Here is a 270,361-nt window from a genome sequence, read left to right as displayed (position 1 = left end):
TGAGGGTAGGGGGGTGGCATTGCATGAGCATTTGCTTGTGCAATCGTAAATATGGGCAAGACTTTAATATTGACTGGACCCTGGGCAAACATTTTCTGCTCTAACCCCCCCCCCCCCCCAAGCAATTTCGCTCTCCACCCCAACATCCCAAAGAACAACTAAATCAATTTATTTTTTATTTCCAATGAAAGTGGAAAAGGCTCTAGTAATCTGTACTGGGGCCAATAATAAAAATACAAAGTAATGTGTGCAGTATACTGAGGTGTGTCTGACCTGTAAGGGGGAATCCTGACATTTGGGGAGAACAAGATCAGCTATGGATCATCTAATGAAACAAGCTGATGCTTTTGAATGTGATTCTTGTGTGAGGTTAGCTGGTTAAAGACATTAAGGGCAGCCAACAGGAACAAAGCAAGTTAAAGACTGATGAGGAAGCATGGAGGTGCAGACAAATATACTGTAAGTTTACTGACTGGAACAGCAGAACTACTATGGAAAGCTTTTAAATCTGAGACAGGGAGAAAATAAATCTCTAAAAATAAACCTTACCTTAATGTGTGAAGTATTAACATGACACTATACATCAGCCACAGCAGCACATGTCACTTCTCTGCTAGGTCTAAGTTCCCTCTCACCCTGCACTAGATGATGATGCATGGGGGAGGGGCGTGTGTGCCTTCACTTATTCTTTCCACTGACACCTTTCTACAAAGCACTGTTCCCCTAACAAACTACAGTTAGTTAATTTGAGGGCCATAGCAGAAAGAGCAGGGCTAAGGGGTACCAGCAGACTGGATGCTGTCTGTCCAAGGCTGCAGAGATACAGTGTGAGATGAGTCACACAGCCTAAAGACGGAAGAGAACAGTGTCTGCAGCTGCAGATGTTCAAATCTTCACGTGCCTGCTGCTCCAGCTTTCTGCTGCCTACAGTGAGCCCTACCCTGAACAATTCCCACCAACAGAGCAGTTACCTGGTAAGAGTGGGAACCCCAGCAGGACCTTTTCTGATGCAGTGGGATTGGCTGGATGCCGAGCTAGGGCTTAGCAATCAGTGCTGCACAGTGCACACCTAAAACAGCACATGGCACTAGCTTGGCATGTCACATGACACCTGCAAGGTCTGGCACAGTTTCTTACAAATAAATATAGGCAGAGAACTTTTGACTGTGACAGTATTAGGACTGACTGTGTGTGCCCCCCCATGTCACATGACATCAGCAGTCTGGCATGAACCAAAAAAATATTTTTATTATTTTTTTAGGGCTCTTGGGCCCCACAACAAAGACAGGGTCCTGGGCAGCTGCCCCTTTTGACCTGTGTTAAAGATGACCCTGAATATGGGGAACAAATGCCCCCCCCCCCACAGTTTGTGATAAAATGCAAACACAGCATGCAAACCCTACCTATCCCAAAATGGATAAACCTTGCCCTTTATGCTTTGTGCAGACAAGATGCTTCTCTTTGCTGAAAACGTACTCAAATATATTCCAAATAAATTTAATATAATTTATACCTATGGCTGTTTTTCAGTTTACAAAATTAACAAACATAATTTAGTAGCCATCTTTCTACAAATACAAAATTATAAGAAGTAGTTTTCCTAAAAAAAATCTTTTTCTATACCATCCATGTCAGAATACTGTATGTGTGGTCTAAAGTACTAGATCTTGAGGTGCATAACAGAGAGGCTGCATAGCATAACATGGAGAGACTGTAGCCCTAGGGTTACCACTTCAGTCATGTTTTCCTGGAAACTTATGAGTTACACATGTTGCAGGGTGTGCAGAGGGGAACATGTATTGCGCCTCTGGACAGCACTATTCATGTTCCTCTCTGTACTCCCAAGTGTAGATTTTGATTGGTAAGAATTGCCATCCTGAAAAAAAACAGTTCAGGTGACATTTTTTTCTAAGCCATTCCAATCTTTAATAAGAGCCCTGTCTAAATCAGTAAATTGCTTGAAATATTTAATTATTTGACAGCAAACATCAATTAATCCCAATAAAAACTATAAGAAACAGGGTATCACAGGCTTTTCCAGGGAATTTTGCATGGATTGTCACAGACATTATTAGAAGGTAAAAGGACTTCATTTTTTTTTCTTTCCAAATTTGCTTCATTCTTGGTGTCCTTTGATAAAGAACAAGCAATGCACTACTGGGAGCTAGTTGGACACCCTGGGCGTGTCAATGACAAGAAGAATATGTGTGCAGCCACCAATCAGCATCAAGCTTCCAGTAGTGCGTTGCTGCTTCTTAGCTTACCTAGGTCTGCTTTTTCAGCAAAAGATACCAAGAGAATGAAGCCAATTGGATAAGTAAATAGGAAAATTTTATTTCAACTTTACTGTCCCTTTAAAGATATGAAACCAAACATAATGTAATTAGCTAAAGCTGAGTGATTCTATACAGATGGTGACTGCCTCATATATTTGAATTTAGTTTTTTCATATAACCATTAAAATAAATTAAAGGGACATAATACTCATATGCTAAATCACTTGAAACTGATGCAGTATAACTGTTAAAAGCTGACAGGAAAATATCACCTGAGCATCTCTATGTAAAAAAGGAAGATATTTTACCTCACAACTTCCTCAGCTCACCAGAGTAAGTTCTGTGTAAAAAGTTATACTCAGCTGCTGTCCAGCTGCAGGTAAAAAAAAGAAAAGAAATGAACTGCAGCCAATCAGCACCAGCAGTGCTGAGGTCATGAACTCTTTTACTGTGATCTCATGAGATTTCACTTAACTCTATTGAGATTTCATAGTAAACTTCCTTAAACTAAATAGGGTATTAACATGAGTGTTCATTAAGCTCACTCCCTTGCCTGTCCCGGGACAGACATACTGATTTGCTGTTTAAAGTCCTTTGCAATGGGGTTTAAATACTTAGGACATTTTGAGATAAAATATCTTTCTTTTTACATAGAGATGTTCAGTTTATAGTCAGCTTTTTACAGCTATGCTGCATCACTTTCAAGTGTTTCAACATTTGGGTATCATGGCCCTTTAAAGTGGAAAGATTCCTGTACATGCTCCGAAATCAAAAAAGCACTTCAGTGTATCAGTTAAACTTTATTTATAAAATTATTAATTGTAATCAGCTTATTATTGAGAAACAATAAATTATTTAAATATTACATACAGTACCTGTATTTACAAATATGACTGATTTTCTCTAAAGAAGAGTCATATTACAAATTAAACCATACTCATCCTATATCAGTATATGCTTTCAAGTGATAAAATAGTGCAGAATAAATACATTTATAGCACAATACTTAAAATATTTCCATTGCATAAGCCTCAAGGAACTTTCATCATTTCTAATTAAAACATTTTGATCTTCAGCTCAAAGTTCCATATTAAATTTAAGATTTTCTTTGACATATTTATTAAAACCACTAATGTTTCAGTTTCATCCTGTTCGGTCTGTGTGCGTTTTATGCATCAATCTTTGCTGTCAATAATGCAGCATTCTCTTGGCAGTAACTGCACAGTGACGATTCCCCTTTCAGGCATTGGAAGGTATATCTTGGTGAGTATTTTCTTTCTGTGGATCAGCAACCTTTGAGTTAATTTGATTAAAGTTATCAAAGCTACTTGACGATTTGATACCAAACATATCCCCTTTTGTTGATGCCTTTGTGGGTATACACAGGTAACACAGAAACTTGGAGCAGGCTAACAAGCCTTCAGAAATACTTGATGAAAACAGTTTCTTGCAGGGGTGACAAAACTGGTAGAAGACAAGCATAAACAGCACAGCAATGCAGTACCCAATCAGAAGCTGTAGGACCAACATAGGGGCGCAAACATACATGTAGACATCTGTTCTGAAGATATACCACAATAGTAAGAGGAAGGCATTTTCTACAAATCTTAGCATATAATACACAGCCATTCTATACCAGTTTTGGGACTTGTTGATTAAATCAGAATCATTGAGTTTAAGTTGAACAGCAGACCAGCAAAACATGTTAATTCCAGCATAAAGGAAAGTGAGGAAGCAAAGCGCAATTGTTGTGCCAACCCTCGTCAAGGTCTTTTCTAAATTTTCAGGAAAGGGAGATTTACTTTGCAAGAAAAGGATCCATGGGTATAAGAAAAAAAAGAAGAAGTTAACTAACACCACAGGCAGAGTCCATATTTGTAGAACTGAACTAAAGAGGACTAACACAATGACTCTGGTAGCTATCTCAAAACTCCTCCAGAGGAAAATGCAGAGGTAGGCCACAGGCTTAACACTTATATCATAGTCATCATACTTGATTTTAATGGCCAAGATGTTACACCGTAGTGCTCCATAGACAATGGATAGCAAAGAAATGGTCATGAATATGCCTAAAAATAAAATAAAAATATTGTTAAGCAAACAAAAAATTGAAATTAAACAAAAACATTTCTATGATTACTATTTAAGCATTATATATACAACAAAATGTAATGTGTCTGATCACTCCAAACCAAGTACTATTTGTGCTTATAATAAACTTATTGCTCACTGCTCAGTAACAGACTGATTACCATTCAGCACTACTCAGAGATCATTAGTTCAGCTACTATTCGGATATATGGATACATATTACGACTAGAGGAAACAGAAGTAAACCAGGGTTTTGATTGGCTGTAGGGTGCTGTTGTTGCTACAGAAAGATGCTGAAGATTGCTTTTCACATTATAAGCGTGTGTGACCTCTTTGGGTTGTGGTTGTACTGTTGCTTTGTTGTGCGTTTTAGTGCTTCACTCCCTGTGGTGCCAGGAGTTAAACGCTGCACCACTACATAGAAGATTAGTTGCTAAATATGGCATTGCTCTGGGACTGTAAATACTCACAAACAGGACATATTAGTAGCTGGGCTAGTATTGTGTTTAAAAAATGGCCAGGTTACCCTTGAAAAAGCTGGAAATGGTAAAACTATTGATAGGCCCAAAAACATGGAAACCAGTAGGGGTCATTAACTCTCCAGTGCAAGGAAGGTGTTTACATACACATTAATACAAATAATATTATTATTATTAATATGAATAATAATCATAATAATATAATGACTTACCACTTGAATTATGTTACATAATTCTTGGAAGAATATGAAATCATTATGTTTAAGTGTTCTTGAAATAATATTTAAATATTTTTGTTATCATTATAATTATTAGAGTTGTTTTTATAATTATACTTACTTTCAAAATAAATAAACATAAATAGATACATTTAAATATCTAAAAATAAAACAATTACCTAGTCTAACAAAATGAACAAAAATATATATACTGTATTTTCTGGTAAACCCAATATATTTGAAAGCATAGTTTTTCATTTGAACATATAGCCAATTCCTATGGCAACCTATAAAACTCTGTCTCTACCATAGCAGATTAATACCATAGAACAATGTAAATATATATATAAACACGTTTCTTGGAAAATGTTGTTTCAGCTGTCCATAATACCACACTATGCTTCAATTGTAGCAAATATTTGGAATAGCAGCACAAAGGTGTAACTTTTATCTAGTCAACAACAGATAGTTCCTTAAGTGTGTTATATTGTGTTTTTTACACCACCATAATACAAATAACTCAATACAGTCCTGACAATTTGACCAAAACAAAATATAAAAACAACTATGTCAACTTGACAGAGTTTGTAAAATATTATTGGAAACTTTTAAGATTCGTTGCCATTTTTTATTATACATAATAAGGTAATGCTTGTGTAGGGAATCTTCAATTGAAAAGCAATGCACAAACTTTCGGCTAGATTTAGAGTTTTGTCGGTAAAGACCCGCGTAGCTAATGCTGCTTTTTTTTCCCAACGCACCTTTCCAACAACGCTGGTATTTAGAGTTGTCTGAGGGGCTGCGTTAGGCTCAAAAAAGGGTGCGTTGAGCCTAACTTAGCTCCACTTCAACTCTCAATACCAGTGTTGCCTATGGTAGCGGTAAGCTGGGAAAACGTGCTTGTGCACGATATCCCCATAGGAAACAATGGGGCTGAGCTGGCTGAAAAAAAACCTAACACCTGCAAAAAAGCAGTGTTCAGCTCCTAACGCAGCCCCATTGTTTCCTATGGGGAAACACTCTCTAAGTCTGCACCTAACACCCTAACATGAATCCCGAGTCTAAACACCCCTAACCTTACACTTATTAACCCCTAATCTGCCGCCCCCGCTATTGCTGACCCCTGCATATTATTATTAACCCCTAATCTTCCGCTCCGGACACCGCCGCCACCTACGTTATCCCTATGAACCCCTAATCTGCCCCCCCAACGTCGCCGCTACCTTACCTACACTTATTAACCTCTAATCTGCCGACCGGACCTTGCTGCCACTATAATAAATGTATTAACCCCTAAACCGCCGCACTCCCACCTCGCAAACACTAGAATAAATAGTATTAACCCCTAATCTGCCCTCCCTAACATCGCCGCCACCTACCTACAATTATTAACCCCTAATCTCCTGCCCGCACCGTCGCCGCTACTATAATAAAGTTATTAACCCCTAAACATAACTCTAACCCTAACACCACACCTAACATAAATATAATTTATATTAAACAAAATAATATTCCTAAAATTAACTAAATTATTCCTATTTAAAACTAAATACTTACCTATAAAATAAACCCTAATATAGCTACAATATAATTAATAATTACATTGTAGCTATTTTAGGATTTATATTTATTTTACAGGCAACTTTGTATTTATTTTAACTAGGTACAATAGCTATTAAATAGTTAATATCTATTTAATAGCTACCTAGTTAAAATAAATACAAAATTACCTATAAAATAAATCCTAACCTAAGTTACAATTAAACCTATCACTACACTATCATTAAATTAATTAAATAAATTACCTACAATTAAATACAATTAAATAAACTATTCTATAATACAAAAACCCCCCCACTAAATTACAAAAAATAAAAAAGAATTACAAGCAGTTTAAACTAATAACACCTAATATAAGCCCCCTAATAAAATAAAAAAGCCCCCCCAAAAAAACCAATTCCCTACCCTATTCTAAAATACAAAAGTAATCAGCTCTTTTACCAGCCCTTAAAAGGGCTTTTTGCGGGGCATGCCCCAAAGTAATCAGCTCTTTTGCCTGTAATAAAAAATACAACCCCCCCAACATTAAAACCCACCACCCACATACCCCTACTCTAACCCACCCAAACCCCGCTTAAATAAACCTAACACTACCCCCCTGAAGATCTCCCTACTTTGAGTCGTCTTCACCCAGCTGGGCCGAAGTCTTCATCCGATGGGGCAGAAGAGGACATCCAGACCGGCAGACATCTTCATCCAACGGCATCTTCTATCTTCATCCATCCGGAGCGGAGCCATCTTCTTCCCAGCCGACGCGGATCCATCCTCTTCAAGCGACGCCTACTCGCCGAATGAAGGTTCCTTTAAATGACGTCATCCAAGATGGCGTCCCTCGAATTCCGATTGGCTGATAGGATTCTATCAGCCAATCGTAATTAAGGTAGGAAAAATCTGATTGGCTGATTCAATCAGCCAATCAGATTCAAGTTCAATCCGATTGGCTGATCCAATCAGCCTATCAGATTGAGCTCGCATTCTATTGGCTGTTCTGATCAGCCAATAGAATGCAAGCTCAATCTGATTGGCTAATTGGATCAGCCAATCAGATTGAACTTGAATCTGATTGGCTGATTGTATCAGCCAATCGGATTGAACTTGAATCTGATTGGCTGATTGAATCAGCCAATAAGATTTTTCCTACCTTAATTCCGATTGGCTGATAGAATCCTATCAGCCAATCGGAATTCGAGGGACGCCATCTTGGATAACGTCATTTAAAGGAACCTTCATTCGGCGAGTAGGCATCGGTTGAAGAGGATGGATCCGCATCGGCTGGGAAGAAGATGGCTCCGCTCCGGATGGATGAAGATAGATGATGCCGCTTGGATGAAGATGTCTGCCGGTCCGGATGTCCTCTTCTGCCCGGATAGGATGAAGACTTCTGCTGGTCTGGATGTCCTCTTCTGCCCCATCGGATGAAGACTTCGGCCCGGCTGGGTGAAGACGACTCAAGGTAGGGAGATCTTAAGGGGGGGAGTGTTAGGTTTATTTAAGGGGGGTTTAGGTGGGTTAGAGTAGGGGTATGTGGGTGGTGGTTTTTAATGTTGGGGGGTTGTATTTTTTTTTACAGGCAAAAGAGCTGATTACTTTGGGGCATGCTTGTAATTCTTTTTTATTTTTTGTAATTTAGTGTTTTGTTTTTTTTGTATTATAGAATAGTTTATTTAATTGTATTTAATTGTAGGTAATTTATTTAATTAATTTAATGATAGTGTAGTGTTAGGTTTAATTGTAACTTAGGTTAGGATTTATTTTACAGGTAATTTTGTATTTATTTTAACTAGGTAGCTATTAAATAGATAATAACTATTTAATAGCTATTGTACCTAGTTAAAATAAATACAAAGTTGCCTGTAAAATAAATATAAATCCTAAAATAGCTACAATGTAATTATTAATTATATTGTAGCTATATTAGGGTTTATTTTATAGGTAAGTATTTAGTTTTAAATAGGAATAATTTAGTTAATTTTAGGAATATTATTTCGTTTAATATAAATTATATTTAACTTAGGGGGGTGTTAGGGTTAGGGTTAGAGTTATGTTTAGGGGTTAATAACTTTATTATAGTAGCGGCGACTGTGCAGGTGGGAGATTAGGGGTTAATAATTGTAGGTAGGTGGCGGCGATGTTAGGGAGGGCAGATTAGGGGTTAATACTATTTATTCTAGTGTTTGCGAGGCGGGAGTGCGGCGGTTTAGGGGTTAATTCATTTATTATAGTGGCGGCGAGGTCCGGTCGGCAGATTAGGGGTTAATAAGTTTAGGTAAGGTAGCGGCAACGTAGGGGGGGCAGATTAGGGGTTAATAAATATAATATAGGGGTTGGCGATGTTAGGGGCAGCAGATTAGGGGTTTATAGGTATAACGTAGGTGGAGGCGATGTCCAGTCGGCAGATTAGGGGTTAAAGATTTTTATTAGAGTGGCGGCGATGGGGGGGGCCTCAGTTTAGGGGTACATAGGTAGTTTATGGGTGTTAGTGTACTTTAGAGCACAGTAGTTAGGAGCTTTATATTCCGGCCTTAGCCCATAAAGCTCTTAACTACTGACTTTTTTTTGCGGCTGGAGTCTTGTCGGTAGAGGGTCTACCGCTCACTTCTCCCAAGACTCCAAATACCAGTGTTAGGCAGATCCCATAGAAAAGATAGGATACGCAATTGGCGTAAGGCGATCTGCGGTAGCCTGGAATCGCGGTAGGGAAGTTAGCGGTAGACCTGTACCTGCCTGACTCTAAATACAAGCGGGCGGCCAAAAGCAGCGTTAGGACCCCTTAACGCTGCTTTTGACGGCTAACGCAGAACTCTAAATCTAGGCGAAAGTGTATTCAGTAAGATTGCTCCATTATAACTTTCTGTTTTGAAAAGGTTATTTGAACACATTCATCTTGTACTACATTTGCATTTAAAGGATATTATAGACAAAATTAAACTTTCATGATTCAGATAGAGCATGCAATTTTAAGCAACTTTCTCTTGTACACCTATTATCAATTTTTCTTCATTCTCTTGGTATCTTTATTTTAAAAAGCTAGAATGTAAAAGTTTTGAAGCCGGACGATTTTTGGTTCTGGGTAGCTCTTGCTGATTGGATTGATACATTTAGAAACCAATTAGCAAGCGTTACCCAGTTGCTGAACCAAAAATGGTCCGGCTTCTAAGCTTACATTCCAGCTTTTTAAAATAAAGATACCAAGAGAACGAAGAAAAAATTATTATAGGTGTAAATTAGAAAGTTGCTTAAAGGGACACTGAACTCAGATTTTTTATTTTGTGATTCAGATAGAGCATGCCATTTTAAGCAACTTTCTAATTTACTCCTACTATCAAATTTTCTTCATTCTCTTGGTATCTTTATTTGAAAAGCAAAATGTAAGTTCAGATGCCGGGCTAATTTTTGGTGAACAACCTGGGTTGTCCCTGCTGATGGGACAGCACCAATAAACAAGTGCTGTCCAGGGTCTGAACCTGGCTCCTTAGCTTAGATGCCTTCTTTTTCAAATAAAGATAGCAAGAGAAGGAAGAAAAATTTATAACAGGAGTAAATTAGAAAGTTGCTTAAAATTGCATGCTCTATATGCATCACAAAAGAAAAAATTTGGGTTCAGTGTCCCTTTAACCCCTTAATGACCGCAGCACTTTTCCATTTTCTGTCCGTTTGGGACCAAGGCTATTTTTACATTTCTGTGGTGTTTGTGTTTAGCTGTAATTTTCCCCTTAATCATTTACTGTACCCACACATATTATATACCGTTTTTCTCGCCATTAAATGGAATTTCTAAAGATACCATTATTTTCATCATATCTTATAATTTACTATAAAAAAAATTATAAAATATGAGGAAAAAATGGAAAAAAACACACTTTTTCTAACTTTGACCCCCAAAATCTGTTACACATCTACAACCACCAAAAAACACCCATGCTAAATAGTTTCTAAATTTTGTCCTGAGTTTAGAAATACCCAATGTTTACATGTTCTTTGCTTTTTTTGCAAGTTATAGGGCCATAAATACAAGTAGCACTTTGCTATTTCCAAACCACTTTTTTTCAAAATTAGCGCTAGTTACATTAGAACACTGATATCTTTCAGGAATCCCTAAATATCCATTGACATGTATATATTTTTTTTTAGAAGACATCCCAAAGTATTGATCTAGGCCCATTTTGGTATATTTCATGCCACCATTTCACCGCCAAATGCGATCAAATAAAAAAAATTGTTCCCTTTTTCACAATTTTTTTCACAAACTTTAGGTTTCTCACTGAAATTATTTACAAACAACTTATGCAATTATAGCATAAATGGTTGTAAATGCTTCTCTGGGATCCCCTTTGTTCATAAATAGCAGACATATATGGCTTTGGTTTTGCTTTTTACTAATTTGCTTTTTACTAATTAGAAGGCTGCTAAATGCGACTGCGCACCACACGTGTATTATGCCCAGCAGTGAAGGGGTTAATAAGGGAGCATGTAGGGAGCTTCTAGGGTTAATTTTAGCTTCAGTGTAGTGTAGTAGACAACCCCAAGTATTGATCTAGGCCCATTTTGGTATATTTCATGCCACCATTTCACCGCCAAATGCAATCAAATTAAAAAAAAACGCTAAATTTTTCACAATTTTAGGTTTCTCACTGAAATTATTTACAAACAGCTTGTGCAATTATGGCACAAATGGTTGTAAATGCTTCTCTGGGATCCCCTTTGTTCAGAAATAGCAGACATATATGACTTTGGCGTTGCTTTTTGGTAATTAGAAGGCCGCTAAGTGCTGCTGCGCATCACACGTGTATTATGGCTAGCAGTGAAGGGGTTAATTAGGTAGTTTGTAGGGAGCTTGCAGGGTTAATTTTAGCTTTAGTGTAGAGATCAGCCTCCCACCTGACACATCAGACCCCCTGATCCCTCCCAAACAGCTCCCTTCCCTCCCCCACACCACAATTGTCCCCGCCATCTTAAGTACTGGCAGAAAGTCTGCCAGTACTAAAATAAAAGTTTTTTTTTTTTTAAAAATAAAATAAATTTTTAGCATATTTACATATGCTACTTTGTAGGATCCCCCCTTAGCCCCCAACCTCCCTTATCCCCCCCAAAACAGCTCTCTAACCCCCCCCCCCTCTGACTTATTGGGGGCCATCTTGGGTACTGGCAGCTGTCTGCCAGTACCCAGTTTGCAGGAGAAATAGTTTATTTTTTATTTTTATGTTGTTTTTCTGTAGTGTAGCTTCCCCCCCCCCCCCACAGACCAATCCCCCACCCCCTAACTAATGCATTTTAATTTCAATAGTTAGTACTTTTAAAACTTTTGAGTACATAATTTTTCTGTAGTGTAGCGGCTCCCACCCGCTCCCTCCCGTGCACGCGCGCGCGTCCGTGCGCGCCCACGATCACCCCCGCCCACGATCCCGCCCCCCTCCACATCATCAGGGCCATCGATGGCCGCCACCCGCCTCCCGAACCGGCTCCCACCCACCAACTCTTGAATGGCTTAAATCATAGGCTGAAATTTGGCAGTTTAGCTCTGATTGGCATTCAATGCGAGCCCAAAAATGTAAACTATCTTGAATCAGTACGTTTTTAAATGGATATGAAACCCAGAAATTTTTGTTTCATGATTCAGATAGAGCATACAACTTTTAACAACTTTCTAATTTTATTCTATCATCAATTTTCTTTGTTCTCTTGGTATCTTTTGTTGAAACGCAGGTTTGTATGCTTAGGAGCCGGCCCATTTCTGGAGCACTATGGCAGCAGTTTTGTATGAATGTCATCCATTTGCAAGAGCACTAGATGGCAGCAATATTTCCTGCCATGAAATGCTCCAGATGCCTACCTAGGTATCTCTTCAACACAGAATATCAAGGGAATGAAGCTAATTTGATAATAGAAGTAAATTTGATACTTTTTTAAAAAAGAAATGATATGCACAGTCTGTATCACAAAAGAAAATGTTTGGGTTCTGTATCCCTTTAAGACGTGAAAACAGATGATTTCCATTCACCAATAAGAAAATGGTTGGGGAAAAAAAATACTCCAGGCAAAACAATTGAACCTACCTTCCTGAAAATGGTTTGGGCCTAATAGGAAAGAGTATTATCTTTATTTGGCTAAAATTTACAGTTTAGGAATTTGGGCCGCGATCCGATATACGTGGTAGTTTTTGGCGCAAGCGAGGGAACCCGCGCCACCCGTAATTTCACCTCGCAACTCGAGCTATCCAATATACTGCGCCGTTAGATGCTAAACTGGCGTAAGTAGGAAAAACCGGCGATCAACTAAAATGTGCGCAAATACACATTTTAGTCGTCGCAAGTACTTAGGCTACGAATCATAAAAAATAACGGCCAGTTCTAAAAGATGCGCCACGTAATTACACCATTCAAAATACATACATAAACCCATGCGCAGCAGCCATTTTCTTTAGTGTGTTTGGTTGGTTCTTGAAGCTACAGCACACTACAGCGAGTAGAGAGATTAGTGGTAAGAGCAGTGAGAGAGGAGCATTTCATTCAGTTAGTTAGGTCGGATTGTTGGATTGTTAAGCCTGTACATTTACTTACACTTTTTTTTACATATTACACACATTTTGCATACACACATATACAAAATACACAACACCTTTTTTATAACACCTCACACATTTTATTTATCTTTTACAGTGTGATAGGCTGAGTGTTTGGTTGTGATTGTGTGTGATTGACGTGGGAGTGAGTGTGAGTGTGTGAGTGTGTGTAGTTTGAGGATGACAGGGAGAGCTAGGGCGGGGGGGAGGAGGGATGGGGAGTTGCAGGGAGAGGATTATGGACAGGAGGAGCAGCAGGGTCTCCGTCAGGGAGTGAGTGGGGAGAGAGAGAGTTACAAGGGAGGATGGGAGTTGGTTTGCCCCAAGGCCAGGTACACTCAGAAGAGGGATAGAGGGTGCACATGGGGATAGAAGGGGGGAGGAGGGAGAGGATAGGGAGGAACCCACACCATGGACATCCCAGGGAGGGAGCCAGGCGGCCCAGGACGAGGAGCGCATGAGGTGCCCCAACTTTTCTTTTGCCGAAAACCTTGCGCTATTGAGGCCGTCATGGAGAACCACACTGCCCTCTTTGGCCAAGAGAAGGGCAAAGGAGTTGCCCGAAGGCGTAGAGATGCATGGCTGAAGGTCAAGAAGGCAGTCAACAGCTTGGCCCAGCAGAGGAGGAATGTGGATGGGCTCAAGAAAAGGTGGAATGACTGCAAGAGGCGGGTGAAGGAGAAAATGGGCCAAGAAGCCATGTACCAGAGGGGAACAGGCGGTGGTCCTCCCCAGGAGGTGGAATATAATGAGTGGCAGGAGATCATTCGCAGGTCCCTGAGCGTCACAGCAGTTCATGGACTTCCAGGGGCTCGTGACTCAGGGGCTGCAACATCAGCACAGCATGCTGTTGAGTAACATCCCACACACCAGTATTATATGTATTTGAGATATAACATCCTATAATGTCACACATTCATGTACACAATGAGGAGCATGGTATTTGGCCTACTAACAAAAACATCTACAATTATATTTCACATTAAAGGGACATTAAACCAAATCTTTTTATGTCATTATTCAGATAGAGAATACAGTTTTAAACAACATCCCAATTTACTTCTATTATCTAATTTGCTTCATTATTTTGTTATTCTTTGTTTATTAAATATCAATGCACATGAGTGAGCCAATCACATGAGGCATTGATGTGCAGCCACCAATCAGCATCTTCTGAGCCTATCTAGATATGCTTTTCAGGTAAGAATATCAAGAGAATGAAGCAAATTAGGTAATGGAAGTAAATTACAAAGTTGTTTAAAATTGCATGCTCTAGCTGAATCATGAAAGAATAAAAATGTGTTTAATGTCCATTTAATGCTACTTAACACATTGAAATTCATGATATGAGGTGGAATAGTTAAATACTAACATGTCTCAGAGTAACACAGGCCACAAGCCACATGTAGAGTTTTCAGTAAATGGACACTATAGCCATCACAATACTTTTAGCTCAAGAAAGCACGTTATGTGCCTACATCAGGCTAAAGGAAATTGTGTGACCATAGTGTCACTTAAAGAACACATTTTCTCCATCACTGACATGTACACAGAACTATTGTATGAAACACATACATGTATACTTTGCATATTAAAATCCCTCATATCACAAATCACAATGTGCACATGCATGTTGTGGAGTTTGACATGAGAATGAGTATAGGCCCTAGCATGTATCAATGTACATTGTATGCCCACATGGATATATATATATATGATTGTACTAATACCTCTCATCATTTGACTCCTCCACAGAACATCCTGTCACCAGGGTGCAAACGGGCATGCATCCACCGCAACCACCAGGCCAGAGAATGCCTCCACCGCAACCACCAGGCCAGAGAATGCCTCCACCGCAACCACCAGGCCAGAGAATCCATCAACAGTATGCTCCCAGGCATGAGCTGGGTTGGATTGCCTCTGTTGAGGACCCAGACGTCATGCCACCAACATTGGAAGAGGAGCCCTGGCCGGAGGTCTATTCTTTTGGTTTTGAGGGGGAGCCAAGTCATCCCCAAAGGGTAGATGTCTTTACCCCCCCCCCCCTCCCAATATCAGGCCAGTCAGGACTTTTACCAACAGGACATACAAACTGGACAGGCTGAGTGGTCGCACACCAGTCGGCAATGGGACTACCAGTCCACCCGGAGAGCTCCACCATCCGCTTCCCTTGGAAGAGCTCCAGCATATGAAGAGGAGCATATAGCTGTCATAGTTCCTCATGCAGCACCAGCTGTCATAGTTCCTCAGCAAGCACCAGCTGTCATAGTTCCTCAGCAAGCACCAGCTGTCATAGTTCCCGAGGAAGCACCAGCTGTCATAGTTCCTCAGCAAGCACCAGCTGTCAAAGTTCCCGAGGAAGCACCAGCTGTCATAGTTCCCGAGGAAGCACCAGCTGTCATAGTTCCCGAGGAAGCACCAGCTGTCATAGTTCCCAATGCAGCAGAAGCTGAGGATGTTCCAGATGCAACAGCAGCTAGAGGTGAACCTGCACCTAGAATCCCTGCTGGTCAACAGCCTGGAGATCCTCTGTATTCTGAGCTGGGCGACGAATACATTTCCCTCCAGAGGAGGCTCACAGCAAGCTGCGAGAGAATGCAGAGAGACCAACGCAGGTTTTACAGGAGCCAACAGACTTTACTCCAGCGTTCCATTGAGCTGCAACGTGACATGGCAGCATCTTTAAATGGTATAGTCCAGAACCAATCTCAGATGATGAGAGTTATTTTGGATATGCAGATGCAGACTGACAACAGATGGCGGGAACAAAACCAACTGTTGGGTGTGTTGGTGGAGCATTTCACACACCAGCAGGACACTGCCTCCAGCCTCTCATCTGTGGCCAGCACTCCTGCAGAATCCACTGAATCCACACAACCCAGGAGAACCAGGAGAGCCACTCCAGGCACCTCAGCCCCCTCATCTAAGAAGCCTAAAAAAAAAAAATATTGTTATATTTCAGCCTAAATCTTGTCCTCTGTTATTTACCATATAATTGTCATCCACATCCATGTGAGGGGTGTTTTAGTACACTAATATTTTTGAAACATATAATAAGGCCTGTGTGGAAATGGCCCAAAAAAGGTTATATCATCATGTTTATGACATATTCATGTTCTATAAACCACATCACATAGTTATTCTGAGAACTAGAAGGGTGCAACCGCACTGCACAAATATTTGGGGGATGCTAGTAAAATGCCTACTGTCGGTAGACTTTATTTATTGGCTGGAGTGCTTATGCATAAGACAATGGTTTTGAACACTATAAGTTAAAAAAAGGAATTTTAACTCGCTGCAGGATGCATTTTGATAGCACTTCCGTCTCCCCGGGGAGAAGGAAATGCTATAAAAATGCATCCTGCAGCAAGTTAAAATTCCTTTTTTAACTAATAGTGTTCCACATCACATAGTTGTGTATGAAGGGTACATATAGTGATATTCACTTTTAAGATGTAAATCAAGGTTTCTCACATCCAATAGAAATTGACCCATGTGCAGGGATAGGCACGAGCCAAGGCTGTGGCGGACATTTTCTAAGGTAAAGACCTTTAGTGAAGGACACCTTGCCTATCCCTGCACATGGGTATATATATCTAAATAATAATGTTTTACAGAAGGTGTGAACATAAGGTATAAACATCCATTTTCATTCCTCGAAATGATAGTCAATAAATCATAGTGACCAAAACATGAATTAAACTAATGATATATTTTCAGTAATTAGGGTGGTTAAGGGAATGGGGGTGGGATGTAGTAGTTTCACTTACATGCAGTGGAAATCTGCAGTATGTAATTCGATGACCAGCTGCAGCAGGGGCAGCACCATGACCATGGACCTCAGCAGCAACTATAGAATCAGCATGTGTAGACGGAACAACAGGGGATTGTAGGGCTTCCAACACCCCTTGTGCCCCATGATGCACCCTTGTGCCCAATGATGCACCCCTTGTGCCCCATGATGCACCCTTGTGCCCAATGATGCACCCCTTGTGCCCAATGATGCACCCCTTGTGGCCCATGATGCACCCTTGTGCCCAATGATGCACCCCTTGTGCCCCATGATGCACCCCTTGTGCCCAATGATGCACCCCTTGTGCCCAATGATTCCCCCCTTGTGCCCCATGATGCACCCTTGTGCCCAATGATGCACCCATTGTGCCCCATGATGCACCCTTGTGCCCAATGATGCACCCCTTGTGCCCCATGATGCACCATTGTGCCCAATGATGCACCCCTTGTGCCCAATGATGCACCCCTTGTGCCCCATGATGCACCCTTGTGCCCAATGATGCACCCCTTGTGCCCCATGATGCACCCTTGTGCCAAATGATGCACCCCTTGTGCCCAATGATGCACCCCTTGTGACCCATGATGCACCCTTGTGCCCAATGATGCACCCCTTGTGCCCCATGATGCACCTTTGTGCCCAATGATGCACCCCTTGTGCCCCATGATGCACCCTTGTGCCCAATGATGCACCCCTTTGTGATTGGTTTGACACACATTTGCAGGGGCAGGAATAATAAATGCTTTGAAGAGGTTAACCATTTGTGATCAAGCTGCTGATATGTATGTTGTTAAGCATGCATTTGTTAGGCCTTCAGAGAGTTACGTTGGTTTCTAAGTCAGTGCAAGGGTTCCTGCGGCTGAAATTTGTGGCGAGATGAGAATGGAGTAGATTTTCTGAAATCTGCGTGCGTAAATCCTTACGCCGTATATTGGATACCAAACTGCGTGTGTTTTGTATGTCAGTCTATGGGCCAAAAAACGATGGGCGAAGGCAGAAATATATGCGCGTAACTTCTAAGTTACACCGTACATAGGATACCAAACCCGCGCAAAATTTGCGGGCGACGATTTATATCGGATTGCGGCCATGAAGTTGTATTTTTCTTCCATATGCACAATACAAAAATATCACAGAATTATTTAATTATCTATAATAATTATAATAGCTTTTATTTTGTTTTCAATGTTATGACAATCGGGAATCGGTTAAAGTCTTATAATAATTATGAAAGTTAAAGGACCAGTCAACACAGTAGATTTGCATAATCAACAAATGCAAGATAACAGGACAATGCAATAGCACTTACTCGGAACTTCAAATAAGTAGTAGATTTTGTTTCCGACAATTTTAAAAGTTATGTCTTTTTCCACTCTCCCTGTACCATGTGACAGCCATCAGCCAATCACAAATGCATACACGTACCATGTGACAGCTATCAGCCATTCACAAATGCATACACACTTATTCTTGCACATGCTCAGTAGGAGCTGGTGACTCAAAAAGTTTAAATATAAAAATACTGTGCACATTTTGTTAATGGAAGTAAATTGGAAAGTTGTTTAAAATGGCATGCTCTATCTGAATAATGAAAGTTTAATTTTGATTGAGTGTCCCTTTAAGGTGATTCGAAACTAATCATTTGATTTTACTAAATTCAATCTGGACATTTATAAGGTATGGGATATACATAGAATCGGGTATCTGGCAAGACTAGATAGACCAACAATACAAACATAAAATGTAATGGTAGATAAGAACCAATTTTACCCATATTACTTGTGCACTGTAAACTTACTTATTTCTTAGGAGAACTTTATGCTGGTACCAGGCATTTTGATTTATTTTTCAGTCCTTATGGGTATCACTCTATTAGAAATGTATTCCATTAAAAAAAAAAATGCTTCCTCACATTTCTCCTGAACCTGCTACCCTCTAATGTAAGATTGTGACCCCTTGTTTTGGTATACCAAAAAATGAAAGGATATGACAAAGAGCTATATTCTCATTCACTTAATCTGGAATTTATAATAATATTTATTTGAAAAGAAAATTGAATTGAAAAGAAAAGAAATGTATTGGGAGCTAAAATAAAATATTCTAGTTGGCTTATATGACCCATAAAGCAGATTCTGTGTACAATTAAGGTATTTTTTTCATGTTAGTGAAATCCTCTTTCTTTCAAAATATGGAATGCAGAAGTCTCAGAATTCAGAAAGCTAAATGGAAAATAGCATACAGATAGCTTGTCTGTGAACATATTTCACTTGGGTTTGTAAAGGACTAAGGATCTTTGTAGAATGTCACTATAATATTAATAACTGCTACTTTTAGAATAACTACTGAACCTAACTGCTATGCTGATATTCTACTTAAAGGGACAATCTAGTCAAAATTAAACTTTCAAGATTTAGATAGAGCATGCAATTTTAAACAACTTTCCAATTTACTTTTATCATCAAATTTGCTTTGTTCTCTTGGTATTATTTTGTTGAAAGCTAAATCCAGTTAGGCTCATATGCTGATTTCTAAGTAATTGAAGGCCACCGCTTATCTCAGTTAATGTTGACAGTTTTTCACAGCTAGACAGCGCTAATTCATGTGTGCTATATAGGTAACATTGTTCTTACTCCCGTGGAGTCAGCACTGATTGGCTAAAATGCAAGTCTGTCAGAAGAGATAAAATAAGGGGGGCAGTCTGCAGAGAATTAGATACAAGGTAATTACAGAGGTAAAAATATATTAATATAACCGTGTTGGTTATGCAAAACTGGGGAATGGGTAATAATAAAGAGATTATCTATTGTTTTAAACAATAAAAATTTTGGGGTAGACTGTCCCTTTAAGGCAAATGTTTTTGCTCATATTGAAGCGTCCTGGTTTTACAAAAATTGCATTTCTGTTTGTGCATAATATAAGCACAAACAAATCTATAGTAAATTTCATTTGCAGAGATTATATATATATATATATATATATATATATATATATATATATATATATATATATATATATATATATATATATATTAAATATAATGTGTATCTAGGTTTGAAACTCAAATGAACCCCTATTAATAAATTGACCAGTAGTACCTCACTGCTATGCTGAGATTCAGCTCCCCTAATTTAATTGCAAAAAAAAAGTTGGCTGTAATGCATTACACGGCTCTATAAGGTCTATAGTTTCCAAACATGTTATATAGCATAATATAAAAAATGGCTAAAAGCACTATTTTGTTTTTAATTGGCACATCTGAAACATACTGATATTGCCATGTTGTCAGTGTCTACGCTATGTTATTTTCAGCAACTGTCATATAGCTCTAAAGAGTTCATAAATGAGTGTTATGAACTAAACCATGTGGCAAATAAATGAGCAACTTACCTCTGGATACTGTTATATGCTGCTGCAACACACTTATGTATAGCTGAAGAGTCAGCTGAGGTGCTGACCCAAGGAAAGCTTGAATTACTGAGGCCCTGCTGAAAGCAGATCGGTGAGTGAACAACTTCCCTTCTGCTTGACCCACTTCTTTCTCCACTTCTTCAGAGCAGCCTCCTTTGGGCAGCTGTCTTTTTTTGGTGATGCTCACATAAGGTTCTTCAATTTTCCCAGACTTGAAATAAATGTAGAACACTTCAATGCATCTTAAATAAATAAAGAAAAAAATTGGGTTTACATATTCTTAGGTATGTGGATAGTTTGGAAACTACACAGAAGAAGAGTATGACGTGCCTAGCTGGTCTTTTAACAAAAATTGTGAAATCTTTAAATGATGTACAAGAAATCCTTTAGTGAAGGAATGGTAACATACCAACATGTATTTTGGATATTTTCCTCCAGCAAAGATGGCAGTCCTACAAATGAATGAAAACCCCCATTGATTAATTAATTTAAAGAAAAAATGCTTAAATTGTAACTGAAGACAAAAAAATAATCTCAAAATGAACTCCCCCCCAAAAAAAATTTTCTATAAAATTCCCTAGTGAAAATTAGTTTTAAAAATCATCTAAAGATAATTTCTCCATAAAAAGACTACCCAAATGTGAGCAAAAAAATCCTTCCTTCTCCAGATTTTACTCCTGCCACTCCACTCCTCCCCAGCATCCTCACATAATCCCACTTCAACTTGTCACAACAATTTCTTAATTAACCAAGAATTAACTATCAGTGAGGCATTCACCTCAAAGCTGGAGTTCCAAAATAAAATTACTTTTCTTAACACTATCTATGATGGTTCTCTGGTTCACTTTATTTAATACTTTGATGTATAGTTAAAGGATCTCTCCTCTCTGTTATTGGGATCTTGCTGTTCAATGAAAAAAAAATTAACTCTCTTTTAATATATATATATATATATATATATATATATATATATATATATATATATATATATATTATATATATATATATATATATATATATATATATATATATATATATATATATATATATATATATATATATATATATTATATATATATATATATATATATATATATATATATATATTCCTCAGATGCAATTGCACTGTCTGGATTTAACACCAAAAAACTTTATTACGACCTTTTGTGGCATTTTCTAATCTAGTGACCCAGGTTGTATGTGAGAGTGCACTTGTTTTAGAATATATATATTTACACACACACACATATATATATATACACACACACACAATACATATATATATTTTCTCCAAATGTCTGAGGAAGGGGTGAACCCCGAAACATCACATAGTAAACAGTGTTTTCTTTAAATCCAGAGTGTGCAACTTATTTCCAGAACTATAAATGTAAATATATATATGTAAATATATATATATATATATATATATATATATATATATATATATATATATATATATATATATAAATGTAAATATATAAATGTAAATATATCTATATATATATATACAGTATATATATATTACTATATATACACAGGTAGCCCTCAGTTTACGCCGGGGTTAGGTTCCAGAAGGAATGGTTGTTAATCGAAACCGTTGTAAATTGAAACCCAGTTTATAATGTAAGTCAATGGGAAGTGAGGGAGATAGCTTCCCGGCCCCTCTCAAAATTGTCATAAGTAACACCTAATACATTATTTTTAAAGCTTTGAAATGAAGACTTTAAATGCTAGACAGCATTATAAACCTAATAAAATAATCACACAACTCAGAATATATAATTAAACTAAGTTAAATGAACAAAAACATTTGCTAAACAGCATTATAAACCTAATAAAATAATCACACAACACAGATTTTATTTGCATTTTTCTGGAAACAGTTCTTTCTATGCATTCCAATCTGGACTGATTTATAGACAGGAAGATCTTGTTCCTTTGAAATCTGCTCGATAGCTCAGGTCTGGTTAAACTGATTAATTTCAGCTTGCTTGGCTTTGCTGCAACACAAACGGACAGCTCCACCTACTGGCTATTTTAATAAATGCACTGCTTCTCAATGCTTTTCAATAGCAGTCACATGACTGGAATAAAAGGTTGTTATTCTGAAACGGTGTAAATTGAACCGTTGTAAAACGAGGGCCACCTGTATATATATATATATATATATATATATATATATATATATATATATATAAAATGAAAATGTAGAAAGCACTCACTGGACTGTAGACAGCAATTTAAATCAAATAGAATTTATTGTGACGTTTCGGGACCAACAGCGCCCCTTCCTCTGACGCTGTTGGTCCCGAAACGTCACAATAAATTCTATTTGATTTAAATTGCTGTCTACAGTCCAGTGAGTGCTTTCTACATTTTCGTTTTCTACATACCTGGCTACAGCACCCTGGCAAGTTGCAGTGTGTTGGTGAGAGTGCATATACTACAATACATCGTTATATATATATATATATATATATATATATATATATATATATATATATATATACAGGGAGTGCAGAATTATTAGGCAAGTTGTATTTTTGAGGATTCATTTTATTATTGAACTACAACCATGTTCTCAATGAACCCAAAAAACTCATTAATATCAAAGCTGAATAGTTTTGGAAGTAGTTTTTAGTTTGTTTTTAGTTATAGCTATTTTAGGGGGATATCTGTGTGTGCAGGTGACTATTACTGTGCATAATTATTAGGCAACTTAACAAAAAACAAATATATACCCATTTCAATTATTTATTTTTACCAGTGAAACCAATATAACATCTCAACATTCACAAATATACATTTCTGACATTCAAAAACAAAACAAAAACAAATCAGTGACCAATATAGCCACCTTTCTTTGCAAGGACACTCAAAAGCCTGCCATCCATGGATTCTGTCAGTGTTTTGATCTGTTCACCATCAACATTGCGTGCAGCAGCAACCACAGCCTCCCAGACACTGTTCAGAGAGGTGTACTGTTTTCCCTCCTTGTAAATCTCACATTTGATGATGGACCACAGGTTCTCAATGGGGTTCAGATCAGGTGAACAAGGAGGCCATGTCATTAGATTTTCTTCTTTTATACCCTTTCTTGCCAGCCACGCTGTGGAGTACTTGGACGCGTGTGATGGAGCATTGTCCTGCATGAAAATCATGTTTTTCTTGAAGGATGCAGACTTCTTCCTGTACCACTGCTTGAAGAAGGTGTCTTCCAGAAACTGGCAGTAGGACTGGGAGTTGAGCTTGACTCCATCCTCAACCCGAAAAGGCCCCACAAGCTCATCTTTGATGATACCAGCCCAAACCAGTACTCCACCTCCACCTTGCTGGCGTCTGAGTCGGACTGGAGCTCTCTGCCCTTTACCAATCCAGCCATGGGCCCATCCATCTGGCCCATCAAGACTCACTCTCATTTCATCAGTCCATAAAACCTTAGAAAAATCAGTCTTGAGATATTTCTTGGCCCAGTCTTGACGTTTCAGCTTGTGTGTCTTGTTCAGTGGTGGTCGTCTTTCAGCCTTTCTTACCTTGGCCATGTCTCTGAGTATTGCACACCTTGTGCTTTTGGGCACTCCAGTGATGTTGCAGCTCTGAAATATGGCCAAACTAGTGGCAAGTGGCATCTTGGCAGCTGCACGCTTGACTTTTCTCAGTTCATGGGCAGTTATTTTGCGCCTTGGTTTTTCCACACGCTTCTTGCGACCCTGTTGACTATTTTGAATGAAACGCTTGATTGTTCGATGATCACGCTTCAAAAGCTTTGCAATTTTAAGAGTGCTGCATCCCTCTGCAAGATATCTCACTATTTTTTACTTTTCTGAGCCTGTCAAGTCCTTCTTTTGACCCATTTTGCCAAAGGAAAGGAAGTTGCCTAATAATTATGCACACCTGATATAGGGTGTTGATGTCATTAGACCACACCCCTTCTCATTACAGAGATGCACATCACCTAATATGCTTAATTGGTAGTAGGCTTTCGAGCCTATACAGCTTGGAGTAAGACAACATGCATAAAGAGGATGATGTGGTCAAAATACTCATTTGCCTAATAATTCTGCACTCCCTATATATATATATATATATATATATATATATATATATATATATATATATACATATATAAAACTACAGGAGTGTAATAATGATAAAGTGTAGGATTATATTAATAGGGGGAGACACATGAACACACTTTAACCTAATTCAGTATAATCTCTCGGAATGGAACTGAATTTATACAAAGGATTCAAAAAGAAAGATTCAAAATTGACAATGAAGGTAAAGTAGATTTTTCAATTGCACTATCTGAACTTTTGACTTCAATATCCCTTTAAGGGGAAAAAAGAAAACAAGTTACAGAATCTGGGGGGGAGGGTTTAGGGCTTGATGCCCTACCAATTCCTTGTCCTCCAAATGTTATTATATATAATATATTATTATTTTTTAATTAATAATCCCTGGTTGCCTCGAGAGGTACCTAACCCTTCCATGCATCACTGACATCCCACTGTGAGAAATATTTGAGGCAAATATAAGCTACAATGGTTAGGGGTAAGGGGGTTTAAATGAGTTTAGAGAGGGCAACAGATTTTCAAGTGCCTAAATCAGCAAATAAAGTATACCACTGTTTCATCTGCACCATCCATACATAATTTGAATTAGAATCTAGATTATTTTGGAGCAAATGTTTAACCTCAACAGCTAGAAGTAATAAGAAATCACCAATAAAAACTTAATTTAATAATGTAAGTGTACCTCAGCATTAAGTTAAAAAAACATATTTAAAGGGACACTAAACGATGAAAAAAATGTAACTTAAATGTTTAAATACATATATTTTAATCATATTTGTAATTAGTTTTGCGTGCCATATTTTTACCGTACTCTAGTTATGCAGCTCCAAAATTTTATTGATTTCCAAACCCACAAATCTAATCTTATTTTTCTTTCACGAATCGTCTATGATAACCTGAGTTATCAAGATGTCCGACTTCGTGAGTAATGCGCATGCGCGATCATCTAGAAACGTCATTACATACGTCACCTTCCATTTACACCGCAGACCGTCTGAATCGATATTTTCAAACAGATGTTACCCAGGAATAGACAATGTAAGATTGTTACACTGCGCTGCGAGAATTACCCTTACTTTAATGAGCATTTAAATACATAAATATTTAATTCAGAGAGTAATGATGAATGAAACCTCTAATATTTCGTAAGGATATAAGTAGTTTATGTAATTACTCAAGGATTTAGTTACTATTACCGTATTTTCAAACTCCTTGTTTTTGTACATTGTTAATTTTATTGCGCTCAGTTTTCTAAATCAGACTTTTTAAAACAATGGCAAATAAATTTGTATGTATACTAATACATATTCTTTTACAAACGAAGGTCCAAAAATACGGATCTGCACATCTATAATATACCGTGCATAAACGATCCGCAATTCACTTATTATTGCATTGAGTATATATTAATTCAGTACATAATATTATACAATTAATATGCTCACAATATATATTCTTGTGATTACAATTTAAAGAAGTATATATAAACGAAAGGGTTTTAACTCAATATTAATAATGCTATCGCTGGTATCCTCTTTGATCTTTTAATTCACTATGAATATAGTTTATATAGTTTGCTTTATTCATTAATAGGTAGTATAACCACTATTTTAATCTATATGCAGATGTTATATATTATTACTTTGTGCTGTATTTGTGAAATATCACTTGCAATAGCTACTTTTGGTAAATAATATTGTTGCTGTGCAGTGCAGTTTTTAGATACTTTAAGATCTAAATGTTAATCAATAATTAATTATATAATAACGTAGTGCTTTTGTAAGGTACAGTGACCATCATCTTTAATTTAAATCATTAATATTTATACTTGCACTATCTAGTTATGTATAACAAATACAAGTGAGTGATCATAGAATATACTGTGTGCAGACATCGTTAGTGCAGCAAACTGGCAGAGAGTAACTTGTAACAAATACATCTAATAAATACAAGTGAGTGATTATAGAATATACTGTGTGCAGACATCGTTAGTGCAGCAAACTGGCAGAGAGTAACTTGTAACAAATACATCTAATAAATACAAGTGAGTGATTATAGAATATACTGTGTGCAGACATCGTTAGTGCAGCAAACTGGCAGAGAGTAACTTGTAACACATACATCTAATAAATACAAGTGAGTGATTATAGAATATACTGTGTGCAGACATCGTTAGTGCAGTAAACTGGCAGAGAGTAACTTGTAACAAATACATCTAATAAATACAAGTGAGTGATTATAGAATATACTGTGTGCAGACATCGTTAGTGCAGTAAACTGGCAGAGAGTAACTTGTAACAAATACATCTAATAAATACAAGTGAGTGATTATAGAATATACTGTGTGCAGACATCGTTAGTGCAGCAAACTGGCAGAGAGTAACTTGTAACACATACATCTAATAAATACAAGTGAGTGATTATAGAATATACTGTGTGCAGACATCGTTAGTGCAGCAAACTGGCAGAGAGTAACTTGTAACACATACATCTAATAAATACAAGTGAGTGATTATAGAATATACTGTGTGCAGACATCGTTAGTGCAGCAAACTGGCAGAGAGTAACTTGTAACAAATACATCTAATAAATACAAGTGAGTGATTATAGAATATACTGTGTGCAGACATCGTTAGTGCAGCAAACTGGCAGAGAGTAACTTGTAACACATACATCTAATAAATACAAGTGAGTGTTTATAGAATATACTGTGTGCAGACATCGTTAGTGCAGCAAACTGGCAGAGAGTAACTTGTAACAAATACATCTAATAAATACAAGTGAGTGATTATAGAATATACTGTGTGCAGACATCGTTAGTGCAGCAAACTGGCAGAGAGTAACTTGTAACAAATACATCTAATAAATACAAGTGAGTGATTATAGAATATACTGTGTGCAGACATCGTTAGTGCAGTAAACTGGCAGAGAGTAACTTGTAACAAATACATCTAATAAATACAAGTGAGTGATTATAGAATATACTGTGTGCAGACATCGTTAGTGCAGTAAACAGGCAGAGAGTAACTTGTAACAAATACATCTAATAAATACAAGTGAGTGATTATAGAATATACTGTGTGCAGACATCGTTAGTGCAGTAAACTGGCAGAGAGTAACTTGTAACAAATACATCTAATAAATACAAGTGAGTGATTATAGAATATACTGTGTGCAGACATCGTTAGTGCAGCAAACTGGCAGAGAGTAACTTGTAACAAATACATCTAATAAATACAAGTGAGTGTTTATAGAATATACTGTGTGCAGACATCGTTAGTGCAGCAAACTGGCAGAGAGTAACTTGTAACACATACATCTAATAAATACAAGTGAGTGATTATAGAATATACTGTGTGCAGACATCGTTAGTGCAGTAAACTGGCAGAGAGTAACTTGTAACAAATACATCTAATAAATACAAGTGAGTGATTATAGAATACACTGTGTGCAGACATCGTTAGTGCAGTAAACTGGCAGAGAGTAACTTGTAACACATACATCTAATAAATACAAGTGAGTGATTATAGAATATACTGTGTGCAGACATCGTTAGTGCAGCAAACTGGCAGAGAGTAACTTGTAACACATACATCTAATAAATACAAGTGAGTGATTATAGAATATACTGTGTGCAGACATCGTTAGTGCAGTAAACAGGCAGAGAGTAACTTGTAAATACAAGTGAGTGATTATAGAATATACTGTGTGCAGACATCGTTAGTGCAGTAAACTGGCAGAGAGTAACTTGTAACAAATACATCTAATAAATACAAGTGAGTGTTTATAGAATACACTGTGTGCAGACATCGTTAGTGCAGTAAACAGGCAGAGAGTAACTTGTAACACATACATCTAATAAATACAAGTGAGTGATTATAGAATATACTGTGTGCAGACATCGTTAGTGCAGTAAACTGGCAGAGAGTAACTTGTAACACATACATCTAATAAATACAAGTGAGTGATTATAGAATATACTGTGTGCAGACATCGTTAGTGCAGCAAACTGGCAGAGAGTAACTTGTAACACATACATCTAATAAATACAAGTGAGTGATTATAGAATATACTGTGTGCAGACATCGTTAGTGCAGCAAACTGGCAGAGAGTAACTTGTAACAAATACATCTAATAAATACAAGTGAGTGTTTATAGAATACACTGTGTGCAGACATCGTTAGTGCAGCAAACTGGCAGAGAGTAACTTGTAACAAATACATCTAATAAATACAAGTGAGTGATTATAGAATACACTGTGTGCAGACATCGTTAGTGCAGTAAACAGGCAGAGAGTAACTTGTAACAAATACATCTAATAAATACAAGTGAGTGATTATAGAATACACTGTGTGCAGACATCGTTAGTGCAGTAAACAGGCAGAGAGTAACTTGTAACAAATACATCACAGACAAGAGTTAGTAAAGAGCTTGGGGATCAGGTGCAGCACAGCAGTAAATACTAACTCTTGTCTGTGATGTATTTGTTACAAGTTACTCTCTGCCAGTTTACTGCACTAACGATGTCTGCACACAGTGTATTCTATAATCACTCACTTGTATTTATTAGATGTATGTGTTACAAGTTACTCTCTGCCAGTTTGCTGCACTAACGATGTCTGCACACAGTGTATTCTATAATCACTCACTTGTATTTATTAGATGTATTTGTTACAAGTTACTCTCTGCCAGTTTGCTGCACTAACGATGTCTGCACACAGTATATTCTATAATCACTCACTTGTATTTATTAGATGTATGTGTTACAAGTTACTCTCTGCCAGTTTGCTGCACTAACGATGTCTGCACACAGTATATTCTATAATCACTCACTTGTATTTATTAGATGTATTTGTTACAAGTTACTCTCTGCCAGTTTACTGCACTAACGATGTCTGCACACAGTATATTCTATAATCACTCACTTGTATTTATTAGATGTATTTGTTACAAGTTACTCTCTGCCAGTTTACTGCACTAACGATGTCTGCACACAGTATATTCTATAATCACTCACTTGTATTTATTAGATGTATGTGTTACAAGTTACTCTCTGCCAGTTTACTGCACTAATGATGTCTGCACACAGTATATTCTATAATCACTCACTTGTATTTATTAGATGTATTTGTTACAAGTTACTCTCTGCCAGTTTGCTGCACTAACGATGTCTGCACACAGTATATTCTATAATCACTCACTTGTATTTATTAGATGTATGTGTTACAAGTTACTCTCTGCCAGTTTGCTGCACTAACGATGTCTGCACACAGTATATTCTATAATCACTCACTTGTATTTATTAGATGTATTTGTTACAAGTTACTCTCTGCCAGTTTACTGCACTAACGATGTCTGCACACAGTATATTCTATAATCACTCACTTGTATTTATTAGATGTATTTGTTACAAGTTACTCTCTGCCAGTTTACTGCACTAACGATGTCTGCACACAGTATATTCTATAATCACTCACTTGTATTTATTAGATGTATGTGTTACAAGTTACTCTCTGCCAGTTTACTGCACTAATGATGTCTGCACACAGTATATTCTATAATCACTCACTTGTATTTATTAGATGTATTTGTTACAAGTTACTCTCTGCCAGTTTACTGCACTAACGATTTCTGCACACAGTATATTCTATAATCACTCACTTGTATTTATTAGATGTATGTGTTACAAGTTACTCTCTGCCTGTTTACTGCACTAACGATGTCTGCACACAGTGTATTCTATAATCACTCACTTGTATTTATTAGATGTATGTGTTACAAGTTACTCTCTGCCAGTTTGCTGCACTAACGATGTCTGCACACAGTATATTCTATAATCACTCACTTGTATTTATTAGATGTATGTGTTACAAGTTACTCTCTGCCAGTTTGCTGCACTAACGATGTCTGCACACAGTGTATTCTATAATCACTCACTTGTATTTATTAGATGTATGTGTTACAAGTTACTCTCTGCCAGTTTGCTGCACTAACGATGTCTGCACACAGTATATTCTATAATCACTCACTTGTATTTACAAGTTACTCTCTGCCAGTTTGCTGCACTAACGATGTCTGCACACTGTATATTCTATAATCACTCACTTGTATTTACAAGTTACTCTCTGCCAGTTTGCTGCACTAACGATGTCTGCACACAGTATATTCTATAATCACTCACTTGTATTTACAAGTTACTCTCTGCCAGTTTGCTGCACTAACGATGTCTGCACACAGTATATTCTATAATCACTCACTTGTATTTACAAGTTACTCTCTGCCAGTTTACTGCACTAACGATGTCTGCACACAGTATATTCTATAATCACTCACTTGTATTTATTAGATGTATTTGTTACAAGTTACTCTCTGCCAGTTTGCTGCACTAACGATGTCTGCACACAGTGTATTCTATAATCACTCACTTGTATTTATTAGATGTATTTGTTACAAGTTACTCTCTGCCAGTTTGCTGCACTAACGATGTCTGCACACAGTATATTCTATAATCACTCACTTTTATTTATTAGATGTATTTGTTACAAGTTACTCTCTGCCTGTTTACTGCACTAACGATGTCTGCACACAGTGTATTCTATAATCACTCACTTGTATTTATTAGATGTATGTGTTACAAGTTACTCTCTGCCAGTTTGCTGCACTAACGATGTCTGCACACAGTATATTCTATAATCACTCACTTGTATTTATTAGATGTATGTGTTACAAGTTACTCTCTGCCAGTTTACTGCACTAACGATGTCTGCACACAGTATATTCTATAATCACTCACTTGTATTTATTAGATGTATGTGTTACAAGTTACTCTCTGCCAGTTTGCTGCACTAACGATGTCTGCACACTGTATATTCTATAATCACTCACTTGTATTTATTAGATGTATGTGTTACAAGTTACTCTCTGCCAGTTTGCTGCACTAACGATGTCTGCACACAGTATATTCTATAATCACTCACTTGTATTTATTAGATGTATGTGTTACAAGTTACTCTCTGCCAGTTTGCTGCACTAACGATGTCTGCACACAGTATATTCTATAGACAAAAGCTTTGTAATCAAGCCGTACACAGTGTGAATAGGAGTACCTATTCAATCGATCTAATTTTGAAAAGCGCATGCGTGTTGCCAGTAACTTGGTTTGGGTAAGTCTGGCATCTAAGCGGTAATATGTGCACGCACTAATGGCCATATAGTATTGCGCATGCGCCAGGTGACGAATACAAGCAATAATGAGATGCAAAAAATCGCGCTGTGATTGGCTAATAGTTTTTGCATTGACATCAGCAGAAACGGGGTTTGGCTTTGATGACGTTTTTTTAGAAATGTAATATATTATTTTATTAATCTTCTAACGCTCGTTTTCCATTCTAAGTGGGTAAGTTTGGCTAATGAGGGTTTATAGATACGATTTTGATTAAATTTAGACAACAAAAAAGTCAAAGTTTTGGAATCCTTTAAATATAAATTGTACTCATTAAAACATAATAAACACTAAAATTTATTTTAACATTATAGCTTAAGTCGTAAACTGTGTGATAGAATGGTTTTATAAATAGACAGATAGACAGATAGATAGATAGATAGATAGATAGATAGATAGATAGATAGATAGATAGGTTTGGTTCTCTATATTTTTTCTTAGACCTCTAAGATATATGACAAATTAAATAGATATATGTTTTAGTAATAGTAAATATTATCAATGGGTCAATAGGTTTGGTTCTCTATATTTTTTCTTAGACCTCTAAGCAGGTAGGTAATAGGCGATATTGGTATTTTAATTACAGAATGTTTTTTGTTTTTTTTATTAATTTAAAATCTAAAAGTATATGGGAAATATATGACTGTGTTGATATGGCAAAGACATATCAGTTTAACTTTCAATTTGTTTTGGTTTCACTTGTTTGTTGTGTTAAGCACTTAAAGGGTTACTAAACCCACATTTTTTCTTTCATGATTCAGATAGCGCATGCAATTTTAAGCAACTTTCTAATTTACTCCTATCAATTTTCTTTGTTCTCTTGCTATCTTTATTTAAAAAGCAGAAATGCAAAGCTTTGTAACTGGCCTAATTTTGGTTCATAATCTGGGTTATGCTTGCTTATTGGTTTGCTAAATGTAGCTATCAATAAGCAAGCGCCATCCAGGGTGCTAAACCTAAAATGGGCTGGATCCTTTGCTTCACATTCCTGCTTTTTTAAATAAAGATAGCAGGAAAACGAAGAAGAATTGATAATAGGAGTAAATTAGAAAGTTGCTTAAAATGGCATGCTCTATCTGAATAATGAAATAAACAATATGGGTTTAGTATCCCTTTAACTTTTGGAAAAGTGGCTATTCCCTTGAAGGAATAAATACCATTAAATATTTTTTTTTAATAAAATAATCTTACTATGAACCGATGTCTTTGCTGCTAGGCTTCGAGCAGTTGAGTGGAATAAATACAATTGAGGGGTCTCAATTGGTGAAACACCTGCAAGTCAGCTAAAGCTCACAACCTTTCATAATCTTAATTATGACTGAGCACGGAGCTCTAAACAAATGTACCCTATTCTGTGTTTTTTCCCTGGTTTTATAGAGGTTACATTTATCCTATCCAGGCTGATCAGATACATTACTGCCCAATAAGCTACAGACCATGTTATCAGCTAAGCTATTGTATTTCCTCCATAAAGAAGAACAGTACATAACAGTACACTCACTGCATTATAGATGGCTACTATGGGCCAATTCATTCTCCAGAGTCAGATTTTTAAATGACGCTGGAGCATGTTGTTTATTATAAACGTAATCAGTTATACACACAGAAGACACTACGTCATGTCTAAACTATACATTAAATGTCACAAAAGATAAATGAATCTTTGTCGGCCACAGAATTGTTTGCTGGCGTTGGGCATTGGCAGGGAATGACAGGCAGTGAGTGGTGATGACGTCACCCTGATGATCGTGCACCTGTGTTATAGCAAAATGAGCAGCAGTAACCCTCTTCTCTATGTGACTCACACAATTCATTGCTCACCTTACCAAGGGTCCAAGCTGCAGCAGGTGCAACAGCAGCACCAGCGGTCTGTCCCTGCTTAGGTCTCGGTGGATAAAGATGAGACTCAGCTGCACCAGAACACAAGGCAACAGACAGAACAGGAGGGTAAGCGACTGCCAGATCCTGTCCCCATCGGAGCTGTATGTGCTGCTTAGGTACAGGGCTGTCACAGTCTCTGCTACAAACAAGGAGACAGATACCAGTACAGAGCCTGGGAATTTCATGCTGGCCTGTGAGATTGTGCTACCCCAAGCCGGGGAGCTGTATCTGTGATCTGCTGGCAGGAGAGGCACACACTGCTGCTTACCCTCCCATCCCTGCCCTCCCCCACTGGCTACTGCCTCTATCTATCCCACCCTACACACACAAGAGCCTGACTGCAGTGATGCTGCTGGTGTTACAGCTGAGAGGATGACATGCTGAGTTTTATCAATATCAAGAACACTTGCCTTCTGTGAATTGCAAGTCCCATAAGCACATCTGATAAATTCCACTGCTAACCTACTTTCACTATTTTCTTTTCCAGTAATAATGTAATAACAAATCCTCTTATTAAGTGGAATACACAAATCAGAGAAACTGAGGTACAGTATAGTTTCTAGTTTATCTGAACTGCATTGACATTTGCTTACAAAATTATGCATCACAAATCTGATAGTCAAATTCTGCAATTTATGAATCCTGTATTTACTGAACACCAGGGAATGTGTGAAAATACTAGTTTAAACTGGGAATGTTATATTTAGTTTTATTAGGTTATGGAAAATGGGCATATTTGTTTTGTTAGGAAAAACCCTCCAGATTAGAGTACATTGTATGTATATATATATATATATATATATATATTGTGTTTAATTAATTAAGAAAGATACAAAATAATAATTGTGAGAATTGAACGTTTGAGTAATTAGCATAAAATTGTTACATTTTAGAAATATATATATTTACAAAGCAGAATTTAGAAAAATGCACATGTAAACATAAAGGAAATTAGAAAAAATGTGGTCTTTGTCATACATGTAGTTTAACAAATATAAACATTTTGAAATGTATTATATACCCCTTCTAACATCTACCCTTTGCTGCTGATTATAAAAAAATGTGCTTTAATTTTCTTATAACTGTCCACTCTCAATTATCTTAACTCATGTATGTGAAACATACCTTATCATTTCATAATGATATCCCTTATGGATCCAATTATCTTACTTCCACCACAATTCATTTTCCTGCATTTTCATGTATTCATAATTGATTTACCATATTCATCACATAATGCCTTGCTCCCATTAATGTATCTTTAAGGGGCATTCATTTTTTTCTATATAATCACCAGCAATTAATCACTAAATGCCAAAAGATCTGTAAACAAATTAAATATTTAAAGATCACTGATTAAAACTGACATTTTGCTAACATAATTTGCATTGTTTTGCAGTCCAAGAATTTATCTTTTTTGCTTTGCTGTGCCTTGTTATGTACAGATGCAAATGATCACCTGCACTGATCAAGCAATCTTTCTGCAGCATGTAGCATGTTTTAAGCCTGTGGAATGCACTCCAGTCTCTCTAGGGGCAAAGGAAATATTTCAGAACTAAACAGCAGGAAAAGGAGGCAAAATATATTATATTGAAAAGGTTGTTTTATTTATTTTTCTGCACATGTATTACACATATTATGATGCATGTCAATGAGGAAAAAATAAAATAAAACTTAACTTTTATTGTATCACAACATAAAAAGAGAAAAAAAATATTTTTTAAAATTACATTGAAAACACTTAAAAAAATGGAGTTAACAAACAGCGGCACAGTAAGGTTCAATATTGTCAAATGAAAGGCCTAATACCAGAGAAGTTCAAAGGAGGTAACTATCCTCATTATATAGTGCAAAATGAAACAAAAAGATCCCTTACCTACAGTCTACCCTAAGAAGTTCCACCAAAAGGGATTGGCGATCTGCTACTCTCACGTGTTGCTCCTATTCAATTATTTAAGAAAGCTGGGTGTTCCTGTACTAGTCTGGTACTTCAAAAGCATCTAATATAATATATTCCACAAAGAACACATAAAAAATAAGTGGAACACAATACCAAAGGCCCCTGGCCAGGACCTAATCATGCCACAAAACGCCTGACACATGTTTCGCTCTTGCTTTATCAAAGACAGTTCTAAAGAAGTCTTGCAAACGAGAGTGTGAGAAAGTAATGAGAAATGAGGGGAGAAGTAGGTCTTGAGCAGAGCTGAGGGGACAGGTTATGGAGTCTTTGCAGATGAAGGTAGAGATATAGGAGGGTGCAGTGTTAGTGAGGGCTTTGTATGTTAGGGTCCAAATTTTGAATTTTACTCTTGATGCTAAGGGAAGCCAGTGTAGGTGTTGGCAAAAAAGAAGCAGAAGATGTGGAGCGATGCTTAGAGAAAATGAGCCTGGCAGAGGCATTCATGATGGATTTCAGTTGGAACAGGTAGTGACTTGGGAGACCAAAGAAGACAGAATTGTAACAGTCAAGGCGGGAAATGATAAGGTAGTGGATAAGAATCTTAGTTGCATCTTGAGTGAGGAAGTGACGAATTTTAGATATATTTTTAAGGTGGAATTGGCAGGGGTTAGCTAAAGCCTTAATGGGGGAAGCAAAATAAAGTTCCCCAAGGCAGTGGGCCTGGGGGGTAGTGGTGATGACAGAGTTGTCCACATTACGTGATATTTGGGGAATGGGGAGATTGGTAGAGGGAGGAAATAGGAGTTCAGTTTTAGAGAGGTTCAGCTTCAAGACAAGTAGTGAGAGACCATCCAGGATGATATATAAGATAGGCAGCTGGTGACACAAGTCAGCAGGGAGGAGGAAATGTCTGGTGTAGAAAGGTAGATTTGGGTGTCGTTAGCATAAAGATGATACTGAAACCCACATGACTTGATTAATGAGCCTAGAGATAATGTGTAGACAGAGAAAAGAAGAGGACCTAGAACTGAGCCTTGAGGTACCCCAATAGTGAGGTGAAGAGGGGGACCTAGAGAAGGAAACACTGAAGGTATGATTAGAAAGGTAGGAAGAGAGCCACAGTGAAGCAGTGTCACAAATACCCACGGATTGAAGGGTCTGGAGCAGCAATGGATGGTCAACAGTGTCAAATGCTGAAGAGAGGTTTAGAAGGATTAGCAAGGATTAGGATTGGAGTAATGACCTTTAGACTTGGCAGTAAACAGGTAATTTATCACCTTGGTGTTGGCAGTTTCAGTAGAGTGTTGACAATGAAAGCCAGATTGCAAAGGGTTGAGAAGATGGTTAGACGAGGGAAAGTGTGATAAGCGTTTATAAACAATCCGCTCAAGAAGTTTAGAGGCAAGGGGAAGAAGAGAGATTGGCCGATAGTTGCAAGGTGACGCTGGATCAAGTGAAGGTTTTTTAAGAATAGATGTGATTAGAGAATGTTTAAGGGATGATGGAATTGTATGTATGGGGGAGAGGTTGAATATATGTGTAAGGATGGTAATAAGAGTAGGGGAAAGGGAAGGTAGCATTTGTGAGGGAATAGGATTAAGGGGACAGGTAGTAAGACTGGAAGACAGAAGTTATTTCATGTCTGATAGAGTCAATTTTAGTTTTGAAATTTATTAAAAAGTAATATGCTGTGGGAGAAGTGGTAATGCGAGGAGAGGGAGGATATTAAAAAATGGAGTAAAGACGCTTACAATGGTATGATATAGTGTGACTGCTGGCTATACACATCCCTTCTATATGAAATAAACAGGATATTACTGTATGCTCCTATATGTTTACTAATAATGCATCTGCTCGGTGTATGGTACTTGTGAACATTCTAGTTATTCTCTGTTCCACTTAAAGGGACATGAAACCCCTTTTTTCTTGGTGTAATCCAGATAGAGTACAATTAAATAAAAAAAACATATTTCCAGTTTACTTCTGTTGTTAATTTTACTTAATTCTTTAGATATTCTTTGTTGAAATAAATAAATAAACCTATGTGGGCACATGTCTGGAGCACTATATGGCAGAAGTTTTTCCAAGAATAGTTTTTTAAGGATATTAAATATTGTGCAAACACTGCTGCCATCCAGTGCTTGAAAATGTAATAGCAATGTATATATCATGAGAGAGAAAAAAACGTGTTTCATTTCCTTTTAAGAAAAAAAGGGACTTTACAAGACAAGACAAAGAAAATGGATTTACGTTGTTAGAAGGAAAAGAATATGGGAACATTAAATAAGAAATTAGGAATGCTGAAAGAGGTAACTGGTAAAGGAAAATTATGTTCACTGAACTATCCTACACTAAATATTTAGCTTTTTTGGCACTTTGCTTCTCCACCAAAGGATAACATAATCAACTGTTTATAAAATCCAAAGAGGTGATTGTTAACACATACTAAACTTATGGGTGATCTTGCATTTGTTGTGCATAGTTAAGAATTATTATTTTAGGGTAGGTAGGGTAGATTAAACCACAAATGATAGAAGTTGGATTTAATGTGTGAGCAGATTGTGCTTAAAAATGAAATGTCACTATTAAATGTTCATGGTTGAGATATAGCATACCATTCTAAGTGAGTTTTCAATTTACTTCTATTATCAGCTTTATTTTGTTCTCTTGGAATCCTTTGTGAAAAGCACGCTTAGGTATGTTCATAAGCAGCAATGCATTATTGGTGGCTAGCTGGTGATATTCCTCTTGTCATTGCTTGCCAGATGTGTTCAACTACGACCCAATAGTGCATTGTTGGTCTGGAGCTGACTTTAACTTTGTGTTTAACCTATTTGCTTGGGTGAAATACATAGTTTAATCTCTTGCTCTAGCCGAGAAGGCTACTTTTCATTTCAACATTGTCACAATAGTGTGTTTTGGGCTATTTCCTACAGTTACAATTGCATTTTTGGCTCACAGAGAAGCATTCACATTCACAAAGGTGCGATTGAGTCGTGAACGTACTCATGAAGGCGTAATACTGTTTAAAAGACCATTCACGAGGGAGCATTTCCTTTTTAAAACATATTCACAAAGGCGCTATCTCATTTAAACGTCTTCTTTGCAGCTACAGTTTTGCAATAGAGCAGTTTCACATTTCACAATTTTAGTAAGATGTTGTCAAAAGTCCATTTAATAGAAACCCGTAGTCATCTTCTTCTTTTCATATGTAGATCACGCCAAACCAAAAAACGGTGCTTTCAAATCATTAAAAGTAAATATTAAAAGTGCCAATACAATGATTGAATAAGCCTGTATGCCAATCATGCATGGATACCAATGACATTCAGGATGTTTAGCAGTGATCAGGATGCATGTGGATTGCAACACATGTAATTGAGTATTTCCCTTATGTACTTAACAAATAGGTTATTTTAGAAGAATTTTAATGTAGCCTTAACCTTTTAACGCCGTTATGCCGTTCCTTTCCGTCATAATTACACTGGGCTTTAGAGCCGTTATGACGGAATAGAACGGCATAACGGTTTTCAGCTCCTGTGCCCCCTCCGTTATTTTGTTTGTTGTGGATCCGGTTGGGGGATGTGCCTAGCACCTCTGGCACTCCCCCAGGATCCAATCAGCATGGAGGGGGTGTATCGATTGTCCCCTGTAACACTGTAGCAGCCAATGAGTGGAATCATTGGCTGTTACAAGTGTATCCGCTTCCTCTCTGCTCTCAGTGCGATCTGAGAGAGAGAGGAAGACAGTTTAGTGTTGGTGTGTGCTGCAGAAAGCTAGAGAGGGAGAAAAAATATAGTTACAAACAATATATATATTTTTTTTGCTGCTGATCACAGAGCTGCTACTGTGATCAGCCTAATATAACTTGCTTAGCCTGTTAGGGCTTTGATCAGTGTTGATCAAAAGCGTTGGGGGTTTATTTGTGGGGGTTACAAATATATATATATATTGTTTTTGCTGCTGATCACTGAGCTGCTACTGTGATCAGCCTAATATCACAGTGATCAGCCTGTCAGGGCTTTGATCAGTGCCCAAAAGTTTATTTGTGGGGATCTTTAGTTATTATTAACCCCTTCCCTGCTGTTCCCAATCACTACCCTTCCCAGTTCCTTTTTTTTTTTAGTTTATAAAAAAAAAAAAAAAAAAAAAAATATATATAAAGAAAAAATCATAATTTAAAAAAAAAAAAAAAAAAAGGGAATAGGGTGGGTGGGAATAGGTGGGTGGTAATTGGGAGGTGGTAATTGGGGTGGTTTAGTGGGATTTTGGGGAAGGTGAAGTGGTAATTGGTGGTGGTGAAGTGGTACTTTGTACTGAAAAAAATCCCTTATGGCACGCTATTCAGCAGAAGAGGCTTATGCCATTCTTGCCGCAGATTCAGGGAGTGAAACCCTCTCTGCTCTGTCTGACAGCGCAACCCTTACGGCATCAGATATAGAGCCCCTGAGTGATACATCTGATGCTGGTGCTCCCTGCCCGCCACCTAAAAGGAGGCGTCGCACAAATGACCAAAATTGGATACCCCCAAATTTCACTGCCCCAGAAATGCCAGAATTTACTGAGACTCCTGGCATAACAAGTGATGTTCCAGTATGTGAGCCAATAAACTATATGTCACTGATTCTGACAGATGCTATGTTTGAGCATATAGTTGCTCAAACAAATTTATATGCCAGCCAGTATCTGTCCAAAAATCCCCAATCTCTGTATGTCAGAAAAAATACCTGGCATCCCACTGACATACCAGAGATTAAAAAGTTTTGGGCCCTGACATTAATAATGGGGATTGTGAAGAAACCCAGCATTCGTTCATACTGGAGCCAGAACCCCATCCTGGCTACCCCTCTTTTTCCAGGGGTTATGAAGAGGGACAGATATGAACAATTGCTGCGGTTTCTCCATTTTAATGATAATACCAAGTGCCCCCCCAAAAATGACCCCCTGCATGACAGGTTATATAAACTAAGGCCCCTGATAAGCCACCTGTCCCAAAAATTTAAAGAAGTTTACATACCTGAGCAGGACATTTGCATTGATGAGTCCCTCATGAAATTTAAGGGGAGATTGCTTTTCAAGCAATATATACCATCCAAGAGGTCCCGCTATGGGGTAAAATTTTATAAGCTCTGTGAATGCAGTACTGGGTATACCTGGGCATTTCGCATCTACCAGGGAAAGGATAGCCACTTGGATCCACCTGGCTGCCCAGATTCAGTTGGCACAAGTGGGAAAATTGTGTGGGATCTCCTACTACCCCTGCTAAATAAAGGGTACCATTTGTGGCTCGATAATTTTTACACCAGCACAGAGCTATTAAAATTTTTGTTTTATTTTGAAACCGTGGCCTGTGGCACAAGAAAAAATCGCAAAGGTTTCCCCCAGAAGCTGACATATGGAAAAAAAAGTAGGGGCACAACGTCAGCTTTACGCCACAATGAGCTACTGGCCCTTCGGTACACTGATAAAAAAGATGTGTACATGCTCTCCACAATGCACGATGAAGCTACAGTGCCAGTGTCTGTGAAGGGAAGATCTGCACAGATCCGAAAGCCAAAGTGCATTGTGGAGTACAACAAAAACATGGGGGGGGTAGATTTAGCTGACCGGTGCCTGCAGCCATATCTAATTCAAAGAAAAACTAGAACTTGGTACAAAAAAGTAGCCTTTTATATTATGCAGATCGCAGTATATAATGCATATGTGCTGTACAAAAAAACAGGCACAGGGAAAACTTATACTTTTTTGGAATTTGTGTTAAATGTAACATCTGATATTTTGTTTAACCAGACCCCTAATCCTCCCACTGTTCAATCTGAAAATGTTGAGCGACTCTGTGGCAGGCATTTTCCCACTAGGATCCCCCCCACTGCCTGCAAATTAACACCCCAGAAAAGATGCAGAGTCTGCTATAAAAAAGGAGGGAGGAGGGATTCTAGTTACCATTGCCCTGACTGCCCCTCTCAACCTGGCCTCTGTATCACTGATTGCTTTCGAATATATCACACAGAGTTAAACTTTTAATTTGAAAGCAATCTGTATGTGTTCCTAATTTATTTTATTTTATTATTCTGTATTCCTAACTTCATAAATCCCCTGACCTTGTCCTGTCCCTTTATAAGTTAAGCCCATCCACTCTAAGGCCATTATAAGTTATACAAAACAACTAAAATACTCCTTTTAGAATATCCTGAGTTATCTACTTTTGCAAATGGTATGTCATGAGGGGGGTAATTTTCATTCCTGGGCTGCCATACTGTCTCAAAGGCAACATAGGGCCAGAAAATCAATGTGCCAAATTTCTATGCAGACCCTATATTGGGCCCTGTAACTTCCTAAAACCACATAAAACCTGTGCATAGGGGGTATTGTTGCACTCATGGGAGATCACTGAACACAGATATGGGTGTATTATAGCAGTAAAAAATATAATGATGTTGATCTAAATAGAAAACATGCAAAGTCTGTGTGAAAAAAGCAAATAAAAAAATATGACCACTAAATTTGACCAGGTTTTGTGACTAAGTGGCTACAAAAAAAGACTAAACATAGTCCTTTTTTAATACCCTGGGTTGTCTACTTTTGCAAATGGTATGCCATGATGGGGTAATTTTCATTCCTGGGCTGCTATAATGTCTCAAAGAGGACATAGGCACAGAAAATTAAGGTGCCAAATTTCCATGCATAAAAACTGAAATGGGCAGATCCCATATTTGGCCCTGTAACTTCTGTAAACCCCATAAAACCTGTACATGGGGGGTACTGTTTTACTTGTAGGACCTTGACAAACACTAATATGTGTGTTTTATAGCAGCAAAACATAAAAGGTTGATGACAGAGACAGCCAAAGTGCAGTGTTTGTGCAAAAAACGCATGCAAAAAAAATCACCATTACATTTGGCCAGGTGTTGTGACTAAGGGGCTTCACAAAAATATGTGACATGGGCCTTTTGAAATACCCTAGGGTGTCTTCTTTTGAAAATGGTATGCCATGATGGGGTAATTTTCATTCCTGGGCTGCTATAACGTCTTAAAGAGGACATAGGCACAGAAAATTAAGGTGCCAAATTTCCATGCATAAAAACTGAAATGGGCAGACCCCATATTTGGCCCTGTAACTTCTGTAAACCCCATAAAACCTGTACATGGGGGGTACTGTTTTACTCGTAGGACCTTGACAAACACTAATATGTGTGTTTTATAGCAGCAAAACATAAAAGGTTGATGACAGAGACAGCCAAAAAAAATCACCATTACATTTGGCCAGGTGTTGTGACTAAGGGGCTTCACAAAAATATGTGACATGGGCCTTTTGAAATACCCTAGGGTGTCTTCTTTTGAAAATGGTATGCCATGATGGGGTAATTTTCATTCCTGGGCTGCTATAACGTCTTAAAGAGGACATAGGCACAGAAAATTAAGGTGCCAAATTTCCATGCAGAAAAACTGAAATGGGCAGACCCCATATTTGGCCCTGTAACTTCTGTAAACCCCATAAAACCTGTACATGGGGGGTACTGTTTTACTCGTAGGACCTTGACAAACACTAATATGTGTGTTTTATAGCTGCAAAACATAAAAGGTTGATGACAGAGACAGCCAAAGGGCAGTGTTTGTGCAAAAAACGCATGCAAAAAAAATCACCATTACATTTGGCCAGGTGTTGTGACTAAGGGGCTTCACAAAAATATGTGACATGGGCCTTTTGGAATACCCTAGGGTGTCTTCTTTTGAAAATGGTATGCCATGATGGGGTAATTTTCATTCCTGGGCTGCTATAATGTCTCAAAGAGGACATAGGCACAGAAAATTAAGGTGCCAAATTTCCATGCATAAAGACTGAAATGGGCAGACCCCATATTTGGCCCAGTAACTCCTGTAAACCCCGTGAAACCTGTACATGGGGGGTACTGTTGTACTCGTAGGACATTGACAAACACAAATATGTGTGTTTTATAGCAGTAAAACATAAAAGCTTGATGACAGAAACAGCCAAAGTGCAGTGTTTGTGTAAAAAACGCATACAACAAAAATGACCACTACATTTGGCCAGGTGTTGTGACTAAGGGGCTTCACAAAAAGACGTGACATGGCCCTTTTGGAATACCCTAGGGTGTCTACTTTTGTAAATGGTATGCCATGATGGGGTCATTTTCATTCCTGGGCTGCTATAATGTATGAAAGGCAACTTAAGCCCAGAAAATGAATGTGCCAGATTTCTATGTAAATGGGTAGGCCGTATGTTGGGCCTTGTAAATTCCAGAAAACTCAGAAAACCTGTACATGGGGGGTATCGTTATACTCATGGGACATCGCTTAACACAAGTATGGGTGTTTTATTGCAGTAACATATATCAGGATGATGATATTCACAATAAAATCATTTGGAAAGCTTCAAATTTCTTAATTTCTCACACTTACTTTGATTTTTTTTATATAAAATTATAGTTGAGAAATAAATCTTTTATGCCAAAAGAAAGCCCTATCTGTCCTCTAAAAAACAATATATAATTAGTGTGGGTGCACTTAATGTGAAAGGGGTAAATTATGGTTGAAAAGACATATAGCTGAAATTCAAGGTTTCGTTTACGTTCAGAACTTGAACAATTGCCTATGTCATGAAAGGGTTAAAGAGATATAAAACCCAAATATTTTTGTTTGCAATTCAGACAGAACTACCATTTAAAGAAAGTTTCCTATTTACTTCTGTTATCAAATTTGTTTAGTTCCCATGGTATTTTTTGTTGAAGAGATACCTATGAAGGTGTCTGGAGCACTACATGGCAGAAAATAGCTCTGCCATATAGTGCTCTTGCAAATATATAACATTCTTGCTAAACTGCTGCCATATAATGCTCTAAACACGTGCATGCTCCTGAGTGTTAAAATCGCATGCTCTATCTGAATCATGAAATATTTTGTGTTTCCTGACCCTTTAAGAGGTGTGAAAGGACAATTGTGTGAGGCCGAATTATCATATGTCTGTCGGACCTGATGCGACCGTGCGGATCAGGTCCGACAGACATCACTGAATGCGGAGAGCAACACGCTCTCTGTATTCAGCATTGCACCAGCAGCTCTTGTGAGCTGCTGGTGCAGTGCCACCCCCTGCAGACTCGCGGCCAATTGGCCGCCAGCAGGGGGGTTTCAATCAACCCGATCGTACTCGATCGGGTTGTATTGTGTCGATTCCTGTCCGCCTCATCAGAGCAGACGGACAAGGTTATGGAGCAGCGGTCTTTAGACCGCTGCTCCATAACTTGTGTTTCTGGCAAATCTGAAGACTCACCAGAAACACGGGCCCTCAAGCTCCGTTCGGAGCTTGATAAATGGGCCTCTGTATGTCAATTTCGGGTGGATTCCCATTTTCTATCCTGATAATACATGAAAAGATCTTTTCAGGAACTTTTCTAGTGAAAATACAATTGCAGCTATGGCGGTGGTGTATTAAGGTTTGGTGCTGCCCTAGGCACTCAAAATTTTGCTGCCCCCCCCCCCCAAAGGTTTTAGGCTTTTTTTTCCATAGCATTTCCAAAGTAAATGTTCATCAGGGCCTGCAAAATACTAGCATACACTCAGGTCAATAAGGTCAATAAGTGCTGCCCCTCTCCAATCTGCCGCCCTAGGCAAGTAACTTGTTTGTCTAGGCCAAAATACATCCCTGAGCTATGGGCATTTATGCACTCTTCCATTCTGCATTGTGATCAAAGAAAAAACAAGCTGACAAAAAGCAAAAAAGCCACTTAAGGGAGAAATAGTTGCTAGATTGCGATCAACCCCACAGTTATATACAAGTACTATAATAAAATGCTTTAAGACTAAGATTAGATACTTTTCTTTTTGTACTTTTATGTCCCTTTTAGATGTATATAGAAGCTATTTGAGGGTAAAGTGGACTGAGTGAGTCTGTGAAAATCCCTGCAAAAATGATTTGCAAAACCTGTAGTATGAAGCCTGTTTCCTATAGTTTTTTTTATACTAGTTATATATTGTTTGCATAATTCAAGCACTTTTCCAGTTCAAACGGAAGCGCTTCTAATAAATTGGAATAGCCCAAGCTTGCACACAATCTTTTCCCATAGAAAGTCTGATAGGTCAATATGGGGAGCACTGCTGCAAATATATGGCTACAGGAGGTGCTGCAATATAGAACTTATGCTTTCCAAATGCAAACTCAGTCCAGCTTTGAGATGTATAAATATCAATATAATTTAGCAGTCAAGTGAAAAAACTAGTCAGCAATGGTTACTTGCCATGTTAATTCTAGAGGGCCATAATAATAGGAAAAAGTACATGATCTAATTAGTTTGAAAAATGCTATTTGTTGTACTAGTCATGAATTTACTAGTCCTGGACTAAAGGACTAAAGGAAATCTCCAGTCCTTAAACATTTTTAAACTGATAAATAGGTAACGAAGGGAGCGCTAAAAGCTTAATAGGAAATGGGATAATGCAGCATTACTAAAGCTGATATGTAAGCAGATATATAAAATGGGTGAACGCAGTCTAGAATATACACTTAAAATTTAAAATTTAATACAACAATCTAAAAATTTAAAATTACATTAGAACAAAGTGTAAAAACTTTATTGCACTATTGTTTGTTTGTTTTTATTTGCAGGTCAAAGAACTCTTCACATGGTTAAAATGTTATTTTTCCACTGACAAGTTTGTTTCCAGCATTTTTTATTGACACTAGTTTTTTATTGACACTAGTTTTTATAACATCACCTGTGTTTATCTGGATACACGTTTTCTATTGAAATCACGGTTTCATCCACAGTTGTTTGCTATCACATTTATTGAACTTTCTTTTATGGAATATTATTTGGAATCATTTGGATTTACTTTTAAGTTGAGGATTTGACTTTCTTCGTGGGCACACATTTTTGTTTTTCAAGCTTGGATTTTCTGAACTTATCTGATTCCCCTTTTTTGTATCTTTTTTTGTATCACATTTTGAATTGTTCCAAACACCTTATTGCGTATTTAACACTTTTTTATTGGCCACTTTTTTATTGGCCACTGCTCTTTCTATATATATTTTTATATATTTGCATTAACACTTCACAGTTTTACCTCTTTTACGACTTGCTGCTATATTGTGTACTAATTGCCAGACTCCTAGGCAGGTTTAACAGGTCTGTGTATTGTTTAGTTAGACATCCATTGTTTTTAATTTTCTTGTATGTATCATGGATCCATGTTACTTTCTAATGTAATTTTACATTTTTAGCTTGTTGTATTAAATTTTAAGTGTATATTCTAGACTGCGTTCACCCATTTTATATATCTGCTTACATATCAGCTTTATGCATTTTAAGTAATGCTGCATTATCCCATTTCCTATTAAGCTTTTAGCGCTCCCTTCGTTACCTATTTATCTGTTTTATTCAGTCCGCTAGGGGACCATTTGGAGGAGAGCATTAGGACCCTACAGCGCTCAGTTTACCACATTTTATTATCTACAAACATTTTTAAACTTAAAGGAAGAACCATGTGACTGCTGTTTACTTTCTTCGGATTGATTGCATAAACATGACAACATGTGGGGTCTATTTTCATCTGCAAACAGTGACTGTACAAATTCTATATTTAAAATATGCATTGCTTAATGTAAATGTAAAGTTACTGGTGGAAGCTACTTGACTGCTATAAATAGAAGCAGCTAAAAAAAAACATTGTTTATTATCTACTCACATATCAGTTGATGTTCACACAGTTTGAAACAGATTAATTCTATAAAATACTTACAATATATCACATTCCTAAATATTTAACAATAATAAGCTTGTTATAATGTTTGTTCAATGGCGGGAAAAATAAAGTTTTTAATTTTTTTTCTCACTCAACCATAAGAAAAACAGGAATTTTCTGTGTTTAATCTTTCATCTAATAGAAAAAAGTAATGATGCACTCGCCAAGACACTGCAAGAGAAAGAAGTAAATTTGAAAAAAAAAATGGAGAGTTGTTTTGCTTTGTTGTTTTTTTTTAATATGCTCTGTCTGAATCAATTTCTAGGGAATTTCGTAGCTTGCGCACATTTAGAAATCTAAACTCAGGCATTAAAGGATATTAATCATCAACTTTCTATCATGCGTGTAATAGAGCATTGTTTAAACATGTTAAAGGGGCATATTACTTTTATTTTGTATTCAAAAGAAAAGCCATTGAACATGTTAAATATATACAGTATAAATATATTTATATATATATATATATATATATATATATAGGTAGCCTTCGGTTTACGAAGCTTCAGTTTGCGGCAGTTCAGAATTGTGCCTGTTTCTGTGAGCCACGTGACCACTACTGAGAAGTCACATGCTTAAGAAGAAACATTTTGTAAAAAAACATAATTTATGCTTACCTGATAAATTTATTTCTCTTGTAGTGTAGTCAGTCCACGGGTCATCCATTACTTATGGGATTATATCTCTTCCCCAACAGGAAGTTGCAAGAGGATCACCCAAGCAGAGATGCTATATAGCTCCTCCCCTCACATGTCATATCCAGTCATTCGACTGAAACAAGACGAGAAAGGAGAAACCATAGGGTGCAGTGGTGACTGGAGTTTAATTAAAAATTTAGATCTCCCTTAAAAGACAGGGTGGGCCGTGGACTGACTACACTACAAGAGAAATAAATTTATCAGGTAAGCATAAATTATGTTTTCTCTTGTGTAGTCAGTCCACGGGTCATCCATTACTTATGGGATACTAATACCAAAGCTAAAGTACACGGATGAAGGGAGGGACAAGGCAAGAACTTTAAACGGAGGGAACCACTGCCTGAAGTACCTTTCTCCCAAAAATAGCCTCCGAAGAAGCAAAAGTGTCAAATTTGTAAAACTTTAAAAAAGTTTGAAGTGAAGACCAAGTCGCAGCCTTGCAAATCTGTTTAACAGAAGCCTCATTTTTAAAGGACCAGGTGGAAGCCACAGCTCTAGTAGAATGAGCTGTAATTCTTTCAGGAGGCTGCTGTCCAGCAGTCTCATAGGCTAAACGTATTATGCTACGAAGCCAAAAAGAGAGAGAGGTAGCCGAAGCCTTTTGACCTCTCCTCTGTCCAGAGTAAACGACAAACAGGGAAGAAGTTTGACGAAAATCTTTAGTTGCCTGCAAATTGAACTTCAGGGCATGGACTACGTCCAGATTATGCAAAAGTCGTACCTTCTTTGAAGAAGGGTTAGGACACAATGATGGAACAACAATCTCTTGATTGATATTCCTGTTAGAAACTACCTTAGGTAAGAACCCAGGTTTAGTACGCAGAACTACCTTGTCTGAATGAAAAATCAGATAAGGAGAATCACAATGTAAGGCAGATAACTCAGAGACTCTTCGAGCCGAGGAAATAGCCATCAAAAACAGAACTTTCCAAGATAACAGCTTAATATCAATGGAATGAAGGGGTTCAAATGGAACGCCTTGCAGGACGTTAAGAACTAAGTTCAAGCTCCACGGCGGAGCAACAGTCTTAAACACAGGCTTAATCCTAGCCAAAGCCTGACAAAAAGCCTGAACATCTGGAATTTCTGCCAGACGCTTGTGTAGAAGAATAGACAGAGCAGAAATCTGTCCTTTTAACGAACTAGCGGATAAGCCCTTTTCTAAACCCTCTTGTAGAAAAGAAAATATCCTAGGAATCCTAAACTTACTCCATGAGTACGCCATATCTTATGGTAAATTCTTCTGATAGCAGGTTTCCTAGCCTGTATTAAGGTATCAATAACCGACTCCGAGAAGCCACGCTTTGATAGAATCAAGCGTTCAATCTCCATGCAGTCAGCCTCAGAGAAATTAGATTTGGATGGTTGAAAGGACCCTGAATTAGAAGGTCCTGCCTCAGAGGCAGAGACCATGGTGGACAGGACGACATGTCCACTAGGTCTGCATACCAGGTCCTGCGTGGCCACGCAGGCACTATCAGAATCACAGATGCTCTCTCCTGTTTGATCTTGGCAATCAGTCGAGGAAGCATCGGAAATGGTGGAAACACATAAGCCATGTTGAAGACCCAAGGGGCTGTCAGAGCATCTATCAGCACCGCTCCCGGGTCCCTGGACCTGGATCCGTAGCAAGGAAGCTTGGCGTTCTGGCGAGACGCCATGAGATCCAGATCTGGTTTGCCCCAACGATGAATCAGTTGAGCGAAGACCTCCGGATGAAGTTCCCACTCCCCCGGATGAAAAGTCTGGCGACTTAGAAAATCCGCCTCCCAGTTCTCCACGCCTGGGATGTAGATTGCTGACAGGTGGCAAGAGTGAAAGCAATTCAAAAATCCAGCACTTCAATCCTTAATAAGGTGCATACTGCAGTAGGATTACTGCAAAAATCCTCAAAGTAATATAGAACAAAAGTAGCAGACGCACCACAAAGTCCTAATGCAGAGGTTCTCTTTATTGTCACAAACTGGGAGCCAGGAAAGCAGAACAACGTTTCGGGCTACAAACCCTTATTCATGTTCATGGTGCGTCTGCTACTTTTGTTCTATAGGTGGCAAGAGTGAGACTCTGCCCAGCGAATTATCTTTGAGACTTCCAACATCGCTAGGGAACTCCTGGTTCCCCCTTGATGCTTGATGTAAGCCACAGTCGTGATGTTGTCCGACTGAAATCTGATGAACCTCAGAGTTGCTAACTGAGGCCAAGCTAGAAGAGCATTGAATATTGCTCTTAACTCCAGAATATTTATTGTGAGGAGTTTCTCCTCCTGAGTCCATGATCCCTGAGCCTTCAGGGAATTCCAGACTGCGCCCCAACCTAGAAGGCTGGCGTCTGTTGTTACAATCGTCCAATCTGGCCTGCGAAAGGTCATCCCCTTGGACAGGTGGGGCCGAGAAAACCACCATAGAAGAGAATCTCTGGTCTCTTGGTCCAGATTTAGTAGAGGGGACAAATCTGAATAATCCCCATTCCACTGACTTAGCATGCACAATTGCAGCGGTCTGAGATGCAGTCGCGCAAATGGTACTATGTCCATTGCCGCTACCATTAAGCCGATTACTTCCATGCACTGAGCTACTGATGGGTGTGGAATGGAATGAAGGGCACGGCAAGCATTTAGAAGTTTTGATAACCTGGCCTCCGTCAGGTAAATTTTCATCTCTACAGAATCTATAAGAGTCCCTAGGAAGGGAACCCTTGTGAGTGGTAATAGAGAACGTTCACCTTCCACCCATGCGACCTCAGAAATGCCAGAACTATCTCTGTATGAGACTTGGCAGTTTGAAAACTTGATGCTTGTATCAGAATGTCGTCTAGGTACGGAGCCACCGCTATGCCTCGCGGTCTTAGTACCGCCAGAAGTGAGCCCAGAACTTTTGTAAAGATTCTTGGAGCCGTAGCTAACCCAAAGGGAAGAGCTACAAACTGGTAATGCCTGTCTAGGAAGGCAAATCTTAGGTACCGATAATGATCCTTGTGAATCGGTATGTGAAGGTAGGCATCCTTTAAGTCCACAGTGGTCATGTACTGACCCTCTTGGATCATGGGTAGGATGGTTCGAATAGTTTCCATTTTGAATGATGGAACTCTTAGGAATTTGTTTAGGATTTTTAAGTCCAAGATTGATCTGAAGGTTCCCTCTTTCTTGGGAACCACAAACAGATTTGAATAGAATCCCTGCCCGTGTTCCGTCCGCGGAACTGGGTGGATCACCCCCATTAGTAAGAGGTCTTGTACACAGCGTAGAAACGCCTCTTTCTTTATTTGGTTTGCTGATAACCTTGAAAGATGAAATCTCCCTTGTGGAGGAGAAGCTTTGAAGTCCAGAAGATATCCCTGAGATATGATCTCCAACGCCCAGGGATCCTGGACATCTCTTGCCCAAGCCTGGGCGAAGAGAGAAAGTCTGCCCCCCACTAGATCCGTTTCCGGATAGGGGGCCCTCTCTTCATGCTGTCTTAGGGGCAGCAGCAGGCTTTCTGGCCTGCTTGCCCTTGTTCCAGGACTGGTTAGTTTTCCAGCCCTGTCTGTAACGAGCAACAGCTCCTTCCTGTTTTGGAGCGGAGGAAGTTGATGCGGCTCCTGCCTTGAGGTTACGAAAGGCACGAAAATTAGACTGTTTGGCCTTTGATTTGGCCCTGTCCTGAGGTAGAGCATGGCCCTTACCTCCCGTAATGTCAGCGATAATTTCTTTCAAGCCGGGCCCGAATAAGGTCTGCCCTTTGAAAGGAATATTAAGCAATTTAGATTTAGAAGTCACGTCAGCTGACCAGGATTTAAGCCATAGCGCTCTGCGTTCTTGGATGGCGAATCCGGAGTTCTTAGCCATAAGTTTGGTTAAATGTACGACGGCATCAGAAACAAATGCGTTAGCTAGCTTAAGTGCTTTAAGCTTGCTCATAATTTCATCCAATGGAGCTGTGCGAATGGCCTCTTCCAGAGACTCAAACCAGAATGCCGCCGCAGCAGTGACAGGCGCAATGCATGCAAGGGGCTGTAAGATAAAACCTTGTTGAACAAACATTTTCTTAAGGTAACCTTCTAATTTTTTATCCATTGGATCTGAAAAGGCACAACTATCCTCCACCGGGATAGTTGTACGCTTAGCTAAAGTAGAAACCGCTCCCTCCACCTTAGGGACCGTCTGCCATAAGTCTCGTGTGGTGGAAAACATTTTCCTAAATATGGGAGGAGGGGAAAAAGGCACACCGGGTCTATCCCACTCCTTGCTAATAATCTCTGTAAGCCTTTTAGGTATAGGAAACACGTCAGTACACACTGGTACCGCATAGTATCTATCCAACCTACATAATTTTTCTGGAATTGCAACCGTGTTACAATCATTCAGAGCCGCTAATACCTCCCCTAGCAATATGCGGAGGTTCTCAAGCTTAAATTTAAAATTAGAAATCTCTGAATCCAGTCTCCCTGGATCAGATCCGTCACCCACAGAATGAAGCTCTCCGTCTTCATGTTCTGCAAATTGTGAGGCAGTATCGGACATGGCTCTCACATCATCAGCGCGCTCTGTCCTTAACCCAGAGCTATCACGCTTGCCTCTTAATTCTGGCAATTTAGATAATACTTCTGTCATAACAGTAGCCATGTCTTGCAAAGTGATTTGTAAAGGCCTCCCTGATGTACTTGGCGCCACAAAATCACGCACCTCCTGAGCGGGAGGCAAAGGTACTGACACGTGAGGAGAGTTAGTCGGCATAACTTCCCCCTCGTTGTCTGGTGATAATTTCTTTGCATGTAAAGACTGACTTTTATTTAAAGTTTCATCAATGCATTTAGTACACAACCTTCTATGGGGCTCCACATTGGCCTTCATACATAGTGAACAAACAGATTCATCTGTGTCAGACATGTTTAAACAGACTAGCAATGAGACTAGCAAGCTTGGAAAATACTTTTCAAATAAATTTACAAGAAATATAAAAAACGCTACTGTGCCTTTAAGAAGCACAAAAAGCTGTCACAGTTGAAATAACAATTAACCAAATTAGTTATAGCAACCAAATTTTCACAGTAAATGTATTAAGTTAGCAAAGGATTGCACCCACCAGCAAATGGATGATTAACCCCTTAATACCCAAAAACGGATAACAATTTAATAATTAACGTTTTTATCACAGTCAAACACACTGTCACAGATCTGCTGTGACTGATTACCTCCCTCAAAATGAATTTTGAAGACCCCTGAGCTCTCTAGAGACGTCCTGGATCATGGAGGATGAAGTAGGAAGATTGTGACTGAATTTTTACTGCGCAAAAAAGCACTAAAATAGGCCCCTCCCACTCATATTACAACAGTGGGGAAGCTCAGTTAACTGTTTCTATGCAGAAACAAAAGTTAGCCATGTGGTAAAAATCATGCCCCAATAAGTTTTATCACCAAGTACCTCACAAAAAACGATTAACATGCCAGTAAACGTTTTGAACATACATTTTAAAAGTTATGAAGTGTTATTAATAAGCCTGCTACCAGTCGCTTTTACTGCAGTTAAGGCTCACACATTACTTCAGTATTAACAGTATTTTCTGAGTCAAATTCCATTCCCTAGAAAAATACTTCAGTGTACACACACTCCTCAGCCTAATACCAGTCGCTACCACTGCATTTAAGGCTGAACTTACATTACATTGGTATCAGCAGTAATTTCTCAGTCAATTCCATTGCTTAGAAAAATAATTTACTGCACATACCTCGTTTGCAGGGGGGCCCTGCATGCTATTCCCCTTTTCTGAAGTTACCTCACTCCTCAGAATGTGCGAGAACAGCCAGTGGATCTTAGTTACGTCTGCTAAGATCATAGAAAACGCAGGCAGATTCTTCTTCTAATGCTGCCTGAGAAACAAACAGCACACTCCGGTGCCATTTAAAATAACAAACTTTTGATTGAAGAAATAAACTAAGTTTAAAAACACCACAGACCTCTCACAACGACCTATCTTTAGTTAGCTTGCAAGAGAATGACTGGATATGACATGTGAGGGGAGGAGCTATATAGCAGCTCTGCTTGGGTGAGCCTCTTGCAACTTCCTGTTGGGGAAGAGATATAATCCCATAAGTAATGGATGACCCGTGGACTGACTAAACTTAACAAGAGAAAACAGTACTCCCAAGCACTTGACCTATTGTCTGGTTTTCACTCAGTGTGTACGTGGGGCAGCCAGGAATATAGCTGCTCAGGCCATACGACATCCTGGAGCAGAGCGGCTTTTGCTTAAAGCTTTGAGTTGTTACCCCTCCTACAGAGAGGGCTAAGAAAATTCCCTTGAGAAAAAAATGTAGGAGCTTCTTGTTAAGGGACATCATTACCTTACGCATTTTGATGCCAACAGAGGAAAATTGTGTGTACCTTGTCCTGTACATTTATGGTTGTGCAAAACACATTTGTAGATATTTCTTCCAGTGACTACCAAGCAGTTTCCATGCAGTATAGTCTGCCTGTAGGTCTGTACCCCGTCTCCCATTGACTGCCTGCCTTATGACTAGCACAGTCACACATACACACACATTGTTTTATTTGTGCCTATATTTATTAATAATAATAAAAAAACAGTGGAAAAATATCATGTCCCCAGTGTCCCCATTGACTGCCTACCTTCACAGTCACATAGACACTCACACATACACAAACACAGACACACTCACACACACTGTACATACACAAACATACACATACTGAACATACACACACAGAGAGGACCACCATCACGGGGTGACTCCAGTCAGGGGCCCCATGCCTAAGGGGGGCCCGAGATGTGACAGTGCCATAATGTCATGTATTTTGTGTTTAAAGTACTTTTAAGCTATACTGCAAGAAACTACAATTTCAAGAATGCTTTGCAGCTAAAAACCTCAAATCAGAGGTGAAGGGCGGAGCTCCCATCCACAACTGCAATGCACATAGGGAGCGAGTGTGGGAGGAGGAAGCAGCAGCTGCTTTGTGATTTGCTGCCTTCCCTGTCATGCAGAAAAAAAGTCCAGAGCAGCTCCTCCCTCTTCTGCCTTCAGAAGCTCTCTTTTAGTTACAGAAGGCAGAGAAGCAGACTAGCTGAGTAGGTATGTCTGCAAAAAACAAACATGTAATTTGTTAAAGGGACACTGAATCCAATTTTTTTCTTTCAAGATTCAGATAGAACATGAAATTGTAAGCAACTTTCTAATTTACTCCTATTATCAAATGTTTTCATTCTCTTGATATCTTTATTTGAAATGCAAGAATGTAAGTTTAGATGCCGGCCCATTTTTGGTGAACAACCTGGGTTGTTCTTGCTGATTGGTGGATAAATTCATCCACCAATAAAAAGAGTGCTGTCCAGAGTACTGAACCAAAAAAAAAAAAAAAAAAAAAAAGCATAGATGCCTTCTTTTTCAAATAAAGATAGCAAGAGAACAAAGAAAATTTGATAATAGGAGTAAGTTAGAAAGTTGCTTAAAATTGCATGCTCTATCTGAATCACAAAAGAAAAAAATGTGGGTTCAGTGTCCCTTTAAGGAAGGCTGCTCATAGCCATGATCCCTTCACCCACTGACACCAAGGAATCTTGCTTTAAATGCCATCTATACTGCTGGAAAAAAGTCTCACACACACATGTTTAAAAGTGTCTTGGTGACTTTAATCAGTTGCAGTATTAACTGTTAAACTGCTGATTAAAGTTATCAAGATATTTTATAAATCTGCAGAAGTGTGTTTTTTTTTAATGTATATCATACACAGATAAAATACATACAATTAAAAAAAAAACAATATGCTGATCTGGTGAGAACAAGCACATGAGTTGCATGGATTCCTACTTGTAAATATCTGAATAAACTCTGTGAAGGGATCATATTTTCCCTCAGAAAATATGTTATACTGTTTTTTATAAATCACCACTTTCCTGCCTCGTTATATAACAGTATTTCTAAAGGTTGTATTAGTGAAACACAAAATAACTTTGCCATAAACTAATCCTTGTGATATGTATTATTAACCCTTAACGACCGAGGACGTGCAGGGTACGTCCTCTAAAGGATGTCAGTTAACGACCAAGGACGTACCCTGCATGTCCTCGGTGTGGAAAGCAGCTGGAAGCGATCCTGCTCACTTCCAGCTGCTTTCCGGTTATTGCAGTGATGCCTCGATATCGAGGCATCCTGCAATAACACTTTCTGGCCATCCGATGCAGAGAGAGCCACTCTGTGGCCCTCTCTGCACCGGACATCGATGGCCGGTATCGTTGGTGGGTGGGAGCCAACTTGGGAGGCGGGTGGGCGGCCATCGGTGAGCTGTGTAAGGTGGAGGGGGGCGGGATCGGAGGCGGAGCTGACGGGGGCGCGCACGGGAGGCGCGCGCGTGCACGGGGTGGCGGGCGGGCGCGTGCACGGGGCGGGAGCGGGTGGGAACCGCTATACTACAGAAAAAAAGTTAAAATAAAAGTGCAAAAAAATAATGAAATAAACTTTTTTTTTTAAAAGCATCTAAGGGATCTGGAAGGGGTGGGGGGTTGGTCTTGGGGGGGGGAAGCTACACTACAGAAAAGGGACATTTTTTAAAAAAAAAAAAGCATATTTTTCACTAAACTGGGTACTGGCAGACAGCTGCCAGTACCCAAGATGGCGCACATTAAGTCAGGGGGGGAGGGTTAGAGAGCTATTTGGTGGGGGATCAGTGAGGTTGGGGGCTAAGGGGGATCCTACACAGAAGCATATGTAAATATGCTTAAAAAATGCACCAAAAAGCCCAAATATACCTTTTATTTTCGTACTGGCAGAGTTTCTGCCAGTACTTAAGATGGCGGGACATTTGTGGGGTAGGGGAGGGAAGAGAGATGTTTGGGAGGGATCAGGGGGTCTGATGTTTCAGGTGGGAGGCTGATCTCTACACTAAAGCTAAAATTCACCCTGCAAGCTCCCTACAAGCTACCTAATTAACCCCTTGACTGCTAGCCATAATACACGTGTGATGCGCAGCGCCATTTAGCAGCATTCTAATTACCAAAAAGCAACGCCAAAGTCATATATGTCTGCTATTTCTGAACAAAGGGGATCCCAGAGAAGCATTTACAACCTTTTGTGCCATAATTGCACAAGCTGTTTGTAAATGATTTCAGTGAGAAACCTAAAATTGTGAAAAATTTTACATTTTTTTTTAATTTGATCGCATTTGGCGGTGAAATGGTGGCATGAAATATACCAAAATGGGCCTAGATCAATACTTGGGGTTGTCTACTACACTACACTAAAGCTAAAATTACCCCAAAAAGCTCCTTACATGCTCCCTAATTAACCCCTTCACTGCTGGGCATAATACACGTTTGTGGTGCGCAGTGGCATTTAGCGGCCTTCTAATTACCAAAAAGCAATGCCAAAGCCATATATGTCTGCTATTTCTGAACAAAGGGGATCCCAGAGAAGAATTTACAACCATTTATGCCATAATTGCACAAGCAGTTTGTAAATAATTTCAGTGAGAAACTTAAAGTTTGTGAAAAAATTTGTGAAAAAGTGAACGATTTTTTGTATTTGATTGCATTTGGCGGTGAAATGGTGGCATGAAATATACCAAAATGGGCCTAGATCAATACTTTGGGATGTCTTCTAAAAAAAATATATACATGTCAAGGGATATTCAGGGATTCCTGAAAGATATTAGTGTTCTAATGTAACTAGCGTTAATTTTGAAAAAAAAAAAAATGGTTTGAAAATAGCAAAGTGCTACTTGTATTTATGGCCCTATAAGTTACAAAAAAGCAAAGAACATGTAAACATTGGGTATTTCTAAACTCAGGACAAAATTTAGAAACTATTTAGCATGGGTGTTTTTTGGTGGTTGTAGATATGTAACAGATTTTGGGGTTCAAAGTTAAAAAAAGTGTGTTTTTTTCCATTTTTCCTCATATTTTATAATTTTTTTTATAGTAAATGATAAGAAATGATGAAAATAATGGTATTTTTAGAAAGTCCATTTAATGGCGAGAAAAACGGTATATAATATGTGTGGGTACAGTAAATGAGCAAGAGGAAAATTACAGCTAAACACAAACACCGCAAAAATGTAAAAATAGCCTTGGTCCCAAACGGACAGAAAATGGAAAAGTGCTCTGGTCACTAAGGGGTTAAAGAATACAATCAATCATTAGTGACATAAACATTCCATCTTGAATATGGAAAAGCACTGTGTAATAGTGCTACAATATATTTTGCCCAATAAGAACTTAAATCTGATTAAACTGAATTTAAAACTAACTTCAATTGCATGTTTATGCACATCTAGTCCCTGAGGACAGATTGTTCAGCGGATGCTGTGGACAACTTCAACATCTTCATTAGGGAGGGCTCAGAAGGAGTTGGAGCATATTATGAAGATGTGACTGTTACCCAAATGTACATCTGTACTGTATATGTGTCACTCAGATGACTCTAAATTTCTAAATAAGCAGCACATCTAATTTCCTTAACTGTTCTAGATAAATATATGCCCCTGTGTACTTCCCTCTACTCACTAAATGCAGGTGAAAATGAGGTTGTGCGTGGCATTATGAACCGCTCAGACATTAGGCATAATCTGAGGCTTGCCCACCATCTGGCTAGGTGTGTGGCACTGGCAGAAAGCTGATTAATAACCTAAGCCATTTTGAAAGACATAGGAATTGCCTTTTTTTTTCCTTCAGTTAGAAATAGCTGTTTTTATACACAATAACTTTCTCCATAAGCTAAAAGGGACAGTAAAGTCATTATTAGAAATTCATTAAATTCAATTAGACATTTAGATAAAGAATACAATTTTAAACAACTTTCCAATTTACTTCTATTATTTAATTTGCTTCCTTCTCTTCTTATCATTTGCTGAAAAGTTTACCTAGGAAAGCTCAGAAGCAGCAAAGAACCTAGGTTCTAGCTGCTGATTGGTGGCTGCATATATTTACTGATTGTCATTGGCTCACCCATGTGTTCAGAAGCCAATAGCACATTGTTTCTCCTTCAACAAATGATAACAAGAGAATGAAGCATATTTTATAATAGAAGTACACTGGAAAGTGGTTTAAAATTGTTCTGCATAAATTACGAAAGAACATTTTTGGGTTTCATGTCCCTTTAACAACCAAGCGCTACTTGTGTTTCAGTGTTTGTGAATGTGTTATTACCTTTAGATCATTTTCAAGTTTGACTAGACTCTGGGGGGCCCTGATCAATGGTTTAGTAAGGGGACCCAAAATTTCTAGTGGCGGCCCTGCACACAGACACACACACACATAAACACACACTGTACATACACAGACACACTCACACATATACTGTACATACACACACACTTTCTGTACATACACACACATAAACACACATATACTGTACATACACACACACACACACTCACACATATACTGTACATACACACACATACTGTACATACACACACATAAACACACACACATACTGTACATACACACACACACACACACACATAAACACACACACATACTGTACATAAACACACACACACACACTGTACATACACATAAACACACACACACATACTGTACATACACACACACTCACACATACTGTACATACACACAGACGTACACAGACACACACACACATACTGTACATAAACACAGACACACTCACACATACACACACATACTGTACATACACACACACATACTGTACATACACACACACACACACATAAACTGTACATACAGACACAATGACACACATACTGTACATACACACACACATACATACACACACACATACTGTACATATACACACATAAACACACACACATACTGTACATACACACACACACACACACATAAACACACACACACATACTGTACATACACACACACATAAACACACACACATACTGTACATACACAGACACACTCACACATACTGTACATACACACACACACACATACTCACACATACTATACATACACACAGTTTAAAGGGACAGTCAAGTCCAAAAAAAAACTTTCATGTTTCAAATAGGGCATGTAATTATTTAACAACTTTCCAATTTACTTTTATCACCAATTTTTCTTTGTTCTCTTGGTATTCTTAGTTGAAAGCTAAACCTAGGAAAGCTCATATGATAATTTCTAAGCTCTAGAAGGCCGCCTCTTATCACATGACTTTTTTATTTGCTTTTCACAACAGGGGAGAGCTAGTTCATGTAAACCATATAGATAACATTGTGATCGCGCCCATGGATTGTGGCAGACACTGCACTAATTGGCTAAAATGAAAGTCAAAAGATAATAAATAAAATGTCATGTGATTAGGGGCTGTCAGAAGATGTTTAGATACAAGTTAATCACAGAGGTAAAAAGTATATTAATACAACAGTGTTGGTTATGCAAAAGTGGGGAATGGGTAATAAAGGGATTATCTATCGTTTAAAACAACAAAAATTCTGGTGTTGACTGTCCCTTTAAGTTAATTTAACTTAGTTTATTCCACTGTTGTCAATGTTGAGCCACACACACTGTACATACACACTCACAATTACACATACACATACTGCACATGCACACACAGACACACATACGCATACCCCCCAACTGTCCCGTTTTTCGTGGGACAGTCCCGATTTTAGGGGTCTGTCCCCCTGTCCCGGGTTGCTAGCCATCTGTCCCAATTTGCCCCAGGCATTTAAAAAAAAAAAAAAATTATATTGGGCCCATACTCAGAAGCAGCTGGTTTTGCTCTCACATGGTTAGAAACCTGTTAGATTCCCTGTGGAAAAGGAATGGTGTGTGGGTTAAGCAGGAGTAAGGAGGCTATATACACTCTGACCACGGGTAATGGTGACCTCTCTAAACTACCTCTGGTAGTGATGATGTCTAACTCTTCCACGAAAGCCGTACCGCTCAAAGCCCCAAGCCGGCTAGTGACTAAACCGGAAGTGTGCAAGGGGAAAGTAGTAGTGGAGCACAGGGGGTGCACGCCGCTGTTAGCAGCCGGTTCCACTGCTGTAATACAGTATAAAAAACAAGGAGTGCGGCAGCAGCAAGCAGAGACAAAAAGAAAGTATGTTAAAAATACAATACTTTAATATTTCATTAAAAAGCCAATAGGCAAAAATACAAAGATACAAAGGGTAGCAGGATAGAAACCTCCTTACATGTTTCGTGCCATGCATAGGCACGAAACATGTAAGGAGGTTTCTACCCTGCTACCCTTTGTATCTTTGTATTTTTGCCTATTGGCTTTTTAATGAAATAATAAGATGATGTCTAACCCCTGGTGATAATACTAGCATGCCTTCAGTTTTATACAATGAGCAGTGCTAATAACAGGGTAATGAACAGTGTCAGCCGCAGACTGTCAGCTAATGTGCTTGCCAATCCCAGGACCCCATAAAATGAATTACAGATACCTATATATGATGTAGTGTGTGTGTCTATCTGTATCCATAACTGTGTGTGTGTATCTGCATGTGTAAGTGTATCTATGTAGTGTGTGTGTATCTGCATGTATAAGTGTATGCTATGTAGTGTGTGTGTATCTGCATGTATAAGTGTATGCTATGTAGTGTGTGTGTGTATCTGCATGTATAAGTGTATTCTATGTAGTGTGTGTGTATCTGTATGTATAAATGTATGCTATGTAGTGTGTGTGTATCTGCATGTATAAGTGTATTCTATGTAGTGTGTGTGTATCTGCATGTATAAGTGTATTCTATGTAGTGTGTGTGTATCTGTATGTATAAATGTATGCTATGTAGTGTGTGTGTATCTGCATGTATAAATGTATGCTATGTAGTGTGTGTGTATCTGCATGTATAAATGTATGCTATTTAGTGTGTGTGTATCTGCATGTATAAGTGTATTCTATGTAGTGTGTGTGCATCTGTATGTATAAGTGTATGCTATGTAGTGTGTGTGTATCTTCATGTGTAAGTGTAGGCTATGTAGTGTGTGTATCTGCATGTGTAAGTGTATGCTATTTAGTGTGTGTGTATCTGCATGTATAAGTGTATTCTATGTAGTGTGTGTGTATCTGCATGTATAAGTGTATGCTATTTAGCGTGCGTATCTGCATGAGTAAGTGTATGCTATGTAGTGTGCTACTGTGCATTTTTTCTGACTTTAAAGGCCAGAATCTAGAATATTAATGGGGAATGCAGAGAGCAGTTTTAAAGAATTTATTATTAAATGTCCAATTAAGATAAAAATATTTAGCAATGTCTTTGCAAAGGCTAATTAAATACATAGCTCATATAGCCATACCAGTGGTTTGAGCTTGTGTTTGATTTGCTGCCTAAGTGAATTAAAATATGACTTTATTTAGAATTTTATTTATATCACTTTTTAAGCCCCACCCACCACATTTCAATTTTTTTGCCGGGGGGGGTGTCCCTCTTTTGAATTTTGAAATGTTGGGAGGTATGATACTGTACATAAACACAGACACACTCACACATAAACACGCATACTGTACATACACATACACACACACATACTGTACATACACACACAGACATACTCACACATACATACAAACATACTGTACATAACCACAGACACACTCACACATACTGTACATACACACACAGACACACTCACACATACACACACACATACTGTACATAAACACAGACACACTCACACATACACACGCATACTGTACATACATACACACACAAACTCACACATACACACACACATACTGTACATAAACACACACACTCGCACATACTGTACATACACACACAGACACACTCACACATACACACACACATACTGTACATACACACAGACACACACACGCATACTGTACATACACAGACGCACTCACACATACACACACACATACTGTACATAAACACAGACACAGTCACACACACTCACACATACTGTACATACACACACACAGACGCACTCACACGTACACACACATACTGTACATAAACACAGACACACTCACACATACTGTACATAAACACAGACACACTCACACATACACACGCATACTGTATATACACACACAGACTGTACATACACACACTCACACATACACACACACACACACACACACATATTGTACATGAACACAGACACACTCATACATACACACGGATACTGTACACACACAGACACACACACATACTGCACATACAGACACACTCACATACTGTACAGACACACTCACACATACACACACACATACTGTACATACACACAGACACACACACATACACACGCATACTGTACATACACACACACAGACACATACACACACACACACATACTGTACATAAACACAGACACACTCACACATACACATGCATACTGTACATACACACACACACACAGACACACTCACACATACACACACATACTGTACATACACAGACACACTCACACATATACACACACACATACTGTACATAAACACAGACACAGTCACACAAACACACGCATACTGTACATACACACACACAGACACACATACTGCACATACACACACACAGACACACTCACTCATACTGTACATACACACACAGACACACACATACTGTACTTACACACAGACACACTCACACATACACACAGTTTAAGTTCATTTAACTTAGTTTATTCCACTGTTGTCAATGCAGAGGCCTTACAGTTTTGTTTGCAGAAAATGCATATGTTAATGTACTGCACTAAATCCATTTTTATTTCCTTAAACTTAGTATGATAATACATACTGTGTTGTGTGGTTATTTTATATTGTTTAGAATGCTGTTTAGCATTCATAGAATTCATTTCAAAGCTTTACGTATAATTTATTAGATTACTAATGACAATTTTGAGAGGGGCCTGGAACTTAACTCCCTCACTTCCCAATATAGCGGGTTTCAATTTACACCAGTTTCTATTTACAACTGTTCCTTAAGCTAATTCGAATTAGACAATAGAATGAGAGCTGCTTAAATCCTATTGGCTGATTTGAATAGCCAATAGGATTTTAGCAGCCCTAATTCCTATTGGCTGATTCAAATTTTTCAGCCAATAGGAATGCAAGGGATGCCAATTTAAATCGCGTCCCTTGCATTGAAGATTTAGTGTACGGCGGCGACCATATGAAGAGGATGCTCCGCACCGGATGTCTTCAGGATGGACCCGCTCTGCGCCTCCGGGATCAAGATAGAAGATGCCGCCTGGATGAAGATTGAAGAGGCCGCCTGGATGAAGACTTCTTGCCGCTTGGATCAGGACGTCGCCCCCGGGATGAAGATTGAAGAGGCCGCCTGGATGAAGACTTCACCGGGATGAAGATCGTTCAAGCGGGATTTCAAAAACTTTAAGTGAATCGTCAGGGGGTTAGTGTTAGGCTTTTTTAAGGGTTTATTGGGTGGGTTTTATTTTTTAGTTTAGGGTCTGGGCAGTAAAAGAGCTAACAACCCTTTTAAGGGCAATGCCCATAGAAATGCCCTTTTCAGGGCAATGGGTAGCTTAGGTTTTTTTTAGAATTAGGTTTTTTATTTTGGGGTGTTGGTTGGGTGTTGGGTTTTACTGTTGGGGGTCTTTGTGTTTTTTTTACAGGTAAAAGAGCTGATATCTTTGGGGCAATGCCCCACAAAAGGCCCTTTTAAGGGCCATTGGCAGTTTATTGTAGGCTAGGTTTTTTTTTATTTTGAGTGGGCTTTTTTTATAGGGCTATTAGATTAGGTGTAATTCTTTTTTATTTTTGATCATTTCGTTTTTTATTTTTTGTAACTTAGTTTTTTTTGTAATTAGTTTGTAATTTTTAGAGGAGTGTTATGATTTTTTAATGTGTAGTTTAGTTTAATTTAATTGGTAGTTAGTTTAATTTTAGTTTAATAGTTATATTAGTTTAATTGTTAGTTTAAACTTAGTTTTTTTAATTTGACGGTTAAGTTTTAATTTAATTTAAGATAGGGAAATTGTAATTTTAATATAAAGTTAGGGTTGCGTTAGGTTTAGGGGTTACTAGTTTAAATTAGTTTATTGCGATGTGGGGGGCTTTCGGTTTAGGAGTTAATAGTTTTACTTAGTATATTTCGCTGTGGGGGCTTTCGGTTTAGGGGTTAATAGGTTTATTATAGTGGCTTGTGGTTTAGAGCTTAATAACTTTAGTATAGCGGGGCAGCGATGTGGGCGGACGGCAGATTAGGGGTTAATAATATTTAAATAGTGTTTGGGATGCGGGAGGGCGGCGGTTTAGGGGTTAATAACTTTAGTATAGTGGTGATGATGTTGGGGAGCAGCGAAATAGGGGTTAATAAAAATGTTAAAATTTATAGTGAGGCTAACAGTAAGTGCATGACTGCATACAACTGAGTCTGGGACTCTACTGCTCACTCCTTCCTCAATCTTTATATATGTATTAAACAGCAAGACTCTTGAGAAAGCCCAACTCGCCACTGCAAGGGTGAAACGCATGTAGCGCTGCGTGACCAGGCACCCCAGGTGAGCGTGGTGTGACCCTCAGTATTGGAATGAGTGTTTCAAGCCAGAGAGGAATGGTGTTCTATGGGTGATCCCAGGGGATCGGCGGCCCTTCCAAGGTGTCATTGGCAAGCTTGATCCAATATGTAAATACCAGCAGTATCACTAGAGCAGTGCAAATGCAGACGCAGACAGGAGCTCACTGCTAGCTCCTAGGTACATCCAACAAGTCTAGTATCCACAGCACTTGCTTCAAAATCTAAATTTATTTGGGGATAATTTTATGGTACAGAAAACAGCAGCAACGTTTCAGGTTGTACACCCTTAGTCATGCAATGAAGGGGCCAAGCGGCAGAGATCAGCTCTTTCCGTGACAATGTGCAATTAGGGTAACAATACAATGGAAGCTGGTGGGGACACAATAATTCCACAATAAGGGAGGATGTGGCCTTGGCAGCCTGGTATACATGACAGTGCTCCCCCTTCAAAGTCCGGTAGACCCAGCTAGATCCAGACAAGTCGGCATGGGGCTGTCTGGTGGGGCTATTCCAATTCAGTTTCCCGGGAGAGGCCATCTGCATTGCCGTTACTCTTTCCCGGCCGATACTGAATTGTAAAGTTAAAGGGCTGCAAGCCAAGCTCCACTGCAGCAGGTGTCCGTTATATCCAGAAACCCTGTTAAGCCATACCAGGGGGTTGTGATCTGTAAGCACTGTAAAGGCCCTCCAGTATAGGTAGGGTTGCAATTTCTTGAGGGTCCACACTAATGCCAGGCATTCTTTCACCACTGCTGCATAGCCTACCTCCCTTGGTAGTAGTTTCCGGCTAATGTAGGCTACGGGTGTTTACGGCCCTCCTCATCCACCTGGCTCAGCACTGCCCCTAACCCGAACATGGAGGCAAATGTTTGGATAGGTTAGGAGTGGCCAGGATAGGGGCAGAAATTAGTGCTGTCTTCAGTTGCTGGAAGGCAGCCTCGCACTCGGGGGACCACAGGACTTGCCGAGGTAAGTGGTTTCTGGTCAGGTCAGTCAGGGGTTTGGCCAAGGTGCTATAATTGGGGACAAACTTGCGGTAGTATCCCGGTGTACCAAGAAAGGCTAAGACTTGGGTTTTTATTTTGGGGGTCAACCACTTAGAAACTGCATGAATCTTGGCCGGTTCCGGCCTTTGCTTCCCACAGACCACTCGGTGTTCCAGGTATTGGACCTCCGTGCGCCCTACTGTGCACTTGTCTGGCTTCAGCATCAGTCCCGCAGCCCTGATGCGGTCCAGCATGGTGCCTAGGTGGACTAAGTGTTCCACCCAGGTATTGCTGTAACTCACAATATCATCCAGGTACGCACAGGCATAATCCTGGTGTCATGTCTATTTACTCAGATAACCTATTATGACCATCTATACACCTTTAAAGGGGTGGTACCTATTATCATCATGTCAGTATAAAATTCACTCCTACGCTTTACTCAGTGCTTGGCATTGATGCGTATTCTGTATGTAATACTTCCACTGAGCCCTGCTGTTTGATCAGAGTAATTTCTGTTCTGAACTCTGCAACCTTCGCACTCTGCAAATTGTAACCTACCTTCAGACCGGGAACAGCTGTTGTGACGTCACACGGCAACTCTCGGACTCCGATTCAGCTTACCGCTAAGACTGCTACCTCACTCCGGATCAGTTAGGACTAACTCTCTCAAGGCCTTATGCTTTATTGTTTATACTCAGGATCTTATTTACCATCTCAACGCAAATACTGTCAGTCCCAGAATTCCGGTGAGTCGCCACTCCCTTCTTCTCTTCTGAGCCACTTGTTAAGTTGTTGCAGCAGCATATCTCTTGTAAGCATTAACGTGTATTGATTCAATCATCCATTTGTATACTTTGTATCATAAGGTGTAACTTAAGTAAACCTCTGCAGTACCCTAAGTTGCCACCTGTACTGCAATAGAGGCCAAACATAGTAGCACCTAAAATTAAGGGAGTGAATCTGCTTCTCATATTAAACTACATAGTTTACATACCTCCACCTGTGAGACAAGAAGCAGGAGCACTACCATATGTATATACGTACTATAAACAACGTAAACTAGTATTCCTTATCTACAGTTGAGGTTCCGAAACATCCTAAGTAAAGACTGTCTATTCCTTTCAGGTATACACAAAAAGTATCAGGATAACATTACCAGTTATTGACACCTGGAGACCATCTAGGAGGCGATCCACCATCATCTGGAACGTCGCCGGAGCATTCTTCATCCCAAATGGCATGACCTTAAACTGGTACAGGCCGAATGGGGTGATGAATGCCGACTTTGGAATGGATCCCGGGTCCAGAGGAATCTGCAAGTACCCCATGCACAGATCTAGCGTCGTTAGAAAGTTACTTTGGGTGATGAAGTCGAACATCTCATCTACCCGGGGCATAGGATAGGCGTCGGTCATGGTCCGGTCGATAAGCCTACTGTAATCTACATAGAAGTGGGTCGTGCCATCCCGCTTGGGTACCAGTACCACCAAGGATGTCCAGGGACTGTTGGTGGGCTCGATAACTCCGATATCGTGCATCTCCCTAATTTCGTTGTGCATGATTTCCCTAACGGACTCAGGGACCCGGTACGCCGGCTGCCACAGGGGCGCCTGTCCTGGTGTCTCCACCCGGTGCACCACTATTGAGGTATACCCAGGGGCTGTGGAGAACATGTCCTGTTGGCTCTCTAGCACCTGCCTTACTTGCTCCTGCTGCACAGTCCCTATCTGCTCATCTATCCCTATGTCCTCTACGCCTGCCGGCACCCTACTCCGCCCGGGTAGCTCCGACATGGGGAGAATCTCTGAATCCTCCATGGCTGGAGTGCATATGGCGGCTACCTCCTCTGGCCTCTCTAGTTATGCTTTCAGCACGTTCACATGAAAGGTCTGGTGGACTCGTTAATCTGAACATTTGGCAACCAAGTAGGTAGTGTCACAAAGCTGCTCTATCACTTGGTAGGGTTCCTGCCAAGATGCCTGCAGCTTGTCTGTCTTGGTCGGTTTTAGGGCCAGAACCTTCTGCCCCACTTCTAGGGTGCGGTTACGAGCATTACAGTCGTACCACCGCTTCTGCCTACCTTGGGCGAACTGAAGGTTCTCTTGCACTCTGGTGGCGAGGTCTTTCAGTCTGTTCCTGAACTCCAGGACATACCCCACAATGGAGTTCCATATGGATGAGCTGGGAGGCTTGGGCCAGGGTGGTCACTTGGCAACCCGAAAACCAATAGTCCAGGGTATCGGGCTAACTTGTGAGTCCACTCTGTAAAGGGTTGCCCCTCTCTCCTCCTCAGGCTCCGGAACTTCAGACGGTGAGCCTCAGGGGTGATGGCATACCTCGCCAAGATACGCTCCTTTATCCGCTCATAGTTCCATTTGTCTTCCAGGGGAATGGCCTTGAAGGCATCCAAGGCTCTCCCCGACAGCTTCCCAATCAGGAAGGTAACCCGGTCGGTATCAGTGATGCCGTGCAGCTCGAACTGAGTCTTGAATACCTGCAGGTATCGATCGATCAATCTCCTATTCTCCGTCTTCAAAGGCATGGGGAGCCTCATGGAGTAGCTTCTTCTGAGGGGGAGCAGGCCTCAGGTTGGCTGGCACAGCTCCTCCCATAGCTTTCTGGACCTCTAGCATCTTAAGGCGTGTAGTGTCCGCAATAATCTGCGTGATGATCTTCTGGGGTGGGGTAGTCCCATAGAGTGCCAGCCACCACTGGATCTCACTCTGAACCTCGGACATCTCAGTACCCCCAGTTGAGGGCTTACTGCCCAGTTTGCTGCCGGACTCACTGCCTGATCACTGGCTCGATTGCCTTCCATCAGCTCGGCGATGATCGCTGCCTTGGATCTGTTGCTGGCCACTTGTCCACAAATCTTTAAGGGTATTTCTTTTAAGCCGAGTACCGCTGCTCCATCCGAAGTGAGCCTGGTGGTGGTTTGGATGTTTTTACAGGTAGAAGGAAGCATCCAACCACTGCCAACCAATTGTGATGGACTCCGGCTACCCCGACTGGGTATCTCTGCAAAAAGGGTCCTTCCTGTACCTGGAATTTGTAGCTATAGAGCGAAGAAAGTGATTTTAGCAAGAGCCCACCATAATAACCAGACAAGACAAGTATTAAGGTGAAACACGAACAGACTTTATTGAGAAAACCAAACAGCTTTTATACACAATCCTATCTCGATAAGAGCCTTACATAGAGACCTCAACAATATTTAGGTTGTGGTTTCGGGGTGATCCTGGGGGAGCTGTCAATGGAAAGCTCCTGGTCCCCAGATGCCACAGTGCAAAAAGCGGCATTATCCGTTACTGGGGACTGGAGTGACAGCCTTGCAAAGGTACTCAGGAACAGCCTATGGTGGGGGGGGGGTGTCCAAAACCCCTGGTTCCTGAGTGAGCTCCCCCTCAGCACTCACCCCAACACCTGTCCACCAAAGGCCTAACAAACGCCCAAAAGAGTGGTGCCCTGGGCAAAGGGCCTCTGGAGCGACCTAGGTTAAAGTTCAGCGGGGACTTCTAGCAAGTCCAGCCGGCGAGTAGTTCCATAAGCCCGGTAAGGCATGAAGGGACCAAGCGGCAGAGATCAGCTCTTTCCATGACAATGTGCAATCAGGGTAACAATACAATGAAAGCTGGTGGGGACACAATAATTCCACAATATAGGAGGAGGTGGCATTAACAGTCTGGTATCCATGGCAATCCCTATTTTTCCTGGTTTTATTTTTCAGCTTGGTGGGTGCTAATTTAGATTTTACATTGTGTGCCTTTTTATAGACTATGCTAGGGTATTCTGGTAGTAAATTAGCTAATCTCTCATCACTTTTAAATACTGTCCAATGCTTTTTATATATTTTTTTCTGTTAGATGTTTATTTTGACAATAGGTTGTGATAAATGGGACAGTTTGTTATCTTCACGTTTCTTTTTGGATAAAAAAATTGACTATACAATTGTACTCAACAATGTATCAAATGTATCGAATGTGCGATGTAAAGTTTTCACAATGGATGATTAAGGTTATACAATTGTACATCCTACATTGATAAGATCAACTGACTGGTTTAGTAACTTCCCCTTTAAGAATGCGCTATAAAGTGCAATAGATGACCTGTGTGGATAGAGCTTGAGAAAGGTAATCCGCCAAAACGTGTTCTATTTTCGCCCTCTTGGGGGTTCCGTAGTTTGCAATCCGGTAATTTTGTACAGAGCAGTTCAGCTTAAATACAGGGCTTGTGAAAGATGAACCTCAGCGCTGTACATAGTTTCCTGAGACCGCGTAAGCCAGAGGGATCTACCAAGTGAGGACGTCTTCCAAGTATATGGTGTAAGTAGCACCTATATTTATTGTTTCTGTCATACTGGTGACAATGATTTCTTGTCTCACCGCAGGACTCCTGGATGCATTTCTGGATCTAATTGTGTACCGCCACACAAACTGTTGGGCTTCAGTATATGAATCTCCTTGGCTGATTTTTTTATATGGACTACAACTGATGATTCCGATCTATGCTGCTATTATACATTGTTTCAATTTTATTGCTTTGTCCATACTGAATATTGTCACTGTTTTTATCTTTTTGTTTTATAATATATTAAATTGTGTAACTAAATATGTCATCCGGATACTACATATATATTTAGCTTCTCAGTGCCACGGTATAGAGCTTGTCAATGTGAAATAAGTAACATTATGATATAGGCTCCAAAACATGACTGTAAAGTTAACCAAATAAAATAGAGTTGGTTGCAGAAACTTGTGTAGGTAACTTGGTGCAAAACCACAAACTGAAAACTGAAGTTGCAGAGACTGGACACTGCAACCAGTGCAGTGTACTGTATAACTTTATTTAATTTAATTTGTTCTCAGTTATCATTTTTACCTGCTGGAATGTATTAAATTGCTTACAAATAACTCTTTGACCTTTATTTTGACATTTGTAATAATGTTTTTTTGCCTGTAGTATCCCCACCTATAATGAAAATTTCTATACTGAAGTATTAGCTATAAAAAAATAAGTAAACATATCCAGCAGAAGAAATTACACAACTAATTGTGTTATACTAGGGCTTGTCAATCACCCTGGTCAAATTAATCTGGGGTAATTTTCATCTGCCAACTCCAAATTTGCGAGAGAAATCATGAAGCAGCGGTTTATAAAATTATAAATACCAGATGCAGGCTCAAAAGAGCAAGCCTGCAACCGATTGGGGCATTCGCCTTGTGATAAATTTTGCCCTTAGTGTCCTTTTAAAGGGACTGCCTTTAGTGATGTGTGTGACATGAGGGGGGTAGATAAAAAGTTTTTCCCACATGTAAGGGTCCACTTTTATATACAGCATCTCACAAAAGTGAGTACACTCCTCACATATAAATAATTTATTATATCTTTTTATGTGACAACACTGAAGAAATTACACTTTGCTACAATCTAAAGTATTGAGTGTACAGCCTGTTTAACATTGTAAATTTGCTGTCCCCTCAAAAAAACTCAACACACAGCCATTCATGTCTAAACCATTGCCAACAAAAGTGAGTACACCCCTAAGTGGAAATCTCCAAATTGGGCCCAAAGTGTCAATATTTTGTGTGGCCACCATTATTTTCATGCTCACTTAACTCTCTTGGGCATGGAGTTCACCAGAGCTTCACAGGTTGCCACTGAAGTCCTCTTCCACTCCTCCATGATGAAATCACGGAGCTGGTGGATGTTAGAGACCTTGCACTCCCCCGCCTTTGGTTTGAGGATGCCCCACAGATGCTCAATAGGGTTTAGGTCTGGAGACATGCTTGGCCAGTCCATCACCTTTACCCTCAGCTTCTTTAGCAAGGCATTGGTCATCTTGGAGGTGTGTTTGGGGTTGTTATTATGTTGGAATACTGCCCTGTGGCCCAGTCTCTGAAGGGAGGGGATCATACTCTGCTTCAGTATGTCACATTACATTGGTTCCCTCAATGAACTGTAGCTCCCCAGTGCCGGCAGCACTCATGCAGTCCCAGACCATTACACTCCAACCACCATGCTTGACTGTAGGCAAGACACACTTGTCTTTGTACTCCTCACCTAGTTGCTGCCAGGCTTGACACCATCTGAACCAAATAAGTTTATCTTGGTCTCATCAGACCACAGGACATGGTTCCAGCAATCCATGTCCTTAGTCTGCTTGTCTTCAGCAAACTGTTTGTGGGCTTTCTTGTGCATCATCTTTAGCTTTAGCTTCCTTCTGGGACGACAGCCATGCAGACCAATTTGATTTAGTGTGCGGCGTATGGTCTGAGCACTGACAGGTTGACTCTCCACCCCTTCAACCTCTGCAGCAATGCTGGCAGCACTCATATGTCTATTTCCCAAAGACAACCTCTGGATATGATGCTGAGCACATGCACTCAACTTCTTTGGTCGATCATGGCGAGGCCTGTTCTGAGTGGAACCTGTCCTGTTAAACCGCTGTATGTTCTTGCCCACTGTGCTGCAGCTCAGTTTCAGGGTCTTGGCAATTTTCTTATAGCCTAGGCTATCTTTATGTAGAGCAACAATTCTTTTTTTAAGATCCTCAGAGAGTTCTTTGCCATAAGGTGCCATGTTGAACTTCCAGTGACCAGTATGAGAGAATGTGAGAGCGATAACATCAAACTTAACACACCTGCTGGACTGATACCTTGTTACTGAACCCTGCCTGTCTTACTACGCTACCTGGTTAACCCCTAATCTGCTGGACTGATACCTTGTTGCCAAAACCTTGCCTGTCTTACTACGTTACATGGTTAACCCCTGAATTGCTGGTCTGCTTTTCTGTTGCTGTATCCTGTCTGCCTATTTGCCTTGTGCTGTCCTGCCTGTGGTGAGTGCCGCTCTCCTTGTTTTCCTGATATTCTCTGCTCTGGGATATTCCCTATCTTTCCGACTCGACGCCGGGATAACAAGACTACTGGCCGAGTTTGGTCTGATAGAGGAGTATCCCATGAGCCTCACATTATACTTGGGCCATGGAACCAGATGAGGTGGCACAAGCTGTTTATCTCCAAGGACAGATGTTGAGAACCCATACTACACAATTGCAAAATATGGATTCCATGCTGGAGGCTATCACCGCTCAACTCTCCTTACTAGTCACTTTGAGGAGTACCACTCCTGTTGTTACACTGCCAGTCTCTGCTCCTAGTACTGTGGCTTCTCCCTCTGCTTCTGGAAGCATACCCTGGATACCTTTGCCTGACAAGTATGAAGGTACTACAGATTGCAGGGGATTCCTTAACCAATGCAGGCTGCACTTCCGTAATGATCCCCACGCCTTTCAGTGTCCCCAGTCAAGGGTCACCTTTATCATTTCCTTGCTGAAAGGCAAGGCCCTAGCCTGGGTCTCTCCTCTTCTGGAACAGGATGCTCCACTCCTGCATGATGCTGATGATTTCATCTCTGACTTTTCTGCTGTGTTTGGGACATCTGGCTGTACCTCTGCTGCGGAATATTCCCTCCTGGATCTTCGCCAGGGCAACAGACCCGTGGCTCAGTTTGCCGTGGAGTTCCGCACCTTGGCACTTGAAACCTCTTGGGATGGCAGTGCTCTCAAGGCAGCCTTCAGGAGGGGTCTGTGTGAACGCATCAAAGATGAACTCACCTATCGGGATATTCCTTCTTCTTTGGAGGACTTTATAGCACTTTGTATCAGCCTGGACTCTCACTTTCAGAAGAGACAAGCGGAGAGAGACCGAACTAGGAGTGTCCTCCCTTCTCGTCCCCCTGTTTGTTTGGCTCAGGTGGTATCCTCTACCCCTTCTGCAGCTCCAGTTACCTCAGTGGAGGAACCCATGGACCTCTCCTCCTTCAAACCTTCAGAGTCCGAGAGACAGAGAAGGAGACTGAGACTATGCTTTTATTGTGGCTCTAACTCCCACCAACTAAAGGACTGTGACATTCGGCCGGGAAAAGTCAATGCTTAGAGGATAACACAGGGGTACCTCTAAGCATGATCTCTACCAAACCCCCTTACTCCTCTCGGATCCTGGTACCTGTTACCCTTACCTTCCTTCAGAATACTGCCCACACTCAGGCCTTCATTGATTCGGGGGCAGCTGGCAACTTCCTGGATCACTGTTTTATGATTCAAGATGTTTTATGATTCAAGATAACTACCCTGGAAGGCTCCCCCCTTGGTTCAGGTTTGATCCATTTTGAGTCAGCACCCCTGACCCTGACCGTCGGTGTTCTTCATACTGAACAGCTCCAGTTCAAGGTCATTCCCCAGCTCAGCCTGTCATCCTTGGCCTCCCTTGGCTTCGCTTACACAATCCACAGTTCGACTGGGCTGAGGGGCAACTGGCTTCTTGGGGTGCCTCCTGTTTCCACTCCTGCCTTGCTAAAGTCACTCCTCTGCTCCACATTCCCATAGCCAGCATCCTGACTCCCTCCATCCTTCCTTTGGTATATGCAGACTTTGCTGGTGTGTTTGAAAAAAAAGCAGCCGATGTGCTGACACCCCACCGTCCCTATGACTGCAAGATCAACCTCCTTCCCGGAGCCCCACTTCCTAAAGGCAGGACGTATCCACTCTCCAAGGCTGAAACCAAATCCATGGAGGAGTACATCCAAGAGAACCTAGCTAAAGGTTTCATTCACCCTTCTTCCTCTCCTGCTGGGGCTGGCTTCTTTTTTGTTGGTAAGAAGGATGGTGGGCTCAGACCCTGCATAGACTACAGGGCCTTGAACAACATAACCATCAAGAGTCGCTATCCCATACCACTGATCACCGAATTGTATGACTCACTCCAGAATGCTTGCTTCTTCACTAAATTGGACTTACGTGGGGCATACAATTTAATTTGTATCTCTCCAGGCCACGAATGGAAGACTGCCTTCAACACAAGATTGGGGCATTACGAATACCTTGTAATGCCCTTTGGGCTGTGTAATGCCCCTGCAGTCTTCCAGGCATTTGTCAACGACGTCTTTCGTGACCTCCTCAACCGCATTGTCATCATCTAATTGGATGATATCCTTGTTTTCTCTTCCACTTTAGAGGAGCATCACAGGCACGTGAGACAGGTGCTTCTTCGTTTCAGGGATAACTCTTTGGTAGTGAAGCTAGAAAAATGTGAGTTTGATCAAGTCTGGATCCAATTCTTGGATATGTCATCTTGAAGGAGGGTTTTGCCATGGATCCTGCTAAACTCACCGCTGTACTAGAATGGCCTCAACCTACCTCCTTAAAGGAATTACAGAGGTTCTTGGGGTTCTCCAATTATTACCGCAAGTTCATAAAGAACTTTTCTCAAACAGTCGCTCCTCTCACTGAATTGACTAGACGGAATAAGGACTGCAAACATTGGCCTCCTGAGGCCATAAATGCCTTTACTTCTCTGAAAAAGGCTTTCTGTTCTGCTCATGTCCTCCGCCATCCTGATCCTGACCTACAGTTCACTTTAGAGGTTGATGCCTCCGAGGTAGGGGCTGGAGCAGTTCTTACCCAAAGAGACCCTCTGACTTCCAAATCACACCCTGTAGCCTTTTTTTCTAAACGTTTCACTCCTACTGAGTGAACTCTTAGTCATTAAAATCGCCTTAACCGAATGGCATCACTGGTTGGAGGGCACCGCCAATCCTATTCAAATCCTCATGACCATAAGAATCTGACTTCTAGAAACTGCTCATCGACTCAACCCTCGTCAGGCCAGGTGGGCCTTGTTCTTTTCCCATTTTCAATTTGTGGTTTCCTACCTTCCTAGGACCAAGAACAAGAAGGCGGACGCCCCTTTCCGTCAGTTCTCTCACTCAAGTGATTCCTCCGAAGTTCCTTTTGAATACATCATACCCCCCTCCTGTGTGATCGCTCAACTCAATACCACTCTTCTGCAAAGATTGCAACATGCTCAGTCTAGTAAACCTCCTGGTGCCCCCATGGCCTCTGATATCCTCTTTGTACTTCGGAATCTCTGTATCCCTGTGCTAGCCTGGGCTCATGATAGCAAACTCTCTGGACATCCTGGTTCGACTAGGACCTTCAGGCGTCTTCGTCAGCATGTTTGGTGGCCTACTATGAAGTCTGACACTCAGGACTACGTGAAAGCCTGCACAGTTTGTGCTACCAACAATACTCTCCGATCCTTGCCTTCTGGCTTGCTCCAACCATTGTCCATTCAAAAAACGACCCTGGACACGCATAACAATGGACTTCATTGTTGATCTTCCCTCTTCCGACCACCATACAGTTATCTGGGTTGTGGTGGATCGCTTTTCCAGACTGGCTCACTTCGTTCCCCTAACCAAACTGCCTTCTGCTCAGGAATTGTCTTCCCTTTTTCTCTTGCATGTGGTACGACTTCATTGCATTCCCGTAAATATTGTCTCCGACAGGGGTTCACAGTTCATCTCTCCCTTCTGGAGAGCCTTTTGTAAATTGATTGGAACCACCATTTCCTTGTCGTCTGGCTACCATCCTCAGACCAATGGACTAACTGAGAGAGCAAACCAGGATCTTGAAGCCTACCTTAGAGCCTTTGTCAACACTCGCCATACCAACTGGTCTGGTTTGCTACCTCTAGCTGAATTGGCAAGAAACTCGTTTCTTCGATGCTCTCCGTTTCAAGCTGCAGCAGGTTATCAACCTCATATCTTCCCTCTTTCAGTTCGGTCCACTGGGGTTCCTGCCACAGACCGTCACGTTACTGATCTCACCACTCATTGGCAATGTATTCACTCTCAGCTGCGTTCAGCTGTCTCTAGATGTAAGAAGTTTACTGACCGCCATAGGGCTTCTGTACATGCCATTCCGGTGGGTGAAAAGGTTTGGGTCTCCACTCGACATATCCGCCTATGTCAACCCTGTCACAAATTGGGGACTTGGTTTATTGGTCCTTACAAGGTCCTGAAAAGATTGTCTCCTGTTGCCTACAAAGTGGCCTTGCCGAGATCTTTACGCATACATCCAGTCTTCCACATCTCACTACTCAAACCGTACATCAAGAATAGATATTCCCAGCCTCAAACACATCCTCCTCCGCTCTTGATCCGTGGTAACCCCAAATATGAGGTGGCTAAGATCCTGGACTCCAGATACAGGCGCAGACAACTGCAGTATCTGGTACATTGGAAGGGTTACACTTTGGCAGACCGTTCCTGGGTCCATGCCCGTGATTTGCATGCTCCATTTCTGGTCTCCAAATACCATGCTGCTCACCCTTTGAAGCAAGCTCTGGTTCCCGGAGGGAACCCTTGAGGAGGGGGCTATGTCACGCCGTGCCGTTGCTAGGGGTGCGGCGTCCTCTCCATGCTCGTTGCCTAGGGCTGTGTTGGCTCAGTATGCATGCGGCACTGACGTCATCGCCGCACGCTCCTAATGCCGGCCGGTCTCTTGGCGCCTTGCCAAAGGTATATTAACGGGCAGCAAATGACCTGTCACTGCCCAAGTATAGGTGCTACTTCTTGTGCTCCTGGGAGTGACAGATCGTTTGCTGGATTATTCCTTGTTACTGAACCCTGCCTGTCTCACTACTCTAACTGGTTAACCCCTAATCTGCTGGACTGATACTTGTTGCTGAACCCTGCCTGTCTCACTACTCTAACTGGTTAACCCCTAATCTGCTGGACTGTTACTTGTTACGGAACCCTGCCTGTCTCACTATGCTAACTGGTTAACCCCTAATCTGCTGGACTGTTACTTGTTACTAAACCCTGCCTGTCTCACTACGCTAACTGGTTAACCCCTAATCTGCTGGACTGATACTTGTTACTGAACCCTGCCTGTCTTACTGTGCTACCTGGTTAACCCCTAATCTGCTGAACTGATACCTTGTTACTGAACCCTGCCTGTCTTACTACGCTACCTGGTTAACCCCTAATCTGCTGGACTGATACCTTGTTGCAGAAACTTTGCCTGTCTTACTACGTTACCTGGTTAACCCCTGAATTGCTGGTCTGCTTTTCTGTTGCTGTATCCTGTCTGCCTATTTGCCTTGTGCTGTCCTGCCTGTGGTGAGTGCCGCTCTCCTCGTTTTCCTGATATTCTCTGCTCTGGGATATTACCTATCTTTCCGACTCGACGCCGGGATAACAAGACTACTGGCCGAGTTCGGTCTGATAGAGGAGTAACCCACGAGCCTCACATTTACTCACTTTTGTTGCCAACGTTTTAGACATTAACGGCTGTGTGTTGAGTTATTTTTAGGGGACAGCAAATTTACACTATTATACAGGCTGTACACTCACTACTTTACATTGTAGAAAAGTGTCATTTCTTCAGTGTTGTCACATAAAAAGATATAATAAAATATTTATATGTGAGGAGTGTACTCACTTTTGTAATTCAAGTCAGTATACTAAAGTTGTATATTGCAAGTTCTAAACGAAGAATAATACTTAATAAATGAAGAATAATGCTTAATAAACGAAGAAAGCAATGTACACAACATGTTTCATACATATTTTTATTGGAGCCAGCCATATTGATTGGTTATTGGATAACAATAAATGTACGTTTGTGTCAGTGTATTGAATTTATTATAGAAGATCAAATTCAATTTAGAAATGAAAGTATAGGCTTATCTAGAGGCTGCTATACATAGAAAAATATTTTTTATTAAAGAAGTTTACAAAAATGTTAATCTTGGCCTTGATTTAAAGACATCTCTTTAGTAACCAGCTTAACAATTATTTATTTGAGACAGAATTTTTTTTACGTTACAATTATGCAATACAAAACAATATAATTACTAAATTCAACAGTCTATAATATATTGACTACAAATACATGTAAATAACACTGAATCAAATGTACAGATAACATTTTAATCAAAAGGTGTTTATTTTTACAATAATTTATATAAAATATTCACTGTGATATGAAAACAAAAAACATAATTTATGCTTACCTGATAAATTCCTTTCTTCTGTTGTGTGATCAGTCCACGGGTCATCATTACTTCTGGGATATAACTCCTCCCCAACAGGAAATGCAAGAGGATTCACCCAGCAGAGTTGCATATAGCTCCTCCCCTCTACGTCACTCCCAGTCATTCGACCAAGAATCAACGAGAAAGGAGAAACCAAGGGTGAAGTGGTGACTGGAGTATAATTTAAAAGATATTTACCTGCCTTAAAACAGGGCGGGCCGTGGACTGATCACACAACAGAAGAAAGGAATTTATCAGGTAAGCATAAATTATGTTTTCTTCTGTTATGTGTGATCAGTCCACGGGTCATCATTACTTCTGGGATACCAATACCAAAGCAAAAGTACACGGATGACGGGAGGGATAGGCAGGCTCATTATACAGAAGGAACCACTGCCTGAAGAACCTTTCTCCCAAAAATAGCCTCCGAAGAAGCAAAAGTGTCAAATTTGTAAAATTTGGAAAAAGTATGAAGCGAAGACCAAGTTGCAGCCTTGCAAATCTGTTCAACAGAGGCCTCATTCTTAAAGGCCCAAGTGGAAGCTACAGCTCTAGTGGAATGAGCTGTAATTCTTTCAGGAGGCTGCTGTCCAGCAGTCTCATAGGCTAAACGTATTATGCTACGAAGCCAAAAGGAGAGAGAGGTAGCAGAAGCTTTTTGACCTCTCCTCTGTCCAGAATAAACGACAAACAGGGAAGAAGTTTGGCGAAAATCTTTAGTTGCCTGCAAGTAGAACTTGAGGGCACGAACTACATCCAGATTGTGTAGAAGACGTTCCTTCTTTGAAGAAGGATTTGGACACAAGGATGGAACAACAATCTCTTGATTGATATTCCTGTTAGTGACTACCTTAGGTAAGAACCCAGGTTTAGTACGCAGAACTACCTTGTCTGAGTGAAAGATCAGATAAGGAGAATCACAATGTAAGGCTGATAACTCAGAGACTCTTCGAGCCGAGGAAATAGCCATTAAAAACAGAACTTTCCAAGATAACAATTTTATATCAATGGAATGAAGGGGTTCAAACGGAACACCCTGTAAAACGTTAAGAACTAAGTTTAAACTCCATGGCGGAGCAACAGCTTTAAACACAGGCTTGATCCTAGCTAAAGCCTGACAAAAGGCCTGGACGTCTGGATTTTCTGACAGACGCCTGTGTAACAAGATGGACAGAGCTGAGATCTGTCCCTTTAATGAGCTAGCCGATAAACCCTTTTCTAAACCTTCTTGTAGAAAGGACATTATCCTAGGAATCCTAACCTTACTCCAGGAGTAACCTTTGGATTCGCACCAGTATAGGTATTTACGCCATATCTTATGGTAAATCCTTCTGGTAACAGGCTTCCTAGCCTGTATCAGGGTATCAATAACCGACTCAGAAAAACCACGTTTTGATAAAATCAAGCGTTCAATTTCCAAGCAGTCAGCTTCAGAGAAGTTAGATTTTGATGTTTGAATGGACCCTGTATCAGAAGGTCCTGTCTTAGAGGTAGAGACCAAGGTGGACAGGATGACATGTCCACTAGATCTGCATACCAAGTCCTGCGTGGCCATGCAGGCGCTATTAGAATCACTGATGCTCTCTCCTGTTTGATTTTGGCAATCAATCGAGGAAGCAGCGGGAAGGGTGGAAACACATAAGCCATCCCGAAGTTCCAAGGTGCCGTCAAAGCATCTATCAGAACCGCTCCCGGATCCCTGGATCTGGACCCGTAGTGAGGAAGTTTGGCGTTCTGGCGAGACGCCATGAGATCTATCTCTGGTTTGCCCCAACGTCGAAGTATTTGGGCAAAGACCTCCGGATGAAGTTCCCACTCCCCCGGATGAAAAGTCTGGCGACTCAAGAAATCCGCCTCCCAGTTCTCCACTCCCGGGATGTGGATTGCTGACAGGTGGCAAGAGTGAGACTCTGCCCAGCGAATTATCTTTGATACTTCCATCATTGCTAGGGAGCTTCTTGTCCCTCCTTGATGGTTGATGTAAGCTACCGTCGTGATGTTGTCCGACTGAAACCTGATGAACCCCCGAGTTTTTAACTGGGGCCAAGCCAGAAGGGCATGGAGAACTGCTCTCAATTCCAGAATGTTTATTGGCAGGAGACTTTCCTCCTGATTCCATTGTCCCTGAGCCTTCAGAGAATTCCAGACAGCGCCCCAACCTAGTAGGCTGGCGTCTGTTGTTACAATTGTCCAGTCCGGCCTGCTGAATGGCATCCCCCTGGACAGATGTGGCCGAGAAAGCCACCATAGAAGAGAGTTTCTGGTCTCTTGATCCAGATTCAGAGTAGGGGACAAGTCTGAGTAATCCCCATTCCACTGACTCAGCATGCACAATTGCAGCGGTCTGAGATGTAGACGTGCAAAGGGAACTATGTCCATTGCTGCTACCATTAAGCCGATCACCTCCATGCATTGAGCTACTGACGGGAGTTGAATGGAATGAAGGACACGGCATGCATTTAGAAGCTTTGTTAATCTGTCTTCTGTCAGATAAATCTTCATTTCTACAGAATCTATAAGAGTCCCCAAGAATGGAACTCTTGTGAGAGGAAAAAGAGAACTCTTCTTTTCGTTCACTTTCCATCCATGCGACCTTAGAAATGCCAGAACTAACTCTGTATGAGACTTGGCAGTTTGAAAGCTTGAAGCTTGTATCAGAATGTCGTCTAGGTACGGAGCTACCGAAATTCCTCGCGGTCTTAGTACCGCCAGAAGGGCACCCAGAACCTTTGTGAAGATTCTTGGAGCCGTAGCCAATCCGAATGGAAGAGCTACAAACTGGTAATGCCTGTCTAAGAAGGCAAACCTTAGATACCGGTAATGATCTTTGTGAATCGGTATGTGAAGGTAAGCATCCTTTAAATCCACTGTGGTCATGTACTGACCCTTTTGGATCATGGGTAAGATTGTCCGAATAGTTTCCATTTTGAACGATGGAACTCTTAGGAATTTGTTTAGGATCTTTAAATCCAAGATTGGCCTGAAAGTTCCCTCTTTTTTGGGAACCACAAACAGGTTTGAGTAAAACCCTTGTCCTTGTTCCGACCGCGGAACCGGATGGATCACTCCCATTAATAACAGATCTTGTACACAGCGTAGAAACGCTTCTTTCTTTATCTGGTTTGTTGACAACCTTGACAGATGAAATCTCCCTCTTGGGGGAGAGAATTTGAAGTCTAGAAGGTATCCCTGAGATATGATCTCTAGCGCCCAGGGATCCTGAACATCTCTTGCCCAAGCCTGGGCGAAGAGAGAGAGTCTGCCCCCCACTAGACCCGGTCCCGGATCGGGGGCCCTCGGTTCATGCTGTCTTTGGGGCAGCAGCAGGTTTCCTGGCCTGCTTGCCCTTGTTCCAGGACTGGTTAGGTTTCCAGCCTTGTCTGTAACGAGCAACAGCTCCTTCCTGTTTTGGTGCAGTGGAAGTTGATGCTGCTCCTGTTTTGAAATTCCGAAAGGGACGAAAATTAGACTGTCTAGCCTTAGCTTTGGCTTTGTCTTGAGGCAGGGCGTGGCCCTTACCTCCTGTAATGTCAGCGATAATTTCTTTCAAACCGGGCCCAAATAAAGTTTGCCCCTTGAAAGGAATATTAAGTAATTTGGACTTAGAAGTTACATCAGCTGACCAGGATTTTAGCCACAGCGCTCTACGTGCCTGAATGGCGAATCCTGAGTTCTTAGCCGTAAGTTTGGCTAAATGTACTACGGCCTCCGAAATGAATGAATTAGCTAGTTTAAGGACTCTAAGCCTGTCCGTAATGTCGTCCAGCGTAGATGAACTAAGGTTCTCTTCCAGAGACTCAATCCAAAATGCTGCCGCAGCCGTAATCGGCGCGATGCATGCAAGGGGTTGCAATATAAAACCTTGTTGAACAAACATTTTCTTAAGGTAACCCTCTAATTTTTTATCCATTGGATCTGAAAAAGCACAGCTATCCTCCACCGGGATAGTGGTACGCTTAGCTAAAGTAGAAACTGCTCCCTCCACCTTAGGGACCGTTTGCCATAAGTCCCGTGTGGTGGCGTCTATTGGAAACATCTTTCTAAATATTGGAGGGGGTGAGAACGGCACACCGGGTCTATCCCACTCCTTAGTAACAATTTCAGTTAGTCTCTTAGGTATAGGAAAAACGTCAGTACTCGCCGGTACCGCAAAGTATTTATCCAACCTACACAATTTCTCTGGTATTGCAACAGTGTTACAATCATTAAGAGCCGCTAAAACCTCCCCTAGTAATACACGGAGGTTTTCCAATTTAAATTTAAAGTTTGAAATATCTGAATCCAATCTGTTTGGATCAGAACCGTCACCCACAGAATGAAGCTCTCCGTCCTCATGCTCTGCAAGCTGTGACGCAGTATCAGACATGGCCCTAGTGTTATCAGCGCACTCTGTTCTCACCCCAGAGTGATCACGCTTGCCTCTTAGTTCTGGTAATTTAGCCAAAACTTCAGTCATAACAGTAGCCATATCTTGTAATGTTATCTGTAATGGCCGCCCAGATGTACTAGGCGCCATAATATCACGCACCTCCCGGGCGGGAGATGCAGGTACTGCCACGTGAGGCGAGTTAGTCGGCATAACTCTCCCCTCGCTGTTTGGTGAAATTTGTTCAAATTGTACAGATTGGCTTTTATTTAAAGTAGCATCAATACAGTTAGTACATAAATTTCTATTGGGCTCCACCTTGGCATTGGAACAAATGACACAGGTATCTTCCTCTGAGTCAGACATGTTTAACACACTAGCAATAAACTTGCAACTTGGTTACAATCTTATTTAACAAAAACGTACTGTGCCTTCAAGAAGCACTAAACGATTAAATGACAGTTGAAATAATGAACTGAAAAACAGTTATAGTCTCAATCCTTAAAAACAACACAACTTTTAGCAAAGGTTTGTTCCCATTAGTAAATTAACAATAATTAAATTTGAAAATAAAAATTACAGAGCAACGTTTTTTAATCACAGTCAATATATAAGTCTCACAGCTCTGCTGAGAGAATCTACCTCCCTCCAAAGAAGTTTGAAGACCCCTGAGTTCTGTTAGAGATGAACCGGATCATGCAGGAAATACAAGAGTAACTGACTGGAAATTTTTGATGCGTAGCAAAAGAGCGCCAAAAACGGCCCCTCCCCCTCACACACAGCAGTGAGAGAGAAACGAAACTGTCACAATTAAAACAAGTAACTGCCAAGTGGAAAAATAATGCCCAAATATTTATTCACTCAGTACCTCAGAAATGCAAACGATTCTACATTCCAGCAAAAACGTTTAACATGATAAATACCTATTAAAAGGTTTAGTGTACTTTTAACAGAGTAATTCCGGTGAAATACCATCCCCAGAATACTGAAGTGTAGAGTATACATACATGTCATTATAACGGTATGGCAGGATTTTCTCATCAATTCCATTCAGAAAATAAAAACTGCTACATACCTCAATGCAGATTCATCTGCCCGCTGTCCCCTGATCTGAAGCTTTTACCTCCCTCAGATGGCCGAGAAACAGCAATATGATCTTAACTACTCCGGTTAAAATCATAGTAAAAACTCTGGTAGATTCTTCTTCAAACTCTGCCAGAGAGGCAACAACACGCTCCGGTGCTATTGTAAAATAACAAACTTTTGATTGAAGTTATAAAAACTAAGTATAATCACCATAGTCCTCTCACACATCCTATCTAGTTGTTGGGTGCAAGAGAATGACTGGGAGTGACGTAGAGGGGAGGAGCTATATGCAACTCTGCTGGGTGAATCCTCTTGCATTTCCTGTTGGGGAGGAGTTATATCCCAGAAGTAATGATGACCCGTGGACTGATCACACATAACAGAAGAAATAGGAATACTAATGAATTATTTGAGCTGTTCAGTACTGCAATGTATTGTGAATTATGGCAGAGTACACAGATAAGCAGCACTGCACAGCTACAAATACTCAAGTTTCCCTTCACACAAAAACGTACACACAAAAACTTGTAGCACAGTCTTGTTCTGTAGAAAATAGAAGAGATAAACAACATTTATTTTGATGTCCTTACTTGTCCCCCTCTAAAGAGGACTATTTGGTTACTGCAGTCTGTCTGCAATGTGACATAGGTGAGTGGTTTTGTCCCTTTGGGGACATGATTGTGTAATTTCTCAGTATATGTGTCAGCACACTTTTTAGATAAGATGTAATTGCTATATAGCTCTGATCGAAGGATCCTTAATAGATGTGCATTAGACTGAAAGAATGAAAACCTAATAAATAATGTATAGCTATTGACAGATATGACATATACTAGCCCTCTCAAATGGCTCAAGCTGTTACTGTTGTAGGTTATTTTGGGACATCCCGTTATACTGTCATGCACCACTTCTGAGCAAAGAGAATATATTTATCTAGAGAAATATTGGCTCTGTACATATCTAAGATTGCTTGCCTGACTCTTACCCTTAGAGGTTTGCAGGCTTGTTTCTATGCAAATCCAAAATCTACTTCATTTACAGTAACTTTATCATTTTAAAACAAGATTAATACTTAATGATTTGTCTGTATCTTCTCATTAAGAGTAATAGAGAAGGGAGATATTTTTTTTTACTATAGGGACACATTTGATTCATTTGGGGAGGAAGACATTTTCTGACATCAGTGTTTTTTCAGAAGCTCCTCTAGTTTGTATATACCAGTTTTCCTCATCCAAAAACCCCCAAGAGAAACAATGTGTTATTACTTTATATATTGTTTTATCTAATATTCTACTGTGGCAGCATGGGAATATTACATAATGCCAGGTCAGTACCATAGCAGAGCCATATGAAATATGCAGGTGAACTTAATGGCTGGATTACAAAGTATTTATAATATGTTTGTTTGAAATATGCAAAGACAACAAGTAATCCACATGCTCAATTATTTATATCAGAGATGGCCAACTTCCACACACATGGGGCAGTAGGTCAATATGTTAGAAGTCTTAAGGGATGCATATAAATGTATGATTATTAAACACACAAATAATAATATACTTCCTAAAAAAGTTCAGTGGCACAAGAAATTTAGGTAAGGTTTCCGGGGAAAAAAATTCTTCTTAATTTATCAGTGAAAAGGGTTTAATCCATGCCTAAAGTAATGCATATATTACAATGTTATGCAGGCCAACTGGGATACACTCTTTTCTCCAACATAGGTGTGTCCGGTCCACGGTGTCATCCTTACTTGTGGGATATTCTCTTCCCCAACAGGAAATGGCAAAGAGCCCAGCAAAGCTGGTCACATGATCCCTCCTAGGCTCCGCCTACCCCAGTCATTCTCTTTGCTGTTGCACAGGCAACATCTCCACGGAGATGGTTAAGAGTTTTTTGGTGTTTAAATGTAGTTTTTATCCTTCAATTAAGTGTTTGTTATTTTAAAATAGTGCTGGTATGTACTATTTACTCTGAAACAGAAAAGAGATGAAGATTTCTGTTTGTAAGAGGAAGATGATTTTAGCAAACGTTACTAAAATCGATTGCTGTTTCCACACAGGACTGTTGAGATGAAGTAACTTCAGTTGGGGGAAACAGTTGGCAGACTTTTCTGCTTGAGGTATGACTGGCCACATTTCTAACAAGACTATGTAATGCTGGAAGGCTGTCATTTCCCCTATGGGGACCGGTAAGCCATTTTCTTAGATTAAGTAAAAGAATAAAGGGCTTCATAAGGGCTTAAAAGACTGGTAGACATTTTTCTGGGCTAAAACGATTACTTTGCTAAGCATATTTTGCAGATTATAACTCTTAATAGTTATTATAATCTTGGGGATTGTTTTAAAAAAACGGCAGGCACTGTATTGGACACCTTTTTCAGATGGGGGCCTTTTCTAGTCATAGGCAGAGCCTCATTTTCGCGCCACTAATGCGCAGTTGTTTTTGGAGAGCAAGGCATGCAGATGCATGTGTGAGGAGCTAAGAACCACTGAAAAAGCTTATAGAAGGCGTCATTTGGTATCGTATTCCCCTCTGGGCTTGGTTGGGTCTCAGCAAAGCAGATACCTGGGACTGTATAGGGGTTAAATGTAAAAACGGCTCCGGTTCCGTTATTTTAAGGGTTAAAGCTTTCAAATTTGGTGTGCAATACTTTTAAGGCTTTAAGATACTGTGGTGAAATTTTGGTGAATTTTGAACAATTCCTTCATACTTTTTCACATATTCAGTAATAAAGTGTGTTCAGTTTAAAATTTAAAGTGACAGTAACGGTTTTATTTTAAAACGTTTTTTGTGCTTTGTTGACAAGTTTAAGCCTGTTTAACATGTCTGAACCATCAGATAAGCGATGTTCTATATGTATGAAAACCAAGGTTTCTCCCCATTTAAATTTATGTGATGATTGTGCCACAGTGTCCAAACAAAGTAGAGACAATGATGCCACAGATAATGATATTGCCCAAGATGATTCCTCAAATGAGGGGAGTAAGCATGATACTGCATCATCCCCTTCTGTGTCTACACCAGTTTTGCCCACACAAGAGGCCCCTAGTACATCTAGTGCGCCAATACTTATTACCATGCAACAATTAACGGCTGTAATGGATAATTCTATTGCAAACATTTTATCCAAAATGCCTACTTATCAGAGAAAGCGCGATTGCTCTGTTTTAAACACTGAAGAGCAAGAGGACGCTGATGATAACTGTTCTGACATACCCTCACACCAATCTGAAGGGGCCAGGAGGGAGGTTTTGTCTGAGGGAGAAATTTCAGATTCAGGAAAAATTTCTCAACAAGCTGAACCTGATGTTGTAACTTTTAAATTTAAATTAGAACATCTCCGCGCACTGCTTAAGGAGGTATTATCTACTCTGGATGATTGTGACAATTTGGTCATTCCAGAGAAATTATGTAAGATGGACAAGTTCCTAGAGGTTCCGGTGCCCCCCGATGCTTTTCCTATACCCAAGCGGGTGGCGGACATAGTAAATAAGGAGTGGGAAAGGCCCGGCATACCTTTTGTTCCTCCCCCTATATTTAAAAAATTATTTCCTATAGTCGACCCCAGAAAGGACTTATGGCAGACAGTCCCCAAGGTCGAGGGGGCGGTTTCTACTCTAAACAAACGCACTACTATCCCTATAGAAGATAGTTGTGCTTTCAAAGATCCTATGGATAAAAAATTAGAGGGTTTGCTTAAAAAGATGTTTGTTCAGCAAGGTTACCTTCTACAACCAATTTCATGCATTGTTCCTGTCACTACGGCAGCGTGTTTCTGGTTCGAAGAACTAGAAAAGTCGCTCAATAAAGAATCTTCGTATGAGGAGGTTATGGACAGAGTTCAAGCACTAAAATTGGCTAACTCTTTTATTTTAGATGCCGCTTTGCAATTAGCTAGATTAGCGGCAAAAAATTCAGGGTTTGCTATCGTGGCGCGCAGAGCGCTTTGGCTAAAGTCTTGGTCAGCGGATGTGTCTTCCAAGACAAAATTGCTTAACATCCCTTTCAAGGGTAAAACACTGTTTGGTCCTGATTTGAAAGAGATTATTTCAGACATCACCGGGGGAAAGGGCCACGCCCTCCCTCAGGATAGGTCTTTTAAGGCTAAAAATAAGCCTAATTTTCGTCCCTTTCGCAGAAACGGACCAGCCTCTAATTCTACATCCTCTAAGCAAGAGGGTAATACTTCACAACCCAAACCAGCCTGGAGACCGATGCAAGGCTGGAACAAGGGTAAGCAGGCCAAGAAGCCTGCCACTGCTACCAAAACAGCATGAAGGGATGGCCCCCGATCCGGGACCGGATCTGGTGGGGGGCAGACTTTCTCTCTTTGCTCAGGCTTGGGCAAGAGATGTTCAGGATCCTTGGGCACTAGAAATAGTTTCTCAAGGTTATCTCCTAGAATTCAAGGAACTACCCCCAAGGGGAAGGTTCCACAGGTCTCAATTATCTTCAAACCAAATAAAAAGACAGGCATTCTTACATTGTGTAGAAGACCTGTTAAAGATGGGAGTAATTCATCCAGTTCCAATAGGAGAACAAGGGATGGGGTTTTACTCCAACCTGTTCATAGTTCCCAAAAAAGAGGGAACATTCAGACCAATTTTAGATCTCAAGATCCTAAACAAATTTCTCAGGGTTCCATCATTCAAAATGGAAACCATTCGAACGATCCTTCCCACCATCCAGGAAGGTCAATTTATGACCACGGTGGATTTAAAGGATGCGTACCTACATATTCCTATCCACAAGGAACATCATCAGTTCTTAAGGTTCGCTTTTCTGGACAAGCATTACCAGTTTGTGGCACTTCCATTCGGATTAGCCACTGCTCCGAGAATTTTCACAAAGGTACTAGGGTCCCTTCTAGCGGTTCTAAGGCCAAGGGGCATTGCAGTAGTACCTTACTTGGACGACATCCTGATTCAAGCGTCGTCTCTGTCAAAAGCAAAGGCTCATACGGACATCGTCCTAGCCTTTCTCAGATCTCACGGATGGAAAGTGAACAAGGAAAAAAGTTCTCTGTCCCCGTCAACAAGAGTTCCCTTCTTGGGAACAATAATAGATTCCTTAGAAATGAGGATTTTTCTGACAGAGGTCAGAAAATCAAAAATTCTAAGCTCTTGTCAAGTACTTCATTCTGTTCTTCGTCCTTCCATAGCGCAGTGCATGGAAGTAATAGGATTGATGGTTGCAGCAATGGACATAGTTCCTTTTGCACGAATTCATCTAAGACCATTACAACTGTGCATGCTCAGACAGTGGAATGGGGATTATACAGACTTGTCTCCGACGATTCAAGTAGATCAAAAGACCAGAGATTCACTCCGTTGGTGGCTGATCCTGGACAACCTGTCACAGGGAATGAGCTTCCGCAGACCAGAGTGGGTCATTGTCATGACCGACGCCAGTCTGGTGGGCTGGGGCGCGGTCTGGGAACCCCTGAAAGCTCAGGGTCTATGGTCTCGGGAAGAATCTCTTCTCCCGATAAACATTCTGGAACTGAGAGCGATATTCAATGCCCTCAAAGCTTGGCCTCAACTAGCAAAGGCCAAATTCATAAGGTTTCAATCAGACAACATGACGACTGTTGCATATATCAACCATCAGGGGGGAACAAGGAGTTCCCTGGCGATGGAGGAAGTGACCAAGATAATTCAACGGGCGGAGGATCACTCCTGCCACTTGTCTGCGATCCACATCCCAGGAGTGGAAAATTGGGAAGCGGATTTTCTGAGTCGTCAGACATTCCATCCGGGGGAGTGGGAACTCCATCCGGAAATCTTTGCCCAAATAACTCAATTATGGGGCATTCCAGACATGGATCTGATGGCCTCTCGTCAGAACTTCAAGGTTCCTTGCTACGGGTCCAGATCCAGGGATCCCAAGGCGACTCTAGTAGATGCACTAGTAGCACCTTGGACCTTCAACCTAGCTTATGTATTCCCACCGTTTCCTCTCATTCCCAGGCTGGTAGCCAGGATCAATCAGGAGAGGGCTTCGGTGATCTTGATAGCTTCTGCGTGGCCACGCAGGACTTGGTATGCAGACCTGGTGAATATGTCATCGGCTCCACCATGGAAGCTACCTTTGAGACAGGACCTTCTTGTTCAAGGTCCATTCGAACATCCGAATCTGGTTTCCCTCCAACTGACGGCTTGGAGATTGAACGCTTGATTTTATCAAAGCGTGGGTTTTCAGATTCTGTAATAGATACTCTGATTCAGGCTAGAAAGCCTGTAACTAGAAATATTTACCATAAAATATGGAAAAAATATATCTGTTGGTGTGAATCTAAAGGATTCCCATGGAACAAGATAAAAATTCCTAAGATTCTATCCTTTCTACAAGAAGGTTTGGAGAAAGGATTATCTGCAAGTTCTCTGAAGGGACAGATCTCTGCTTTATCTGTTTTACTTCACAAAAGGCTGGCAGCTGTGCCAGACGTTCAAGCGTTTGTTCAGGCTCTGGTTAGAATCAAGCCTGTTTACAGACCTTTGACTCCTCCCTGGAGTCTAAATCTAGTTCTTTCAGTTCTTCAAGGGGTTCCGTTTGAACCCTTACATTCCGTAGATATTAAGTTATTATCTTGGAAAGTTTTGTTTTTAGTTGCAATTTCTTCTGCTAGAAGAGTTCCAGAGTTATCTGCTCTGCAGTGTTCTCCGCCCTATCTGGTGTTCCATGCAGATAAGGTGGTTTTGCGTACTAAGCCTGGTTTTCTTCCGAAAGTTGTTTCCAACAAAAATATTAACCAGGAGATAGTTGTACCTTCTTTGTGTCCGAATCCAGTTTCAAAGAAGGAGCGTTTGTTACACAATTTGGACGCAGTCCGTGCTCTAAAATTCTATTTAGAGGCTACTAAAGATTTCAGACAAACATCTTCTTTGTTTGTTGTTTATTCTGGTAAAAGGAGAGGTCAAAAAGCAACTTCTACCTCTCTTTCTTTTTGGCTTAAAAGCATTATCCGATTGGCTTATGAGACTGCCGGACGGCAGCCTCCTGAAAGAATCACAGCTCACTCCACTAGGGCTGTGGCTTCCACATGGGCCTTCAAGAACGAGGCTTCTGTTGACCAGATATGTAAGGCAGCGACTTGGTCTTCACTGCACACTTTTGCCAAATTTTACAAATTTGATACTTTTGCTTCTTCGGAGGCTATTTTTGGGAGAAAGGTTTTGCAAGCCGTGGTGCCTTCCATTTAGGTGACCTGATTTGCTCCCTCCCTTCATCCGTGTCCTAAAGCTTTGGTATTGGTTCCCACAAGTAAGGATGACGCCGTGGACCGGACACACCTATGTTGGAGAAAACAGAATTTATGCTTACCTGATAAATTACTTTCTCAAAGGGTGTGTCCGGTCCACGGCCCGCCCTGGTTTTTTAATCAGGTCTGATGAATTATTTTCTCTAACTACAGTCACCACGGTATCATATGGTTTCTCCTATGCATATTTCCTCCTGTACGTCGGTCGAATGACTGGGGTAGGCGGAGCCTAGGAGGGATCATGTGACCAGCTTTGCTGGGCTCTTTGCCATTTCCTGTTGGGGAAGAGAATATCCCACAAGTAAGGATGACGCCGTGGACCGGACACACCGTTGGAGAAAGTAATTTATCAGGTAAGCATAAATTCTGTTTTTTTTATGACAATTCCAATGAACATCCAATCAGTATGTGTGTCATATGACACTTTTGAAGTCCAGCCCTTTGAAAGCCCTTAGGAAGACTATGTAGAGAGTATGTGGGACTTCTCTCTAGGTCACATCCCAGTCAAAAGAGGAGATGAAGGGGGACGGAAGAACAGAAGATACCAAGAAGGATTATAAATCTTTTATTCTAAAATATATATACCCTTTTTTATATAAAATAATTATGAGGTTTTGCTTGTACACTAATATATTTTTCATTGTAACAATCTTAAAGGGACAGTATACACTAGATTTTTCTTTGTATAAATGTTTTGTAGATGATCCATTCATATAGCCCATACATGTATAATTTTGCTTATTTTTAAATATTGCTCTGATTTTTTTTTTCAGACTCTTAACCAAGCCCCAAAGATTTAGGAGAATACCGACGTATACCTACTCTAGCTTGCTCCTGTTAGTGTAAAGAGTCTTTTCATATGCAAAGGAAGGGTGAGGGGGGGGGGGGTGTCTTTTATTTCCCACTTGCAGTGGGTGTTTCAGCTACCTTTTTTAACAGAGCTAAACTGGGAGCTTCTAAGTATGTTTTAAAATGGTTTTATACTTTTATACTGGATTTTTAGATCAGTATCTGTGCATACTATTCTTCATAGTAGTGTCTATTACATGCAGTTATATGAAAATAAGTGTATACTGTTGCTTTAAAGTCTGAAATTTACCATCACTTTAACTGGTTCAAGATAAAGGAAAACTGACTAAAGTAAGTTACCCTTGAAATGGCAAAACTACACAATGTCAGGTGTTTTATACCCAATACTGGTTTAAACTATTTCTCTCTCTTTAGAAAAATGAAGAGGCTAGATTGAAACACCTGAATTGTGCTTATGGAGAGGCATGATGAATTCAAGCTAGATTCTGAGTAAAGACAACAGTATATCAATGTATATTCCTTTAAGTAAATAGCAGAACAGCTAGATAAAGAATATATTGGTTAGTCAACATTAGGTCCATCCTTTCAGATATATAAATCAAGTCAAGGAAAATTGAAAAGGGCTCAGACATGGAAGAATAGTAGAATAACTAGGTTGAAATCGTTCACTAGCAATATGATTTGATACTTTAGTAAAAAGGGTAATATCCTCCTTCTCTCTCCCCTAGCGGCACCTACACTATTGATTTCTGTACCTAGCTCCAAACAATTGTCTCCCCATCTTTCAAAGCTACTCTTCTACTCAGTGATGCCTTCCAACTTTCCTCATAATTTTGTATCCTTATCCCTCTCCTATAAATAATTCTGCAAGCTCAGACCAGCAATCCCTAAATCACTTGTCTTACTAATGCCTATCGCTCGATTGTAAGCTATATGGAGTGATAACATTGTCAAGCCTAAAAATATTGTACTATATCCCAATTATGACAAATGCAATTCTGCAGAACATTGCAAACAGTAGCATTGTCAGCCCCCCCCCCCCCCAGAATAATAGCTTCCCCCCATGAGCCCCCCCAACTGTAAAAGGCCCTTATTTGCCCAACACCATTTTACTAAGGTTCCTCGCTGCTCAGCCTAAACAGGCCCATGGAACACCCAACCCTGCTCATGACACAACCAAACTTGCCCATGGACTGCCATTCCTGCACCCAAATATGGGCCCATCCAAAAAATCAACGGTGGGCCTCTGGCAAGTGCCCCCCATAAAAGAATCCTGGAGACACCACATTTTTTCAAGGTATGTATAACCAACTCACCATTTCTCATCTGCCTCCTGTCCTCTCACTAGCCTTCCAAAACCTACAGAAGAAAGATTGTAAATCATGGCCTTCTCAAAACACCTAACATTGTAGTAACAACTTTCTTTCCCATTTTGCTTCACTCTCTCAGAATATGCCACAACTTTCAGAGCTTCAGCCCCCCCCCCCCTCTAAAAAAAGCACATGTGTTCAAAGATGCCTATTGCCAAAACTTTCTCTGCACACTTTATATTTCCTGCAAACTGTCTTAGCATCCATATGCCTTGTCCATAAGGTGTTACACCCTTATGTCTACTAGACCAAGTTCAGTTATTATTTCTATTGTTTCCAGATAGAATTGGTATGTTCCTCTTTTTTTTTTTTTTGCTTGTCTTGTGTTATAAATTAACTTAGTAATAGTGGTACAAAAATAACATGATTCTATAAATGTATTACAAGAACAAGTGACATAGACTAAAACATGTGGGGAAGTGTATTGTTTCTGTGTATATCTGTGACATTAGTCATTGTAACTTATTTAATAGATATTTTGTTGACCAGTAAAATGTATTTACAGGTAATTGTAGAGTCCTAGTGGTTCAGAAAGTTTTTTTTTAAATGTTTTATCTCCCCTTACAGTAATTACTAGTAGTTTTTTTCTGCAAAGCTGCACACATTCTTTGGAGTAATGAGTAGAGATGTGCACTTGGGGGACGATATAGCATCGGTCTGTCCGACATGATCCGCTCAGCGGATCATGTCCGTCAGACATTGATGAATACCAACAGCATACGTGGTCGGCATTTATCATAGCACAAGCAATTCTTGTGAACTGCTTGTGCAATGCCGCCCCCTGCAGATTTGCGGCCAATTGGCCGCTAGCAGGGGGTGTCAATCAGCCTGATAGTATAGGATTGATGTCCGCAGCCTCAGAGCAGGCGGACCAGTTAAAGGGACAGTCAAGTCCAAAAAAAACTTTCATGATTTAAATAGGGAATGTAATTTTAAACAACTTTCCAATTTACTTTATTCACCAATTTTGCTTTGTTCCCTTGATATTCTTAGTTGAAAGATAATTCTAGGCGGTTCATATGCTAATTTCTTAGACATTGAAGACTGCCTCTAATCTGAATGCATTTTGACCACTAGAGGGCATTATTTCATGTGTTTCGTAAAGATAACATTGAGCTCATGCACATGAAGTTACCCTGGAGTGAACACTAATTGACTAAAATGCAAGTCTGTCAAAAGAACTGAAATAAGGGGGCAGTTTGCAGAGGCTTAGATACAAGATAATCACAGAAGTAAAAAGTGTATTTCTATAACAGTGTTGGTTATGCAAAACTGGGGAATGGGTAATAAAGGGATTATCTTTCTTTTTAAACAACAAAAATTCTGGTGTTGACTGTCCCTTTAAGGAGCAGCCATCTTCAGACCGCTGCTTCATAACTGCTATTTCCGGCGAGCCTTAAGGCTCGTGCTGAAACAGGGGCATCAGGGGCCATTCGGCCCTTGATAAATCAGCCCCTTGGGCTTTGAATTTTGCTGATTTGTCAAGTCATCCGATGCACGAGCAGACGTATATGTTATTGGACAAAAAGGACCAAGAATGAATAATTTCTTGATCAAATCAATTTGTTTATTTGTTTGTACCGTTTGGCGGCAATAAAGATGTAGGAAAGGAGGAAGGAGTTATATTGTTTAGATAATCAGCTCCTTTGTAACAATATACAGGGGGTCTGACCATTCATGAGTTCATCATCCCCTGTCCAATCCTGCCATAGTATTACTAATGACTGATATTGGCGACAGCCAGTCAGGAACTAAATGTTGGATTTTATTGATACAGGCTTGTCCAATTTGGTAACAAATCTGAATCCAATATTTATTCGAAACAAATGCCCACATGAACAAAATTTGGCCGTACCAAAAATAGAGAGAATCTGAAACTGATTCTGAAAATCTTTTAAATTAAACTTTTTTCCGCTGTGCACATGTCTAATAAGAAGTTATTTATTTATTTATGTTGAGGTTCTGATGTAGCTGATCTGACTTTCTTGTTTCTAATCAAACTATTAACTTAAGAGTAAAAGCTCAAGTTTTGGATTCAAGATATAACGGTATTCAACTACGACTTTTAAATTACACAAATGATTCAACATTGAAACAGAGAAAAAAATTATACTAAGGTTTCTCTTTGGGACATCATTTTCAGATAACCAGATTTCAGTACTTAATATTTAAAAATGTTGACTGTAGTTTTGTTTAGAATAAATACTGTATATGTAAAATTCTGGACCTAATCATTATTTTTAAAGGCAGTTAACTTTTATTGGTAAAATACCTGAAGATTACAGTAAAATCACAGCTATGCTGAGAAATAAAATATTAAACAAAGACACTAAAAAGGGGAAACTCTGCCTGATTAGCATTAAGCAAATCTACCAAAAAACATACAGTCCCTGCAAGGCCCTCATATAGGCTGTATATGTTTTCCACACTACAGGATCCTGCTTTAAATTCTTCTGAAAATATGAATTCTGCAAATCTAGAAAAAGAAACATAAGTAAGATTAGATTTTGTTTATAAACACAATTTAAAAGGAAATGAAAACAACTTAATTAACCGATATCAAGTAAAGTTTAAAACACTTGTAGTTTTACTTTTTTTTTTACCAAGTTTACCCCTTTCTATTGGTAGTGTCTGTGTCTTGCAGCAACATTTGCACCAATGTCATACATGTTGTGCTCAAATGCCAACATGACATGTTTATGATTCAGACAGAAAATGCCATTTTAAACAGTATCCTTTTGTTGAAGAGCATACCTAGGTAGGCTAAGGAGCAGCAATGGACTGATGGGAGCTAGCTGATGATTGGTGGCGGCACATAAACACCTCTTGTCATTGGTTTACCAGTAATGTATTTCTGCTTCTTTAACAAATGATACCAAGTGAACAAAGCAACTTAGATAATAGAAGTAAAGTGGAAAGTTGTTTAAAAGTGAATGTTCTATCTGAATCATGAACGTTTCATTTTGACTTTACTGTCCCTTTAAAGGGACAATTTACTCCAAAAATGTTTATTGTTTAAAGATATAGATAATCCCTTTATTACCCATTCCCCAGTTTTGCATAACCAACACTGTTATATTAATACACTTTTTACCTCTGTGATTACCTTGTGTATAAGCCTCTGCAGACTGCCCCTTTATTTAAGTGCTATGTACAGACTTGCATTTTAGCCAAATAGTGCTTACTCATGCATAACTCCAAGGGAGTGAGCAAAATTTGTATCTATATGGCACACACGAACTAGAAGTGTATTGCTGTAAAAAGCTATACACTTCCCCTAAGATAAGAGCCGGTCTGTAGTGGCAGGCAGAAATGTTTAAATGTTATAAAGTATATTAATATAAAAATGGTGGTTGTGCAAAGCTGGGGAATGGGTAGTGAAGTCATAATCTATCTTCTAAAAAGTTAGACTGTCCCTTTAAGTTTCAACAAAGCATACCAAAAAAAAGTAAATTAAACTGGAAAGTGTTTTTCTCTTACTGTACAATCTTTCTCACTCATGAAACAAACTTTCCTGTTTGTATAAACAGATCCGGAATGTTAGCATTATTTTAGATGGGGTTCAATTCATCAGTTGTCATGAAGATAGACTTTAACTTACTTTTTGATATAGCAATGAAATACAAATACCCCCCCCCCTCCCAGTTGCCCACTTCAAAAGTATTTTTTTTTGGTGAGCTAGTAGTTTGAATTGTTCTTCAATCAGCGCTCTAGTCTTACGCCACTCACACCATTTATTTATGGTGTGGGGTATATGAATTTCATTGCTATATTACAAAGTAAATTAAAGTGTATCTCCATTACAACATTATTACAACTGATGAATTCAACTCCATCTATAATATTGCTAACATTCTAGATCTGTTTATACAAAGGGACAGGGAACCCCAACATTTTCTTTCATGATTTCGATATAACATACAATTTTATATAACTTTAAAATATATTTCTATTATCAAATTTGCTTTATTTGTTTTTTTATCCTTTGCTGAAGGAACATCATTGCCATACCGGTAGCTATCTGAACACATCTAGTTAGCCAATCACAAGAGACAAATGTGTGCAGGCACCAATCAGCAGCTAGCTCCCACTAGTGTAGGATATGTGCATATTAGTTTTCAACAAGGGATACCAAGAGAACGAAGCACATTTGAAAATAGAAGTGAATTTTAGTGTCTTAAAATTACATGTTCTTTATGAATCATGCAAGTTTAATTTTGACTTTCCTATCACTTTGAAGCACATAAAATGAAAAACTATAATGCACTTTATCCCTTTTTACAGGTATTCATATAGGGTCAGATTACGAGTGGAGCGGTTTTTAACACTCCTGCTCGCACGTTAACTGCTATAAGTAAGCTTTTAGCACGAGTTTGGTAGCATTCGTATTACAAGTTGAAAGTAAAACATTTTTCCTTGCACACTAACTCGATGCACGCAAAAAGCTGAAGTTAGAATACTGCAATCGCGTTAACGTATTCCCCCATAGAAGTAAATAAAGCAAAAAAAAAAAATGGAAAAAAAGCCTGATTGCATATTCTCAAGTGCGCTAACCCATCATGAAAATATGATTTTTTTACATTCCAATGTTCTTCGTATAGCAGCATATGTTCTAATTATTCATAAATACATATTTCTCATGTTATTTTGGTACAATATATATAATATATAGTAAATACACAGTATAACACTTTATTAAAGTATTCCAAAAATTTCAGTTTTTGGCCACAACCTGAACATCAATTTCCAATCAATAACGTGTATATTGCATCACTTACCTAATTTTACAGTCCAATGATCTATAGAAACACTATAAAATTAAATTATATTTTTCGTAGATGACGTCATTATAGCCAACCCTCTAATATATGCTGTGCACGACCAAACTCAATTTCCAATCGTATTCCTGTTTCGTGCATATCATTATGCGACAATGTCGTCACCAGGCACATGTGCAGTGCGATCCGTTGTCTCGCGCATGCGCATATCGTATCCCTGATACCACACTTGCTGTGAGTGACGTGTCTCGCGCATGCGCATATCGTATCCCTGATACCACAATTGCTGTAAGTGACGTTGAGTATGACTTGCCAGGATATCGCATAGCGTAAAAAAAATCTACCTTTTTGATAACCTGGGTTATCGTTCAGGATTTGAGGATGGAAAATAATAGCCATCGGTGGGTTAGGAAATAAATCTATTTTCGATACAGGATTACTAATAAACAGTAATACTTTGCCAAACAATGCTAATTAGAAAATTATTGAAAATATATATCGATATTTCGATTGAAGGTAAGTTTTTTCTGGGTTTAGTGTACCTTCAAATATGAATATTGCATAAATATGCTTTTTCATGTTTTCATCTACTTGACTGCAAAAGTCTATATATGTATACATTTGTATTTATGTCTTTACTAGGCGATAAGCCTGCCCAGAGGGCAGTCTATTGATAATTACTGGAAATAATAAAAATTATCAAAAATGTTAAAATTAAACCTAATCTAATACCCCTATAAAAAATAAACCCCCCCAAATAAAAACAGAATTTATGCTTACCCGATAAATTACTTTCTCCAACGTGTGTCCGGTCCACGGCGTCATCCTTACTTGTGGGAAATATCTCTTCCCCAACAGGAAATGGCAAAGAGTCCCAGCAAAGCTGGCCATATAGTCCCTCCTAGGCTCCGCCCACCCCAGTCATTCGACCGACGGACAGGAGGAAAAATATAGGAGAAACCATATGATACCGTGGTGACTGTAGTTAGAGAAAATAATTAATCAGACCTGATTAAAAAACCAGGGCGGGCCGTGGACCGGACACACCGTTGGAGAAAGTAATTTATCAGGTAAGCATAAATTCTGTTTTCTCCAACATTGGTGTGTCTGGTCCACGGCATCATCCTTACTTGTGGGAACCAATACCAAAGCTTTAGGACACGGATGAAGGGAGGGAGCAAATCAGGTTACCTAAACGGAAGGCACCACGGCTTGCAAAACCTTTCTCCCAAAAATAGCCTCCGAAGAAGCAAAAGTATCAAATTTGTAAAATTTGGCAAAAGTGTGCAGTGAAGACCAAGTCGCTGCCTTACATATCTGATCAACAGAAGCCTCGTTCTTGAAGGCCCATGTGGAAGCCACAGCCCTAGTGGAGTGAGCTGTGATTCTTTCAGGAGGCTGCCGTCCGGCAGTCTCGTAAGCCAATCGGATGATGCTTTTAAGCCAAAAGGAAAGAGAGGTAGAAGTCGCTTTTTGACCTCTCCTTTTACCAGAATAGACGACAAACAGAGAAGATGTTTGTCTGAAATCTTTTGTAGCTTCTAAATAGAATTTTAGAGCACGGACTACGTCCAAATTGTGTAACAAACGTTCCTTCTTTGAAACTGGATTCGGACACAAAGAAGGTACAAATATCTCCTGGTTAATATTTTTGTTAGAAACAACCTTTGGAAGAAAACCAGGCTTAGTACGCAAAACCACCTTATCTGCATGGAACACCAGATAGGGCGGAGCACACTGCAGAGCAGATAACTCCGAAACTCTTCTAGCAGAAGAAATAGCAACCAAAAACAAAACTTTCCAAGATAACAACTTAATATCTATGGAATGTAGAGGTTCAAACGGAACCCCTTGAAGAACTGAAAGAACTAAATTTAAACTCCAGGGAGGAGTCAAAGGTCTGTAAACAGGCTTGATCCTAACCAGAGCCTGAACAAATGCTTGAACATCTGGCATAGCTGCCAGTCGTTTGTGTAGTAAGACAGATAAAGCAGAAATCTGTCCCTTTAGAGAACTCGCAGATAATCCTTTATCCAAACCTTCTTGCAGAAAGGAAAGAATCTTAGGAATTTTTATCTTATTCCAAGGTAATCCCTTGGATTCACACCAGCAGATATATCTTTTCCATATCTTATGGTAAATCTTTCTAGTTACCGGTTTTCTGGCCTGAACCAGAGTATCAATCACAGAATCTGAAAACCCACGCTTTGATAGAATCAAGCGTTCAATCTCCAAGCCGTCAGCTGGAGGGAGACCAGATTTGGATGTTCGAATGGACCCTGAACAAGAAGGTCCCGTCTCAAAGGTAGCTTCCATGGTGGAACCGATGACATATTCACCAGGTCTGCATACCAAGTCCTGCGTGGCCACGCAGGGGCTATCAAGATCACAGAGGCCCTCTCCTGTTTGATCCTGGCTACCAGCCTGGGAATGAGAGGAAACGGTGGAAACACATAAGCTAGGTTGAAGGTCCAAGGCGCTACTAGTGCATCCACTAGAGTCGCCTTGGGATCCCTGGATCTGGACCCGTAGCAAGGAACCTTGAAGTTCTGACGAGACGCCATCAGATCCATGTCTGGAATGCCCCATAATTGAGTCAATTGGGTAAAAATCTCCGGGTGGAGTTCCCACTCCCCCGGATGGAATGTCTGACGACTCAGATAATCCGCTTCCCAGTTTTCCACACCTGGGATGTGGATCGCAGATAGATGGCAGGAGTGATTCCCCGCCCATTGTATTATTTTGGTTACTTCTTTCATCACCAGGGAACTCCTTGTTCCCCCCTGATGATTGATATACGCAACAGTCGTCATGTTGTCTGATTGGAATCTTATGAATCTGGCCTTTGCAAGCTGAGGCCAAGCCCTGAGAGCATTGAATATCGCTCTTAGTTCCAGAATGTTTATCGGGAGAAGAGACTCTTCCCGAGAACATAGTCCCTGAGCTTTCAGGGATTCTCAGACCGCATCCCAGCCCACTAGACTGGCGTCGGTCGTGACAATGACCCACTCTGGTCTGCGGAAGCTCATTCCCTGGGATAGGTGGTCCAGGGATATCCACCAAAGGAGTGAATCTCTGGTCTTCTGATCTACTTGAATCACTGGAGACAAGTTTGTATAGTCCCCATTCCACTGTTTCAGCATGCACATTTGTAATGGAACAGAATGAAGAACTTGACAAGCGCTTAGAAGTTTGACTTTCTGACATCTGTCAGAAAGATCCTCATTTCTAAGGAATCTATTATTGTTCCCAAGAAGGGAACTCTTGTTGACGGAGACAGAGAACTTTTTTCTATGTTCACCTTCCATCCGTGAGATCTGAGAAAGGCCAGAACGATGTCTGTATGAGCCTTTGAATTTGAAAGGGACGACGCTTGTATTAGAATGTCGTCCAATTATGGTACTACTGCAATGCCCCTCGGTCTTAGAACCGCTAGAAGGGACCCGAGTACCTTTGTGAAAATCCTTGGAGCAGTGGCTAATCCGAATGGGAGGGCCACAAACTGGTAATGTTTGTCCAGAAAGGCGAACCTTAGGAACTGATGATGTTCTTTGTGGATAGGAATATGTAGGTACGCATCCTTTAGATCCACGGTAGTCATAAATTGACCTTCATGGATAGTGGGTAGAATCGTTCAAATGGATTCCATTTTGAACGATGGTACCCTGAGGAATTTGTTTAGGATCTTTAAATCCAGAATTGGTCTGAAGGTTCCCTCTTTTTTGGGAACCACGAACAGATTCGAGTAAAATCCCATTCCTTGTTCCGTCATTGGAACTGGGTGTATCACTCCCATCTTTAACAGGTCTTCTACACAATGTAAGAATGTCTGTCTCTTTATTTGGTTTGAGGATAAGTGAGACATGTGGAACCTTCCCCCTGGGGGTAGTTCCTTGAATTCCAGAAGATAACCCTGAGAAACTATTTCTAGCGCCCAGGGATCCTGAACATCTCTTGCCCAAGCCTGAGCAAAGAGAGAGAGTCTGCCCCCCACTAGATCCGGTCCCGGATCGGGGGCTACTCCTTCATGCTGTTTTGTTAGCGGTAGCAGGCTTCTTGGTCTGCTTACCCTTGTTCCGGCCTTGCATCGGTTTCCAGGCTGTTTTGGACTGTGAGGCATTACCCTCTTGCTTAGAGGATGCAGAATTAGAGGCCGGTCCGTTCCTGAAATTACGAAAGGAACGAAAATTAGACTTATTCTTGGCCTTGAAAGGCCTATCTTGTGGGAGGGCGTGACCCTTTCCCCCAGTGATGTCTGAGATAATCTCTTTCAATTCTGGTCCAAAGAGAGTTTTACCCTTGAAGGGGATGTTAAGCAATTTTGTCTTGGATGATACATCCGCTGACCAAGACTTTAGCCAAAGCGCTCTGCGCGCCACAATTGCAAACCCTGAATTTTTCGCCGCTAACCTAGCTAATTGCAAAGCGGCATCTAAAATAAAAGAGTTAGCCAACTTAAGTGCGTGAACTCTGTCCATAACCTCCTCATATGGAGTCTCTCTACTGAGTGACTTTTCTAGTTCCTCGAACCAGAACCACGCTGCTGTAGTGACAGGAACAATGCACGAAATGGGTTGTAGAAGGTAACCTTGCTGTACAAAAATCTTTTTAAGCAAACCTTCCAATTTTTTATCCATAGGATCTGTGAAAGCACAACTATCCTCGATAGGAATAGTAGTGCGCTTGTTTAGAGTAGAAACTGCCCCCTCGACCTTAGGGACTGTCTGCCATAAGTCCTTTCTGGGGTCGACCATAGGAAATAATTTCTTAAATATAGGAGGGGGAACAAAAGGTATGCCGGGCTTCTCCCACTCCTTATTCACTATGTCCGCCACCCGCTTGGGTATAGGAAAAGCGTTGGGGTGCACCGGAACCTCTAGGAACTTGTCCATCTTGCATAATTTATCTGGAATGACCAAGTTGTCACAATCATCCAGAGTAGATAATACCTCCTTAAGCAGTGCACGGAGATGTTCTAATTTAAATTTAAATGTCACAACATCAGGTTCAGCCTGTTGAGAAATTTTTCCTGAATCTGAAATTTTCCCATCTGACAAAACCTCCCTCATGGCCCCTTCAGATTGGTGTGAGGGTATGACAGAACAATTATCATCAGCGCCCTCCTGCTCTTCGGTGTTTAAAACAGAGCAATCGCGCTTTCTCTGATATGCAGGCATTTTGGATAAAATATTTGCTATGGAGTTATCCATTACAGCCGTCAATTGTTGCATGGTAATAAGCATTGGCGCGTTAGAAGTACTAGGGGCCTCCTGCGTGGGCAAAACTGGCGTAGACACAGAAGGAGATGATGTAGAACCATGTCTACTCCCTTCATCTGAGGAATCATCTTGGGCAATTTCATTATCTGTGGCAGTACTGTCCTTACTTTGTTTGGACGCTATGGCACAATTATCACACAATTTTGAAGGGGGAGACACATTGGCTTTCATACATATAGAACATAGCTTATCTGAAGGCACAGACATGTTAAACAGGCTTAAACTTGTCAATAAGGCACAAAAACCGTTTTAAAACAAAACCGTTACTGTCTCTTTAAATTTTAAACAGAGCACACTTTATTACTGAATATGTGAAAAAGTATGAAGGAATTGTTCAAAACTTACCAAAATTTCACAACAGTGTCTTAAAGCATTAAAAGTATTGCACACCAATTTTCATTGCTTTAACCCTTAAAATAACGAAACCGGAGTCGGTTACAGATTTAACCCCTATACAGTCCCAGCTACAGCCTTTGCTGTGACTTTACCAAGCCCAGAGGGGAATACGATACCAAATGACGCCTTTTAGGAACTTTTCCAACTACTTTCAGGTCCTCACACATGCATCTGCATGTCTTGCTCTCAAAAACAACTGCGCAATAATGGCGCGAAAATGAGGCTCAGCCTACAACTGGGAAGGCCCTTCCTGACTGGAAAAGGTGTCTAACATAGTGCCTGACGTTAAAAAACATTCCCCAAGTTTAAAAGTGTGAAATATCAGCATAAACATGTATAAAATGTCCAAATAAAGCAATCGATTTAGCCCATAAAAGTGTCTACCAGTTTTATAGCCCATATTAAGCCCTTTATTCTGTTTGAGACTAAGAAAATGGCTTACCGGTCCCCATGAGGGGAAATGACAGCCTTCCAGCATTACACAGTCTTGTTAGAAAAATGGCTAGTCATACCTTAAGCAGAGAAGTCTGCTAACTGTTTCCCCCAACTGAAGTTACTTCATCTCAACAGTCCATTGTGGAAACAGCAATCGATTTTAGTTACTGTCTGCTAAAATCATCTTCCTCTCACAAACAGAAATCTTCATCCTTTTCTGTTTCAGAGTAAATAGTACATACCAGTACTATTTTAAAATAACAAACTCTTGATAGAAGAATAAAAAAAAAACTACAACTAAACACCACATACTCTTAACCATCTCCGTGGAGATGTTGCCTGTGCAACGGCAAAGAGAATGACTGGGGTGGGCGGAGCCTAGGAGGGACTATATGGCCAGCTTTGCTGGGACTCTTTGCCATTTCCTGTTGGGGAAGAGATATTTCCCACAAGTAAGGATGACGCCGTGGACCGGACACACCAATGTTGGAGAAAACACCCCTTAATCTAAACTACAAATAGCCATTAAAAGGGCCTTTTGTAGGGCATTGCCCTAAGTTAAACAGCTCTTTTACCTAAAAAAAAATTCCAAATGCACCCTAACAGTAAAACCCCCCACCCAACCAACCCCCCCAAAATAAAAAAACCTAAGTTTGAAAAACCTAAGTTACCCATTGCCCCTAAAGGGGCATTTGTATGTGCATTGCTCTTAAAAGGGCAATTAGCTCATTTACAAACAGCTCTTTTGCGCCCATAAAAAATAAATAAACCCTAATCTAAAAAAAAACACCCCCCAAAAAACAAAAAAACCTAAGTCTAACCCCGAAATAGGTACTCACAGTTCCTGAAGTCCAGCGGGGAAGGTCTTCTTCCAGGCGGTGAAGGTCTTCATCCAGCGCAGGGACATCTATCTTCATCCCGAGCGAAGGCGGCGGGGAGCGTAGGTGATCGCTTAGCAGAGATGACCGTGGAGCAGGACCGGCGATCGGCATAAAGGATCCTCTTCATGTGGTCACAGCCGCATACTGAATATTGAATGCAAGGTAGCTTGCATTCCTATTGGCTGAAATTTTGAAATCAGCCAATAGGATGAGAGCTACTGAAATCCTATTGTACTAAATCCTATTGTACTGAAATCATAACAGTCTACTTGCTTAATTCCTCGGGAATTAAACAAGTGGGCTGTTATGATTTTAATACATCGGCGGTTGCACTTGGAATTTGTCGTGCATTTTGATTTTCAAATTTGAGTATATATTTTTTTTAACCTGATACGTTTTAGATTTTTTATACAAATTACTCACCATACTCTTGTATTTGGAATACATTACTGCAAGTTTTATCTGGATTTTATACTGCCTGTTACTTACCTCATATTCGATTGAGGTCTAAATGTGTGAGTTTATATCTGTCATTTTATAATAAAATAAGTTTTGAGACAAACGATATCACACTATCAGCTAGATTACGAGTTTTGAGCGCTATTGGGAAATTAACCACAGCCACAAAAGCGGCGGTATTTAACCTCCCTATAGCGCTGCTATTACAGGTTTTGCAAAACCCGGCTTGTGCGGGCGATATGGTTGCGTTGAGCTCCATACATTACCCAAATACAAGCAGTGTTTTGGCGTGCTCGTGCACGATTTCCCCATAGACATCAATGGGGAGAGTCAGCTAAAAAAAAGCCTAACACCTGCGATTGCAGAAACAAAAGCTCTGTTATGCAGCCCCATTGATGTCTATGGGGAAAGAAAAAGTTACGTTTAAACCTAACACCCTAACATAAAAAACACGTCTAAACACCACTAATCTGCTGCCCTTAACATTGCCGCCACCTACATTACAGTTATTAAACCCTAATCTGCCGCCCCCAATATCGCCGTCACCTACATACAGTTATTAACCCCTAATCTGCTGCCCCTAACATCGCCGCCGCCTAAATAAAACTATTAATCCCTAATCTGCCGCTCCCGATATCACCGCCACCTACATTACAGTTATTAACCCCTAATCTGCTGCCCCCAATGTCGCCGCCACTATACTAAAGTTTTTAACCCCTAAACCTAACCCTAAGTATAACCCTAACCCTAACGTAACCCTAAGCCTAAATCTAACCCTAACCCCCCTAACTTAAATATAATTAAAATAAATCTAAATTAAACTTGCAATTATTACCTAAATAATTCCTATTTAAAACTAAATACTTACCTGTAAAAAAAAAAATTAATCTAGCTACAATATAACTAATAGTTATATTGTAGCTAGCTTAGGTTTTATTTTTATTTCACAGGTAAGTTTGTATTTATTTTAACTAGGTAGACTAGTTAGTAAATAGTTATTAACTATTTACTAACTACCTAGTTAAAATAAATACAAATTTATCTGTAAAATAAAACCTAACCTGCCTTACACTAAAACCTAACATTACAATAAAATAAATTAAATTAATAAAATACAATTATCTAAATTACAAAAAAAATAAACACTAAATTACACAAAATAAAAAACGAAATGATCAAAAAATAAAAAAGTATTACTCCTAATCTAATAGCCCTATCAAAATAAAATAGCCCACCCAAAATAAAAAAAAACCCTAGCCTACACTAAACTGCCAATGGCCCTTAAAAGGGCCTTTTGCGGGGCACTGCCCCAAAGAAATCAGCTCTTTTACCTGTAAAAAAAAAATACAAACACCCCCCAACAGTAAAACCCACCACCCACCCAAACCAAACCCTCCAAATAAAAACCTATCTAAATAAACCTAAGCTAACCATTGTCCTGAAAAGGGCATTTGGATGGGCATTGCCCTTAAAATGGCATTTAGCTCTTTTACATTGCCCAAACCCTAAGCTTAAAATAAAACCCACCCAATAAACCCTTAAAAAAACACTAACCCCCGACGATCCACTTACAGTTTTCGAAGACCGGACATCCATCCTCATCCATGCGGCAGAAGTCTTCATGCAAGTGGGCAGAAGTCCTCATAGAAGCCGGCAGAAGTCTTCATCCAAGCGGGCAGAAGTCTTCATAAAGACGGCATCTTCTATCTTTATCCATCTGGCACAGAGCGGGTCCATCTTCAAGACATCCGGCGCAGAGCATCCTCTTCTTCCGATCGCTACTGTAGAATGAATTTTCCCTTTAAGTGACGCCATCCAAGATGGCGTCCCTTACATTCTGATTGGCTGATAGAATTCTATCAGCCAATATGAATTGAAGGTGAAAAAATCCTATTGGCTGTTGCAATCAGCCAATAGGATTGAGCTTACATTCTATTGGCTGATTGGAATAGCTAATAGAATACAAGCTCAATCCTATTGGCTGATTGGATCAGCCAATAGGATGAAAGCTCAATCCTATTGGTTGATTGCAACAGCCAATAGGATTTTTTCACCTTTTATTCCTATTGGCTGATAGAATTCTATCAGCCAATCGGAATCTAAGGGACTAAGGGAGTCCAAGAGCTAGTGACGTATGGGATATACAATCCTACCAGGAGGGGCAAAGTTTCCCAAACCTCAAAATGCCTATAAATACACCCCTCACCACACCCACAATTCAGTTTTACAAACTTTGCCTCCTATGGAGGTGGTGAAGTAAGTTTGTGCTAAGATTTCTACGTTGATATGCGCGTCTCAGCATTTTGAAACCCGATTCCTGACAGTGAATGTCAGAGGGATGTGAAGGGAGAATCACCTATTGAATGCAATGGTTTTCCTCACGGGGATCTATTTCATAGGTTCTCTGTTATCGGTCGTAGAGATTCATCTCCTACCTCCCTTTTCAGATCGACGATATACTCTCATATTCCATTACCTCTACTGATAACCGTTTCAGTACTGGTTTGGCTATCTGCTATATGTGGATGGGTGTCTTTTTGGTAAGTGTGTTTTCATTACTTAAGACACTCTCAGCTATGGTTTGGCACTTTATGTATTTATATAAAGTTCTGAATATATGTATTGTACTTATATTTGCCATGATTCAGGTTTTCAGTATATTTCCTTTTGCAGACTGTCAGTTTCATATCTGGGAAATACATTTTTTAGGAAAATGTTATTTCTTACCTGGGGTATAGTCTCTTTTTTCAAATGTACTGTCTTTTAAATTCACAGGCAGAATTAGACTCACAAGGGCGCAAATTGCCAAAGTTCATTGCGTCATTCTTGGCGCGGGATTTTTTTGGTGCAAAGTTACGTTCATTGACGCAAATTCGTAATTTCCGGCGTCTTAGTTGAGGCCGAGTCTTTCACAAGGTTGCGTCATCTGTGACGCGAGTGTGTCATTTCCGGACGTTTTTGGCGCCAAAAAATATTTTCTGTTTGTGTGCGTCATACTTGGCGCCAAATATTTTTATTATTTAAGACCCCAGTCCTATATGCCTCTTGCTTTTTTCTCAATCAGAGGGCTATGCTGTTTGCATTTTTTCCCATTCCTGAAACTGCCATATAAGGAAAATTGATAATTTTGCTTATATGTTGTTGTTTTTTCTCTTACATTTGCAAGATGTCTCAATCTGATCCTGTCTCAGAAATCACTGTTGGAACCCTGCTGCTTGATAAAAGTTCTACCAAAGCTAAGTGCATTTGTTGTAAACTTGTGGAGGTTATTTCTCCAGCTGTGGTTTGTAATAGTTGTCATGATAAACTTTTACATGCAGAGAATGTATCCATCAGTAGTAGTTAATTACCTGTTGCTGTTCCCTCAACATCTAATGCACAAGATATACCTGTAAATTTAAAAGAATTTATTTCTGATTCTATTCAGAATGCTTTATCTGCCATCCCGCCTTCTAATAAACGTAAAAGGTCTTTTAAAACTTTTTATAAAGTTGATGAAATTTCAAATGACCGGCAACATGCTGAATTATCCTGCTCTGATGAGGATCTATCTGGTTCAGAAGATCCTACCTCAGATATTGACACCGACAAATCTTCTTATTTATTTAAAATGGAGTATATTTGTTCTTTGTTAAAAGAAGTGTTGATTACATTGTATATGGAGGAAACTAGACCTCTTGATATTAAAACTAGTAAACATTTAAATTCTGTTTATAAACCTCCTGTGGTTACTCCAGAGGTTTTTCCAGTTCCTGATGCTATTTCTGATATGATTTCTAAGCAATTCAATAGGCCTGGTACTTCTTTTATTCCTTCTTCAAGGTTTAAAAAATTGTATCCTTTGCCAGCAGTCACTTTAGAGTTTTGGGAAAAGATCCCCAAAGTTGATGGGGCTATCTCTACTCTTGCTAAACGTACTACTATTCCTATGGAAGATAGTACTTCTTTTAAAGATCCTTTAGATAGGAAACTTGAATCTTATCTAAGGAAAGTCTATTTATATTCAGGTCATCTTCTCAGGCCTGCAATTTCTTTGGCTGATGTTGCAGCTGCTTCAACATTTTGGTTGGAGACTTTAGCGCAACAAGTATTGGATCCTGAATTTTCTAGCATTGTTAACTTGATTTAACATGCTAATAATTTTATTTGTGATGCCATTTTTGATATCATCAAAATTGATGTTAAATCTATGTCTTTAGCTATTTTAGCTAGAAGAACTTTGTGGCTTAAATCTTGGAATGCTGACATGACTTCTAAATCCAGATTGCTATCTCTTTCTTTCCAAGGTAATAAGTTATTTGGTTCTCAGTTGGATTCAATAATTTCAACTGTCACTGGGGGGAAGGGAGTTTTTTTGCCTCAGGATAAGAGATCTAAGGGTAAATCTAAAGCTTCTAACCGTTTTCGTTCCTTTCAGCAAAATAAGGAACAAAAACCTAATCCTTCCCCCAAGGAATCTGTTTCCAATTGGAAGCCTTCCTCAAATTGGAATAAATCCAAGCCTTTTAAGAGATCAAAGCCAGCCCCCAAGTCCGCATGAAGGTGCGGCCCTCATTTCAGCTCAGCTAGTAGGGAGCAGATTAAGATTTTTCAAAGATGTTAGGACCAATCAATGGATTCAGAGTATTGTCTCTCAGGGGTACAGAATTGGAGTAAGACCGCCTGTGAGAAGAATTTTTCTCTCACAAATTCCAGCAAACCCAGAAAGGCTCAGGCTTTCCTGAAGTGTGTTTCAGACCTGGAGTTATCAGGGGTAATCATGCCAGTTCCATTTCAGGAACAGGGTCTGGGGTTTTATTCAAATCTATTCATTGTCCCAAAGAAAGAAAATTCATTCAGACCAGTTCTGGATCTGAAAATTTTGAATCGTTATGTAAGAGTACCAACTTTCAAAATGGTGACTATAAGGACTATTCTGCCTTTTGTTCAGCAATGGCATTATATGTCCACAATAGACTTACAGGATACATATCTTCATATTCATCCAGATCATTATCAGTTTCTGAGATTCTCTTTTCTAGACAAGCATTACCAATTTGTCGCTCTTCCTTTTCGCCTAGCGACAACTCCAAGAATCTTTTCAAAGGTTCTCGGTGCCCTACTCTCTGTAATCAGAGAACAGGGTGTTGCAGTGTTTCCTTATTTGGACGATATCTTGGTACTAGCTCAGTCTTTACACACAGAATCTCACACAAATCAACTAGTGTTGTTTCTTCAAAGACATGGTTGGAGGATCAATTTACCAAAAAGTTCCTTGATTCCTCAGACAAGGGTCACCTTTTTAGGTTTTCAGATAGATTCAGTGTCCATGACTCTGTCTCTAACAGACAAGAGACGATTAAAATTGATTTGAGCTTGTCAGAACCTTCAGTCTCAATCATTCCCTTCAGTAGCTATGTGCATGGAAGTTTTAGGTCTCATGACTGCAGCATCGGACGCAATCCCCTTTGCTCGTTTTCATATGAGACCTCTCCAGCTTTGTATGCTGAATCAATGGTACAGGGATTATACGAGGATATCACAGTTAATATCCTTAAATCCCAATGTTTGACTATCTCTAACTTGGTGGTTAGATCACCATTGTATAGTTCTAGGGGCCTCTTTAGTTCGTCCAACCTGGACTGTGATCACAACAGATGCAAGTCTTTCAGGTTGGGGAGCTGTTTGGGGAACTCTGACAGCACAAGGGGTTTGGAAATATCAAGAGGCGAGATTACCAATCAATATTTTGGAACTCCGTGCAATTTTCAGGGCTCTTCAGGTTTGGCCTCTGTTGAATAGAGAACCGTTCATTTGCTTTCAGACAGACAATTTCACAGCTGTGGCATTGTCAGGCTTTTGGGTGTACTGTTTCCTTAATTAGAATTCAACCAATCATATCTTACTTACTCTCATAAAACACCTGTTCACTGAACACACCTTGCTTAGTATTTTGTTATTTTCCTCAGAGTAACACTGAGCCTCTGATACCTCTGGAAGGTTAATATTGTATCTAAACTTTTCAGCAACTCAAGTTACCTCATTCAAGATCTACCTACTACGGATTTAATATTTATTTCCAGCCTGTTGCAACATCTTACTTTGGCAAGTACTTTTCATTTATTCAAGACTGTCTTTATTTTGGGAAGTTACGTTACCTGTTTCAACTTATCAGCTCATATTATTTATCAACCAAGTCTGTGGCTGCCATAAAGAATAACCGGTTATTGAAGCTCTTATCTGTTAATCTTATTTGTTCTGTTATTTTATCCTTATGTTGATTTCTGCTGCACCGGAGAATCGTGACGTCAAACGCTGACTGTTTGCTGGCTTCAGCGTGTCTCTGCTGCTGCTGCAGCCGCAGCCCACAGAACCCGGAAGTGTTTGTCCTTACTTACCGCATTCACAGTTTTCAAGGTACATTACTACGTTTGCAACTATAATCATATCTGCAGAAGTTCTCCATTATAACAATCTATCAATACTACATTGGATAAGACTTACTTGCTGTGTGTTCAATATCTCATGTTACGCAATATATTATAATTATTCCTTACTTATTCTTAAGAAAGTTTCACCTATTCCTATATCCTTTTGTATTATTACAAGCCTGCTTATTTCTAAGATTGTATTTGATTTTGATTCCTATAATACAGATAATACTTTAGTGTGTACTTTTTGTAGGGAAACATTAATCTATATTAACTGCACATATATCCATATGGGTTTACCAAGTAATAGTACTCTCAATTGATATTGTGCTACATACCTATACTAGTAATCAAACTAAGCAGGATTGATTATTACATAATACTAAACTTTAATAGATTGGCTACTTCTGCCATCGTTGACTCTGGAGCCTTTGGAAACTTTATAGACAAATCTACTGTATTGAAAAATAAAATACCTATTGTATTAAAGAAAACACCAGTTTCAATCAAAGTTATTGATGGCTCTGTAATTGCAAATAGTCCTATAACTCACAACACAGTACCTATATTAGTTATTACTGAAGATGGCCACACTGAATATATAACATTCGATGTAATTCCATCACCTCATTTCCCTATTGTATTAGGGTTATACTGGCTTCAGACACATAACCCCTATATTGATTGGTCTACTTTAACTGTTGCCTTCCAATCAAAATTCTGTGAAAATACATGCTTCCCACATCATAAAATACTACACACAGAATTAGAACAGATTCAAATACCGGAACCATACCAGGACTTCATAGAGGTCTTTAGTAAAGTTGAGGCAGAAACTCTTCCACCTCATCGGGTTTATGATTGCCCAATTGAATTAATTCCAGGTGCAACATTACCGGTTGGTCATTTGTATCCATTGAGTCACCCTGAGTTATTACATCTTAAACAATACTTACAAGATAATCTTAGAAAGGGTTTCATCAGACCCTCTTCTTCACCCACAGCAGCTGGAATGTTCTTTGTAACCAACAAAGACACTTCCCTCAGGCCGATAATAGATTACCGAGAGCTTAATAAACGGACGGTAAAAAACCGATATCCGTTACCTCTCATACCAGAATTAATTGAAAGATTAAGTAATGCTACCATCTTTACTAAGTTGGACTTGCGTGGGGCATACAATCTCATACGTATAAGAGAAGGAGACGAATGGCTCACAGCATTCAGAACTCGTTATGGACTCTATGAGTACCTAGTGATGCCATTCGGTCTCTGTAATGCCCCCGCAACGTTCCAACACTTTATTAATGATATCTTCCGGGATTTATTAGACATATGTCTAGTAGTATACTTAGACGACATCCTAATTTACTCCAACAATTTGCCAGAACATATAAAACATGTACGTTGGGTATTAGCTCGGTTACAAACACATAAACTATATGCCAAATTAGAAAAGTGTTCATTCCACAATACCACTATCTCATTCTTAGGTTACACTATATCTCCTGCTGGTATCCAAATGCAAACCGAGAAGGTTGATTCAGTAAAAAATTGGCCAACTCCTAAAGATAAGAAGTCTCTCCAAAGGTTTTTGGGGTTTGCCAATTATTACAGAAAATTTATAAAGAATTTTTCATCAATAGTGAGACCACTCACACAACTTACTGGTTCAACCCAACAATTCCATTGGAATCAAAGTCATTCCAAAGTATTTGACTTCTTGAAACAAACTTTCACAGAAGCACCCATACTCAAATTTCCTAATGTTGATTTACAATACGTATTGGAAGTTGATTCGTCAGACTTTGCGATTGGGGCAGTACTTTCACAACAGAAAACACCTAAAGATCCTCTACATCCAATCTCCTACTTTTCAAAAAGTATGACATCAGCAGAGAGGAATTACGCAATAGGAGACAAAGAATTACTCGCCATCCGTAAATCTTTAGAATTTTGGAGACACCTACTAGAAGGTGCAAAAATGCCCTTCATAATTTACACTGACCACAAAAACCTCCAATACCTGCAAAATAACAAGACTCTATCAGCTAGACAGGTACGGTGGAGTCTCTACTTTGCAAGATTCGACTTTCAAATCCAATACCGCCCAGCAAACAAAAATGGAAAAGCGGATGCACTCTCTCGACAACTATCCGAACCTATTCCTAACGAAAATCCTACTGCTATAATTCCTCCTGAACGCTTCATCGGATTAACTTCAGACTTTCTAACTGATATAAAGAACTCTTCAAAAAATTCACCTACTGACACTAAGGTTCCTTTGGAATTGAAGGACGGATTATACTACTACAAGAATATGATTTATATTCCTAAAGAATTGAGACAACAAATTTTACAACATCACCATGATTCACCCTTAGCGGGACATCCAGGGGAATCACGCACCATCGAACTTATAACAAGGACATATTGGTGGCCTCATTTGAAGGAAACTGTTTCAGATTATATTAAGACTTGTGTTACTTGTCAAGTATGCAAAACTGAGCGGAAATTACCTTATGGACTTTTAATATCAATTCCAACATCTGACAGACCTTGGAAACAAGTAGGAGTTGACTTCATTGTGGATTTACCTCCATCAAAGAATTATACCACCATCATGGTAGTTGTTGATAGTTTCACCAAAATGTCGCATTTTATTCCATTTCATAAGCTTCCCACTTCAGCAGAAACAGCTAACTTATTTATACAACATGTGATTCGGCTTCATGGGGTACCAACGGTTTTGATATCTGACAGGGGTTCCCAGTTCACATCTAAATTCTGGAAAAGTCTCTGTCAATCTCTTAACATAACCCATCAATACACCACTGCATTTCATCCACAAGCAAACGGACAGGTTGAGAGAATCAATCAATGGTTAGATGAGTACCTACGATGTTTTTGTTCCTACCAGCAAGACAATTGGATAACATACTTACCCTTCGCTGAATTTTCCTACAATAATCTAACCAATTCATCCACAAAATTATCTCCATTCTTCGCAAATTATGGGTACCATCCAACCATCACTTCAGTTAGTACTTCTCCTTCCAATTCTCCTCTTGTAGATGAATGGAATAATGCACTTCTAGACAATTTTCGGGTTATCAAGGAAAACATTTCAAAAGCTCAGACTTCCCAAAAGCACTATTATGATTTGAGACACAGACAACCACCTTCATATCAAATTGGAGACCAGGTATGGTTGTCAACTAAAAACCTAAAGCTACATCTTCCTAGTAGGAAAATGACACAAAAATTCTGTGGACCATTCCCTATCACTAGGGTAATAAATCAGAATGCAGTCACTCTGGATTTACCTTCATCTATGAGAATACATCCGACTTTCCATGTTTCCCTCCTCAAACCATACGTTCCTACTAGAAATAACACACCCCAATTACTACCAACCACTTCCATCCAAGACTCAGAAATCTATGAAGTTAAAGAAGTACTTGACTCAAGGTTTTCCAAGGGTATTCTGGAATATTTAATTAGGTGGAAGGGGTACTCGGAGGAAGATGACTCTTGGGAACCCGCATCTAATCTTAATGCTCCTCGACTTGTTTCCCAATTCCACAGGAGATATCCAGATCGCCCCAGACTTCAAGCTGAGGATCAGCTTGTTTGAGGGGGGAGTCATGTCAGGCTTTTGGGTGTACTGTTTCCTTAATTAGAATTCAACCAATCATATCTTACTTACTCTCATAAAACACCTGTTCACTGAACACACCTTGCTTAGTATTTTGTTATTTTCCTCAGAGTAACACTGAGCCTCTGATACCTCTGGAAGGTTAATATTGTATCTAAACTTTTCAGCAACTCAAGTTACCTCATTCAAGATCTACCTACTACGGATTTAATATTTATTTCCAGCCTGTTGCAACATCTTACTTTGGCAAGTACTTTTCATTTATTCAAGACTGTCTTTATTTTGGGAAGTTACGTTACCTGTTTCAACTTATCAGCTCATATTATTTATCAACCAAGTCTGTGGCTGCCATAAAGAATAACCGGTTATTGAAGCTCTTATCTGTTAATCTTATTTGTTCTGTTATTTTATCCTTATGTTGATTTCTGCTGCACCGGAGAATCGTGACGTCAAACGCTGACTGTTTGCTGGCTTCAGCGTGTCTCTGCTGCTGCTGCAGCCGCAGCCCACAGAACCCGGAAGTGTTTGTCCTTACTTACCGCATTCACAGTTTTCAAGGTACATTACTACGTTTGCAACTATAATCATATCTGCAGAAGTTCTCCATTATAACAATCTATCAATACTACATTGGATAAGACTTACTTGCTGTGTGTTCAATATCTCATGTTACGCAATATATTATAATTATTCCTTACTTATTCTTAAGAAAGTTTCACCTATTCCTATATCCTTTTGTATTATTACAAGCCTGCTTATTTCTAAGATTGTATTTGATTTTGATTCCTATAATACAGATAATACTTTAGTGTGTACTTTTTGTAGGGAAACATTAATCTATATTAACTGCACATATATCCATATGGGTTTACCAAGTAATAGTACTCTCAATTGATATTGTGCTACATACCTATACTAGTAATCAAACTAAGCAGGATTGATTATTACAGGCATATGTCAATCATCAGGGTGGGATTCACAGACCCCTAGCTATGAAAGAAGTATCTCAAATACTTTCCTGGGCGGAATCCAGCTCTTGTCTATTTTCTGTGTTCCATATCCAAGGTGTGGACAATTGGGAAGCGGATTATCTTAGCCGTCAGACTTTACATCCGGGGGAGTGGTCTCTCCATCCAGATTGTTCAGATGTGGGGTCTTCCATAAATACATCTGATGGCTTCTCATCTAAACAAGAAACTTCCAAGGTACCTGTCCAGATCCAGGTGGATGCGTTGACACTTCCTTGGTGTTACCAACCTGCTTATATTTTCCCTCCTCTAGTTCTTCTTCCAAGAGTGATCACCAAAATCATCATGGAACAGTCGTTTGGATTTCTGGTAGCTCCAGCATGGCCTCACAAGTTTTGGTATGCAGATCTTGTTCGGATGTCCAGTTGCCAACCTTGGCCTCTTCTATTAAGGCCGGACCTTCTGTCTCAAGGTTCGTTTTTTCCATCAGAATTTCAAATCATTAAATTTGAAGGTATGGAAATTGAACGCCTAGTGCTTAGTCATAGAGGTTTCTCTGACACAGTGATTAATACTATGTTACATGCTCGTAAATCTGTTTCTAGAAATATTTATTATCGAGTTTGGAAGACTTATATTTCATGGTGTTCTCATAAATTCTCTTGGAATTCTTTCAGAATTCCTAGAATTTTACAGTTTCTTCAGGATGGTTTGGATAAGGGTTTGTCTGCAAGTTCCTTGAAGGGACAAATCTCTGCTCTTTCTGTTTTATTTCACAGAAAGATTGCTAAGCTTTCTGATATTCACTGTTTTGTACAGGCTTTGGTTCGTATCAAGCCTGTCATTAAATCAATCTCTCCTCCTTAGAGTCTTAATTTGGTTTTGAAGGCTTTACAGGCTCCTCCTTTTGAGCCTATGCATTCTTTGGACATTAAATTACTTTCATGGAAAGTGTTGTTGCTTTTGGCCATCTCTTCTGCTAGAAGAGTTTCTGAATTATCTGCTCTTTCTTGTGAATCTCCTTTTCTGATTTTTCATCAGGATAAGGCGGTTTTGCTGACTTCATTTTAATTCTTACCTAAGGTTGTGAATTCTAACAACATTAATAGAGAAATTGTTGTGCCTTCTTTGTGTCCTAATCCTAAGAATTCTTTGGAAAAATCCTTACATTCTTTGGATGTGGTAAGAGCTTTGAAATATTATGTTGAACCTACTAAAGATTTCAGGAAGACTTCTAGTCTATTTGTTATCTTTTCTGGTTCTAGGAAAGGTTAGAATGCTTCTGCCGTTTCCTTGGCATCATGGTTAAAGCTTTTGATTCATCAAGCTTATTTGGAGTCGGGTCAAGCCCCGCCTCAGAGAATTACAGGTCATTCTACTTGATCAGTCTCCACTTTGTGGGCTTTTAAGAATGAAGCTTCAGTTGATCAGATTTGCAAAGCAGCAACCTGGTCTTCTTTGCATACATTTACTAAATTCTACCGTTTTGATGTATTCGCTTCTTCTGAAGCAGTTTTTGGTAGAAAAGTTCTTTAGGCAGCTGTTTCTTCTGCTTATGTTTTAAGTTTTTTCTTTTCATTTCATGAGAATTAACTTATATTTTGGGTTGTGGATTATTTTTTTCAACAAAAAATGGCTGTTTTTATTTTTATCCCTCCCTCTCTAGTGACGCTTGTGTGGAGTTCCACATTTTGGGTATTGCTATCTCATACATCACTAGCTCATGGACCCTTGCCAATTACATGAAAGAAAACATAATTTATGTAAGAACTTACCTGCTAAATTAATTTCATTCATATTGGCAAGAGTCCATGAGGCCCACCCTTTTTTTATGGTGGTTATGATTTTTTTTGTACAAAGCACAATTATTTGCAAATTCCTTTGTTGATGCTTTTTACTCCTTTCTTTATCACCCCACTACTTGGCTATTCGTTAAACTGAATTGTGGTTGTGGTGAGGGGTGTATTTATAGGCATTTTGAGGTTTGGTAAACTTTGCCCCTCCTGGTAGGATTGTATATCCCATACGTCACTAGCTCATGGACTCTTGCCAATATGAAAGAAATGAATTTATCAGGTAAGTTCTTACATAAATTATGTTTTTATTAATTTAATTTAATTTATTTTATTTTATTGTAATGTTAGGTTGTAGTGTAAGGCAGGTTAGGTTTTATTTTACAGGTATCTTTGTATTTATTTTAATTAGGTAATTAGTAAATAGTTATTAACTATTTACTAACTAGTCTACCTAGTTAAAATAAATACAAACTTACCTGTGAAATAAAAATAAAACCTAAGCTAGCTACAATGTAACTACTAGTTATATTGTAGCTAGCTTAGGTTTTATTTTACAGGTAAGTAGAGCTGCAACATCACTGGAGTGCCCAAAAGCACAAGGTGTGCAATAGTCAGAGATATGGCCAAGGTAAGAAAGGCTGAAAGACGACCACCACTGAACAAGACACACAAGCTGAAACGTCAAGACTGGGCCAAGAAATATCTCAAGACTGATTTTCTAAGGTTTTATGGACTGATGAAATGAGAGCGAGTCTTGATGGGCCAGATGGATGCGCCCGTGGCTGGATTGGTAAAGGGCAGAGAGCTCCAGTTCGACTCAGACGCCAGCAAGGTGGAGGTGGTGTACTGGTTTGGGCTGGTATCATCAAAGATGAGCTTGTGGGGCCTTTTCGGGTTGAGGATGGAGTCAAGCTCAACTCCCAGTCCTACTGCCAGTTTCTGGAAGACACCTTCTTCAAGCAGTGGTACAGGAAGAAGTCTGCATCCTTCAAGAAAAACATGATTTTCATGCAGGACAATGCTCCATCACACGCGTCCAAGTACTCCACAGCGTGGCTGGCAAGAAAGGGTATAAAAGAAGAAAATCTAATGACATGGCCTCCTTGTTCACCTGATCTGAACCCCATTGAGAACCTGTGGTCCATCATCAAATGTGAGATTTACAAGGAGGGAAAACAGTACACCTCTCTGAACAGTGTCTGGGAGGCTGTGGTTGCTGCTGCACGCAATGTTGATGGTGAACAGATCAAAACACTGACAGAATCCATGGATGGCAGGCCTTTGAGTGTCCTTGCAAAGAAAGGTGGCTATATTGGTCACTGATTTGTTTTTGTTTTGTTTTTGAATGTCAGAAATGTATATTTGTGAATGTTGAGATGTTATATTGGTTTCACTGGTAAAAATAAATAATTGAAATGGGTATATATTTGTTTTTTGTTAAGTTGCCTAATAATTATGCACAGTAATAGTCACCTGCACACACAGATATCCCCCTAAAATAGCTATAACTAAAAACAAACTAAAAACTACTTCCAAAACTATTCAGCTTTGATATTAATGAGTTTTTTGGGTTCATTGAGAACATGGTTGTTGTTCAATAATAAAATTAATCCTCAAAAATACCACTTGCCTAATAATTCTGCACTCCCTGTAGTGGCGACAATGTTGGGGAGCGGCAGAATAGGGGTTAATACATTTTTTAAGTGGCGGCAATGTCCGGAGTGGCAGATTAGGGGTTAATATTTTTATTTTAGTATTTGCGATGCAGGAGGGCTTCGGTTTAGGGGTTAATAGGTAGTTTATGGGTGTTAGTGTACTTTTGAACACTTTATAGTTATGAGTTTTATGCTATAGCTTTGTAGCGTAAAACTCATAACTACTGACTTTAGATGACGGTACAAATCTTGTCGGTATAAGGTGTACCGCTCACTTTTTGACCTCACAGCAAAACTTGTAATACCGGCGCTATGAAAGTCCCATTGAAAAAGGTACTGACGTTGCGTGACGGCCAAAAAGGTGTGCGGTACACCTATTCTGACAAGACTTGTATAACGCTGCTTTTTCACTCATAACGCCAAACTCGTAATCTAGCTGTATGAGATTTCTTATTCTTTTTGCACAGGACAACCTTCCCTATTGAGAAAAACCTCCTACACCAAGAGTCAACTCAAGGATTGAGACACCAGGCTGACGATAAAGCGGCATACGATTGAGGTAATAGCTGGTAAGCTTACATCCATTTCTCTGTTCTAGGATATATCTGGACTGGAAATAGGGGTGAAGGTGGACCTTTTGTCACTCGTCTGGAATAATTTGTGTAGATCTCCTACAACTAGGACTGATATTTCTGTGCGCTAGTGCCTTATAGATTTTCTCTTTAGAACTTTTTTGTGCAATAATTTGTATTAATAATTTTTATCAGATACAGGTATACCTCACTTTACAGCGCTTCACTTTACAGCGATTCGCTAATACAGCGCTCTGTGGAGCGGCGGTTTTCACTTTACAGCGGGGCTCCGGTCCCTAACCCGCTGTATGAGCGGGGTATACCTGTAGTGTAAATATACTTTAAAATGTATTTTTAATGTGTTTTGTGACACTTTTTTTGTATTGCAACAACAATTAGCCAGAGCTCTAAAGTCGCGCTATCCTGATGCGCGTTAACTTCAATTGCGCTCAAGCAATCGCATTTACTTTCACTTTGTAATACAAGCGATAAAACCCAATATATTGCTTGCGCGTAACTGTTAGCGTGCCACTTGTAATCTAGCCAATAATGGTTTGCTTACACATTATTACAAAGGATTATAATGCATTGCACAATATTGATTGTATTTTCCTTTGTTTTTTAAAGTTCAATGTTTCATACACTGAGAACTGATGAGTTTAACATAATTTTAATTTCTTAAAGAAACATTAACCTGCTGGGTACATCTGAAGGAGTAGTCTATCAAACATTTCTAATTAAAGATGCTTGAGAGAATGAAAATACATAGTTAATGTATGCAAGGAAGATCAAACAGCTGCTTTGTATAATTCTTCTTGTTAGACTTTACACTTAACCATTGATTAAGCCATATCTCATGTGGAGTCTTCTTATTAAAGGGACATGAAACCCAGAATGTTTCTTTCATGATTTAGGTAGCGCATACAATTTTAAACAACTTTCCAGTATACTTCTATAATCAAATTTGTTTTATTCTCTTGGTATCATTAGTTGAAGGAGCAAAAATGCACTACTGGTTTCTAACTGAACACATGGGTAAGCCAATAACGATCAGTATATATATTCAGCCACCAATCAGCAGCTAGAACCTAGGTTATTTTCTGCTCCTGATCTTACCTAGATAAACCTTTCAGCAAAGGATAACAAGAGAAGGAAGCAAATTAAACAATAGAAGTAAATTGGAAAGTTGTTTAAAAGTGTATGCTCAGTCTAAATCATGAATGTCTAATTATGACTTTACTGTCCCTTTAAGCTCATAGGCAAAAGGAATTAATTAAAAATTCCAGCTGTGATACCAAATGTTTAAAAAAAATTTTTTTTAAAAAATCCAACTATAACACTGGTATTAGGGATTAAAAGAAGAGCAGAAGAACAGTCTTCACAATTCACTTATTGAAAACCACTTTATAGTCACAGAAAAGATGTTGCAAAAATTGCAGAACCTAATTCAAGCTCCATGGAAGAATGGGAGAATGGGATGCTTTAAAAAAGAAATTGTCTGAGTGAAGAGCTACCATCTTTTCAAACAAAGGTGAAAGAGCAGAAACCTGGACTGTCACAGAACTACTGGCTAATTTCATATTAATGTACAACAATAAATAAATTAAATAACCACACCAAGTCCACAAGCTATCACAGGAGGCAAAACACCCACACTACAGAGCTTTAATCCCTTCCACTTTATCATGATTCATAAGTATGGTCAAGAGAATGGAGAAAATAAGAAAGTAGGAAAGGAAAAGCATGGTAAAAGAATTGCAAGCTGGTACTGGATTTGCACTAACGTAATAAATAAATTTATCAGGTAAGTACACATTTTGTTTTATTTCATAACATTGTGACAGTCCACGGGAAATCACATGTGAGATCCTATATCCAAGCTGTGAAGTCCACGAGACTAGCATGAAATAGGGAGGGAAAAATTATTATTATTCTTTATTTATAAAGTGCCAACAGATTCCGCAGCGCTGCTCATGGGTACAAGGATTACAAGTATGGAACTAATGGAGAAACAATACAATAAGAGACAAAATTTTACAGACAAATACAGGGGGAATTGAGGGCCCCATTCCTATGGGAACTTACAATCTAGATGGGTGGGAGGATGGGAAATAGGAGGTGGGGACTACAAAGGTGAGAATGATATTAGTGAGGAGATAGATGAGGGCAACTGTTGGGCAAGTGAAGTTAATTTGTTAATGAGTCGGGTGATAAGCTTCCCTGAACAAAAAGGTGTTTAGGGAACGTTTAAAGGAGGAGAGGTTAGGGGAAAGTCTGACAGCTCGAGGAAGTGCGTTCCAGAGGGTTGGTGCCGCACGAGAGAAGTCCTGTAGTTTAGCATGAGAGGAGGTGTTGGTAGAGGATGCAAGAAGCAGGTCATTGTTGGTTCTTAAGGGCCGGGCTGGAGAATATTTGTTGATGAGTGAGGACAGTTAGGGTGGGGCACCATTGGTGAGGGCTTTGTAGGTCAGGGTGAGAATTTTGAATTTAATTCTGCTGTGAATGAGGAGCCAGTGAAGAGACTCACAGAGAGGTGCAGCAGAAACAGAGCGTCGAGAGAGGTGAATTAGCCTTGCAGATGCATTTAGGATGGATTGAAGGGGAGAAAGAAATAGTTAAGGCAGGTAGAGGGAATAAACAGGAACTGCGGACGTTTCCTACTAAAAGCAGCTTAAAAACAGGCAAACGTGTTAAAATGGTAGACTTTGGTAACGTTATGAAAAGATGACCAAGCTGCCTTGCACATCTGTTCAATGGAAACTTAATTTCAGGGAAAAAAAACAACCTTAGGAAGAAAAGATTAGTTTGTTCTTAAAACTGCTTTATCCTGATAAAAAAATCAGGTAAGGAGAATCACAAGATATAGCAGAACGCTCAGATGCTGGCTAAAGAAATGGCTAAGAGAAAGAGAACATTGCAAGACAACAGTTGATTGTCCAGACCATGCATAGGTTCAAACGGCTGAGCCTGAAGAAACTTTAAAAACCAAGTTAAGATTCCACAGAGGGTAACCAGGACTGATAACTTGTTTAATCCTGACCAATGCTTGAAAAATAGTAATTCTTAGACTCACATCAATAAGGGAAACTTTCCAGATTTTGTAATAAATACATATTGTAATAGGCTTTTTGGCCTGAATCAAAGTGTCTATCACTTGATATGAAAAAACCTCTCAGCACATGCAGGTAATGCCTGTTTAGAAAGGTAAATCTGAGAAATGTCGTATGATCCCTATGAATAGGGATATACAAAAAGGCATCTTTCAAGTCTATGGTAGACAAAAGTTGACCATCCTGCACTAAAAGTAATATAGAGCGAAAAGTCTCCATTTTAAAGTTAGAACTTTCAGAAAATGTGGCCTGTAAATCATGTCTTTCTTTGGAACAATGAAAAGGCTTGAATGGAACCCCAGAATCTGATCCACCAAGGGGATCGGAGTAATCACTCCCATGTCTTCAAGGTCTGTTACACCAGTGTTTCTCAACCATTTTGTAGCAAGTACCCCTATAGGCATACAGTTGTTTCCTATGTACCCCAATTGTAGCACACATATTATTGAACTTTTATATGAGCCAAAATAGAAATCATGTGTATCACTTGATTTCACAAGCTTGTATTAGATATATTAATGAAATAAACATATAGGAATAAGATATTTATTTTATGTTTTCCAGAATTTCATATTTGGAAATATAACAACTGAGAATAATGTAACACACATAAAACACAGATATATAGTCCATTGACATTAATAACTATATGCAATTAATAAAAAGAGGAAAATAATCTCTTTTCTGAATGATGAGGGAATTAATATTTATGGTACCTTCTTTCTTTTTTTAATAACTATTTCATAAACAGTTTTTCTGTCTCATTTTACTGAAGCACATTTCAGTATGATGCACTTTACCTATTTTACAGTGGCACCTTTATCTGTCACTTGTCTATGTGACACTTGTAATACACTTTATCTGATCATATCACTAAAGCTCAACTGTAGCCCTCATATATCACTAACAAGCCAGAATCTAAAGTTTTACCAATTTGAGGTGAATAAGTGACTGAGCAGTGGTTCAACCTAGGCAGGGAAATACTCACACTCTGTCCTGTTAGGAGAGCTAAAGTGTAGAAATGAGAAACACAGCTTTCTTTTATATATCTACAATAAATACATCAGGAAAAATAATAATGAAGGCTAATCTCTGGAGTACCCCTTGCCAATGCCCCAAGTACCCCCAGTGGTACACAAACTACAGATTGAGAAACAAGGTGTTACACAATAGTTCACGTGGTAGGGAATTTAGTAAATTGATACAAGGCGCTGTAAACAAGCTCTATTGTATATCAGCTCTGTTTTGGTTAAGGCTCATAACCAGCCCAGACCCACTAATGCGGTTTCAAGCTAATTTTATTGAAAGTAGAAGAGCAATAGAGAAAGCAGTATAGGTAGTTAGTATCACTGTCTCCTGGTGTCACACTCAATTTTATTCTGAAAGAGTTCTAGCCATAGTACCCTTAACCTGCATGTGCTCTCTTGTTGCAAACCTACTCTGGTGAATGTTTATATTATTTCCCTTAGTTGTGATCACTTATGCTAGTTCTACATAAGTTTGTCCACTGCTCCAATGAGTGACTTTATAGTATGTAGCAGGTTTAGGACATTTGCAGCATTAGAAGGAAAGCTTGGTTAAAGAATTTGTTTCCAGCTTCTGTATTTTTACACAAAACCAAGGTACTTTACAGAAAAATAAAATGAATGTATACTATATTTCAAATTGTTTAATGGCCCTTTAATTGCACAAACTTTTATAAAATCTTTTAAGAGAAAAATAATTATGAATCAATTTGAAATGTGCCCATGATATATATTATTTGATTGATAAGCCATGCCTAAACTGCGCTGCAGTACTTAATTAATTCCAAGATGGCCACCACAATGTTGCTATAAAGAAAAACCTGCAACAATGTTTGTACAGGAAGTACATATCCTCTGACGTAATAAACCAATGTGGAAAAATGATTCACAGCCACAGAAAAACAGCTCATCTTGCATATGGCTGCCAGATCACCTTCTGTTGACTCAAACAACAAAGAAAGGAGCCATTGAAATACAGACTCAACCAAAGCCTTTGCCCAGAGGCCCAGGCAGATATAGTTATGCCCCTGCTTGCAAGTTTTATTTTTTTATTGAACCCAATACAGTTTACGTACTTACTTAATTATAGCTTATATTAAATTTAACGATATTTTGGCAATACCAACCTTTGCGCTCTGTAAATGTATTTGGTGTTTCCAGTGAGCCTATAAAGGAGCAGAAATACATAAGCACTGCCTGCAACACCATGACAGATGCCAGGTCCCTTCTTTAATAGACCTTTCTGCCAGCTCAGTTCTCCACATCTGATGCAAGTATCGAGATAGCATGGCTTTTTGGAAAGTAGGTATGCTTTGGCAAAGAGATACGCAATGCCTAAAAAGAGTAAGAAATAGAAATATTTTAGAAACAATTAAAATATTACTATAACAACAAAAGTGAATAGAAATATTTAAATATGGTTTGTGGTTTATCGGAAAAACCAACCAAAGAGTAAAAATGTACTCTTTCTTTTCACAAATTGTGGAGTGAAATGACGTAAAAGTATGAATGGCTTGAGAAAGCTGAATAAAGGAATGCGTCAATTGAATATTAAAGGGAAAGTAAAGTCACAATTAGACATTCCTGATTCAGACAGATCATACAATTGTAAACAACTTTCTAATTTACTTCTATTATTTAATTTGCTTCCTTCTCTTGTTATCCATTGCTGAAAGGTTTATCTAGGAAAGCTCAGGGGCAGCAAAGAACCTAGGTTCTAACTGCTGATTGGTGGCTGCAAATATATACCGATTGCCATTGACTCACCCATGTGTTCAGTTAGAAACCAGGAGTTAATTGCTGCTCCTTCAACAAATGCTAACAAGTGAATGAAACAAATTTGATAATAGAAGTAAACTGGAAAGTTGTTTAAAATTGTATGTTCTACCTAAATCATGAAAGAAAAAATTCAGATTTCATGTCCTTTTAAGACGAGTGTGCTTTGTGTTTTCAAACTTTTTTTATTATAGGGGGTTTCGGAGTTGAAATGGTGGAAAAGATTGTTTAAGGGTCTTAAAATAAAGGATATAGACGTGTCATTTGAGAATATTTAGAGGAGGAACTACATTTAAGGTGGGGTTGTTGAGGAAGGAAATCATATTGAGAATCCTGATAATCAATTGCCAGTGTTAACTGCACTTTCACAGGATAGAAGGGTAAATTGCATAGAAACAAAAATTAAATACAAGTAAGTAATCTGCAAAAAATGCATAACAACAAGGCAATGCAACAGCACAGAATTTCACATTTCTAAATTTCCTTCCATATCCCTGTTCCTTGTGTCACATGATAGCATCAGCAAATCACAGATACATATTGCTGTTGTTTTTTTAATGCATGCTTTCTATCTTAATAATGGATGATCAGGAGTTGTTAAGGATAATTTCTTTTATTTTACAAATTTAGATTTGTCTATTTTTTAGCAGTTATGAAAAGCTACAAATAACAGGCTGGGAAAGCAATGCTTTCTGCAACACATCATGGCAGCAGTCATAGGATACTATTGTTGTAATGACAAAACTATTCCTATAGAAAGCAATGCCTATCAATTTTACATGGAAGTCTTGTCTTGCAAACCGTTGGCGAGATGAGCAATTGTGATCTAAATTGTGTATTTACTGTGAAACGTAGTTTGCATATAGATTATTTGAACTATTACAAAACAGAAACCATTTTTATATTTAAGGAACACACATTATATGTTGTGTAGACATGTTTTAAAACTTGCCTCCTCCAAACTGCCGAGACCCACATTAACTGGTAATGTGCTAGGAATGTTTAGAGGCAGCAAGTCCGATACTTTCCTATGGACATTGCTACTTATCTATACAGCAAGGGGCAGCCTACTTTTATAACCGGCGAGACTGGAATGAATATTTCTCAATAGACCTCGAGATCTTTTGAACATCAGACTCTTAGGGGTAGATTTAACAAATGTCGGCATTTAACATCGCCCGCTAGCAGGGGCCGTCAATCATCCCGATCAGATCAGACTGGGGTGATGTAAATCTACCACCTAAAAAGTGGCGGACAAGTTAAGGAGTAGTGGTCTTACGACTGCTGCTTCTTAACTTCCGTTTCAGGCAAACCTGAAACAATGGTGCTCCGAAGCAACATCTGCTGCTTAATAAATGGAGCCCTTAGAATCTATTGCAACAAAGTTTGTTTTGTTTTTTTAGTAAGTAATAGAAAATTTGCATTCAGACGTTTCCGTAATTTGCTCCACTGTGTAGTTTCTATGCAGCATAACCTACATTTCAATATTCTGGCCAAGCATTCATATCTTACATATAGAAGGTTTCAATTTCTAGGGCAGATTTCATTATCGAGAAGTGTATGCAATCAATGGTGGAGAGTAGAAAAGGATCATAGCTATACAGTATGCAAACCATACAGCATTTAGAAAGCAAGGGACCCCCTTCTTGCAAACTTCAGCTCACTTACAGCCAAACTATGCTGAATTTGGAGCAAGAAAAAGATGTCCCAGTCTGATTTATAATAGCTATTTTACTGTTACTGATTTATATGTATAGTACTACAAGTTTAATCTCTTTATTTCTGAATACCTGTTGTGTATTATCTACTTTGGTTTATGAATTGTGCCCTTAGCAATCTGCAAAAGTCTGCTCAAGTCTTGTAGTGCCTCTTAAGTAAATATAAATCACATAATTTTCTACATGTGTCTAATGTATCGGATTCATTTGCCATTTTGTTCCCAATCTCTATAAATGAGGTGCTCTGATGTACAATACTATTAACCTGGGGCTCCATGACACCAGTGAACAAGTTCATTCTCTCGCTCTATCACTTCACCAAGCTCAGATGGCCAGTTGCAGTTTTGCTCCTGATTCACCAGAAAGTCAACACTTTGCCAAACGAGATCTCGATCTTCAGGTTGGAGATATTCCTGATAAGAAAGGAGCATTTGCAATATGGATGAAAGTCCATGTGCTGCACCTACATAACCAGAAAAAAGACAGAGTTTGGAAAAAAAAAATAGTTTCCATAAATATAGGGCCACATTACAATTGGTGGGCTATTTTTTCCCCACTTGTGCATATTAGAAGTTGAAAGTAAAAAGTTAGCGCACGAGCGAAAGACCAAAGCTCACTAATTTCAAGACTTTGGATATTGCAACGGCGCTAACTTCTTCGCCCCATAGCAGGGGTGGAACTACCATTGGTGTAGAAAGTGCAGTGGCACCAGGCCTTGGGGTGCCCATAGCATCATGTGCAGAATGTATACAATCCTAATGCAGGGGAGCATTTTATTGGTGCAGAATACAGGTCCATCTATCTATTCTTATTATCATTATACAGAGCAGCATGTATATTATTAGTATTGCTTACTACTGAGTTATCTTTGGGGGGCCCAAAATAAATGTTGCAACAGGGCCCTATGTTGAGGAGATCCGCAACTGCCCCATAGACTTCTATGGAACGCACTGAAAATAACAATTATAACTATTATTAAAATTAGTTATCGCTCATGCTCACTGCGCTAGACCAACTGCACTAAACCTGATGTAGCATTAGGAATACTTTACATTACTATGTTCTTCACATTGAACAACATTTTCCTTTTATTTTTAAATAAATAAATATATATACACACAGTCGTACCTCTGAGATATTGTGGATATAGGAGATAGGAGATACAGTGAATATAGCAATAATGTACCATATTCTTTTTGTTTCCCAGTGCATATAAAATGTATATTTACACTGTATAGTAGTCTATAATGTTTGCCATAGCATTATGTCTAAAAAATGTACAAAAAACACATTATTGCTAAAAAATGCTAACCATTGTCTGAGCATTCAATGACTCATATTTTTTTTGCTGGTTCTGTGTATGTATAGGGTGTATATATGCGTATTCATGTGTATTTATGTGTTTATATGTGTATATATGTTGAACTTGCTCTACACAGGGTTGCTACAAACCTTCTATCTGTAAAAAGAGCAATATCTGCAAAGCGCAATAAAGCGAAGCGCAATAAAAGGAGGTATAGCTGTGTGTATATATATATATATATATATATATATATATATATATATATATATATATATAAAATTATTTTATTGTACAATATATACAGTGGGGCAAAAAAGTATTTAGTCAGCCACCAATTGTGCAAGTTCTCTCACTTAAGAAGATGAGAGCGGCCTGTAATTTTCATCATAGGTATACCTCAACTATGAGAGACAAAATGTGGAAACAAATCCAGACAATCACATTGTCTGATTTGGAAAGAATTTATTTGCAAATTATGTGGAAAATAAGTATTTGGTCAATATCAAAAGTTCATCTCAATACTTTGTTATATATCCTTTGTTGGCAATGACAGAGGTCAAACGTTTTCTGTAAGTCTTCACAAGGTTGTCACACACTTTTGCTGGTATGTTGGCCCATTCCTGCATGCAGATCTCCTCTAGAGCAGTGATGTTTTGGGGCTGTCGATGGGCAACACAGACTTTCAACTCCCTCCAAAGGTTTTCTATGGGGTTGAGATCTGGAGACTGGCTAGGCCACTCCAGGACCTTGAAATGCTTCTTACGAAGCCACTCCTTCATTGCCCGGACGGTGTGTTTGGGATCATTGTCATGCTGAAAGACCCAGCCACGTTTCATCTTCAATGCCCTTGCTGATGGAAGGAGGTTTGCACTCAAAATCTCATGATACATGGCCCCATTCATTCTTTCATGTACACGGATCAGTCGTCCTGTTCCCTTTGCAGAGAAACAGCCCCAAAGCATGATGTTGCCACCCCCATGCTTCACAGTAGGTATGGTGTTCTTTGGTTGCAACTCAGCATTCTCTCTCCTCCAAACACGACGAGTTGTGTTTCTACCAAACAGTTCTACTTTGGTTTCATCTGACCATATGACATTCTCCCAATCCACTTCTGGATCATGCAAATGCTCTCTAGCATACTTCAGACGGGCCCAGACATGTACTGGCTTAAGCAGGGGGACACGTCTGTCACTGCAGGATCTGAGTCCCTGGCGGCGTAGTGTGTTACTTATGGTAGCCTTTGTTAAGTTGGTCCCAGCTCTCTGCAGGTCATTCACTAGCCCCCCCCCCCCCCCCCGTGTGGTTCTGGGATAATATGCAATAAATTCTTTCCAAATCAGACAATGTGATGTCCGGATTTGTTTCCACATTTTGTCTCTCATAGTTGAGGTATACCTATGATGAAAATTACAGCCCTCCCTCATCTTCTTAAGTGGGAGAACTTGCACAATTGGTGGCTGACTAAATTGTTTTTTTGCCCCACTGTATATATGCCTAGATATCTTTATGAATAGATACAGATATATATAGAGAGATTGTATATACAGATGTCTACAGTGTATATATTTAGAAATAAAAAGAACATTTTTTTCTATCTGAAGAACATAGAAATGTAAAGTATTTCTATTCAAAACACATTAAAAATGAATAAAAATGATATTGCACTGCGGAATCTGTTGGTGCTCTACAAATAACCGATAATAATAATAATATTGCATGTTTAAAGGTACGGTAGCAAATTTCAGAAAAAGAGGACAACAGAAATAGCTACACTCTCTACTGGATAATGATGGAGAAAATAATTCCTGGTATATGTTCTCACTAGTATAGTAAATTAATATAAAGCTTTTCACTAAATTTCGCATTTATTCTGATTGGTCAAGGGTTCAGACAAAGATTTACATTTTTTGGGCCAGATTACAGGGTAGATTTAACAAATGCCGGACGGACATGATCCGCTTTAGCGGATCATGTCCACCTGACATCGCTAAATGCCGAAAGCATACGCTGTCGGCATTTACCTTACACAAGCATTTCTGGTGAAATGCTTGTGTAATGCCGCCCCCTGCACATTTGTAGCCAATCGGCCACTAGCAAGGGTTGTCAATCATCCCGATCATATCTGAACGGGATGATTGCTGTCCGCCACCTCAAAGGTGGAGGATAAGTTAAGGAGCAGCGGTCTTAAAACTTACATTTCCGACAAAGCAGCATCCACTGCTTAAAAAAAAACCCTACAAATGAAGCGCTATTTAATGCTCACCCGCTCGAGTGTTAAGTGCACTAGAAATAAGATTTTAGTGCATGTCGGGTTGCGCTTGTTGGTTTGCGCTTGTGTTATGAGTTGAAAGTAAATAGTTTTCGCTTGCACACTAACCCGACGCACGTAAAACGGCAAACTTAGAATATTGTGTGTGCAAAAATGTATTCCCGCATAGAAAGTCAATGGAGCAAATAAAAGTGGGGGCATAAATAACACCCTACTCGCGTGCAAACCCAATCTCATATTCTCAAGTGCGCTAACCTGACATGAAAAAATGAATATTTCACATTCCAATTTATTCATAAAAAAATTTAAATTATATATATATACATATATATATATACTGTGTATATATATATATATATATATACACTCTATATATATTTATATATATAGTTATAGATATATACAGATATATATATATATATATATATATATATATATATATATATATATATATATATATATAGGAATATTTATTTAGAAATACTTATAGGATATTCTGCTATGTGCAGAACATTGGCATGTAAATTTACAGTAAATACATAGTTAAAACCTTTATTAAATATAAATATTGTATAAATTTGATTTTTCATGTTTTTATCTACTTAACTGCAAGGGGCTCCAATGCACTTATATATACTGTATGTTTAAATGTGTGTACATATGTATTTATGAGTTTATATGTGTATATATGTCTGTAAATACATATATACACATATAAATACATATGTAGACACATATACAGTATATATATTTAGATATGTATATATATGTATCTCTGTTAAAGCCCTCTGCATGACTTTTTTTCTAACACCTGAGACCTCATATCTTTGAGCCTTTATAACTTTTTTGTGCAATATTTTGTTGAATAATGTTTCTTAGATGGTGTTATTATGAGTGTAACTGTACTTTGTAATGTATTTTTAATGTGTTTTGTGAATTTTTTTGTTTTGCAAAACAGTTAACCAGAGCTCTGAGGACGTGCTAACCCGACACGTGAAACATTGTGCTCAAGTGATCGCATTTACTATCAACTTGTAAAACCCTTTTCTCTCGTGTGGAACTGTTAGTGCTCCACTCATAATCTAGCACTTTATTAGGAAAAAAAAGTGTCAGGGCTACTAAAAGTTATATCCTAACTATTGGATTATTCTAAATGTATCTGTATGTAAGTTCCTTCACTGGCCACCAATGTATGATGGCTACTCAATGCTCTTGCTAGCTTCTAGGTTTTGCAGAACCTTGTTATCCCCTGTTTCAATATTCTAGTTTTCTACTGTATAAAATCTATCGGCTAGATTACAAGTGTTGTCTATTGGAAGCTCAATCCTATTGGCTGATTGCAACAGCCAATAGGATTTTTTCAACCTTAATTCCGATAGGCTGATAGAAATCTATCAGCCAATTGGAATCTAGGGGACGCCATCTTGGATGACGTCATTTAAAGGGAAACCTCATTCGGAAGAAGACGTCGATTGAAGAGGATGCTCTGCGCCGGATGTCTTGAAGATGGACCCGCTCCGCGCCGGATGGATGAAGATAGAAGATGCCGCCTGGATGAAGACCTCTTCCCAGTTGGATGAAGACTTCTGCCTGGTTGGATGAAGACTTCTGCCGGCTTCTTGAGGATGGATGTCGGGTCTTCAAAAACTGTAAGTGGATCTTCGGGGTTAAAGTTAGGCTTTTTTAAGGGTTTATTGGGTGGGTTTTATTTTTAGATTAGGGGTTTGGGCACTTGAAAAAGAGCTAAATGCCCTTCCAAATGCCCTTTCAGGGCAATGGGGAGCTCAGTTTTTTTTTATTTTATTTGGGGGGTTGGTTGTGTGGGTGGTGGGTTTTACTGTTGGGGGGGTTGTTTGTATTTTTTTTTTTTTTTACAGGCAAAAGAGCTGATTTCTTTGGGGCAATGCCCTGCAAAAGGCCCTTTTAAGGGCTATTGGTAGTTTAGTTTAGGCTAGGGTTTTTTTTTATTTTGGGAGGGCTTTTTTTTATTTTGATAGGGCTATTAGATTAGGTGTAATTAGTTTAAATATCATTTCTTTTTTTATTTTGTGTAATTTAGTGTTTGTTTGTTTTTCTAATTTAGGTAATTGTATTTAATTTATGTAATTTATTTAATTGTAGTGTAAGGTTAGGTGTTAGTGTAACTCAGGTTAGGTTTATTTTACAGGTAAATTTGTATTTATTTTAGCTAGGTAGTTAGTTAATAGTTAATAACTATTTAGTAACTATTCTACCTAGTTAAAATAAATACAAACTTGCCTGTAAAATAAAAATAAACCCTGACCGCTAGATTTGGAGTTTTGTCGGTAACGACCAGAAAATCTAACGCCGGCTTTTTTCTGGCCGCACCATAAAAATAACTCTGGTATTGAGAGTCCACATAAAGGCTGCGTTAGGCTCCAAAAAAGGAGCGTAGAGCATTTTTAACGCAGCTTCAACTCTCAATACCAGAGTTGCTTACGGACGCGGCCAGCCTCAAAAACGTGCTCGTGCACGATTCCCCCATAGGAAACAATGGGGCTGTTTGAGCTGAAAAAAAACCTAACACCTGCAAAAAAGCCGCGTTCAGCTCTTAACGCAGCCCCATTGTTTGCTATGGGGAAACACTTCCTACGTCTGCCCCTAACACTCTAACATGTACCCCGAGTCTAAACACCCCTAACCTTACACTTATTAACCCCTAATCTGCCGCCCCCGCTATCGCTGACACCTGCATTTTATTTTTAACCCCTAATCTGCCGCTCCGTAAACCGCCGCTACTTACATTATCCCTATGTACCCCTAATCTGCTGCCCCTAACACCGCCGATTCCTATATTATATTTATTAACCCCTAATCTGCCCCCCACAACGTCGCAACCAGCTACCTACAATAATTAACCCCTAATCTGCCGACCGCAAAGCGCCGCCACCTACGTTATCCTTATGTACCCCTAATCTGCTGCCCCTAACACCGCCGACCACTGTATTATATTTATTAACCCCTAATCTGCCCCCCACAACGTCGCCTCCACCTGCCTACACTTATTAACCCCTAATCTGCCGAGCGGACCTGAGCGCTACTATAATAAAGTTATTAACCCCTAATTCGCCTCACTAACCCTATAATAAATAGTATTAACCCCTAATCTGCCCTCCCTAACATCGTCGACACCTAACTTCAATTATTAACCCCTAATCTGCCGACTGGAGCTCACCGCTACTCTAATAAATGTATTAACCCCTAAAGCTAAGTCTAACCCTAACACTAACACCCCCCTAAGTTAAATATAATTTACATCTAACGAAATTAATGAACTCTTATTAAATAAATTATTCCTATTTAAAGATAAATACTTACCTGTAAAATAAATCCTAATATAGCTACAATATAAATTATAATTATTTTATAGCTATTTTAGGATTAATATTTATTTTACAGGTAACTTTGTATTTATTTTAACCAGGTACAATAGCTATTAAATAGTTAAGAACTATTTAATAGCTAAAATAGTTAAAATAATTACAAAATTACCTGTAAAATAAATACTAACCTAAGTTACAATTAAACCTAACACTACACTATCAATAAATTAATTAAATAAACTACCTACAATTACCTACAATTAACCTAACACTACACTATCAATAAATTAATTAAATACAATTCCTACAAATAAATACAATTAAATAAACTAGCTAAAGTACAAAAAATAAAAAAGAACTAAGTTACAAAAAATAAAAAAATATTTACAAACATAAGAAAAATATTACAACAATTTTAAACTAATTACATCTACTCTAAGCCCCCTAATAAAACAACAAAGCCCCCCAAAATAAAAAATGCCCTACCCTATTATAAATTACTAAAGTTAAAAGCTCTTTTACCTTACCAGCCCTGAACAGGGCCCTTTGCGGGGCATGCCCCAAGAAGTTCAGCTCTTTTGCCTGTAAAAAAAACATACAATACCCCCCCAACATTACAACCCACCACCCACATACCCCTAATCTAACCCAAACCCCCCTTAAATAAACCTAACACTAAGCCCCTGAAGATCTTCCTACCTTGTCTTCACCTCACCGGGTATCACCGATCGGTCCTGGCTCCGATATCTTCATCCAACCCAAGCGGGGGCTAGACATCCACTGAAGAAGTCCAGAAGAGGGTCCAAAGTCTTCATCCTATCCGGGAAGAAGAGGCGATCCGGACCGGCAACCATCTTGATCCAAGCGGCATCTTCTATCTTCATCCGATGACGACCGGCTCCATCCTGAAGACCTCCACCGTGGACCCATCTTCTTCCGGCGACGTCCAACTGAAGAATGACGGTTCCTTTAAGGGACGTCATCCAAGATGGCGTCCCTCGAATTCCGATTGGCTGATAGGATTCTATCAGCCAATCGGAATTAAGGTAGGAATATTCTGATTGGCTGATGGAATCAGCCAATCAGAATCAAGTTCAATCCGATTGGCTGATCCAATCAGCCAATCAGATTGAGCTCGCATTCTATTGGCTGATCGGAGCCAGGACCGATCGGTGATACCCGGTGAGGTGAAGACAAGGTAGGAAGATCTTCAGGGGCTTAGTGTTAGGTTTATTTAAGGGGGGTTTGGGTTAGATTAGGGGTATGTGGGTGGTGGGTTGTAATGTTGGGGGGGGGTATTGTATGGTTTTTTTTACAGGCAAAAGAGCTGAACTTCTTGGGGCATGCCCCGCAAAGGGCCCTGTTCAGGGCTGGTAAGGTAAAAGAGCTTTTAACTTTAGTAATTTAGAATAGGGTAGGGCATTTTTTATTTTGGGGGGCTTTGTTGTTTTATTAGGGGGCTTAGAGTAGGTGTAATTAGTTTAAAATTGTTGTAATATTTTTCTTATGTTTGTAAATATTTTTTGATTTTTTGTAACTTAGTTCTTTTTTATTTTTTGTACTTTAGCTAGTTTATTTAATTGTATTTATTTGTAGGAATTGTATTTAATTAATTTATTGATAGTGTAGTGTTAGGTTAATTGTAGGTAATTGTAGGTAGTTTATTTAATTAATTTATTGATAGTGTAGTGTTAGGTTTAATTGTAACTTAGGTTAGTATTTATTTTACAGGTAATTTTGTAATTATTTTAACTATTTTAGCTATTAAATAGTTCTTAACTATTTAATAGCTATTGTACCTGGTTAAAATAAATACAAAGTTACCTGTAAAATAAATATTAATCCTAAAATAGCTATAATATAATTATAATTTATATTGTAGCTATATTAGGATTTATTTTACAGGTAAGTATTTATCTTTAAATAGGAATAATTTATTTAATAAGAGTTAATTAATTTTGTTAGATGTAAATTATATTTAACTTAGGGGGATGTTAGTGTTAGGGTTAGACTTAGCTTTAGGGGTTAATACATTTATTAGAGTAGCGGTGAGCTCCAGTCGGCAGATTAGGGGTTAATAATTGAAGTTAGGTGTCGGCGATGTTAGGGAGGGCAGATTAGGGGTTAATACTATTTATTATAGGGTTAGTGAGGCGGATTAGGGGTTAATAACTTTATTATAGTAGCGCTCAGGTCCGCTCGGCAGATTAGGGGTTAATAAGTGTAGGCAGGTGGAGGCGACGTTGAGGGGGGCAGATTAGGGGTTAATAAATATAATATAGGGGTCGGCGGTGTTAGGGGCAGCAGATTAGGGGTACATAAGTATAACGTAGGTGGCGGCGCTTTGCGGTCGGCAGATTAGGGGTTAATTATTGTAGGCAGGTGGCGGCGACGTTGTGGGGGACAGATTAGAGGTTAATAAATATAATACAGGGGTCGGCGGTGTTAGGGGGAGCAGATTAGGGGTACATAAGGATAACGTAGGTGGCGGTCGGCAGATTAGGGGTTAAAAAAATGTATTCAAGTGTCGGCGATGTGGGGGGACCTCGGTTTAGGGGTACATAGGTAGTTTATGGGTGTTAGTGTACTTTAGAGTACAGTAGTTAAGAGCTTTAAAAACCGGCGTTAGCCCAGAAAGCTCTTAACTACTGACTTTTTTCCTGCGGCTGGAGTTTTGTCGTTAGATGTCTAACGCTCACTTCAGAAACGACTCTAAATACCGGAGTTAGAAAGATCCCATTGAAAAGATAGGATACGCAATTGACGTAAGGGGATCTGCGGTATGGAAAAGTCGCGGCTGAAAAGTGAGCGTTAGACCCTATTTTGAGTGACTCCAAATACCGGCGGTAGCCTAAAACCAGCGTTAGGAGCCTCTAACGCTGGTTTTCACGGCTACCGCCAAACTCCAAATCTAGGTCTAAGCTAGCTACAATGTAACTATAAGTTATATTGTAGCTAGCTTAGGGTTTATTTTACAGGTAAGTATTTAGTTTTAAATAGGAATTTTTTAGGTAATGATAGTAGGTTTTATTTAGATTTATTTTAATTATATTTAAGTTAGGGGGTGTTAGGGTTAGACTTAGGTTTAGGGGTTAATAAATTTAGTATAGTGGCGGCGACGTTGGGGGCGGCAGATTAGGGGATAATAAATGTGGGTAGGTGGCGGCGATGTTAGGGGCGGCAGATTAGGGGTTAATAATATTTAACTAGTGTTTGCAATGCGGGAGTACGGCGGTTTAGGGGTTAATATGTTTATTATAGTGGCGGCGATGTCCAGAGCAGCAGATTAGAGGTTAATAATTTAGTTTTATTATTTGCGATGCAGGAGGGCCTCGGTTTAGGGGTTAATAGGTAGTTTTCCATCTGTACTTCCATAATTTTCTGATATTTTTAAAAAAATATTTTAATGCAATACATAAACAACAAAGAAAGTTATGATAAACTTAATTTTAATTGCTAACAATTATGGGCTAGATTACGAATGGCGCGTTAACAGTTACGTGCAAGTGAAAAGGGGTTTATCACAGGTGTTTGCGCACGTCAAATTTTCCACTCGTATTACAAGTTGAAAGTAAACGCGATCGCTCGAGCTCAATCGTGATTTAAGCTAGAATGATTACCGCATCCTCAGAGCTCTGGTTAACTGTTTTGTGAAACACAAAAGTGTCACAAAACACATTAAAAAATAAAAAGTACACCTAAACTCATAATAATATGAGGTCTCAGGTCTTAATATGTATATGTATGTATATAAATATATATATTGTGACAGGTTGAAAGATGGGGTTTACATAAGCAGGAGATTAGAGAGAGCTGCTTTCCCTCTGTAAGGAAATGGTTAACCTTCTCCCAGAGCCCCCACACACCCGTAGTTAGGGTTGCCAGCTGTGCTCCATAACAACACTGGACAACCTGTAGGTGACTGGACACGGAGGTAGCTGGGTTCACACAATGTCCCCACAAAAGCTCAACCTTAGGCCCCACCATTAATCCCACCATATATATAGTTTTTCACAACTAAGCAGTCATTGTATCCCTTTGGTTGCCAGTAACACATTTACATAGTAGTGATTTGACCCCCATGGGAGGTACACACCCAGCAATGATTTAACCCCCCCCCCCATGGTTGACTGTAACACATATAATAGAAAATGCACAGTGTAACTTCTTTTTGAGCCATATTTCTAATGCATAAAGGCCTTGAGGGCCTTTTACATTTAGCTGGCTGGGGCCTTTAAAGATACTGGACATTTAAGTGTCCAGTACTTTTGTACAGATTTTACTGGGCAGTCTGTTAAAATATGGGACACCTGACAACTTTATTTATATAGTTCAGATAAACTATAATTAATTAATATAAAATTGATACAGACATAAAGGCTTCTAAATGTGGGGAATCTACTATTAAATAATGACAGACCTAGCAACTGTAGTTTCTTAGCTACACTGCATTACATATGCTAATTAGCATGGCTGGTAACCCTAGAAGTAATCACATGACATGATGCTGAGGTTCAGCCATAGCTCTGTAGATATTATCAGACCAAATCAGTTCATGTGATTTTAATAATCTATTCCCAACATATAAGCACTGGAAGCTCAGGATTTATAATGGGAGTTTTGTTATAACTTAAAGGGACAGTAAACACCTTGTAATTACAAGACATTTCTGTTACCGTCCTATAGAATAACATATCAGCCAAATGTAAACAAAATAAAATTCTGTTTACTGCAATTGGTTTTCAATAGTCGGCAGACAACAAGGCTAATCACTGTCATTAAGTTAGTATAAAGTGATTAGTTTTGCATTTGTTATCTATTAAAGCCAATTAGAAAAATATTTGATGAAGAGTTAGCTTTGAAAGGTAAGCATGATGCAGTTCCAACTCAATGTACAATTTTCAGTGCTAAATAACATTAAAAGGGGCTAAATAAATAATGAGTATATTACAAAGTTGTTTTATTATACATAATTAAACATATTATGTTAAAGCTACACTAATAACATAACTAAAGGCTAAACGGACAGTCATGGTATAATGTGATGCCTGGTTGTCATGGTGACAGCTTTAGGAGAGTGGCTTAGGTGATGCAGCAGTTATGTCACAAAACCAACTGACAACACAAAGCCACCACCCTCATAACTGCTGCTCACTTTACTAGAGTTGCCAGACTGATCCTGCTGAGCTTCAGTAATCACTTACATGTAAATATTAGTTATCTAATATCTTTAACAGCCAGCACATTACAGTACAGCCGCAGCTCTGTATATGTGCTGGTCTGAAGAACAGTGACTACCTACAACACAATGCAAATGGCATTCGGTGGGAGCAGCAGGTATGAACACCAATTACTACATGTAGTGTTACCATAATCACCCCAACTCAGTAACTGAATAATACTAAGTCACATTTATATATATATTTTAAAATAATACAGATAAATGACAGAAGTAATAGCTTAAACTTTGTAGGTTCCTATGGGCACCAGTACTCTGAGACAAAATATAGCATACAAACTGTACCTCATAATGATCAATTTTATCTTCATACCTTTATTTGAAAATACATATAATTTTATAAATATTTTAATTTTTAAAATAGTTATTTGAAACATATTATAGCATTATACATATTATAGCTATAACTGCAGAACACACCAATGCCTTCCTGTGGTTCCTCTACATATCTTTATAAGACTTGCAGCTGGCAGTGAAGGCTTTAAACCAGCTTTAAGGATGGTAAGAATTACTGCATCATTAGTCTGCAAATGCTCTAAAGCAAGGACTTCTAGTAAAGGCCTAGAATATAAACCCCACGGCATGGGTATGCAATTTATACGCTGCAAACTCACTGGTCCTGAGACCCTCATTAAACACTGTAAGGTGCAGCATCTGATGCAGCTGTTTTTTCTGCTTGACCCGGATGAAGAAAAGACAACTGGTGATCTGAAATAAATTCATATCAGACTGATGCGCATCTGGCCAACAGTATACGTGCTGATGGCAGATGTCCTTCAAGGATTTTTATTTTACTAAGCTGTAAGTATCCAAGGTAAGATTAACAAATTGTAAGACATCTCATTGTCACACTAGATTGTAAATACAGATCCTGCTCCAAGAGCCTAAAGACATGTGCAGTGAGGTCAGATAATTTCTCAAATTTTTGTCACTCTTTTCCTGTACTTTCCCATTTCATAAAAATCTTTAGCTTTAATTTGGTTATGTATGTTTAAAGCTGTCTGTACTTTTCAAGGCTTATTGATATAAGATATACAAATCATCTCTGTGTCACTAGAACTTGAATCATAAAACTAACAATTAAGCAAAATCACACTTACACTGCTATAACTAATAAACTGATAATAAATCAAATTGAATAGATTAAATCCATTCTCACTGCACACATCTGTATAATGTTAAGGATCTTGACAAAGAGAATACAATGATATTATTAATATGTTTGCACTTATATCCTCAATGCAATGCAATGCCTTGGTGAAGGGACACCAATAATACTACTAGGTTATAAGTACCTTGCAGCTGGTTTACAATTTTATCTGAGAACTGCAGCATCCTAGAACAAGGACTACCATGTCTGTGACACTAAACTTGGATGTCTACAGTCTCCGTGGGACAAGAACTACTGTTGGATTTTTGAAGCAAAGAGTCCTAGTGAAACACAATATTTGATATGTCATGGGATGGTTCTGTATTTTATACCTCAGATTAGAAACTGAAAAGATACTACATTATAAGGTACAGTGTGTCATGCACCTATCTTCTTGCATTGGATGAAATTTCTTCCCAAGATTTGCATAGACTGATTTATATGTGGCTAGCAGTATACCGAAGACTTGAATACTCTATGACAGTGGCAGGAAGATTTCAGAGGGATTAGTGTTATCTGTCATCAAAAAGGAAACAAAGGAGTCCCCAGAGAAGTTTAAAAGGTAATCCTTTATTTGAGGGTAATAGAAGTCACATATACATAGCACACTTGTAGACTGTGGCTATGAGGTCTGCTGACGCGTTTCAGCTGTTAGGCTGTATTCATAGCTAATGATCTCACAGTCACACCCTATTTAAATAGCCACTCCAGGGTCATAATTGGATACAAATTTGTTAAAACAAAGTATGGCCACGCCTACATAGTTAACCCTGTGATAGCCCCCTGTGATAGCCTGCCATAGAGCAATGGCTATCATTCATGTTAACTCTTTTCTGTATTGGTATTATGTTTACCTTATGAACTCTACCTACTAAACCCATAGATTATACCACAAATAAATGGCTAACATTGAGCAATTGTAGCTAAATATTATAAATATGTTTGAACTTTCCAAGTATTAAATATGTAGATGCTCCTCACGTTGTTTAGATCTATAGGTTTTAGACACATAATATTAATAGCAAAGCATATGATCAAGGATATATCCAAATGTATATATATATAGATATATCCATAAGCATAGTGAGGGGCTTAATCTTCTGATAAGTATGGCCCTTCGTAAGTGTGACTTTCACAGTGCTAAATATGCTTTTCAATTATCTAATCTTATTAGTTAACTGTTAGTGCCAAATCCAATTATCATACCTTCCCCTATCCATTTTCCACACTATATATATCCATGTTAGGCTGTACCACCATACACAAACAACAATTTTAGTGGTTAACAGATAAAGCGAGGGAGGGGGGGTCCCTGATGTCTGATTTGATCCACCTCTCATTCCCAGAAGTTGATCAAATCAAACTCTGAGTTAAGACCATTTGGAGTCCTTGTCATTAACTTAAAGATCCAAAAGATCTCCTGTCTAGCAAGTGCTCTATCCCTGTCTCCTCCCCTATTCCCAAACTGGACCTGATCTATTATTGTCCATCTGAGTGTATTAGGTTTCTTCTGATGAAAGTCTCTGAAGTGTTTAACGAGCAGTGTGGTCAGGGTGCCTGATTTTATGTTGCCTATATGTTCCCTTATCCTTGTTCTAGTATCCCTTGTAGTCATGCCAACGTACTGAACATTACATTCCATGCATGTCAAAAGGTAAACTACGTATGATGCTCTACAGTTGTAACATTTATTGTGAACAAAAGTTAAAGCAAAATCACAGTTACACTGCTATAACTAATAAACTGATATTAAATCAAATTCACTTCAGCTCTGCTGATATTATCTATAAAACTACTCAATTTGACCGTCAGCCCATCACTAATATATTGCAAGAACATCCCTAATCTCTGAGGAGAGGACAAGGACCCCTGAGGCATCAAATAAACACTGTAAAGAGGAGAAAACAACTAGACATTGGGCCGTTTAATAATTAGGCCTTCTAGGGATTACTGTCCTAGCTCCCACATGGAAGATAGAGAGCATGGCTTTCAACTGGGAGATAAGCGTGCAACAATTGCTATATACCCACTTCCAGAGGCTGGAACATGAGTTAACCTTAGCCTTTTCATCTATCTGTGGTAATGTACCTTTTGAGAAGAGCCAGCAACATTTCTTGGCACACAAGCATTTGCAGAATGTACCTAAGGACCCTCAAACTACCGCAAGCAAACCACTCCATCCGATTCAGGCACCTAGTATGGATGAGCGGTCTAACATGGACATTCACAGTTGCGCTATTGTTCCCACACACTCGCATGCTGCCCTGGCCCTCTGCGGAATGGTCCGGAAGGGAGCTCAATACCTACAGGCATGGCCTCATTGGAATGTAGGGGATGAGGTGCATACTCGCTTGCCGGATGACGGCGTGGAGCATAAGGTATGTGTAGACTCACTGACATTTGAGCCGAGCGATTCATCCCAGTCAATACCTCCACATGTCCTGATCGGAGACAACGCTGACCTTACCGCTGAGCCCTCTCACTGGAACGATCAACATGCAGAGTGAGTAGATAAACCTGCGGACTTACCATTTACACTTGCCCTGGCTAAGGATTTACATATACTAGACATAGGAGAAACCTCCTTAAAATGGATCCTTCACAAAATGATAGCAGCTCCTACTCCGCGGCGTTTTAAACTAAGTATAAGGGAAAAAGCTAATCCGCTACTACAGCAGCACAAGCAGGGCGAAAAACTGACAGTGTGCCTCTCAGTGACCTTAAATTACTATGAGAAGGGCTAAACACAGAAGACATGAGGCTCATCAATACTCCAGCTTATATATGGACTCCTACTGCAGCTTCAATTAAATGTTTATAGGTTTGCAGCCTAATTCATGTTGACTACCTTGCACTCTTGATGTTTAATATGCTGCAAGGATGTTGTTTATTTGCAATGTACCCGCAATAGTAGATCACATATAGAATTTTCCTGTGCCCATAAGTTCCCCTTGGGTCTAAGCTAGTTCACCTAGGTAATTAAGTGATAAAAAAACCCTTTCTGTAACCCAGTTTTATGTATGTGGTTTAGTTACCTCCTCCGCTTTATAAGATACTCATACTTATCAGCTGACTACTCACAATAGTAACTTGAAGAATTTGAGGACCGTAAGACCTTAGCTAGATCCATGGTTGTATATAGCTCCAACTAATTTTGATCAATTTAATTCCTAGATTTAGCATGGGGACCTCAATTTGGTGACACTACCCCTTAGCACAATACACCTGTCTGCTTGCGGCCGGAGCAGACACACGAGTCTTTATTGTGTCTTTTTTCTACTGATGTGTAAACCCCTTACAGAGTTCCCCTGGTCCCCAAGGAGTCACTGCTAACTAAATGGTGTATGAGTAGCCAAGCTATACTTTACTCTACAATATTTTAACTGTTATGTATAGTTGTACCATATTCTGTTATTTGATGGTCTGCTGAGACCGTCGTGCCCCCTGCTGTTACTGATATTACCCGTGTTTATTGGCTCTTCTTATATTGGCCAATATGGTTAACTCTTCTATTTAGTATAAGTCATATTGCACATTATTTATCATTTTTAGGTTGCAGGCACTGTTGATTGCTGGAGCGTTGTTATAAAGTGAGGTAATAATCATATGCCTAACGTGGGCTGGACCCACGATACTACCAACCTTAGAATTTCCCAACTCATAATAAGCAGATGAAGAAATATGACACATCTCTTCACTAATGTCCCAGATTTTGGGGGTCACATTATGCCATATAAATTTTAATCCAATACCTACCCAATTTCCCTAGTCTCCTCTTATCAGGGTTATATATCTCTATCTATAGTTTTACATAAACAGACCGCCTCATAATACCATCATTGACTTATTTTGTACCTCTCTTTTTCCAAATTAAAATATACTCAATAATCACGATTCCATATAGGGATGTGACTCCCACTACATGTAGCTTTCTACATCTAAATGACCCCCCCCCCCCCTATATATAATGTGCCTCCTTGTTAAGGATGACCAACTTTGCGGCTTTTCTTGTGTATGCCGCACCTTCTCATAGCAACAGTTATTTTTAGCTCTAATGCCCAAAATTTAAGTGGTTTCAATCCTCTTAAACCTAACAAACTTTCACTTTTATTATCATTCATTGTAAGCCACATATTGTGATTACTTCTACTGTATTATTCTGGGCCACAGCATATTATTACCTATTTACTAAAAAGTTAAATGAGGTTTTTCAGCTCAGGATCCAAAAGTGGTCCTATTTATTGGTATCAACCTCCATTGTTTTGATTATCTAGAGAGGAGGTCCTAAAGTGGCCTCGCTTATCATGATGGAGGCATATAGAATATTAGGCACAATACCTACATATTGTCATCTACTTTTGTCCTTCTTAGGAACGTATGTTATTTACTTGCAATGTCGCTTGTTATTTGTATCCCAACATTGTCATGGTGTTATACCATTACCTATTCCATGTATGCCTTTTCTTTCAAACCTCAATAAAAAAAAAAAAGAATCAAATTGAATGGCTTAAATCCACTTTCACTGCACACATCTGTATAATGTTAAGGATATTGGCAAAGAGAATACAATTATATGATTAATATGTTTGCCCTTATATCCTCAATGCAATGCAATGCCTTGGTGAAGGGCCCCCAATAATACTATTAGGCTATAAGCACCTTGCAGCTGGTTTACAATTTTATCTGAGAACTGCAGCACCATGGAACAAGGACTACCATGTCTGTGACACTAAACTTGAATGTCTACAGTCACCATGGGACAAGAACTACTGTTGGATTTTTGAAGCAAAGAGTCCTAGTGAAACACAAGATTTGATATGTCATGGGATGGTTCTGAATTTTATACCTTAGATTAGAAACAGAAAAAAATACTGCATTATAAGGTACAGTGTGTCATGCACCTATCTTCTTGCATTGGATTAAAATTTCTTACAAGATGTTCATAGACTGATTCATATGTGGCAAGCAGTATAATGAAGACTTGAATACTCTATGACAGTGTGATGCTGAGTGCAATCTTACATCAGGGATTTCTCTACACTGTACCCAGAGGTAAGTTCTCCTTAAACCCAAGATTGTAAGCACTTTGAGCAAAGCACTAAAACACTAGATTGTAAGCTCCTTGGAACAGGGTCAGCACCTGCACCCTTGGAAATCCATTAGAGCAGGGACTCTCATTGTACCAAATAAATCTATTTTTGTTAATAGAGTGAGATAAACCCTCCATTGAATTTAGTTCAGCAAGGAATAAATATACAATGGATAGAATATATAAATGATCCCACAGAGTGTATTACTAATTCAAAATGCATTTTTAATATGGCATCCCTTATGCTTCTTATGCTTCTGTCAGTTGTTTAAACCAGTAGTGTAGCAAACTGTGAAATACATGAGGCTTACATAGCACAGCATCAACCATAGGTAGCCTGTTTTGCTACTTTGGGACTCTTTCTCACTCAAGTTATTATGGTTGATGCTGATGTCCTCGAGCATTCCACCCTTTGCTATAGGGCTGCCCATTATATTGAAATGGATTTTGAATTATAAGTCATGCAATTTTGCACAGATAATTATATTTGTTTTTTGCTAAGTTTAATAAAATAGAGGGATGGTGAGCCCCAAATGGGCCAAGCAGGCTGTCTATGGTTGGTGCTGTTGTTCTGCTCAAGCATTAATTTTATGCTTTGTAAGTGTGGTTATGAAAATTAATGTAATCATCAGCAAAACTGCAATATAGCCTTAAACCTAAAACCAATGATAAAATCAATGCTTGACTACAATAACATAGCACCTACATCATACTGAAGAGTCCCATATAGGGTGAAACAACCTGCCTATAGTGAAAAACACTTTACATTTGTAGTATTACAATGTATTATTCCCCTGCAAGACACCACTCTTTTTGTACTGGTATTGTATGTAAACAGAATTAAAATAAATAGTGTAGAATATTATAGAATAATAAGACTTCCATACATCATAAGATTCAAGATTTTGCCTGATTTCCCAGTGCTCTTGACATATTAAAAGGGTTCCTACCTAAAATGATTAAATGGTCAGATGTTCTGCACATATCTGCAATAAATATGTTGGTAAGTATATTTATATATGGGGACACAAACAATCAGAGAAAAACTTAATGAGAAACCACGCTCTAAAGAATAAAACTGCATTTTATTCTAAACTTTAAAAAGCGACAGTATTGCTCAGAAAAAAACAGTGAAATGGTAGCGTAGCACAGACACCTCACGCATTTCGGCAGTTCGCCGTAATCATAGCCTGCTGTATAAGACTTAGACCAACCTTAGAAAGAAGCTAAAATGATCCTATTGGTTAATTTAACTACGCATCATTCCAAAATACACCTGTTACTTGGCAAGGAGTAATATAGTGTTAACCCAAACTTGCTGTCTATCACCAGATTAACCTAAGTGTGCCTGTTACTATATTATACACTCTGTAGCAATATATACATAATAGCCAAAAAGCTTTATGTTTGAGAATATAAATAAACTATATATATATATATTCTAACAAGCATATGGTAGTGTAAAAAGTATTATGTGGAGACCTCTAGTATGAAATAACTGGTGCCTAATGATAATACTGTTTTAATATGTATAGTTAAGCATCTTATTGGATACCTCTATACCAACCTACTAAACTTGCAGTAAAGAACATTAACTTTATGCCAGAGACATCTCTCACCTAAACAATATTTATTAAATGCAAAACTTGATTATTCCCAGAAATTCATGATGTCATATCTGGAATTCAAGCCTTCCGGGTATCTAGTTTTTAATTTTAGAATCCAGAAGGCTTCTCTTTTAGCTAGAATTTTATCCACATGTCCTCCTCTAGTTGGAACTCTGACCTGTTCAATGGCACTCCATTTTAAAGTATCTAGTTTGCCATTGTGTTTCACTATAAAGTGGTTTACTAGGGGGGTGGTTAATTTGCCTTTTCCTAATGTAGAAAGATGCTCCCTAATCCTGGATTTTATGTCCCTTGAGGAAAGACCTATGTATTGTACCTGGCAGGCCTCACATTTTAGCATATAAATAACCTGTGAGGACAAGCAGTTCATGCATGACTTAATGGTAAATTTTTCCCCTGTGACGCAAGAACTGAATTCCTTTGTCCTCTCCAGGTATTCACACGGTCTGCATCTAGTATGACCACAGCCATACATTCCTGTGATAGTGAGCCAGGAGCTAGTTGCTTTTCTATCTTGTTTGAGTTCAGTAGGGGATAGAATAGATCCCAAAGTGGGACATCTGGAACTACATCTAACACCTTGTTTTGCTAAATCTGTAAGGTTATCATCGGCTGCTAAGATTGAGAAATGTTTTATGACTATACTGGCTATCTGGGGAAAATGAATACTATAGCCTGTAACAAAATTTACACCTCTGAACCCTGATTTATCCTTTTGAGTATTATGTAGTAGTTGTGTCCTCTGTCTACTTTCCACTTTTTTCATAGCTGTTATAATAGTTTTCTTTGAATAGCCTCTTTCTTTTAATCTTTCCTCAAGGTCCCTTGCCTGTATTCGAAATTCTTTATTGTTGGTGCAGTTTCTCTTAATACGTGTGAACTCCCCTTTGGCCACGGCTGATGCTGTGTGTTTAGGATGGCAGCTCCTACCATGAAGGAGGGAGTTTACGGCTATGGGCTTCCTATACACTTTGGTCTCAATAGTTCCATTTATGTTACCTGTTAGGGTTAAATCTAGATAGTTTATAGCTAAACTGTTGCTTTCAAAAGTGAAACTTAACCCAATGTTGTTATTATTCAGGTAATTCACAAAAGGCCCTTATGTTTTCTGTGGGTCCCTTCCAGATGAACAGGAGGTCCTCTGTGTACCTCCTGTACATCTGTATGTCCTGTGTGTATGGGTTACTATCTCCAAAGACATGGAAAAATACCCACCAACCTAGAAAAAGGTTGGCGAATGATGGGGCGAATTTCGCCCCCATCGCTGTTCCACGTCTCTGTAGATAGTAGTGACCCTGAAATTGAAAAAAATTATACGTGAGTAAAAATCTGGTCACCCTCAAAATAAATTCTTGAAAGTCAATTGTATAATCTGTAAAAAAAATTGTAGAAAGAAGGCCACAGCCTTTAAACCCTCCTCATGGGGAATAGAGGAGTAAAGGGAAACTGCATCCACAGTGACCCAACTATAGGTATCTTTCCACTCCAGATTTTCCAGGAGATTAAGGACATGTTTTGTATCTCTGACATGTGATTGTAGAGAAACCCCTAAGGGTTGTAAAATTGAATCTAACCATTGTGATAGGTGCTCTGTGAGCGACCCTATCCCGCTGACTATCGGTCTACCTTGAACATTACTAAGGCTTTTGTGTGTTTTGGGAAGATGATGAAAAAGCTGAGTTTTAGGGTTTAAAACGGTAATATAATTTACTGTATTTTCATCCATATGACCTTCTTCTAAGGCATCATCCAAAATTTGTGACAACTGTTTTTGATAAAGGCTAGTGGGGTTTCTTAATAGTGACTGATAACCTTCTCTGTTGTTTAATTGTCTGTGTGCTTCCTCTATGTAATGTGTCTTATCTAAGACAACCACCATGCCACCCTTGTCTGAGTTTTTTATCACAATATTGGGATCTCTCTGTAACATGCTTAAAACATTTCTTTCTTATCTAGAGAGATTGTGTTTTGTGGGTGTAGGGGACTGTTTCAATTCCATTAAATCCTTCTCTACTCTATTAAAAAAAGTTTCTATAATGTTACCCCTGCTTTGAATAGGGTAAAACTTAGAATTAGGTTTAAAGGAGATGCCCTTGTTAATGTGGCCCTTAGTTCCAGATGTATCAATTGAAAGTTCTTTTAGGGAAATAATGTCACAAGATTCCGTGAAAGATAGCTTATCATTCTCCCTATTGTCTGTACTTGGATGTATGTCCATTTCTGGAGTTTCAGTGATGTTTGAATCATTAAAGAATTTTCTTAGGGTTACATTCCTAATAAGGCGATTCACATCTACAATTGTTTGGAATAGATCAAATTCTATAGTAGGAGAGAAAGATAAGCCATATTCAAGGACTTTATATTGTGCAGGAGTTAACGTCACTTTTGATAAATTTATGACATTTCCTACTTGTATTTCATGTTTGTTCATGACCCCCGTAGTTGATACCTCTCTTGGCCTTGTGTATTCAGGGCCGTCTTTAATATTGACTGGACCCTGGGCAAAAAAATTCTTGGGCCCCCCCCCCCCCATGCAATTTTGCTCTCCACCCCAACATCCCAAAAAACAACTAAATCAATTTTTTTTTTATTATTATTAGCCCAGCGGTGGATCATCCACTGCTGGGCTAATCACTTAAAAAAAAAAAAAAATGCAATATGTGAAACTGGACCTAAGGAGTACTAATAAGTAAATAAATATATAAATTCCTCCACTGTGGATTCATTTAATATTCTTTTGAATGTGATTCTGGTGTGAGGTTAGCTGGTTAAAGAGATTTAGGGCAGCCAACAGGAGCAAAGCAAGGTAAAGGAGGAAGCATGGAGGTGCAGACAAATATAAGTTTACTGACTGGAACAGCAGAACTACTATAGGAAACTGTAAAATCTGAGACAGAGAGAAAATAAAAACTATAAAAATAAACCTTACATTAATGTGTGAAGTATCAGCATGACGCTATACATCAGCCACACCAGCACATGTCACTTCTTTGCTAGGAACAAGTTCCCTCTCACCCTGAACTAGACAATTCTGCATGGGGAGGGGCGTGTGTGCACTCACTTATTCTTCCCACTGACACCTTTCTACAAAGCACTATTCCCCTAACAAACTTCAGTTAGTTGATCTTAGGGCCACAGCAGAAAGAGCAGGGCTAAGGGGACCAGTAGACTGGATGCTGTCTGTCCAAGGCTGCATGGATACAGTGTGAGATGAGTCACACAGCCTCAAGACTGAAGAGAGCAGTGTATGCAGCTGCACAGATGCTCAAATCCTCATGTGCCTGCCGCTCCAGCTTTCTGCTGCATGTGTCTACAGTCAGCCCTACCCAGAAACAATCCCCACCACCAGAGCAGTTACCTGGTAACAGTGGTAACCCCAGTAGGACCTTTTCTGATGCAGTGGGAAATGGCTGGATGGCGAGTTAGGCCTTTGCATTCAGTGCTGCACAGTGCACATCTAAAACAGCACATGGCACTAGGTTGGCATGTCACATGACACCGGCACGGTCTGGCACAGTTTTTAAAAAATATATAAGCAGAGTACTTTTGACTGTGACAGTATTAGGACTGAATGTGTGTGTTCTCCATGTCACATCAGCATTCTGGTATGAATAAAAAAAATAAAATATATATTTTTTTTTTTAATTATTATTTTTTTTTTTTAGGACTCTTGGGCCCCTCAAAAGAGACTGGGCCCAGGCAGCTGCCCCTTTTGTCCTGTGTTAAAGACGGTCCTGTGTGTATTCCCTATACTGGGTGCCTGTGGGCCTGGGTCCATGGGAAAAACCCGATCCAAGACAGTGACATCTGTTCTATTCATTGTAGATACAGAGGGGACATATTTATTACTCTGTACTGTTAGTACAATTCTTATCTTTAGGTCTTACAACTGGTGATGCATCCGCTGTTAAACTGTTATCAGATCTCTTAAGTATCCCTGTATGTGTATTTGAATTATCCTCATTACCGGATGATTTCTCATCCGAGGAAAAATCTCCCTCACTATCTGAGAAGGATACTGTCTTGTTTGAACGCTGTTTCCGTTCCAAATATATACTGTCTTATTGGTACAGTCAGATTTATCCCTTAGGTATTTATTATGTTTGTTTTCAATGATAGAACTTTTTAATGTAGCTATTGTATTCATCAATATGTTATCAAATCTTGGAAAATCTAATTCCCCACTCCTTTTATTCATCTCACTCTGTGTATGCTCTATATCCTTCCTTATTTCAATAAGCATTTTTGCCTTATAATCTATAAGTAGGAGCATCAGTCTAGAGGAACAATCTGATAAGACCTCATTTCAGGACTCTATAAAGTCCACATCATTTGAGTCCTTCAAAGGTTGGAAATTTGTAGACTTGAGTCCTCTCAGTATCATTTTAGATTTTATATACCGGTTTAAAGTCCAGATGTCCCACTGTACTCTAGCTTCTTTAGAAAGTAGACGTTCCATAACATCAAAAAGGGAGCTAAGTGATAACATGCCTTGATCTTCTGAAAACACTTTGTCATAATCATTTTGGTTAGCAGTCCTTGCCATAACAGTCATTAAAGAGTAACACTGAAACTGGTTACTGTCAGTATTTAGTGTTGGCTGTATCCTTACTATATTGTAAACACCTGCTTGTGCCAGCCAGTATGGCACTTAGTAAAAATTATAAAAAATAAAGTCTGGGTTGCAAGGTGTTAAACAAAAGTGTTAAAATGTCCTTTATCACCTGAAGGTTGAATTGGGCTATTAATCCGAGAATACACACACTAGTCCCTCCTTGACAGCATTTAAACTCTGAAGTAAGGTTACACTTTTATAATCACCCCAGGATGTATCCCCTTCTCACACCTCTAGTGTTGATCAGGTGTTAGATTCTGCTTACATCTGTATTACGGTCCGTAGTACACAAGACTCAATCAAAGTATTTAAGGCAGCAACGTGTATCTTTATTCAGAGCAAATGGATCACAGAATAAGCAAAAGCACATATCACCCCTGTTATTAGCCAAAGCCACTCTACGTCAGCATTATCACCTTAACGGGCTTACCATATCTTCAATGTTTTGACTCACTTGGCTGCCACAGGGCTATCCTGTTTCTTCAGGGTGATAGAGCAATGCTCTCAGCAGTTGCAGTGTCCTTTCGGTAATACTCCTTCACTTCTTTCACAGTAGTCCGGTATCTGTAAGTTACTTTGTAACTGCCGTGTTCCAACTGCAGTCCCCGTTGAATCCAACGTACTGACGTCACTGTGTGTGTGTGTGTGGGGGGGTTACGGCCCAATCGTAAGGTTTAGCCAGCACTGATCAGAATAGAGCGTGTATACCGGTCTATGCATAGAAAAAACTTCATGAGAAACCACGCTCTAAAGAATAAAACTGAATTTTATTATAAACTTTAAAAAGCGACAGTACCGCTTAGAAAACAATCAGCCAGATTACGAGTTTTGCGTTATGGCTGCTTGCTAATTACTTGTACGTTATTTTCACCGCTCACTGTTCATAGCGCTGGTATTACAGGTTTTAAAAAACCCGGCTTGTGTGGGCGATATGGTTGCGTTGAGCTCCATACCTCACCCAAATACAAGCGCTGCTTTGACATGCTCGTGTACAATTTCTCCATAGACATTAATGGGGAGAGACGGCAAAAAAAAGCCTAACACCTGCGCAAAAATAAAAGCTCCGTAATGCAGCCCCCTCCTATGGGGAGAGAAAAAGTTACCTTTAAACCTAACACCCTAGCATAAACCCCACGTCTAAACACCCCTAATCTGCCGCCCCTAACATCGCCACCACCTACATAAAACTATTAACCACTAATCTGCTGCCCTTAACATCACCGCCACATAAATAAAACTATTAACCCCTAATCTGCTGCCCCTCACATCGCCACCACTTACATTACAGTTATTAACCCCTAAACCGCTGCCCTCCCGCATCGCAAACGCTATTTAAATATTATTAACCCCTAATCTGCCGTCCGCCCACACCACAGCTATAATAAACCTATTAACCCCTAAACCTAACCCTAACGTAATGCAAACCCTAACGTAACCCTAACTCTAACACCCCCTAATTTAAATATAATTAAAATAAATCTAAATTAAAGTTACAATTATTACCTAAATAATTCCTATTTAAAACTAAATGAATACTTACCTGTAAAAAACTAATAGTTATATTGTAGCTATCTTAGGTTTTATTTTTATTTCACAGCTAAGTTTGTATTTATTTTAACTAGGTAGACTAGTTAGTAAACAGTTATTAACTATTTACTAGCTACCTAGTTAAAATAAATACAAACTTACCTGTGAAATAAAACCTAACCTGCCTTACAATAAAACCTAACATTACAATAAAATTAAATAAATTAAATAAATAAAATACATTTATCTAAATTACAAAAAAATAAACACTAAATTACACAAAATAAAAAATGAAATTATCAAAAAATAAAAAAAATGACTCCTAATCTAATAGCCCTATCAAAATAAAAAGCCCCCCCACACAAATAAAAAAAAACCCTAGCTTACACTAAACTGCCAATGGCCCTTAAAAGGGCCTTTTGCGGGGCATTGCCCCAAAGAAATCAGCTCTTTTACCTGTAAAAAAAAAATACAAAAAACCCCTCAACAGTAAAACCCACCACCCACACAACCAACCCCCCCAAATAAAAACCTATCTAAATAAACCTAAGCTCCCCATTGCCTTGAAACAGGTATTTGGGTGGGCATTGCCCTTAAAAGGGCATTTAGCTTTTTTACTGCCCAAACCCTAAGCTAAAAATAAAACCCAATAAACCCTTAAAAAAATCTAACACTAACCCCCGACGATCCACTTACAGTTTTCGAAGACCGGACATCCATCCTCATCCAGATGGCAGAAGTCTTCATCCAAGCTGCCAGAAGTCTTCATCCAGACGGCATCTTCTGTCTTCATCCATCCGGCATCTTCTATCTTCATCCATCCGGGGCAGAGCGGGTCCATATTCAAGACATCCGGCGCGGAGCATCCTCTTCTTTCCGATGGTCAACGAAGAATGAAGTTTCCCTTTAAGGTACGTCATCCAAGATGGTGTCCCTTACATTCCGATTGGCTGATAGAATTCTACCAGCCAATAGGAATTAAAGGGTAAAAAATCTTATTGGCTGTTGCAATCAGCTAATAGGATTGAGCTCACATTCTATTGGCTGATTGGACCAGCCAAATAGGATGAAAGCTCAATCCTATTGGCTGATTTCAACAGCCATTGGCAGTTTAGTGTAGGCTAGGGTTTTTTTTATTTTGGGGGGCTTTTTATTTTGATAGGGCTATTAGATTAGAGTAATTCTTTATTATTTTTGATAATTTTGTTTTTTATTTTGTGGTTTTTTTTTGTAATTTAGATAAATGTATTGTATTAATGTAATTTATTTTATTTTATTGTAATGTTAGGTTTTATTGTAAGGCAGGTTAGGTTTTTATTTACAGATAAATTTGTATTTATTTTAGCAAGGTAGTTATTAAATAGTTAATAACTATTTACTAACTAGTCTACCTAGTTAAAAGAAATACAAACTTACCTGTGAAATAAAAATAAAACCTAAGCTAGCTGCAATATAACTATTAGTTATATTGTAGCTAGCTTAGGCTTTATTTTACAGGTAAGTTTGTATTTAGTTTAAAATAGGTATTATTTAGTTAATAATTGTAAGTTTAATTTAGCTGTATTTTAATTATGTTAAAGTTAGGGGTGTTAGGGTTAGGGTTACGTTAGGGTTAGGTTTAGGAGTTAATAGGTTTATTATAGCGGTGGTGTGGGTGGATGGCAGATTAGGGGTTAATAATATTTAAATAGTGTTTGCGATGCGGGAAGGCGGCGGTTTAGGGGTTAAAAGGTTTATTATAGTGGCGACGATGTCGGGAAGTGACGGAATAGGGTTTAATACATTTTTTTAAATGGCGGCGATGTCCGGAGCGGCAGATTAAGGGTTAATAATTGTATTATAGTGTTTGTGATGCGGGACGGACTGGGTTTAGGGGTTAATAGGTAGTTTATGGGTGTTAGTGTACTTTGTGACAGTTTAATTATGAGTTTTATGTTACAGCTTTGTAGCACAAAACTCATAACTACTGACTTTAGATCACTTTTTGGCCTCACAGCAAAACTCGTAATACCGGCGCTATGGAAGTCCCATTGAAAAAGGACTTTTTCTTAAAGTGCGGTACTGACATTGTGTGACGGCCAAAAAAGTGTGCGGTACAGCTATTCTGACAAGACTTGTAATACCAGCGTTAGGGAAAAAGCATCGCTATGGGCCATAACGATGCTTTTTCACTCATAACGCCAAACTCGTAATCTAGCTGAATATCTGTTAATGATAACAACATTTGGATCACCCAAAAACCCTTAGCAGCTATGTCCATGCTTATTGCAGTGCAGGCCTCCATTTCCAAAGTTGTCTACTTGCCTCATTTGTCAGTGCCGTAATGGTCAAGCTATCTATAATAGGACCACTACTTGGATAAACTTAGAAAATATAACCCACACTGTATAAATGTAAATTTAAGAATCCTCACATTTTCAAATATAATGTAAAAAACAAGCTCATCACACTGTAACACACCTAGTAAAGAAGGCTTAATTACAGAATACTGAGAACTTGAAAAACAGTCCTATTAATACTTAGAAATCAGCTATTTAGATATTTTAAATTGGCCTTTTGATATCAAATACCTGGTGTCAGATCAAAATAAATGCCAAAGAAAGAAGATAACTACATTATTTGTTACAAACTGAATTATAAAGTATTTATTTTTGCACGTTTCGTAAATTCTTTATGCCATGATAAAAAATATATGCCTAGATTACGAGTTTTGTAGTTAAAAACTTGCGGAGCTAACGCTCCTTTTTTTTCCAGCGCTTACTTTAAACAACGCTGGTATTACGAGTTTTCTGAATAGCTGCGTTAGCCTCAGAAAAGTGAGCGTTGAGCAAAATTTAGCTCCACTTCTCACCTCGATACCAGCGTTGCTTACGGTAGCGGTAAGCTGGAAAAACGTGCTTGTGCACGATTTGCCCATATGATACAATGGGGCTGAGCTGGCTGGAAAAAAAAAAAACACCTGCAAAAAAGCAGCGTTCAACTCCTAACGCAGCCCCATTGTTTCCTATGGGGAAACACTTTCTAAGTCTAAACCTAACACCCTAACATGAACCCCAACTCTAAACACCCCTAACCTTACACTTATTAACCCCTAATCTGCCGTCCCCTCTATCGCTGACACCTACATTATATTATTAACCCCTAACCTGCCGCTCCGGACACCGCCGCCACCTACATTATCCCTATGAACCCCTAATCTGCTGCCCCCAACATCGCTGAAACCTATATTATATTTATTAACCCCTAATCTTCCGCCCCAATGTCGCCGCCACCTACCTACAATTATTAACCCCTAATCTGCCGACCGGACATCGCCGCCACTATATTAAATGTATTAACCCCTAAACCGCCGCACTCTCGCCTTGCAAACACTATAATAAATTGTATTAACCCCTAATCTGCCGTCCCTAACATCGCCGCCACCTACCTACAATTATTAACCCCTAATCTGCCGCCCTCAACGTCGCCACTACTATAATAAAGTTATTAACCCCTAAACCTTAGTCTAACCCTAACACCCCCCTAACTTAAATATAATTTAAAGAAATCTAAATAAAATTACTATAATTAAATAAATTAATCATATTTAAAACTAAATACTTACCTATAAAATAAACCCTAATATAGCTACAATATAACTAATAATTACATTACATAATCTTTTGTAATTATTTTAACTAGGTAGCTATTAAATAGTTCTTAACTATTTAATAGCTATTGTACCTAGTTAAAATAAATACAAAGTTGCCTGTAAAATAAATATAAATCCTAAAATAGCAACAATGTAACTATTAGTTATATTGTAGCTATATTATGGTTTATTTTATAGGTAAGTATTTAGTTTTAAATAGGAATAATTTATTTAATTATAGTAATTTTATTTAGATTTCTTTAAATTATATTTAAAAAAAAAATAAAAAATAAATAAATGCAAACTTGCCTGTAAAATTAAAATAAAACCTAAGCTAGCTACAATGTAACTATTAGTTATATTGTAGCTAGCTTAGGGTTTATTTTATAGGTAAGTATTTTGTTTTAAATAGGAATTGTAGTAATTTTATTTAGATTTATTGTAATTATATTTGTTAGGGGGGTGTTAGGGTTAGACTTAGGTTTAGGGGTTAATAACTTTATTATAGTAGCGGCGACGTTGGGGGCGGCAGATTAGGGGTTAATAATTGTAGGTAAGTGGCGGCGATGTTAGGGACGGCAGATTAGGGGTTAATACAATTTATTATAGTGTTTGCGAGGCGGGAGTGTGGCGGTTTAGGGGTTAATACATTTATTATAGTGGCGGCGATGTCCATTCGGCAGATTAGGGGTTAATAAGTGTAGGTAGGTGGCGGTGAGGTTGGGGGGCAGATTAGGGGTTAATAAATATAATGTAGGTGTCGGCGATGTTAGGGACAGCAGATTAGGGGTTCATAGGGATAATGTAGGTGGCGGCGGTGTCCGGTCGTCAGATTAGGGGTTAAATAATTTTATTATATTGTTTGGGATGTGGGGGGCCTCGGTTTAGGGGTTCATAGGTAGTTTATGGGTGTTAGTGTACTTTGTAGCACTGTATTTAAGAGCTTTATGTTCCGGCGTTAGCCCATAAAACTCTTAACTACTGACTTTTTTATGCGGTAGGAGTCTTGGAGGTAGAGGCTGTACCGCTCACTTTCTCCAAGACTCGTAATACCAGCGTTAGGCAAATCCCATTAAAAAGATAGGATACGCAATTGACGTAAGGGGATTTGCGGTAGCCAAAAGTCACGGAATAAAAGTGAGCGGTACACCTGTACCTCCCTGACTCGTAATACCAGCGGGCGTTAAAAAGTAGCGTTAGGACCCCTTAACGCTGCTTTTTAAGGCTAACGCAGAACTCGTAATCTAGGCGATAATGTTCTCATTCTTGAGAGCATGTATTGTTAAATGTTTGCAGTACACTTCAGGTTACATCCTATGGGACCCACTAAAGGGATATGAAACCCATTTTTGTTCTTTCAGGATTCCAATTTACTCCTATTATCAACTGTCCTTAAATCCCTTGATATAATTTGCTGAAGTCACAAAACACATCAACTTTTAAAAGCACAGTTACACTCATAATAACACTATTTAATAAAAAAAAAAATATTAAATAAAAATATTATATATAATATAAGGGCTCAGGCTCAAAGATATGAGGTCTCAGGTCTCTGCACTTTATACTTGACATCATTTTCACCTGGGAACAGAGGACACAAATATAAAACTCAAGCACAAAATAATTATCCTCTCAAAAGATAGATATTATATAAATCAAACTAGTCTATGAAAACATATTCCAATAGAGTGTAACATAGATGACTAAATACTGATGTAATCATATTATACTGAATGTACTATATGGGATATTCCCCTTTTCCTAAACACATCCCACAAACTAAGAAACTTTTGGCTAGATTACGAGTTGTGCGTTAGTCTTAAAAAGCAGCGTTGGCCGGTCCCAACGATGCTTTTTAACGCCCGCTGGTATTACGAGTCTTGAAAGTACAGGTGTACCGCTCATTTTTTTGGCCAGACTTGGAAATACTGCAAATCCACTTACGTCAATTGTGTATCCTATATTTTCAATGGGACTTGCATAGCGCCGGTATTACGAGTCTGCCCAAAAGTGAGCGGTAGACCCTCTCCTGTCAAGACTGGTACCGCATTTTAAAGTCAGTAGTTAAGAGTTTTACACTACAACGCCGTAGCATAAAACTCTTAACTAAAGTGCTAAAAAGTACACTAACACCCATAAACTACCTATTAACCCCTAAACCGAGGCCCCCCCACATCGCAAACACTAAAATAAAAAAATTAACCCCTAATCTGCTAAACCGGACATCGCCGTCACTATAATAAATATATTAACCCCTAAACCGCCGCACTCCCGCATCACAAACACTAGTTAAATATTATTAACCCCTAATCTGCCGTCCCTAACATCGTCACCGCCACTATATTAAATGTATTAACCCCTAAACCTAAGTCTAACCCTAACACCCCCTAACTTAAATATAATTACAATAAATCTAAATAAAATTACTACAATTACCTAAATAATTCCTATTTAAAACTAAATACTTACCTATAAAATAAACCCTAAGCTAGCTACAATATAACTAACAGTTACATTGTAGCTAGCTTAGGGTTTATTTTAATTTTACAGGCAACTTTGTATTTATTTTAACTAGGTAGAATAGTTATTAAATAGTTATTAACTATTTAATAACTACCTAGATAAAATAAATACAAATATACCTGTAAAATAAAACCTAAGTTACAATTACACCTAACACTACACTATAATTAAATAAATTCCCTAAACTAAATACAATTAATTACAATTAAATAAAATTATCAAAAGTACGAAAAAAAAACAAACACTAAATTACAGAAAATAATAAAATAATTACATGATTTTTAAACTAATTACACCTACTCTAATCCCCCTAACAAAATAAAAAAGCCCCCCAAAATAAAAAAAGCCCTACCCTACACTAAATTACAAATAGCCCTTAAAAGGGCCTTTTGCGGGGCATTGCCGCAAAGTAATCAGCTCTTTTACCTGAAAAAAATGTGCAAAAAGTACCCCCCCAACATTAAAACCCACCACCCACACTACCAAGTCTACATCCAAGCCGGGCAGAAGAGGTCCTCCAGATGGGCAGACATCTTCATCCAGACGGCATCTTCTATCTTCATCCATCCGGCACAGAGAGGGTCCATCTTCAAGACATCTGACGTGGAGCATCCTCTTCATCCGGAGTCTTCTTACTAAATGACAGTACCTTTAAGTGACGTCATCCAAGATGGCGTCCCTTCAATTCCGATTGGCTAATTCTATCAGCCAATCGGAATTAAGGTAGAAAAAATCCTATTGGCGGATGCAATCAGCCAATAGGAATGAGCTTGCATTCTATTGGCTGATTGGAACAGCCAATAGAATGCCAGCTCAATTCTATTGGCTGATTGGATCAGCCAATAGGATTGAACTTCAATCCTATTGGCTGATTGCATCAGCCAATAGGATTTTTTCTACCTTAATTCCGATTCTATCAGTCAATCGGAATTGAAGGGACGTCATATTGGATGACGTCACTTAAAGGTACCATCATTTAGTAAGAAGACTCCGGATGAAGAGGATGCTCCTCATTGGATGTCTTGAAGATGGACCAGCTCCGCGCCGGATGGATGAAGATAGAAGATGCCGTCTGGATGAAGACTTCTGCCCGTCTGGAGGACCGCTTCTGCCTGGCTTGGATGAAGACTTCTGCCCGTCTGGAGGACCACTTCTGCTCAGTTGGGTGAAGACGTCTCACGGTAGGGTGATCTTCAAGGGGTTAGTGTTAGGTTTTTTTAAGGGGGGATTGGGTGGGTTTTAGACTAGGGTTGGTTGTGTGGGTGGTGGGTTTTAATCAAAGAGCTGATTACTTTGGGGCAATGCCCCGCAAAAGGCCCTTTTAAGGGCTATTTGTAATTTAGTGTAGGGTAGGGTTTTTTATTTTGGGGGGCTTTTTTATTTTGTTAGGGGGATTAGAGTAGGTGTAATTAGTTTAAAAATCTTGTAATTATTTTATTATTTTCTGTAATTTTTGTACTTTAGATAATTTTATTTAATTGTAATTAATTGTATTTAGTTTAGGGAATTTATTTAATTATAGTGTAGTGTTAGGTGTAATTGTAACTTAGGTTAGGTTTTATTTTATAGGTATATTTGTATTTATTTTAACTAGGTAGTTATTAAATAGTTAATAACTATTTAATAACTATTCTACCTAGTTAAAATAAATACAAAGTTGCCTGTAAAATTAAAATAAACCCTAAGCTAGCTACAATGTAACTATTAGTTATATTGTAGCTAGCTTAGGGTTTATTTTATAGGTAAGTATTTAATTGTAGTAATTTTATTTAGATTTATTGTAATTATATTTGTTAGGGGGGGTTAGGGTTAGACTTAGGTTTAGGGGTTAATAACTTTATTATAGTGGTGGCGACGTTGTGGGCGGCAGATTAGGGGTTAATAAATGTAGTTAGGTTGCGGCGACATTGGGGGCGGCAGATTAGGGGTTAATAAATATAATGTAGGGTTCGGCGATGTTGGGGGCAGCAGATTAGGGGTTCATAACTATAGTGTAGGTGGCGGCGGTGTCCGGAGCGGCAGATTACGGGTTAATAATATAATGTAGGTGTCGGCGATGTCGGGGGTGGCAGATTAGGGGTTAATAAGTGTAAGATTAGGGGTGTTTAGACTCAGGGTTCATGTTAGGGTGTCAGGTGTAGACATAACTTTTATTTCCCCATAGGAATCAATGGGGCTGCGTTAGGAGCTTTACGCTGCTTTTTTGCAGGTGTTAGGTTTTATTTTCAGCCGGCTCTCCCCCATTGATTCCTATGGGGAAATCGTGCACTAGCACATTTTACCAGCTCACCGCTAACGTAAGCAGCGCTGGTATTGAGGTGAGATGTGGAGCTAAATTTTGCTCTTCGCTCACTCGCCGGGTTTCTAAAAACCCGTAATACCAGCGCTGCAGGTAAGTGAGCGGTGAGCTTAAACTGCTCGTTAGCATCGCACCCCTCCTAATGCAAAACTCGTAATCTAGGTGTTTGGTTGGACATACAGTACAGTATTTTAGATAAATGATATGACTGTAACTATTTCATGTACTCCTGTGTTTACTATTGTTGAAATTCTTGATCAACCTAATAAAAATAATTTAAACAAAAAAAAATTTACGGCTAGATTACGAGTCTTGCGTTATTAGTAAAAAAACAGCGTTAAGACTCATAACACTGCTTTTTTTACTACCGCTGCTATTACGAGTCTTGCAGATTTAGGGGCACAGTTTTTTGACCTTACCGCAAATTGGATCAACCAATAGGATTGATGTTCAATCCTATTGGCTGATTGAATCAGTCAATAGGATTTTTTCAACCTTAATTCCGATTGGCTGATAGAATTCTATCAGCCAATCGGAATCTAAGGGACGCCATCTTGGATGACGTCATTTAAAGGAACCTTCATTCCAGAAGAAGCCGTCGATTGAAGAGGATGCTCCGCACCGGATGTCTTGAAGATGGAGCCGCACCATGTCGGAAGGATGAAGATAGAAGATGCCGTCTTAGTGAAGACTTCTGCCCGTCTGGAGGCCCACTTCTGCCGGCTTCATTGAGGACATCTTGCTGCTTGGATGAAGACTTCTCCCGGCTTCGTTGAGGATGGATGTCGGCTCTTCAAAACTGTAAGTGGATCTTCGGGGGTTAGTATTAGGATTTTTTAAGGGTGTATTGGGTGGGTTTTATTTTTAGATTAGGGGTTTGGGCTGCAATAGAGCTAAATGCCCTTTTAAGGGCAATGCCCATCCAAAAGCCCTTTTCAGGGCAATGGGGAGCTTAGGTTTTTTTAGTTAGGGTTTTATTTGGGGGGTTGGTTGTGTGGCTGTTGGGTTTTACTGTTGGGGGGGTTGTTTGTATTTTTTTTACAGGTAAAAGAGCTGATTTCTTTGGGGCAATGCCCCGCAAAAGGTCCTTTAAGACAGGTTAGATTTTATTTTACAGGTCAATTTGTATTTATTTTAGCTAGGTAGTTATTAAATAGTTATAACTATTTAGTAACTATTCTACCTAGTTAAAATAAATGCAAACGGGTGGGCGTGTCCAACCATCGGCCAAGATGGCTGCTATATGATTTTGGCTGTTTGTAGGAGAAGATGAAACCACTGTTTACTTAACCTTATACTATTAATATCGTATTCTTTTGTGGACTTGTTGATAATAAATATTTGTGGAGCTGATCTACATTATTTTTACACTAGTTTTCAGCCCAGCAGCCTGAAATAGATGTGGTGCGCAGTGGAGGCCTGATCACGGCTTGGAACTACATCTACCTCCCCAGTATCCTGAAGATTCAGAACATCCAGTCATTTGTACTGAAGTATTACTCATTAAGGAACGTTATAACATTGGTTATTGATGGCCACTTCATGCTTTTCCCGGAATAGGGAATTTACTGAGAGATAAAACATTACTAAAGCTGCTGAAAAATCGCTGGAAGAATAGGACCAAAATTACAGCGCAAAATGGAAGCCGAGGTAGACTGGGAACAATCCGTTTCAAGCATCTTCACTCATTTCACTCAACAGCTTGTCAGTGATTTGTGATTGTCATTTACTTCACTTGGCTATGAGATTACCTCTGAACAGTTTAGCCAGCAGCTTCACGATTGTCAAGCTATGGAAGTGTTACCGGAGGCTGAAACTGTTGCACCCCAATCTTCAATCTCCTATACCACAGCAGCATCACAGTGCCTAACTGTTTACTCTGAACGCTTGGGAAAGGGATTGTTTGTACTCTTGCACAAAGGAACCGCATGTACCCAACATACAGTGGAGTATCCGGATGACCTGTCTTCCTTGCTATCTACTCAAGCGCCCATTGTATTACTACCTAAGCAGATAATTGGAGGCAAGTGGATATCCGAGAGGTCGCGCTGTGTGTTCCAGGTGGGACATACACTTACAGATGGTGTTTGCTGTTTACAGTCGGTAACCCACTTGCTCTAGCTAATCTTGCCTCTGGGCCATGTGTGCTCCAGCGATGGGAGCCTGCCTTAGCATTGGAGAGATCAGGGATTGGATAAGTACTTTTTATTTTTTAGGGGCTTCGAGTTGCTCAGGCTTGAGGTGAACTGTTTGACACAAGAGACGGTTGGAGCCTGTTTCAGAGACCTCTCCTCTGCCTCTTTGAGACTTGAGTCTATTTTGTTGTTGTCCACAAAGACACTGTTAGTGTATTGCATTGTTCATAGAGTCTCTCAGTATGATGATATTCTGTCTGAAAATTTGAGAGACTTGTGTATATCCTGCCCCCTATTTTAGTGTTTTCATACTATACAAGATTGGGGTCCGGATAGGACATGGCTCATTTTACCCTACTATATTTCATTGATCTTCTATATTTGTTCGTAGTGCTTGATACAGAAATGTACTAACATGCTTGGGGATAAACTATCGATTGAGGCTTACTTACTGCTGGGAAACGAGTGGGATAAAGAGAATTATTGTTCTATGTATACATGCTGTCAGTGGGTTGGTACAGATGTTAATATCTACATCGCTTTATTAGTCCTATATTTTCTACCATTTACTGTTTTCCCTGCTATACTAGTTAGGAGAATTTGCCAGATCATTTATTGCGCTAACTACATTTACTGCAGCAAAATACCCTGTATAAATATGTTACCTACTGTTGCCTTATGGTTATAGATATAACTTCATGAGAAGTTTATACCATCCTAAGTATCATTGTCTTTAAATGCTAAGTCACATATTTACATATCCTTATGTTGGCATATATTTGTGGGCGCTTAATATAGTAACTGAATTTGTTCTATTTTTGTGGTATTACATCCTCCCTAAAAAATATTGCTTATAAATGGTTTGTCTAACTTTACGATGACTTATGTTATGTATTAGAGGTTCAATATTGCCTACATTATCATGTCCCCTCTCAGCGTGAGGCCCCACGAATGCGGATGTATAAATGTATATTCATCTTTATGTGGACGTGCATATTGTAGATATGGTCCAGCTAAAGTATTATGGATCCCTATATATTAATACACGAGTTCATTGTGGTGAACTAATAGGTCTTGCTCCCTAAGTTAATAGTTTTATTATATATGTATATCGTTTGTAATGCTGAGTATAAGAAGTTTATATTTATGTTTCCTATTCATTGTCCAGTCCAAAGGTCCAAAAGCGGCCCTATATTGCAGGCCAAAATGTGATGATTTAGGTTTATACTGTTTTTTTATTTTTATTTATTTATCTTTTATTTTACTGTTGCTCTGGGTCTTACATAGTTGGGACATATTTGTTGTATGTATGACAATCTTACATATATCTAGGACATTACAGATATAAGGGTTCAAACGTAGCCCTATATGTTACTTTGAAAATCTGAGGTTAATTTTTGATTTGAACTCGCCACATAGGTAGCATTTTTCTTTCTATGTTGTAGAGTACTGTGGTATTGCTTGATTTATGTACAGTGCTGTATATTATTGTTATTGGCCCTTACAGGCTGAGGGTGTATGTAATTGAATATTTTGTACTGTCTTATTCTTTTCCTCAATAAAAATTATTTAAAACAAAAATAAATGCAAACTTGCCTGTAAAATAAAAATAAACCCTATGATAGATACAATGTAACTATTAGTTATATTGAAGCTAGCTTAGGGTTTATTTTATAGGTAAGTATTTAGTTTTAAATAGGAATTATTTAGGTAATGATAGTAATTTTTATTTATATTTATTTTAATTATATTTAAATTAGGGGGTGTTAGGGTTAGGGTTAGACTTAGGTTTAGGGGTTAATAAATTTAATATAGTGGCGACGTTAGGGACGGCAGATTAGGGTTAATAATATTTAACTAGTGTTTGCGATGCGGGAGTGCGGCGGTTTAGGGGTTAATATGTTTATTATAGTGGCGGCGACGTTGGGGCGACAGATTAGGGGTTATTAAGTGTTGGTAGGTTGCGGCGACATTGGGGGCGGGAAATTAGGGGTTAATAAATATAATGTAGGTGTCGGCGATGTTGGGGGCAGCAGATTAGGGGTTAATAAGTATAATGTAGGGGTCGGCGATGTCCAGAGCGGCAGATTAGGGGTTAATAAATATAATGTAGGTGTCGGCGATGTCGGGGGCGGCAGATTAGGGGTTAATAAGTGTAAAATTAGGGGTGTTTAGACTCTGGGTTCATGTTAGGGTGTTAGGTGTAAACATAAAATTTGTTTCCCCATAGGAATCAATGGGGCTGCATTACTGAGCTTTACGCTGCTTTTTGGCAGACTTTTTCTCAGCCGGCTCTCCCCATTGATATCTATGGGGAAATTGTGCACGAGCACGTACAACCAGTTCACCGCTGACTTAAGCAGCGCTGGTATTGGAGTGCGGTATGGAGCACAATCTTGCTCTACGCTAACTTCTTGTCTTTTAACGCCGGGTTTAGAAAAACCTGTAATACCAGCGCTGTAGGTAAGTGAGCGGTGAGAATAACGTGCAAGTTAATACCTCACCCCCCATAACGCAAAACTCGTAATCTAGCCGTAAGACTGCAAAGGGCTTTAACATAGAGATACAAAGATGCACATGTCTAAATAAGTATATGCGTATATATATATATATATATATATATATATATATATATATATATATGCGATCGGGTTTGCGCGAGAGTGGGGTGTTTTTTCCCACTTATTTTGCTCCATTGACTTCTATGGGGGAATAGGTTATCGCGCGTGTGTCATTTTACGGTCCTCGGGTTAGCGTGCGGGCGATAACAGTTTACTTTCAACTTGTAATACGAGCACAACACAACTCATACAAAAAGCTTACTTCTAGTACAGTTAACGCTTGAGCGGGAGCATTAAATAGCACTCCACTTGTAATAAGGCCCTATGTTTTTTATACATTTCACTATTTAAACATTGGTAAACATGAAACCTAATCCAAAGAACACTTTTTTCCACCAGACATTATTATTGTTTGTATGTTAGATTCTTCTCACCCAAATATTCTGTTCCATAGTATGAGTACATAAGTGGAAATGGCTTTCTTCGTTTCATTGAGTATTGCTTGCCAGATTCCAGGATAGCATGGCAAATTGCTTTTATCTGTGCTGAAGTCAACACCTAGATAAGAAAGAAAAAAATACTGTGTTATTTTTTAGTGCTTTTTATCATTCATAATCCATATAGCAATATTATGAACATTACCTACATTGCAAATACATATTTTAGTAAATACAATTTTCTAAAAAAACTTTCCACTTACAGATTACAAGTGGAGAGCTAAATATCGTTTGCGTGCAAACGATATTAGTGCTCCACTGAGTAATAGCAGCACACGCTAATGTGCGCTGCTATTACTAGTTAAGCACAATGTGAATGCGAGCTCGCGTTTGTGCTGCGTTTGTGCTGATTTGTGCCGCAAAAACAAACGTTTGTGCCAGTTCATTTTCTGAGATAATGGACATTCAAGATTTTTAGATTATGTAACCTCAAGCACCGCCAACTTTGCACCCATGTTATTAAATTATAAAACAAATATACCATTCATTTTTGCTGATTTGTACCACAAAAAGAAACGTTTTGATTTGGTTTCGAAGATACTGCATATTATATGTTATCAATCCCCACTGACTTTACACTTTATGTTATTAAATGTTACATACAACTATATTCATTTGTTCCCTGTTTGTGCCGATTTGGTGGATATTGTACATAATATTTGAGTTAATATGTGTAGTTTTGCGTAGTGAGATATTACACATATGTTAGGACATGTATCCTCAATCTGCACCCAGTAACTAATTGTAAATAAAAAATACACTATTGTGCTGGATAGAGACAATTTGTGGAAGTTTTTTAGGGGAAATATAGAAAACCAGTGATTATAACTGCACCAGAAAGTTTTAATGTAAGGGGTTAACATTGCACCCGAAAGGTTAATGTGGCATTAGCAGAGACAGATTTCTAATTAGGCAGAGTAGGCATGTGCCTACAGTCGCCCTCCATAGAGGGGCACCGTGCCTAATTGCTGGTGTTCTGTCAACTAATTTAACAGAACACCGGTAACAACAAGGAGGGTTTGTTCTATACAGAACTCTATTCAGAGCGCACCTCCTTCTTTTCCATGACCGGCGGCTTCCGTGGGGGTAGAAAGGCACCTCTGTGTAGTCTGCCCATTGAAACGCCTGTCCAGCATAGCCAGGTGTTTCATTGGGCAGCCTACGCTGGGGTCCTTCCCTGCCCCCACGGAAGCCGCCGGTCACAGAAAACAAGTAGGATGCGCTCTGTATAGTGTGCTCTGTGCCTACGGGTGCCCGAAATGTAAATCCGGTCCTGAGCATTAAGGGATTAACATGGTAACATACCGGTTTATACGGCATACAAGCGGTTATTGAAGTGTAATGGATGTGAAGGAGCCCAAACCATAGCTTAAGTAATGTAACTGCAAAGTGCATAAGTAGAAACTCACTACTTAATTGAAAAAGGAAGTTTTCAATTAAATTGCAATATAGACCTCTTCAAATCCTATTAGGCCTAATAAACCTCCTTTAGTCAATTTAACCTCTTTGTTGCCATATTAATCACCTGTAATGTCATGTTAACCACAGACAGCTCAATATTAACTTGCTTAGATTTAGCAAGCGCTTAAAAGCACTCCTGCATGTTTTCTTATATGTCACTTTTTTAAGTTGCCTATTTTTAAAACATTTAGGTAGAGATTACATCCCTGGTGAAGGGGAAAAAAACAGTCTCCCCAGTTTTCTACGCAGCACAGCAGTGTAGTTACGCAGCGCAACAGTCTAGTTTTGGCGTAACTAGACTGTTGCGCTGCGTAACTACAGGGAGTGCAGAATTATTAGGCAAGTTGTATTTTTGAGGATTAATTTTATTATTGAACAACAACCATGTTCTCAATGAACCCAAAAAACTCATTAATATCAAAGCTGAATAGTTTCGGAAGTAGCTTTTAGTTTGTTTTTAGTTATAGCTATTTTAGGGGGATATCTGTGTGTGCAGGTGACTATTACTGTGCATAATTATTAGGCAACTTAACAAAAAACAAATATATACCCATTTCAATTATTTATTTTTACCAGTGAAACTAATATAACATCTCAACATTCACAAATATACATTTCTGACATTCAAAAACAAAACAAAAACAAATCAGTGACCAATATAGCCACCTTTCTTTGCAAGGACACTCAAAAGCCTGCCATCCATGGATTCTGTCAGTGTTTTGATCTGTTCACCATCAACATTGCGTGCAGCAGCAACCACAGCCTCCCAGACACTGTTCAGAGAGGTGTACTGTTTTCCCTCCTTGTAAATCTCACATTTGATGATGGACCACAGGTTCTCAATCGGGTTCAGATCAGGTGAACAAGGAGGCCATGTCATTAGATTTTCTTCTTTTATACCCTTTCTTGCCAGCCACGCTGTGGAGTACTTGGACGCGTGTGATGGAGCATTGTCCTGCATGAAAATCATGTTTTTCTTGAAGGATGCAGACTTATTCCTGTACCACTGCTTGAAGAAGGTGTCTTCCAGAAACTGGCAGTAGGACTGAGAGTTGAGCTTGACTCCATCCTCAACCCGAAAAGGCCCCACAAGCTCATCTTTGATGATACCAGCCCAAACCAGTACTCCACCTCCACCTTGCTGGCGTCTGAGTTGGACTGGAGCTCTCTGCCCTTTACCAATCCAGCCACGGGCCCATCCATCTGGCCCATCAAGACTCACTCTCATTTCATCAGTCCATAAAACCTTAGAAAAATCAGTCTTGAGATATTTCTTGGCCCAGTCTTGACGTTTCAGCTTGTGTGTCTTGTTCAGTGGCGGTCGTCTTTCAGCCTTTCTTACCTTGGCCATGTCTCTGAGTATTGCACACCTTGTGCTTTTGGGCACTCCAGTGATGTTGCAGCTCTGAAATATGGCCAAACTGGTGGCAAGTGGCATCTTGGCAGCTGCACGCTTGACTTTTCTCAGTTCATGGGCAGTTATTTTGCGCCTTGGTTTTTCCACACGCTTCTTGCGACCCTGTTGACTATTTTGAATGAAACGCTTGATTGTTCGATGATCACGCTTCAGAAGCTTTGCAATTTTAAGAGTGCTGCATCCCTCTGCAAGATATCTCACTATTTTTGACTTTTCTGAGCCTGTCAAGTCCTTCTTTTGACCCATTTTGCCAAAGGAAAGGAAGTTGCCTAATAATTATGCACACCTGATATAGGGTGTTGATGTCATTAGACCACACCCCTTCTCATTACAGAGATGCACATCACCTAATATGCTTAATTGGTAGTAGGCTTTCAAGCCTATACAGCTTGGAGTAAGACAACATGCATAAAGAGGATGATGTGGTCAAAATACTCATTTGCCTAATAATTCTGCACTGCCTGTACACTGCTGCGCTGCGTAGAAAACTGATGAGACAGGGAGTTTTTTTCCCCCGTTGCCAGGGATGTAATCTCCCCCATATGTTTTTAAATATTTTTTCTGGTGTGTAAGTCACATCTGTTCTTTTGTGTACCCCAAAGTTTTATCATTTTATTGGTACTTACAAACATTTTGTTGTTATAATACTTTTGAATCAAAGAGTACATGTACACATACATATCTTACTACCTGATATTTTGTTATTTCAAGATCTTTTTGGGTATGAATATAAGTACTAACATTTGAAGAACATTCAAAATTAGGGAATGAGAACAAATTCTACCAGAAACATTGGCATTTCAGCATGGTTGTCAGATTAAACAGCATTACTCAGAATTGTGAATCTTTGTACATCAAACACAAAAAAAGGAAGTCAGACAGAGAAGAATTTCTGAAGACAACAGAACTGTTCAATGAAAAAAAACATGGAACTATTTAATCGTTTAACTATTTAAACATTATGGAAAAATCAATAACGAAAAAGTTCACATTAACATTTTCGTATTCTGTTAACATTGTGTTAGTAAGACATTAATGATGTATTAGTAATGAACTAGTCCTAAAGCCCGTGTACACGGGCGAATTTTTTTAACTACCGCGGTTCCAACCCTTACTCCCTCTCGCTCTCCCCCTCTCTTTTGCGCTCTCTCTCTCCCTCTCTCTTTTGAGCTCTCTCCCCCTATTTTGCACTCTCTCTCCCCCCTCTTTTGCTCTCTCTCTCCCCCGTTTTGCTTGCTTTCTCTCTCTCTTCCCCCCTCTTCTGCTCTCTCCCCCTCTTTTGCTCTCTCTCTCCCCAATTTTCTCTCTCTATCCCCTGTTTTGCTCTCTCTCCCCCCTATTTTGCTCTCTCCCCTATTTTGCTCTCTCCCATCTCTTATACTCTCTCCCCTGTTTGCTCTCTCTCTCTCCCCCTCTTTTGCGCTCTCTCTCTCCCCCCCTCTTTTGCTCTCTCTCCCCCTCTCTTTTGCGCTCTCTCCCCCCTCTCTTTTGCACTCTCTCCCCCTCTCTTTTGTGCTCTCTCCCTCCCTCTTTTGCGCTCTCTCTCCCCCTTCTCTTTTGTGCTCTCTCTCCCCCCTCTCTTTTGAGCTCTCTCCCTGTCTTTTGCGCTTTCTCTCTCCCCCTCTCTTTTGAGCTCTCTCTCCCCCTCTCTTTTGAGCTCTCTCCCTCTCTTTTGCGCTCTCTCTCTCCCTCTCTTTTGCGCTCTCTCTCTCCCCCCTCTCTTTTGAGCTCTCTCTCCCTCTCTTTTGCGCTCTCTCCCCCCTCTTTTGTGCTCTCTCCATCCCTCTTTTGCGCTCTCTCCCCCCTCTCTTTTGAGCTCTCTCTCTCCCTCTTCTCTTTTGAGCTCTCTCTCTCCCTCTCTTTTGCACTCTCTCTCTCCCCCTCTTTTGAGCTCTCTCCCCCCCCCTCTCTTTTGAGCTCTCTCTCTCCCTCTCTTTTGCGCTCTCTCTCTCCCCCCTCTATTTTGAGCTCTCTCCCTCTCTTTTACGCTTTCTCTCTCCCCTCTATCTTTTGAGCTCTCTCTCACCCTCTTTTGAGCTCTCTCTCACCCTCTTTTGTGCTCTCTCTCTCCCCCTCTTTTGCGCTCTCTATCCGCCCTCTCTTTTGAGCTTTCTCTCTCCCCTCTCTCTTTTGAGCTCTCTCCCTCTCTTTTGCGCTCTCTCTCTCCCCCTATCTTTTGAGCTCTATCTCCCCCTATCTTTTGAGCTCTATCTCCCCCTCTTTTGTGCTCTCTCTCTCCCCCTCTTTTGCGCTCTCTCTCCGCCCTCTCTTTTGAGCTCTCTCTCTCCCCCCTCTCTTTTGAGCTCTCTATTTCCCTCTCTTTTGCACTCTCTCTCCCTCTCTTTTGAGCTCTCTCTCCCTCTCTTTTGCGCTCTCTCTCTCCCCCATCGCTTTTGAGCTCTCTCTCTCCCTCTCTTTTGCGTTCTCCCCCCCATCTTTTGAGCTCTCCCCCTCTTTTGCGCTCTCTCTCTGCCCTCTCTTTTGAGCTCTCTCTCTCCCCCTCTCTTTTGAGCTCTCTCTCTCCCCCTCTCTTTTGAGCTCTCTCTCTCCCTATCTTTTGTGCTCTCCCTCCCCCCTCTCTTTTGTGCTCTCTCTCTCCCCCTCTTTTGTGCTCTCTCTCCCCCTCTTTTGCGCTCTCTCTCCCCCTTTTTTGCGCTCTCTCTCCCCCTCTTTTGCTCTCTTCCCCCTCTTTTGCTCTCTCTCTCCTCCTTTTTCTCTCTCCCCCCTCTTTTGCTCTCTCTCTCTCCCCTCTCTTTTACTCTCTCTCTCTCTCTTCTCCCCTCTTTTGCTCGCTTTCTATATTTCCCTCCTCTCTTTTGGTCTCTCCCACCTCTCTCCCGTTGGCCACGCCCCTTCACGCATGATCCGGTTGTACCTTGGTTTTTGCAGAGGCTGACGTAATGCATTCACACAGGTCATCATATTTTTCCCAGCCAGCTGACTTTCTTCTACAATAGGCCACAAAATAATGTGCAATATTTTCTAAACCAAACCAGCACAAACTTATGTTTTTGCAGCACAAATCAGCACAAACAAATGGTATATATTTTTTTTAAATTGAATAACATGGGGTGCAAAGTGGGCGGTATTTCAGCAAATATAATGCGCAATATCTCAGAAACCAAACCGGCACAAATCAGCACAAACAAATGGTATATTTGTTTTTAAAATTGAATTACATTGGGTGTAAAGTGGACGGAGTTTTATAAAAAAATAATGTGCTATATTACTAAACCAAACCAGCATAAACGTTCCTTTTGCAGCACAAATCAGCACAAACGCAGCACAAACGAATGGTATATTTTTATTCAGTTTTTACAAACATGGGGTGCCAACATCACATAGGTTGTTAAATCCAACAGTAAAAGCTGCCCCTTTCGCAGGCACAGCCTTCAATATTAAATAAATGAGTAAAGAAATTAGAGAGACCATGTTAGATCTGATATTCACTTGATTTTCAATAATTATTAATTAATTTCTAAACCTGAGAATCAAGTATCTGAGAAACCAACAACAAAGCAAAATAAAGTTACTTGTTGAAGCCAGGTGATCAAAATTACTATGATACTTACTTTACAGAAATAATTATATTACCTTCCTTATTTGAAATGGGGAACTCCCTTTCAAATTATATATTTCTATGCTGAAGGGTGAAAAGGGTTAATTTATAATTGCTACTCACCCCAAACAGGACAAATGCTTTGAGATATTTGTCAGTATTATTACAATTACCTGTCAGCTTGACTGGATAGTTGGTTTCAAATAAAAGCAGCAAGTAGCAAAATCATTTTTATCTCGCTACCGTTAACTTCTCGACACAGAACAGATTCCATGGTCAAGAATACTGGTATCATAAATGTTTAAAAACATTACTAAACACACAAATAATAAAACCCCTTATAAAACAGTCCACTCTAATATATGCACAAATGAAAACATGAAAAAAGTTTTAAAATAGACTAAACAAAATGTAAATATTTAACATGTTACATGTATTTACAGAACCCCTTTCAAAGTGTTGTGCAGTAAATTTTGTTTTTCTGCTTTGCTAGTGTTTCTTGCTGTGTGAATATCATGTATTGGGCCATTTAACACAACTATATATGTTTGTGACAGGAACAATACTCGTGATCGGCTGCAAAAGATAGATGAACTGAGCCTCAAGGAATTTTGAAGATTTTGCCTTAAAGGGATACTGAACCCAAATTTTTTTCTTTCGTGATTCAGATAGAGCATGCAATTTTAAGCAACTTTCTAATTTACTCCTATTATCAATTTTTCTTTGTTCTCTTGCTATCTTTTTGAAAAAGAAGGCATCTAAGCTAAGGAGCCAGCCAATTTTTGGTTAAGGACCTGGACAGCACTTGTTTATTGGTGGGTGAATTTATCCATCAATCAGCAAGAACAACCCAGGTTTTTCACAAAAAATGGTTCGGCATCTAAAGCCTAACAACACTCCATGAATTTATCAACTTAGGTAAGTGTTTGCCATTTTGAGGAAATAAAGCTCACTTCTGGGACCAGTTACATTTAACCTATAAACGCTCCACTAATCATTTTCAAAAGAGGAACATGAAAATTATTAAAAATTTACTTTTATGTAAAACAATGGCACTGGACACACTATAAGTTACTTTGCACTAATCCATTACTGATACTCAACAGATATTTAAGGGGATAGTCTAGTTAAAATTAATCTTTCATGATTCAGATAGAGCATTCTATTTTAACCCCTTAATGACCGGACCATTTTTCAATTTTCTTACCCTTAATGACAATGGCTATTTTTACATTTCTGCAGTGTTTGTGTTTAGCTGTAATTTCCCTCTTACTCATTTACTGTACCCACACATATTATATACCGTTTTTCTCGCCATTAAATGGACTTTCTAAGGATACCATTATTTTCATCATATCTTATAATTTCCTATAAAAAAAATATAAAATATGAGGAAAAAATTGAAAAAAACACACTTTTTCTAACTTTGACCCCCAAAATCTGTTACACATCTACAATCACCAAAAAACACCTATGCTAAATAGTTTCTAAATTTTGTCCTGAGTTTAGAAATACCCAATGTTTACATGTTCTTTACTTTTTTTGCAAGTTATAGGGCCATAAATACAAGTAGCACTTTGCTATTTCCAAACAACTTTTTTTCAAAATTAGCGCTAGTTACATTGGAACCCTGATATCTGTCAGGAATACCTGAATATCCCTTGACATGTATATATTTTTTTTTAGAAGACAACCCAAAGTATTGATCTAGGCCCATTTTGGTATATTTCATGCCACCATTTCACCGCCAAATGTCATCAAATAAAAAAAAAAGTTCACTTTTTCACAAATTTTGTCACAAACTTTAGGTTTCCCACTGAAATTATTTACAAACAGCTTCTGCAATTAAGGCACAAATGGTTGTAAATGCTTCTTTGGGATCCCCTTTGTTCAGAAATAGCAGACTTATATGGCTTTGGGGTTGCTTTTTGGTAAGTAGAAGGCCGCTAAATGCTGCTGCGCACCACACGTAAATTATGCCCAGCAGTTAAGGGGTTAAATTAGGTAGCTTGTAGGGAGCTTGCAGGGTTAATTTTAGCTTTAGGGTAGAGATCAGCCTCCCACCTGACACATCCCACCCCCTGATCCCTCCCAAACAGTTCTCTTCCCTCCCCCACCCCACAATTGTCCCCGCCATCTTAAGTACTGGCAGAAAGTCTGCCAGTACTAAATAAAAGGAGTTTTTCTTTTTTTTAATAAAAAAAAAAAAAAATGTTTTAGCTGTGATGGACTCCTGCCTTAGCCCCAACCTCCATGATCCCCCCCCCAGCTCTCTAACCCTCTCCCCTACCTAATTGCCGCCATCTTGGGTACTGGCAGCTGTCTGCCAGTACCCAATTTGCCCCCCAAAAAAGTGTTTTTTTTATTATCTTTTAATACCATTTTAATTTTTTCTGTAGTGTAGCAGCCCCCCACAATACCCCAACCCCCTCCCCCTCCCAGATCCGATATATATTTAATTTTTCCCCCCTCTTCCCACTCATTGGTGTCAGTGTGGGTAGGTAATCGCGCGCGCGCACGCGCACCCGCGCGCGCGCGCACGCGCATGCGCGCCTCCGCACGCTCCCGGCACCCGGCGTGCACATTGCACTAACAGGAGCCGGATGCCGGGTAGCGATGGGCCGCCCACCCGCCTCCCTGTTGCGCTCCCACCCACCAACGAACCGGCCGCATCGCTACCGGTGCAGAGAGGGCCACAGAGTGGCTCTCTCTGCATCGGATGCTTTCTAAAGGGTATTGCAGGATGCCTCAATATCGAGGCATCACTGCAATACCCTGAGAGCTGCTGGAAGCGATTGCGATCGCTTCCAGCACTCTCTTAGACAAGTGACGTACCAGGTACGTCCATTGTCACTAACTGCAAGTTTTTGCAGGACGTACCTGGTACGTCACTTGTCATTAAGGGGTTAAAGGGTCACTAAACCCAAAATCTTTCTTTCATGATTCAGATAGAACATACAAATTTAAACCACATTACAATTTACTTCTATTATTTATTTTGCTTCATTATTTAGATATCGTTAGTTGAAGAAAAAGCAATGCACATGGGTGAGCCAATCACATGAGGTTTCTATGTGCAGCAACCAATCAGCAGCTACTGAGAATATCTAGATATGCTTTTCAGCAAAGAATATCAAGAGAATAAAACAAATTAGATAATAGAAGTAAATTAGAAAGATGTTTAAAAATGCATTCTCTTTCTAAATCATGAAAGAAAAAATGTGGGTGTCATGTCCCTTTAAGCAACTTTCTAATTTATTCCTATTAACTATTTTTCATTGTTCTCTTAGGTATAGATTTGGAGTTTGGCGTTAGCCGTGAAAACCAGCGTTAGAGGCTCCTAACGCGGGTTTCTTACGGACTCCGGTATTTAGAGTTCAGTTACCGACACTCAAAAATCACCTAACGCTCAAATTTCTACCGACACCTCAGAACCAGTAGTAAACATATACCGACAAAAAAAACATCCACGAATCACAAAACAAATATTACACAAAGTACACTTACACTCATACAAACACGACACTATATTTAATTTTCATATTTAATAATTTTTCATCAAAATACAAAGGATTAAAGTTGCGAGATCTCGGGTGTTAGAAAAAAAACAACACAAATCCATTTTCCCATTGACTTACATTGACACACGGGAAAAGACCCTCATATACCTACATCTAACTAATAACATTATCACAAACATACACTCATCGATGCATACAAACAAAATACACCACATGACATACACAAAATATTTATTTATCACAAAAAGAACACGATTTAGTTACTTTTTCACAAAAGCTCATGACGTCATTCACTTTACGAGGAAAACCAGTCTTAGAAAAAAAAAATGAAAAAATTTTAGAGCCTCCATTGACTTCTATTGGGAAGACGTGCTCGTGCACGCGAAACCCTCATTTCCCTAACGCACGCAAATAGCGTAGATAGAAAAACTCCAAATACCAGCGCTAGAAAAGACATGATTTCATGCGTTAGACACAGCTATGATAAATATAAAGAAATGACTATTTCCCTATGGTGGATTTATGGATTTTACTGTTTGAATATTCACAACACCATTAAATTGTTTCAGACTTCTATATTACATCAACTACAAATCAACATCACTAGTAACAACATTTTTGTTTTAAAAATATTACATTTAAACGGACACAAAAATAATGTCAACTTTTCAGGATTCACAAACACTACACAATGGGAAACAATTCTCATTTACCTTTATTATTGCATTTCAGTTATTCAACTCATATGCATGCAGCAACAGCATATCTACATAGGCTTAACACATGATCACTCATGGATGCACATACATTACTTTTAACATTCACTCATACATGTGCATTCAAATGATGGGGGAAAAACACATTACATTCTCTCGAGGAATCACAAAACACAACATATGGATTTTACTGTACTTTTAACATCATTATTCCATCACCAGAAACCATTAGGAATTACGTACAACAAGAACATCATTACACCAGATTACAGATGTCACTTTATGGGAAGGAACAACAATGCCAGACCGCTATATAGAAGTCAGCATATGTGGGACACAATCACAATATATACGTATATGTACATAACACGCATCACCCATCACGCAACCACAAAGCACACATTTAGATTTTATTCAGCACACAATAACAATGTAGTCAAATACAACAACACAATGAGGATTTCAGAACTACATAGGCAGGTTAATAATATCATGACGTCATTAGAAGATTCAACCATACACATCACAGATTCACGACTGTACCGCCCCTTTCGGAACTTTAACACTCAATACTACAATACAACATATACGTAAACAACAGTTTGGAACAGCATTATTAAGGCGATTTCAATGGGACAATTAATAAATATTGTCAGATCGCAAATCCCTTATATATATATATAATACTACAGATGACAGCCGGAAGTTCTTCAGTATTAGTGCCATTTGAATGGGACGCATACAATATTGACATCTCGGCAATCACTTATATATACAATACTACAGATGACAGCCGGAAGTTATTCAGTATTAGTACGATTTGAAAGGGACGCATACAATATTGACAGCTCGGCAATCACTTATATATACAATACTACAGATGACAGCCGGAAGTTATTCAGTATTAGTGCGATTTGAAAGGGACGCATACAATATTGACAGCTCGGCAATCACTTATATATACAATACTACAGATGGCAGACGGGAAGTTCGGAATTATTATTGCGATTTGAAAGGGACGCATACAATATTGACAGCTCGGCAATCACTTATTTATACAATACTACAGATGGCAGACGGGAAGTTCGGAATTATTATTGCGATTTTAAAGGGACGCATACAATATTGACTGCTCGGCAATCACTTATATATACAATACTACAGATGGCAGACGGGAAGTTCGGAATTATTATTGCGATTTGAAAGGGACGAATACAATATTGACAGCTCGGCAATCACTTATATATACAATACTACAGATGGCAGACGGGAAATTCGGAATTATTATTGCGATTTTAAAGGGACGCATACAATATTGACTGCTCGGCAATCACTTATATATACAATACTACAGATGGCAGACGGGAAGTTCGGAATTATTATTGCGATTTTAAAGGGACGCATACAATATTGACAGCTCGGCAATCACTTATATATACAATACTACAGATGGCAGCTGTTACTTTATCGTTTACAAACAATATTGCAGCAACATTGATCGATCACATTCGATGCACATTATACACAACTATGCACTTTCATTCATGTTAGCCTGGACGTGTGATTGTTACTATAAGATCGCGTTTAAGAAATATTGATTACGCATATGAACAAACATTACAAACATGCACTGTATGTGTGATATTTGACACTTTCACATTGAGATTCATTGTTTGAAAATAACATTTCAGAAAACAACAAATAAACGCCCACTGTGAAAGCATTCGCGCCGCTCACATACAAACAGGTGAATACAATCAGCAATCATTACAAACTCACTACCATTGGACTAATTGTACTATAAATCCCCCAAACAACATGGCCAATGCATCACTTGTGATCCACATCAGATCAAGTGCTTACCTTGTTACGCTGTTTTGAAAGATGGATGACGATGACATGGTAGACGCTGCTGGTGCTGCTATTGGCGAACTAGCTGTTGGTCGAATCAGGCAGCCTCGGCGGCTCAGACTGAGACGAAGGGGTCATCTGGTTCGAGGTCCTCGAGTCTACAGGGTGAGACCCACCTTGGAAAACATGAGCGACTTTGAGGTTTATGATAAGTATCGGCTCGATCGCGAACAGCTCATTGGCCTTTACGATCTTCTTAAACCTCATTTGGAGCCACGTATAAGAATAAGGACTGCTGTTCCCGCCATGAGTAAGATGCTAAGCTGTCTATACGTCCTGGCCTCCGGGAGTTTTCAATCCGGAGAACTGTACATGCATGGCCTGGCTCAAGGTACATTCTCTGGGGTGTTTGATAACTTTCTGGACACCATGGTACGTATCAGTAAGCAATACATAGGATTCCCACAGAATGATGGTGATTGGAGGCGCCTGAAGCGGAAATTCTTTGATATTGCTCAATTGCCCAATGTCTTGGGAGCCATAGATTGTACCCACATTGCGCTGCGTGCTCCAATTGATGACTCGCCCTTCAGAAATCGCAAACATTTTCATAGCCTCAACGTGCAGTATGTTTGTGACGCACAGATGAGGATTATGCATGTGTGTGCGAATTTTGGAGGGGCTTGTCATGATGCCTGCATCCCCTCTCTGTCGTCCCTGTGGAGACAGTTTGAGGAAAGACAAATGCCCCCTGGTTATCTCGTTGGTATTTGTGCACAACATGGTTAATTAGTTTGACAATTGCCACTGTAGTTTTAAAATTTTAGCGTAATGTTCAGCTATAGGATGCAATTTAACCATATATTTTCCCCCCGCTAATGTCTACTTTTAGTTCAATGCAGATATGTAGCATGTCTTACCTTAAATGCTCAGATAGAGAATGTAATGTAACCATGTAGTTAGCATTTTACACAAGGCTTGATTTAGGAGAAATACGCATATGTAGCATGTCTTAGCTGAAATGGGAAGATATTAGCTAATGCAATTTAACCATGTCATTGTCTCTTTCCGCAAATGTCTTTTAGTTCAATGCAGATATGTAGCATGTCTTACCTTAAATGCTCAGATAGAGAATGTAATGTAACCATGTAGTTAGCATTTTACACAAGGCTTGATTTAGGAGAAATACGCATATGTAGCATGTCTTAGCTGAAATGGGAAGATATTAGCTAATGCAATTTAACCATGTCATTGTCTCTTTCCGCAAATGTCTTTTAGTTCAATGCAGATATGTAGCATGTCTTACCTTAAATGCTCAGATAGAGAATGTAATGTAACCATGTAGTTAGCATTTTACACAAGGCTTGATTTAGGAGAAATACGCATATGTAGCATGCAAAAACACAGTAGTATTCCCCAGGGTTCACAATCACTGTAACTCAAAAGTGTTGCTATATATAAAAATACTCCAAAACATATACCTGCCGTTATAATGTGATAATCTTCATATCCCCATGGTAAGCACAAGTCCATATAAATCAGCGCAAGTGGAAATAAATTCACATTTAAGTTCAATTCAAAACAAGGGTATAAGCCTCTGCACTCACCCAACTGATGGTCAGCTTTACTTATACGTTTCACTCTGGACGTTGTGGCAGCTTCCAGGTTACAGGTTTCGTCATCCCGGTGAACCGCAGCTCCTGTGCGGAATTATACACTAGACGTGCCTTCCTCTAAGCGCCATCTGAGTCTTCTGGGCGTCTGACGTCATCATCGGGACATGCCGAAAGGGGGTGTGTGAGGCTTATCCAATCCAATTGCTCCGGCGCCGGTCGAATCTTCAGCTAACACATGGGGAAAGGAATGCTGAACGGCAGGTAAAAACCAATAGGAGTGGAGGCTCTGTGGGCTCTTGAAAGTGAACGGACTCCTTGTAGTCCGTAAATGTAAGCAAGAAAAAGGAGATTCAAGAGTATCCAGTATAAAGGAATCAAAGTGACTTTATTAAGGATAAAATCCAAACTATACCAGCACGGTAACAGAGAGACAGCTGGCCCTACTAGTTTCGGCGGTGTGCCGTAATCTAAGACCTGCTGTGTATTTACAAGTGGGTGTTTAAAAGTAACTCTCTACACAGCCTCAGGGGAACTATGTCCCATATGTGGTGGGACTGCCCCGTGGTCAGGCCATTTTGGCAGGAGATAGAACTCTTTTTTAGACAACTATTGGATGACACATTTACACTAACCCCCGTTATTGCACTATTGAATGCCCTCCCCAGAAACATATGCCAACTTAGACAAAAGGTGATCCAGTTCTCCCTGAACTCAGCCAGGTCTTTGATAGCTAGCAAGTGGAAAACCCCTGTAAAGCCTACAGTGCAGGAGTGGTTGAAACATGTAGATGACACTCTACTTCTAGAGGAATACAGTTATTTTAAAACACAAAGAAAGGCCTTATTTCTAGACATCAAATTATACTGGGATCTAACAAAAGCAAGTTTCACACACTCACGGCTGGCCGAGCCCCCAACGCCCCCAGGGTCGAGAAAAGATGATAGACTCAGGGAGGTAATTAATCACCCCAGTAGAAGTATTAATGACAGACTGTAAACTATGATACTAATGAGCACAGTGCCATCATATTGACCGCCCAGTCTATATTTATACCAGGATAGATGTATTTCAGAAAGTACTTTTCATACGTTAAGCTAATATGTTTTGTATCGCTAAGTTCAGTAGAGGGACTTATAATAAATTGTAGAATTTGACACTACTGTGCACACTGCCTTCAAAATGCCCACCTAGGCTATGTCTACACCAGGAAAGATGTATCTCAAAAGTAATTGCTATATGTTAAGCTGACATGACTCATGTTATTAAGTTAAATGTTTTAAAGACACGTGATTTTAATCTATGTATTTTTGTGAAAACCAATAAAACTTTTTGAAAACAAAAAAGTAACTCTCTACACAATCATTGGCTACAGAAGAGTTAGAAATACCACTGCCCCTTAACCCTTGATCTGGTTGGAAACATACGGAGGAAAATGTTAACATAAATGTAAACAAATATAGTGTAATACATAATATGAAGTACATTAATAAGAGTCAAATTTCAGTGGTAGGGGTGAAAACAAAAAATTATGACATTAATAATCTGTAACTGGAACTGCATGTCATATTAAAAAATAATAAATAACAATGTTTTTGTTTACCAACAGTGGATTGAATATATACACATATGTGCAATAATATAAATAAATCAATCAATGACAAACAAAGTAAACAAGCTCGAAATAAGGAATTAGAAAAATGCAATTTGTGGGCATACAAAAACCATTCAGAGAGAGCCAAAACACATAGTGGCAAATATAACTATAGAGCCTGGTTATACAAGAAAGCCGATGTAAAAGATGTAATCTGATAAGGAGAATTTCCCAATAGTAGTGGTACATAATGGGGTACTGAGATAAACCATTGAAAATATATAAACATAAGGTAGTCAAACTTAAGACTTCTCAAATATGAATATGTATATCTATGTACCCTCATATTTACCAAAACAAATACAATCAGAATACAATACATAAACAGTATAATTTATTAATTATTCAATCAAATCTAATAACCTAAAAAGCCCTAATAGTGGGAATATAAACACATGATATTGAACCTAAAGCAACATAGTATGATGTTGATTATAAAGAGGTTTTTATTCTTATTACTAATGTGGTTTCTCCAAAGAATGTGAATAGCTAAAAGTGTACTGAATGTTGGCTAGTATAAAAGTTAACTATACTGTAAGGGACAATGCTAAATTGTATGTTATATATTATATTCAACACCAGTGATTAATCAAATCAAATTCCGAGTTGAAGCCATTAGGGACCTGAGTGCGTAGTCTGAAAATCCAGAATGCTTCCTGGCGTGCTAAAATAGCATCTTTGTCCCCACCTCTTGACGGTCTCCTAATGGCCTCAATTGCTCGCCACTTGAAAGATCTGACATCACCATGGTGAATTTCAATGAAATGTCTGGCTAATTCAGAACATGTTTTTTCGTTCCTGATATAGCCCAAATGTTCCCGTACTCTAGTACGGATGTCTCGAGACGTCATGCCCACATACTGCAGTTTATGACAGACACATTCAATGACATAAACTACATAGTTAGTTGAGCATTTTATGCAACCCTTTGTTTCATATGTGTAATTGGTAACACAAGAGTAGAAGTTTCTACCTTCTGTGATGAAATCACAGGCCTTGCATCTTGAAACTCCACACTTGTATGTCCCATTTACAGAAAGCCAAGTAGTGGGCCTGGTATTCTGTAGAGAGTTACTTTTAAACACCCACTTGTAAATACACAGCAGGTCTTAGATTACGGCACACCGCCGAAACTAGTAGGGCCAGCTGTCTCTCTGTTACCGTGCTGGTATAGTTTGGATTTTATCCTTAATAAAGTCACTTTGATTCCTTTATACTGGATACTCTTGAATCTCCTTTTTCTTGCATATGTAGCATGTCTTAGCTGAAATGGGAAGATATTAGCTAATGCAATTTAACCATGTCATTGTCTCTTTCCGCGAATGTCTTTTAGTTCAATGCAGATATGTAGCATGTCTTACCTTAAATGCTCAGATAGAGAATGTAATGTAACCATGTAGTTAGAATTTTACACAAGGCTTGATTTAGGAGAAATACGCATATGTAGCATGTCTTAGCTGAAATGGGAAGATAGAGAATAATATTGAACTAGATATTTGAAATTTAAAATAAACATTTGTTAATGGATTATCGTGTACAAAACTTTTTATTGTACTACAAATACTATTTTGAGGATTCTGTTAGAATTATGTTCTGTTCATAATTTATAGGTTATTCTGGGTACATGAGCCGGCCTTGGCTCATTACCCCCTTGCGTAGCCCGACTGATGTGTCTGAGGAGCGCTACAATAGGGCTCATAAGAGAACCAGGGCCGTGGTTGAATGGATGTTCGGGCTCCTGAAGATGAGGTTCAGGTGCCTGGACAGGTCGGGAGGAGCCCTCCAGTACAACCCAAAGAAGGTGGCTAAGATCGTTGTAGCCTGTAGCGTCCTGCATAATATTGCACAGCGGGCTGGGATGCTGCAGGCCGTCCGGCCGGACAGAAACCTCCTCAGAGATGAGGAGGATGATCCTGTTCTAGAGGGGCCATTCCGGGACGAGGGGCTCAATGTCAGAGCAGACATCATCAACCGCAACTTTAGACGGTAAAGAATAGAAGTTAGACTGGAGTATTATCAATAGATGTGAACTCTAGGGAAATGACAAGTAGAGAATTGTGCAAACATGTTAGGATTGTTCATCAAATGCTAAAAATGTGTTTCATTTATTAATATAGGTGATGCTCTGGCCATTGGGTCCTGTAGCGAGTCTTTGCCACCTGGTTTTTAAAGAGGATATCAGCTGGTAAGTATAAATGTCTGGACTGTTGCTGGCATGAATTGTACACAAATACATCATATGGCATACATTTTATAAACTAGTATTTAGTTTACACATTACTTAAAATGTAAATACTCAGAAAGGGATCCTCTAGCATGACTATGGTTCAATGTCACACATTAGAGGTTTGTTCTGCTCAATATGACTCATCTTCACACTTGATAGAACATAACACAAGATGCTACACAGTAAGCTAGTGACGGAAATTTCTTATGAAATGGGGGGTGGGAGAGGGCTACAGAAATGATTCACACACTTGTAGTAATTTTGAATAAACTTTTTATGCCATTAGGGAGCTGACTTAATCTAAAGACTGAAAGGGAAGAATTAGAAGCCTGACAGTGAAGATTGCCCAGACTGACAGTGGAAAAAGCCAAGATTGAAATTGAAGTATACCAATGGGATCATGTCTGGCATTATCTTTCAAATCTGCTGACCTTGAAAAGCATACAAAGACATGTTCACATGGTAAGTGCCAACTATTTGATAGAATAAGGCTGTTGAGGCATCCTATTGGAGACACTTAGATGATTTTCAATTTTTTTAGATGGTATTTCACAGTCCTCTATTTTTGAAATGATGAATAAGACACCTATTGAAGATCAACTGTTTACCCCTGAATTGACTTTCAAAGACCATGCATTATCCAGGTTGGTGTACCAATGCATGCTAGTTAAGAGTCACAGGAAGAATGTTGAATATTAGTAGCTTACATACATTAGTCATATTTAGTTCTTAATTAGATATTTAGGGATCACAATCAGACACTTAGATGAATTTCTAATTTTTAGATGGGATTTCAGTCCTCTATTTTTGAAATGATGAATAAGACACCTATTGAAGATCAACTGTTTACCCTTGAATTGACTTTCAAAGACCATGCATTATCCAGGTTGGTGTACCAATGCATGCTAGTTAAGAATCACAGGAAGAATGTTGATTATTGGTAGCTTACATACATTAGTCATACATATTTCATCATTAGATATTTAGGGATCACAATCAGAAAAAGGAATACATATTATAGTTCATATAGAGGTATTTGAATGGACATGAAATATGACATTTATGTTCAACATATATATTATTGAAATGTGATATACATTATTATGTATAATTAGAAAATCAGATTTTTTTTATTTTATTACACAATATAATGGGGTTTTTTTTGTTTTGTTTTTAATTTAATTAATAAATATGTTTAAAAAATGTTGAACAAAGTTAGAGCATAGACATGGTAATAATAAACATTTTAGTATTAAATACACTCTTTGGAACAGATTATAATAAATATCCATATAATCTGTCAATAAAAAACAATTTGACTCCCATGACTGGTAGTTGTCTATTTGACAAGCACATGCATAAGATCAAATAATGCATTAATTGTTGAAAATCCACTGATTCCGAGAATATTACATTAAACTATCTTTTTTAACATTCATTGGGGAGTGAGATCCATCGATGCTTTTCTTTTGAAATTCTTAGATGTTAAAATAATTTCGGATATGTAGTCAATTTCTCAAAAATTATTTGTTTTCACTTTTAAGAAGGGGAAGTGGTTCAATTACATTAAAGTGACAGTGTTGTTGAATGTAAAATTAATTTTATAAGATCTTGTATCTTCCTTAGGTATCTCAAAACATTATTTGCTAAATTATTTTAATTTTTACATTTATAAATGGTAGGTCATTTAACTTGATATTTTTCACAAGCTAGTTATTGGATGGCAGGTTAATCGATTTGATTTTCTAGTGGAGTCATTTAACTATAGTTAATAATATTATGTAGTTTTTAAAATCTTACCTCTTGGGTTAGACATCACATATCTATATATAATTTTCATTCCCCTTTAGTTTATTTTGACAATGTTAAATCAACATTACAAATGTTTTTGTCCTTAAAGGGACATTCACAAAGTATATTGTGTATTGATTTTTAAATAATTCATAAAATAATTTAAACATATTTAGAAAGTACTATAGAATTACATTCAGTCTTTAAATATACTTTGAAAAAAAAACATCAATGCACATATCTTAGTCAATTACATAAGGTATCTATGTGCAACCAACAATCAGCATCAAAATAGCCTATGTAGATATGTATTTAATCCAAAAATATAATTTATTTGCTTCAGTACTCTGGACTGAACTTGTTTTTTTGTGGTGGATTAATTTATCCAACAATCATCAAGGACAACCCAGGTTTTTTGAAACAATTGTCCGTAATCTCAAATATCATTATTGATTTGCAAAGAAAGATAACAAGATAATTGTTAACATTTGAGAATCGGATTAAATTATAACGTTGATTAACATTTCATGCTCAATCTGAATCACCAACGCTAAATTTGTTTGGACAGTGTCCCTTTAAGAGATTTAAATAGTGTATTTACTTCTCTTCCTATCTTGACATACTTTGCTTGAAAAGCATATTGAGATAGGCTCAGTAGATGAAGATTGGTGGATGCACAGAGATGCCTTATGTGATTGTCTCAACCATGTGCATTTAAATTTCTTCTGTTGAGGATATCTAAATACTAAGATAAATTGATTTACATTTTAAAGTCTAAACAATCTTCTATCTCTACAGATCATTTGATACAATTGTTTGTTTGTAATGTCTATTTAAAAATAAAGACGCCATTGCACAATAACATATATGAGCACTTCAGACAAATACAAGCTTGAGGTTTATTTACTAATAACAAACAAACCTGTAGTTTAACATTTATAAACAGATTATCCAAGTTACTGACCTTATAACCTGAATTTGAACATTCAGAAATATTGCGTGGGAAACGCATCTTGAAACACCAGATTAGCATCTTTAAACATTAGAGTCTAATGTCACGCAATAGCACACAATCAATGTGCATTATGAAATACATTTAATAGAGCAATATCAATACTTCACAATAAGTCAATAAATGGATTTTATGAACAATAAAGACATACAATATTAAATGTGTATTTGTATTAAAGAAACAGACCGTTATTAAACTGAGAAATGTCTACAACATTTAATAATGTGACAGTATTAGATGTTAAAGAGAATTTAATCATTAATATTTAACGGATCACGGATATTAAATCTGCGTCACACATATCCGCATGACAGGCCCATGAGTTACAAATAAGTCTACATGAAAAATGAAGTAACAGCACCACCATGAGGTATGTGTAAGGAAGTTACTAAGATATGAAACATTAAGGAACGGCCAATCAGAGTTCATCACACAAACACAACTTGAGTCAGGATGGTCTCACAGACATTCTAACAATATTTCAAACTTTTATCCAATCAGATGTACAGATAACTTGTCCCATGGTGCACCATATAAAAGTCCATTACACGTTGCCATCTTTGTCAGTTCTCTAATGCCTGCAGGCAGTATATATCATAATATACCGGGATTTCTTAGACAACCCAGCAGGCATGTCAGCTCCCAGGTTCACCAAGGAGGAGAGCGCTGCACTGGTCCACGCCGTCAAGGACTTTTATCCCCAGCTGTTTGGGAACAAGAGGAGGTTGACAGATGCGCCTGTTAAGAAGGCCCTCTGGGAGTCTATCACCAATGCGGTTAGATTGGTGTGTGACGTCCAGAGGACCCAGGATCAGATCATGAGGAGATTCGGAGATATGAGGTTGCGGTTAACAAAAAAAGTCAACCTCATAAGGGACTGGGTACAAGCCCGTAAAAGAGGTGGCAAAAGAGAGGCCCCGCAGAAACTGTACCTACTCCCTTATGAGGTGACTTTATGCAAGCTCCTCAATCTCCGGGTCCCCAAAAGATTCAGATCCTCGCCATCCTCGGCCTCCTCTTCTTCCCTCCCAGCTGCGGGATCTGAAAGTCCTGACGCGGGGGCCAGGGCAGCTGCTTCTCCGTCCGGTGGCCTGGGAGGAGATGGAGAATCTGAACCAGGTAATTATCCAACTTCATATAATATCTTAATATTTTTTTTTTTATCAAAAAAGGTGTATATAGTCAGATACTAAACCTATACAGATCTCACAACATACACTACATATGATGTTTAGATATCTGATTTTAGATTAGTGACACATGAAATAGGAATGATGTGTCTTGCGCTCTACAGAATATGCGTCACAGAGCGAAAATGGAATTTCACATACACGTTAACATGGCTTTGATGTAAGTGGCATTGCTTTATACATGTTGGTCAAATGACGGATGCGTAATTCCGCTTTGAATCATTGCGCAATGATCGCGAAAATGGAATTGCGCATACACGTTAACATGGCTTTGCTGTAAGTGGCATTGCTTTATACATGTTGGTCAAATGACGGATGCGTAATTCCGCTTTGAATCATTGCGCAATGATCGCGAAAATGGAATTGCGCATACACGTTAACATGGCTTTGCTGTAAGTGGCATTGCTTTATACATGTTGGTCAAATGACGGATGCGTAATTCCGCTTTGAATCATTGCGCAATGATCGTGAAAATGGAATTGCGCATACACGTTAACATGGCTTTGCTGTAAGTGGCATTGCTTTATACATGTTGGTCAAAATGAAATGTGAATTATTATATATGTGAAGAATACAGTATTCTTATTTTCAATATTATACATAATAAAAAAAGAAGAATCCAAATAAATTATAACATATGCCCATCAATTGATGAGAATGAAATAACACCAAAAAATAATTAAAGCTACAGTAAACAACACAACTGATTGAAAATAAGAGTACAGGATATATTTATCATGAATTGAATTGAGGAAACAATTAACTCATGGGACTACCAAATGATTAATAGTTTTAAATTGATTTGCTAATAATGTAAAGATTTTAAACATGGCATGATTTGTATTAATGATATGCAATCCTCATTTAATATATTACAGATATGGATGTTGCTGCTGGATCCTTAAGGCAGGGCTTGTCACAGTATGGTATGTCTCATTTTAATTGACATTTGTCTTAGAAACATGGACAGAACATTACATACTAAATCCACATTGTTCAATATTTATATGTAATGTCCCTTTAATAGATGAAAATTAAATAATTCTTCGGATATCCTTAAATAACATATTAGATTTGAATTGCATGCTCAATCCCATTCATTACATCAACATATGGAGTAGAGAATTCATTAACACCAACATTGTCAAATCAATATAATTTTATATTAAAGGGATACTGAGCTACAATTATTAATGTTGTCATTCAGATAGAGTATGCAATATTAATAAACATTTAAATATAATACTATCATCATATGTGAAATATTCTATTGCTAAATGTATTTTAAAATCAAGAATGTACGTTTATCTGCATCTCAATTTTGGTTGACCAACCTGGGTTTTTATTGATGATTGGTGGATACCTTCAACAAACAATATTTATTGAATACAATATTGCTTATCTGCCTTTAAGATTAAAATGTAGCAACATTCAAATTATAATAGGAGTCAATGTTAAATCATTTTGAACAGTTTGAACAGAGAAATCAATGATTTAAATAAATCATGTCAGTGTCCCTTTAATAAACAATAGATTCATCTTTACATTCTTTGGATTAAACAATATTGATATATAATTCACATATTCACTGTTGGAGTTACTTTATAGATATCAGCATACTCTAACAGCACCATGATTACATATTTGTACTAATCAATTTGGTTTTGTATTGTGATAAATATGTGTTGTGTCCTAAACAAGATTACTGTACATTGCACAAATGGCTCGATGTGCCACATGTGTTTGTTTAGATTTGTCAACAGCTGTTCTTCAAAATGTGGTTTGTGTGTATTCTCTTAAGAACATTGATCAATGGGTATATTTAGATATGCAATAGCATCGTATGAGATGAGTTTGATGTCTAATATAGTCTGAAATTAAACATATGTTCAATACATCATTTTTAACAGAATCCCCTTGATTCAATCAAGCATTTTTTGGTTTAATGACTGCTCTATTCTTCACATTTTCAAGTTGATTCATCTTAAAATTCGATACAGATGTGATTTAGTGATATCCCAAATGTGTTTACTAATATATATCTATATCATTCATAGAGAGAGTTGGTGTGGGGAGCCCACAGGAATCCAGCAGTGACACAGAGCCGCCTTTGCGGTCTCCTGGTAAGTCCATTGACTCATTTATATGTCATTGAAGGTGTATTGGTAATCAATATTATGAGCATGATTCTGATGAAGCATAACATTTGAAACAAACATATAATTTTCTCTTCTGATTATATATTAATTTTCTTTTAATATTGAAAGATTAATAATTAAAACTTTATTAGTCTACACATTTGTTATTCAGAAGATGTATAGCATATGTTTGTTTCCATGTTCATTTTTGACAACAGTCATCAAGTGATACACACATGAGAAATCTTAAATGTTCTATGTACTATGCTTTTATGATTTTTAAATTAATACAAACAATACATCGAAAATATGAATCATTGAGAATAACAAATCTAATGTAATTTGTATGCTCCATCAAAATTATGTAAATCATAACTTTGGGTGTGTATATCTTTAATGCAACATTGATGTGTGTCTTTGAACAACAGTAACATATGTTATAATATCTGTTCTTAACGTGTACACAACATGTTATGTTTTACAGAGATTGATTTAACATATGTGACGGAGGAGGAAGAGGCTGCCTTGGAGTCTAATGGTATGTGAAATATATCTATCATGTTTCCAACATGTTGCTTTATTTGAAATCATTTCATTGAAGACATTCAAAGTCTACAGCTTTTGCACTTTAAAAAGGAATATTATTTGTCTGTTCAAATACACTACTGCCCCCTTTTTATATCAGGCAGCATGAAAATATTATTTTTTTTAAAAATGTATAATTCATGCCATCATTATGTCACATGCATATTCCAGGCCAAAACACAATAATAATGTTATAATTGTACAGACAGTAATTGATATTCATCTGAGTGCCTATATGCATACCATATCCTCATTTCATAATTGTTTACAAATTCAAACACACTTCGAAGTATATTGAAAACATAATCAATTTGAAATGCGTTGATTTGATTTCATGATGTATGAGATGTTAATATATATTTTTTAAATTTTCAGATGGATCCACCACTTCTGGTCATCTGGTTTCCGCCCCTGCCCAGTCCCCTGACCAGTCACAGACCCCTGCCCATGCCCAGACCACTGCCCAGGCCCAGACCCCTGCCCATACCACTGCCCATGCCCAGACTCCTGCCCATGCCCAGACCCCTGCCGGCCCTTCCCATTTATCATTTCCTGCCCCTCCCAAAAAATGCCCCTACAACCCCCTTCGCCGCTCTCCCCGTATTATGGCCCGTACAGCTGCCCAGACCCCAACTCCCCACTCCCTAGCTGTACGGCCTACCCCGGAGCAGCAGCTCATCCCTCCCCAAGCCAATCCCATCCCTCCCCAACCCAATCCCATCCCTCCCCCCTGTCTCAACCTTCATTGTCCTGGGTGTCGGATTGTCCTTCCCAGGCACAGCTGTAAGTATCATTCAAAATCAACATTATAAGATACTTAAAGGTACACTGAAGGTAAATATTTTCTATTGTGATTCAAATAGAGCATGCAATGTTAATCAAATTTATAATTTACTACTCTTATGAATTATTCTTCATTCTCTTGCTATCTTTATTGAAACAAAGAAATGCCTATAATTAATTTTAAATAAAAAATAATTGTGGACATCATTTCTTTATTGTTGGATGAATGTATCCATCAACCAGCAGGGACAAACAAAGTTGATAAACAAATATGGCCTGCCCTAAAAACCGACATTCTTGCATTCAAAATCTAGCTATAGAATTCTAACATTTAAAGAATATGTGTAATTTTTAAATATTTGTAATGTCATGCTCTATCTGAATCAGTCAATTAAATATTTAGGTTCAGTGTCCCTTTAATTTGATATCACTACATATACCAATCACCACTACTTGGATCCAACAATTTATGTACAAATGTTTATACATTATCTCTTGTCTAACCCAGTGGGAATGTAATTTCTTCAGGTTGCTATGTTTACACAGCTTGTCCTCAATGCCAAAATGTTTAAGGATAGGTGTGCCTACCACAGTATAATTAAAATATTAAAATTGCTAATGTAAGTACAATGTAAATCCTTTAACAAGATTTGATACACTCAAGCTGTATAAGTGGATCATCGAAAACCAATTAAAGGGGACAACATGTTTGAGTAAACTGTCCCTTTAATGATTTCGGTCTGTCTGAATAACATATTTCATGTGTAAAGAATCAATTTAAACTAATTGATGTAAAGAATGGTTTGTCTTTATGATGACAATGTTTCTTTGCTTATTTTTTCGTCTGTTGTGTAATTATCCTTAATATTTAATTTATTCTTTATTTTAGGCTGTGACTCAGCATGGCTCATGCTAGAAGGTATAGCAAGAGTAGAGCAGGCCGTGTTGAGGAACGCAGCTGTCCTGAGAGGGATGAACGACACCATGCAGGCCCAGCTCCGGGTTCAGGACTTGACTCTGCGTGAAATCATGCGATTAAGTTCAAGGCCTGAATCTGGAGCTGGACATGCACAGGACGATGAAGAGGATGACCAGTAAGTGGAGGATCTGGAGATGCTCCAAGGTGGCAGATAAGAATCCTCCGTCCACATGTTGATGTTTTTTTTTATTGTTGCCATTTGGCCTTTTTCAAAGTTTATTGTTGTGCCTGTTGCACTCTTTTACCTTGTCATATGTCTCCAATGGGGCTATGCTGGCCCTTGGTAACTCTCTTCATGGACTGTGATGCACTCTTTTACCTTGTCATATATCTCCAATGGGGCTATGGTGGCCCTTGGCAACTCTCTTCATGGACTGTGATGCACTCTTTTACCTTGTCATATGTCTACAATGGGGCTATGGTGGCCCTTGGCAACTCTCTTCATGGACTGTGATGCACTGTGTTACCTTGTCATATGTTTCCAATGGGGCTATGGTGGCCCTTGTCAACTCTCTTCATGGACTGTGATGCACTCTTTTACCTTGTCATATGTCTCCAATGGGGCTATGGTGGCCCTTGGCAACTCTCTTCATGGACTGTGATGCACTGTGTTACCTTGTCATATGTCTCCAATGGGGCTATGGTGGCCCTTGGCAACTCTCTTCATGGACTGTGATGCACTCTGTTACCTTGTCATATGTCTCCAATGAGGCTATGGTGGCCCTTGGCAACTCTCTTCATGGACTGTGATGCACTGTGTTACCTTGTCATATGTCTCCAATGGGGCTATGGTGGCCCTTGGCAACTCTCTTCATGGACTGTGATGCACTCTGTTACCTTGTCATATGTCTCCAATGGGGCTATGCTGGCCCTTGGTAACTCTCTTCATGGACTGTGATGCACTCTGTTACCTTGTCATATGTCTCCAATGGGGCTATGCTGGCCCTTGGTAACTCTCTTCATGGACTGTGATGCACTCTTTTACCTTGTCATATGTCTCCAATGGGGCTATGGTGGCCCTTGGCAACTCTCTTTATGGACTGTGATGCACTGTGTTACCTTGTCATATGTCTCCAATGGGGCTATGGTGGCCCTTGGCAACTCTCTTCATGGACTGTGATGCACTCTGTTACCTTGTCATATGGCTCAAATATTCCTTATTTTTACAAGATTATTTCTAAACGTTGTTGATGTTTTCTTACATACTAATAAAAGACATGTAATTGCACGATTCTTTGTCCTCATTCTTCATGTTATTTTTTGAAAGCTCTAGTTTATCTTGTTGATCCTTAAAGGGACCTACCAAAAATAATTTTTTATAAAAAATCATATATGTAAGACAATTGTAAATGACTTTAAGATTAACATCTCCAATGTAATCTTATTATTTGTCTTTATATATTTTTCTCTTAGCTTTATCATTGCATGATTATGATTAGCATAGTAATTGTTTTATATATGTATATATAGATTGTTATTTGTGTATATATGTATATTTCAATTTTCACATCCATGTGTGTATTTAGAAACTCCTTTAACAAATGATCTGAGGATTGATACAATGATATAATCCCTGTAAAGTGTTCATTTTATTGAAATAGTATTGTCTATGTGTATCCTCTTTTTAAAAACAAAATCATGTCCCTTTAAGTGATGGTGAGCACAATTGTTAATGAATGTATTTCCATTTCTAAAGCGTTTTTGTCCTTTTTACATGAACAAGGACATATAATCTTATTAATAAACAATCTTATTGTAATGTTGACAGCACATGTATTTCATTTTCAATTCTATCTTATTGTAAAAGTGTAACCAAATAAATCTCTGTGTGTAATGCAAATATTTTAGATGATGAATATTTTTTAACAAATATGTTAACAAAATACTTCTCCTCCCATATATGGCTATAGGTAGGCTGACCATATTTAAACTTGAATAAATGACACGTTTAATCAATCCATGTATAATTATTGTTATTCCAAAACAATCAAAACATATCTTAAAACATCAATGGCATATGTATTTCTCATGTGTATCTTTTAAATGTACACCATAGCTATAGTTCAAGGGACAGTCAAGTCCGAAAAGATGATTCATGATTTGTTGACATTCCTAGATAGCAATCTAGACACATACTAGTTCCTAAAATATAAATACGTTTCTTAGTGATATGCCAAGCTGTCAACTGAGTCCTTGTATTGGCTGCGGTTTTTCAGCGATCTCGGATGCGCCATGTTGCTTAAGACGTCACCTGCCAGGCTGTCCAATGATTCCTTGTATTGACTGACGTTCTTACGTGATCAAGAATGTGCCTTTTATTAGATGGCGTTTTGACGCGATCAAGGATGCGCCTTTTTTTGGGGCGTTCTTAAGTGATCAAGAATGTGCCGTTTATTGGATGGCGTTCTTACGTGATCAAGGAAGCGCCATGTTAAGACGTCACATGCAAAGGTAAAAAAAAACGTCTGATTGGATTACGTAGTCCCGCAATATTTGTTTGTGCACGTTAAACACGTTTGTGACTGCAGCCAATTTTAAAAACCTTGCGAATATGTATTATTTGCATCATGTTACATTGTTGACCCGTAGCTGATAAAGACCACCACATTCTCTTTTGCTGGATGTCTGGTTGAATAAACGAACGAAAGCAAAATGTTTTCATGCATATGATATTTTGAGGCAAGTGCAAATCTCTATAGTCCATGTTGTTTAATATGTTTGTCAACAATATGTTCCTTTTTCAGAAAAATGACTGTTGTGTTTAATGTTAAAGATATCTAATTAATAAATATGCGCTATTGTGTTAGAATAAAGTAATCAATATGCATTTAGCTTTATCATATGCTAAATATATGATGCCGACTTCTTCTAAATGTAATTTCGTTGTATATTTTATTAAAGGTTCATTAGACACTCACATTATAAATGAAATCTTTTAATTTGGTCTCTAGTTAGATAGTCCATTGTTTAACAAATACACGTTTCATTTTGCTTCTGTTCAAATAAAATTTAATTAATTATCAGACTCCTCGCCAAGCCTCTAAGTTTCATGTGAGTACCATCTCCAGCTTTCTCCTGTTTTGTGTATGATGGTGTTTTGTCTTGTTTTACGGTTGTAATGGGGGTTCATCTATATTTTCAATAGAGCTAACCCTATTTTCTTTGAAAGTGTTTGAAGCTTTGTAATATTGATATCAGTATATGTTAATCTTGTTGTTTGTAGTAGTGTCTATTACATACAGTTCTGTTAAAAATATAGTATACTGTCCCTTTAATGCAAATGTTGATTTTTGTATCATGTATGAGTTCCACATTGTTTAATCTTCAAATATATTATTGTTAGCATATTTTCACCCCCCACTCCTAAAACTTTAAACCATATTCATTGTTAAAACAAATGTCTTTCTAAAAAAAAATTAACACAATAATGTCTCTTTAAGAAAATAGACTTTATTTAACACGTCAATATAACACGTCAATATAAATCTGATTTCAATGTTTATTGTTTGAACAAGTACATGTAGATATACCAACAAGCTTTAAATATGTGTTAGCATATGTAATTTTGTTAAAGGGACAGTTTAGAAAACAAATAATGTTTTGCATTATTCTAAAAGTCAATTTTGTAATATCAATGATATCAAATGTTTCTCACCAATTAATCATTTGTCTGTGTTTATTTAAATTTGCTAGCTAAACCTATGAGGTTCGTGTGCTCATTTCTTCGAGCTTGAAGAGTGCATGTAATCATTATGCAATTTGACCACTAGAGGGCATTTGGATAGCATTTGTATATGTAAAACCTTGTGCTCATACAGCATATTATTTACCATGTATTGATCATTGATATCTAAAATGTTGTTATGTCAGAACAACAAATAAGTGGTCATTTTTCCTAGTCATAGATACAAGGATAAGCACATAAGTCACACGTATTTCTCCATGTTTTGTTGTTTCCAACTTGATAATGCGTAATACAGTGTTTTCTTTGTAATCAATAATTTTCTGACTGTCCCTTTAAGCTGTGTTATTGGCATTCAAACAGTAATATGCCATCATGGATAATTGTAATGGTAATTTTGTTTGCGATTCGGGAAACAGTTTGGACATCACATCACAGAAACCAATCAATATCATGAACAAGGATAGGTATGTGATGATGTGGTTTTCACACACTTATAACCCACACTCTGCAAACAATCTGCCTCCATGGACCCGGTCCCATAGAAGTAGATTATATACAGAGTGTGGTCCACAAGTGTATGAAAACCACATCATCACATACCTATCCATTACACATTAAATAAAAAAAACATTATAGATGAAAAAAAATACTTACTTCCTCTTCCTTCCCCTCTTCCCACGGGGCTGAGGCTCTGGGAGGGGCAACTGCCGACTCCGAAGAGTTCTCCTTGGAGATGTTGTGGGAAGAGTGGAAGGAAGAGTACTGGGACGACCAAGGTGAGGAGGAGAAGATGGCTGAGGAGGAGAAGATGGCTGAAGAGGAGGAGATGGCTGAAGAGGAGGAGATGGCTGAAGAGGAGGAGATGGCTGAAGAGGAGTAGATGGCCCGGCAGGAGTAGATGGGCCGGCAGGAGGAGATGGCCCAGCAGCAGGAGGCCCAGCAGCAAGAGGCCCAGCAGCAGGAGGCCCAGCAGCAGGAGGCGGACCAGGAGGTAGACCAGCATGTGCCTCCCGGAAAAAATTGAACATCTCTTGGTGCAGATTAATGATTCGGTTTTGGCCTTGTTCGATTCTATTAAGTATGTTTATTATTTGGTTTTGGCCTTCAATTATTTGATTTTGTCCATCAAGAATTCGAGTTCGGCCTTCGATATTTTGTATCCGGGAGTTACGCATCTGGTCTATGTCTGTATATTTAAAAAAAAAAAAAAATGTATATATTAGCATATTTGCAAATCAAGCTTACAAATGACTTAGCTTACGGTACAATTACAAATGCAGAATCATTAATCCACTTTGAAATCTAACAAACAATCAATACGATTTCCGCATTTTCTAAACCGTGTTTGTGATATCTCTGGTCAATCTGAATGTTTTCGCGTTTGTTTTCAGTCTGTTTAAATGCACACCTAACCTATAGCCTAGATAGTGATGTAACCGCAAAGTGTAGTGATGTAACCGCAAAGTAATTGAATGCGTGTAAACAACGTTATAGCATTAATCTGATCCTTAAAGGGACATGAAACCCAATGTTTTATCTTTCATGATTTAGAAGCATACATTTATTATCAACTTTCTAATGTACTTTTCTTATCTAATTAGCTTCATTCTCTGGATATTCTTTGCTGAAAAGCATATCTAAATATGCTTATAAGATGCTGATTGTTAGCTGAATATAGCTGCCTCCTGTGATTGTTTCACCGTGTGCATGGCTATTTATTCATTAAAATATATCTCAAGAATGATTCAAATTAGGTAATATAAGTACATTTGAATGTTTTGTCAAATTGTATTCGCTATCTCAATCATGAAAGTAAAGGTTTGCGTATAGTGTCCCTTGAAATACATTCATATGTGAATTTATTGTTCAATGAGCTTACCCTTCAGATGAGAGTGGCAGCTTCCCGGTATCAATTCCTCCGATACCGACTATTTCCACCTCGGAGATGCTGGGCCGCAACATTTCCTCCCATCGGCAGTACTCTATTTCCAGGGCAGGTCCGCCACCGGTTCCTGCGTCATGTCGGGCCTCCAGGCTTAACTTTTTCTTGAGATCCATCTTACAGTCCCGGTAGCGATGTTTTATCGAATCCAGATCTCTGTTCCGGCCACCCACTGCATTGACTGCATTTCTTATCTCATTCCAGAGCCTCCTCTTGTCAGTCGGGGTAGTCTTCTGGTGCTGCAGCCTCCTATACCTGGCCATATAGGCCTCTACGAGGGCCTCCTTCTCCTCCATCGAAAACCTCGCCTCCCTAGTTGCCTTGGCCTTCCCCTGTGACGATGCCCTCTGTTTCCCGGACTGTGAAGCCCTACTCTGTCCGCCACTGGGCCCAGCCACTTGTTCATCTTGAACCAAGTGGCTGGGTCCACCCACCGCTTCCACCCCCGCTTCCTGCCCCCCTTCCTGCCCTGTTCCTCTCCCCCTCCCTCTCCTCCCCCCTCTACCTCTCCCCTGCCTGGCCTCCATCTGTTCCCTAAACTAAACCCCAAATAATCAAACAAAAAGTGAGTGTGATGAAATGAAAGGGGGTCAAAATAAAGAACTAAAAAGACAAAAAAAGTGCTGAAAGTGTGAGAGGGATGTAAAAAAACAAAGAGGGTAAGGAGTATTTAAATAAACCAAAAGAAGAAGAAGACTAAAAGGAGGATATGTAAACTAAATGTAACTAGGGGATGGGTATGGGATGGGTATGGGGTATGGGATAAGAGTAAATGGGATGAAAGGGAATGGGACTACAGGGAATGGGGTATGGAGTGTAGTATGAGGGGGTAGGGGGTATTGAGTGTATGTAGTGTTATTGATAAGTGTATGTATGTATTGAATGTGTTTGCGTGTAAATGTGTTACGTGTACAGAAAAATCACTCGCTCGCTAACTCACACTACTACTAATTCTCACTAACACACTACTACTAATTCTCACTAACAAACACTCCCACTCACTCTCACTAACTACCACTAACTCACGCTCCCACTAACAACTCTCACTAACAACTCCCACTCCCACTAACTCACTCACGCTCCCACTAACAGACTCTCTCCCACTCCCACTAACTCCCACTAACTCACTCACGATAACACTAACAACTGACTCTCTCACGCTAACACTAACTCACTCACAATAATGAACCAACTCTCTAATCTTAAACCTCCAATCTCCAAAGACCCACCAGCAACACAGTCAAAGAAGCCCTGCTTGTGTGGTGCTTATATACCCTGTGTAAATGTTTAATGATGTACCAATTTCCGTTGAAAATTGTGTTCAGGTGTGCTTTATTAGCAATTAATATTAGTGCAATGTGTATTAGTTGTGTGAATTTGCGCATGCTCATTTGGAGTTAGTATTTGTGGAATGTGTAGAATGCGATGATGTCATAGTGGTCGTTTTCTCTAACATTGTCCAATAGTATTCTTTTTAAATGTGAATTTGCAATGGTGTGGTATTAGTGAAGTGTTGTATATGTATGTTTGTCCTAATATATAGTGATATTGAATGCGATTATTTTTCTAGTGTATGTATATATTTTTTATTCCATGTTGTTATTTTGCGAATTTCCGCATCTTAAAGTATATGCGTATTCCCCGTATTAAATTTTATTAAAAATCCCCCCGCTTGTGAATATGTAATGCTTGTGTGCTTTGTTGATTGATTGTTGTTGTGACATTTGCGGCGTGTTATTGTTGTGCATGATGTGGTATGCGTCATATGACCGAGCTGTGCGTATTCTCGCGAGATCGAGTGTTAGGTGAAAAAAGCTATTTTTTTGCTTTCCCATTGATCTCTATGGGAGACTGTCTAACGCGGGCAGTATTCCGCGTGTGACATACACGCGTTAGGAGCATCGTTAGATGGTCTTTTTTGAACTCTAAATACCGGAGTCAAACAATGCCGTGCGTTAGACATAAAACACGCGTGGCGTTAGCAACCCATCTACCGCCGAACTCCAAATCTAGCCGTAAGTATCTTTATTTGAAAAAGCAAGAATGTAAGCTTAGGAGCCGGACAATTTTTGGTTCAGCACCTTGGTAGCTCTTTCTGATTGGTGTCTAAATGTAGCCAATGGTGTCTAAATGTAGCATACTCACATATCCCCTCCCTCTAATGTGTCTGCAGCATCCTCAAATATCCCCTCCCCCTAATGCATCTGTAGCATCCTCACAGATCCCCTCCCCCTAATACATCTGTAGCATCCTCACATATCCCTTCCCCCCTAATGTGTCTGCAGCATACTCACATATTCCCTCCCCCTAATACATCTGTAGCATCCTCTCATAGCCCCTTCCCCCTAATATAACTATTATACATGAATAACCAAATAAGGTTTATAAACTATTGGCTAATTTGCTACACACATTGGAGAATGGTGAACCTGATTATTGTATAGAGTGTTTCAAAGAACTTTATATGTTCTTCCTTTCAAAAGAAATGCGTATGGGAGATATGAAGGGTTAAGTAGAAAATCAATCAGGCTAACAGCTGCGTGTAGGGGTGTAACAATACAATGGTGTTTTCATTGGTTATGTTTAGTTTATAGGTTAGAGCTCTCAGTCAGTTTTTAGATGCCTGAGGAAACAGCGTGCCAGCTGAGAAACTAGTTGCATGATTTTAATACATAGTGGGAACTAGACATGTGCGATTCGTTTCGGATCGATTCGGAAATTCGGCCGAATTCGTTAAATTTGGAGATTCGGATTGATTCAAATTTCCGAATTAAAATAGTGCAGAATCTACCGAATAAATCCGAATTAGTTCGGATTTATTCGGTAAATTTGGCTGGCCATGGATTACACTAGTATTGTACAGTATATTAGGTTATATCACTCAGCTATGGGTTACACCTAATATACAGTACATAATACTAGTCGAATACACAGCATATCCCACCTAACACATACTGAATTTCCGAACCGAATCCAGCCAAATTTATTCGAACCTGAATGAATCCAAAACAAATCCGAAACAAATTCATTAGAATTTTTCCGAAATCTAATCGATCCGAACCGAAATTTGAAAAAATCCGAATCAATCCGAACTGAACCGAAACACATTTTTCGATCATGCACAAGTCTAGTGGGAACTTTCTGTACACTTTGTTTTTATACTATTTTATTAAAAGTGATTTTATACTTATCACTTGACTGAGAGCCTGTTCTTTTGCTGTTGGAGACTACGCCCCTGACGGAGGTGTGTGAGAGCCCAAGAACAGTGAGCTGGGACACTGAGAGATCCCAGTAGGTGCCACTAAGCACGAGTGAGTGCTGCCATGCTTGTGAGTACCATTCTATTGCCATTATATATATATATATATATATACTGATTGTACGATATTACACTAGGAGGCGCCCTTCTGTGTTTTGTTTGCACCATCACAGATTCCTTTTTTAAAATATGAAGCCTCCTGCCTTGCTATAAAATTCAGATTATTATTTCCTTGGTGCCTAAATAATCTAGGTTTTATTAAATACAGGAGGCAAATATTTTCTTTCCTCTCCTTGCCAGTAGAAAAAAAATCATCACAAATGTGTTTATCGGTTGTTGTTGACCTATGTTCTTGCTTTTCAGGGGTTTCTGATAACCCTTTCTTGGTAGTTCTTTTCTTTATCGCTTTCAGCATGATCATCCAAATTACTGCATTCCTGATTTTTTATGACTTTGTCCTTCAGATTGCTACTTGCTTGTTGGAGTTCCGGCAGCAAAAAGAGGAAGTTCAGAGCTATGATCATTTATGCTGTTATTCTGTTCTCTGTGTCCTCATTGGTTGTTTTTTCATTACTTTCGGCTAGATTACGAGTTTTGCATTATGAATGAAAAAGCCTCATAGTTCTGCTTTTTCACTACCACTGCTATTACGAGTCTTGCAGGTATAGGTATACCGCACACTTTTTTGTCCATAACGCAACGTAACTACCGCACCTTTCAAAAAGTCATTTTTCAATGGGACTTCCATAGCGCCAGTATTACGAGTTTTGCCTGGGAGGCCAAAAAGTGAGCGGTACAGCCTATACCGACAAGATTCGGACTGCCATCTAAAGTCAGTAGTTATGAGTTTTACATTACAAATCTGTAGCATAAAACTCATAACTAAAGTGTTACAAAGTACACTAACACCCATAAACTACCTATTAACCCATAAACCGAGGCCCTCCCGCATCGCAAACACTATAATAAAATTATTAACCCCTAATCTGCCGCTCCAGACATCGCCACCACTAAAATAAACATATTAACCCCTAAACCGCCGCACTCCTGCATCACAAACACTAGTTAAATATTATTAACCCCTAATCTACCTCCCCCAACGACACCGCCGCCACTATACTAACGTTATTAACCCCTAAACCTAAGTCTAACCCTAACACCCCTAACTTTAATATAATTAAAATAAATGTAAATAAAACTTACTATCATTAACTAAATAATTCCTATTTAAAACTAAATACCTGTAAAATAAACCCTAAGCTAACTATAATATAACTAATAGTTACATTGTAGCTAGCTTAGGTTTTATTTTTATCTCACAGCTAAGTTTGTATTTATTTTAACTAGGTAGACTAGTTAGTAAATAGTTATTAACTATTTACTAACTACCTAGTTAAAATAAATACAAATTTACCTGTAAAATAAAACCTAACCTGTCTTACACTAACACCTAACATTACACTACAATTAAAAAAATTACATTAATTAAATACGATTAACTAAATTACAAAACAAATAAACACTAAATTACACAAAATAAAAAAAGAAATTATCAAATATTTAAACTAATTACACCTAATCTAATAGCCCTATCAAAATAAAAAAGCCCCCCAAAATAAAGAAAACCCTAGCCTAAACTAAACTGCCAATAGCCCTTAAAAGAGCCTTTTGCGGGGCATTGCCCCAAAGAAATCATCTCTTTTACCTGTAAAAAAAAATACAAACAACCCCCCAACAGTAAAAACCACCACCCACACAACCAAACCCCCCCAAATAAAATCTTAGCTAAAAAAAAATAAGCTCCCCATTGCCCTGAAAAGGGCATTTGGATGGGCATTGCCCTTAAAAGGGCATTTAGCTCTTTTTCGCTGCCCAAAACCCTAAACTAAAAATAAAACCCACCCAAAAAAAAACCTTAAAAAAACCTAACACTAACCCCTGAAGATCCACTTACAGTTTTTGAAGACGACTTTTAACTAGGTAGTTAGTAAATAGTTAATAACTATTTACCAACTAGTCTACCTAGATAAAATAAATACAAACTTAGCTATGAAATAAAAATAAAACCTAAGATAGCTACAATGTAACTATATTGTAGCTAGCTTAGGGTTTATTTTACAGGTATTTAGTTTTAAATAGGAATTATTTAGTTAATGATAGTAAGTTTTATTTAGATTTATTTTAATTATATTAAAGTTAAGGGTGTTAGGGTTAGACTTAGGGTTAGGTTTAGGGGTTAATAACTTTTGTATAGTGGCGGCAGTGACGGGGGAGGCAGATTAGGGGTTAATAATATTTAACTAGTGTTTGCGATGCGGGAGTGCAGTGGTTTAGGGGTTAATATGTTTATTATAGTGCCGATGATGTCCGGAGCGGCATATTAGGGGTTAATCATTTTATTATAATGTTTGCGATGCGGGAGGCCCGCTGTTTAGGGGTTAATAGGTAGTTTATGGGTGTTAGTGTACTTTGTAACACTTTAGTTATGAGTTTTATGCTACAACTTTGTAGCGCAAAACCCATAACCACTGACTTTAGATGGCGGTACGAATCTTGTAGTTATGGGCTGTACCGCTCACTTTTTGGCCTCCCAGGCAAAACTCGTAATACAGGCGCTATGGAAGTCCCATTGAAAAAGGAGTTTTTGAAAGGTGCGGTAGTTACGTTGCGTTATGGCCAAAAAAGTGGGCAGTACAGCTATACCTATAAGACCCGTAATAGCAGCAGTAGTGAAAAAGCAGCGTTATGAGGCTTTTTCACTGATAACGCAAAACTTGTAATCTAGCCGATAGTTCATTTTGTAATTAAATATGGCAATTTTATAGAGATTCTAAACTAGATTAAAACTTGGAAAATTAAATAGTGAAAGATCTATATATAATTACATTATAATATCATTGTGTAATTAGGTTTTTATTTCACTAGTAAACAGAAAATCTTTCTTGAGTTAGATTGGGAGATGTTTCTAGAGAACAGTAAATTGGCTTTAAAATATATAGCATTGTTAGGAGATAACTCATCAACTATGATAAATGTGAAAGGCGGGCTTAGATTTTTTCCTTGAAAGTTTCTCACCATGAAAAAAATGGATCCATTTCTGTGAATCTTCATTATAAAATACTCTTTAATATGAAGTTAGGTATCTAAAACGAACAAAAAAAAAACCCCTCTTCATTACGTGTATTCTCCACTAGATGGCAGAAAAAGCCCAGATATATTTAAAGAAAAAAAATCCAAGGAACTCTGGTATTTGAAAGGATATTAAATACTAATTAAATGCTAGATAATTGGCTATTCAAAACAAATATTAGTTTGAGATTAATATACAGATATTTTTTAAATGATTTTAATTCTTTAAATATTGCAAGAAATGTGAAGTCTCCTTTCAGTGATGTAATGGACACAGCCATGTTGTTACCTTGGTTTCCCTAGAATATTATTTTACTGTACATACTTACAATGTTTAATAAGAACAAAGGTGCTAAGTGAGTAAACAGAATTACAAATGCTGGCAGATATTTATTGTAAAAAGTCATGTTGTATATTTATAGAGAAGTATTTGTAAAATAATTAGCAATGTAATGAGCTTTAAATACTAATGCACAATAAACAACATTAACAGAAAACATAAAAACGTCCATAATGAGCAAGAGATCCTACATTTATTTTGATCACAGTATAAAATGAATTTCCATTGTTTATTGTAAATATAATGTGTAAGATTAACAGGTTCTCTCACTTAACAGCAATATTACAAAATAAAACCCCCAAGTACTGCAGTGCAAGTTAAAGGGACATTATACACTCATTTTTTCTTTGCATAAATGTTTTGTAAATGATCTATTTATATAGCTCATAAAGTTTTTTGTTTTTTTTAAATGTATAGTTTTGCTTATTTTTAAATAACATTGCTCTGATTTTCAGACTCCTAACCAAGCCCCAAAGTTTTATGTGAATACCGTCAGCTACCTTCTCCAGCTTGCTCCTGTTTGTGTAAAGGGTCTTTTCATATGCAAAAGAAGGGGGAGGGGGGAGGGTCTTATTTCCCACTTGCAGTGGGCTTTCCAACTACCTTTTCAACAGAGCTAAACTAAGAACTTCTAAGTAAGTTTTTAAACAGTTTTATACTGGATTTTTATATCAGTATCTGTGCATCTTATTCTTTATAGTAGTGTCTATTACATGCAGTTATATGAAAATGAGTGTATACTGTCCCTTTAAAGGGACAGTTCACCCAACAATTTTCTCTCCTTTAAATTATTCCCAATGATCCTTTTTACCTGCTAGAGTGTATTAAATTTGTTTCTATTTCAGCATTTGAAATAGCTGATTTAGCCTGTGGTATAGCCACCTATCCTGAAAGTTTTGATACTGGAGTATATGCTATTGACAAGCCTAAGTAAACACAGCCAGCAGAAGAAGTTACACTCTCAGTGGGATGCAGGATAGTTAAGTAATACAATTATTATTGTCCATTGTTCTCTCTATGTATTGAGCTTTGGTGTTCCAGCCAAATAAAAGATAAGGAAGCAAGTCTGTGTACACAAAGTTATAACATAATGAGATCTGAAATCACCTTAAAGGGACAGTATACTGTAAAAAAGTTTTTCCCTTAATGTGTTTACAATTGCTTTTTTTACCAACTGCAGAGTAAAAAATGTATGAAAATTAGCTTGTTAAGGCTTATTTGTGTATAGTAAAGCTCTGATTTTGTGTTTTGAAGCCACAACCTAATAAAATAGGTTGAGCTTTTAGGTATAATCCGATCTCATTACTGTATCACATTGTGCAAATATACCTGCTTCTTTATCTTATATCTGTCCTTAAAACAATCACCAGTACTTTGAGAGAACAATGGAAAATCAACATTTTATTACCTTATCTCTGCTATATCGCACTGGGAGTGAAATTTCTTCTGCTGGCTGTGTTTACAAAGCTTATCTATATCTGGTACACGCGGCCACAAACTTTCAGAATAGGTGGGGATACCACATGCTAAATCAACAATTTCAAATGCCAATATAAGGGTAAAGGAGCTACTTGTAAACAATTTAATACACTCCAGCAGGTAAAGTGGATCATTGGGAACAAATTAATGGGGAGAAAAGTTTTGAGTAAACTGTCCCTTTAAAGTTCAACCCATTGTAATAGGCTGTGGTTTCAAAGCACAAAATCAGCTGCTTTATATACACATATAAGCATGAAAATGCAATTTCTCAAATATTTTATACTCTGCAGTTGGTATAACAAGTTCTTTAAAATACATTATTGGAAAACCAATTATACGGTGTACTGTTCCTTTAATGCTTCATGGCAAGTAAATTCACACACAATGTATTCAGTAAGGTGGTGCTCTCTGTTTGTCAGTGTTTAATTAACTCCTCTTTCTGCCTGGGATCTCTGGAGACTTCTCAAATGCATGTTTCACTGGATATTGTTTCTATGCCAGTATTTGCACACTTCAGATTACATGTCCCTTGAGCCAAAGCTCATAGAAACATTTCTAAAAATAGCGCTACCAGGACCAGTTTTATATCTCTAGCACCCAGGAACAGATTGCTCAGGAGATCCTATGTTTCTTCGTCCTCACTGAATTTGTGACTAGCATGTGATTTGGCAACAAATACGTATGACCCCAAAAGAAGGCTATAAACCAGGGTTGTCCAAAGCAAGGTCCAGGGGCCACAATCCAGTTCTCAAAGCGACATGAAACCCCAAATTTATTTAAGATTTGTTTTTAATTTCAGATAGAACATAACATTTTATGCAACTTTCCAATTTACTTCTATTATCAAATGTGGTATCCGTTGTTGAAGGAGCAGCAATGCACCAGATACAGCTTTTTTGTATCAGGTTATACCCACATTACTAATACACTTGCTATCATATTTTTACCCCCTGTAACAACCTCAGTCCAAACCTTCTATGTACATCTGTTTGTCATCTTTCTATGGACCCTGTCAAAGAACTTGCATGTCAGGATGTGTGTCTCAGTGTTAGTGCGTATGTTTATCTGTGCGTTAATGTCTGTGTGTGTTAGTGTGTGTCTGTTTAAATGTCTGTGTGTATGTCTGTTTTAGCATTAATGTGCCTTGTGTGTGTGTTAGTTGCTTCTGTGAATGTATTAATGTGTCTTTGTATGTGTGTTGGTGTGTGTCTGTGTATGTATTAATGTGTCTTTGTATGTGTGTTGGTGTGTGTCTGTGTATGTGTTAATGTGTCTTTGTATGCGTGTTGGTGTGTGTCTGTGTATGTATTAATGTGTCTTTGTATGTGTGTTGGTGTGTGTCTGTGTATGTATTAATGTGTCTTTGTATGTGTGTTGGTGTGTGTCTGTGTATGTATTAATGTGTCTTTGTGTGTGTGTTGGTGTGTGGTGTGTCTGTGTATGTATTAATGTGTATTTGTGTGTGGCTGTGTGCACCTCTGTTAGTGTGTTTCTGTCTGTGTGTGTATTTGTTTGTTTGTGTGCAAACTTTTTAGTCATTTTCCTGATCAAAAATGTACATGTGAATATTTGTAATATTTTCTTTTTCCTAAGAGGAAAGTGGTCCAGTAGTATCTTTATGGTTCCTACATATGTCTAATGGAATCAGTAATACACATAATTGTCCCATGAGTGGCCAAGAAGATAGTACATTTAAACAGTTAGTGTTTTAGCTATTTGAGTGACTGTGCTGTGACTTTGCCTTTAGTATTTCTGTATGATTGTTTATAATTGTAATCGCCATACATGTATATGAGAAATGTGAGTGACCTGCTAAAATGCAGTGCCTTCTTTTAATATAAATTATTACAAAGAAATTAAAAAGGGTTATTTGTAAAAAAAAATGATGTTGTAGTTTATTAAGTTTCACAGGGCTAGGCTACAAGTGGCGTGCTAAGCATAGCATGAGTTGTAATATCATTACGCAACCGCGTTAACTTTAGCGCAGTACTACAACTTAAAAGTAAAAACAACCGCACAAGTGCAAACTAAATTTGCACTTGTTGGGTTAGCTCGACTGATGACTTTGCGTAAATGGTTAAGGCTAAAAATAAAGTTGCAACATAAATACATAAAATAAACAGTTACTCACATATACACTATCTACCAAAAACTATTCATATAAATATTAAAAGGGTTCAAAGGTACAGTATATGGTGTATGACAATCTGTTTGACTGGAAAGGGCTATAAAAAATAGAAATATATTTTATATATATATATATATATATATATATATATATATATATTTATATATGTATATACATACATTATTACACATATAAACACATGTATACACATACAGTGCCCTCCACTAATATTGGCACCATTGGTAAATATGAGCAAAAGAAGACTGTGAAATATTGTCTTTATTGTTTAACCTTTTGATCTTTTGTTCAAACAATACACAAATATACTCTGCTCACATGGATATCAAACAATTGCGAACGCAACAAAGGTTTACCCCATAAAAATAAAAAATTGTTAAATATTTGTGTGGCACAATTATTGGCACCCTTTTAGTCAACGCTTTGTGCTACCTCCCTTTGCCAATATAACAGCTCTGAGTCGTCTCCTATAATGCCTGATGAGGTTGGAGAATACATGGCAAGGAATCTGAGACCATTCCTCCATACAGAATATCTCCAGATCCTTCAAATTTTGACGTAAACACTGGCGGACTCTCCTCTTCAGTTTACCCTACAGGTTTTTTATGGGGTTCAAGTCAGGGGACTGGGATGGCCATTGCAGGACTTTAATTTTGTGGCCAGTAAACCATTTTTGTGTTGATTTTGATGTATGTTTTGGATCATTGTCCTGCTGGAAGATCATGGCCCATTTTAAGCTTTCTGGCAAAGGCAGTCAGGTGTTTATTTAAAATATGTTGATATTTCATTGAGTCCATGATGCCATGTATCCTAACAAAATGTCCAGGTCCTGTGGCCGAATAACAGCCCCAAAACATTAAAGAGCCACCACCATATTTAACCGTGAGCATGAGGTACTTTTCCATATGGTTACCTCTCTGTGTGCGCCAAACCTACCTCTGGGGTTTATTGTCAAAAAGCTCTATTTTGGTTTCATCTGACCATAGAATGCGATCCTGTCAAGGTGCCAGGAATCAGACTGAGACTAGAAGTGCAAAAATAATCACACCTTTATTAATAACAAAAAAATAATAAAAAGTCCACAAGTCAAATAACAAGCCAGGAGTCAAAACCAAAGCTGGTAGTCAGACGAGTCGAGTCAGGAGCCAAAGCGAAGTCAGACGAGCCGGAATCAGGAACAAGGAAAACGGCAGAGTCAGGAACAAGCCAGGGATCAGGAACCAGGAAGGACATCAGACAGCCAGGTAATACACAGGAACTCTCACAAACAGGTCTGAGACAACGCAAAGGCAAAGCATACTGAACAGAGGCCCTTTAAATAATAAGTGATGACATCACAATTCTGAGACTGCATCCTGTCTCACACAGATGATGCACACAAGTCTGGCCATAAAAGGAAGTGCAGGAAATGAGCAGCATCCCCCACAATGCACCATAGTCAGCAAGAGAGGTGAGTAACATGGCTGCCAGCAGCACATGGCAAACAAAACAGGGAAAAAAAACCTGACAGATCCCAAATGAAGTTCCAGTAATGTCTGGCAAACTGAAGATGCTCTGTTTTTGTATGAGAGTAGAAGCTTTTTTTCTTGAAACCCTTTCAAACAAATGATGTAAGTGACGTCAGATTGTAGTTTGGAGACTTTCTGACCCCAAGATGCATTTAACTTCTGCAATTCTCCAGCTGTGATCCTTGGAGATATTTTGGCCACTCGAACCATCTTCTTCACAGTGTTTTGGGACAATATATACACACATATAATTTATTGTGTACATTAAGAAATAAACAAACATTTTAGATAAGCTATAATATAAAACTTTTTTTTACATTTTCACTTTTCACTAAAGTAAATGAACATCATCTACTTGTTTGAAACAAGTAAGCTATAGCTCACACAGTAATATAAAGAATGAGGTTAAGAAATAGTAAAGGTAAATAGCTACAGACATGTATAGTTTTAAAATAGTTTTGTAGCCAAAATACACAAAATAGTACTAGATTTCAGGACAGCTGTTGAGGCTTTGGCCCATAGTTATCAAGGTCTGTCGGCCGTATTCAGCAATGTACCAGCAGCTGGTGCAACGCCGCCCCCTGCAGACTCGCAGCCAATAGGCCGCCAGCAGGGGGGTGTCAATCAACCCGATCGTATTCGATCGGGTTGATTTCCGGCGATGTCTGTCTGCCTGCTCAGAGCAGGCGGACAGCGTTATGGAGCAGCGGTCTTTGTGACCGCTGCTTCATAACTGCTGTTTCTGGCGAGTCTGAAGACTCGCCAGAAACAGGGGCCATCAAGCTCCATACGGAGCTTGTTAAATAGAGCCCTTTGTATGATAATTAGAGACATGTTTTCCTGACATTCTACTAAAAGGCAGAAGCCACACAGTTTTAACAGAAGATTCGGGAAAAGGTGTCTAAAATATTTTTTAAAGGAACAGTCTTTTGCAGAATTTGTATTGTTTAAAAGGTTAATATCTTTATGTACTTTTTACCTCTGTTCTCAGTTCTTTTGACAGACTTGTATTTTAGCCAACCAGTGCTGAGCACAATGTTATCTATATGACACACATGAACTAGCACGTTCTAGCTGTGAGAAAAATGTTAAAATGCACTGACATAAGAGGCAGCTTTCAAGGGCTTAGAAATTAGAATATCAGCCTACCTAGGTTTAGCTTTTAACAAAGAGTACCAATAGAACAAAGCAAATTTGATGATAAAAGTAAACTGGAAAGCTATTTAAAATCGCATGCTTTATCTGAATTATGAAAGTTTTATTTGACTAGACTATCCCTTTAAGTTTTTGTTTGAAGGAAGTCTTGCAAAGAAGTGTTTTAGTACACTTCACTGTGGGGTGCGAGGGGTTCTTTGCCAGTAATGGAATGCTCAAAGCAGCATCACCATGAGCAGTGAGGATTTCATTGGAAATCGCTTTTCACAATGTGGAATGGCATTACAATTTACATGTGTGAACTGAAATTTTTTTGTTACTTTACATTTGTGAATAAACAATCCCCCATGTATATTGTATGGTCATTCAACACTGTATAAGGCAGTTATATATGCTTTTTAATTACTCAAAATAAATTAATTTATTTTTAATTAGATTTATCTATATTTTTCTTGTATGAATTGTTCTATGGTGGTAAGATTTTAAGCACTCCCTTGGAAGAGCGCACACATTGGAATTTTCTATGTTCCATATGGTTATCTATTTTCAGGTTATTAGGATTGACTGTTTTTTTAAATGTGTTGCTTAATCTAAACGTTTTTGTAGCGCAACTAGTAATTTATTTTTTTTATTACTGATTTCCCCATTATTCAAACCACCTTCAACAGTTGACATGGAATGTTCATCCTCCCTGCAAATGACTCATGTCTGTACTTTGTTCATCCCATATTTTAACTACTTAATGAAAGATGTCATACAGAGTACATCATCTGTCATGAAGCCTTTAAGGTCACGCAACGCATGGAGGCTGTGTCCCGAGCTGTTAAAGCATGGGTCTTGTCGACAGTAGCGAGGATACACTATTTCTGCATGTCTCACAAGTGAGGCATTGCAGAAAAAGCATAATAGAGGCCATCCCAGGCTAGTGATCATAGGGACATGGGGCTCGTTCACATATGCGGCGTTGCTCACAAAAGCCGGCGTCGGCTATTTTTAGATGGATGTTGTAATCATATATACGACGCCACATACAAATGCGGCGCGTATATTTCACCCGTCGGCCACTGTTTTTACTCCCATAAACTAACATAGAACCGGCATTGCAAGTCGGTATCACATAAAAGGACTTACGTAGTGAAAATTTCGAAATTTTACTCCATTTTCACCTCACCACTCATAGGCAGGCGCACAAGCCTTGCGATGAGTATATGAGCACCATAAATCCCTGGAATTTTTAACAAACACCTAACGCATACGCTATATCTACCTGTCAACCGCCATTCCCCCGCCGCAATAACTAAACTGTATTAACCCCTTATCCGCCAACCCCCACATCGCAAAGTACCTAATAAACAGGTAGATTATGAGTTATGCGCGTTAGAGGGTTTTTAACAAACGTAACAAAAGTTGCGTTATTTCACCCTCCATAGCGCTGCCATTACAAGTTTTGAAACAGCTAGCTTGTGCGTGCGATAAGGTTGCGTTGAGCTCCATACCACACAAAATACAAGCGCTGTTTTGACGTGCTCGTGCACGCTTTCCCCATAGACATCAATAGGGAGAGCGGGTTAGAAAAAAACTAACACCTGCGATCGCGGAATGAAAAGCTCTGTAACGCAACCCCATTGATATATATGGGGAAAAAAATAACGTTTAAACCTAACACCCCTAATCTGCTGCCCCCGACACCTACATAAAATTATTAACCTCTAATCAGCCGCTCCCTATATCGCTGCCACCTAAATAAATCTATTAACCCCTAATCTGACGCTCCCGATATAGCCGCCATTATACTAAAGTTATTAACCCCTATTCCCCTGCACTCCAACATCGCCCACACTATAATAAATCTATTAACCCCTATTCCGCCGCTCCCCGACATCGCCAACACTAAATAAAGCTATTAACCCTAAACCTCTGGCCTCCCACATCACTACCACTAAATAAACCTATTAACCCCTAAACCGCCAGCCCCCCACATCGCAACAATCTAAAGTAAACTATATTAACCCCCAAACCTAACCATAACCCTAACACCCCCCAACTTTAACATAATTAAAATAAAGCTAAATTAAAGTTACAATTATTAACTAAATAATACCTTTTTAAAACTAATACATACTTACCTGTGAAATAAAACCTAAAATAGCTACAATATAACTAATAGTTATATTGTAGCTAGCTAAGGTTTTATTTGTATTTCACAGGTAAGTTTGTATTTATTTTAACTAGGTAGACTAGTTAGTAAATAGTTATTCACTATTTACTAACTACCTAGTTAAAATAAATACAAACTTAACTGTGAAATAAAACCTAAGCTGCCTTACACTAAAACCTAACATTACAAAAAATAAAAAACTACCATTACAAAAAATAAAAAACACTAAAATTACAAAAAATAAAAAAAACTACCATTACAAAAAATAACAAACGAAATTATCCAAAACAATAAAAATTATTCCTATTCTAATACCCTGTTTAAATAAAAAAAACACCCCAAAATAAAAAAGCCTAATCTATAATATACTACCAAGGGCCCTTAAAAGGGCCTTTTGTAGGGCATTGCCCTAAAGATAACAGCTCTTTTCCTTCAAAAGAAAAACAAACACCCCCTAACAGTATACAAACCCCCACCCTCCAAACCTATAAAATAAAAATAAAGTAAAACCTAATCTACCCATTGCCCTGAAAAGGGCATTTGTATGGGCATTGCCCTTAAAAGGGCATTCAGCTCTTTTATGAAATGCCCAACCCCTAATCTAAAAATAAAAACCCACCCTAAAACGAAAACAAATACCTACACAAAATATCAAACGAATTATCCAAAATAATAAAAATTATTCCTATTCTTATACCCATTTTTAAAAAACCACCCCAAAATAAAATAAACCTAATCTAGAATAAACTACCAATAGCCCTTAAAAGGGCCTTTTGTAGGGCATTGCCCTAAAGATAGAAGGCACAAAAGGTACAACCTTTTGCCAATTCTCTCTTGAGTTTCCTGAGAAACACAAAGCATCTCATGCAGAGTATAGATTCAGTAATTTGGGATGATACATCAGGGTGGCTAACCATAGACGTTACAGCACTTTACTCTTCTATACCTCATGATAAGGGTTTAATAGCTGTTGAATATTTTTTGTCCCAGTTTTCTGATTTTGATATCCCATTTCAATAATTTATTCTTCAAGTGGTCTCTTTTCTGTTGACCCATAATTATTTTGAATTTGAGGGTATTTGCTATCTGCAGAGGTGTGGGACAGCTATGGGGGCGAAATTCACCCCCTCATACGCCAACCTGTACATGGGTTGGTGGGAGCTCACCCACGTCTATGCAGATAGCAACCCCTATAGACAGTACATATCCCAGTGCAAAAGATTTATTGATGATTTGCTTTTGGTATGGCATGGGGGAGAGACACTGGCCAAATAATTTTTGACTTGGTTGAACTGCAATATGGTTGGATTAAAGTTCACCTTTGAGTTAAACCATAAAAGTATTAATTATTTGGGTGTGACATTGGTGGGACAGTCAAATGGCACAGTAGTCTTTAAGGTCTATCGCAAACCTATTGCGGGCAACATGTTACTCCATGCAAAGAGCTGCCATCATAGACATGTCCCTTATGCCATAGCCAAAGGTTAATTTGTAAGGACCAGGCAAATTGTTCCAATAATATCACATACAAATTGGAAGCCAGTTTGCTAACTGAAAGATTAAAAGAAAGAGTCGATAATAAAGCAGATATAGCCAAAGCTAAAAAGGAGGTTGAACGTGTAGGAAGAGAAAGCTTTTTGAAGGATTCTTGCAAAAGTGATAAAACCCAAAAAGGAGTAACGTTTGTTATGAGTTACAGTACGCAGTATAATGAGATCTGCAAGATAGTACACAAGCACTTCAACACATTATAATAATAATAATAATAATATAATAATAATTTGCGATTTATATAGTGCTTTTCTCCCTGTGAGACTCAAAACACTTTACAAATATACCAACATAAGACATAAAAGTTAGGAGTTTCTGAAGGTCAGATAAGCAGACTGAATGCCTAATGGAAGAGGTGGGTCTATAGTTTTTTTTTAAAAGTCTGTAAGGACGGTGCCTCTCTGATTGCGCACGGTAAAGAGTTCCAGAAAGTAGGGGCAGCGTGGCCGAATGCTCTGGAGCCTGAGTTTGTCCTTATTTTTGGCACAGAGAGGAGGGATGTGTTGGCTGACCTAAGTGAGCGGGATGGGATGTAGGGTGTCAGGAGCTCTTCCAGGTACTGTGGGCCTTGGTTGTTTAAGGCTTTGAAGGTCAGCAGGCCAATTTTAAAATATGTTCGCCATATAATTGGAAGCCAATGCAGGGAGTGGAGAACAGGTGTTATGTGGCAGGAGCGAGTTTGATTGGTCAATAGTCTGGCTGCTGCGTTTTGTACTCTCTGAAGGCGATGGAGTTCTTTCTTTGGGAGGCCCAAGTAAAGTGCATTGCAGTAATCAAGCCTACAAATGCATGGATTAATGTTGGAATATCATCCGGTGGAATTAAGTGTTGTATCCTGCTATGTTTTTCATATGAAAGTAGGCAGATTTTATTACGGAGGAAATCTGCTGTTTAAAAGATAGTCCAGCGTCAATCAGCACTCCGAGGTTTCGTACCTTTGCTGAACTAACGAATTTAGAGCCTCCAAGCTCCAGGCCAGTTGGGTGATTGTGGGATATTTTTGATGCCCGGGGTCCCCTCACCAAAAGTAACTCTGCTTTGTCCGGGTTCACTTTGAGACAGCTAGCATTCATCCATTCCATTCTGCTGATGATAGGCTTGTAGATGTTGTTAAACAAGGCATCAGATGCTCCTAGAGACTCGGCAAGTTGATAGGAAATATGGTTTCTCCTTCGAAATTGCCTCAGATCTCAAACATGCAGAGCTCATGGCTAGTCCACAATGGGATGTTTCGATGTGGACATAAAAAAAGTAAGTCCTTTGATAAAGTGCTTATCACTTATAGTTTCCAGTTTATGGTTACAAGGGAATTTTTTTAAATTTTTGATGTTTGAATTGTACATGCTGCTATGTAGTTTATCTCATCACATGTGTACAGTGCAATTTACAATATGTAGGATTAACGACACGTGATGTTCGTTCACGGACACGAGAACATTTTTCATCAATTAATGTTGGTACTTCTACTGCTCCTATTGTACAACATCTTGTACGTTTTCATGATAAACATCTCTTTTCTTTCAGGTGAAACATGATTGAACAGGTTCACAAACCCAGGAGAGGGAGTTATAGAGAACGTCTAAAAATTATGTGTTATAAACGTTAAAATAGTTACTATTGTCAAACTTCTTATAAAAAACTGACCTGTATGCAGTTAAATGTATATATTAAATTTAAAAGATATATAAGAAGCGCTCACAAGGGCTAAAGACAAATTAAATTTATTAATTACAAATTAAACATAAAATAAAATGAAATAAAACTTTAGAGTGCGCACTCTTGGAATACAATTTAAACTAAACCATACAACAATTAATTAATTCTAAAACCTTATCTTAAGCCAACTTTTCTTAATCTTGTGTGTAAAAGGTGCTGTTTGCAGATAATGGTATAAAAACAAACTTTCCCAAGTCTCTTATTTATTTCTGTGCAAGATATATATAGCAAAGATTAGGAGATCGATTTAGCTCCTTAAGAGCATGACATTTTAAGCAACTATGGGGTCCCTGAGTCCATTAAAAACAAAGACTTACTGGAATTCACTGCATACACCTTGCATAAACTACTGAAAATGGACCAGGAGACTATGCCGCTTGATATCAAGAGGGAACATAGGCTGGGCCCGGACTCCTTGCCATCCAAGCCTAACCAAAGACCAAGGCAGGTCATTTTCAAAATGCTGAGATACCAGGAAAAGTCGGTAGTTCTAAAAGCATATCGCTCTACACCTGACCTTAGTTATGAAGGTCACAAACTCCTCATCTTCCAAGACTTTTCCGCTGAGGTAGCCAGAAAACGGAAAGAGTTTGCACCCCTCTGCTCCAAGCTGCACTCCATGGGACGACAAGCCTCACTATTATACCCGGCCAAGCTGAGGCTGACGACACCCGAGGGTCCCAAGTTCTTCTTGAATCCGAAACAGCTACATGAGTTCCTGGATGCTGAAACCCGCAATGGCGAGGGTTGAAGGGACATTCTGTATACATTCATCCTCTAGCCTCATTCAAGCAACAGAATGGATGCCCTATACCAGAGACTTCTCCTGCTATCTAACTCAAGGACTAAGTATTTGTCTTTGTATGCATGTGTTTATCTGTGTATATGCCCTGGGCCAGCCCTAGTGACCCGGGTAATATATATATCTACCCCGCTTGGGGATCTGATGTCCAGACTCTTTCTGTTTTGTTTGCCTGGTGTGTCCTCCCTCCCCTCCCTTGCCCTGACCCTGTGCTCCTCTTGCCCCCTTCTATCTTCTCCATCTCTTGGAGAACAAATTGTAATCTTTTTGCATGTATATGCATTTGTCTCTCCTCAGGCTGCGGGAGGGGCGCCCGGATTCCGTCCAGCTTGTTCCTCGCAGGCACCTTAAACTGTAAGTCACTCAAGCACCAGTCATACCCTCTCAAACACAAGACTTCTGTTTCTCACTCTCCTGGAAGACCTTTCACACAATTCACCCCTCCCTCTACAATCAAACAAAGACAGTTTAAGCCTATAACCTTTGCATCCACTGAAAGGCACTTATCGATCATTCCTCTCTTCCCCCAACACTATGGCGCGCCCCCTTAAAATTGTGTCGTGGAATGTGGGAGGAATTACCTCCCCAGCCAAGCGAAGTATCATCTTGCAACATCTGGGATGCTTACACACTGACATTGCTCTCCTGCAGGAGACGCGACTCACGGGGGCGGAACATGAGAAGCTAAAAAGTAGGTGGGCTGACAGGGTTTATTATACTCCCACAGAAGGACGTAACAGAGGAGTAGCTATACTGGTGAGAAAGGGATTATCAGTGCAAATCACTCCCATCAAGATAGACCCTAGAGGCAGATACATCGTAGCCAGCTTGCTGCTAGACAGCCAAACATACACTCTATGCAATATTTATGGCCCTAACCAGCCCAGACCACTATTCTGGCACTCCATCCAGACCCACTTAGCCGCACTGGCTGATACACCAATCTTAATGGGGGGGGGGACTTTAATCTGGCCCAGGATTTACCACTAGATCGTAGAACTGATGCACACACTAGAGGTAAGGAAAGGGCTCACGCTAGTAGGCGGAAAAAAGAGACAGATATAATAGCAACCTTTAAGAACTCACTAGATCTCATAGACCCATGGCGCTCCCGCAACCCGACTAGGAGGGACTTTACGTGCGCCTCCAAAACGCACGGGACTCTCTCACGCATAGATTACTTCTTGTGTTCTGGCCAGCTACACGTGCAAATCCCACAGACAGATATCTCAGACATTATAATCTCGGACCATGCACCCATATGGCTACTGCTAGGCCCCAAACCCAGCTCTCCTACTCAAAAGTCTTGGAGATTTCCTACATACCTATACCACAACATTGAATTTGGTAAACATTTAAAAGCCCAATGGAATGAGTACTATACCTTTAACGCCCCACATCTCCACGAGCCGGGAACTTTCTGGGGAGCATCTAAGGCAGTCATGAGGGGACAAATTACCAGCTTTACTGCCCACTATAATGCTAAATGAAAAAGGACAGACACTATCACTGCAACAGAAATGACAGCTGCATATAACCAATACTTAGCGCACCCCTCCCCCCAATGTAGAGATAGATATTATGAGAAAAAGAAACTTAGGGAAGATGCACTGGCTCAGCAGGACCATATGTTTCAGACACATAGAAAGTGCCGGTTTTATAGATTTGGAGATAGGACTGGAAAGCTGCTAGCTAATGTAGTAAAACTTGCTAAACCAAAATCTGTAATTCCCTCAATTCAGACACATGAGGGAATGCGTTCAGACACTAAATCCATTATGTCAGAATTCCTAAACTTCTACTCCACACTTTATACAGCACAGCCATGCACACAGAGGGATAGGGATGAGTTCTGGAGGCAAATAGCCCCCCCCCTCCCTCAGTTCAGACAGCTTGGATCTCCTTAACGCCCCAATTCAAACGGCGGAAGTACTGAAAGCCATTAAAACAGCTAAGCTAGGAAAGACCCCAGGCCCCGATAAGATACCAATTGAGTACTATAAATTGGCCCAGACATTTACAGCTTACTTGAAGGGAACGGCAACCCCCCAATTGACTTCGCTGATGCACTTATGTGTTTAATCTTGAAACCAGATAGAGACCTGACGTCCCCTGCCTGTTATAGGCCAATAGCACTTCTAAACAGTGAGGATAAACTCTTCACGGCCATACTGGCAAACAGGCTAGCCTCTGTGATAGTCATACATAGAGATCAGATGGGATTCATGAAACAACGCTCCTCAGTTACTAATATACGTAAGACCCTGTCAGTGATAGAGCATTATTGGCAAGGAAAAGACAGTAATAGAAATGACCCTGATACACTACCGGAGGCCTGCCTCCTCTCTGTCGACGCGGAAAAGGCGTTCGACAGGGTGGAATGGGACCATCTCTTGACTGCCCTAGACAAATTCGGCATTACTGGAGATTTTTATAGGCTCGTACAAACACTATATCAAAGCCCCGCACCTCTGTGATAGTGAATGGGGAGGTATCCCAGCCCTTTCTCCTCAAAAGAGGCACTAGGCAGGGGTGTCCTTTATCACCCCTGCTGTTTAACCTGGCCATAGAACCCCTAGCTATCTATGTCAGAAATAAGCTGCCAGCGTTGCAGATAGGGTCTCACTCACTGCATCTTTCACTGTACGCTGACGACCTACTCCTATATGTACCCAGACCTCACGACACCTTGCCCAGACTTATCTCTACTTTTCAGCAATTCTGAGTCATTTCGGGCTACAAGGTGAACCTAGACAAATCAGAGGTGACATACCTCCCTAGCTCGCAGCCCCCTACACCCATACAAACCCCGCTTAGGGTCACGAATGGCTCCTTCAAATACCTGGGCATCTACCTACATGTCAACCCGCACTTAATATACAAACTAAACATTCCGCCAGTTCTCGGACATATCCGCTCACTGTTAGCGAGCTGGTCTAAATTGCCAATACCCCTGTCAGGCTGAGTGAGCCTAATTAAAATGATGGCAATGCCCAAGTTGCTATACCCGCTGCAGTTGCTCCCATTGCTAATGACGCATTAGGACCTGAGGAGCATAGCTAGTGCCTTTAGTGACTTTGCGTGGAACTCAAAAAAACATAGAATCAGCAGAACAAAGCTGGCATTACCTACTGACAAAGGAGGGCTAAAACTTCTGAACGTTGAGTGGTACAACTGGGCGACACTGGCAAAAATATTATTCAACTGGCTAGCACGCACGTCGGTCTTTAATGATGGGCAGCTGGAAAAATCCCTAGCCCACCCTCTCCACTTAGCCTTCCTTCCGCATGCCCCCCTACACACCCTGCCCACCCAAATCAAGGACAGCATTCTTTTCAGGGATCCACTGCGCGCTTGGGCAAAATTATGCAAGTGGTGGAATCTCCCCACTGCAGTTACTAAACATCTCCCGCTGAGAGGCAATCCTCCCTGGTATGACCACACGAATATTTGCCCTGTGGGAAGAAAAGGGGCTAAGCGCAATCTCGCAGATAATAAATCCCCTTACTAACACCATATTCCCATTAGCGCACCTACAAGATCAATTCGACCTTCCCAGGCACAGCACATTTGCATACCTCCAAGCCACCCACTACGCCCGCAAACTGCTAGCTGAGGGCCTTGGCGACAAGACTGGCACCCCAATAGATACCATCTGCTCTCTGACCAAGCAGGGATCACATTCCATCTCTTACATCTATAGCTCAATTGTAGCATGTAGAACTGCAGAGATCATGCAGCAGCTGAGTGCCAAATGGACCTGTTGCACCAACCTTAACATTAGTGAGGACACTATTTCAAACAGCTTTAGGCTGCTTACTACTAGCACGCTGGCAATGAGTTACAGGGAGATGCACCTTAAGTTTATACATTTCAGTTACATCACTCCTCACCTTAGAGCTAAGTGGGTCCCAGGTGCGATAGACTCATGTCCTAAATGCTCTTTACCCAGCCCCGACATCTTCCACCTGTTTTGGTGTTTCCCCAAAATAGCCCAATATTGGAACAGGATACAGTACTGGTTGAGGGGAGTGTGTGGTGCGACACTGACCTTAACAATGCATGATGTTTTCTTTCTCAGGGGACACACACAGACTACCCCACAAGACCGCTTTACTAATACTGCCATCCTGATAGCCAGGAAATTAATCTTATGACAATGAGTCTCCAACAAACCACCACACATCACACACTTTACTAGTCTTCTGCACGCACAACTACTAATTGAATAGGCGGACGTCAAGGGAGACCTAGAGAAGAGAATTAAGACTTTTTATAAGAAATGGGAACCTTATTTATTGACCCTACCCACCAACATACGCGCACAGATCATTTCGCACTTTGCCAATAGTACATTCATGATGACAGAGAGTCTGAGAGGCCAAGGGCACACAGGTAGATTAACTGACTCTTAAACGTACCAGCCCCTCTCTCCTCCTTCTTTCTCCTCCGCCCCTCTCTCTCCCCCTCCCCCCCTCCTCCACCTCCTGCCTCCCTTACCTTTCTCACTTTTCTAACTCTTCACACCCCTCCTGCATAGATGTGTGGGGAAACATATTATACACCATTCAGGACGGACCGGGTGTCTCCTCCCCAGCGACCCTCAATGAACCCGAGGCCCTGTTGGCCTGCTATGAGCTGCTGAGTTGAGTGCTGCTACCTTGATAAAAGGCTTGGTTACTGTTGTCACTATTGACTGTTTACGTTAACTGGAACTGTTTTGTTCCCCCCCTTTCAAACCACCTATGCTAGTGTTTAACACCCTGAGATTCTAACTGCATTATATTGATCAAGCGATGTGAGTCTTTTAATGTGTGTAATGTTGCCTTTTGACCTGGACTCTATTGCCTAATTACGGAGCCCTAATGTTGTATTAGTTGTTACTTGATTGTTTTTTGGTTCCCTCTTCCCTTCCCCTCTCTCCCCTCCCTCCCCTCCCCCTTTTTTTTTCCCTTCTTCCCTTCAGTCGACTAACCCCCTCCCCCCTTTTCCTCTCTCTTTCCCCCCTCCTCCTTTCCTTTCTTTTTCCCTTTCCCTTCTCTCCCCCCTCCCCTCCCCCTTTTTTTCTCCCCGGTTTCTACTCAAAAAATTTTTTTAAAACACCCAGCTGGGTGACGGTTACTTCAAGTCTGTACTAGATCAGTACATACACCATGAAGTGAAGTTTCTGCTATGATGTCATAATTGTGAGAACTGATTGTTGCCTCTTCATGCACTTTATTGCTTCTTGTTGTACTGCGCCCTTCTGGGTTTTTCAATAAATAAAGAAATAAAAAAAATAAAAAAGTGCTATCCAGAGTTCTAAACCAAAAAAAGCCTAGATGCCTTCTTTTTCAAATAAAGATATCAAGAGAACAAAGAAAATTTGATAATAGGAGTAAATAAGAAAGATGCTTAAAATTGCATGCTCTATCTGAATCATGAAAGAAAAAATGTGGGTTAAGTGTCCCTTTAAAGTGCCATAAAACATGTTGAGATCTAAGCATATTCTAAAAGGACTAATTAAGTAAAACTAGTTTGCATAAAAAAAATTGTTTAAAAATTGCAGGCAAGTATTTTAAAATAATTTTCAAAAATAAGCAAAAAATACTTAAAGGGACACTCAAGTCAAAATTAAACTTTCATTATTCAGATAGAGCATGCAATTTTAAACAACTTTCCCATTTACTTGCATTAAAAAAAGTGCACAGTCTTTTTATATTTAAACTTTTTGAGTCACCAGCTCCTACTGAGCATGTGCAAGAATTCACAGAATAAGTGTATATGCATTTGTCATTGGCTGATGGCTGTCACATGGTACATGTATGCATTTGTGATTAGCTGATGGCTGTCACATGGTACAGGGGAAGTGGAAATTGACATAACTTAATATTGTCAGAAAAAAAATCTTCTATTCATTTGAAGTTCAGACATACAGGCCCATTTATCAAGCTCCGTATGGAGCTTGAAGGGCCGTGTTTCTGGCGAGTCTTCAGACTCGCCAGAAACACAACTTATGAAGCAGCGGTCTAAAGACCGCTGCTCCATAACCCTGTCCGCCTGCTCTGAACAGGCGGACAGGAATCGCCAGACATCAACCCGATCGAATACGATCGGGTTGATTGACAGCTCCCTGCTGGCGGCCGATTGGCCGCGAGTCAGCAGGGGGCGGCGTTGCACCAGCAGCTCTTGTGAGCTGCTGGTGCAATGTTAAATGCGGAGAGTGTATTGCTCTCCGCATTTAGCGAGGTCTTGCGGACCTGATCCGCAGTGTCGGATCAGGTCCGCAAGACCTTTGATAAATTGGGGAGTAAGTGCTATTGCATTGTCTTGTTATCTTGCATTTGTTGATTATGCAAATCTACTGTGTTGACTGGTCATTTAAATAGCCATGCTGTCTCAGGCACTTTACTCCAACCCCCTTATCAGTGTTTAGACACAGGCATTGTATTTCAACTGAGTTCACAACTTCTAGGGATGCTCCAGCATATAATCCCTATTTACTTTTGTATTCTACTAAAAGCAACAATAGATATAGATACAGCCATAAAAGGAATTGCATGGGGGGAGTTAGAGCTGTACAATTCGGAAACTTAAAGGGACAGTCAACACAAAAATTACTATTACTTATTTAGATTAGTTAATTAATGATCTTTACATCAAACTCTAGCCCAATTTTCATCTAAAAAAACTTTGGCAGAAAATACACTTACTAGATCTCATGTAGCTGTTTTGAAATGGCCACCTGACTCCTCCTTCTCTGACGTCTCCCAAAAGCTTGAACTGCTGCACTAGTGTTCAGGATTCTCTGTAGTCTCGTCCCTGCGCGCTCCTTTCATTCAGTGCAGTGAGACACCCCCCTCACACACTATCTCCTCTCACTTCCTTTCAGTTCTGTCTGCACAAACACACTCACACGCTTAGAGCCGCAGAAGTATGATGGAGAGGCAGGCAATGGTTGTCTTTATATAATTTTTACTGAAATATACGCTCAAACCAAAAGTAAAGACATGAATGGACAAGAATCGTTACTGTATGTGAACTATTGAAAATATGTTCTGACATTTGCATTGTAACGTAACAGTGACTCCCTCTCCGGTTATTAGTTTGTTACCAGAGCTACTGTATTCATATTACAGTATCACCTCAGTCACTTGTCAGTTGTAAACAGAACATGTTGCTCAGCGTTGTTATAGTGGTGCGCAGCCTGCGACTCTGGTTTGTCCTTGCTAGATGCCGGTAAGTACACAGAGCTGTCACTGAAATACTGAGATATAATAAATAGGGTGTTCAGACTTATTGTGTATTATTTGCCTAATGCGGCTGGTAAGGAACCCCTTATTTATTAATATGATAAATTAATATGAATCATGCTTGCTGCAGGGCTATCTTTAGGAGACCGGACAAGACACCTTGCGAGCTGGATGGTTGCTCTTAGATCTTAAAAACCAGCGGGGGGAAACAGGACACCCAACCGGGAAGAGAGTGCAGGAGGCTGGTCAAGTCTGGTGGTTGGGTTATGGGCTAAGCTGGACCATTAGGCAGCCAGGCATGGCTCAAGGAACAGAGCAGGCAGGTAAGCAGCTCGCATGGTATCTTGCCAGGACTTTAGTTTGGGGACACTTGTCACGGGATAAGGACAGACTGACGAGGACCCACAACTTCTTAGCTGGTAAAAAAAAAAATAGTCGGTTAGATAAATTCAACCAAAAATCGCTTGCACCTGCTGCTATTCAAGTTTGTAAACTCTGTCACCCACAAAGTATGTATGTCTGTGTTTTATATATATGTAGCAGCTTTTAAAATCCTTCACTGGACCTGTGAGGCGACCTTTTTAAACTTATGGAATATTTAGAATTATGGTAATTTTGCTGAAGGATTTTAAAAGCCGCTTCTACGAGGAGTAACAGGGTAACGGAGGCAACGGAAGGGAATCCACACGCTCTGTGAACAACCAGGCTACTAGCTAAACACATCGCTAAGTGGTGCGCAGCCTGCGACTCTGGTTTGTCCTTGCTAGATGCCGGTAAGTACACAGAGCTGTCACTGAAATACTGAGATATAATAAATAGGGTGTTCAGACTTATTGTGTATTATTTGCCTAATGCGGCTGGTAAGGAACCCCTTATTTATTAATATTTTAAATTAATATGAATCATGCTTGCTGCAGGGCTATCTTTAGGAGACAGGTTACCGTAAGTGCCAAGACATCTATATAATCAGTTGGTACGGAAAAAGGAGATTATCTGAGGGGAAAAAAAATCAGTTTTGTCTTTTAGCTTGGCACTTACGGTAACCTGTCTCCTAAAGATAGCCCTGCAGCAAGCATGATTCATATTAATTTATCATATTAATAAATAAGGGGTTCCTTACCAGCCGCATTAGGCAAATAATACACAATAAGTCTGAACACCCTATTTATTATATCTCAGTATTTCAGTGACAGCTCTGTGTACTTACCGGCAACTAGCAAGGACAAACCAGAGTCACAGGCTGCCACCACTATAACAACGCTGAGCAACATGTTCTGTTTACAACTGACAAGTGATTGAGGTGAAACTGTAATATGAATACAGTAGCTCTGGTAACAAACTAATAACCGGAGAGGGAGTCACTGTTACGTTACAATGCAAATGTCAGAACATATTTTCAATAGTTCACATACAGTAACGACTGTTGTCCATTCTAAAGACAACCATTGCCTGCCTCTCCATCATACTTCTGCGGCTCTAAGCGTGTGGGTGTGTTTGTGCAGACAGAACTGAAAGGAAGTGAGAGGAGATAGTGTGTGAGGGGGGTGTCTCACTGAACTGAATGAAAGGAGCGCGCAGGGACGAGACTACAGAGAATCCTGAACACTAGTGCAGCAGTTAAAGCTTTTGGGAGACATCAGAGAAGGAGGAGTCAGGTGGCCATTTCAAAATAGCTACATGAGATCTAGTAAGTGTATTTTCTGCCAAAGTTTTTTTAGATGAAAATTGGGCTAGAGTTTGATGTAAAGATCATTAATTAACTAATCTAAATAAGTAATAGTAATTTTTGTGTTGACTGTCCCTTTAAAAGAAAGGGTAATGGTGAGGCACTGCAGTATAAATTTGCAGGTAAAGTAATTAAAGGGATACTGAACCCAATTTTTTTCTTTCATGATTCGGATAGAGCATGCAATTTTAAGCAACTTTCTAATTTACTTCTGTTATCAAATTTTCTTCGTTCTCTTGATATCTTTAGTAGAAAAAGAAGGCATCTAAGCTAAGGAGCCAGCAGCAAATTTGTGGTTCAGAACCATGGACAGCATTTGTTTATTGGTGCTGTCCAATCAGCAAGGACAACCCAGGTTGTTCACCAAAAATGGGCCGGCATCTAAACTTAAATTCTTGCTTTTCAAATAAACATACCAAGAGAATGAAGAAAATTTGATAATAGGAGTACATTAGAAAGTTGCTTAAAATTGCATGCTCTATCTGAATCACAAAAGAAAAAATTTGGGTATAGTGTCCCTTTAAAGTACATATTATATTTTGTCTCTATCCCAATTTGTTTTATGCCCCTTTAACTATAAAAACTATATATATATATATATATATATATATATATATATATATATATATATATATATATATATATATATATATATATATATATATATATATATATATATATATACATATATATATATATATACATATATATATATATATATATATATATATATATATATATATATATATATATATATATATATATATATATATATATATATATGGCAAAGTATTGATCTAGGCCCATTTTGGTATATTTCATGCCACCGTTTAACTGCCAAATGCAATCATATTAAAAAAAAAGTGTTAACTTTTTCACAAAGTTAGGGTTTCTCACTAAAATTATCTACATACCACTTGTGCAGCCATAACAGAAATGGTTGTAAAAAGCTTCTCTGGGATCACCTTTGTTCAGAAACAGCATACATTGCTTTTTGGTAACAGAAGGCCACTAATTGCAGCTAGTTCTAATTTTCCAGGCAGTGAAGGGGTCAATCAGGCAGCCTGTAAAGTTAATTTTAGCTGTAGTGTAGAAATTACCCTCCCAACTGACATCTTACTTTTTTTTTTTTTTTTTAAACAGCTCTATAGCCTTTTCCCATCTAACTAGTAGCAGCCATATTAAGCACTGGCTGGCAGCTGTCTATCACTACCCAGTTTTTAGCATTTTTCTTATTATTTTTTTTCTTATTATTATTTATTAATACAATTTTTTCCGTAGTGTAGTGACTAGGGTTGCCACCTTGGCCATGTTTTCCTGGACACTTATGAGTTACACATGCTGCAGGGTGGAACATGAATAGTGTTGCTTAGTGTCACTGTGTGCTGTCCAGGGTTGAAATTCATGTTACTACCTGCACACTCTGCAGCATGTATAACTCATAAGTGTCCAGGAAAAAATGCTTGAGGTGGCAACCCTAGTAGGGACCCCCCAAGTGATTGTTGATAGGACCCCCTCCCTCACCCGTTTCTGTAGCGTAGTGGCCCATCCCTCCCTCTTTCTCAGCAAACATGTTTTCTGTAGCGTAGCAAAGCCTCTCTTTCCTCCCCCCCCCTCCTCTGATGCGCAGATCACACGTCTCCTTCCTTCTCTCCCCCACCACCCACGGCATCACCGCAAGCCAACACAGACAGTGATACATAGTTTCACTGTCTGTATCTGTGACCTGCCTTCATATGGTAAAAGAAGAACAATCAGTTCTTCCTTACCTTATATGGGCAGATACCTCCTGCCTCTGGCTGCAGTCTAAGCTCCTTGAAAAATCCCTTGTGGGGGAAACATGCGTTAGAGCTGATCATCGATTAGGACACATCACATAAGGTCCAAGATCTGCTGGGAACGCTGAGTTGCCACGGCATTCCTTCAGCTGTAGATCATACACCTGTACTGTTGCTTGTCCATTAACGCCAGTGTGCTTATACAATGTCCTATATCGGATGCTTTTATATATGTTTTAAATAAATATTTACCCGGATCCTGTGGTCTCCTGTTATCTAACCTGCCAGAGGAGTGGGATAATATTGAGCAAATACAACAGAGATCTCAGTCCTTAGCTCTCACATGTGTGAGTATGGCAATATAGTATCCACATATATTGTTTAAATCACAGAACTTCACTATTGTTTGTACCTCTCTCACTTAATCTTGAGGATTCTGGTGTGGAAAATGTAATGGTCTTAACGGAACATTTCCTTAAATGGACATTTTCCCAAGAAAATCAACAACAGAAACCAGTCTAAAAGACTATATACTTTAATAATAAGTGCACATTGTTGTAAATTACTATTGTTTTATTTTAATGATTTCTATTAAGCATAAGCCATGGCTTAGTACTTTTTTATTACAACAATGAAATAATCAGGTTTATATTCAGTAGAGTCCAGTAGAGCCATGCCTTTACCTTACTCCAGCAGACACTTGGCATTGCACTGGTTGATGTGAGGCTTGTGTACAGCTGCTCAGACAAGAAAACCCATTTCATGAAGTACAGATGCACAGTACTTGTGCTGATGTTGTTTCCAGACGCTGTCTGGAACTCTGAAGTGAGTGATACAACAGATGAGAGGTGATTTTTATGCGCTACACACTTTATCACACTCTCACTCATTGCAGTTTACGTGGGCAACCACTTTATGGCTGGGCTGTTGCTGCTCCTAGATGCTTCATCTTTACAATAATAGCACTTTCAATTGACTCAGGCAAATTGAGCAGGATAGAAATTTCACAAATTAGTTTGTGGCAAAAGTGCTATGTTATGTCATTGCCACGTTCAAAGTCACTGAGCACTTCAATACTACTATTGTTTGTCTATGGATATATCAAGGCTATGTGCTGGATTTTATACATCAATTAGCAATGGGCGTGGCTGAAACACCTTAAAGGGACAATAAACATAAAAAATTTCTTTAATGATTCAGACAGAGAATACAATTTTAAACAACTTTCTAATTTACTTCTATTATCTAATTTGCTTCATTATTTAGATATCCTTTATTACAGAAATAGCAATGCACATGGGTTAGCCAATCACATGAGGCATCTATGTGCATCCACCAATCAGCAACTACTGTGCATATCTAGATATGCTTTTCAGGACAGAATAACAAGAGAATGAAGCAAATTAGATAACAGAAGTAAATTAGAAAGTTGTTTTAAATGGTATGCTCTATCTGAATCATGAAAGAAAAAAACATAATTTATGCTTACCTGATAAATTCCTTTCTTCTGTTGTGTGATCAGTCCACGGGTCATCATTACTTCTGGGATATTATCTGCTCCCCTACAGGAAGTGCAAGAGGATTCACCCAGCAGAGTTGCTATATAGCTCCTCCCCTCTACGTCACCTCCAGTCATTCGACCAAAGACCAACGAGAAAGGAGAAGCCAAGGGTGTAGTGGTGACTGAATTATAATTTAAAAAATATTTACCTGCCTTAAAAAACAGGGCGGGCCGTGGACTGATCACACAACAGAAGAAAGGAATTTATCAGGTAAGCATAAATTATGTTTTCTTCTGTTATGTGTGATCAGTCCACGGGTCATCATTACTTCTGGGATACCAATACCAAAGCAAAAGTACACGGATGACGGGAGGGATAGGCAGGCTCATTATACAGAAGGAACCACTGCCTGAAGAACCTTTCTCCCAAAAATAGCCTCCGAAGAAGCAAAAGTGTCAAATTTGTAAAATTTGGAAAAAGTATGAAGCGAAGACCAAGTTGCAGCCTTGCAAATCTGTTCAACAGAGGCCTCATTCTTAAAGGCCCAAGTGGAAGCCACAGCTCTAGTGGAATGAGCTGTAATTCTTTCAGGAGGCTGCTGTCCAGCAGTCTCATAGGCTAAACGTATTATGCTACGAAGCCAAAAAGAGAGAGAGGTAGCAGAAGCTTTTTGACCTCTCCTCTGTCCAGAATAAACGACAAACAGGGAAGAAGTTTGGCGAAAATCTTTAGTTGCCTGCAAGTAGAACTTGAGGGCACGAACTACATCCAGATTGTGTAGAAGACGTTCCTTCTTTGAAGAAGGATTTGGACACAAGGATGGAACAACAATCTCTTGATTGATATTCCTGTTAGAGACAACCTTAGGTAAGAAACCAGGTTTAGTACGCAGAACTACCTTGTCTGAGTGAAAGATCAGATAAGGAGAATCACAATGTAGGGCTGATAACTCAGAGACTCTTCGAGCCGAGGAAATAGCCATTAAAAATAGAACTTTCCAAGATAACAATTTTATATCAATGGAATGAAGGGGTTCAAACGGAACACCCTGTAAAACGTTAAGAACTAAGTTTAAACTCCATGGCGGAGCAACAGTTTTAAACACAGGCTTGATCCTAGCTAAAGCCTGACAAAAGGCCTGGATGTCTGAATTTTCTGACAGACGCCTGTGTAACAAGATGGACAGAGCTGAGATCTGTCCCTTTAATGAGCTAGCCGATAAACCCTTTTCTAAACCTTCTTGTAGAAAAGACAATATCCTAGGAATCCTAACCTTACTCCAGGAGTAATCTTTGGATTCGCACCAGTATAGGTATTTACGCCATATTTTATGGTAAATCTTTCTGGTAACAGGCTTCCTAGCCTGTATCAGGGTATCAATAACCGACTCAGAAAAACCACGTTTTGATAAAATCAAGCGTTCAATTTCCAAGCAGTCAGCTTCAGAGAAGTTAGACTTTGATGTTTGAATGGACCCTGAATCAGAAGGTCCTGTCTTAGAGGTAGAGACCAAGGCGGACAGGATGACATGTCCACTAGATCTGCATACCAAGTCCTGCGCGGCCATGCAGGCGCTATTAGAATCACTGATGCTCTCTCCTGTTTGATCTTGGCAATCAATCGAGGAAGCAGCGGGAAGGGTGGAAACACATAAGCCATCCTGAAGTTCCAAGGTGCTGTCAAAGCATCTATCAGAACCGCTCCCGGATCCCTGGATCTGGATCCGTAGCGAGGAAGTTTGGCGTTCTGGCGAGACGCCATGAGATCTATCTCTGGTCTGCCCCAACGTCGAAGTATTTGGGCAAAGACCTCCGGATGAAGTTCCCACTCCCCCGGATGAAGAGTCTGGCGACTCAAGAAATCCGCCTCCCAGTTCTCCACTCCCGGGATGTGGATTGCTGACAGGTGGCAAGAGTGAGACTCTGCCCAGCGAATTATCTTTGATACTTCTATCATTGCTAGGGAGCTTCTTGTCCCTCCCTGATGGTTGATGTAAGCTACAGTCGTGATGTTGTCCGACTGAAACCTGATGAACCCCCGAGTCTTTAACTGGGGCCAAGCTAGAAGGGCATTGAGAACTGCTCTCAATTCCAGAATGTTTATTGGCAGGAGACTTTCCTCCTGACTCCATTGTCCCTGAGCCTTCAGAGAATTCCAGACAGCGCCCCAACCTAGAAGGCTGGCGTCTGTTGTTACAATTGTCCAGTCCGACCTGCTGAACGGCATCCCCCTGGACAGATGTGGCCGAGAAAGCCACCATAGAAGAGAGTTTCTGGTCTCTTGATCCAGATTCAGAGTGGGGGACAAATCTGAGTAATCCCCATTCCACTGACTCAGCATGCACAATTGCAGCGGTCTGAGATGTAGGCGTGCAAAGGGTACTATGTCCATTGCTGCTACCATTAAGCCGATCACCTCCATGCATTGAGCTACTGACGGGAGTTGAATGGAATGAAGGACACGGCATGCATTTAAAAGCTTTGTTAATCTGTCTTCTGTCAGATAAATCTTCATTTCTACAGAATCTATAAGAGTCCCCAAGAATGGAACTCTTGTGAGAGGCAAGAGAGAACTCTTCTTTTCGTTCACTTTCCATCCATGCGACCTTAGAAATGCCAGAACTAACTCTGTATGAGACTTGGCAGTTTGAAAGCTTGAAGCTTGTATCAGAATGTCGTCTAGGTACGGAGCTACCGAAATTCCTCGCGGTCTCAGAACCGCTAGAAGGGCACCCAGAACCTTTGTGAAGATTCTTGGAGCCGTAGCCAATCCGAATGGAAGGGCTACAAACTGGTAATGCCTGTCTAAGAAGGCAAACCTTAGATACCGGTAATGATCTTTGTGAATCGGTATGTGAAGGTAAGCATCCTTTAAATCCACTGTGGTCATGTACTGACCCTTTTGGATCATGGGTAAGATTGTCCGAATAGTTTCCATTTTGAACGATGGAACTCTTAGGAATTTGTTTAGGATCTTTAAATCCAAGATTGGCCTGAAAGTTCCCTCTTTTTTGGGAACCACAAACAGGTTTGAGTAAAACCCTTGTCCTTGTTCCGACCGCGGAACCGGATGGATCACTCCCATTAATAATAGATCTTGTACACAGCGTAGAAACGCGTCTTTCTTTATTTGGTTTGTTTATGCGCATTAAAAGAAATTGTAGTAGGGAGGAAGATTTTGAACATGAAGCTAACCTATTGGAAAACAGACTAAAATTGCGAAAATATCCTAAAAGACAAATAAAACAGGCAAGACAACAAGTTAACCTCATCCCCAGAGAGTCAATGCTACTTGATAAATACAAGAATACAACAAGCAATTTTCAGGGTATTCACTTTGTCACAGAGTACAGTGCTCAATACACCGAGGTCTGCAACATTATCAAAAGACATTTTCCTCTTCTAATTGCAGACGATAAGCTCACAGATGTAGTGAAAAATGGCATTAGATGCTCTTACAAAAAATGTGCCACTTTGGCTTCAATTCTATCACCTACACAACTTAGATCTACAACACAACCTAGTAGCTCTTGGTTGAGACATCAGGGCATGTATAGATGTGGTCATAAAAAGTGCAAGCCATGTGACTATGCTCAAATTACGACAGAATTTAGATCCACTGTAACTGGGACCATCTATCCTATAAAATCCTGTCTAAACTGTACCAGCACCAATGTCATATATCTTGTCACTTGCATCCTTTGCAATATTCAATACGTTGGTCTCACGTCTAGGGACGTTAACTCTAGAATAAGAGAACATATCTCCTCCCTGACTAGGGGTACGGCTACAACTCCTTTAGTGCAACATTTTGCCACCAAACATAACTGTTGCCTTAATTCGTTTAGATGGGCAGCCATTGAAAAAGCCAAAGTCCCTATGAGAGGGGGAGATATAGACAAAGTTCTAGCGAAACGTGAAACCTTTTGGATTTTCCAATTAAAAACCAGACTTCCTCAAGGGCTTAACTCCAAATTTGATTTGATCAACTTTTGGGAGTAGATGTCTATATGTCAATGTATAGGTCAATTTATAATATATATTTTGACAAATCAATCTTCCTCTACTGTCCCATTCATATTCAAGTACATATGTCCGTAGTCCTTAACCCTGACAATTTTCATTAGGGACTAATTGTTAATACATGTATACTCAATGTACTTTTTATTCTTCAATATATTGCTGTTCATTTAATTCATGTTTATAGTGCTCATATCGCATGTACCATATGTCTCATATAGTGTGATTCATAGCTGCAATTCATCTATACTTAGAATCTGCTGTGGTTCCTTTATATTCTTCTGACATAACCTTTAATCTAATATACTTTATATACACTAAAATATAGCATTACAGTTTGTGTACACTACATTTTTCTTTCTGTCTTTATTAGATTATATACAGCACCATAATTTGTATAGGGTGTATGCGGTATCATACACATTTACTCTTATGTGCTATATGTGTATTCATTAGCCCCCACTATTTTTCCCTCTTTCTTCTTTTCAGTCTCTTTATTCTTTCCTCTTTTTTTCTCTCCTCTTTCATTTTCCCCCTCCCCCCCCCCCCCCCCTTTCTATTCTCTATTCTTCCCTTTCTCTCTTCTTTTCTTTTGCATAGCGACATTGCGTGTTTAAATCATTATATCGATATTATCGCTTATGTCCACGCTTTGTCTATTTGGCAATTATTTAATAACAGTTAGTATCTTGCATACTATCTTACATATATTGTGACTATATACTTTTTTCTATGTGAACACTTTAAGTGTCCAATATTGCTGCTTCTCTGTTCCCTCTATCCATTTGCTGATTTTTCACTTTCTCTCTTCTCTTCATATCCTTTTCTCCTTACTTATACATCATATATGTCTGCTTTCTTTTACCTACCCCCTTGCTCTAAAATATATTCTGACATGTATAGGGTTAACTTTTATGTTCATGCTAAATGTGTTGAAATGGGCGTTTGTTGTTTTTTCTTTGAAAGTGTTTTTAGCCAATTGAATCACTTCACACCTCCTTTTTAAACACTGCACAGGTATAGCACCTTAGGCTATGATTACGGCATTTCGCCGAAACATGTAAGCCACTGGTGCTACGCTCATCTCTCCACTCACCTTCTGGCTGATGTTGTGTCTGTGTGAGCTGCGTCTCACTTCTACTTTTAAAAGAATCGAATAAAAGAATTTGTTTTATTATAACCTGGGACTCCATCCTTCTTCTTCTGTGATGATTTGACCAGCTTTCGAGTCCAGGCTAACACTCCTCATAACCGCTGGGCCGGGTGAATATACAGTTTGCCTACATACACACCCCCTCCTGACGTCACGCGGTGACGTTCATTGAGCTGCAGACCGGGTTTTGCATAGAGGCGGAAGTAAGAGAAGTCGGCAGACACGCTGTCATCGGATATCGTTCCGCATATATACAGGATTTCTCCCTTCAGTGCACAAGGTACACCTCTTATATTGGCTCATATGTACTGTTTTCTGGGGGGGTGTTTATCGACCTAAGTCCCGGTGCCTGGCTTGGCAATCTTTGTCTACACATGGTCAAAGTACAACTACTTTTCCTTGCCTTTGCTTATTTATGGGTATTAACTGGTGATACCCAGGTTGTTACTTCAAGCCTTATGTGTGATTAATACCAGCGGTTACACTCCTCTATCTACTTGATGGACATTTGTACACTGAGACACTAATTTGAGGAGTTCTCAATTTCTCCCTTGTTCCATATAACATAGAACATGGAAGGCACCACTCAGCCACAGTTTTATTCCCTCATGTCAGCTTCAGCAAGGGTGCATACAGAGACTGAATGTGCTAAGATATTTTCTGATGATCAAGGGACTTTATCCTTATCTACATTGTTTGAATCCCTGGAAAATCTCCTATTTAAGGAAATCAAAGCACAATGGGACATTTGGACATTCCAATCCTATATAAAAGCCAAAATGATCCCAAGGGGTCTGCGCATTTTAAAGTTTCCTACTTTTGAAGTTGATATAAATGATAAAGATTTTGTGAATGCATGGAATAATGTACTAACAGATTGTTCATTACAGCTTATGCAATTATTAATACAAATCAGAACACAACATCTTAACGACATCAAAAGTGAGATAGATACATTACAACTTGAACTTAACAAACGCAGTACAGACCCTGACTTCTCTAGATTTGATGCTATTTTACAAACATCTTTAGCTAAGGGTAAACAAGTGATAATGGAAAACAAACATGTTAAATTTATTAGGGACAAAACTGACTACTCTAAAGATTCGGTTTACCTCTGGAATAAGAAACAACGTAGGGAATATAGACGCAATACACCTAAATCCAATAAACAGAAAAATAAACGCAGAAATCGCAATAGACACCACAAATCTGTAACTTTTACAGACAGCGATACAGATAGATCAGACAAATCGTCTGATGAAAATCTCTCTGCTAGTGAGGAAGAGGTAGATATATTAACACGAACTAATACTATAACCAATCAACAGCCAAGTACTATACTAAAAACAGCTCTTCCACATACTTCTCTTATCAATGGTACCGTACAGGGCACAAACCCTATAGACAAAAAACAAATGGGTGCATCCAACACTAAATATGTTGCGACCAATACAAATACAGGCATTCATTCATATACTCCTTACACACATATGAGTACTAATGATAATGTGTGTGATCAATCAACCTTGGAACAGGTTTTTCCCTTAGGGCAGATGCCACAGGGGATAGGGGTTTCACGACACTCCAATCTACAAAACCAAGACAGGTACCCAGTGAGAGGCAATCGCACTCAAACGAAATACAAGTAGATTCAGTTATCAATCTATCTTCCCTTCAGCTTAACAAAGATCAGCTAGAATTGCTTAGCCTAGGATTAGGTTTTGCCCCTACAACTAAGTTTGACCTATTTCAGACAATGATAGATGTTAATCGTCTCATCAGAAATATCACTTTAAAAAAGCATTTTACATCCAACACCTCTGAATGCATTTCTTACAATGACAACACAGTTTTCAATTCACACATTACGGAGTCCTTTACTGAGGCCTGTGATGTTCTTAATTTAGAACACCTATACTCTGAATCTTCTTCAAGTCAGGGCACCATCAACAATGCTTCCACCTTTAAGGATAAGTCTAAATTCTATCCCATCCAGTCCAGAGGACAAATTATAGAGACTTTTCACTCTCGGGTGGAACGAGATCTACAGATTCTCAATGATAATTCTACAGGTTACACCCACAATTTGCCTATCAGACTAAAAAAGGCTATGAGTACACTACAAAATAACACTAATATTGTCATACGCCCGGCTGATAAAGGTGGCAGCATTGTTGTTCTAAATAGATCGGACTATGTGGCAGAAGCCCATCGCCAATTGAATAATCCTCAAGAGTACACTCCCCTTACGACAAATCCAACAGCTAGATTTAAAAAGGATCTTCTTGGAATTTTGGATGACGGTGTTGAACATGGGTTTCTTAATGAGCAAACTGCTTCATTCTTATATGTTCAACATCCTAAGATACCCATGTTCCACCTTTTTCCAAAAGTCCACAAATCCCTTATTAATGTTAAGGGTCGCCCCATTGTTAGTGGGGTTGATTCCCTACTAGAAAGACTTTCATCCTGGCTTGATAGTATTCTACAGCCTTTGGTGAACACCTTACCATCCTTTACCAAGGACACAAAACATATTATCAACTTATTGGCTAAACACAAGTGGAATGACAACTTTGTATGGGTGACAATAGATGCAGTCTCCCTGTATTCTTCCATACCCCACACAGAAGGTATCATGGCTATAAAATTCTTCTTAGCTAATTATACAGAGTACACTGAGGACTTTCAAAACTTCATAATTCGTGTATTGGAATTTTTACTCACTCACAATTTCTTTTGTTTTGAGTCCAATTTCTATCTTCAGAAAAGGGGTACAGCTATGGGGGCAAAATTTGCCCCCTCATATGCTAATCTCTACTTAGGCTTTTGGGAGATTTATTACATCTATGGAGACATCAATCCCTACAGGTCCTCTATATATTTTTATAAAAGATATATAGATGACCTGCTATGTATTTGGTCAGGTCCTTCAGAAGATGTGCCCAAATTCATTTCCTGGCTGAATCAGAATGAGTTGAACCTCAGTTTTACTTTCACCTCTGATCCAGTCAATATAGATTATCTTGATCTCACACTTACTGGTAACTGTAATGGCACCATTTCCACCAAGGTCTTCCGTAAACCAATATCAGGCAATACACTTTTACATGCTACATCTTGTCATCCCACAAATACTGCTTTTGCTGTGGCCAAAGGCCAATTTATGCGCATTAAAAGAAATTGTAGTAGGGAGGAAGATTTTGAACATGAAGCTAACCTATTGGAAAACAGACTAAAATTGCGAAAATATCCTAAAAGACAAATAAAACAGGCAAGACAACAAGTTAACCTCATCCCCAGAGAGTCAATGCTACTTGATAAATACAAGAATACAACAAGCAATTTTCAGGGTATTCACTTTGTCACAGAGTACAGTGCTCAATACACCGAGGTCTGCAACATTATCAAAAGACATTTTCCTCTTCTAATTGCAGACGATAAGCTCACAGATGTAGTGAAAAATGGCATTAGATGCTCTTACAAAAAATGTGCCACTTTGGCTTCAATTCTATCACCTACACAACTTAGATCTACAACACAACCTAGTAGCTCTTGGTTGAGACATCAGGGCATGTATAGATGTGGTCATAAAAAGTGCAAGCCATGTGACTATGCTCAAATTACGACAGAATTTAGATCCACTGTAACTGGGACCATCTATCCTATAAAATCCTGTCTAAACTGTACCAGCACCAATGTCATATATCTTGTCACTTGCATCCTTTGCAATATTCAATACGTTGGTCTCACGTCTAGGGACGTTAACTCTAGAATAAGAGAACATATCTCCTCCCTGACTAGGGGTACGGCTACAACTCCTTTAGTGCAACATTTTGCCACCAAACATAACTGTTGCCTTAATTCGTTTAGATGGGCAGCCATTGAAAAAGCCAAAGTCCCTATGAGAGGGGGAGATATAGACAAAGTTCTAGCGAAACGTGAAACCTTTTGGATTTTCCAATTAAAAACCAGACTTCCTCAAGGGCTTAACTCCAAATTTGATTTGATCAACTTTTGGGAGTAGATGTCTATATGTCAATGTATAGGTCAATTTATAATATATATTTTGACAAATCAATCTTCCTCTACTGTCCCATTCATATTCAAGTACATATGTCCGTAGTCCTTAACCCTGACAATTTTCATTAGGGACTAATTGTTAATACATGTATACTCAATGTACTTTTTATTCTTCAATATATTGCTGTTCATTTAATTCATGTTTATAGTGCTCATATCGCATGTACCATATGTCTCATATAGTGTGATTCATAGCTGCAATTCATCTATACTTAGAATCTGCTGTGGTTCCTTTATATTCTTCTGACATAACCTTTAATCTAATATACTTTATATACACTAAAATATAGCATTACAGTTTGTGTACACTACATTTTTCTTTCTGTCTTTATTAGATTATATACAGCACCATAATTTGTATAGGGTGTATGCGGTATCATACACATTTACTCTTATGTGCTATATGTGTATTCATTAGCCCCCACTATTTTTCCCTCTTTCTTCTTTTCAGTCTCTTTATTCTTTCCTCTTTTTTTCTCTCCTCTTTCATTTTCCCCCTCCCCCCCCCCCCCCCTTTCTATTCTCTATTCTTCCCTTTCTCTCTTCTTTTCTTTTGCATAGCGACATTGCGTGTTTAAATCATTATATCGATATTATCGCTTATGTCCACGCTTTGTCTATTTGGCAATTATTTAATAACAGTTAGTATCTTGCATACTATCTTACATATATTGTGACTATATACTTTTTTCTATGTGAACACTTTAAGTGTCCAATATTGCTGCTTCTCTGTTCCCTCTATCCATTTGCTGATTTTTCACTTTCTCTCTTCTCTTCATATCCTTTTCTCCTTACTTATACATCATATATGTCTGCTTTCTTTTACCTACCCCCTTGCTCTAAAATATATTCTGACATGTATAGGGTTAACTTTTATGTTCATGCTAAATGTGTTGAAATGGGCGTTTGTTGTTTTTTCTTTGAAAGTGTTTTTAGCCAATTGAATCACTTCACACCTCCTTTTTAAACACTGCACAGGTATAGCACCTTAGGCTATGATTACGGCATTTCGCCGAAACATGTAAGCCACTGGTGCTACGCTCATCTCTCCACTCACCTTCTGGCTGATGTTGTGTCTGTGTGAGCTGCGTCTCACTTCTACTTTTAAAAGAATCGAATAAAAGAATTTGTTTTATTATAACCTGGGACTCCATCCTTCTTCTTCTTTGTTGACAACCTTGACAGATGAAATCTCCCTCTTGGGGGAGATAATTTGAAGTCTAGAAGGTATCCCTGAGATATGATCTCTAGCGCCCAGGGATCCTGGACATCTCTTGCCCAAGCCTGGGCGAAGAGAGAGAGTCTGCCCCCCACTAGATCCGGTCCCGGATCGTGGGCCCTCGGTTCATGCTGTCTTAGGGGCAGCAGCAGGTTTTCTGGCCTGCTTGCCCTTATTCCAGGACTGGTTAGGTTTCCAGCCTTGTCTGTAACGAGCAACAGCTCCTTCCTGTTTTGGTGCAGTGGAAGTTGATGCTGCACCTGCTTTGAAATTCCGAAAGGGACGAAAATTAGACTGTCTAGCCTTAGCTTTGGCTTTGTCTTGAGGTAGAGCGTGGCCCTTACCTCCTGTAATGTCAGCGATAATTTCTTTCAAACCGGGCCCAAATAAAGTTTGCCCCTTGAAAGGTATATTAAGTAATTTGGACTTAGAAGTTACATCAGCCGACCAGGATTTCAGCCACAGCGCCCTACGTGCCTGAATGGCGAATCCTGAATTCTTAGCCGTAAGTTTGGTTAAATGTACTACGGCCTCCGAAATGAATGAATTAGCTAGTTTAAGGACTCTAAGCCTGTCCGTAATGTCGTCCAGCGTAGCGGAACTAAGGTTCTCTTCCAGAGACTCAATCCAAAATGCTGCCGCAGCCGTAATCGGCGCGATGCATGCAAGGGGTTGCAATATAAAACCTTGTTGAACAAACATTTTCTTAAGGTAACCCTCTAATTTTTTATCCATAGGATCTGAAAAAGCACAGCTATCCTCCACCGGGATAGTGGTGCGCTTAGCTAAAGTAGAAACTGCTCCCTCCACCTTAGGGACCGTTTGCCATAAGTCCCGTGTGGTGGCGTCTATTGGAAAAATCTTTCTAAATATAGGAGGGGGTGAGAACGGCACACCGGGTCTATCCCACTCCTTAGTAACAATCTCAGTTAATCTCTTAGGTATAGGAAAAACGTCAGTACTCGCCGGTACCGCAAAGTATTTATCCAACCTACACATTTTCTCTGGTATTGCAACAGTGTTACAATCGTTAAGAGCCGCTAAGACCTCCCCTAGTAATACACGGAGGTTTTCCAATTTAAATTTAAAATTTGAAATATCTGAATCCAATCTGCTTGGATCAGAACCGTCACCTACAGAATGAAGCTCTCCGTCCTCATGCTCTGCAAGCTGTGACGCAGTATCAGACATGGCCCTAGAATTATCAGCGCACTCCGTTCTCACCCCAGAGTGATCACGCTTGCCTCTTAGTTCTGGTAACTTAGCCAAAACTTCAGTCATAACAGTAGCCATATCTTGTAATGTTATCTGTAAAGGCTGCCCAGATGTACTAGGCGCCATAATATCACGCACCTCCCGGGCGGGAGACGCAGGTACTGACACGTGAGGCGAGTTAGACGGCATAACTCTCCCCTCGCTGTTTGGTGAAATTTGTTCAATTTGTACAGATTGGCTTTTATTTAAAGTAGCATCAATACAGTTAGTACATAAATTTCTATTGGGCTCCACCTTGGCATTGGAACAAATGACACAGGTATCTTCCTCAGAATCAGACATGTTTAACACACTAGCATAAACATGCAACTTGGTTATAATCTTATTTAACAAAAACGTACTGTGCCTCAAAGAAGCACTAAACGATTAAATGACAGTTGAAATAATGAACTGAAAAACAGTTATAGCATCACTCTTTTAAAAACAACACAACTTGTTAGCAAAGGTTTGTTCCCATTAGTAAAGTAACACTAATTAAATTTTAAACATAAAAATCACAGAGCAACGTTTTAAAACACAGTCACTACATAAGTCTCACAGCTCTGCTGAGAGAATCTACCTCCCTTCAAAAGAAGTTTGAAGACCCCTGAGTTCTGTTAGAGATGAACCGGATCATGCAGAAAATACAAGAGTAACTGACTGGAAATTTTTGATGCGTAGCAAAGAGCGCCAAAAACGGCCCCTCCCCCTCACACACAGCAGTGAGAGAGAAACGAAACTGACATAATCAAAACAAGCAAACTGCCAAGTGGAAAAATAATGCCCAAATATTTATTCACTCAGTACCTCAGAAATGCAAACGATTCTACATTCCAGCAAAAACGTTTAACATGAATTAAATACCTATTAAAAGGTTTAATGTACTTTTACAGAGTAATTCCGGTGAAATACCATCCCCAGAATACTGAAGTGTAGAGTATACATACATGTCATTATAACGGTATGGCAGGATTTTCTCATCAATTCCATTCAGAAAATAAAAACTGCTACATACCTCAATGCAGATTCAACTGCCCGCTGTCCCCTGATCTGAAGCTTTTACCTCCCTCAGATGGCCGAGAAACAGCAATATGATCTTAACTACTCCGGTTAAAATCATAAGAAAAACTCTGGTAGATTCTTCTTCAAACTCTGCCAGAGAAGTAATAACACGCTCCGGTGCTATTGTAAAATAACAAACTTTTGATTGAAGTTATAAAAACTAAGTATAATCACCATAGTCCTCTCACACCTCCTATCTAGTCTTTGGGTGCAAGAGAATGACTGGAGGTGACGTAGAGGGGAGGAGCTATATAGCAACTCTGCTGGGTGAATCCTCTTGCACTTCCTGTAGGGGAGCAGATAATATCCCAGAAGTAATGATGACCCGTGGACTGATCACACATAACAGAAGAAAATAGGGTTTAATGTCCCTTTAACTCAACAATTTGTAGTGGTGTCCACATACTTCTGGCCATATAGTGTATACACTTTATATCCCTAAATGTCCATGTTCAGCTACTAACATGGATGTTGTATACCACTAACAAAGGGGTGTGTGTTTCCTCTTGTATGGACAAACAGGGCCAAGCCTGATTTTCATTGTTTGCTGGAGTTTTACAGTGTGAGTATTGTATTCTATTTTTATCATTTGGTGTCTTATTGCACTTACACATTATGATTTATTTGCACAATTAGTTTATTTATATAACAAATAATACATTTTTATATGTTTTGTGGTTGTTAGTTTTCAGTTTATGTCCTATATTTTTTTAGTTTTTGTTTACAGGTTTTTTTCCCTTTAAACTGTCGGCTAGATTTGGAGTTTTGTCGGTAACGACCCGAAAAACTAACGCCGGCTTTTTTCTGGCCGCACCATAAAAATAACTCTGGTATTGAGAGTCCACATAAAGGCTGCGTTAGGCTCCAAAAAAGGAGCGTAGAGCATTTTTAACGCAGCTTCAACTCTCGATACCAGAGTTGCTTACGGACGCGGCCAGCCTCAAAAACGTGCTTGTGCACGATTCCTCCATAGGAAACAATGGGGCTGTTTGAGCTGAAAAAAAACCAAACACCTGCAAAAAAGCCGCGTTCAGCTCCTAACGCAGCCCCATTGTTTGCTATGCGGTAACCCTTCCTACGTCTGCACTTAACACTCTAACATGTACCCCGAGTCTAAACACCCCTAACCTTACACTTATTAACCCCTAATCTGCCGCCCCCACTATCGCTGACCCCTGCATATTATTATTAACCCCTAATCTGCCGCTCCGTAAACCGCCGCTACTTACATTATCCTTATGTACCCCTAATCTGCTGCCCTAACATCGCCGACCCCTATATTATATTTATTAACCCCTAATCTGCCCCCCACAACGTCGCCTCCACCTGCCTACACTTATTAACCCCTAATCTGCCGACCGGACCTGAGCGCTACTATAATAAAGTTATTAACCCCTAATCCGCCTCACTAACCCTATAATAAATAGTATTAACCCCTAATCTGCCCTCCCTAACATCGCCGACACCTAACTTCAAACATTAACCCCTAATCTGCCGACCGGAGCTCACCGCTATTCTAATAAATGTATTAACCCCTAAAGCTAAGTCTAACCCTAACACTAACACCCCCCTAAGTTAAATATAATTTAAATCTAACGAAATTAATTAACTCTTATTAAATAAATTATTCCTATTTAAAGCTAAATACTTACCTGTAAACTAAATCCTAATATAGCTACAATATAAATTATAATTATATTATAGCTATTTTAGGATTTATATTTATTTTACAGGTAACTTTGTATTTATTTTAACCAGGTACAATAGCTATTAAATAGTTAAGAACTATTTAATAGCTAAAATAGTTAAAATAATTACAAATTTACCTGTAAAAGAAATCCTAACCTAAGTTACAATTAAACCTAACACTAGACTATCAATAAATAAATTAAATAAAATACCTCCAATTACCTACAATTAAACCTACCACTACACTATCAATAAATTAATTAAATACAATTGCTACAAATAAATACAATTAAATAAACTAGCTAAAGTACAAAAAATAAAAAAGAACTAAGTTACAAAAAATAAAAAAATATTTACAAACATAAGAAAAATATTACAACAATTTTAAACTAATTACACCTACTCTAAGCCCCCTAATAAAATAACAAAGCCCCCCAAAATAAAAAAATGCCCTACCCTATTCTAAATTACTAAAGTTCAAAGCTCTTTTACCTTACCAGCCCTGAACAGGGCCCTTTGCAGGGCATGCCCCAAGAAATACAGCTCTTTTGCCTGTAAAAAAAACATACAATACCCAAGCCCCCCAACATTACAACCCACCACCCACATACCCCTAATCTAACCCAAAGCCCCCTTAAATAAACCTAACACTAAGCCCCTGAAGATCATCCTACCTTGTCTTCACCTCACCGGGTATCACACCGATCTGTCCAGAAGAGCTCCTCCGATGTCCTGATCCAAGCCCAAGCGGGGGGCTGAAGAGGTCTTCCATCCGATTGAAGTCTTCATCCAAGCGGCATCCATCCGGAGCGAAGCGGCAGCATCCTGAAGACCTCCACCGCGGAACATCCATCCTGGCCGACGACTGAACGACGAATGACGGTTCCTTTAAATGACGTCATCCAAGATGGCGTCCCTCGAATTCCGATTGGCTGATAGGATTCTATCAGCCAATCGGAATTAAAGTAGGAATATTCTGATTGGCTGATGGAATCAGCCAATCAGAATCAAGTTCAATCCGATTGGCTAATCCAATCAGCCAATCAGATTGAGCTTGCATTCTATTGGCTGATCGGAACAGCCAATAGAATGCGAGCTCAATCTGATTGGCTGATCGGATCAGCCAATTGGATTGAACTTGATTCTGATTGGCTGATTCCATCAGCCAATCAGAATATTCCTACCTTAATTCCGATTGGCTGATAGAATCCTATCAGCCAATCGGAATTCGAGGGACGCCATCTTGGATGACGTCATTTAAAGGAACCGTCATTCGTCGTTCAGTCGTCGGCCAGGATGGATGTTCCGCGGTGGAGGTCTTCAGGATGCTGCCGCTTCGCTCCGGATGGATGCCGCTTGGATGAAGACTTCAATCGGATGGAAGACCTCTTCTGCCCCGCTTGGATGAAGACTTCAGCCGGATCATGGACCTTTTCAGCCCCCCGCTTGGGCTTGGATCAGGACATCGGAGGAGCTCTTCTGGACGGATCGGTGTGATACCCGGTGAGGTGAAGACAAGGTAGGATGATCTTCAGGGGCTTAGTGTTAGGTTTATTTAAGGGGGGTTTGGGTTAGATTAGGGGTATGTGGGTGGTGGGTTGTAATGTTGGGGGGCTTGGGTATTGTATGTTTTTTTTTACAGGCAAAAGAGCTGTATTTCTTGGGGCATGCCCCGCAAAGGGCCCTGTTCAGGGCTGGTAAGGTAAAAGAGCTTTGAACTTTAGTAATTTAGAATAGGGTAGGGCATTTTTTTATTTTGGGGGGCTTTGTTATTTTATTAGGGGGCTTAGAGTAGGTGTAATTAGTTTAAAATTGTTGTAATATTTTTCTTATGTTTGTAAATATTTTTTTATTTTTTGTAACTTAGTTCTTTTTTATTTTTTGTACTTTAGCTAGTTTATTTAATTATATTTATTTGTAGCAATTGTATTTAATTAATTTATTGATAGTGTAGTGTTAGGTTAATTGTAGGTAATTGTAGGTAGTTTATTTAATTAATTTATTGATAGTCTAGTGTTAGGTTTAATTGTAACTTAGGTTAGGATTTCTTTTACAGGTAATTTTGTAATTATTTTAACTATTTTAGCTATTAAATAGTTCTTAACTATTTAATAGCTATTGTACCTGGTTAAAATAAATACAAAGTTACCTGTAAAATAAATTTAAATCCTAAAATAGCTATAATATAATTATAATTTATATTGTAGCTATATTAGGATTTAGTTTACAGGTAAGTATTTACCTTTAAATAGGAATAATTTATTTAATAAGAGTTAATTAATTTCGTTAGATTTAAATTATATTTAACTTAGGGGGGTGTTAGTGTTAGGGTTAGACTTAGCTTTAGGGGTTAATACATTTATTAGAATAGCGGTGAGCTCCGGTTGGCAGATTAGGGGTTAATAATTGAAGTTAGGTGTCGGCGATGTTAGGGAGGGCAGATTAGGGGTTAATACTATTTATTATAGGGTTAGTGAGGCGGATTGGGGTTAATAACTTTATTATAGTAGCGCTCAGGTCCGCTCGGCAGATTAGGGGTTAATAAGTGTAGGCAGGTGGAGGCGACGTTGAGGGGGGCAGATTAGGGGTTAATAAATATAATATAGGGGTCGGCGGTGTTAGGGGCAGCAGATTAGGGGTACATAAGGATAACGTAGGTGGCGGCGCTTTGCGGTCGGCAGATTAGGGGTTAATAAGTGTAGGTAGGTGGAGGCGACGTTGTGGGGGGCAGGTTAGGGGTTAATAAATATAATACAGGGGTCGGCGGTGTTAGGGGCAGCAGATTAGGGGTACATAAGGATAACGTAGGTGGCGGTCGGCAGATTAGGGGTTAAAAAAAATTATTTGAGTGTCGGCGATGTGGGGGGACCTCGGTTTAGGGGTACATAGGTAGTTTATGGGTGTTAGTGTACTTTAGAGTACAGTAGTTAAGAGCTTTATAAACCGGCGTTAGCACAGAAAGCTCTTAACTACTGACTTTTTTCCTGCGGCTGGAGTTTTGTCGTTAGATGTCTAACGCTCACTTCAGAAACGACTCTAAATACCGGAGTTAGAAAGATCCCATTGAAAAGATAGGATATGCAATTGACGTAAGGTGATCTGCGGTATGGAAAAGTCGCGGATGAAAAGTGAGCGTTAGACCCTATTTTGAGTGACTCCAAATACCGGCGTTAGCCTAAAACCAGCGTTAGGAGCCTCTAACGCTGGTTTTCACGGCTAACGCCAAACTCCAAATCTAGGTCTAAGTTTGCGGTATTAAATTTATTCTAAACGTTTGGTACATGCCAGGTTCTGTTTGATGTTTCTGCTTCTGATGAAAAACCTTGGTAAAACCCCATTAAAAAGCTTTATTTACCCCTGTTTCTTATAGTATTTAGTTGTTACAGGAATGGGAGTGATCACAAAAATCTGTGTATGTAGGAATCAAGACACTCTTCATTGAAACCCCTGGGACACAAGGACATATTGTTTGTAGGCGGTAAACAAACATAACAGATATGGTTACATCCTATCCTTTAAGTCAAGACTTTCTAATAATAATATGCTTCATTATATCTGCATGGAAGCCATACAGTTAATTAATGGCTTGCTTTTCTATGGCAAATTTCAATTTGAGCTAATTAATATGTTAATTATGATGAAGCACGTCTAACAGTGATATATTATTATAAAAAATATTTTTATTATTTAATACTCAGTTCCTTCTGTTATCCCTTTTGAAGTGTTGCAAGTTCAGAGCCGTCGCAAATTTTCTCAGTCAGGTGCTAACGATATCTCAGAGCCGTTGCTAGCATTCACCCACCTTGAGGGCAATCTGGGGGCTCCCACCTACTCCCACCCAGGTGATCTGGCCTGAATAGTGAGAAGCCGGGGCTTCATGTTTCGTGCAGTGACATTAGCGCAATGACGTCACTGCGCAACTTTATTTAAAATTAACAATGGACAATATAGGGAGATGGGGGCATGCTGCTTAGATGCCTGTATCTCTGGCATCTAAGCAACTACAGACCCCCAAGACCGACCGGTGGAAAGGTAATCGCCTAACCTTTTCGGTATAAGTCTTGGGATTTGGAAAAAAAAGTGTAAAAAATAAATATATTTAAAAAAGTAAAAGAAAAAAAAAAAATCAAAACCAGCTTAGCACCCAGGTGGGAAATGGCTTAGCAGCCAAATCATTTCACTGTTTCCTTGAACACTCACACAAAGGAACACCTGAGACAAACTATGTACAATCTTTCACTGACAGCTCTCAGCAACTTGGTTTACTGAACTCTACTCTTTGTATTCCTTTCTAACAAATGTATTACCTCCCACTACAATCTCTACAGATTGCCTCACATGAACATATTCTGAACTTACCGTATATTTGGGTAAAACTTTCACATGAGCAAAACATATTACATTGCAACCTTCTTGAAATTAGAATATAAAGCTTTCTAATACAGAAGTGAGATCCACATTTACTAACTGATCTTGGCTATAAAAAACTGATTAACTTAATAGGAATATTACATACCAGAGCTTGACCAACTTGATTGCTCCTGCGTGTTCCATGGCATGTATATCCATTTAAACTTTAAACAGTGGCATCAGATTCTTGCCAATCAAGCAACTGCAAGCAATAGTGTAGGTCCTAGGCACAAACCTGTCTGGTGGTTAATCTTTATGGTAATATGAGACATAAGCTTGCTAAATCTAGTCTTTAATGATTCATGCTCGATTGCATACAAATACATTTTTATTATAGAGACTAATAGACATAAGAATCATAAAACTGTGACAAGTGTGTTTATGCCCCCCAGTTAATAGAAACCTAGTACAAAATAATGTGGTGGTCTGCTTTCAATATTCTCAACCTTTGAACACACCAATTATTTTAGAGATTATTGGAGCCTATGGAAGCGCACTGTCGTGAGTGCAAAGCTTCACTCCAATGCAAAAGCATCCTTGCCTAAGTTGTAATACCAGCACACATTTGCGTGCGCTGGTATTGCTGAGTGGAGCGCAAATATTGAGCTCATGTAAGTGCAATTTGACGCTCCACTCGTAATCTAGGCCTTAATTGGTCTTCTTTATACCTAAGGTATCTGGTTATGTTAAAAACACACAGGGCTGCTTTTGGCAACTTTATCTGTTCTAGAATCTGTATTAGATTGTTTTTTACTTTTTGTTTATTGCCTAAGAATTACCTATTGTGCATTTTTGTGCGTTAAAATCGCTCAAGTGCACTCAATAACACTCCTATATTTATAATTCCAAAGTTATTTTTTTTATTGCAATAGTGTGTTGCATCTGCATGTCAGATATTGCAGGCGCATTAAATCTTTCACAAAACAGACTTCTATGGGGGCATGCAGTAAAATCAATTTGGGATATTGCTTGAGCGCTAAGCTGAGGGTGCTCTTAACCAATGGTGCACAACTAGTGGAGGTATTAAATACGTGTCTTAAAATGCACTTAATTTTACAGTGGTCACATAGCATCTGTAAAGTAGGATGAGTATTAGGCCACCTGTTAAAAGATATAATAGCATTCCTGTAACAGTAAATGATAATGTGCATATGGCATGTAACGCATATGACTTGTGCATTTGTCCTTTATTCTAGTACTTCCCTTTTGGGCATCTGACTTTGGGCAACCTTTTTTCTTCTAATAAAGTCATCCCCAAATAGATCTCTAGACTGATTATTCACTAACCTTTGTTATTTTTAGAAATATTTCAATCATATCATCCAATCAATTCAGTTCCTTCCAATTGATTTTATTACAAATTACTATGCTAAATTTTTATGTAATTTCTAAGTGGTTAAAAAATATTTCAGGATGACCAATAATCACATGATCTTTTAAAAATAGCTTCCATCATACTTTACTTCATCTAAACCCTGGGGTAAAAAAGGCTTTCATATAAAAGTATAGCATTGTGTTCCTTGGAAACATGCTATCCCTAGAGAAAAATGCAATTACTTAAAAGCTTTTGTAAGAACATTAATGTGAGAGATCAAAAACGATCTTCTGCGATTAAATGTCAAAGCAAAGAAATCTACAGCATAAGTGCTAAATAATAATAGAGATTTCAGTTGAAGGTCACCTTTCCTTCTAGTGGAAATCAGTTTTCAAAATGTGACATTTACAATAATTATACAAAACAAGCATAGTGTATTCTTTATCAGTTCCTGGAGATATTAGGAATAGTAGGAAGTTATACAATGAACTATGTGCATTGTTTGTTGATGGACTAACTTAGATTACATCTGTGCTGACTGCTGCCTTTATCACAATGCTTAATTCTGTATCTGAATTAATATTAAATGTATTTAAATATGAAGCATTGCCTGATGAAAGATGCTAAGAATAGAAGAAAAACATAATTTATGCTTACCTGATAAATGTATTTCTCTTGTAGTGTATCCAGTCCACGGATCATCCATTACTTATGGGATATTCTCCTTCCCAACAGGAAGTTGCAAGAGGATCACCCACAGCAGAGCTGCTATATAGCTCCTCCCCTAACTGTCATATCCAGTCATTCGACCGAAAACAAACAGAGAAAGGAGAAACCATAGGGTGCAGTGGTGACTGTAGTTTAATTAAAATTTAGACCTGCCTTAAAAGGACAGGGCGGGCCGTGGACTGGATACACTACAAGAGAAATAAATTTATCAGGTAAGCATAAATTATGTTTTCTCTTGTTAAGTGTATCCAGTCCACGGATCATCCATTACTTATGGGATACCAATACCAAAGCTAAAGTACACGGATGATGGGAGGGACAAGGCAGGATTAAGCGGAAGGAACCACTGCCTGAAGAACCTTTCTCCCAAAAACAGCCTCCGAAGAAGCAAAAGTATAAAATTTGGAAAATTTGGAAAAAGTGTGAAGCAAAGACCAAGTCGCGGCCTTGCAAATCTGTTCAACAGAGGCCTCATTTTTAAAGGCCCAGGTGGAAGCCACAGCTCTAGTGGAATGAGCTGTAATCCTTTCAGGGGGCTGCTGTCCAGCAGTCTCATAGGCTAGGCGTATTATGCTCCGAAGCCAAAAGGAAAGAGAGGTTGCCGAAGCTTTTTGACCTCTCCTCTGTCCAGAGTAAACGACAAACAGGGTAGATGTTTGACGAAAATCTTTAGTAGCTTGTAAGTAAAACTTCAAGGCACCTACTACGTCCAGATTATGTAAAAGACGTTCCTTCTTTGAAGAAGGATTAGGACACAATGATGGAACAACAATTTCTTGATTGATATTCTTGTTAGAAACCACCTTAGGTAAAAACCCAGGTTTGGTACGCAGGACTACCTTATCTGCATGAAAAATCAGATAAGGAGAATCACATTGTAAGGCAGATAGCTCAGAGACTCTCCGAGCCGAGGAAATAGCCATCAAAAACAGAACTTTCCAAGATAAAAGTTTAATATCAATGGAATGAAGGGGTTCAAACTGAACTCCTTGAAGAACTTTAAGAAACAAGTTTAAGCTCCACGGGGGAGCAACAAGTTTAAACACAGGCTTAATTCTAACCAAAGCCTGGCAAAATGCCTGGAAGTCTGGAACCTCTGCCAGACGCTTGTGTAAAAGAATAGACAGAGCAGAAATCTGTCCCTTTAAGGAACTAGCTGATAATCCTTTGTCCAAGCCCTCTTGGAGAAAAGACAATATTCTAGGAATCCTAACCTTACTCCATGAGTAATTCTTGGATTCACACCAATAAAGATATTTACTCCATATCTTGTGGTAGATTTTCCTGGTAACAAGCTTTCGTGCCTGTATTAAAGTATCAATGACTGACTCGGAGAAGCCACGCTTTGATAGAATCAAGCGTTCAATCTCCATGCAGTCAGTCTCAGAGAAATTAGATTTGGATGATTGAAAGGACCTTGTCTTAGAGGCAGAGTCCATGGTGGAAAGGATGACATGTCCACTAGGTCTGCATACCAAGTCTTGCGTGGCCACGCAGGTGCTATCAGAATCACTGATGCTCTCTCCTGTTTGATTTTGGCAATCAGTCGAGGGAGCAGAGGAAACGGTGGAAACACATAAGCCAGGTTGAAGAACCAAGGCGCTGCTAGAGCATCTATCAGCGTCGCTTCTGGGTCCCTGGACCTGGATCCGTAACAAGGAAGCTTGGCGTTCTGGCGAGACGCCATGAGATCCAACTCTGGTTTGCCCCAACGATGAATCAACTGAGCAAACACCTCCGGATGGAGTTCCCACTCCCCCGGATGGAAAGTCTGACGACTTAGAAAATCCGCCTCCCAGTTCTCCATGCCTGGGATATGGATTGCTGACAGGTGGCAAGAGTGGTACTCTGCCCAGCGAATTATTTTTGAGACTTCTAACATCGTTAGGGAACTCCTGGTTCCCCCTTGATGGTTGATGTAAGCCACAGTCGTGATGTTGTCCGACTGAAATCTGATGAACCTCAGTGTTGCTAACTGAGGCCAAGCCAGAAGAGCATTGAATATCGCTCTTAACTCCAGAATATTAATTGGAAGGAGTTTCTCCTCCTGAGTCCACGATCCCTGTGCCTTCAGGGAATTCCAGACTGCACCCCAACCTAGAAGGCTGGCATCTGTTGTTACAATTGTCCAATCTGGCCTGCGAAAGGTCATACCCTTGGATAGGTGTACCCAAGACAACCACCAGAGAAGAGAATCTCTGGTCTCTTGATCCAGATTTAGCAGAGGGGACAAATCTGTGTAATCCCCATTCCACTGACTCAGCATGCATAATTGCAGCGGTCTGAGATGAAGGCGCACAAATGGCACTATGTCCATTGCCGCTACCATTAAGCCGATTACCTCCATACACTGAGCTACCGAAGGGCACGGAATGGAGTGAAGAACACGGCAAGCATTTAGAAGTTTTGATAACCTGGACTCCGTCAGGTAAAATTTTCATTTCTACAGAATCTATAAGAGTCCCTAAGAAGGAGACTCTTGTGAGTGGGGATAGAGAACTCTTTTCCTCGTTCACTTTCCACCCGTGCGACCTCAGAAATGCCAGAACTATCTCTGTATGAGACTTGGCAACTTGAAAGCTTGACGCCTGTATCAGGATGTCGTCTAGATACGGAGCCACCGCTATGCCTCGCGGTCTTCTATCACTGCATTTAAGGCTTTACTTACATTAGTTCGGTATCAGCAGCATTTTCTAGCAAATTCCATCCCTAGAAAAATATTAACTGCACATACCTTATTGCAGGAAAACCTGCACGCCATTCCCTCTCTGAAGTTACCTCACTCCTCAGAATATGTGAGAACAGCCATGGATCTTAGTTACTTCTGCTAAGATCATAGAAAACGCAGGCAGATTCTTCTTCTAAATACTGCCTGAGATAAACTGTATACTCCGGCACCATTTAAAAATAACAAACTTTTGATTGAAGAATAAACTAAGTATAAAACACCACACTCCTCTTACGACCTCCATCTTGGTTGAGGCTTGCAAGAGAATGACTGGATATGACAGTTAGGGGAGGAGCTATATAGCAGCTCTGCTGTGGGTGATCCTCTTGCAACTTCCTGTTGGAAAGGAGAATATCCCATAAGTAATGGATGATCCGTGGACTGGATACACTTAACAAGAGAAATAATCCTTTGCATAATAGAAATCCATTTTATATGCAGCTACTACCAGCAACATTTATCTCTCCTAAATGTACTTTGACATTCAAAAGGGAAATGTAGAGTGGAACAAACCAAAATGTATGCAGTTTGCTAAAATATTACAGTTAATGTTAAAATTCAGCTCCAGGCACAAAAGAGTCTCACAACAGTATGTCTTTGTAAAAAATCCTCTAATCCCAACATGACACTTAGGGGTCAATTTATCAAGGTCCAAATGCTTCTAATTCCGCGCGAGCCTTGACGCTTGCCGGAATCAGGAGTTAAGAAGCAGTGGTTATAAGATGGCAGACAGCAATCAGCCCGATCAGATACGATTGGCTGCAAATGTTCAGGGGGCGGTATTGCACAAGCATTTCACGAGAAATGCTTGTGCAATGATAAATGCCTACAGCGTATGCTGTCGGCATTTATCGATGTCCACTCGCACTATGATAATTCGGCCCCTTAGTCTGAAATTAATTAAATTGGTTAGGATGGCAATGGGGAAAATGCCATAAATACAAAAAAGATAGCTGTCTTCCTGTGGTACGTGGGTAAAATGCTATTTATGTTCTAGCATACTTAAAATTGTATTTCATTGTAAAAAGTGTCTCAAGTCGCCATTCATTGCTTTACAAGGGGATCTACAAAAAATAGAATGGGCAGGTAAATGGAATATGAGATTTTATACTGGAAAATGCAAGGTTCTACATTTTGAAAGTAAAATTAAGCAGGCAAAATAAGCAGCAAAACAGAGGAGGAAATGGATTTGGGAGTAGTAAAAGATAACAAGCTAAAGATGGGTGCACAGTGCAAGGCAGTGGTTTCTAAGGCTAGTAAGATACTAGCATGTATCAAAAGAGTCAGTTATGCAAGGGAGGAAAGCATAATTCTGTCACTATATAAATCCCTGGTTAGACCTCACCTTGAGTATGGAGTGAAGTTCTGGGGACCGATCTCAAAAAAGACATTGCAGACCTAGAAAAAGTTCAAAGAAGGGCCACAAAGTTAATAAGGCGAATGGAGAATTTAAGCTATGAGAGGTTAGATAATCTAGGTCTGTTTTCTTTAGAAAAAAGGCTTTGAGAGGTGACATGATTATTTTATATAAATATATTCAAGGCCCATATACAGAGATGGCAGAAGCACTGTTTATTCCAAGAAAATTGTTTGTTACAAGAGGTCACCATTTAAGACTGGAGGAAAGGAGATTTAATCTCCTGCAACGTAAATGTTTCTTCACTGTAAGAGCAATAAAATTGTGGAATTCATTACCTGGGGAGGTAGTAAATTCCAATACCTTAGATACATTTAAAAATTGTTTAGATACATTTCTGGCTAGAAACAGAATTCAGGGATATGATTGCTCATGTTAAATGGGTCAACTTTTTAATGGGATTAATTTAAGCTCACCTGGAGCTTTTTGTAAGTATATTAAGATTTGTATAGGTTGAACTCGATGGACTATGGTCTTTTGTTCAACCTCATCTTCTATGTTACTATGTTTGTGTCATGTGACTATGCAGATAACAATTCTACCTAAATGCAGACCCATTGGAGTTATATTAACTGGAACACTTCTAATAGAACTTGTAAAGATTTAAAAAAAAAAAAAGATTATTTTTTTATAAATTGAATGGAAAGAGGCGTCAAAAATATCTTATTTAGCTTTAAAACGTCACAATAGCATTTTTACTTATATCAATGTTTGCCTTGTAGCCCCTCTCCAGTTTCTGTACCAGCTCTTCTTCTTCTCTCTCTCTCTTTCCCCTACAGTGGATTTCTCTCCCTGAAACTACAAGTACCGAGATCCAACGTTGCCCAAATCTGGAAACGGTGTTTCTTTAAGGAATGCCTCTAGTTGCGGTGACATCATCGAGAAGGAAGGCATTGTCACAGCAAGTCTGTCTTTACCTTCAGCGTATTCCGTGTCTGCCACCCTCCCTCCTGCTGTTTGGAGGCAGGGATAAGGCTCTTGGGGGAGGAGGAGAATCAGCAGCAGGCAACATCGGCTGCAGCATAGGCTGAGTGAGAACTGAGAAAGAGGGCAAAGAGAGTGCGCCCCTGTGAGGGAGGAGATAGATACCCCTGCTGTCAGGTCCTTATCAAACTGACTCTACTGTGAGTACAAAACATAATAACAACTAGCCTCTCAAACTCAAAATCACAAACGATGCCAGACTCTAAAAGTTGTACAGGGACAACTATGCTGAGTACTTTACAAGCTGGGACGATATAGAACCCTTAAAGCATGCGTCAGTAACCAAAAAGCCCCACTGATTTTAATAAAATAAAACACAAATACTACCTTATTTACTGCACGTAATTAAATTTCGTATTCTAAAATATTTAAGCATTCAACAAGCATACGATCACTGGAAAATAGGTCTGTTGTATGTGGTTGTGCAATAAAGCTACTTTCTTATTTAGGGTTTCCAGGTGTCCAGTATATAACGGGGGGGGGGGGGGGCGCACAGCACGCAGCAGCCGATGAAGTCACCTCCCTGAAATTAGTTTTTGCAGGTTGGGATGTCTGCCATCTGGGAGTGTTTTTATAATAATCTATAGCTGTGCTTATTTTTAATAACATTGTGATGATTTTTAGACTCCTAACTAAGTCCCACAGTGTCAGATGTATACATGAGTTTACAAACTACTGGTGGTTCCTGTTTATGTTATCTGTCTTTTCATATGCAGGGAATTGGGGGATTGTTTTTCCAGCCCATTTCACTGGGTGTCCCAGTCAACCTCATCAACAGTACTACCTGGCAAGCTTCTAAGATTTTTAGATCAGTATCTATGCATATTCTTCTTCACAGTAGTGTCTATTCCATGCAGTTATATGAAAAGTGGTGTATACTGTCCCTTTAATTCCTAAGAACACCTGGGAAATTAAAGGGTTGAATCACTGCTGTATAAGGAACTCACAGTAGGGCTTTAGCTCCTTGATTGCACATGAGACACAAAACTGTGATTTAAACCCCTTGGTTTACCATTACCTTTGCAGGTACTAAAGCTGGGAGCAGAGTTCTGCTCCTATCAGGTCTGTATGCTATGTTTTTAAGGAAATAGAAGTGTTGCAGAAGATTGAGTGCTGAGCCTGGCTGCCACATACCATACCAGAGGGTGGGCAGAATGGATGTTAGCATTTCTGACTCACTAGAAATGGAAAAGCATTTTACTGGTAATGTTTTCTGCACTCCTGTAAGATTTTTTTTTCTCCAAGTAAATGAAATATGGCTGTGAATGGGAAATTAAGTAAAAAATACCCAGCTATAGAAATGTAGAGACTATTCATTTTTATTTACATTTATGTTCATTCAAGTATTCATCAGACTGCTCTTTATATACAAAGCAAGCTGAACGAACACATCTAACCACACTTGCGCAGTTCATCTGAGCTAACTAAATGTCCTTTGGTAGATGGATATAATCAAGATTAGGGGCGCAATCCGATATAGATTGTAGTTTGCGGCGCAAGCGAGGGAACCCCCGCCGCCCGTAGTTTCAGCTCGCAACTCGAGCTATCCAATATAACCCGCCGGCAATTGCCTAAGTACAAATTTCTGGAGTTGCCAGTGACTTACGACACTTTAGAAACTGCCGGCGCCTACAAAACCTGACTAAGTTATTAAATCTCCCGTACTGTCTAACACGCCTCCCAAACATAGCCCTACGCGTATACCCCTCTATCCGCTATCCCCCCTCACTCTCCTAATAATAAAAATGTATTAACCCCTAAACCGCCTTTCCCGGACCCCGCCGCACCTAATAAAGTTATTAACCCCTAAACCGCTGCTCCCGGACCCCGCCGCCACCTACATTAACTACCCCCTAATGTGAGCTCCTACCCCGCCGCCAGCTATATTACCTACCCCCTAATGTGAGCCCCTTACACCGCCGCCACCTACATTACCTACCCCCTAATGTGAGCTCATACCCCGCCGCCAGCTATATTAAAATTATTAACCCCTAATCTAATCCCCCTACCCCGCCGCCAGCTATATTAAAATTTTTAACCCCTAATTTAATCCTCCTACACCGCCGCCAGCTATATTAAAATTATTAACCCCTAATTTAATCCCCCTACACCGCCGCCGGCTATATTAAATACATTAACCCCTAATCTAATCCCCCTAAAGTAAGCAGCTCTATTACCAGCCCTTAAAAGGGCCTTTTGCGTGGCATTGCCCCAAAGTAACAGCTCTATTGCCAGCCCTTAAAAGGGCTTTTTGCGGGCCATTGCCCCAAAGTAATCAGCTCTTTTACCAGCCCTTAAAAGGGCTTTTTGCGGGGCATTGTCACAAAGTAATCAGCTCTTTTGCCTCTAATCTAAATCCCTCTACACCGCCGCCACCTATAATAAATGTATTACCCCCTAATCTAATCCCCCTACACCGCCGCCACCTATATTAACTATATTAACACTAATTATATTAGGGTTAATATAGTTAATATAGTTATTATATTATATATATTAACTATATTAACCCTAATTATATTAGGGTTAATATAGTTAATATAGTTATTATATTATATATATATTAAGTATATTAACCCTATATAACTCTAACACCCTTAACTAAATTCTTATTAAAATAAATCTAATTAATATTAATATTATTAATTAAAATATTCCTATTTAAATCTAAATACTTACCTATAAAATAAACCCTAAGATAGCTACAATATAATTAATAATTACATTGTAGCTATTTTAGGGTTTATATTTATTTTACAGGTAACTTGGTATTTATTTTAACTAGGTACAATAGCTATTAAATAGTTAATAACTATTTAATAGCTACCTTGTTAAAATAATTACCAATTTACCTGTAAAATAAATCCTAACCTAAGTTACAAATACACCTACACTATCAATAAATTAATTAAATAAACTACAAATATCTAAACTAAAATACAATTAAATACACTAAACTAAATTACAAAAAAAAACAAACACTAAATTACAAAAAAAGATTACAAGATTTTTAAGCTAATTACACCTATTCTAAGCCCCCTAATAAAATAATAAAGCCCCCCAAAATAAAAAAAAATTCTCTACCCTATTCTAAATTACAAAAGTTAACAGCTCTATTACCAACACTTAAAAGGGCCTTTTGCGGGGCATGCCCCAAAGTAATCAGCTCTTTTGCCTGTAAAAAAAAACCCACAATACCACCCCCCAACATTACAACCCACCACCCACATACCCCTACTCTAAACCCACCCAAACCCCCCTTTAAAAAAAATAACACTAAGCCCCAGAAGATCTCCCTACCTTGAGTCGTCTTCACCCAGCCGGGCAGAACTCTTCATCCAATCCGGGTGATGTCTTCACTTAAGCGGCAAAGAAGAAGTCTTCCATCCGGGCGATGTCTTCATCCAAGCGGCAAAGAAGAAGTCTTCCATCCCGGTGATGTCTTCATCCAAGCGGCAAAGAAGAGGTCCTCCATCGGAGCGAAGTTTTCCTCCAAGCGGCATCTTCAATCTTCTTTCTTCCGACGCGGAACATCCAGCAGGCCCGACGACTGAACGACGAATGAAGTTTCCTTTAAATGACGTCATCCAAGATGGCGTCCCTCAAATTCCGATTGGCTGATAAGATTCTATCAGCCAATCGGAATTAAGGTAAGAAAATCTGATTGGCTGATTCAATCAGCCAATCAGATTCAAGTTCAATCCGATTGGCTGATCGGATCCTGATACCTTAATTTCGATTGGCTGATAGAATCCTATCAGCCAATCGGAATTCGAGGGACGCCATCTTGGATGACGTCATTTAAAGGAAACTTAATTCGTCGTTCAGTCGTCGGGCCTGCTGGATGTTCCGCGTCGGAAGAAAGAAGATTGAAGATGCCGCTTGGAGGAAAACTTCGCCCCGATGGAGGACCTCTTCTTTGCCGCTTGGATGAAGACATCGCCGGGATGGAAGACTTCTTCTTTGCCGCTTGGATGAAGACATCGCCCAGATTGGATGAAGAGTTCGGCCCGGCTGGGTGAAGACGACTCAAGGTAGGGAGATCTTCTGGGGCTTAGTGTTAGGTTTTTTTAAGGGGGGTTTGGGTGGGTTTAGAGTAGGGGTATGTGGGTGGTGGGTTGTAATGTTGGGGGGTGGTATTGTGTTTTTTTTTACAGGCAAAAGAGCTGATTACTTTGGGGCATGCCCCGCAAAAGGCCTTTTAAGGGCTGGAAATAGAGCTGTTAACTTTTGTAATTTAGAATAGGGTAGGGAAATTTTTTTATTTTGGGGGGCTTTATTATTTTATTAGGGGGCTTATAATAGGTGTAATTAGCTTAAAAACTTTGTAATCTTTTATTATTTTTTGTAATTTAGTGTTTGTTTGTTTTTGTAATTTAGTTTAGTGTATTTAATTGTATTTTAGTTTAGATATTTGTAGTTTATTTAATTAATTTATTGATAGTGTAGGTGTATTTGTAACTTAGGTTAGGATTTATTTTACAGGTAAATTGGTAATTATTTTAACAAGGTAGCTATTAAATAGTTATTAGGGTTTATTTTATAGGTAAGAATTGAGATTTAAATAGGAATAATTTAGTTAATATTATTAATTTTATTTATATTTATTTTAATAATAATTAAGTTAGGGGTGTTAGAGTTAGATAGGGTTAATATAGTTAATATATATATATATAATATAATAACGATATTAACTATATTAACCCTAATATAATTAGGGTTAATATAGTTAATATATATATAATATAATAACTATATTAACTATATTAACCCTAATATAATTAGGGTTAATATAGTTAATATAGATGGCGGCGGTGTAGGGGGGTCAGATTAGGGGTTAATCTATTTAATATAGGTGGCGGCGGTGTAGGGGGATTAGATTAGGGGGTAATACATTTATTATAGGTGGCGGCGGTGTAGGGGGATTTAGATTAGAGGCAAAAGAGCTGATTACTTTGTGACAATGCCCCGCAAAAGCCCTTTTAAGGGCTGGTAAAAGAGCTGATTACTTTGGGGAAATGCCCCGCAAAAAGCCCTTTTAAGGGCTGGCAATAGAGCTGTTACTTTGGGGCAATGCCACGCAAAAGGCCCATTTAAGGGCTGGTAATAGAGCTGATTAGATGGAATCAGCCAATCAGAATCAAGTTCAATCCGAATGGCTGATCCGATCAGCCAATCGGATTGAACTTGATTCTGATTGGCTGATTCCATCAGCCAATCAGAATATTCCTACCTTAATTCCGATTGGCTGATAGAATCCTATCAGCCAATCGGAATTCGAGGGACGCCATCTTGGATGACGTAATTTAAAGGAACCGTCATTCGTCGTTCAGTCGTCGGCCAGGTTGGATGTTCCGCGTCGGAGGTCTTCAGGATGCTGCCGCTCCGCTCCGGATGGATGACGATAGAAGATGCCTCTTGGATGAAGACTTCAATCGGATGGAAGACCTCTTCTTGCTCCGCTTGGATGAAGAATTTGGCTCGGCTGGGTGAAGACGACTCAAGGTAGGGAGATCTTCAGGGGCTTAGTGTTAGGTTTATTTAAGGGGGGTTTGGGTTAGATTAGGGGTATGTGGGTGGTGGGTTGTAATGTTGGGGGGGGGGTATTGTATGTTTTTTTTTACAGGCAAAAGAGCTGAACTTCTTGGGGCATGCCCCGCAAAGGGCCCTGTTCAGGGCTGGTAAGGTAAAAGAGCTTTAGTAATTTAGAATAGGGTAGGGCATTTTTTTATTTTGGGGGGCTTTGTTATTTTATTAGGGGGCTTAGAGTAGGTGTAATTAGTTTAAAATTGTTGTAATATATTTCTAATGTTTGTAAATATTTTTTTATTTTTTGTAACTTAGTTCTTTTTTATTTTTTGTACTTTAGATAGTTTATTTCATTGTATTTATTTGTAGGAATTGTATTTAATTTATTTATTGATAGTGTAGTGTTAGGTTTAATTGTAGATAATTATAGGTATTTTATTTAATTAATTTATTGATAGTGTAGTGTTAGGTTTAATTGTAACTTAGGTTAGGATTTATTTTACAGGTAAATTTGTAATTATTTTAACTATTTTAGCTATTAAATAGTTCTTAACTATTTAATAGCTATTGTACCTGGTTAAAATAAATACAAAGTTACCTGTAAAATAAATATTAATCCTAAAATAGCTATAATATAATTATAATTTATATTGTAGCTATATTAGGATTTATTTTACAGGTAAGTATTTAGCTTTAAATAGGAATAATTTATTTCATAAGAGTTAATTAATTTCGTTAGATTAAAATTATATTTAATTTAGGGGAGTGTTAGTGTTAGGGTTAGACTTAGCTTTAGGGGTTAATACATTTATTAGAATAGCGGTGAGCTCCAGTCGGCAGATTAGGGGTTAATAATTGAAGTTAGGTGTCGGCGATGTTAGGGAGGACAGATTAGGGGTTAATACTATTTATTATAGGGTTATTGAGGCGGGAGTGAGGCGGATTAGGGGTTAATAACTTTATTATAGTAGCGGTGAGATCCGCTCGGCAGATTAGGGGTTAATAAGTGTAGGCGACGTTGTGGGGGGCAGATTTGGGGTTAATAAATATAATATAGAGGTCGGCGGTGTTAGGGGCAGCAGATTAGGGGTACATAGGGATAATGTAAGTAGCGGCGGTTTACGGAGCGGCAGATTAGGGGTTAAAAATAATATGCAGGGGTCAGCGATAGCGGGGGCGGCAGATTAGGGGTTAATAAGTGTAAGGTTAGGGGTGTTTAGACTCGGGGTACATGTTAGAGTGTTAGGTGCAGACTTAGGAAGTGTTTCCCCATAGCAAACAATGGGGCTGCGTTAGGAGCTGAACGCGGCTTTTTTGCAGGTGTTAGGTTTTTTTTTCAGCTCAAACAGCCCCATTGTTTCCTATGGGGGAATCGTGCACGAGCACGTTTTTGAGGCTGGCCGCGTCCGTAAGCAACTCTGGTATCGAGAGTTGCAGTTGCGTTAAATATGCTCTACGCTCCTTTTTTGGAGCCTAACGCTGACATTCTATGGACTCTCAATACCAGAGTTATTTTAAAGGTGCGGCCAGAAAAAAGCCAGCGTTAGCTACGCGGGTCGTTACCGACAAACTCTAAATCTAGCCGATAGACTGCTAAAGAGATGTGCATGCTCCTGTGTTAACCTATGATTACTCTTTAATAAAGGATACCAAAAGAACTAAGGAAAAATGATAATAGCAGTAAATTGGAAAGTTGTTTAAAATGTCATGCTCTATCCAATCCACATACGTTTAATTTTGACTTTACTGTCCCTTCAAGTAGGGAGAATTTGGATTGTGATCAGCACACTAGAACTGGCATATGTTAAAGGGACAAGAAACCTATATTTTTTTCTTTCTTGATTCAGATAGAGTAAGTGATTTTAAACATTTTTCTAATATACTTCTCTAATTTGTTTTACTCTCTTGATATCCATTGTTGAAAAGGATACCTAGGTAGGCTCATGAGCTGCTGATTAGTGGTTGAACATACATGCCTCCTGTTATTGGCTCACTCAATGCAATTAGCTAGATCCCAGTAGTGCTTTGCTGCTTCTTTAACAAAGGATACCAAGAGAATGAAGCAAATTAACTAATATAAATTATTTGGAAAGTTGTTTTAAATGGTATTCTCTGTCTGAATCATAAAAAAATGAGGGTTTTTCGTGTCCCTTTAAGTATGGGAATATTGTTTAGCAAACCTATAATGAAAAAAATTAGTGATGCACCGAAATGGAAATTCTGGACCGAAACCGAATCCGAAAATCCGGGATGCACTTGGCCGAAAACCGAAACTGATACCGAAAATGTATTTTTTCAAATTCATTTTTTTTAGTTTTGTTTTTGCATAATTAGAGCCAATAAAAAAGCCCACACTTTTATTGAAAGTAACACACTAAAATTGGACAAAAATATCTTAAAACAATAATATGCTACACAGTAATTTTACCAAGAAAAAAAAAAAAAACAGGCAAATGCCATTTTTGGCCAAAATGTTTCTGCGACCAAAATTTTGGTGCATCCCTACTTAAAACAATTATAAATATCAATATACTGTATTATTCTTCATTTAGTTCTATGTAACAGAATCATATTTATCAGTTGTTGTTTTTTTACCAATTATCCAAATAAAGTATAGTCTTAGAAAACTCTATATCCAGAACAGTAAGTCAAGTAATAAACTTAAACAGCAGCTCTAGGCTAGCATCAAATTTGAAACATGCTGCACAATTTTACCGAAAATAACAGGCAAAAAAAACGAAAAACGAAATAGCCAAAAATGCAATTTTCGGCCGAAACTTTCTGCGGCCGAAATTTCGGTGCATCCCTAAAAAAAATGATGACAATAAACAATGAAAAGGGCTGACTATGATCTCATTAACTTTGGAAATGACTAATCTGCACCCATTTCCATGCCAATAATTATCAAATGATAGTATGTGATGGACCCTATTCCTGCAGCAAGTAATAATGCAGTGACAAAAGGATCTAGAACATTAGGGCATTCTTGTGTTCTGTTTGTATGCCCCTTTAACTCATGGACTGCAATGTATTGCCACAAGGGGTGACATTTTTTTTCACATATCTTTTTAAAAGTTAACAAAATAAAATGACATAAAAACTGCATAATGCCACAATTTAAAGGGATATCAAACTCACGTTTTTACTTTCATGATTCAGATAGAGCATATGCTTTTAAACAACTTTCTAATTTACTTCTATTTTCATTTTGTATTTGTTCTCTTGTTATCTTTTGATGAAAAGCAGGGACGTAAGCTTAGGAGCCATTTCTGGAGCACTATATGGCTGCAGTTTTGTAAAAATGTTATCCATTTGCATGTGCACTAGATGGCAGCACTTTTTCCTGCCATGTAGTGCTTCAGATGCCTACCTAGGTATCTCTTCAATACAGAATATCATGGGAACTAAGCAAATTTGATAATAGAAGTAAATTTAAAACCTTTTTAAAATTGTATGATCTGTCTGAATCACAATAGAACATTTTTCGGTTTCATATCCCTTTAAGGTGAAAAATATGATACATTAGTCTTAGTGAATAGTTTGGTTGGTACGGATAGTAATGTTCTATTTACAGAAATGTCACAACAAATTTTAGCAGTAAAACATAAAAACCAAACATGCTTTGTTCAATTCAAGCCAATTCTAGATTCACTACTTTGTGACTCTCATGGGCTTGTCAAGAAAAAGGCTGGGGGCCAAATGTGGCCCTTACTCAGATTTTATTTGGCCTTCTACTCTTACCTCTTTATATCAAATACAGTATGCATCTGAACTAGGGAGAAATGTAGTTATTTTGACTTATCATTGTAACAGGGAAGAATCTGGTACTTTTTATCTTCCAATTGCAGCATTTCTAGTGAGAAAGAATGAGACAAACATCCTGGGGATATAAAAATGTTAGAGACTCTGTAAGTGCATCTGCCTGCATCTAAACAAAACCCTGGTATATCAGTCAAATTCATTTGTAGGTAGATTATTTTTTCTATTAGATATATTTCTACAATTCACTCATTAGACCACTGGGCGAAAAACATCTGATGTGCTACTGTGTTAAATATGTTTGGACTATAAAAACAATGATATGTTCTTCACCTGATAACTCATATAACATTAGCAATTACTTTGTGGCTTATCGTTAATGAACGATTATTCAACTATTAAATCAGTAGGTTAATTGAAAATGGATGATGAGTCAAATAAAGTGGTTAGTGCACCAAAATGTTTTGCATTATATCCCCAATATGCACAATTTAAAATCTACTTTGTGATACTAGGTCACTGGCTGGCATCAAAATTTGGCAATTTCCAAAGGAGTCCCAAATGAGATAACAAATATGGTCAGATTTAACTGAAATAACACTACTCTGAATTTCAATCCAGCTGTGAATGGTGTATTAAATGTTGCCAGACTTAAAACATGTAAATATGTTCTTAGCAGATACAAGAATTGCTAGTTATAAAACATTGATAGGGAGTGTGTAATAGATGTTTTATTAACTCAAATTGGCACCCTTAGGGATCCTACAATTCCTAATGAGAATTATGCCTGGGACCTCACGTTAGATAGAACATACTACATACATATGAGTCATGAAACAATCTGAAATATTCAATTTGTTGCTCTATGGTGTTCTGATAAATGTGATGCAACATGGTACACATTATGAGACCAGTCATATATAGTAATGTGCCAATGTTCTGCTGTGTATATACTGATACTAAAGCAGGGGGTAGTCATTGTGCCACTTACCTCGATGCCCAGCTTTTGTTTTAGCACCAGTGCCGCACACAGGTACCCACTTCTGCCCACGAACAGCTCGTCTGAGCCACACTCAAGGAAACCTAGCGGCGTGCAGATTTCCCACAGACCCTTGAACTTATCTAAAGACCTGGTGACCTCGGTGGCTTGCCCCAGCGCCTTGTAGATCAGGGCTGCCACCGCATAAACCCCCGCACCGCCCAAGAGGAAAGAGGCCCGGGTCTGCCTGTCCTGTTCCAGGTCATAATGTGCAGTGCATGATTCTATAAGGTTGCTGGCTGTCCGCAGGTATCCGTCCCTATTAGCGCTGAACTGGGGACACTGGGCTACATGATACAGCATATAAGCAACGCCAGCCAGTCCCCCATACAGACCTCCTTCCTGTCCTCCGTGTTCAGGTAGCTGCTTGAGGATGCTCTCCAAGGTCCTGAGAATGAGCGGCGCCCCCAGCTGGGCGCTCTGCCCGGGGGGCTCCAGACTGCCCTTGTAGTCGCAGAAGCGATTGGTAAAGCAGCGCTTGCTCTCCATGTCCCCTGAAGTCACACGAGGGGGGAGACACAACGTGGTAGTTAGAACGAGCGGGTAAATAGAGGATAGTTTGCAGATGTGATCCAGCTTGGGGCAGAGATGAATCCAGGCTGTGGTAGGAATGAATGACAATAGGAACGGAAGAGCCAAGCAAAGAGGGAAACTATACACGAAAGGTCATTCAAAGAGGACGCAGCTCAGTACATCTGGGCACGTTACGTACAGGCAAGAACACGAAGTAGCTCTCTTGCTGTTTGCCCTCACGGTCAAGTGCAGCAGCTTTTGTTGTAGCTGAAGTGCATCAGGCACTGAAGAAGATGCCGTGGATACAGTCAGTGGGGCAGATTGCGAAGGGAGGAGCAGGAGGTGGGAGATAGAAGCAGCATGTGCTGCTGTTATTAGAAATCGTGCCTGAGAGTGATAATCCAGGCTATGTATAAAAAGGCGTGGAAAAGGTTTGCAATATAAGGGGATTTGCAAGGAGAGTGCAAAGCACCTGGCAGTACAATGTCACTTAAAGAGAATACTCCCTCCTCTTCATGAACGTGCCCTTTAACCCCCAGGTTCATCCACTCACTGTGCTCCATCGCTCTCCTTGTGTGTGTGCACCTCAGTTACTGGGCCATTGCAGTCACAAATACACTTTGCACATTTATACTCTCTATTAGTGATGTCGCGAACCTAAAAATTTGACTTCAATAGGCAGGCGAACTTTAAAACCTACAAGGACTCTTTCTGGCCACAATAGTGATGGAAAAGTTGTTTCAAGGGTACTAACACCTGGACTGTGGCATGCCGGAGGGGGATCCATGGCAAAACTCCCATGGAAAATTGCATAGTTTATGCAGAGTCTGCTTTTAACCTGAGGATTAAGATCAACAATCAAAATGTTTTAAATTTTAATTAGTAACAATACTGTGACAACAATTATGATTGGTGTAAATAGTTGGCAAGACGGCCTGGCACACAGGCTGGCAGGCAGGAGGTAAATGCAATTCAATGGCACTAGGAGACTGAATATTTGCAGTCCAAA

General features: G+C 39.1%; 2 protein-coding genes across 3 annotated transcripts; both read right to left on the bottom strand.

The window, feature by feature from the left end:
• Positions 1 to 3,056: 3,056 nt before the first annotated feature.
• Positions 3,057 to 33,834, bottom strand: XK (X-linked Kx blood group antigen, Kell and VPS13A binding protein). Of its 2 annotated transcripts, XM_053707606.1 has the most exons (4): positions 33,501 to 33,834; positions 20,791 to 20,833; positions 20,361 to 20,592; positions 3,057 to 4,345 (listed from the first exon to the last, which is right to left on the bottom strand). In XM_053707606.1, the coding sequence occupies exons 1-4, from the start codon at positions 33,743 to 33,745 to the stop codon at positions 3,516 to 3,518; spliced, it is 1,350 nt and encodes a 449-aa protein (XP_053563581.1). In that variant the 5' UTR covers positions 33,746 to 33,834; the 3' UTR covers positions 3,057 to 3,515. The 2 variants fall into 2 exon arrangements, with proteins under 2 accessions (XP_053563581.1, XP_053563582.1); XM_053707607.1 differs by lacking the exon at positions 20,791 to 20,833 and having other exon boundaries at positions 20,361 to 20,623.
• A 62,516-nt stretch (positions 33,835 to 96,350) lies between these two features.
• LANCL3 (LanC like family member 3) lies at positions 96,351 to 269,454 on the bottom strand. Its single transcript, XM_053704882.1, has 5 exons — positions 268,792 to 269,454; positions 168,780 to 168,903; positions 129,298 to 129,495; positions 126,666 to 126,873; positions 96,351 to 96,592 (listed from the first exon to the last, which is right to left on the bottom strand). Exons 1-5 carry the CDS (start codon positions 269,326 to 269,328, stop codon positions 96,433 to 96,435), a joined length of 1,227 nt encoding a protein of 408 aa, XP_053560857.1. The 5' UTR covers positions 269,329 to 269,454; the 3' UTR covers positions 96,351 to 96,432.
• Positions 269,455 to 270,361: the final 907 nt, after the last annotated feature.

The sequence above is a fragment of the Bombina bombina genome, chromosome 3 (genome assembly GCF_027579735.1).
Source record: "Bombina bombina isolate aBomBom1 chromosome 3, aBomBom1.pri, whole genome shotgun sequence".
Classification (NCBI taxonomy): domain Eukaryota; kingdom Metazoa; phylum Chordata; class Amphibia; order Anura; family Bombinatoridae; genus Bombina; species Bombina bombina.
Note: the sequence above shows the minus strand (reverse complement) of the source record. Positions and strands in the feature narration are given on the sequence as shown.

What these genes read in the sequence shown, in the direction of transcription:
- XK (XM_053707606.1), bottom strand. Translation starts at nt 33,745, where the DNA reads ATGAAATTCCCAGGCTCTGTACTGGTATCTGTCTCCTTGTTTGTAGCA. An exon ending in CAGCTTGGACCCTTGGTAAG is followed by an intron (nt 20,834 to 33,500) that starts GTGAGCAATGAA and finishes ATTCATTTGTAG; the next exon opens with GACTGCCATCTTTGCTGGAG. An exon ending in GCATATAACAGTATCCAGAG is followed by an intron (nt 4,346 to 20,360) that starts GTAAGTTGCTCA and finishes TTTTATTTTTAG; the next exon opens with GCATATTCATGACCATTTCT.
- LANCL3 (XM_053704882.1), bottom strand. Translation starts at nt 269,328, where the DNA reads ATGGAGAGCAAGCGCTGCTTTACCAATCGCTTCTGCGACTACAAGGGC. An exon ending in AACAAAAGCTGGGCATCGAG is followed by an intron (nt 168,904 to 268,791) that starts GTAAGTGGCACA and finishes TTTCTTATCTAG; the next exon opens with GTGTTGACTTCAGCACAGAT. An exon ending in CTGGTGTCATGGAGCCCCAG is followed by an intron (nt 126,874 to 129,297) that starts GTTAATAGTATT and finishes TACTCTTTTTAG; the next exon opens with GCATTGCGTATCTCTTTGCC.